This window comes from Salvelinus fontinalis, chromosome 27 (genome assembly GCF_029448725.1).
Source record: "Salvelinus fontinalis isolate EN_2023a chromosome 27, ASM2944872v1, whole genome shotgun sequence".
In the NCBI taxonomy this organism is placed as follows: Eukaryota; Metazoa; Chordata; class Actinopteri; order Salmoniformes; family Salmonidae; genus Salvelinus; species Salvelinus fontinalis.
Window position 1 is genome coordinate 15,444,113 of NC_074691.1, and position 216,606 is coordinate 15,660,718.

The 216,606-nt window shown below is 43.6% G+C and overlaps 2 protein-coding genes across 4 annotated transcripts; one reads left to right on the forward strand and one right to left on the reverse strand.

Annotated features, from left to right (window-relative positions):
* Window positions 1–4,124: 4,124 nt before the first annotated feature.
* LOC129825133 (polypeptide N-acetylgalactosaminyltransferase 14-like) lies at window positions 4,125–139,541 on the reverse strand. Of its 2 annotated transcripts, XM_055884958.1 has the most exons (16): window positions 139,182–139,541; window positions 122,441–122,610; window positions 65,036–65,134; window positions 58,470–58,537; window positions 54,783–54,848; window positions 48,639–48,698; window positions 38,567–38,688; window positions 30,999–31,086; window positions 29,445–29,529; window positions 23,878–23,981; window positions 21,638–21,764; window positions 18,984–19,076; window positions 18,245–18,328; window positions 16,990–17,134; window positions 7,144–7,263; window positions 4,125–4,937 (listed from the first exon to the last, which is right to left on the reverse strand). In XM_055884958.1, the coding sequence occupies exons 1-16, from the start codon at window positions 139,311–139,313 to the stop codon at window positions 4,779–4,781; spliced, it is 1,722 nt and encodes a 573-aa protein (XP_055740933.1). In that variant the 5' UTR covers window positions 139,314–139,541; the 3' UTR covers window positions 4,125–4,778. The 2 variants fall into 2 exon arrangements, with proteins under 2 accessions (XP_055740933.1, XP_055740934.1); XM_055884959.1 differs by lacking the exon at window positions 48,639–48,698 and having other exon boundaries at window positions 139,182–139,540.
* Window positions 139,542–141,270: 1,729 nt separating this feature from the next.
* LOC129825134 (EH domain-containing protein 3) lies at window positions 141,271–171,942 on the forward strand. Of its 2 annotated transcripts, XM_055884961.1 has the most exons (7): window positions 141,271–141,484; window positions 141,888–142,085; window positions 146,802–146,978; window positions 150,458–150,555; window positions 159,442–159,854; window positions 165,186–165,350; window positions 168,413–171,942. In XM_055884961.1, coding segments are annotated over exons 1-7 (1,584 nt in total). In that variant the 5' UTR covers window positions 141,271–141,482; the 3' UTR covers window positions 168,944–171,942. The 2 variants fall into 2 exon arrangements, with proteins under 2 accessions (XP_055740936.1, XP_055740935.1); XM_055884960.1 differs by having other exon boundaries at window positions 141,271–142,085.
* Window positions 171,943–216,606: the final 44,664 nt, after the last annotated feature.

Below are 216,606 nucleotides of genomic sequence, written 5' to 3' on the forward strand. Positions count from 1 at the left end.
CGCCATCACAGGCCTCTGAGCCGTGTAGGGAGGTACTTTGTAGTTGACTGTGATTGAAGAAGTGGGATGGGTTTTGTTAGTTGATGTGTTTCATTTTGTATGATGTTGTTTTCCCCCTTTACCACGTTTTTTTATTTTCTCATTCAATACCTTGTCCAGCTGGTGGCGGTAATGCACCATTAATATTGGATGCCAACTTCCGTCAAACCCCATCGAAGAAAAAGAAGATAAGAGCGGAGGGACCTCAGGGACCATCATAGCCCACCCATCTGTGGGGAAAACAACCGGTGGTTACCTAGGTTATCCCATAGCAAAAAGTTGACCTTTTTCAAACGCCCTTTTATTGTTATCTGCTTGTTTTAGTCAGTTACAAAACGAAATGTTCCATGTCCAAAGATTACTTTTCTATAAAAACGAAGAGAGTTGCACACTCCATATAACCTACCAGTAATTTATTGGGTAAAAAAACACCAACGTTTCGGCATCACTGTGCCTTCTTCAGCATAGTCAGCACCTCTACACTAAATCATTTTCTCTGGGTGTGCGCCAGTTCATGCTTTTAATAAAGATTACTTTTCAACATTACCTGCTACTGAGTGTTCTCAATACTTAGAAAAACATAATATTGACTGTAGGGCCTCCCTCATGCCCCTTTTCATGATGGTGCTAACAGCCACATGAGTGAGTGCTGGCTAGCTAGCAACCAGTCCAGAACATCAAGCTAGCCAAGACCAACCACACAAGCAAATGGACTATACAGCTACAAGTAGTGTACAAACACACTATACCAAACCAAGTTAAATGTACAGAACCAGTCAAAATTTTGGACACACCTACTCATTCAAGGGTTTATCTTTATTTTCAGTATTTTCTACATTGTAGAATAATAGTGAAGACATTAAAACTATGAAATAACACATATGGAATCATGTACTAAACCAAAGAAGTGTAAAACAAAACAAAATATATTTTAGATTTTAGATTCTTCAAAGTAGCCACCCTTTGCATTGATGACAGCTTTGCATTCTCTCAACCAGCTCCTCCTGGAATGCTTTTCCAACAGTCTTGAAGGAGTTCCCACATATGCTTTTCTTTCACTCTGCGGTCCAACTCATCCCTAACCATCGCAATTGGGTTGAGGTCAGGTGATTGTGGAGGCCAGGTAATCTGATGCAGCACTCCATCACTCTCCTTTGTGGTCAAATAGCCTTTACACAGCCTGTGTTAGGTCATTGTCCTGTTGAAAAACAAATAATAGTCCCACTATGTGCAAACCAGATGGTATGGCGTATTGCTGTAGACTGCTGTGGTAGCCATGCAGGTTAAGTGTGCCTTGAATTATAAATAAATCACAGACTGTTCACCAGCCAAGCACCCCCACACCATCACACCTCCTCCTCCATACTTCACAGCGGGAACCACACATGCTGAGATCATCTGTTCACCTACTCTGCGTCTCACAAAGACACGGCGGTTGGAACCAAAAATCTCAAATTTGGAGTGTCCATTGCCCGTGTTTTGTGGCCCAAGCAAGTCTCCTCTTCATATTGGTGTCCTTTAGTAATGGTTTCTTTGCAGCAATTCGACCACGAAGGCCTGATTCACGCAGTCTCCTCTGAACAACTGATGTTGAGATGTGTCTGTACTTGAACTCTGTGAAGCTTTCATTTGGGACTGCAATCTGAGGTGCAGTTAACTCTAATGAACTTATCCTCTGCAGCAGAGGTAACTCTGGGTCTTCCTTTCCTGTGGCGGTCCTCATGAGAGCCAGTTTCATCATCACTTGATGGTTTTTGCGACTGCACTTGAAGAAACTTTAAAAGTTCTTGAAATGTTCTAGATTGACTGACCTTCATGTCTTACAGTTTTCCCCCTACCTACAGACTTGATATCATTGGCCCCTTTAATGAATGGAACACTAGTCACTTTAATAATTCCACTTTAAGAATGTTTACATATCTCATGTACAGTATATACTGTATACTGTATCCTTCACTATCTATGTTTTACTATCTATTGCATCTTAGCCGCTCTGTCACTGCTCATCCATATATTTTATACTTATATATTCTCATCCCATTCCTTTACTAGATTGTGTGTATTAGCTTTTGTTGTGGAATTTGTTAGATATTAGGTTTTGTTGTGGAATTTGTTAGATATTACCTGTTAGATAGTACTGCACTGTCGGATCTAGAAGCATAAGTATTTTGCTACACTCCCAATAACATCTACTAACCATGTGTATGTGACCAATAGCATTTGATTTGATTTGACAGTTGTGTATCTTTGCTTATTTGAGCTGTTCTTGCCATAATACGGACTTGGTCTTTTACCAAATAGGGCTATCTTCTGTACACAACCCCTACCTTGTCACAACACAACTGATTGGCTAAAATGCACTAAGGAAAGAAATTCCACAAATTAACTTTTAACAAGGCACACCTGTTAATTGAAATGCATTCCAGATGACTACCTCAAGAAGCTGGTTGAGAGAGTGTGGTTGATTGGTTTAACACTTTTTTGGTTACTACATTATTCCATATCTGTTATTTCATAGTTTTGATGTCTTCACTACTATTTTACAATGTAGAAAATAGTACAAATAAAGAAAAATCGTTGAATGAGTAGGTGTGTCTAAAAGTTTAACTGGTACTGTATGTCTTACCTGTGATTAAATGTTTTCCACATCCATACTGTAGCTACGTGTAGCCTACTTTGGCACCTGGTCCCCACATTTCCCACTCTCCCATGCTGAATAGCCTGAAGCCACAGGGCTCTTCTCGCAGGCTCTGCTTCCCTATGTGGGATGATTGCAAATCGTAGTTCAGTATGTACATTACAATATGGGTCAATGGGAAATAATGTTTGTTTTTCTCAATTTGTGGGCATGGTCGAAGGGATTTCCTTCTTATGATGTCTACTTGGAGTATAGAATACCACAATAGTCACAATGGCCATAAAACCTTGTGGTCAAACAAGGAAATGGTTCCAATTGTTTCTCCACCATTCATTTTTCCAATTGGGTATTTTATATACACTTAAAATAAGGGCTGTGTTTCGTGTAGGCTTACTCTGGTGTGACGTTTTGAGAACTCTCTAGGACAAAGTTACTTTTTATCAATATATTCGCCTGTATTTACCCCACAAAAATGAAATACAAATGATCTGCTAATGTGGCAATCATAAAGAACTACAAATGCCATGATGATCTGGACGAGACTGCCAAATCGAGGCAAAGCATTTTCAAATCTGAGAGTAAATGGAGACTAATATATTGATGTAATCCCCTTTTTCAAGAGATATTTATATGGTTATCAAAATGTTACGCCAGGGTAAGCCCTGTTTGACCGCTAGGTTTTGTGGGTATTATGACACCTCCAATGTGGGGCTCTATTAGCGTTCAAAACAACTGGGAACTCAGAAATCTCGGACTTCTAACTTCAGTGTTCAAGATAACTCGCAATTTCAAGTCGGAAACTCTAGCGTCTTTCCAGAGCTCCGACCTAAAGATCGCTGACGTCATGATTTGACCTCGTTTTTTTTCCAGTTCAAATTGTAAAGAATTCCATCGAAAATACCATTACATTCTTTGACAGATTTCAGAGCAAATAATCATAATTAGCTAAATCTGCATGCGCTCGACGAAGACTAGCCTAGTCCATTGACATCCTTTTGTAGCCAAATAATAAATCATAAGGGCACTAGCTAGCTAACATTAAGACTCTGGTAAATCATCTCTGATAGCGTGACACAACAATATCTGTGAATGATGCTTTTCCCATGGAAGTTACCCAGGTATGCATATTCATTTGAGCGAGCGGTTATTATGCTATTTATTCTCAAATCCTAACAATTTTGTGGTCATATCTTCTTGCCGTTCGTCTGTCTTTGTTAACCCATGATGTGTCACTGCACAGAACTGTAAGATGCTGGTAATGCTGACCGAGGTGCCAGTGCTGTGCTGGTACCAGTCACATCTAATGCAATTTAAGTAATTATACTGAGACTAATTCACAATTTGTTAAATCAGGGAAGGGGCATCCAACCTTCACCATTTTAAAATGTTATCAATATATTCTACATAGGCTACTTATCACTGCTGAACACAAAACTAATAAACAACCCTTTTCTGTATTTCTTTTATTTCTTTTTTGACATTGCAGCACTGGCTATTACAGTGTGTTTGTGTTTCAGGATCATAGACGTGTGTGTGTTTGTTTTTCTTCTTCAGGATCATAGACATTTTGTGTAAAGGTCATCTCCATTTCAATTAAAAATAAATGGGAATCATAGGATATTAAAATATCGCCATTTGACATGTGCATTAAATTTGCTGACACAAATTCCATCATAGCTGCATCCCATCCCATTGAAATGTCATTACGAAGACAGGTTGAAGTCTAAATCAGAACTTATACACTTGAAGCAGCAGTTAGAAGAATAGTTTTAACAGACCACGAGTTTCAATGAAAACAGCAATGAAAAATGGTGTCCCCTGTATTTTCATCTATATTAGCCCACAATAAATGACTTCAGCCCTGCTGAATGTCTTGTTGAACACTTGAATGTGCTGACATCAGTCCAAGTCCCTGCCATCTTATAAAGACTTATCTCAGTGACCTAAAACACCCTTTACTCTGGTATCCACCTCCTCTCTCATTTCCCTCTCCATCACTCTCTCTCTTTCTAAAAGCCCTTGGCTATAGTAAGCAATGCAGAAGTTTGTGATTGCTCATAGGGTAGTCCTCCTCTACAGGAAGGATTGGGTTGTGGGTGGATCAGGAGAAGGGCATCTCCCATCTCTGGGTGTAGGCTGTCAGTTCACAGGGGCTGATCACCAGCATCTTGCTGCTCTCGATGCCGTCCAGGGCCATCTCACTGTCCATGCAGAAGTGGGAGGCCAGGTGCTCCAGATGGGTGCCTGACTTCTGCCATCGCTGGAACACAACAGACAATACAAAGATCAATAACTATACTGTATACAGAGACATGCATTTCAATGTTATTAAACTGCTATTGCCCATTAATTGTTACAGAATGCCATTGGTTCAAATAAATCTAAAAGTTTAGGCAACTATTGTCCAATACTGACCCTGTAATTTTGTCAACTTCATATTTAGCTAATGATCTTTATTGCATGTCATGTTCATGGCACTGTCATGGCACATGGCACTCTTCCCACTATTCACCACTAGATGTCCCTCTTTACTCAATTTCTGGTGAGTCACAATAATAATTCAGAGCAGGGAATTCTTGTTGTTGATATTGTTAAACTTATACATTAACAAAACTAGAGGATATTAGCAAACATGCAAGGATTTTGTCATTGCCTCACACATCCATCACTGGTTAGAACGTGACGGCTGACAGGCAAAGCCTGTTGCCAAGACTAGTGGAGCGTATCGTGATCACATCTCTCTTCAGTGGTAGAAACAATACAGTGGATATAAAGGAGATTTTCTGGATCAAAAAGGGCAAAGGTTGTGGGCGTGGCAGGAGGCGTGGCAATTAGCGGCTGGCCCATGTGAGTGGCTACATTTTTGTGAACAGGCCCCTATCTCCGTGATGTAGAGAAATGTTTGAATTTTTGTTGCCGTTTTAAAGCTAATTTCCTGCAATTATACATATTCTGCCATGGAGCTGGGAGAAAATCATGCACTTTTAAAGCTAGTTTCCTGCAATTCTATGCTTTTCACCATGGCTAATGCTGTGCTCTTTTCTCAAACATAATAACATACTGAATACTACTAAATTAATTGTTTTTGGAATTTTCAATTCTCCCTGACTGTCTACCTTTTATTTTGGTTATTGTTAGTTCTCAAATATGATATTATGATATTATAAAAAAACAAGATATAGGTTCATTATATTTTCTACATACTTTATATCTGGTTTTAGTTGTTTAAATTTACACTGAAATAATTTTTCCATCCTGAAAAGCGACTTGAATTTTTTTTGGGGACACCCTGCCCAAGGATTAAAATGGCAGAAAAATCCACGGTGGATGTGATACAGAGCGTCTTTGTTTCACAGTATTTAAAGTCAGTGAACAGGAACAAGCTCTGTTCCATTGTGACCCTGATCAAAGCAGGAAAGACTCAAATTGCCATGACATGTCCTTTTTCCTTTTTTTATGAAGCAAAGTGAGACTGCACTTTTTAATTGATAAAAGAAAATAATTAAAACAAAATCAATTTGTATTCAGTGCCTGTGGTGCCTCTAAGTAATTCTTCTTGTTACTGGCTGTTGATGCACAATTGATAGTTAAGCACATTTGTAGGCTCCTGAGAGCCTCTCTCTGCTGTAGCCTACAGTGGCCTGAGGGGAACACATGAGCACAGCTCTAATTAGCTATCATTGAACAGTTTCCATGTATGTGTCAGGGGTGGAACATGCTGCTTTGGGAGCCTTTTTAGCAGGAGGAGGTAGTATATACCTGCGCAACTTCTAAAAGTAGAAGACCTAAAATCTACCTGCCGATACAGAGGTCTATTATGTGGCCCTGACTTATCTATTCAACACTAGACTGTAACTGAGCTGTGTATAATGTTTTAAGTGTGCTATTTATCATCTCTTTCTCTCTCCATCACTCTCACAATCCTTATTTTTTTCACTTCCTATGTTTTCACCAGCTACTACATCATTATCAACACATATTCATGAATCATCTGTTCCTGCAGTCACCACCCAAACAAAACAATGTGAATACATTATACAGTCATGCATGCTGCTCAAAACACCCTCCCACTCATAAACAGTATCTGCACACATTCTCCATAAACCAATTCCTCTGTTTTGTTTTCCTCGTTGTTTACCAAGAATGTCACTAAAACATGTACAACCTTTTCGCACAGACTCAAACCATGTAAATAGCCTCGCTAGCATACTGTTAGATAAGCCGAAACAGACTGAGGAGGACCTTGCCTCTGTCTCAGGGTGCAGCAGCAGCAGCAGCAGCAGCTGGCTGGTGATACAGGCAGAACCCAGAGCTCTCAGGCACACTCTCCACTGCACTATCAGACTGCCTAAGTGAAAGTTGATTTATGGCTTGTCAGAAGTGACTTTGCTCGTTTGAGGCAGGGGGCCGGCACAGTGCAGCGTGATGGGTGTTCAGGTGAGGACGGGCGCCCTCTGGGCTATTACTTGTTTCCCGTCGCCGATGTTGCAGGGCATGAGCATGACCTGGGAGGCAGGGAAGGTGGTAGAGAGGGAGAGGCAGTGCTGTTGCTGGCGGATCTGCTGTCCGTGGGTGTAGATCCACTCCTGAGGAGAGAGAGATACACTGATAACACATCATCAACACGATCATTACGTACTGACAAAAAAGTCTACATGTATGTGAGAGTAGATGTATGAACACAACATTTAGCAGAACACAGTCATGTCATAGTACTGAAAACACACAGATTACTACAGACTGGGTGTGTATCAGTGTATGCTACATCCAATCGTGAGGCGACCCAATTCCTCCAGCCAGGGAGAGTGTGTGTCTTCAGTACAGCACACACCACTACCCACACCTCCAAAACATCTGTCTCTGGGAGTGGGCTCACTCTTCAGGAACATTCCATACATCATGACATAATAAGACTCTGTCTCTGTGGAACCAGAACAGGGAATATTACTGAGCCAGCATAGTGGAGATTGACACACACATGCGTACATACACCCACCCACCCACACCCACACACACACACACACACACACACACACACACACACACACACACACACACACACACACACACACACACACACACACACACACAATCCACACACAGTCAAGTCTTGAGAATGGCCAAAACCCAGATGAAAAACAGTAAATATTTTGATTGCTGAAACTAAAGTAAGTCAATAAGATGCTGCTAAGCCTGTCCGTGTTTTCTTTTATACCTTTATTTAACTAGGCAAGTCAGTTAAGAACAAATTCCTATTTACAATGACAGCCTAGGAACAGTGGGTTAACTGCAAAGTTCAGGGGCAGAATGACAGATTTTTACCTTGTCAGCTCGGGGATTTGATCTAGCAACCCTTCGGTTACTGGCCCAACACCTTAACCACTAGGCTACATGACGCACCAATAACCACTAGGATACCTGTGTATGGTGGTGCAGGCACATCCAGCCACTTTTCATGGTCTAGCTAGCTTGCAGAGGATTTGATATTGAGTGGGCCCACAAGGATCCAAATATTCACACATAATATGTCATGGATTCTAGTGTTTTATTGCAGAATATCAGACAGAAAGACAATTTGAAACTCCAGGTACATCCCTGTACCCACATGTCCTAGTCAGGTGAGATGCACTCCAACAGAGATGCACTAAACTGTGGTCTCATGATATAGTTGTATTACATCTCCTTCCCCTGCGCTCAAACAATAAAGCATCTGTGTTCTTGTCTGGGTCCCTGCCTTTTTGGAAAGCTAGTTTTTTTCTAACATGATATTGTGATGTTCTTGAATTCAACTTTTGTGCACTTCCTTGGTTTCATAATGTCTAACCATGGGTTTAGAAAAAAAAATTAAGATAACTAAATAGGACAGGTCTTTGACCAATTCAAGCTATAACTACAAATGTATGCTTGCTTGTACTGATTTTCCTATAGCAGAGCAAATTGAGAACTACTGATTTCACACACAAGTGCCTCAGATACATGTAATTATCTGTAGAAATGGTAGATCCTGTCTAGTTTCTTTTGGCACAAAATAAGTGAGTTGATAGCAAGCGACACCTGAGGGCTGACGCCAAGACAGGAAGAGGGTTCTGGCAACGTAATTGGAGGCAATTAGGAAGATATGTAGTGAGCAGCAACAGTAAGGACAACCTTCCCAACTGAACTGGTGACTCCTATTCTGGATGTTCAGCATGGTCACACAGTAGGAATGTATGTGTGTGTTTGACAACACAAAGGAGGTCCCGTGGTAATCACTAGACGGCCATGCTACGAAGGACCAAGTATATAGTCATAATTGATGAGCCTGTACATGAGATATTTGCTTCTGACCTTTAGCATGGACAGCGGTGGCCATGTACAGTAGATATGTTGCCTATTTCTAACCAATGTCTTTGAAAAGACATGCAGACCTAAGGATTCAGTGCAATGCCCAGAGTGAGGGCTTTTAATTATATGTACATTACAATTATTAAACTCTGGTACAAGTTTCTCTTTCCACCGGGATTTAGCAACCATAGCGCATGCATTACCCAAACCATTACCCAATTATCAATGTACCAGAGGACATCCCAGGCAAACATCAAGCTGTAACACTGACTTGAAGATGACTGCCTAGAGAGGAGCAGCCATAGACTTCGATAGACATCGCATCATTGTATCCGTCCCGTTATGGCGTCTGTGAGAGCACGAGCAGCGCCATTGAGGCAATCTCCATTTTGAAGTGGTACATTTTCTTCTTCTACTACGTCTATGAGTTGGCAAACAAACTGCACACTGCCGCATAGAGTGTTGTTTGAACACGTATAAAGCCAAGGTTGGCCACCTGGAGTTATGCCACCTGCAGTTATGGAGTGTTTCCTCACAAGTATAAATTCATTGGCTGAATCCTCCTGGTCACCTGGATGGAATTATGTGATCCTTCCTCAAAATGGTGAAAGTCCTCAATGGCGCTGCCCATGATAAAACAGGCTTTTGGGCACTAGAGTCCTCTATCTACACTCTTCGAAAAAAGGCTTCCAAAAGGGTTCTCGGCTGTCCCTATAGGATAACCCTTTCTGGTTCCAGGGAGAACCCTTTTTTGTTCCACTTAGAACCCTCTGTTTGAAAGAGTCTATCTCTATGGAGCAGCCAAGGTTGGCCTAGCGTTGGAAAAGTGGTCCAGAGGAGTTAGCACTACGTTCATCCAGTCTAATGTGTGAAACACATTTCCAAGGGTTTTCAATCCCCAAGGATAGTAGGCAGGCACAAAACAGGTCACACAAAAGCCAAGTCCCATCCATTCTCCCAGCCACACACCATAACAACCTCTCCAGTAGCCTATACTAACAAGAGTACTTGAATAATAAGAACATGTGTTACGTAGGGAACAGGCCTGCATCAGCATGACATGTTGACATGCTATTTTACACCCCATTTGATATGGGGTGTAAAGAGAGCTAGTCCATCCAGCTCCGTTAAGAGCTAGTCCATCTGGATCATTAGTCATCCTGTTACCCTGCAGCAGTCACACCATTACATTACAACCTTGCTGCTATAAGAATCCCATCCCTGAAAACACATCACAGAGGATAGGGCCCAGTGTGTGTGTCTGTCTGTGTGTATATGTGTCTGTGTGTGGGTGAGCCAGTGTGTGTTACATTATTTGTGGCATTGTGCGCACAAGTGACAGCAGCCATGTCAGAGGGCAGTGTGGGAGGTACGTGTATCTCACCTCTCTGTGGAGGTGACACCAAGAGGCCAGGCCACTACAGTAGGCATGTCTCTGGGTTGAGAACAGAGGGCTGTAATAACCAGGCCCAGCTGGGCTTTGTGTATTAAACGGCAGGTGGGTGGAGACGAGGCCTGCTAGCAGATTAACAGGTCGGAAGGCAGAGGGCATGCACACAACACTGCTTAATAGAATAAACTGCACAGTGAAAATGTGATCTGTATTAAATCTAATTACCCTGCAGTAATGGCACAGCTTTTTACGATGTCCGTTGTGGCACGCAAATGTTAATTTACTGTAATGTTAATCTAAGTGGCTCCAAGTCTAGGGGGATCTGTGCGCTGCTTGAGGAGACAGTGTTTTTTTAGAGCAGGGGAAAGCAACTAGATTCATCCGTGTGCTCTTAAGTATGCTGCCTCTAATTCTCCCACCTTTCTCTATCTCCCCTCCCGGAGGACCTGAGCCCTAGCAGCATGCCTCAGGACCAGCTGGCCTGACAACTCCTGGCTGTCCCCGTCCCCAGTCCACCTGGTCATGCTGCTGATGCAGTTTCTGCTGTTCTGCCTGCGGCTATGGAACCCTGACCTGTTCACCTGCTATCTTATACCGGGCCTGCTGTTTCCTCTCTCTCTCTTTCTACCGTACCTGCTGTCTTGGCCTCTGAATGCTCGGCTATGAAAAGCCAGCTGACCTGCTGCACCCTCTGTAACCACTGTGATTATTATTTGAACCTGCTGGTCATCTATGAACGTTTGAACATCTTGAAGAATGATCTAGCCTTAACCTGTTGGGGATGGGGGCGCTGTTTAGACTATTTATGCTAATTTGGCTAATTTTTTAAACGGCTTCCCACAAAATCCTTGATCGTACAATATGCATATTATTATTATTATTGGATAGAAAACAGTCTATAGTTTCTATAGGAGTTGAAATTTTGTCTCTAAGTGGAACAGAGCCCATTCTACAGCAATTTCCCTGACATGGAGTCAGATTTGAGAAATGTTGGCCACTCTTCTGAAGTCATTTAAAAGGGCACTGTCGTTGCTATGACTATACGGACACTTCTTACGTCTTCCCCTGGATGCCTTTACGTGATGACGATTCCAACGGGGTCGATTGCGCGTTCACAGGCCCTACAAATGAAAAAACCCTGAAGCTAGTCATTCTTTGGGAGCTGCGTCATGAGCCTAGAGGACACCGGCGCGCACCTGTTCCAAGCGTTAGTTTAGCCTGTTATATTTCTCCGGTCATCTTTTCACTCGTTATAGGAGTTAAAAACATCATAAGGTAGTTAATTTAAAGCGTTTTATAGCAATTTATATCCGTTTAGTGCGATTTTGGGACATTTATTTTTGCAACGATGTGAAAAGTTGGGCACGCTTTTCAGTTCATCCCGAACGCAGTTGACATTTCCACATGGCAAGAGGACAGCTTTCCACCAAAAGACGATTTCTCCCAAGAAAGGATCCTTTGCCCAAGATACTGATGGAAGAACAGCTCAAGGTAGGACATTTTTATTATGATAAATCGTGTTTCTGTCGAAACATTTTAGTGGCTTAGGACGCCATGTTTTTTGACGTAGCTTCGCTTGGCGCAAACTGTATTGAAAAGTAAGGATAAATTAAAAAATGTAATAACGCAATTGTATTAAGAATTAAATTGTCTATCAATCCCTGTCCACCCTATATTTTTTAGTCACGTTTATGAGTATTTATGTATAAGAGTAGATCACTGTCTAAGTGGCGCAAGGACTTTTTCTTTACCAGCTTGTCTACATTTCACATTGTCTAACCATGATTTTGGTGGCTAAATATAAACATTTTCGATCAAACTGTATATGCATGTTGTAATGTGATGTTACAGGAGTGTCATCGGAAGAATTCTGAGAAGGTTAGTGAAAAAATTAATATCTTTTGGCGATGTTGACTTTTATCGCTCACTTTGGCTAGAATCAATGCTGGGCTGCTAATTGCTATGTGCTAAGCTAATATAACGATTTATTGTGTTTTCGCTGTAAGACACTTAGAAAATCTGAAATATTGTCTGTATTCACAGGATCTGTGTCTTTCGATTCGTGTATGCTGTGTATTTTTACGAAATGTTTGATGATTAGTAGTTAGGTAAACACGTTGCTCATTGTAATTATTCTAGTCCATTTGTGATGGTGGGTGCAATTGTAAACTATGCCATCTACCTGAAATATGCACTTTTTTCTAACAAAACCTATCCCATACCATAAATATGTTATCAGACTGTCATCTAATGAGTTTTTTTGTTGGTTAGGGGCTATAAATATCTTAGTTTAGCCGAATTGGTGATGGCTACTGGTGTTGGTGGACAAATAAAAGATGGTGGATTATGCTAATGTGTTTTTAGGTAATAGATGTACATCTTTACATATTGTGTCTTCCCTGTAAAACATTTTAAAAATCGGAAATGTTGACTGGATTCACAAGATCTGTGTCTTTCATTAGCTGTATTGGACTTTAATGTGTGAAAGTTAAATATTTTAAAAAAATATTTTTTTTGAATTTCGCGGCACTGGTTTTTCAGTGGGGGGGGGGGGGGGTGTGCCGCTAGCGCCACGCTGATCCTAGACAGGTTAATGACCATGTACTCTTATAATCTCCACCGGCTCAGCCAGAAGAGGATTGCCCCCCCCCCCCCCCTGTGAGCCTGGCCTTTCTAGAGTTTCTCCTAGCCATCGTGCTTCTCCATCTGCATTGCTACTCTTTGGGGTTTTAGGATGAGTTTCTTTATAAACACTTTGTGACATCTGCTGATGTAAAAAGCTCTATAAAGCTCTATAAATACATTTGATTGATAGATAGAGGCTATATAATAGAGCACAGACAGGCTGGTTGGATAAAGTCTGAGTAAGAACATCCAGTCTTCCATATTGGCAGCTGCTGTGTTTTTGGCTGAATCGCCATCTACTTCCCTGTTTTAATCAGAACACCTGAGAACCACCATCTTGGAACATAACGAACAGCTGTGGCCAGTCTCATACTGAATCTGCTTTGAGAGCAGTGTCCTACCTAGACCCAGACACTTCTGCTATTCTTATACACTGTACTAATAACAACACATAACAGTTGGGCTACTGTACTGCAGAAGCATAATAGGCGTAGTCTAAATGAATGCTGACACAGTAATTATACAGTAGCCTGTTTTACCATGTTTCAGCGCTGAATTAAAGCCAAATAAAGCAGAATGTGCTTCCTAGGGAAATTAATTGGGAGAGAAAAAAAGACTCCTCCCGACCAAAACAAGTCGAACCATCTGAGAGCCTTTCTTAACTTCTGCATAACACACATCTCTATGATATCATCTGATTTACATAACTAATCACAGCTAACACTTGGCCTTAGACAAAGTGTGTGTGCGTGTGCGTGTGCGTGTGCGTGTGTGTGTGTGTGTGTGTGTGTGTGTACGTGAGAGACAGAAATAAGTGTACAGGGAGGTGCTGTGACAGCCGGTCACAGCGGTGAGAATGATCCTATCTGCAGAACAAGTGCTTGGGAATAGTCTGGAGGCTGAGAGGCGTTGAGCACTCGGGCAGGTCTGCTTGCTGGTAGCACTGACATAACATCAGGTAGAACGAGAGAGAGAGAGAGAGAGAGAGAGAGAGAGAGAGAGAGAGAGGGGGGGGGGGTAAATAAAGAGAGAAGGGAGAGGCATATTGACAGAGTGGGAGAAAAACAAATACAAGAATGATTGATAGGGAGAAAGAGGGAAAAGAGAAGGGGAGAAAGAGGTAGAGGTGGAAAAAGAGAGCGAGAGGTGTGGGGGAGATCGAGAAAGAGGTGGAGAGAGATCCAGGTGTGTGAGCGAGCCGGTGTGTGAGACTGTCAGAGTGGGAGCAGCTCAGGCTGAATTCCACAAGTGCAAGATGATGCTTGTCTGCTCGAATTGTATAGAGACGAAAACATGACAGGAGCAGTACTGACGGACAGGGAGAGAGGCTTAGCCCATGTTTGTTTTAAAACAGTGTGTGCTGGAGAGGCTAATGAGGACAGATACTTTCTAACAGCCTGGGATACATAGTACCTCTCTGTCAGTGAGTGTTGAAGCTGCTGGACTTGTGTGTAGAACAGCCCCTTAACCAGGCAGTAGTGATACAGTAGTATTGACTCTGGACTAGACTTTAATTCTCTCTATTCTTTGTGGGTATTGAGTATGTTCTGGGCCATACAGTAGCTCTCTGTCAGTGTGCGCTGAAGCTACACTACCGTTCAAAAGTTTGGGGTCACTTAGAAATGTCCTTGTTTTTGAAAGAAAAGCACTTTTTTTGTCCATTCAAATAACATAAAATTGATCAGAAATACAGTGCAGACTCCTCCCTATGTTTTAGATGTGGCTCAGATGAAGGAACATTCCTCCATTCCACTTGGCAGTGTTCAAAACTACACGGTTTCTGGCAGGGGGTATGCGATACCATATCCTCAATTCACGGGGTTGCATTCCCTTTAGACCCGGACGTCTGTCTACTGGCTAACTTTACGAACTCCAATCTTAGGCAAAGCCATACTATCAAGCTAACAGAAATATTGCTAGCGATTGCCAAGAAATGTTTTGCCTTGAAATTGAAATCGGATTCCCCCCTGCAAGTTGCAATGTGGCTATCGGAAGTTAATAGTTGTATCCCACTGGAGAAACTCACTTACTGCTTCCGGAATAAGTTAGAGACACTTTACAGAATTTGGCAACCTTTTATTGACTATATGGAGAATCTTCCCCCACATCACATTGATTGAATCTCTATATAAACCTTATATAATGTTTCACACGTAATGTATAATATGTAGCTTACGGCAGGTGACCATATGATCCAATGTCTCTATTATTATTTTAGATTTTACTTTTTATTATGACTTTTTAATGTTTGTTTATATAATTATTATTTATTTTTTTACACTCGTCTGTTACTGTCACTTTGTCATATGGTTGTCTAATATCTTTTCACTTTTGTTTTGAATGTTCTTAATTGGAAAATAAAAATAAAAAATATATAAAATAGAAATACAGTGTAGACATTGTTAATGTTGTAAATGACTATTGTAGCTGGAAACGTCAGATTTTTTATGGAATATCTACATAGGCGTATAGAGGCCCATTATCAGCAACCATCACTCCTGTGTTCCAATGGCACGTTGTGTTAGTTAATCCAAGTGTATCATTTTAAAAGGATAATTGATCATTAGAAAACCTATTTGCAATTATGCTAGCACAGCTGAAAACTGTTCTTCTGATTTAAGAAGCAATAACTCTGGCCTTCTTTAGACTAGTTGAGTATCTCCGGGATGATGGCTTTATCTTGGCCAGGTCGCAGTTGTAAATGAGAACTTTTTCTCAACTAGCTTAAATAAAGGTGAAATAAAAATGAATTAAAAAATCTGGAGCATCAGCATTTGTGGGTTCGATTACAGGCTTAAAAACAGAAACAAATAACTTTCTTCTGAAACTCGTCAGTCTATTCTTGTTCTGAGAAATTAAGGCTATTCCATGCGAGAAATTACCAAGATACTGAAGAACTTGTACAACGCTGTGTACTACTCCCTTCACAGAACAGTGCAAACTGTCTCTAACCAGAACAGAAAGAGGAGTGGGAGGCCCCGGTGCACAACTGAGCAAGAGGACAAATACATTAGAGTGTCTAGTTTGAGAAACAGATGCCTCACAAGTTCTCAACTGACAGCTTCATTAAAAAGTACCTGCAAAACACCAGTCTCAACGCCAACAGTGAAGAGGCGACTCCGGGATGCTGGCCTTCTAGGCAGAGTTGCAAAGAAAAAGCCATATCTCAGACTGGCCAATAAAAAGAAAAGATTAAGATGGGCAAAAGAACATAGACACTGGACAGAGATACTCTGGCTAGAAGGCCAGCATCCCGGAGTCGCCTCTTCACTGTTGACGTTGAGACTGTTTTTTTGAGGGATCTATTTAATGAAACGGCCAGTCTTTCTATTCTGGTTAGGGACAGTTTGTGCTGTTCTGTGAAGGTAGTAGTACACAGCGTTGTACGACATCTTCAGATTCTTGGCAATTTCTCGCATGGAACAGCCTTCATTTCTCAGAACAAGAATAGACTGAGGAGTTTCAGAAGAAAGCGCTTTGTTTCCGGCCATTTTGAGCCTGTAATCGAACCCACAAATGCTGATGCTCCAGATACTCAACTAGTCTAAAGAAGGCCAGTTGTATTGCTTCTTTAATCAGTTCAACAGTTTTCAGCTGTGCTAACATAATTGCAAAAGAGTTTTCTAATGATCAATTAGACTTTTAAAATTATAAACTTGGATTAGCTAACACAACGTGCCATTGGAACACAGGAGTGATGGTTGCTGATAATGGGCATCCGTACACCTATGTAGATATTCCATTAATAATCAGCCGTTTCCAGCTACGAAAGTAATTTACAACATTAACAATGTCTACACTGTATTTCTGATCAATTTGATGTTATTTTAATGGGAAATAAAAATGTATTTCAAAAACAATTGACCCGTAGCTCTCAGTTTATGAGTGTAGAGTCTTGAGCAAGCCATAGATATACTGTTGAGTCTGTCTACTAAGTATTGACTGTTTGAATGTTGAGTGTAGGCTGTACCTGGTTGAGTGCTGGCACAGATTTGGTCCCGATGCAGGGTGCCAGTGTGAGAGAGGGGAGTTCCTGTCCCTCCAGCTTCCGCGACTCTAGACAATTCTGTCTTTGGCGAATCACCCCCGACTTAGAGTCCGAATCATCCGGCACTCTGAAAATACACAACACGCATTTTCTAAATGTATTTGATTTAGAGTATATTCCCCAATTCATAATACAAGGCAGATGCATAATCTCTGAATGTAATATGTTGATACTCACGCCTGGGATAGATTCATGGTGGCATTTTTAAATGCACATAAATAACTATTTAGTATAGATATTAACATTGAGGCTAGCGTGTCATGTTCCATGGCCTGGCATTATTGCTTCCTCAGACAATGTCTGAACTGAATTACAATCAATATTTAAATGTACAGGAAGAAATAGCTGTTCACATGACAGAGCCATTTGTCAGAGGTAGGCAGAACCTATGGCTTGGGGGGGGGGGGGGGGGGGGGGGGTGTATGTGCGTGTAAGTAATGTTGTCTGCTGCCAGTGTGGTTCTGTGGGGGCTTTACAGCCCAGCTCAATCACTTAGTCAGCAAATAGGAACCAGCAGCAGTGGATCCGTCTCACACACACACACACACACACACACACACACACACACACACACACACACACACACACACACACACACACACACACACACACACACACACACACACACACACACACACACACACACAACCCCCCCATAGGTAACGGTGCTCATATCCCTTATATCCTTTGTGTGCTCTGCAAGTGTTTTGTAATAGCCTATGACTGTACTTCTCTCTGTATATCACTCTCTCTCTAGCTCTTGCATGTCTTTAACATTCTCTGTGTATACTCCTCTTCACTACTGTCCTTTCACTGGGACTTGTCCTCCCTATTTCAACTTTCTCTCAATTCACCTGTCTCTTCAACTAACTTTTTATAGTCTTTTTTCTTACTACGCAATTAACGGTGGTTCCAAGTCATCTAAAAGGTCAGACCTCTCTCCCCTGAGTCCACATTGTTCATTTCGGTCCATGGGCTTAACCTAAACTCCATCACGCCTGGCTGTTGTTGTATCAGTCAGATTGAGCTGCAAGGCTGGCTTTTGAAGCCAATGCCAGGCGGACACAGAGCAATCAGGGGACAAAAATAGAGAGGCCTGAATATGAAAAATAATCATTCATCTATTCTGAATGAATCATAATGGGATGTGTGTGAGTGGCCAGCTGCACACACTCACTTGAGCTCTGGGTAGACGTTGTCCAGATACCACTTGAAGGATTTACACTTGAGAATCTTGCGGAGCTCTTCCCTGCCATGAATGCTGATAATAGAGAGAGAGAGAGGGAAATTAATGAAGTGTATGTTAGAGAGAGGAACCTTTTTTATAATGCTGTCCTGCTCTTATCAGAGTGCTACACGCTTACACAGAGGCAGGCACATTGCTCCTATATGTAATGCAGGGAGACCAAAATTGCTCTCTTTAAATAACCTGAATGATATGGTTTGAACTGAACTGTCTACCTGGTTAATCGTGCTAAACCAGATGCAATGTATGTGTTCTATAATATGTCTCTTTATCAGCCCTCTGTAGAATATAAAATATAGCAGTAGAAGTGTATGGTGTGTAGAAGTGTATGGTGTGTAGAAGTGTATGGTGTATAGAAGTGTATGGTGTGTAGAAGTGTATGGTGTGTAGAAGTGTATGCTGTATAGAAGTGTATGGTGTGTAGAAGTGTATGGTGTGTAGAAGTGTATGCTGTGTAGAAGTGTATGCTGTGTAGAAGTGTATGGTGTGTAGAAGTGTATGCTGTGTAGAAGTGTATGCTGTGTAGAAGTGTATGCTGTGTAGAAGTGTATGGTGTGTAGAAGTGTATGCTGTATAGAAGTGTATGCTGTGTATAAGTGTATGCTGTGTAGAAGTGTATGCTGTGTAGAAGTGTATGCTGTGTAGAAGTGTATGGTGATGTGTCACTCACTCTCCGTAGGACTTTCCCCGTGCTGCAGGGCGAGCCGAGTAGTAGAAGAGCCTGAACTCGTCCATCCACACCTCCGCCGTGCGCCTGGTGTTCCTGCAACACAGCCAGTAGAGTAGGATTCAGCAGGCGTTTTACATTAAACCACTTCACTCCAGGGTGGGCCAGCCCAGACCGTCAGTGTGAAAAGGCCTAGCACGTATGTGACCAAAATAACCAGAAGCCAAGCCAGCCCTCGCACATTGGTCTCAAACATATTCCAAGAAAATTCACCATCTTGCTTGCTAAAGATTAGCAGCAAAATAATAATGTTCTCCTGAGAGTTAAGTATACTGTATCATATTCCGTATATGTCAAGCCCACCCTTTTCACTGAATGTTGTGGGCCTTATGCTCATCCTAGTTCCATTTCATTACAGTTTGCATATTAAATGGGGAAAATACGTAATTGAGAATTCCCTAATCCTCAGACCCAAATGCACCATCCTGGTTCCTCTAGTGGACCTGCTACACCCACCCCGCCTTTAAAGTCTGAGCGCCCTGGCCTGAACACAAATGCATAGGTGAAGCGTTTCATGTAATGATGGGATTGGTCAATGGAACAGTGACTGAAGTGGATAAATACTTCTAGTCATGTGATTCCTCTGTTGCATACTGTGGACCTTCTCCCAATATATATGTGTGTTGTTATAGACGTTAAAGGGATAGTTTACTCCAAAATCAAATTCTATCATGTTGTCATACATCCTGAACTCAACTTTAGTGCTCTTGTGACATTTGAAAGCATCTGGCAAACTTAGAATTTTGGGTGAAGACACCTTTAAAGCTAGATGCCTCCCCACCTCTGTTCTAGTGAAACGATGAAGGACGGGCTTGGAGTAATGGAACCACTCTCAAATTCCTACGCCGAGCTGTGGATGCAGGGACTGATCATCCATTATAACACAATTATGGTTTTAACCATGTTTTTAGGCTAAACAGTGTGTGTTACATTTAAGTTGTTTACAAACATTGGAGCAAAACAAGCTTATATTTTGGGGTTCTGATGGGGTACGACAGTTGAACTAAACTCATGAGGCATTTATAAGTTAAATTCTTCAAGAATCAATGGGTATATATAATTAATTTACAAGTCCAAAAATGGATTTAGCAACCGCAGATTCTAGCTTTAAAAGGTTCATTCCAGTGCATCTCTAGCAGAACTCACTGTCCTGTACAGCAAATTAAACTAGTCTACAGCCTTATCCTATCCCCTTGGTCCTCACAGGCAGCAATACAACGTTTTGGCCTACTGTACCCCCTGCTGTTTTATATTCCTTTGAAGTTCACACATCACATCTCTCGTTTCCACCTTACACTCAACCCTACTGTTGCACAGCCTGGCTTCTGAGCAGAAGACTTTGGGACAGAGAAGGACATAACTGCTTGTAACACACATGACAGTGATATTGTGCTAAGAGCGGCGCACACAGAGAAAGCAGGTGAATAAATTAAATATAATTATCAATGGGCATGCTGAGCCACCAGCTGCCATTGGAAGCTTTTTTCCCAGGACATGAAATCAAACATCATTCTTGGAGCAATTATTCATTAACTCGACTGAACTATGCTAGACATACACATTCTGTTGACAGGATGAAGTTATTATTAATTGAAGCCTAATGTGTTTTATGTTGTAAGTAAAAAGAGATAGCTAATCAGTGAACGAACAGTGAGCGCACACTGTCAGTCAAAGAAGATGCAGCCAAGTCAAGGGGTGACTTGAACACAACAACACATTTTCTGAAACTGCTCTGCCATCAAATCAAATAGTGTGCTGTTCACTTTACATATTCAGACCATGCCGTGACCTTCCCGAAGGCTAATTGCAAATGAGAAATCCAAATAAAGAAAACTGATTCTGTCGATAACGGCATTGTTAACCGATTCTGTCAATAACGGCATTGTTAACCGATTCTGTCAATAACGGCATTGTTAACCGATTCTGTCAATAACGGCATTGTTAACCAAGGCGGCATTTCGGCTTCATGTCAAAGTTAAACATTTGATAAAAGACGATACGCTTTCACAAAGTTTTCAGATTAAATAATAGAATTTGTGCACACACAATTAGCTGACTAAATCCCTGTCAAACAGTGGGAACATGAGCCTAATCCCTAATATGGAGAGAGAGGGACAAACCACTCTGATGTGCTGGAGACAATAGAGCTTAGCATAATTCATTCAAAAGACAATGTTTGGCAAAGCTTTAGAGCAAACTACAACAATTTCTTTCATTTATATTTGCCACGTTCGCTGCAAATCTGTTCCCAGTATTGGGTTGCATTGCACGAATATTGGCCTATCAATCACACGAACAATGTAAAAACAGCATCATATTTTTCTTAAGTAGTACATATGAAGTGTTACACTTATTTTGGCTGCCGTGGGTTGGAGTCCAGCTGTAACACCTGAACAACGTGACTACAGCTCAATAACGCCTACAGTACCACATACAGCGGTACAGTCACAGCGCAGTACTTTGGTTGTTGTGGGTTGCCTTGCTATTTTGGAGAAGGCAGTCCGATAGAGACATTAAGATGTGGGTCTGGATGTAGTTGTTAGTTGTTTTTGTATTTTGTAGCAGGCGGATACAGTACAGATGGAGTCAGGTCTTACTTGATGTATGTGTTGGCGTTGCCCTCGGGGAAGATGTAGGGGTGTTTCTTGCGAAAGACGTGGCCGACCCTGCTGCAGGGGATAATCTCTAGGCTCCCTCCACACATCCACACCCGGAACGAGATCTCTACACACACACACACACACAACACACAGCTACCATTAGTTATCATTGTCACATGGAATAGCTCAGGGACAGCCATGAACCACGAAGAGTAGCAATGTATTGTATGCTCAGTGCTTTTAGACGGTATGAGTCCTAAGGCAGGGACAGGCAGGGACAGGAGAACTGAAATTCAAACACACACAGTATTACAGAGTGTTATTGGAAATCTACAAGTGAAACCAGGTAAGAAGTTATTTGGTTTCTCGTTCCATTACAATCCATAAACATTACGCATCATCGTCATCTGTATATGGGGCAACTCTGATGCTTTGAATATTTGATAATATGCTTGTTGCCTCATATCTCAGGTTTAAACTCATGTTTAAACTGCCATGTCCTCTGCTCATTTAGAAGTAAATGAACAAGTCCCTCCATGGCCTGGTCTAATTTAGCCCAGGCTAATACAGTATAAACATCGGGGCTGATGCTACACACTTGTCTTTTAAACCCAACAGAGTTGAAGTTTTGTAGCCTCAAGCATATAAAATGATGCTCCCTTTTTCGGTGTAACATGCTCAAAACTTTTCCTGTAATGAGTATGATGGGAGACAGAGAGCTGGTTTCAAGTGCAGAGCACAACAGGTGTTTATTGTGAAGGACCACAGGAGGAGGCAGGTAGCTGGGTCCAGGGACAGGCAGGTCATACACAGGGGGGCCAAAAAGGAAACAGTACAGGCAGGGAAAAGGCTAGTAACGTCATCCAGGAGATCAGGCAATAGGTTAATAACAGGAAATCTGATAGGCCAAAGTACAGGCAAGGAATAGGCAAAAGGAGTCATTAGTGAGGCAGGCCAAAACTATCAATCATACGCAGGAGGATTAAAGTACAGGAAACCCAGCACTCCAAATAGAAGTGTGTCACAAAACATGGGGTGCAAAGAACTGAACTAAATAGTGTGTGATAATGACATACAGGTGTGTGAACAGGTGATCAGAATTCAGGTGATTGGTATCTGGAGAGTGAGCTGTGTTCAGGGGATCTATGTGTTTGAGAGTGTGAGCTGGGAGCAGACATTACATTCCCAACAAGCATCTGAGCTTTTTCGACTTTTCAAAGTGTCAAAGGGAGCAGCGCAGAGAGTAAGCACGAGATATAGAGAGAGAAATAAAAGAGAGTCGTGAGGGAGATGAGAAAGTGTGTGAGAGAGAGAGAGAGAGAGAGAGAGAGAGAGAGAGAGAGAGAGAGAGAGAGAGAGAGAGAGAGAGAGAGAGAGAGAGAGAGAGAGAGAGAGAGAGAGAGAGAGAGAGAGAGAGAGAGAGAGAGAGAGAGAGAGAGAGAAATCAAAGAGATTGGGGAGAGAGTTGTTGAGAAAGTGAGAGAAAGAGGAAGAGGAAGAGCATTCTTTTCCCGTCTCTACTCCTTTCTTTATTGATCTAAACAGCAGCAGTACAGTCAGGAGAAACTCTCTGTCTATTATGTGAACCCCAGCATCCTTCTGCCAGAGATACATGGGAGAGTGCTAGTCAGCCTCCTGGCCTTTTAGAAACTGTAATAAACTATGAATCATCCCCACCACTACCTCGGTTAGCCCTGGCTGTGGTGCACAACTTGCCTGCAGATGTACCTGACAGAAGCAAGCATGAAGCATTGAAGAGAAGTGCTCACGCTACCTATTGCTCCAGGGGTCTGGCTAGGACTGGAATAACTGCAATGTTACACTCTCTCTAGCTTGTTTCACGGTGGTGTGGTATTATGCAGGTCAATGATTGGTCATATAACATTCTGTTTAATATTTGTGTCTTCTTGACCCTTGGTGTTTTAACTACACAATAAATGCTGGAAGCCCATCATATGGAGAGGGTTTGATTGATTTGAAAAAGTATGACTTGACACTTTTTGGGGGTTTGGGACTGTGGTAATGACCATTACAAACACAATAAATCAACTGTCCCGCTTTAGTAAGAAAAGGTGTCAAGGCGAAGGCATCCTTGAGCAGACTGAAATAATTGTGTCAGCTATAGAGGCAGGCTACTAGTGCTGACAGGCTGACACGCTGCTCCAACTCAGGTGCTCTCAGGCACACACAACAGCATAATCCCCTCAACCCAGCTCCTGCCCAGTCAGCTGACTCACCAAAGTTCTCCCCGCCCCAGATGTCCATGGCTGTGTCATACTTCCCCAGGTGGTTGAACCACGACTTGTCAATCACAAACAGCCCTCCGGCGATGATAGGCGTCCTGCAGGAGAGAGAGAATTCCAGGAGTATTATATCATGGAACGTTGACTGGATGGGTAGACTTAAAGTAGTTTGTTGTATGTTTTTGTAGACAATAAGAACACATTATGATAGATCCATGTGATGGTAGAAGAGTCCAAACATCTATCTAAACCCTCCCCGTCTCCAACCGGCTGAGTGTTGCTGATGTGAATAATGATGCTGTCCCGGCCATGCCCAGTGAGTGCTTGTGAGCCGCTGAGTAAAATGTAAATTGATTGAGTGATACAGGAGCCAGCCGGGGCAGACGGGTGGGGCGGGCAGGGCTGGGGCGGGCGGGGCGGGCAGGGCGGGCAGGGCGGGCAGGGCTGGGCCGGCTGACAAGCAGAGGCCAGTGAGACGTGTAAGAGGATACCTTCTCATTATCAGGCAGAAGCTGAAGCTGCACCCAGGCCCTCCATGGAGTGCCAACCGGGACCTATCTAACACAATTCACTCAGCACAGGATCGAACAAAGGCAGAAAGAAATAGAGGCAGAGAGGAGAGAGAAAAAAAGATAGAAAACAGTTCTGTCCCCATAGGATAAGGGTTCCAGGTAGAACCCTTTTGGGTTCCATGTACAGTGCCTTCGGTGCCTTCGAAAGTGCCTTCGAAAGTATTCAGACCCCTTGACTTTTTCCACATTTTGTTAGGTTACAGCCTTATTCAAAAATCGATTCCATTTTCTTGGTCCATCATCGATCTACAAACAATAGCTCATAATGACAAAGCATAATTTATTACAAATAAAAAATGGAAATGTCACATTTACATAAGTATTCAGACCCTTTACTCAGTACTTTTTTGAAGCACCTTTGGCAGCGAATACAGCCTCAAGTCTTCTTGGGTATGACGCGACAAGCTCGGCACACCTGTATTTGGGGAGTTTCTCCCATTCTTCTCTGCAGATCCTCTCAAGCTCTGTCAGGTTGGATGGGGAGCGTTGCTGCACAGCTATTTTCAGGTCTCTCCAGAGATGTTTGATCTGGTTCAAATTCGCCGGGCCACTCAAGGACATTCAGAGACTTGTCCCGAAGCCACTCCTGCGCTGTCTTGGCTGTGTGCTTAGGGTCATTGTCCTGTTGGTGGTGAAACTTCACCCCGGTCCGAGATCCTGCTCTGGAGCAGGTTTTCATTAAGGATCTCTCTATACTTTGAACCGTTCTTTTTTCGTCTCATAGCAAAGGGTTTGAATACTTATGTAAATAAGGTACTTCTGTTTTTGTTTTTTTATAAAAGTGCAAAAATGTCTAAAAACCTGTTTTCGCTTTGTCATTATGGGTTACTGTGTGTAGATTGAGGAGGATAATTATTATTATTTTTTCATCCATTTTAGAATCAGGCTGTAACGTAACAACATTTGGAACAAGTCAAGGGGTCTGAATACTTTCCGAAGGCACTGTAAATCCCTTTCCACAGAAGGTTCTACATGGAACCCAAAAGAGTTCTACCTGGAACCAAAAAGGAAAAAGGGTTGTCCTATGGTGACAGCCAAAGAACCCTTTTGGAACCCTTTTTTCTAAGTGTAGCTAGAGAGAGAGGCCTCCTCATGTTGCTGACTTTAAGTCAAGCCATTTTCAATTCACCTGCTTTGCTTTTTGAAAGATGAGGAGCATTGTCTCCTGTCTAGAATAGACATACCATGATGCTCTCTGGGGTCAGCAATATTCTCCACATTCATTTTCAGCTGTTTCTCATTTCCTGTCTCTGTCTGCAGCACTTGAGTCATTTGGTTGGACCAATGATGACAGGGGAGGGGAATTGATTCTGGAGGCAATACTACTTTCTCTGGTCATCTGTAACGTCTCCGGAGTGCACTTGAGGCTACGACTTAAAAAAGGTAGCAACTAAAAGAAACACTATACATAGAAAAGTACATGGACACCCCTTGAAATGTTTGTCAAATGTCTGCCCTGCAAGAGCTGCCCCGGTCAACTGTAAGTGCTGTTATTGTGACAAGGAAACGTCTAGGAGCAACGGCTCCGACGCGAAGTGGCAGGCCACACAAGCTCGCAGGACAGGACCGCCGAGTGCCGAAACGCTTAGCTACCAAGTTCCAAACTGCCTCTGGAAGCAACGTCAGCACAAGAACTGTTCATCGGGAGCTTCATGAAATGGGTTTCCATGGCCAAGCAGCCACACACAAGTCTAAGATCACCATGCGAAATGCCAAGCGTCGGCTGGAGTGGTATAAAGCTCGCCCTAATTGGACTCTGGAGCAGTAGAATCGTGTTCTCTGGAGTGATGAATCATGCTTCACCATCTGGCAGTCCAATGGACGAATCTGGGTTTGGCGGATGCCAGGAGAACACTGCCTGCCCAAATGCATAGTGCCAACTGTAAAGTGTGGTGGAGGAGGAATAATGGTCTGGGGCTGTTTTTCTGGTTCGGGCTAGGCACCGTAGTTCCAGTGAAGAGAAATCTTAACGCTATAGCATACAATGACATTCTAGACGATTCTGTGTTTTCAACTTTGTGGCAACAGTTTGGGGAAGGCCCTTTCCTGTTTCAGCATTACAATTCCTCTGTGCACAAAGCAAGGTCCATTCAGAAATGGCTTGTCGAGATCGGTCTGGAAGAACTTGACTGGCCTGCACAGAGCCCTGACCTCAACCCTATCGAACACCTTTGGGATGAATTGGAATGCCGACTGCGAGCCAGGCCTAATCGCCCAGCATCAGTGCGTGACCTCACTAATGCTCTTGTGGCTGAATGGAAGCAAGGCTCCACTGATATAGCAGCAAAGGGGGGACCAACCATAGTAATGCACATGATTTTGGAATGAGATGTTCGACGAGCAGGTGTCCACATACTTTTGGTGGACAAAATACAACCCTCGCCGACGATGAGCTTGACTGCATCCTGAACAGCTTTAGGCTGCATGTTTTCCTCCTGCATTTCAAGCCTTGCATCAGGACATACTATTTCTGATAGTAAACATAATGATTAATGATTTATTGATTCAGTCTACTAAACATGTATATCAGCATAAAGTCAGAAACAGCTTTATGAGAAAGCCAAATGAGAAAGCTCACACAATAAAACAGACAACGTGATGCTTCTTTATTTTGCAGCGAGAGACATCCTTTGTTGCATATTTCCCCTGCTGCAACATAAATATCTGCCAGACTGAATGAGTGTTGTCGTAACAACCGAACAGAGCATTACAGGAGGAAATCATCATCGTTGGACAATGCTGTAAAACCCTGAGGCACATCACCAAATCCTCCTTAGTTATTGCTGTCTGCCATTAACTACTGTTGCTGCCTCCATTTTCAGATCCCACTTTGTTCAGACTGTCCATAAATAGACTCCCCCCACCATGACAAAACAGATGATGATGGGACTGAATGACTGACTGAATGACTGGATGATGATGTGTAGGCAGCTATAGGACAGCGGCAGGTTAGTAAGAGCTGGAAGATGGTGGATAATGACACATTGGTGACTCAAAATGCTCTGTGAAGTGTAGTTTGCAGTGTTTTTTGAGTGAAGTGTATTATTGAGTGGATACAATGAAGAGTGAATGGCAATGCATCGTAGTGAATCTGTTTCCTCTGCCCTTAACTCGCGAACACTGCACGCACACACACACCACACACATGCACGCAAATGCACCAGTGGAAGCTGCTGAGGGGAGAACGGCTCATAATAATGGCTGGAACGGCGCAAATGGAATGGCATCAAGCACCTGGAAACCATGCGTTTGATGTATTTGAACCATTCCACCGATTCCGCTCCAGTCATTACTACGAGCCCGTTCTCCTGTGAAATGCACACACACACACACACACACACACACACACACACACACACACACACACACACACACACACACACACACACACACACACACACACACACACACACACACACACACACACACACACACACACACACACACACACCCCATGCTCCCACCATCTGTGCCTCTTTAGCCTCTTTCAACACCAGCTCTGATGCCGTTTCAGTCCCACCACTCCATGGTAAGTAGGCTGCTATAGTGTCTGTGTGTGTGTTTGTGTGCGTGTGTGTGCGCGCGTCCTTAACCACGTCTCTATCTGGTTGTCTATCTGTGCCAGAGTGAGGAGCAGACTCCATGTGACGCTGCACCAGTCTGTGGCACATGGGCCACACTGCGAGCCTGATGTGGGATCAGTTCCTACCAGGCCTGGGTCTGTGCCTGGGCTATTAGGGGATCTCATTACTCTAACACCGCCACTGGCAACTCAGGGGTTTGGGGTCGGCGCGGAGGGATGTAGGGTAGTGGACCATAGACACTCATCAGGAGAAGAGGGGAGAGGAGAAGAACAGAAGATGATAAGAGAGGAAGGGATGAAGGATGGAAGTACACACAGAGAGATGAGTAAAGAAGTATGAATAGGAAACTAGACGAGGGGGGGAGAAAGAATAGAAGACAGAACGGGAGAAAGGAGAAGAAGAGAGGTGTGAAAGAAAGAAAGGAGGAAGAGACGGAGAGATCAGGAGTTTCCTCTTCACGAAGTGTGAAGAGGAAACGATGGGAGGGGAGGAAAAGGAACAAAACAGAAAGAAGCAAGGAGGAGATGAGAGAGGCCCTCCAGATTGCCCTGAGCAGGGCTGAGGGAGCCAAGTGGAGAGGCTCACTGTCTACCTCATTTCTCAAGTGGAGGGAAGATGTTAGCCCACAGCCCAGCATCTCTGTGACACTGTCCCCAGCCCTGACGTACTGCATGGTGTGTCAGACTGGCAGGAGCCAAGGCTCTCAAGCCCCGCACAGCATGGTGAATATTCATCATGGAAACACACATTAGCATTTATGCAGAGTGACAACAGTATCAAGTCTTTCCTTAGAAAAGATGCTCCTTCCTATACCTGGGTTATAATTATGACGGGAAATAAACAGAGATAGAGACAGAGAGTGAAAGAAAGAGAGATGTGTGAGAGAGATCAATCAATCATTCTAGCCAAGCATTAAAATAATCTGCCCCAGACTCAGAGCCATCTGGGGCCAGGAGAACTAAAGAGGATCACATCTCTTTGGAAGAAATAATGCAAAGGTGCTTTAGTCGGCTGTGGTCTGGTCTCCTCTGAACTCCTTTGGGCTGCTTTCTCATTAATCGTGCTGCCGCTATCTCTGCAGCGATCAATGGTTTAACTGCCTCTTTCAGGTGCTGCTTTCTAGTCCGCCTTTCCCTCTCTCTCCCCTGATGGACTGTTTAGATCACAGTGCAGTGAAAGACCTCAGGGAGAGAATTCATTCCCCTGCTGCTCCATCAGATGAAAAAGAAAAAGCATGGCTGCATGCTGCCGGTCACTGGACTTGAGGATGGAGAGATGGATGGCCAGGCAGGCAAGCAGGGCACCCACTCGTCTCCTACTTCCCTGCTCCATCGCTCCATCCCTCTCCTCTCATCTGCAGCCAGACCATCCCCTAATATCCGTCTTTATGCCTCCTTTCACTTACTTAATGGGTTCGGTGGGGTCAGCTCTCCTGGCTTTCTGTTCAGCAGACAACTGCTCCCACTTGAAATGTAGACTCCAGTCGAAGCCTGCGGCAGAGAGCGAGAGAGAGATAATCACAACACGAACTGGGAATGAGGGAGGGTGAAGGAGAGAGGGAGGGAGAGAGAGAGAGGGTAAGTCAGGGGAGGGTCAGGAGGAGAGCATTGCAGGTCAGAATGAAGATGTAGAAGAAGGAGAGATATGGAAAGAGAGTGAGGAAGAACAATAGTTGAGAAAAGAAAGGGAAATGGGTCAGGAGAAATCAGTGCAGGTCAGAGAGAAGGGGACCAAACGATTAATAACAAAAGGATAATGGGAAGAGAGGGGTGAGGAGGAGGGTGGACTGTTAAGGCGGGGTCGATTATAAACGCTGCAGCAGCCTCACATCCACAGAAGCCCCACATCCACAGAAGCCCCACATCCACAGAAGCCCCACATCCACAGAAGCCCCATTCCACATGCTTTATTCATCTCTGACAGAACACTGTCAATAATTACAGCCACCATTCTTGCTAACGTCTCCTATTTAATTACTCAAATGATTAATTATGGCTGATTATGGATCATTGGCTAATGGCTGATCTGGCCTGACCCTTTGGAATGACCTTTACACAAGAACTTTTTAATAACCCAGCCCATCCCGTCTTGTCCTGAGACAGATGCAGTGCCCTTGATGTCTCCAAATATATGCATGAGAAGACCAATGCATATTTGCTCAATTGATAAAGTACATACCTACTGTATGTGTAGATGTGTCTGCATGTGTGTGTGAGTATAGACGTGTGTATGTGTGTGCGTCTGCGAATGCATGCGTGCCCATGTGTTTCTGTGCGCGTGTCAGTATGTGTGTGTGTGTGTGTGTGTGTGTGTGTGTGTGTGTGTGTGTGTGTGTGTGTGTGTGTGTGTGTGTGTGTGTGTGTGTGTGCAGGGGAGAGAGAGAGAGGGTCTGATTTGGCAGGCAGACCCAGGAGTGTTAGCGCAGCAGTCTGCAGGCAGGCAGGGCCGGGTTTCAGTGGATCGATGTGGCTCTATTGACACCACAACTTTTTCATGTTATGACAGATGGCTCCTTCAATAATTTAAATATCCAATCTGAGGCCTAAGAGTATCAGCCCCATTAATTGTCGTATCCAGTTCTCTGGGAACTGTGTGTGTGTGTGTGTGTGTGTGTGTGTGTGTGTGTGTGTGTGTGTGTGTGTGTGTGTGTGTGTGTGTGTGTGTGTGTGTGTGTGTGTGTGTGTGTGTGTGTGTGTGTGTGTGTGTGTGTGTGTGTGCGTAAATGTGCATAGCCTCAACTAGCCAGTTGATGGAGACCTGGTAGCCTGGGGGAGGGAAAGTGAAAGGAGAGAGGGATGGGGTCAGGAGGGAGGGATGAACAGATGGATGAGTCATTGGAGAGAGGGAGGCACTAGACAGGGGTGGAAAGAGGGCTGGAGATGAAGAGGTGAGAGAGGGAGGGACATAGATGTGGAGAGAGCGATGAAGACGGGGAGGTCAAGCCCTAATAGCTCTATACCTCCACGGAGGTCAGAGGAGGCTGCTACGTAAGCGAATGTATCCATGTTAATGATGTCGATCACTGGGCTCACCACACAGGTGGGGTCCTGGGGAGACAAGAGAGAGACTGGAGTCAGAGACCATGTTCAAAACATACAGCAACAATGTGATGTGATGTGATACGGTAATAACGGGATGCGATTCAGTATTCAGTATTTACAGTTCAGCAGCTGAAGTTAATGAGGAAGGTGTGGGTGTAATGAGGGACATTGATGTGCTGCAGGGCACTGATTAAACATGCATTATGTTCATACAGTAGGTCACACAGAAGGTTGGATGATGTTTCAGTCAATGCTCTGGAGCTAATTTACAAGTCGCTTGAGGACAAGGAAATAACATGGTAGAATGCCTACCTTTAGGAAATGTGATACATTGTGCTGCATTTCTTGATGAACTGCCCTTAGCATTACTTGAAAGATGTGACAGTGTCTCAGGCTCATTGTCTTTCACCCTTGGCTGCCCAGCTAATCTAAGGTACTGTACATCGATCAGTGTCTTTGATCAGGTCAGACAGAGTGAAGAGGAGGTTAACGGGCGGTGTGTGAAAGTCTCGAAATAGTCTTCACACACACACCCATGCAAACAAACACTCTCACACACCAGTCAGCATTCACACACACACAAACTAGTTAGCGCTGACAGGCAGACACAAGCCCAGTCGCAGTCAAAGCCCACAACAGAATCATCTTCAGCTGCTCACACACAGGCAGCATCCAGGACGGTCTGACCGCATCATCTGACATTTGATTTGCCTCCTCAGCTTCAGCATCCCGTTCAGCTCATGTCTCACACATGCTCTTCTTCAAGAATATTTGTTTTTTTTCCTCTCTCTCTCTCTAGCTCTCTGTCTGTCTGTCTGTCTGTCTGTCTGTCTGTCTGTCTGTCTGTCTGTCTGTGTCACGTTCCTGACCTGTTTTCCTTTGTTTTGTATTCATTTTAGTTGGTCAGGGCGTGAGTTGGGTGGGTTTGTCTATGTTTTGTATTTCTATGTGGGGTTTTGTGTTCGGCCTGGTATGATTCTCAATTAGAGACAGGTGTGTATTGTTTGTCTCTAATTGAGAGTCATACAAAGGCAGCCAGGGTTTCACTGTTGTTTTGTGGGTGTTTGTTCCTGTGTCCTCACAGGACAGTTGAAGGTTAGTCACGTTTGTTGTTTTGTAGTTTGTAGTGTCTTGTTTGCTGTGTGTTCATTAAAAGATGGCTTATTTCCCTCAATCCGCATCTTGGTCCTATCCATGCTCCTCCTCGTTAAAGGGGGAGAACAACATTGACAGCCTTTACAGAAACACCCACCACAACAGGACCAAGCGGATTGAGGAGAGAGAACAAGAACTAAAGCAATGGAGAGAAGAGGAATGGAGTTGGGAGCAAATTTTCAATGGAGAAGGACCCTGGGCTAAGGTTGGTGTGAATCGCCGCTCTCGGGAGGAGAGGAAGGCAGCCACAGCCCAGGAGCGCAGGTATGAGGGTACGCGGCTAGCACGGAAGCCCGAGAGGCTCACCCAAAAATTTCTTGGGGGGGGGCTAAAGGGGAGTGTGGCGAAGCCGGGTTGGATACCTGAGCCAACTCCCCGGGCTTGCCGTGGAGTAAGAGGGCGTCGTACTGGTCAGACACCGTGTTATGCGGTGAAGCGCACGGTGTCCCCAGTACGCGTGCTTAGCCCAGTGCGGGCTATTCCACCTTGCCGCACTGGGAGGGCTAGGTTGGGCATCGAGCCGGATGCCATGAAGCCGGCCCAACGTATCTGGCCTCCAGTACGTCTCCTCGGGCCGGCGTACATGGCACCAGCCTTACAGGTGGTGTCCCCGGTTCGCCTGCATAGCTCAGTGCGGGCTATTCCACCTCGCCGCACTGGCAGGGCTACGGGGTCCATTCAACCTGGTAAGGTTGGGGAGGCTCGGTGCTCAAGAGCACGTGTCCTCCTTCACGGTCCGGTATATCCGGCGCCACCTTCCCACCCCAGCTCAGTACCACCAGTGCCTACACCACGCACCAGGCTTCCAGTGCATCTCCAGAGCCCTGTTCCTCTTCCACGTACTCTCCCTATGGTGCGTGTCTCCAGCCCGGTGCCTCCAGTTCCGGCACCACGCACCAAGCCTCCTGTGCATCTCCAGAGCCCTGGACGCACTGTTCCTTCTCCCCGCACTCGCCCTGAGGTGCGTGCCCTCAGCCCGGTACCTCCAGTTCCGGTACCACGCACCAGGCCTAGAGTGCGCCACGAGAGTCCAGTGTGCCCTGTTCCTGTTCCCCGCACTCGCCCTGAGGTGCGTGCCCTCAGCCCGGTACCTCCAGTTCCGGTACCACGCACCAGGCCTATAGTGCGTCTCAGCCGGCCAGAGTCTGCCGTCTGCCCAGCGGTGCCTGAACGGCCCGTCTGCCCAGCTCCGTCTGAGCCATCTGTCTGCCCAGCGCCGTCTGAGCCATCTGTCTGCCCAGCGCCGTCTGAGCCATCTGTCTGCCCAGCGCCGTCTGAGCCATCTGTCTGCCCAGCGCCGTCTGAGCCATCTGTCTGCCCAGCGCCGTCTGAGCCATCTGTCTGCCCAGCGCCGTCTGAGCCATCTGTCTGCCCAGCGCCATCTGAGTCAGCCGTCTGCCACGAGCCATTAGAGCCGCCCGTCTGTCCCGAGCCAGTAGAGCCGTCCGTCAGTCAGGAGCCGCTAGAGCCGTCCGTCAGTCAGGAGCTGCCAGAGACGCCCGCCAGTCAGGAGCTGCCAGAGACGCCCGCCAGTCAGGAGCTGCCAGAGACGCCCGCCAGTCAGGAGCTGCCAGAGACGCCCGCCAGTCAGGAGCTGCCAGAGACGCCCGCCAGTCAGGAGCTGCCAGAGACGCCCGCCAGTCAGGAGCTGCCAGAGACGCCCGCCAGTCAGGAGCTGCCCGACAGTCCGGAGCTGCCGTACAGTCCGGAGCTGCCCTACAGTCCGGAGCTGCCACTCAGCCCGGACCTGCCGGAGTCCCTCAGCCAGGACCTGCTGGAGTCCCTCAGCCAGGACCTGCTGCCCCTTATCCCGGTGTTGCCCCTTATCCCGGTGTTGCCCCTTGTCCCGGTGCTGCCCCTTGTCCCGGTGCTGCCCCTTGTCCCGGTGCTGCCCCTTGTCCCGGTGCTGCCCCTTGTCCCGGTGCTGCCCCTTGTCCCGGTGCTGCCCCTTGTCCCGGTGCTGCCCCTTGTCCCGGTGCTGCCCCTTGTCCCGGTGCTGCCCCTTGTCCCGGTGCTGCCCCTTGTCCCGGTGCTGCCCCTTGTCCCGGTGCTGCCCCTTGTCCCGGTGCTGCCCCTTATCCCGGTGCTGCCCCTTATCCCGGTGCTGCCCCTTCATTTAGGTGGGGTTAGTGGGAGGGTGGTCATTGGGAGGGGGATAAAGAAGCGGGGATTGATTATGGTGGGGTGGGGACCTCGTCCACCGCCAGAGCCGCCACCGTGGACAGACGCCCACCCAGACCCTCCCCTAGACTTTGTGCTGGTGCGCCCGGAGTTCGCACCTTAAGGGGGGGGTTCTGTCACGTTCCTGACCTGTTTTCCTTTGTTTTGTATTCATTTTAGTTGGTCAGGGCGTGAGTTGGGTGGGTTTGTCTATGTTTTGTATTTCTATGTGGGGTTTTGTGTTCGGCCTGGTATGATTCTCAATTAGAGACAGGTGTGTATTGTTTGTCTCTAATTGAGAGTCATACAAAGGCAGCCAGGGTTTCACTGTTGTTTTGTGGGTGTTTGTTCCTGTGTCCTCACAGGACAGTTGAAGGTTAGTCACGTTTGTTGTTTTGTAGTTTGTAGTGTCTTGTTTGCTGTGTGTTCATTAAAAGATGGCTTATTTCCCTCAATCCGCATCTTGGTCCTATCCATGCTCCTCCTCGTTAAAGGGGGAGAACAACATTGACAGCCTTTACAGTCTGTCTGTCTGTCTGTGTTCAGTCAAGGTGAGTTGCCTTGACCGACACCCATCCTTCCCAAGACTGCAGGGGTATGTTTCCCAGGACACAAGAATACATAGTCATCAAATCCCTTTCAACCAATTGCAAATATACTTCTCTTCTCAGACATTATGCGGCTCTGAGAGGAATGGTCTATTACAGCAGTGTGGTGTGTCGTGAATACGATACATCTGTCTTTGTGCCTGCATTTACACAAATCAATAAGTAATACATTTTGAAATAAATATGTATACATGAGGACAGTGATGGATGACTCCCTCAGAACAAAATCAATCCTGCTTCTTTTCATATTTTGATTGTTTGTAGACAAGAGCTTCCTGTATTAACACATACTGTATATTTTATAACTTCCTGGGATATGCCTCGCAGTGCCAAACCCGAAATAATGTTGGCAAGTTTTCGAGAACTTAAGGGCAGACATCGGCAACTGCACCAGGGCATTAAGATTCAGACAGCACTTTGAAGTCAGACATGCATTAAGGTTAGCATATAATTGAATATAACATGTAAGCCCCCCAGCATTAGTCATAGGCCTCTTTCAATGTTTAGAAAGCAGCATGTCCGTATAAGAGCTTTTAAGGCGAGAGAGAGTCAACCGTCAAACCTCTGTCTTAGCCTGGGGGAGATGGGTAGATGGAGGGATGAGACAGAGACAGAGAGGGAAGAGTGCTGTTGGTGTAAATGGAGGGAGTCCTGCACTTATTCCAGATTAGGGGCAATCAGCGGAACAGCAGAAGGTAAGCTGCCATTTTCACCCCAGTCACACCACTCTACCGTCAGCAGCACTAAGAGCTCTGGAGTGGCGTTGGTGCTGGTCACTGAGATTGACAGTTCACAACACACAATGCTCCACTTCAACACAAACTAGGAGGGAGTTTATCATTCATTTCTGGAGATATAGAAATATGCCAACAAGAGAACGCATGTGTAGGAGAGTAGGGTGAGGGTTTTCTTCCTTCAGGTTAGTGTGTAGTGTATACTGTCAAAAAGGAGAAATACACATTGGAGTTCATTGGAGGGTGGCAGTTAGTGTCTCAAGATCCCAAGAAACTTTATTTTGTTCAGGGAGAATGATGTCAAAAGGGTAGAGGTGAATGTGGTGGATTATCTTTCTATTCTGGGTTATCCATCAGAAGGTGTAGAGTACGCCTAGGATGTGTCACTGCCTGTACTGTTACTGTAGATGTAGTGTCATTGCCTGTACTGTTACTGTAGATATAGGATGTGTCACTGCCTTACTGTTACTGTAGATGTAGGATGTGTCACTGCCTGTACTGTTACTGTAGATGTAGTGTCATTGCCTGTACTGTTACTGTACATGTAGGATGTGTCACTGCCTGTACTGTTACTGTATATGTAGGATGTGTCACTGTCTGTACTGTTACTGTAGATGTAGTGTGTGTCACTGCCTTACTGTTACTGTAGATATAGGATGTGTCACTGCCTGTACTCTTACTGTAGATGTAGGATGTGTCACTGCCTGTACTGTTACTGTAGATGTAGGATGTGTCACTGCCTGTACTGTTACTGTACATGTAGGATGTGTCACTGCCTGTACTGTTACTGTACATGTAGTGTCATTGCCTGTACTGTTACTGTAGATGTAGGATGTGTCACTGCCTTTACTGTTACTGTAGATGTAGGATGTGTCACTGCCTGTACTGTTACTGTACATGTAGGATGTGTCACTGCCTGTACTGTTACTGTAGATGTAGGATGTGTCACTGCCTGTACTGTTACTGTACATGTAGTGTCATTGCCTGTACTGTTACTGTAGATGTAGTGTCATTGCCTGTACTGTTACTGTAGATGTAGGATGTGTCACTGCCTGTACTGTTACTGTAGATGTAGGATGTGTCACTGCCTGTACTGTTACTGTACATGTAGTGTCACTGCCTGTACTGTTACTGTAGATGTAGGATGTGTCACTGCCTGTACTGTTACTGTAGATGTAGGATGTGTCACTGCCTGTACTGTTACTGTAGATGTAGGATGTGTCACTGCCTGTACTGTTACTGTAGATGTAGGATGTGTCACTGCCTGTACTGTTACTGTAGATGTAGGATGTGTCACTGCCTGTACTGTTACTGTAGATGTAGGATGTGTCACTGCCTGTACTGTTATTGTAGATCTAGTGTGTGTCACTGCCTGTACTGTTACTGTAGATGTAGGATGTGTCACTGCCTGTACTGTTACTGTAGATGTAGGATGTGTCACTGCCTGTACTGTTACTGTACATGTAGTGTGTGTCACTGCCTGTACTGTTACTGTAGATGTAGGATGTGTCACTGCCTGTACTGTTACTGTAGATGTAGGATGTGTCACTGCCTGTACTGTTACTGTACATGTAGTGTGTGTCACTGCCTGTACTGTTACTGTAGATGTAGGATGTGTCACTGCCTGTACTGTTACTGTAGATGTAGTGTGTGTCACTGCCTGTACTGTTACTGTAGATGTAGGATGTGTCACTGCCTGTACTGTTACTGTACATGTAGTGTGTGTCACTGCCTGTACTGTTACTGTAGATGTAGTGTGTGTCACTGCCTGTACTGTTACTGTAGATGTAGGATGTGTCACTGCCTGTACTGTTACTGTACATGTAGTGTGTGTCACTGCCTGTACTGTTACTGTAGATGTAGGATGTGTCACTGCCTGTACTGTTACTGTAGATCTAGGATGTGTCACTGCCTGTACTGTTACTGTACATGTAGTGTGTGTCACTGCCTGTACTGTTACTGTAGATGTAGGATATGTCACTGCCTGTACTGTTACTGTAGATCTAGTGTGTGTCACTGCCTGTACTGTTACTGTAGATGTAGTGTGTGTCACTGCCTGTACTGTTACTGTAGATGTAGTGTGTGTCACTGCCTGTACTGTTACTGTAGATGTAGGATGTGTCACTGCCTGTACTGTTACTGTACATGTAGTGTCATTGCCTGTACTGTTACTGTAGATGTAGGATGTGTCACTGCCTGTACTGTTACTGTAGATGTAGGATGTGTCACTGCCTGTACTGTTACTGTAGATGTAGGATGTGTCACTGCCTGTACTGTTACTGTACATGTAGTGTCATTGCCTGTACTGTTACTGTATATGTAGGATGTGTCACTGCCTGTACTGTTACTGTAGATGTAGGATGTGTCACTGCCTGTACTGTTACTGTAGATGTAGGATGTGTCACTGCCTGTACTGTTACTGTAGATGTAGTGTCATTGCCTTACTGTTACTGTAGATGTAGGATGTGTCACTGCCTGTACTGTTACTGTACATGTAGTGTCATTGCCTGTACTGTTACTGTATATGTAGGATGTGTCACTGCCTGTACTGTTACTGTAGATGTAGTGTCATTGCCTGTACTGTTACTGTAGATGTAGGATGTGTCACTGCCTGTACTGTTACTGTACATGTAGTGTCATTGCCTGTACTGTTACTGTATATGTAGGATGTGTCACTGCCTGTACTGTTACTGTAGATGTAGGATGTGTCACTGCCTGTACTGTTACTGTAGATGTAGGATGTGTCACTGCCTGTACTGTTACTGTAGATGTAGTGTCATTGCCTTACTGTTACTGTAGATGTAGGATGTGTCACTGCCTGTACTGTACCTCTTTAATCCTCTGGAGCAGCGGAGGCAGCCAGTCTTTGTTGACCTCACAGTGACTGTCCAGGAAGGTCAGGACCCCGGCCTTAGCTGCGTCCGCCCCACGAACCCTGGAGCGGATCAGACCTGTCAAAGAGGGGAAAAGACAGGGAGATTCTCATCTCTAACCACTGCTGTGTGTGTGTGCACTATACACGTGTGTCTACCTACCTGTGTCTGTCTGTGTCTAAACTCAACCACCGTGTCTAAACTCAACAACCGTGTCTAAACTCAACCACCGTGTCTAAACTCAACCACCGTGTCTAAACTCAACCGCCGTGTCTAAACTCAACCGCCGTGTCTAAACCCAACCACCGTGTCTAAACCCAACCGCCGTGTCTAAACCCAACCGCCGCGTCTAAACTCAACCACCGTGTCTAAACCCAACCGCCGCGTCTAAACTCAACCGCCGCGTCTAAACCCAACCGCCGCGTCTAAACTCAACCACCGTGTCTAAACCCTACCATCGTGTCTAAACTCAACCACCGTGTCTAAACCCAACCACCGTGTCAAAACCCAACCACCGTGTCTAAACCCAACCACCGTGTCTAAACCCAACCACCGTGTCAAAACCCAACCACCGTGTCTAAACCCAACCGCCGTGTCTAAACTCAACCGCCGCGTCTAAACCCAACCGCCGCGTCTAAACTCAACCACCGTGTCTAAACCCTACCATCGTGTCTAAACTCAACCACCGTGTCAAAACCCAACCACCGTGTCTAAACTCAACCACCGTGTCTAAACCCAACCACCGTGTCTAAACCCAACCGCCGTGTCTAAACTCAACCATCGTGTCTAAACCCAACCACCGTGTCTAAACCCAACCACCGTGTCTAAACCCAACCACCGTGTCTAAACCCAACCACCGTGTCTAAACTCAACCACCGTGTCTAAACCCAACCACCGTGTCTAAACCCAACCACCGTGTCTAAACCCAACCGCCGTGTCTAAACCCAACCACCGTGTCTAAACTCAACCATCGTGTCTAAACCCAACCACCGTGTCTAAACCCAACCACCGTGTCTAAACCCAACCGCCGTGTCTAAACCCAACCACCGTGTCTAAACTCAACCACCGTGTCTAAACCCAACCACCGTGTCTAAACCCAACCACCGTGTCAAAACCCAACCACCGTGTCTAAACCCAACCACCGTGTCTAAACTCAACCACCGTGTCTAAACTCAACCACCGTGTCTAAACCCAACCGCCGTGTCTAAACCCAACCACCGTGTCTAAACTCAACCACCGTGTCTAAACCCAACCACCGTGTCTAAACTCAACCACTGTCAAATATGATGTTGAAAGTGTTTCTTCTCAGATACTCTGAACACAGTGAAGTCCCTGTATTGTCCATTTCATGCGTGGTGTAACAGTCCTGACCTATTTATGTTAGTTTTTATGTGTTTTTGGTCAGGGCATGTGTTTTGGGTGGGCAGTCTATGTTATCTGTTTCTATGTTGGTTTCGGTTTGCCTGGTATGGCTCTTGATTAGAGGCAGGTGGTTTGCATTTTCCTCTAATCAAGAGTCATATTTAGGTAGGGCATTCTCACTGTTTGTTTGTGGGTGATTGTCTCCTGTGATGTCTTCGTGTTGTTTCGATGTATTCACTTTTGGAGCTGTTTGGCTGTTCGTATGTTTCGATGTCCGTTCCTGTTCGTGAGTTTACGTTTGTCTATGTAAGTTTATGTTCAGGTTGCGTCAACGTCGTTTTGTTATTTTGTAAGTTTTGAAAGTGTTTTGTTTTGTTTAGTCTACGTCGTATTTGTAATAAAAATGGCTTATTTCCCTGACTCCGCATTTTGGTCCGAAGATCCTTCTCTCCTCACCTCATCTGAGGATGAGGAGAGCGACAGCTATTACAGAATCACCCACCCAAAACACAAAGACCAAGCGGTATGGGAATGCTAAACGGAGTAAGGGACAGAAGAAGGAGCAATGGACATGGGACGATGTATTGAATGGAAAAGGTGTCTACACATGGGAGGAGATCCTAGCAGGTAGAGATCGCCTTCCATGGGAACAGCTGGAGGCACTTAGGAGAGCGGAGGCTACCGGAGAGAGGAACCGGAATTATGAGGGAACGCGTCTGGCACGGAAGCCGAAAAAGCCCGTGAGTAACTCCCAAAAATTTCTTGGGGGGGGGCTAAAGGGTAGTGGGCCAAGGGCAGGTAGGAGACCTGCGCCCACTTCCCAGGCTAACCGTGGAGAGCGGGGGTACGGGCAGACACCGTGTTACGCAGTAGAGCGCACGGTGTCTCCTGTACGTGTGCATAGCCCAGTGCGGGTTATTCCACCTCCCCGCACTGGTAGGGCTAGATTGGGCATTGAGCCAGGTGTCATGAGGCCGGCTCAACGCGTCTGGTCTCCAGTGCGTCTCCTCGGGCCGGCATACATGGCACCTGCCTTACGCAGGGTTTCCCCGGTTCGCCTACACAGCCCGGTGCGGGTTATTCCACCTCCCCGTACTGGGCGGGCGACCGGGAGCATTCAACCAGGTAAGGTTGGGCAGGCTCAATGCTCAAGAGAGCCAGTACGCCTGCACGGTCCGGTATTTCCGGCGCCACCTCCCCGCCCCAGCCTAGTACCTACAGTGCCTATATTACGCACTAGGCTACCAGTGCATTTCCAGAGCCCTGTTCCTCCTCCACGCACTCTCCCTATAGTGCGTGTATCCAGTTCAGTGCCTCCAGTTCCGGCCCCACGCACTAAGCCACCTGTGCGTCTCCTAAGTCCTGTACACACTGTCACTTCTCCCCGTACTAGTCCTGAGGTGCGTGCCCTCAGCCAGGTGCCACCAGTGCCGGTACCACGCACCAGGTATAGAGTACGCTTTGAGAGTTCAGTGTGCCCTGTCCCTGCTCCACGCACTAGTAGGAGGGTGCTTATCATTAGCCCGGTGCCTCCAGTTCCGGCACCACGCACCAGGTCTACAGTGCGCCGTATCCGGCCAGAGCCATCCGTCTCCCCAGCGCCATCTGAGCCATCCGTCTCCCCAGCGCCATCTGAGCCATCCGTCTCCCCAGCGCCATCTGAGCCATCCGTCTCCCCAGCGCCATCTGAGCCATCCGTCTGCCAGGAGCCTGCAAAGCCGCCCGTCTGCCATGAGCCTGCAAAGCCGCCCGTCTGCCATGAGCCTACAGAGCCATCCGCCAGACAGGAGCCGCTAGAGCCGTCAGCCAGACAGGAGCCGCTAGAGCCGCCCGCCAGACAGGATCTGCCAGAGCCACCAACCAGACAGGATCTGCCAGAGCCGCCAACCAGACAGGATCTGCCAGAGCCGCCAACCAGACAGGATCTGCCAGAGCCGCCAGCGAGCCATGAGCAGCCAGAGCCGTCAGAGAGCCATGAGCAGCCAGAGCCGTCAGAGAGCCATGAGCAGCCAGAGCCGTCAGAGAGCCATGAGCAGCCAGAGCCGTCAGAGAGCCATGAGCAGCCAGAGCCGTCAGAGAGCCATGAGCAGCCAGAGCCGTCAGAGAGCCATGAGCAGCCAGAGCCGTCAGAGAGCCATGAGCGTCGAGAGCCGTCAGCCTGCCATGAGCGTCGAGAGCCGTCAGCCTGCCATGAGTGTCGAGAGCCGTCAGCCTGCCATGAGCGTAGAGAGCCGTCAGTCTGCCATGAGTGTCGAGAGCCGTCAGCCTGCATGGACCTGCCAGAGCCGTCCAGCCAGGACCTGCCAGAGCCGTCCAAACAGGACCTGCCAGAGTCTTTCAGCCGGGATCTGCCCCTTGTCCCGGTGTTGCCCCTTGTCCCGGTGCTGCCCCTTGTCCCGGTGCTGCCCCTTGTCCCGGTGCTGCCCCTTGTCCCGGTGCTGCCCCTTGTCCCGGTGCTGCCCCTTGTCCCGGTGCTGCCCCTTGTCCCGGTGCTGCCCCTTATTCCGGTGATGGTCCTTATCCTGGTGCTGCCCCTTGTTTTTGTGCTGCCCCTTGTCCCGGTGCTACCCCTTGTCCCGGTGCTGCCCCTTGTTCCGGTGCTAGCTGATTATTTAGGGGAAGGTAATGTTTGGGTGGTCAGTGGTAGGGGTAGACAGAAGAGGGGAGTGACTATGGTGGTATGGGGACAGCGTCCGGAACCGGAACCACCACCGTGGTCAACTGCCCACCCGGACCCTCCCCTGGACTTTGTGCTGGTGCGCCCGGCGTTCGCACCTTGGGGGGGGGGTACTGTAACAGTCCTGACCTATTTATGTTAGTTTTTATGTGTTTTTGGTCAGGGCATGTGTTTTGGGTGGGCAGTCTATGTTATCTGTTTCTATGTTGGTTTCGGTTTGCCTGGTATGGCTCTTGATTAGAGGCAGGTGGTTTGCATTTTCCTCTAATCAAGAGTCATATTTAGGTAGGGCATTCTCACTGTTTGTTTGTGGGTGATTGTCTCCTGTGATGTCTTCGTGTTGTTTCGATGTATTCACTTTTGGAGCTGTTTGGCTGTTCGTATGTTTCGATGTCCGTTCCTGTTCGTGAGTTTACGTTTGTCTATGTAAGTTTATGTTCAGGTTGCGTCAACGTCGTTTTGTTATTTTGTAAGTTTTGAAAGTGTTTTGTTTTGTTTAGTCTACGTCGTATTTGTAATAAAAATGGCTTATTTCCCTGACTCCGCATTTTGGTCCGAAGATCCTTCTCTCCTCACCTCATCTGAGGATGAGGAGAGCGACAGCTATTACACGTGGAGACAAGGGAGGTTTTAAAAAAGCCATTTGTGTCTGTTTATGGTGCAGCGAAGCAATTACAGCCCTTAGAGATGAGGGTCTAAATGGGGACATCACACTGTTAAGAAGTCTCAATGATCAGACATTCTGTCTGGTCTAAAGAGCGAAATCAATAGCCCCTGACATAGGACGGAGTGTCATTGTATGAAATTGCAGGACTCCCCTGTAAGTTCCGCACTACGCCGGGACTCCAGCCAATTAAAAAACCCATTTCATCCTCAATAACACTTTATTTTATGGATGGCTGAGCTCACCTCCCCGCAACAGTTGCTAGGGGAAGCCTGACTTTGTACAGAACAGAGCTCGTGTTAAAGGAGGGTTGCTGCGGTAGATGCCTTTCCAGACCAGAGTGAGAGAGAGAAAGCAAGAGGGAGAGAGAAAGAGAGAGAGAGGAAAAGAAAGAGAGCGAGAGAGAGAGAGAGAGAGAGAGGGAGTGAGAAGAAAGAATGTGTGTGCATGATGATTACTTTCACTCCTAAAGCCTGATAGAGGGGACATTGCATAACAGTTTCTGCTGTTTGTAGCATTAAAGACTGTTAACTACACCCAGGCCCTACACACAAACACGCTCATCAACGCTGTAGTGGAACACTGAGGGTGGCTAATGAAACCTCCAGCTCCAGGGAAAAAAAAAGAGGACTGCATAACAACAGCCTAGTGACACCATTTGTTTTTGAGAAAACCCCTGAATTGGTTTAAAGATACAATCTAATTGGTGTTGTAATGACTTTTTCACTTGATTAGGTATTATCGGAGAGACAGTTCTTATTGTTATGGGTGGAATCTTGGTAGTTGTCGTCTTGAGATTAAAGGTCTCTGCTTTTCATTAGTACAGCTGGAATCTAATTACCCATAATGCCTCACACTCCTGTCTCGCCACAACGACATACACGAGAAGAGCTATTTCTAACAGCACTTGTAGGCTACAGATTTCAAATCCTCATCCCATTCCATTAAAATGTGCTCCCTCATCAACATTACATTTAAGTAACTTAGCAGACACTCTTATCCAGAGTGACTTAAAGGAGCAATTAGGGTTAAGTGCCTTGCTCAAGGGCACATCAACTGAGTTCTCAACTAGTCGGCCCAGGGATTTGAACCAGCAACCTTTCAGTTACTGGGCCAACACTCTTAACCACTAGGCTACCTGCCACCCATGTTAATAACTGACCCGTAAAAGCCAATATCAATCGCAGGGTCCGAATGAAAAATGATAGCAAACAATGGCAGGTCGGAACAGGCAGACCTGTGATTGCAGCGCTCTAAAAAACCTCCCAGCTGCATACGTAAATGGCCCTGAGGACTATCCGTCATTACAACGACCAACCTACTGAGCAATCATAGTGTGGCAGAGGCCCCGTCCAAATGGGTTCCATTAAACTGTAACGCTGTCATATATAAACACCATCACCCACTCCATACCTAGCCCCTTCAGCCCCCCTCCTCATCGCCACACTCTTTCATCCTCCCGCCACACCCCCTTCACCCTTAATATAATATATGCCATTCAGCAGACGCTTTCATCCAAAATGCACTTACAGTCATGCGTGCATACATGTTTTATGTATGGGTGGTGCACCCATACACCCACACCCACTCACTGTTTGAGGATGTTCCTGCCACCCTGCCAGATCAATGGCGTTTTCAGATGAGCTAGGTCCATATTTCCAAACAGACAATCACTGAAAAGCTTCACCTAAACTCTGCAAAAAAGAACCGTCCTCTCACTGTCAACTACGTTGATTTTCAGCAAACTTAACGTGTAAATATTTGTATTAACATAACATGATTCAAAAACTGAGACATAAACTGAACAAGTTCCAGAGACATGTGACAAACAGAAATGGAATAATGTGTCCCTGAACAAAGGGGGGGTCAAAATCAAAAGTAACAGTCAGTATCTGGTGTGGCCACCAGCTGCATTAAGTACTGCAGTGCATCTCCTCCTCATGGACTGCATCAGATTTACCAGTTCTTGCTGTGAGATGTTACCCCACTCTTCCACCAAGGCACCTGCAAGTTCCCGGACATTTCTGGGTGGAATGGCCCTTGCCCTCCCCCTCCGATCCATCAGGTCTCAGACGTGCTCAATGGGATTGAGATCCGGGCTCTTCGCTGGCCATGGCAGAACACTGACATTCCTGTCTTGCAGGAAATCACACACAGAACGAGCAGTATGGCTGGTGGCATTGTCATGCTGGAGGGTCATGTCAGGATGAGCCTGCAGGAAGGGTACCACATGAGGGAGGAGGATGTCTTCCCTGTAACACACAGCGTTGAGATTGCCTGCAATGACAAATAGCTCAGTCCGATGATGTTGTGACACACCGCCCCAGACCATGACGGACCCTCCACCTCCAAATCGATCCCGCTCCAGAGTACAGGCCTCGGTGTAACGCTCATTCCTTCGACGATAAACGCGAATCGACCATCACCCCTGGTGAGACAAAACCACGACTCGTCAGTGAAGAGCACTTTTTGCCACTCCTGTCTGGTCCAGCGACGGTGGGTTTGTGCCCATAGGCGACGTTGTTGCCGGTGATCTCTGGTGAGGACCTGCCTTACAACATGCCTACAAGCCCTCAGTCCAGCCTCTCTCAGCCTATTGCGGACAGTCTGAGCACTGATGGAGGGATTGTGCGTTCCTGGTGTAACTCGGGCAGTTGTTGTTGCCATCCTGTACCTGTCCCGCAGGTGTGATGTTCGGATGTACCGATCCTGTGCAGGTGTTACACGTGGTCTGCCACTGGATGATCAGCTGTCCGTCCTGTCCCCCTGTAGCGCTGTCTTAGGCGTCTCACAGTACGGACATTGCAATTTATTGCCCAGGCCACATCTGCAGTCCTCATGCCTACTTGCAGCATGCCTAAGGCACGTTCACGCAGATGAGCAGGGACCCTGGGCATCTCTCTTTTAGTGTGATTCGGGGTCATTAGAAAAGCCTCTTTAGTGTCCTAAGTTTTCATAACTGTGACCTTAATTGCCTACCGTCTGTAAGCTGTTAGTGTCTTAACGACCGTTCCACAGGTGCATGTTCCTTAATTGTTTATGGTTCATTGAACAAGCATGGGAAACAGTGTTTAAACCCTTTACTATGACGATCTGTGAAGTTATTTGGATTTTTACAAATTATCTTTGAAAGACAGGGTCTTGAAAAAGGGACGTTTCTTTTTTTGCTGTTTATTTATGTATTTATCTCTCTCTTCTTCATACCAGGGCTCCTAATCACAGTTCTAGAAGAGGCTTTACGATATGAACCATGCTCTGTCCCCTCTGTCACATCACCCCCCCTTATCTGTCACAGGCTGAGAACAAGTCAAGAAGGTACACTGGGTTTTAGGTTAGTTTGCAAGAGAAGGTTTCATGTATTTCAGTCACGCTTGCACTGAGTACAATGACAACTAGGGGAATAAACATAAAATACATAAAAGTACAAGAAAATGTTTGGCAATGACAACAGTCTATTGCACCAGTCTACCATGAAATACTTTAAGACACTGAAGGCTTCAACAATGATCAAAACAGCCCCATATCTTCCTGTATTATACAGTACCTGAGGTGGATGCTGTCAGATAGTATCCATACTCTTTGGTGTTACTAGGTGAAGCTGCTTTTGGATATTTTGGGATGTCAGTTTGTCAGCCTGTGAGGTGAGATGGGGTTCATATCCATTACCCCTCTACTGAACCCACCTATCAGGGGAACTTCAAACGCCTTTGAGCGCTGGGGCACCTCTATCCACGCACAGCAATCTGCATCTCGTTACTGTCTGATTCCACCTCTCAGCTTTTCAACTTTATATTTCACTTCAGACTGTATAATGTGCTGAATCTGATGACTCTCTGCCTTAACAGACAAGCACAGACAGAAAGGGTGGAGGGCTTTTAACTAACAAGCTGCACATGCTGCTTTTCAGCGTTTTTCAGTTTGCTTTTTAAAACTAGCCTATTTAAAAGCTATTTATATGGCATCACTGAGAACACCCCTGTGGATTTATATAAAAGGTGACAAAGGGAGCTGCAAACTAATCATCATGACATATGAGTTTCCTGAAAACAATGTCTCATAATGCAATCTAATAGTTTTCTGTTTAGTGGTGCTCAGACTGTATAGCAGTCAACCTTTTGTGTTGATATAATATATTATAGAGATACACAAACTAGATTCACACGTTGTCTAGATGGGATCATGATGTATCTATGACACATACAGTGCTTTCAGAAAGTATTCACACCCCTTGACTTTTTCTACATTTTGTTGTGTTACAGCCTAAATTCAAAATGGATTAAATCAATTGTTTCTCTCACCCATCTACACACAATACCCCATAATGACAAAGTGAAAACATGTTTTTAATTTATGCAAATATATTGAAAATGAAAAACAGAAGTATCTCATTTACATAAGTATCTAATTTGCATAAATATCCACACCCCTGAGTCAATACTTTGTAGAAGCACTTTTGGCAGCTTTTACAGCTGTGAGTCTTTCTGGGTAAGTCTCTAAGAGCTTTCCACACCTGGATTGTGCAACATTTGCACATGATTATTTTCAAAATTCTTCAAGCTCTGTCAAATTGGATGTTGATCATTGCTAGTCAACCATTTTCAGGTCTTGCCATAGATTTTGAAGTAGATTTAAGTCAAAACTGTAACACTGGATGTTCCTGCCACTCAGGAACATTCACTGTCTTCTTGGAAAGCCAATCCAGTGTAGATTTCAAATCAAATCAAACGTTATTGGTCACATACACATATTTCTCAGATGTTATTGCGGATGTAGTGTTCCTTGTTTGTGTTCCTTGCTCCAACATTGCAGTAGTATCTAACAATTCACAACAACACACACAAATCTAAAAGTGAAGAATGGAATTAAGAAATATATAAACATTAGGACGTGCAATGTTGGAGTGGCATTGACTAAAATACAGTAGAATAGAATACAGTATATACATATGAAAAAAAGCAGTATGTAGACATTATTAAAGTGACCAGTGATTCCATGTCTATGTATATAGGGCAGCAGCCTCTAAGGTGCATGGTTGAGTAGCCGGCTAGTCATGGCTATTTAACAGTCTGATGGCCTTAAGATTGAAGCTATTTTTCAGCCTCTCAGTCCCAGCTTCGATGCACCTGGACTGACCTCACTTTCTGGATGATAGGTGTCCTGGAGGGCAGGCAGTGTGCCCCCGGTGATTGCATCGTCTGTGGATCTATTGGGGCGGTAAGCAAATTGAAGAGGATCTAGGGTGATATGATCCTTAACTAGCCTCTCAAAGCACTTCATGATGACAGAAGTGAGTGCTACGGGGCAATAGTCATTTAGTTCAGTTACCTTTGCTTCCTTGGGTACAGGAACAATGGTGGACATCTTGAAGCAAGTGGGGCCAGCAGACTGGGATAGGGAAAGATTGAATATGTCCGTAAACACTCCAGCCAGCTGGCCATTAAACTCTGTAACTGTTTTAAAGTCACTATTGGCCTCTTGGTGAAATCCCTGAGTGGTTTCGTTCCTCTACGGCAACTGAGTTAGGAAGGATGCCTGTATCTTCGTGGTGACTGGGTGTATTGATACACCATCAAAAGTGTGATTAATAACTTCACCATGTTCAAAGGGATATTCAATGTCTGCTTAAAAAAAAACGAATTTACCAATCAGTGCCCTTCTTTTTGCGAGGCATTGGAAAACCTCTCTGGTCTTTGTGGTTGAATCTGTGTTTGAAATTCACTGCTCGACTGAGGGACCTTACAGATAATTGTATGAGTGGGGTAAAGAGACGAGGTCGTCATTCAAAAACCATGTTAAACAATATTATTGCACACAGAGTGAGTCCATGCTACTTATTATGTGACTGGTTAAGTGCATTTTTACTCCTGAACTTATCTAGGCTTGCCATAACAAAAGGGTTGAATACTTATTGACTTAGGACAATTCAGCTTATTATTATTTATATTTTTTTGAAAAACATAATTCCACTTTCACATTATGGGTTATTGTGTGTAGGCCAGTGACAAAAACATCTTAATTTAATAAATTTTAAATTCATGCTGTAACACAGCAAAATGTGGAAAAAGTGAAGGGGAGAGAATACATGTATAGCATCACCACATAACACTCATATCCAAACCTCTCATGTCAACACCTCCCTGAATCTACTCTCTTGTCTCACAGCCAGCGGTGTAGTGTGGGGTATACGCAGGTACAGTATATGCCGTATAACATATTCTCACTTCTGAATCCCCAAAGATGTGTATCAAAGTAATGTAGTGGAAGTATCCACCGTATCAATTTGCCTATGTAGTAGAATAGAGAAATCATGCACAAAGTACCCTACCAACGGGACATTAAAAACTGTAATATCCTATGTTTCACGGAATCGTGGCTGAATGACGACAGTTTCAGCAAACCTTCACCCAAGATGTCCACCAGATGCATGTGCATTTTATTTTTCCATATATCTAGCCAAGATTTCCCGTCCTTCACACACGTGCTTCGCGTTCCAGTAGCTAAACGCTAGCTAGTTCAAGTTTGTGACTGTACTTCCGTTTGTACCACTGCACGGTAAACAAACGCACAAGCTGAAAATATTGAAAGCATGCGGTACACAGAATGCACTGCAACCTAGTGCGGCATCCCCAACGTAGAGTTGCGGACTGCTACATTGACAATTAATGACTTCCGCTGAAACGCGAAGAGTTTGATGCATCTGGTGGACATAAGGTGTACTAGAGTAGTTAGGAAAGACGTTTTTAAACTTATGATATCTGCCAGTAAATGCTAACAAAGACAGCAATGGGTATGCAAACCAGGTATTGAAAAACTTTGGTCCGAAGTCTTAGTTGAACTTTGTTGTGTGCAGTTCAGTCATAATGCACTGTTTGACTGGACATTTCTATAGGGTTTCACAAAAAAACCTTCCCAATTAAATTATGACAGCAAAGTAGGCCTCCTGGCACAATTATATTATAATGATTTATATCAATCGGGATCCATTTGTTTTGGATACTCTGCCATCACATGTACACTGTAGATGTAACATCTTCTTCCAACTCACACTCTCATACACATTTGTAACTTATTTTGTAAATAATGTTTCTGCAACCGTATCTTACAGCAAAAAAGAGCTTTTGGATATCAGGACAGCGATCACTCACCTCAGATTAGACAAAGATTTTTTCTTCAAAAAACAAGACGCACAAGATATTCTACAAAAAAACAGCAGGGCCGACATCCCCGTTATTTGCAAGAGGAAGCGACGCAGGTACAGAGGACAAAGAGCCGGATGCCTGGTCAGGACCCGGAAAAGGCGAGTGGGAAAGCTTCCCGTTACCGTCAATATTACTCGACAACGTGCAATCATTGGACAATAAACTGGATGAGGTACGATCACGAATATCTTACCAACGGGACATCAAAAACTGTAATATCCTATGTTTCACAGAATCGTGGCTGAATGACGACAGGGATATTCAGCTAGCGGTATACACGCTGCACCGGCAAGATAGAATAGCACACTCCGGTAACACGAGGGAGGGAGACGGACTGTGCAAATTTGTAAACAACAGCTGGGGCACGAAATCTAAGAAAGTCTCTAGATTTTGCTCGCCTGAAGTAGAGTATATTGTGATAGATTTCAGGCCACACTACTTGCCTAGAGAGTTTTCAGCTATACTTTTCGTGGCTGTTTATTTACCACCACAGATAGATGCTGGCACTAAGACCGCACTCAGTCAGCTGTATAAGGAAATAAGCAAACAGGAAACCACTCGCCCAGAGGCGGCGCTCCTAGTGGCCGGAGACTTTAATGCAGGGAAACTTAAATCAGTTCTACCAAATTTCCATCAACATGTTAAACGTGCAACCAGAGAGAAAAAATTATAGATCACCTGTACTCCACACACAGAGACGCGTACAAAGCTCTCCCTCGCCCTCCATTTGGTAAATCCGACCACAACTCTATTCTCCTGTGTCCTGCTTACAAGCAAAAATTAAAGCAGGAAGCACCAATCAATCAATCAATCAAGTTTATTTTATATAGCCCTTCGTACATCAGCTAATATCTCGAAGTGCTGTACAGAAACCCAGCCTAAAACCCAAAACAGCAATCAATGCAGGTGTAGAAGCACCTGCATTGCTTGCAGTGATTCAGTCTATAAAAAAGTGGTCAGATGAAGCAGATGCTAAACTACAGGACTGTTTTGCTATCACAGACTGGAACATGTTCCGGGATTCTTCCGATTGCATTGAGGAGTACACCACATCAGTCACTGGCTTTATCAATAAGTGCATCGAGGATGTCGTCCCCACAGTGACTGTACGTACATACCCCAACCAGAAGCCATGGATTACAGGCAACATTTGCACTGAGCTAAAGGGTAGAGCTGCCGCTTTCAAGGTGCGGAACTCTAACCCGGAAGCTTACAAGAAATCCTGCTATGCCCTGCGACGAACCATCAAACAGGCAAAGCGTCAATACAGGGCTAAGATTGAATCATACTACACCGGCTCCGAAGCTCGCCTTATGTGACAGAGCTTGCAAACTATTACAGACTACAAAGGGAAGCACAGCCGCGAGCTGCCCAGTGACACGAGCCTACCAGACGAGCCTTCTACGCTCGCTTCGAGGCAAGCAACACTGAGGCATGCATGAGAGCATCAGCTGTTCCGGATGACTGTGTGATCACGCTCTCCGTAGCCGACGTGAGTAAGACCTTTTAAACAGGTCAACATACACAAGGCTGTGCGGCCAGACGGATTACCAGGACGTGTGCTCCGGGCATGTGCTGACCAACTGGCAGGTGTCTTCAATTACATTTTCAACATGTCCCTAATTGAGTCTGTAATACCACCATGTTTCAAGCAGACCACCATAGTCCCTGTGCCCAAGAACACAAATTCAACCTGCCTAAATGACTACAGACCCGTAGCACTCACGTCTGTAGCCATGAAGTGCTTTGAAAAGTTGGTAATGGCTCACATCAACACCATTATCCCAGAAACCCTAGACCCACTCCAATCTGCATATCGCCCCAACAGATCCACAGATGTTGCAATCTTTATTGCACTCTACACTGCCCTTTCCCACCTGTACAAAAGGAACACTTATGTGAGAATGCTATTCATTGACTACAGCTCAGCATTCAACACGATAGTGCCCTCAAAGCTCATCACTAAGCTAAGGATCCTGGGACTAAACACCTCCCTCTACAACTGGATCCTGAACTTCCTGACGGGCCGCCCCCAGATGGTGAGGATAGGTAGCAACACATCTGCCACGCAGATCCTCAACACTGGAGCTCCCCAGGGGTGCGTACTCAGTCCCCTCCTGGACTCCCTGTTCACCCACAACTGCATGGCCAGGCATGACTCCAACACCATCATTAAGTTTGCAGATGACACAACAGTGCTAGGCCTGATCACCGACAATGACGAGACAGCCTATAGGGAGGAAGTCAGAGACCTGGCCGGGTGGTGCCAGAATAACAACCTATCCCTCAACGTAACCAAGACTAAGGAGATGATTGTGGAAGACAATCGTGAAGAGGGCACAACAAAGGGTAGTGCTTCACTGGGGCTAAGCTGCCTGCCATCCAGGACCTCTACACCAGGTGGTGTCAGAGAAAGGCCCTAAAAATTGTCAAAGACCCCAGCCACCCCAGTCATAGACTGTTCTCTCTACTACCGCATGGCAAGCGATACCGGAGTGCCAAGTGTAGGACAAAAAGGCTTCTCAACAGTTTTTACCCCCAAGCCATAAGACTCCTGAACAGGTAATCAAATGGCTACCCGGACTATTTGCATTGTGTGTGACCCCCAACCCCTCTTTTTACAACAGCTGCTACTCTTTGTTAATCATATATGCATAATCATTTTAACTATACATTCATGTACATACTACCTCAATTGGCCCGACCAACCAGTGCTCCCGCACATTGGCTAACCGGCTATCTGCATTGTGTCCCACCCACCACCCGCCAACCCCTCTTTTACACTACTGCTACTCTCTGTTCATCATATATGCATAGTCACTTTAACCATATCTACATGTACATACTACCTCAATCAACCTGACTAACTGGTGTCTGTATGTAGCCTCGCTACTTCTATAGCCTCGCTACTGTATATAGCCTGTCTTTTTAGTGTTGTTTTATTTCTTTACCTACCTATTGTTCACCTAACACAGCTCACTTTCCAGCCCACTTTCCAGCTCACACTCTCAAACACATAGATCCCCTGAACGCAGCACACTTTCCAGCCCACTTTCCAGCTCACACTCTCAAACACATAGATCCCCTGAACGCTGCACACTTTCCAGCCCACTTTCCAGCTCACACTCTCAAACACATAGATCCCCTGAACGCAGCACACTTTCCAGATCCCAATCACCTGAATTCTGATCACCTGTTCACACACCTGTATGTCATTATCACACACTATTTAGTTCAGTTCTTTGCACCCCATCATTGTGAGGTATTAGTTGTTTTGTGACACACTTCTATTTGGAGTGCTGGGTTTCCCATTGAATTCTCCTGTGTATGATAGTTTTGGCCTGTCTCACTAATGACACCTGTTGCCTATTTCTTGCCTGTACTTTAGATCAGATTTCCTGTTATCAACCTGTTGCCTGATCTCCCAGACTACGCTACTAGCCTTTTCCCTGCCTGTACTGCCTGTACTGTTTCCTTTTTGGCCCCCCTGTGTATGACCTTCTGCCTGTCCCTGGACCCAGCTACCTGCCTCCTCCTGTGGTCCTTTACTAAATAAACACCTGCTGTGCCCTGCGCTTTAAACCAGCTCTCTGTCTCCCAGTGTGTTCATTACAGTAGACCTACATTGTAGACTACAGTATAGAAATCAAATGTATCTTGCTAGGTGCCCAATTGAATTAAAGGGCAACTACACCCTCTCAAAAATACATCTCCTGATGTGGTTTCAGCATTGTTGTGGACTTAGAACACCCAATTTGTTCCAGTTTTCTATTTAAAACATTAAAGGTTTCACACAGAGGCATCTTCCCACTGGGCACAGATGTCAAATCAACGTCTAGTCCACACTGGTTCAATGTAACTTCATTGAAATGACGTTTAAACAATGTTGATTCTACCAGGGTGTGCCCAGTGGGTTTTGTTCACCAGGCGGGACGTTTGAGAATGATTTTGCCAAGTTAGGGTATATGCATTTCTCCAGGCACCACTACACCACTACACCACTGCTCACAGCTGGTGCTTTTCCCTGTGCTCTGTAATCATCTACCACAGGCAGGCTACTAGTGCTCCAATCAGAGGAACCATCCTCCTGGTCTACTGTTATCGCCTCATAACAACATTCGGCTCTAATGCTGCTCTTCCCTCTCAGAAGACAACTGGTGGTGGGCTCAATGGTATGTGTTCAAGTTGACGACACAATTGTGTACTGCACGGATAAAATACTCTCAACACACACACACATGCAAGCACGCACACAAATGAACTACGTTACCTTCTCTCCTGTCATTCTGAAGACACTTTACTTTGGGCAACTTGGTGAGTAGAAGGCAGTCGTTTGCTGAAAGAGAGCATTTGATTGAGGGTTAGATGCAATGTCATCAACAGTGTCACCGACACATTGCATGGTACTGGACTTGAATTGTAATAAACACATTGACAGAGACAGGGGAAATCTTTTCAATCACTTATCTTTTTTTTCCCGACAGATGACCCAGAATGGGAGAGCTCGTCTCATCCATCTCCAATCCATTTCCACACTGCCTCCTGCTGGAATCATGTCTATCTCTAGCTCTGCTCACAGCTTCTCCTCTCCTCTACTCACCATAACTCACTGTAGTCATCTACAGCATCAGGATGATCTACTCTACTCACCATAACTCACTGTAGTCATCTACAGTATCAGCATGATCTACTCTCCTCTACTCACCATAACTCACTGTAGTCATCTACAGCATCAGGATGATCTACTCTCCTCTACTCACCATAACTCACTGTAGTCATCTACAGTATCAGGATGATCTACTCTACTCACCATAACTCACTGTAGTCATCTACAGTATCAGCATGATCTACTCTCCTCTACTCACCATAACTCACTGTAGTCATCTACAGCATCAGGATGATCTACTCTCCTCTACTCACCATAACTCACTGTAGTCATCTACAGTATCAGGATGATCTACTCTACTCACCATAACTCACTGTAGTCATCTACAGCATCAGGATGATCTACTCTCCTCTACTCACCATAACTCACTGTAGTCATCTACAGCATCAGGATGATCTACTCTACTCACCATAACTCACTGTAGTCATCTACAGCACCAGCATGATCTACTCTATTCTACTCACCATAACTCACTGTAGTCATCTACAGCATCAGGATGATCTACTCTCCTCTACTCACCATAACTCACTGTAGTCATCTACAGCATCAGGATGATCTACTCTCCTCTACTCACCATAACTCACTGTAGTCATCTACAGTATCAGGATGATCTACTCTACTCACCATAACTCACTGTAGTCATCTACAGTATCAGGATGATCTACTCTACTCACCATAACTCACTGTAGTCATCTACAGCATCAGGATGATCTACTCTCCTCTACTCACCATAACTCACTGTAGTCATCTACAGCATCAGGATGATCTACTCTACTCACCATAACTCACTGTAGTCATCTACAGTATCAGGATGATCTACTCTACTCACCATAACTCACTGTAGTCATCTACAGCACCAGCATGATCTACTCTCCTCTACTCACCATTACTCACTGTAGTCATCTACAGTATCAGGATGATCTACTCTACTCACCATAACTCACTGTAGTCATCTACAGCACCAGCATGATCTACTCTATTCTACTCACCATAACTCACTGTAGTCATCTACAGTATCAGGATGATCTACTCTACTCACCATAACTCACTGTAGTCATCTACAGTATCAGGATGATCTACTCTACTCACCATAACTCACTGTAGTCATCTACAGCACCAGCATGATCTACTCTATTCTACTCACCATAACTCACTGTAGTCATCTACAGCATCAGGATGATCTACTCTCCTCTACTCACCATAACTCACTGTAGTCATCTACAGCACCAGCATGATCTCCTCTACTCACCATAACTCACTGTAGTCATCTACAGTATCAGGATGATCTACTCTACTCACCATAACTCACTGTAGTCATCTACAGTATCAAGATGATCTACTCTACTCACCATAACTCACTGTAGTCATCTACAGCATCAGGATGATCTACTCTACTCACCATAACTCACTGTAGTCATCTACAGTATCAGGATGATCTACTCTACTCACCATAACTCACTGTAGTCATCTACAGTATCAGGATGATCTACTCTACTCACCATAACTCACTGTAGTCATCTACAGCATCAGGATGATCTACTCTCCTCTACTCACCATAACTCACTGTAGTCATCTACAGTATCAGCATGATCTACTCTCCTCTACTCACCATAACTCACTGTAGTCATCTACAGTATCAGGATGATCTACTCTACTCACCATAACTCACTGTAGTCATCTACAGCATCAGGATGATCTACTCTCCTCTACTCACCATAACTCACTGTAGTCATCTACAGTATCAGGATGATCTACTCTACTCACCATAACTCACTGTAGTCATCTACAGCACCAGCATGATCTACTCTATTCTACTCACCATAACTCACTGTAGTCATCTACAGTATCAGGATGATCTACTCTACTCACCATAACTCACTGTAGTCATCTACAGTATCAGGATGATCTACTCTACTCACCATAACTCACTGTAGTCATCTACAGCATCAGGATGATCTACTCTCCTCTACTCACCATAACTCACTGTAGTCATCTACAGCACCAGCATGATCTACTCTCCTCTACTCACCATAACTCACTGTAGTCATCTACAGTATCAGGATGATCTACTCTACTCACCATAACTCACTGTAGTCATCTACAGCATCAGGATGATCTACTCTCCTCTACTCACCATAACTCACTGTAGTCATCTACAGTACCAGCATGATCTACTCTCCTCTACTCACCATAACTCACTGTAGTCATCTACAGCATCAGGATGATCTACTCTCCTCTACTCACCATAACTCACTGTAGTCATCTACAGCACCAGCATGATCTACTCTATTCTACTCACCATAACTCACTGTAGTCATCTACAGCACCAGCATGATCTCCTCTACTCACCATAACTCACTGTAGTCATCTACAGCATCAGGATGATCTACTCTCCTCTACTCACCATAACTCACTGTAGTCATCTACAGTATCAGCATGATCTACTCTCCTCTACTCACCATAACTCACTGTAGTCATCTACAGTATCAGGATGATCTACTCTCCTCTACTCACCATAACTCACTGTAGTCATCTACAGTATCAGGATGATCTACTCTACTCACCATAACTTACTGTAGTCATCTACAGTATCAGGATGATCTACTCTACTCACCATAACTCACTGTAGTCATCTACAGCACCAGCATGATCTACTCTATTCTACTCACCATAACTCACTGTAGTCATCTACAGCACCAGCATGATCTACTCTACTCACCATAACTCACTGTAGTCATCTACAGCACCAGCATGATCTACTCTCCTCTACTACCATAACTCACTGTAGTCATCTACAGTATCAGGATGATCTACTCTACTCACCATAACTCACTGTAGTCATCTACAGTATCAGGATGATCTACTCTACTCACCATAACTCACTGTAGTCATCTACAGCACCAGCATGATCTACTCTATTCTACTCACCATAACTCACTGTAGTCATCTACAGCATCAGGATGATATACTCTATTCTACTCACCATAACTCACTGTAGTCATCTACAGTATCAGCATGATCTACTCTATTCTACTCACCATAACTCACTGTAGTCATCTACAGTATCAGGATGATCTACTCTACTCACCATAACTCACTGTAGTCATCTACAGCACCAGTATGATCTACTCTCCTCTACTCACCATAACTCACTGTAGTCATCTACAGCACCAGCATGATCTACTCTACTCACCATCCTCACTGTAGTCATCTACCAGGATGATCTACTCTCCTCTACTCACCATCCTCACTGTAGTCATTTACCAGGATGATCTACTCTCTTCTACTCACCATCCTCACTGTAGTCATCTACCAGGATGATCTCGTGAATCAGGTGGACTGGCGTCCGGTTCAGCACACTGCAAAAGGAAAGGGGAGAAACAGTAGAGTTAGTAAAAACTATTGCATTTCTTAAAGACGACAATCGTTACATAGCTGCAAGTACTGTAATCTACTTTTCCCCCACATTATGGGAAAAATTGAGAATGACATTTCGGCTTTAATAAACCAACACTATTTCATTAGTTCTGAAGATTAAAAAATTAAAAATTCATAACGTCAGCCCCCAAAATTCAATTTGGATGGTTTTCTATTAAGTGTATGGGAAAATACAGGAACACTCTTTCTGGCTGTAGCTCTTTTCCCTCCTAACACCATCCTTTCATATTAAACTCTCACTTTATAAGAACCAGACTGGAATCCCCCTCTAACATTATCTCTCCTCTCCTGGGGCACATGGCTGAACAGCAGGTCATGGAGCAAGAAGAGATGGAGAGAGAGCTGCAACACCTCCCTCAAATGACTTCACCTTTTATCCCAGTCTGAATCAAGTCACATCCACCCTCTTCTCCTCCCTCGCAGGCACTCATTCCCTCTACCTACCACACCCACAAATTATCTCTCTCTCTCTCTATTCCCTGATCTACACCACTCCGCCCACCTAAAGCTAAACCTCTCTCCTCTCCTCTCAGCCTGGCCAACTTCCTGGAGAGATTACACACACCAGTGGAGAGCAGAGCATGTCTACCCAGACAGCCAATCAGCATAACCATCCCTGTCCCATTACTGGTCAGGCGTGCTCCGGTGATAGCGGTGAAATTATGGAAGGGGACAACACAGTGATGCTCACAGGACTCAAGGTGGATTTGCTGTGTGATTTGTAGCATGGTGTGAGGGCATCTCTCTCTTTCCCTTCCTTTCCCTTCCTTTCTCTCACTGTCTTTCCACCCCCGCCCTCTCCCTCTGCCGTGTGCTCTCTCTCTCTCTCTCTCTCTCTCTCTCTCTCTCTCTCTCTCTCTCTCTCTCTCTCTCTCTCTCTCTCTCTCTCTCTCTCTCTCTCTCTCTCTCTCTCTCTCTCTCTCTCTCCCCTCCTCTCCTGTCTGGGTGAATAATTGGAGGGCTGTCAGGCTTGTAGGTCTGTTCTTCTATCGCTGTGCATGCTGGACCCATTCATCACTCCATTCCCCTCCTCCTCTCCCCCTCCTCTTCCCTCCCTCTCTATCCCGCTCCATCCACCCTCCACTGGCGCCTGATCCTCATGCCTTTATTAATGCCCCTGACAGAAATCCGTTCCTGGTGGCAACAGGAAAAGCTTTACAGTAAGACAGAGCCCTGATTCAGATTCTAAATGCAGCCTAATCAGGGGAGGCGGATGACTATAGCCCTGTGGGCTATATCTAGAACAGCAGCATCACTAATGTCTACTGTAGACTTTATTCTAGACTGTATTTTCCCCTCTTTTTATGATAATCAGTCGGTTTCATATGAAGACTAAAATGTAATGTATCGGGCATGAATAACATTTAAGTGAAAGTTCTCTCGAACCATGTAAAATCCCTAATATAGTGTGTGAGTCAGTCGTAAATGTGGCGAGAAGTTCTGAGAAAACACAATTGAGTTGAGAGTCTCATGTGGGAGTTCCAAAGCTGGGTCCAGACCGATACTGTAGAATTTGGCATTCACTGCGACACTGACTGTTCCAAGAACATCAAACCCACTGAGAAAACATTTAGTCTGTGCTGGATGTAGACAGTACTGTACGTCAAATCTATTATGGACTGTCGGATGACTGCTAAATGACAGATTGACAGACATATTTGTGAATCTTTTTTTGGGAAAGACAGCTAGAAGAAACCTACAAATATTAGGCAATTAACCATTTTCAATACAAAAACGGATTAATTGGCATCATTCCAAAGCCAGGTTAGGTAATATTTCCTTTCAAAATGAAGCTAACACAAACCATGTGGAATTACTACCCCCAATAAAAAGGACTGGGTTAGCAGAGCGGTAGAAATGTGTTTAATGTACATTGCGGTCTTAGAATGTCGTTATATTGATTCCTGCTGTGTTTATGGGGTGGCTCAGCACTTTGAGTCCACACTCACCACCCAAACACAGGAGAGAAGCCCTTTGACTGCCAAATTCATTTCTGTTTCTCCTGATGCATTCCAAAATGCCTGAGTAGGAGGAAGACATTATGAGTAAACACAGCATCAATAAAATCCATTGTGGCACATGCAGGAATAGGTGACATTTGAAAATAATACAGTCTACATTACCCACTGGGCACAGACGTCATTTCAACATTTAGTTTTGATTTACATTTGGCTGAGTTGTGAATTCAACGTGAAATCTACCACAAATGTCACCATGTCATTGTATTTAGGTTAAAAGTTGGGTAAAAAAAAGAAAAGAAAAGAGATAATTCCTTTACGTTGATGACTTTTTGTCATCACATAGAATGTTTTAGGGGGAAATGACATGGAAACAACATTGATTCAACCAGTTTTCCCCAGTGGGTATTTTCCCATTTGTTTAGTGCTGTTCGTCATGAGTGTGTACTGAAGGCGTCAGCTCGCTCTATATTAAACACACTACTCACTACCCATTTAGACACGTTTTGACCACCTACTTCTCCTCTATGGCTGTTTGGCACAGAGAGCGTCTCGTCAAACATCAGTAGAATATAGCATCCCGGTGTAGTATGGGGTCAATGACTGTTTCCCTGTTCTTAGTTTGCTTTACCTGCTGTGGATATGAAAACACAGGCCTATACTTCCTGCTCCTCCTCACCTCACCTCTCCTCACCTCTCCTGACTTCACTATTCCTCCTCTTTCAAATTCCCCCCCATTCCTCTCATTTATTTTCCTCTACTTTCCACTCTCATCTCCACTGTGTATTCATTATCTCTACCTCTCTTCCCTTACCCCCCCCCCCCTCTTCTCACTTCCATATTATTCTCCTCCCCTTCCCCTCTCTTCTCCTGATCTATCGGTCCCAGCACTGTCTGAGAGAGCAGGGTCTTAAGAGGGTTTCCAGCCTGTTGCCCCCTCTCCACCTCTGAGGGTTCTGAGGGCTGGACTGTAATAATAGCCTCTGTCAGCACTAACACAAATCAAAGAGAGAGGCCCACGGCCTGCTTTTCAACTTCGCTCTGTATCAATGTTTGGTTCTGGCGTCAGAGAAAGAGAGAGAGAGAGAGAGATGGACTAACAGACAGACCGGCTGAGGATTCTGGTGGGCTGTGCGTCAGGGGGTCTATCTGGGTCTAACCAGCCCATGAACCCCAGACAACTTGATTAATGCAGAGAAATCTCAGGAGATGAGGGTTGTTGTTGTTTTTCTTATTAGCTACATCACCGGCGGCAGCGGCCGCAGCGTGTGGTGGAGGGCTGAGTGAGGCTGTGTAATTACATGCAGGCAGAATAGAGGCCGTCATGATTACACAAACATGCCGACAGACATGGAGCACTGTGTTAATTAAACCCCACCCACTGAGGCTGAGACCCCTGAGGGCCACAGGGAAGGTACTGGTACTGTGCCACCTCAGGAGGTATTTAACTGCTGGGCTATGTGGCTCAGTGTGCTGTATACAGTACACTACCCTGGACAAAGTAGTATGTAATGAGGTAGGCACACACACAGAGAGAGAGAGAGAGAGAGAGAGAGAGAGAGAGAGAGAGAGAGAGAGAGAGAGAGAGAGTGAAAGAGAGAGAGAGAGAGAGTGAAAGAGAGAGAGTGAAAGAGAGAGAGAGAAACCCCAAAAAGACTAAATCATTTCCAGAGAAGATCCAGATCTCAGGGAATTAGACCAAAGTTCGCAATTGGTACAAAATATATAGAGTACTGTACACACTACAATTACTTAGGTTTAAAAATAAGCTCAAGTGGACACCTTAATGAGGCAGTGAATGAACTGAGAGAGAAAGCACGCAGGGTGTTCTACAGCATTAAAAAAACGAATTCAAATTGAAATACCTATTAAAATTTGGCTAAAACTAATTGAATGTGTCATTGAACCAATTGCACTTTATGGCAGCGAGGTGTGGTGTCCACTTGCAAAACAAGATTTCATCAAATGAGACAAACACCTCATTGAAACCCTGCATGCAGAGTTCTGTAAGATTCTCCTACATGTCAAGAGGAAAACTACAAACAATGCATGCAGGGCAGAATTAGGCCAATATCCACTTATAATAAAAACTCAAAAAAGAGCAATTCAGTTTTGGAAACATCTAAAATATCATTACCAAGGCCTGCAATGCCAAGAGCTGAGCAAAGAAAAGAGTCCCCTCATCCAGCTGGTCCTGGGGCTGAGTTAACAAAGTTGTTCTACTAACACACTGAAGCCTCAGGACCAGAAAATCCAATCAATCAGAATAAACCAAATTACAACACAGTCAAAACAAAACTATATTGCTTATTGTGAAAAACAAGCACAAGCACAAAGCAAAATGCAGTGCTATCTGGCCCTAAATCGACAGTACACCGTGGCTAAATATTTGACCATGGTTACTGATCAAAACCTTAGAAAAACCTTGACAAAGTACAGGCTCAGTGAGCACAGCCTTGACATTGACAAGGGTAGACACAGGAAACGCTGGCTCCCTGTAGAGGAAAGGCCGTGCAACCACTGCACAACAGCAGAACCTGAGACAGAGCTGCATTTCCTGACAAAATGTCAAAAACCTAAAACAATTAGAGAGTGTCATTTACCCAAATTTGAAACCCATATTCAATGTTTAAAAGACCTCTCTGATGAGGATAGGCTACTCATCCTGTTGGGGGAGGACGCAGAGAGCTGTGGGTTGGCAGCGCACTACATTGCTGCCTGCCATTAGATGAGGGACAGTGTCTGACAGACCTATCAACCTGCACATGTCCTCTACTGTATGTTTATTGTTATTGTTCAATGTATGGTTATTTTGCCCCTTGGTTATTGTTGTTACTGTTGTCCCGTTGACAATTTTGATACTTATTATTTTCATATTGTAAATATCCAAAGTAAGCTTTGGCAATATGTACATTGTTACGTCATGCCAATAAAGCAAATTGAATTGAATTGAATTGAAAATTGAGAGAGACAGAGAGAGAGAGAGAGAGACAGAGAGAGAGAGAGAGAGAGATACAAAGAGAGAGAGAGAGAGAGAGAGAGAGTAACAAAGAGAGAGAGAGAAAGAGAGAGAGACATAGAGACAGAGAGAGAGAGAGAGAGAGATACAAAGAGAGAGAGAGAGAGAGAGAGTAACAAAGAGAGAGAGAGAAAGAGAGAGAGACATAGAGAGAGAGAGAGAGATACAAAGAGAGAGAGAGAAAGAGAGAGAGAGACATAGAGAGAGAGAGACATAGAGAGAGCGAGAGCGAGAGAGACAGTGTCACGACTTCCACCGTAGGTGGTTCCTCTCCCTGTTCAGGCGGTGCTCGGCGGTCGGCGTTGCCGGCCTACTAGCCGAGCACCGATCCATTTTTCCTTTTCTGTTTGTTTTGTTTTTGGTTCTTTCACACCTGGTTTCATCTGCTGTAGTTTCTGTGTGTATAATTACCCCTGTTGCCTGCTTAGGTTTGTGCGGGATTATTTGTTTCATGTTGCTCATTGAGGTTGGGCCTCAGTTATTTTCACCTATATACCGATTGTGTATAAGTTTAAGGAGCGTTGTTTTTCCTCCTTCCGTGAGTAACTGTGTTCTCTTTTGTCGTGGGCGTTTATTTGGTATTGTACCTGACCCTATTGCTGTGGACTTGCCTATTAAAAGACGCTACTTGGACATCTCTGCTCTCCTGTGCTTGACTCCTTCACCTACCTCTAAATACAATATCGCAACACACATAGAGAGACAGAGAGAGAGAGAGACGTGTGTGTTTTCTAGATGAATTCATTATCAGAAAAGTGAACTGCTATTTGCTGCTTCTCTGTTGATATTGTTTGGGATGGAGCCTGAAGCTAGGCACCATTATATCCTGAGCCTCTGAGCCTGCAGTGAAGCAACAGGCGCAATTACAAACCTTTTTTCTTTGCAGGAGAAGTGTGTAATTGTGATAAAGTTGCAAACGGAGAAGCCGTCCAAAAACCACAGGGACGGGCTATAACCTACTGGGAGGTATTGTCTTTAAATTGGTTGAAACTGCAGAGCTTTGAAAATGGTTTGGGGTGGACACATAAACTGGACAGTTTCTCCTGAGTGGAGTGGTGGTCAGGACTCTCTGCGTGATCATTAAGCGATCACACAGAGAGCTGAACAGGCTTCAGGAGAGGTTGACAGGGAATGCCTGACGCTGGGCTGTATTGTGCTGAGGCAAGCTGCTGAGGCAAGCTGCTGAGGCAAGCTGCTGAGGCAAGCTGCTGAGGCAAGCTGCTGAGGCAAGCTGCTGACACCCAGGGATAGGGAGAGGTGAGGAGGAGGTGAGGCAGCTATGGGAAAGGTCAAGGGTCAGGCTGGGAAGATAATATAGGGATTTGGCACTTGGGTGTCAGGGTTAACTGGGGAGTCCATATGAGTAAGGCAAAGGTCTGAGAGCAAACTGACAGTGACCTAGTCCAGAGTCAGTAAACAGGGCAGGCTCAGGGGTCTCTTACCTCCTGATGGTGCGTAGCAGAGTAGAGCGGGCCTCGTTGTGGAAGGTGATGACAATGGAGGTGGAGGGCAGATCTGGGTCATAATGTAGCGTGGTGCACCTGAGAGAGAGAGAGAGAGAGAGAGAGAGAGAGAGAGACAGAGAGAGAGAGACAGAGAGAGAGACAGAGAGAGAGAGAGAGACAGAGAGACATAGAGGGAGAGAGAGAGATACAGAGAGAGAGAGAGACAGAGAGAGAGACAGACAGAGAGAGAGAGAGACAGCGAGAAAGAGACAATGAGAGATAGAGAGATACAAAGAGAGAGAGAGAGAAAGAGAGAGAGAGATACAGAGACAGAGAGAGAGAGAGAGGGGGGGGTAAAACATATAACATAATTAAATCAATGTATACTGGCAAAATACGTGCAGCATTAAAATTGTCAAGAAAAGAACAGAATTCTTTAACCAGGGGCGGGGCCTTTGTCAGGGTTGTAATCTGAGCCATGCACTCTTCAATATTTACATCAACGAATTGGCCACTATTCTAGAAAAATCCTCAGCCCCTGGTGTTAGTCTCCACAATTCAGAAGTTAAATGCCTACCCTTCCCAGGTGACCTATGCCTGCTGTCACCCACAGCACATGGCCTACAGCAGAGCCTGGACCTGCTAGAGCAGTACTGCCAGACCTGGGCCCTGGCAGTAAACCCCAAAAAGACTAAAATAATGATTTTCCAGAGAAGATCCAGATCTCAGGGAATTAGACCAAAGTTCTCAATTTGTACAAAATATATAAAGTACTGCACACACTACAATTACTTAGGTTTAAAAACAAGCTCAACTGGACACCTTAATGAGGCAGTGAATGAACTGAGAGAGAAAGCACGCAGGGCATTCTACGCCATTAAAAAGCCAATTCAAATTGAAATACCTATTCAAATTTGGCTAAAACGAATTGAATGTGTCATTGAACCAATTGCACTTTATGGCAGCGAGGTGTGGTGTCCACTTGCAAAACAAGATTTCATCAAATGAGACAAACACCCCATTGAAACCCTGCATGCAGAGTTCTGTAAGATTCTCCTACATGTCCAGAGGAAAACTACAAACAATGCATGCAGGGCAGAATTAGGCCAATATCCACTAATAATAAAAACTCAAAAAAGAGCAATTCAGTTTTGGAAACATCTAAAATACAGTGACCCCCTATCATATAAGGTCGCAATTGTAAATGAGAACTTGTTCTCAACTTGCCTACCTGGTTAAATAAAGGTACAAATATATATATATATATCACCACCAAGCCCTGCAATGCCAAGAGCTGAGTAAAGAAAAGAGTCCCCTCATCCAGCTGGTCCTGGGGGCTGAGTTCACAAACCTGTTCTACTAACACACTGAAGCCTCAGGACCAGAACATCCAATCAATCAGGATAAAACCTGGCTCCCTGTAGAGGAAAGGCTGTGCAACCACTGCACAACAGCAGAACATGAGACGGAGCTGCATTCCCTGACAAAATGTGAACAATATGAAACAATTAGCGAGTGTCATTTTCCCAAATTTGATAAGGTTTCAAAGACCTCTCTGATGAGAGTAGGCTACCCGTCCTGTTGGGGGAGGACACAGAGAGCTGTGGGCTTGCAGCGCACTACATTGCTGCCTGGCATAAGATGAGGGACAGTGTCTGACAGACCAATCAACCTGAACATGTCCTCTACTGTATGCTTATTGTTATTGTTGAATGTATGGTTATTTTGACACTTGGTTGTTACTGTTGTCCCGTTGACAATTTTGATTCTCATTTTTATTTTTATATTATAAATATCCAAAATAAGCTTTGGCAATATGTACATTGTTACGTCATGCCAAAAAGCAAATTGAATTGAATTGAATTGAGAGAGACAGAGAGAGAGATACAAAGAGAGACAGAGAGAGAGAGATACAAAGAGAGAGAAAGAAAGAGAGAGGGAGACAGAGAAAGAGAGAGAGAGAAAGAGAGACAGAGAGAGATACAAAGAGAGAGAGAGAAAGAGAGAGATACAAAGAGAGAGAGATACAAAGAGAGAGAGCAAAAGAGAGAGAGAAATAGAGAGAGAAAGGAAGAGAGAGTGAGAGAGAGAGAGAGAGAGACACAGAGAGAGGCAGACAGACAGACAGACAGACAGACAGACAGACAGACAGACAGACAGACAGACAGACAGACAGAAAAACATTCAGACAGACAGACAGACAGACAGACAGACAGACAGACAGACAGACAGACAGACAGACAGACAGACAGACAGAAAAACATTCAGACAGACAGACAGACAGACAGACAGACAGACAGACAGACAACAGTTCAACTCGATATAAAACAACTCCTTACAGTTATTGTCGGCTTGAAAGCTACAGCCTTACAGTTACTGACTTTGTGCTTCTTTTGATACATTCACATACTGGATAACATCATCTTACCTGTCTCTGACTGGAATTCCAGAGTCAAAGACACATAACAAAGCCAAGGATAGGCAGACAGTGCTCTGCACTTCCTGTAAACCATTAAAAACGGCTTTATTGTTTAGAGGACAGTGTTGCTAAGGGTAACTAGACAAAGGCATGCTGTTGTGTGAGGAAGGACAGCACTGTGAAAATGTGATGAGAATGATAACGACAGCCATGCTAGGACAGAAACCTGAGGAGGCGCAGCTCTATAAATGATAGATGAGCAGCAACGTGCTCATTATTAAAACAGTATCCCACAACACAGCTACCTCTGACCAGACAAGGTGTGGGCTCCCGAGTGGCGCAGTGGACTAAGGCACTGCATCTCAGTGCAAGAGGTGTCACTACAGTCCCTGGTTTGAAATCAGGCTGTATCACATCCAGCTGTGATTGGGAGTCCCATAGTCCAGCGCACAATTGGACCAGCGTTGGCCGGGGTAGGCTGTCATTGTAAATAAGAATTTGTCCTTAACTGACTTGCCTGGTTAAATAAAGGTTAAATAAATAAAAAAATCTCAGGCTAAGCTGGATGGCTGGCCATGGCTGGGGCAGGAACAATTGTCTTAGAGGAGAGGATATAGGACTAACAGCAGATGGGACTCACACACAAACACACTACCCCATTAGACATGACGTATGAAACACTGAGGAATAATAAAGATAATTGGCACGCTGGACTTTCCCTCATAACAATGATCAATGACTAACATTTAAGAATCACTATCCATGAGTTCTTTCCTAGTTTATTGAAAAGTGGGCATTTAAAAAACAAAGGAGTTGTTCTTATTTAGCTCTTTGTGAAGAAGACTATGGCCTTGTTCGAATACCCCTCCTTGTGTTCTATATAGTAGGCATTTTGGCCAACCCGAAAATAGAATGTTTTATAGTATAAGACATTTTCGAGAATTGAGTTTGCTTTAAATGCCAGGATGATACTGAGGGAGACGATCCTCTTCCGGACACACGTTTTTGACAACAACAGCTGATAATCAGAAAAGGTCATGTACCAAAATGAACGAATGGCGAGAAATGAAATGATGCATTCTCAGTATGGACGAGCCTAGTATGTTGACTTCAGTTGCTTACTGCTAATCTTTTTACTAAACAGTGCGTTCTAAATAGTATGTGGTACGATTTGTACACCGTATGTTTTAGTAAGTAGCAGGCAAAACCATAATCAGCATCCAGCAGTGGCATGGGGCAGCATCACCAAAAACATGCCAGCCTCCACAAAGTCCTGCAACATGACTGAAGAGAGGGGCGTGTGTGTGTTTACTCTGAGACAGAAGATGCTAACCCATCTGTGACCAATGTGGAGAACACAGACTGTAATTCTGTACACTTCTGTTCAAATGACACCAACAATCAACACCCTCTCTCTCTCTCTCTCTCTCTCTCTCTCTCTCTCTCTCTCTCTCTCTCTCTCTCTCTCTCTCTCTCTCTCTCTCTCTCTCTCTCTCTCTCTCTCTCTCTCTCTCTCTCTCTCTCTCTCTCTCTCTCTCTCTCTCTCTGTCTCTCTCTTCAGCTCATGATGATTCATTCTGTTTTTCCAGTGCAAAGATAAGATAACAAGTCTGACTTGTGCTGAAAGACAGGCGCTGGGGTGACGATAAGGCCACCGCTGTTGTTGTTATTTTCTGCTGTCGTCAACACTACTGTTTTGAGTCACTTCGCCATGAGTTTGATGTGCTTTCTCCTCAGCAGTCTGCTCTGTGTGTGCTGAGATTCACAGAGGAACATCAAGGGAGCTGTGTGCCAGACAGATAAGCACAGGAAAGACCAGCAAACAAATACAAATTATAATTTCACATTTATTTTAAACTTGGCTCAAATCAAATTAGCCATTGAATTCAACAGTTTCCCTGTTGCTTCATAAAAAGCTGCACATTGAGTGCCCTAATGACAAACACTGGTCTCTCTGTGGGATTCTTTCATCCTTTTAGAGCCAGGAAAGCAGAGAATTTCTGTGGATGTTTTCTTTTCAAAGCCTGGGTGGACGAAGTGGGTCTTTGGAGACGTTATTCCGATTAGCATGCAGATGGTGCTGGAATCATTTATATTTTAGCACGGCTGTTTGGGGGACCGCTTGTCCACTCTGTATGTATACAGCCTCTGTTATTGAAGCCTTCTGAAAGTTCACATAAGGGTGAGAGAAACAGGAGTGTGGTGGGGTGGTCAGGGGTCAGGGTGATACATGGACATCTGATGCCCCTATCTGTATGTATATCTGTGCCTGAAGGGCCTGTTCCCCTATACAGTACTCCCCTTCAGTGAGTTATTCAAACTGTGGGCAGTACGGACGTGGAGCAGCTGACTGCAACACCTGTCACCACATTTGTTTGGCGCAGAAAAACGCAGATCGGTTGAGATGTACCTGGCAAATACTGTTAGGTCTGTGTTGTTCCTCTGGCAAAGAGTCCAGTGCTTCCGCTCCTCTCCTCTCCTATCTCTCCTATCCTCTCTTCTCCTCTCCGCTCCTATCTCTCCTCTCCTCTCCTCCTATTTCTCCTCTCCTATCTCTCCTCTCCTATCTCTCCTCTCCTATCTCTCCTCTCCTCTCTTCTCCTCTCCGATCTTATCTCTCCCCTCCTCTCCTCTCTCCTATCTCTCCTCTCCTATCTCTCCTCTCACTCCTCTCCTATCTCTCCTCTCCTATCTCTCCTCTACTCCCCTCTCCTATCTTTCGCTAAAGCCTACATCTATTCAAAGCTCTCTGTTTTCTTACACTTGTTTCAAGAGAGCGTTATCTCAGAGGCATAAGCCGTAGCGCAGCGTCACAGCAACAGTTTACCTCAAACACACACCTCTCAACACCAGGCCTTGAGAATCTCCGAAAATCTCCTCTGGCCCACTTAAACGGGGCACAATGCATGTTGATATCACCTTGTGGGTGGTCAACAGCTACTCTCAGGGGGAGAGAGAGAGAGAGAGTGCGCGCGCGCGCGCGCGAGAGAGAGAGAGAGAGAGAGAGAGAGAGAGAGAAGCCTCCAGCAAACTAAACACAAGATACAGTCTTGATGGAGGAAATGGCAGCGTACAACATAATCCCATTTATTTCTGGCATATTAACCAGAGAGAGAGAGAGAAAGAGGGAGAGAGAGAGAGAAAAGAGAAAGATAGATAGAGAGCTGTCCTCATTATCCTGACTTCAAGCCATTTGCAATTCACCATGCTCTTTACAACAACACTAGTGCCAAGGCAGTAAAAGTACCAGACTGAGGTGGTCACATTCAAGAAGCTGTGACCTAGATTGTGGCCGGGCAGGTGGGCGGGCACATAGCAGGGTGTGGTCAAAGAACACCCATCTCCTCACACCCACACACACACACACACCCACACACACAAGCCTGTAACCCCACAGGACAGTCTCCCGATCAGGTGTTCCGTTCCATCGCCTGTAATGTAGACAAGCCTCTTTGGAGGGACTATCTGGGTGGGAACATTGGGTATAGTGAGGCAGCCTGGGCCAAAAAGCAACACTAGCCACATAGGAGAAGAGACAGTGGAGGCTGTAGCAGAGTGGATCCCTACAAAGTACAAGAGAGGGAAAATCCTTCAGTATGGATAAGTAACTGAAGGAGAGAGAGACCCCCTTAGTAGTGAATCATTGATTCTTGTACTGTTTATGATGTGCGTATCTTGCTTTACATTAACACAGAACTACCAGAGAAATCAGTAACTATGACATTCAAATATGATCTTTAATGTAATCTACAATGCATTACACCACCTGCCCTAAGACTCTCCAAGTTCCATAGAAGTGCCATATCTTCCTCATCATAAATGTACGGTATACTTGAATACCATTGTTGGTTTTACAGAAACTAGGACTTTTCCTTAAAATAAGATTTTTTTTATAAAAGTATGAATTATTTGAAGAGATTGAAGGAAGCTGGTGTTATTAAAGGGTCGTTCCACCAACTTGATTTCACCTCATTTGAACATTCTGCCACGAAGAACTTGAACTTCATAAGAAAACGTGTTTTTCCATCTCAAGAGGCTAAATAAAAAAATGTCTGTGCCTATAGTAAGTGTCTATTATGTGCCAAATAATGTAACAGGGATGACTGTAACAGGGTTGACAACTTCATCTTAAATAATCCATAAATCAATTCCCTTGGGACAGGAGCTTGTTGTGTGCAACAGATTGTGGCAATGGTATGCAAGCTACCCCCCCCAAAAGAAGGTTCATTTTTAAATTCTTATTCTCGCCTGTCTATCTATTAGACTCATCCTCACTCTCTCTGTGGACCAGCACAGCAAACATGAAACAGAATCCATTGAGAAAGGCTAGAGACACAGCACAGGAATAATGGCTCACATTACAGGGAAAAGAGGCTTTGCTTTCTGAAAACTGCCATAGCTTTCCAATGTCCTCGCCATCAATCCCCTCCTCACACTAGCTGGTTGTTTACAGGCTACAGGTTGTGATTGGTTTTAGCGCCATAGGTTACAGCTAGCTGGGTTACATCAGGAATGGCTACCTACTGTACCAACATCCACTCACCAACCTCTCCCTCACCCTCCCTTACCCCATCCCCTCACACACAATCCCATCTGTCAGAGAGCGATGGTGTCTGCAACCCCCAAATAATTACCTGCCTTGCTCAATGCTCAACACACACACACACACACACACACACACACACACACACACACACACACACACACACACACACACACACACACACACACATAGAAGTCAACTTAGCATGCTGCGCTGTTTAATTGTGTCAGCTAGGCCAAAGCCCCCAGGTCAGATTAAGTGTGCCAGACTGCCATCTTAACGTTACTGTACCACAAGGGCACACCATCCCATCCACCTCAAATAGACTGTGGCATGTGATGCCAGCCTGGGACACAGGGTGTGGCAATTGAATGCAAGCTTCACAAATGTTTTTTTATTGTTAAAACATTTCTAGCCTGTCTATCTATAGGTTACAGGTTTGACGTGTTATGCTCAACCCGCTCAGGTTTCCATCACAAAACACCAGAAAATGGCCAAAAAGAGAAGAACCAGCTCATTGAAGTCAATGTAGCATGCTGCCTTGTTTAATTGTGTTAGCTAGACCTGCTCATATGGTTTTACACTGTGATTTGACTATTAGATGTTCAATGGTTCACCATATTACCATAATAAGAGATCAGTTCACATAACAGGTTTGACTTTAAAATGAGGGACAGATGTATGTGAAACACTAACCACATTAAATACAAACTAATCTTCAGAAATGACTTTACAATGATGGTGAAGACTTCTTGAGATTAAGTGGGTTAAAACCTTCCTAGAAGTCACAGAGTGTGCACAGAGGGACATGTCAAAATGCATAAAGTGGATTAATTGAATTATCCATGTGGTCTATATTAAAGGACACTTCATTTAATATAACAGGCTTTTAAAATGCTATATTGGTGCGCAATTTATATTTAAAATATCAAAAGGGATGCAAACGGCACTCATTTCATGGAACAACCCAAAAGCTCTTCGTCATGAATCCAGGCCACCAGATCTGAGAGTGTACCAGCCAGCTCAACCCACTGCTCTCCCTTCCTGACATCAACGCCTCATCAGGATGTATTCTTGTTCAGGCACATTTGTGCGACGTCATATCTCTGATGAGATTTGAGGATAGGAGATGAAGCTTTCCTCTCCTCTTCATCTCCTCTCCTCTTCTCAGCACCACACATTCACAGGGAAGGGTGAATGTTTGGAGACAGGAACTTTTATCCATCATGTCTGGTCTGCTCATGTATCACACACACAACTAAATCCTAGTCCATAGAGGCAACCCAAAATAGATTTTTATCACCAATCTTCTACATTAATGGTATTTTAAACATTCATTAAAATTCACAGCTGCTCTGTGGAGACTGGATATAGTGATTTATTAACGTGGCGAGGAAAGCCTGTCTCGAGGGGGAATAGTAGGCGATGTTCTCATTTGAAAATAGAGCTCCCATGAGTATTTTTATCATATTCATCAGCCAAGTCACAGTTCCTTAAGTGACCAGCAAGAGTTCTTCCTCTGTTCAGGAAAACATGAGCGTTGTTTCAGCAGTAAGGGAAATGTGCACCCTGGCACTACTAGAATATTAATGTGTTTGCATCAGAAAAGTTGTAATGTGTTCTTCCCAAGGATCACCATTTAGAACTTGCAATGCTGTATGTTGTAGACTGAAAGAAATGTATTTTTCAGGCCAATACAAATACAATAGAAGACTAACAGGGTATGTCTGCTGTTTTTCCTTTCATTATTGTCACAACTAAATTGACATATATTATAATATATTCCCACAGAGAATTATTATTGTGAAGTCAAATCTACTGTAACAAAGCTGCATTTCACCAGGCAGCAGCTCTTTGAGTCTGATTGTAACAACAGAGTGGTTGACAGGTTTTCACAGGTCTCTGCAGTGCTTTGTGCGTGAGGTTCCTTAAAGCAGAGCATCACTTGAAAGCCAGATTTAAATTAATATTGCCATGCATTCCCCCAGCCTGGAAGTATGAGTCTCTCTCTAACTCAAACTCCTACCTACCTGCCACGCAGTAGAAGTGATTCAAATCTGGCAAGCCCAAATACATTGAATAATAGCAGCCCTGGTGTGCTTCCCAGCTGTGAGCCCCAAGTTAAATCTCTCCTCGGCGAGAAGAGAGGAAAACCAGCTTATGAAAATGCAGGCCTACCCCCGGAACGACACTATCTCAGTAAACCTCTGCCAACACGACTCCAACACAGGGATCAAAGTCTGTTGCTGCTGTACAGAACGCTCAGTAAGAAGAAGGCTGCATCTGCTTGTAACCCCCTACTGTTGAAGTGATGGCACACTCGTAGGGCTTGCACAGTTAACGTAAAACCGTGTAACCCACGATTATGGATGAAGACTGTCATGGAAATAAATCATCCGTCACAACCGTAAAAAATAAATATATTCAACTTTGTGGTGAAACTTTGTTGCTCCTTGCTGAAACAAGCAAAGTGTTGTAGCAAACAGGTCTTTGGTTGCCGAGGCAATACTTCCCTCCCTGCAGCCGCAGCACATGCATCAGGAGTGGAGGAGAGAAGAAAATGTGTGTCTTAACAAACATGATTGTGCTCTTCAAACGATTATAAGCGTGACCGCGGTCATTTGACTGACCAATAACCGAATCCAAAATTCCATGACCGTCAAAGCTCTACACACTCATACAGGGCACCAGGGAAAATAGGTTGTTAACAATAAAACATCACAATAAGGGGCAGAGCATTCGATTATCCTGCTGGGGGCAAGGAGACCACCAGCTCTGCTAAAACCATTGATAACTGCGTGCCATTTTCAAGGGATTGTTAAATAAATGTGAACTATTTGGTTTTAATATCATCACCTCTTGAAGAGCATAGTCAGGACTACAAATGTCCAATTATTCCACATTTAGCTCTGTCATCAGAGTTATACAGCAAGTAACTGCATGATCTCATGATCAGTAAACATCAATTGATCATGTAATTTCAGATACCTGAGGGTAGACTTACGATATCTCTCAATATTGTCCTCCATTAATTGGAATAAAGTGAGCCATACCTGACAAGTATGAGTGTTTTGCATAAATGTACCATCATTTGTGGACTCTTCCTGTCAAGCAGCAGAAGGACACATTTGCTGATGTAATGTTAGCTGATAATGTTTACTTTGCAAGCTACAGAAACATTGTACAGTTGGCTAAACAACCAACGTAGGCCTACCTAGCGAAGTTAGCAAACATTATCCCCTTTTCAACATTGCTTTCATTATTATAAAAACATTTTGGTGAGGTAGATCAGCTTTAATACTGCAGATAGATTGTAGCTTCCATCAATGAAATTGTCTGCATCATTTCCAATCCCCCATATATTTTTTTGTAAATATACTGTATATATACACATTCACACACACATATATACATACATTAGTATATATAATGTATACACATCTTTTTAAAATGTTATTTTCTTTACTATTTTACACTAACCCTACCATTCCTCCCCTAATTGGAGTAAACTTGTAACGTTCGTCTGGTGGTGTATGAACGGACCAAGACGCAGCGGGTGATGAATACATAACTATTTATTTCAAAACAGACGAAACACTGACAAAACACTAGAACAAACTACAAAACAATAAACGAAGGCAACAGACCTGAAACAACCGAACTTACATATAGACGAAGGACGCAAGAACAGGAACAGACTACCTAAAACGAACGAACAAACGAAACAGTCCCATTTGGATTACACAGACACAGGAACAGTCACCCACAAAAAAACAGTGAGAACACCCTACCTTAATATGACTCTCAATTAGAGGAAAACGCAAAACACCTGCCTCTAATCAAGAGCCATACCAGGCAACCCAAAACCAACATAGAAACGGAAAACATAGACTGCCCACCCAAAACTCACACCCTGACCATCACACACATAAAAAAACACCAGAAAACAGGTCAGGAACGTGACAGAACCCCCCCCCCCCCCTCAAGGTGCGAACGCCGGGCGCACCAGCACAAAGTCCAGGGGAGGGTCTGGGTGGGCATCTGACCACGGTGGTGGCTCAGGCTCCGGACGCTGTCCCCACACCACCATAGTTACTCCCCGCTTCTGTATCCCCCTCCCAATGACCACCCTCCAACTAAAACCACCTAAATGAAGGGGCAGCACCGGGATAAGGGGCAGCACCGGGATAAGGGGCAGCACCGGGATAAGGGGCAGCACCGGGATAAGGGGCAGCACCGGGATAAGGGGCAGGTCCTGGCTGAGGGACTCTGGCAGGTCCGGGCTGAGGGACTCTGGCAGGTCCGGGCTGAGGGACTCTGGCAGGTCCGGGCTGAGGGACTCTGGCAGGTCCGGGCTGAGGGACTCTGGCAGGTCCGGGCTGGCTAGGGACTCTGGCAGGTCCGGGCTGGCTGGCGTCTCTGGCAGCTCCTGACTGGCTGGCGTCTCTGGCAGCTCCTGACTGGCTGGCGTCTCTGGCAGCTCCTGACTGGCTGGCGTCTCTGGCAGCTCCTGACTGGCTGGCGTCTCTAGCAGCTCCTGACTGGCCGGCGTCTCTGGCAGCTCCTGACTGGCCGGCGTCTCTGGCAGCTCCTGACTGGCCGGCGTCTCTGGCAGCTCCTGACTGGCCGGCGTCTCTGGCAGCTCCTGACTGGCCGGCGTCTCTGGCAGCTCCTGACTGGCCGGCGTCTATGGCAGCTCCTGACTGGCCGGCGTCTCTGGCGGCTCCTGACTGGCCGGCGGCTCTGGCGGCTCCTGACTGGCCGGCGACTCTGGCGGCTCCTGACTGACGGACGGCTCTAGCGGCTCCTGACTGACGGACGGCTCTAATGGCTCGGGACAGACGGGCGGCTCTAATGGCTCGTGGCAGACGGATGGCTCAGAAGGCGCTGGGCAGACAGATGGCTCAGAAGGCGCTGGGCAGACAGATGGCTCAGACGGCGCTGGGCAGACAGATGGCTCAGACGGCGCTGGGCAGACAGATGGCTCAGACGGAGCTGGGCAGACAGGCAGTGCAGAAGGCGTTGGTTGGGCAGACGGCCGACTCTGCCCTGCTGAGGCGCACAGTAGGCCTGGTGCGTGGTGCCGGAACTGGAGGTACCGGGATGACGGCACGCACTTCAAGGCTAGTGCGGGGAGCAGGGACAGGGCACACTGACCTCTCGAAGCGCACTATAGGCCTGGTGCGTGGTACCGGAACTGGAGGTACCGGGCTGAGGGCACGCACCTCAGGGCGAGTGCGGGGAGAAGGAACAGTGCGTACAGGGCTCTGGAGACGCACAGATGGCTTAGTGCGTGGTGCCGGAACTGGAGGCACTGGGCTGGAGACACGCACCATAGGGAGAGTGCGTGGAGGAGGAACAGGGCTCTTAAAACGCACTGGAAGCCTGGTGCGTGGTGTAGGCACTGGTGGTACTGGGCTGGGGCGAGGAGGTAGCGCCGGAAATACCGGACCGTGTAGGCGTACTGGCTCCCTTGAGCACTGAGCCTGCCCAACCTTACCTGGTTGCATGCTCCCCGTAGCCCGTCCAGTGCGGGGAGGTGGAATAACCCGCACTGGGCTGTGTTTTGGCGAACCGGGGACACCATGCGTAAGGCTGGTGCCATGTAAGCCGGCCCAAGGAGACGTACTGGTGGCCAGATATGTAGGGCCGGCCTCATGACATTTGGCTCAATGCCCAATCTAGCCCTACCAGTGCGGGGAGGTGGAATAACCCGCACTGGGCTATGCACCCGTACAGGAGACACCGTGCGCTCTACTGCGTAACATGGTGTCTGCCCGTACTCCCGCTCTCCACGGTTAGCCTGGGAAGTGGGCGCAGGTCTCCTACCTGCCCTCGGCCCCCTACCTCTTAGCCCCCCCCCAAGAAATTTTTGGGTGGTCCTCACGGGCTTTTCGGGCTTCCGTGCTAGACGCGTCCCCTCATAACTCCGGTTCCCTTCTCCGGTTGCCTCTGCTCTCCTCAGTGCCTCCAGCTGTTCCCATGGGAGGCGATCCCTTCCAGCCAGGATCTCCTCCCATGTGTAGCAACCTTTCCCGTCCAAAACATCCTCCCAAGTCCATTCCTCCTCCTTGCGCTGCTGCTGTCGTTGCTGTCCGTTAACCCGCTGCTTGATCTGGGTTTGGTGGGTGATTCTGTAACGTTCGTCTGGTGGTGTATGAACGGACCAAGGCGCAGCGGGTGATGAATACATAACTATTTATTTCAAAACAGACGAAACACTGACAAAACACTAGAACAAACTACAAAACAATAAACGAAGGCAACAGACCTGAAACAACCGAACTTACATATAGACGAAGGACGCAAGAACAGGAACAGACTGCCTAAAACGAACGAACAAACGAAACAGTCCCATGTGGATTACACAGACACAGGAACAATCACCCACAAACAAACAGTGAGAACACCCTACCTTAATATGACTCTCAATTAGAGGAAAACGCAAAACACCTGCCTCTAATCAAGAGCCATACCAGGCAACCCAAAACCAACATAGAAACGGAAAACATAGACTGCCCACCCAAAACTCACGCCCTGACCATCACACACATAAAAAACACCAGAAAACAGGTCAGGAACGTGACAAAACTAGTGAACAACAGCACATAGGCTTCTACTTCCAGCTCATGTATACTATATATATTTTACAGACACAATCTATTTTACAATAGTTATCTTTTGCTTGTTTTTACTCATATCCTTCCGCTACCCTAAACCCCTTCCATCTATTTCTGAAGACCATCCAGTTTGATTTCTCTGTACTGTTACACAAAATTCAGACCCTATATACAAATAACGGACACAGTACATTTGACATGAGTAATCGTGTTGTTATTAGTTCCACCCTCCACCTCCACCCAATCTGTCCCATCTATTAACACATCCATATTGGATTTCTATTTGACATATCTTTTTCAACTGTGCTGTTGAAACCTTTCTATTCTCATTGTTTCTACAGATTGTAAATTAAAGATCTTTTTTTTTTGCTAAAAGTTATATTTTATTATTGATTAATTGACTATGAATTTTCAAATCACCCAGTAGTGCTATCTGTAGAGTTGTTGCAATTCTTCATTCCTGGACCTGTGACCAAAAACAAGCTACATTTGGACAGTACCAAAACAAATGATCTAATGATTCTCTCTCTTCGCAGCAGAATCTGCAGAGTGGGATAGTTGTATCCCCCATATATACTATATAACATTCTATTGGTTGCAATACTTTTTAATAATAATTTAAATTGAAAAATTCTAAGTTTTGAATCTGGCGTCGTTTTGCGTATCAGTTCATAAACCATGTGCCATTGAATCGATACATTGAAAATCTCATCCCAACTATTTTGCAATCTATATGGCACAGCTGTCAATTTTTTTGTCCTAAAATTAAACTGGTATACTTTTTTTTATGTATCACAATTTTCTTAAACCAATTTTGGTCTTTAATGCAGGGCCTAGAAACAAGTTCCTTACTTTATCCCCCTTCCACTTCCCTCTTCCATTTTTGCGGTAATGCTGCAATTAGTTGGTTGTAATTTTGGGTAGAACAGACATTTCCATATATTTTTGTTAGCTGCATGTGTGACATAACTGAACCAGTCCTATGATATCATTTACAAAGATTATACTTTAAAAAAAATATATATTTTTTTATTTTTTTTAGATTTTTTGTCAATTAGTATATTTGAGTTTAACCACAATATTTGTTGAAATATTTGCTTGTTTTCTTCTGCTGGATTAAATTGAAATTGCAACCAACTTTCTATGGCTTGTTTTAATTTTCAAATAACCGAAAGTGAGAGGTAGTAATCTGAATAAAGAGAAAAGGGACATTATTGAACATGGGGTGAGACATTCTTACCAATCTGCTAGAGAACCAGTTCAGATTTAAGTACAATTTTTGTATGACTGAAGACTTTAGTGAGAGTTTCTAATGCTTTAATATTTCTGCCCTCTGAATTCATATTCATTATATAAATAGGCCCGTCTGGCTTGCTGTTCCAAATAAAATAGATTATTTTTTGCTCCTATAATTTAAAAAACAGGTCGCTAAGTGTAGGCAAGACGATAAGCAAATAGGTAAACTGGGATATGACTAAAGAGTTAATCAAGGTGGTTTTTCCACAAATAGACACTGTTTTTAAGAGTGTTTCATCACAATTGCTGCAGACAGACATGATTGGCTACATTGATTGATGGACCATGTTAAATTGGCTAGCTAGCTAATAACAGATCACGTCAATATGGCTAGCTATACAATATCCAATTAATGTAGGACAATATTGAGAGATATCGTGAGTCTACCCTCAGGTATCTGAAATTGCATGATCAATTGATGTTTGCTGATCTTGAAAAGCATGCAGTTACATGATGTATAACGCTGATGACAGAGCTAAATGTGGCATAATCGAAAATGTGTAGTTCTGACAAGAGGTGATGATATTAAAACCTAGTTATAACATTTATTTAACAATCCCTTGAAAATGGTTTTAGTGGAGCTGGGGTCTCCTTGCACCCCAGCAGCCAAATCGAACACTTTGCGTAGTATTGTGACGTTTTATCGATAACAACTTACGCTATAAAACCCATATTATCAGGCACAAGTGTTAGTCCAGTTTCATTGATGATATGAGCAACATTCGATGAGAAGTACATATCATGGTAGAAAAAAACGGCAGTGAAAAACTAGGACATAAGCAATATCCAGGTCCTTATATACTGTATAACATCAAATTGAGAATAATCTGATAAGGTTCCAGAGGAGAGGAATATATAATCTCATTTATTTGCTGTGAATGCCTCTGGGACTTGGGGATAGCAGCCACAACTTGGTGCACAGAAACCATCATTCACTTCAGCCATAGCTTGGGGTGTACTTTACTTACAAGGCTCTCTTAAATAGCATGCACACAGCATATAATTAGTCTCTCTGTCAGACACAACAGCTCTGGGGGTACTGGGAAGGGAAGTAGCGTATTGCTGCTGGTGCACTTGGTGAAGTTTCTGTAGGGAAGATAAATGCGTCCTTGCAAAGCAGAGAGAGAATTTTTCTGGTTGGGGGGGTTCCATACAAAGAATCTCTGGTCACTCCACCGTTCTCACTTAAAACAGTTTCTGCTGGGGTGATGAATTAAGCAATGTGGGGGGATGATATGTTGGGCAGTTCATTCCGCCCATATGTTGTTGACGAGAGGAGGTAACCCATATGCACTCAGAATATTATTACTGAACCAGATGGCCAAACAGAGGAAGAAGACAACATCTACACACTGTGGCCTCTGGGCGTACATCCATTGTCTCAGCTTCTGAAAAGAAAAAAATCCAATGCAAAATGTCTGGCAACAAATACAGGCTATTGCACATTTCCATTGCTGCACCTGTCTAATGTCATTAATATGCAATCAATAAAAAGCTAATTATGTGAGGACCAGTGTGTAGTAGTGAATATGTACCTGTCTGACAGTGTCTCTAGGTGGAGCGGAGAATAACTGTTTAGAATCCTACTATATCTCTATGGCTCTGTGGGATGGCATGTGAGTGTTACAGCTAATGGGAGAGGTGAAGTCTCTGAGGACCCAGGAAGTAGTATTGTGTTAAACAGAGGAGCTCATATCCTGTTTGGATTACCACTGACTAACGGACTGACTGACGGGGGGGATCTGTCTTCAGCCCTGCTGCTGCCATGGATAGACTCATCCTCTCACTCTCTCTGTGGACCAGCACAGCAAACATGAAACAGAATCCATTGAGAAAGGCTAGTCCACAGATACAGAGCACAGGAATAATGGCTCACATTACAGGGAAAAGAGGCTTTGCTTTCTGAAAACTGCCATAGCTTTCCAATGTCATCGCCATCAATCCCCTCCTCACACAGGAATGGCTACCTACTGTACCAACATCCACTCACCAACCTCTCCCTCACCCTCCCTCACCCCATCCCCTCACACACAATCCCATCTGTCAGAAAGCGATGGTGTCTGCAGCCCCGAAAAATTACCTGCCTTGCTCATTGCTCTACACACACACACACACACACACACACACACACACACACACACACACACACACACACACACACACACACACACACACACACACACACACACACACACACACACACACACACACACACACACACACACACACACACACACACACACACACACATAGAAGTCAACTTAGCATGCTGCGCTGTTTAATTGTGTCAGCTAGGCCAAAGCCCCCAGGTCAGATTAAGTGTGCCAGACTGCCATCACAACATTACCGTACCACACCGTTACATCCACCTCAAATAGGCCCTGGTATGTGATGCCAGCCTGGGATAAGTTTTTTTTAATAGTTGGCCCACAGGTATTGTGACACAGTTCAGCAAAGAAATAGGGCCTGGATGTAGTAGACAGTGCTACAAACCTCTTTGCCATAAAAGGAGAGACATTGGGGTTAGTTGAGACAAGCTAAGGATACAATCACACCATTGGCAATAAAACACCATTGGCGATAAAATATGGCTGTATAATATTTAAGGAAGCAATTGTGATATCCTGTATAATTTGATCTGATAAACACTTCTCTGATGCTGGTTTTGTTCAGTCTTGTCTTGAAAGGGTTAGCTATGTTGTCGTATCCCGTAGGAAGAGATGGTGTGAGGAGCTGTTTTCAGCCTGCAGGTTGCTTCCCTAGTTAGTTTTCCACACGAGAAACAGCTGCAGGGAGTGCTGAGGGATTATGGGTACCTGCACTGACATATCTGAAGGTCAGGTTCATTCTAAAGTGGGAAGTGTGCAGTCGCCTCTAGCCACTGATCTAATGTCAGTTTTGCCCTTCTACTCCGTAATGGTTTTGGCTAGGGTTTGCTGATCCTAAATCTGTGCCAATCGGCAACCGCTACCTCATTAACTTGAGCTGAACCTCAAACTACAGTAGTAATCCTATAATACAGCAAAAACATACCAGCGACCAGGTGGTTATGCTTTCTCACAAAAAATATAAAGAGGTATGCCTGTGTGTGTCTGCTCGCTTCAAATGCTTTGAACCTGAAATCAGCCTCTCCGATGCATATTTTAACATCAAACATTTAACATTGAATGCATTGTCGAGATTCCGACACATCTTTGCGTGGCAAGCAACCACTTCTCAATAATACTCATGACTATTCAGTGAAGCTTTCGGTTGATGTTAATTGAAGAATTTCCCCAGGTGTTTTTCAACTGCAGGTGTTTTGCAGTGGCCTTCAGAAGCAGCAATGTGTGTGTATGTGTGTGTGTGTGTGTGTGTGTGTGTGTGTGTGTGTGTGTCTCTGTGTGTGAGCCATTACACAGGTTTCTCTGAGAGTTACCTCTTAGTTTGGGGCGTCTGTCTCATTGCCTGTGCTGATTTAGTGGGCAGCCAGTCGTAGCGCTCCTTGCCTGTTCCCTAATTGGGTCCTGTCACCACTCTGAGGCATCTCTCCTCCAGCCCAGAACCCCCTTCACAGATCCCTCCACATTGGCAATCGTAATTGATAACCAAATGTGATGACTGCAATATCCGGCGGCGGGACGAGTAGGCGACGGACAGCAGTGATTGGATATAATTGCCCTGTTGAAAAACGGGTCCTGACAGCTTTGAGCTATCTCAGCCAAACAGCTGGCTGAATCAACGCTGTGCTTTGCATTGGAGGAGTTCCCAGATGGAGACAGATGCCTGTGGGCCGCAGTTAGAGAGGCCTGGTGGACCTGAGCCTGAGGACCACCCCTCCTACTCTCCTGGGTCTGATATTACACACACACACACACACACACACACACACACACACACACACACACACACACACACACACACACACACACACACACACACACACACACACACACACACACACACACACACACTGAAACAGTGGAGCCTGCCGCACCCTTCCAAGGGCTGAGAGAGAAGAGCAAACACTACCCGTGGGCTCAGTCAACCTCCCCCTCCCTTCATGCTGCTGCATGTATTTACACATTGAAGTTGAAGTCAAAGGGAGCCCAGGGCTTGATATGTGGCAGGCTTATTAAGAACAGTTCAACCATCTCTCTATGGACCCATTAGCACCTCTTGCAGCCATTTACCCACACATCATTCTCATCATGACAGCCCGTTGCTGTCACATGATTCCCATAGGAACAACAAGAAGCTTTAGCGAGATGCCAGAGAAAGGGAAACATAATACACGATCTGAGCTCAAAGTGCAACGTAAACTGTGACCGGACATATCTCAGTGATAAAGGGTAATGGTAGGTGCTGGATGTACATTCACATGCTAGTAGCGATGTTGAGTATGATGGCTGATGCATGGAAAGAAGATTAGCCAGATGCTATTTGAATTAGCTCTTGTCCCTATGGAGCCGCTGTCCAATGCAGTACACCCCAGAACAGACAGTCTCTTCACCAGGACCGCTCAATGTTGTTTACTAAGTGAAGGTGTTGTATTACTGGTCTGACACACGAGAAGTTTCAGGTGAGCTCAGTTCATCTATCTTCTATGAGCAACAGCTGTTTTATTGTCCAATTCAATTCTCTACACTCATTTCTAAATGGGTCAAGGTGTGTTTGCCTTATGACTTCATTTATTTATTTCCTTGACAGACAGGAGGTCGGACAATTATATCTCCTGAGATTAATCAAGCAGTTGATGTATGATAATTGAACAATAATACCTCCTGAGATTAATCAAGCAGTTGATGAATGATAATCGAACAATAATACCTCCTGAGATTAATCAAGCAGTTGATGAATGATAATCGAACAATAATACCTCCTGAGATTAACCAAGCAGTTGATGAATGATAATCGAACAATACCTCCTGAGATTAACCAAGCAGTTGATGAATGATAATCGAACAATAATATCCCCTGAGATTAACCAAGCAATTGATGAATGATAATCGAACAATAATATCTCCTGAGATTAACCAAGCAGTTGATGAATGATAATCGAACAATAATACCTCCTGAGATTAACCAAGCAGTTGATGAATGATAATCGAACAATACCTCCTGAGATTAACCAAGCAGTTGATGAATGATAATCGAACAATAATATCTCCTGAGATTAACCAAGCAGTTGATGAATGATAATCGAACAATAATATCTCCTGAGATTAACCAAGCAGTTGATGAATGATAATCGAACAGTGTGGCCTCCTGTTGGATTACTGCCTCACCAACATTAAAACATTGAACAGACCGTTCCAAACACCAGAGACTTACTTCACTTTTCCGGTGTCTATGATCCCAGTGCTAGTGCTATTGATCGGTCTGTGTGTGTTTTAGAGTTCATTTCTCCCCCTCATTGAGCTCTGAGTGCGCCAAATGCTCTTTTAAAAAGGCCCTCAATGGTCAAATTAAGCCAATTAACTAGAAGCATTAAGAGCAATGGGAAAATCCCAACACCCCTCCTGTCCTGTCCTGTTCTAGCTTCCAACTATAGTGGCTCAGCACCAGGTTCAGGAGATAAACGCAGAGACAGGAGCCGTCCTTCCTGATGTAACCCCCTCTGACAGCTCCGTGTGAAGTTGTAAATAAAATATCTCTATAGTGACGGGCGTGGCAGATTCAGGGAAACTAAAGTAGATGAAGACATCTGCATGGAGATCTGCCATCACAATAGAACTTCTCCTCAACTACTTTCCACTATTTTTTTGCAGAAGAAACACATGCTCTGATGTAGTGGCCAAATACCCAGTGGGTGTTTCTAATTGGTTCTGTAGACTTTGAAATGGTAACTTTCTGTGCTGGTTTTCCTTTTTCCAGTAAATCAACATAAAAAGGCCTCTAGAATAAAACAAGTGAAGGTGTCTTTATCCTACATTGATGTAATTCATCAGTATCTCACAAACAAAAAGTAATTATTGGGAAATATCTCATACATTAATGAATTGCAGTTATCTAGTTCCATATATCCACAAAGCCCAGACACAAATTAAACTCCATCGAGACAATTTGCAGACACAATCAGATCTGCAAAATAAAACACTGCTATTCCTCTGTGATACAAACAGTTAAGACAGCAAAGAGATAAAGCATTCCGAAAGAAAGATGCTAGAAATGGCAAAGCCAAATAAAACCTCTGACTAGCTGAGACGTCTTTGGTTTGATCATTACTTGGACACAGCTTTAAATAGAAATAGAGAGGTCTCAAAATGCCCTCCTCTTCTGTTTCCAGTAAAGGAAGAAAAAAAACTGTGATGGTGCTCTAAGGAATATGTACAAATCATGTCTAGATATATAAGATATATAAATATAAAGAAACAATGGAAAATACCCTTGGCTACAGTACAGTATCTGACTCAAGTAAAGCTGTGATTGCTCCTCTGTGAGAAAGTGCCCTAGGACTGCCTGCATGGTCCTGCATTTAACGACATATCTGGAGATGTCATGTCCTGTAATTGATATGTTGGCTCCGCCTGAATAAATTACATCAATTTGGATTTTCATTGCGGGCCGTGCTGAAATTGTTAAAACAGGCCCTAGCGCTCAGCATAATGGTTTCCTATCATTAATGAGATCTATTGATTGTAGGCGCCCCAGACACTGTATTGATTTACAAATGTTGAGTTTTACTACAGCCTTGTAGGCCATTTGGATGTCATTAAGTCAACCAGTCATAACTTACAACATAATTGGTTCAATGTACAATTTCACTCACAAATAGCCTTTAAGGAGCTCCAATCTCCTACAGCATTCATTCCTTCAGCGTGCAAGACACTGAAGATTTATAGCAAGGCTCCCATTTCAAATGACAAAACTACAATTATCTGAGTAGCTAAAACGCTGAATGATGGCTCCTCTCCAATCGAATGGACTTTGGAAATCAGGGTTGAGCGTGAGATCCGTCTTCATGCAACAATTAATTGCCTGATGATTCAGTAACTGATATTCATACAGTGTTCATTTACTAAGAGCTATTTCAATGAGGCATCAGTACCACCACTACAGGCCCTGTGGTTGTGGGGAGAAAAGAAGAGCTACAGTAAAATGGTAAGGGCTTAGATTGGTAAGGAGTGTAGGTCAAGTCTGGTGGTGTAGAGCACCGATTCCCAACCTCCTACTGGACACAGACGTCAATTCAACATCTATTCCACGTTGGTTCCACGTAATTTAATTGAAATGATGTGGAAACAACGTTGATTCAACCAGGCAGTGGTCTGTGGACAAATGGGGGTCCTCTAGGTACAGTAGCTACTAGTGGACCACCAAGGCCATGTGTACCCTGTGGTTCATGGGCGAAAAGGTTTGGGAAGCACTGAAGTAGAGAAAAATTCTGTTTAAGTTGTACTCTACCGTATTACATGCTACATGTTGGTGTGCCAACCTAGTGAAAACCGAACGCTCCTGTTGATTCTGTGAAATGGCAGCTTCAATTAGCAGTGACGAGAACAAGGTACCCAGTGAGTGCTTATCATTTAATAGCCCCAGGGAAATAGCGTTCCCTAGTCTGCATAGAAGCTCTCGGAAACTTAGCTGCTCTGCCGAACGTGTGGGCTGTGTGTACTTTACTTACTACAACGAGAGAGGAAGAGAGAGAGAGACACACACACAGAAAGAGAGGGGGGGTGAGAGGGGAGGGGTGTGGGGAGACCTAGTGAAATATGTTGGTGTAATTTTGAATGTGATTTAATGCTCTGCTAGCTCACCCCGAGGAGCTTTTCTATTCATTATGTCCTCCTCAAATGGCCACACACACCGACCTGAAGACACCTAGTGGAATGGGCCTGCTCACAGCCCACACAGCCAATGATCTCTGTGGATTTATCACCTTGACACCAGACACCAGCTCCACTCTGTCATCATTCCACATTAATTTATTTGCGGTCCTCAGAATGGCTTGGAATTAACTTTCTTAATCTTCAGGCAAAGCCATAAAAATCTCTCATGCAAACCCAACGCTTTAACTATATTCGAAAGTATCGTTTGGATTGTATGCAGCCAGAGAAAGGATTAAGCAAATGCTGTGTTCATGTAAAAATGTAACAGTTCTCTATAGCATTGAGTCACCTTTGCTGTCACAGTACAGTACATATTGGTTTCCATGGCTGCCTTGGCTGGATATTGGAGAATTTCAGTCAAGAGAGCAGAGAATTCCAGTACCAGTGGTGCTCCACATTTGGCCTATTTTATCTGAGCTTGGTGAATCATCTACAATATGTCCTCCTGAGTGAGAGTCAACATTAGAAAAGTTCATTTACATTTCTTTATCTCCCTCAAAAAAGAGAATCCCACACCATTAAAATAATCAATCAGGCCAGTTCCTTTTCAACTTCTGAGGCCAAGATATGCAAGCGTGGGGCGACCAATCTTCTCCACAGCGATTTAATCTAGCAGATCTTTTCATATCAAAGCTGTGACTGCTGCTGCCCCCAAACAGGGCTGGGCTCTAGTCTCCAGCAGAATGGAGCTGCTCTACTCTACAGCTCTCTCAGGGCGATGGGAGGCGATAGGGACAGGAGGAACACGCTGAAATCTGACATCCCCTGTCAACGCCTATACAGGCAGCAGAACTGATATGCCTCTCAGTCTGCTCCTCTTGGAAACAGTGGAAATGGACCTGAAAGAGGCTTTCATGTCATAGGCTAGGGCGTTATCCCGTATATACCGTATACCGGTTTAGTTGGAAAAAGCCACGGGATGGATTTACAATACTGTCAATACTGTCAATACCATCAAAACTATTTATCTGAAGTTTTTCAATAAATGTATAGCTATTTTGTAGCTACTTTTTAAGTTAATACCTGCAGTCAATTTGTGCAAAACGTTAGGAGATAAAGCAGATTGCGTTCTTCATTTCATCTGTCACATTAATTTACACCAGAAGCTTACCGTAGTTCCCAAGAACAGTTTTTTTTATTTTTTTTATTTCACCTTTATTTAACCAGGTAGGCTAGTTGAGAACAATTTCTCATTTGCAACTGCGACCTGGCCAAGATAAAGCATAGCAGTGTGAACAGACAACAACACAGAGTTACACATGGAGTAAACAATAAACAAGTCAATAACATGGTAGAAAAAAGAGAATCTATATACAATGTGTGCAAAAGGCATGAGGTAGGCAATAAATCGAATAATTACAATTTAGCAGATTAACACTGGAGTGATAAAACATCAGATGATCATGTGCAAGAAGAGATACTGGTGTGCAAAAGAGCAGAAAAGTAAATAAATAAAAGCAGTATGGGGGTGAGGTAGGTAAATTGGGTGGGTAGTTTACAGATGGACTATGTACAGCTGCAGCGATCGGTTAGCTGCTCGGATAGCAGATTTTTAAAGTTGTTGAGGGAGATAAAAGTCTCCAACTTCAGAGATTTTTGCAATTCGTTCCAGTCGCAGGCAGCAGAGAACTGGAAGGAAAGGCGTCCAAATGAGGTTTTGGCTTTAGGGATGATCAGTGAGATACACCTGCTGGAGCGCGTGCTACGGGTGGGTGTAGCCATCGTGACCAGTGAACTGAGATAATGCGGCACTTTGCCTAGCATAGCCTTGTAGATGACCTGGAGCCAGTGGGTCTGACGACGAACATGTAGCGAGGGCCAGCCGACTAGGGCATACAGGTCGCAGTGGTGGGTCGTATAAGGTGCTTTAGTAACAAAACGGATGGCACTGTGATAAACTGCATCCAGTTTGCTGAGTAGAGTATTGGAAGCTATTTTGTAGATGACATCGCCGAAGTCGAGGATCGGTAGGATAGTCAGTTTTACTAGGGTAAGTTTGGCGGCGTGAGTGAAGGAGGCTTTGTTCCGGAATAGAAAGCCGACTCTAGATTTGATTTTGGATTGGAGATGTTTGATATGAGTCTGGAAGGAGAGTTTGCAGTCTAGCCAGACACCTAGGTACTTATAGATGTCCACATATTCTAGGTCGGAACCGTCCAGGGTGGTGATGCTAGTCGGGCGTGCGGGTGCAGGCAGCGAACGGTTGAAAAGCATGCATTTGGTTTTACTAGCGTTTAAGAGCAGTTTGAGGCCACGGAAGGAGTGTTGTATGGCATTGAAGCTCGTTTGGAGGTTAGATAGCACAGTGTCCAGGGAAGGGCCGGAAGTATACATAATGGTGTCGTCTGCGTAGAGGTGGATCAGGGAATCGCCCGAAGCAAGAGCAACATCATTGATGTATACAGAGAAAAGAGTCGGCCCGAGAATTGAACCCTGTGGTACCCCCATAGAGACTGCCAGAGGACCGGACAACATGCCCTCCGATTTGACACACTGAACTCTGTCTGCAAAGTAGTTGGTGAACCAGGCAAGGCAGTCATCAGAAAAACCGAGGCTATTGAGTCTGCCGATAAGAGTATGGTGATTGACAGAGTCGAAAGCCTTGGCCAGGTCGATGAAGACGGCTGCACAGTAATGTCTTTTAACGATGGCGGTTATGATATCGTTTAGTACCTTGAGCGTGGCTGAGGTGCACCCGTGACCGGCTCGGAAACCGGATTGCACAGCGGAGAAGGTACGGTGGGATTCGAGATGGTCAGTGATCTGTTTGTTGACTTGGCTTTCGAAGACCTTAGCTAGGCAGGGCAGGATGGATATAGGTCTATAACAGTTTGGGTCCAGGGTGTCTCCCCCTTTGAAGAGGGGGATGACAGCGGCAGCTTTCCAATCCTTGGGGATCTCAGATGATACGAAGGAGAGGTTGAACAGGCTGGTAATAGGGGGTGCGACAATGGCAGCGGACAGTTTCAGAAATAGGGGGCCCAGATTGTCAAGCCCAGCTGATTTGTATGGGTCCAGGTTTTCCAGCTCTTTCAGAACATCTGCTATCTGGATATGGGTAAAGGAGAAGCTGGGGAGGCTTGGGCGAGTAGCAGCGGGGGGGGCGGGGCTGTTGGCCAAGGTTGGAGTCGCCAGGTGGAAGGCATGGCCAGCCATTGAGAAATGTTTGTTGAAGTTTTCGATTATCACGGACTTATCAGTGGTGACCGTGTTATCTAGCCTCAGTGCAGTGGGCAGCTGGGAGGAGGTGCTCTTGTTTTCCATGGACTTTACAGTATCCCAGAACTTTTTGGAGTTAGAGCTACAGGATGCAAATTTCTGCTTGAAAAAGCTGGCCTTTGCTTTCCTGACTGACTGCGTGTATTGGTTCCTGACTTCCCTGAACAGTTGCATATCACGGGGGCTCTTCGATGCTATTGCAGTTCGCCACAGGATGTTTTTGTGCTGGTCGAGGGCAGTCAGGTCTGGAGTGAACCAAGGGCTATATCTGTTCTTGGTTCTGCATTTTTTGAACGGAGCATGCTTGTCTAATATGGTGAGGAAGTAACTTTTAAAGAATGACCAGGCATCCTCAACTGACGGGATGAGGTCAATATCCTTCCAGGGTACCCGGGCCAGGTCGATTAGAAAGGCCTGCTCGCAGAAGTGTTTCAGGGAGCGTTTGACAGTGATGAGGGGTGGTCGTTTGACCGTGGACCCGTGGCGGATACAGGCAATGAGGCAGTGATCGCTGAGATCTTGATTGAAGACAGCAGAGGTGTATTTGGAGGGCAAGTTGGTCAGGATAATGTCTATTAGGGTGCCCATGTTTACGGATTTAGGGTTGTACCTGGTGGGTTCCTTGATGATTTGTGTGAGATTGAGGGCATCAAGCTTAGATTGTAGGACTGCCGGGGTGTTAAGCATATCCCAGTTTAGGTCACCTAACAGAACAAACTCTGAAGCTAGATGGGGAGCGATCAATTCACAGATGGTGTCCAGGGCACAGCTGGGAGCTGAGGGGGGTCGGTAGCAGGCGGCAACAGTGAGAGACTTATATCTGGAGAGATTAATTTTTAAAATTAGAAGTTCGAACTGTTTGGGCATAGACTTGGAAAGTATGACAGAACTTTGCAGGCTATCTCTGCAGTAGATTGCAACTCCTCCCCCTTTGGCAGTTCTATCTTGACGGAAAGTGTAATAGTTGGGTATGGAAATCTCAGAGTTTTTGGTGGCCTTCCTAAGCCAGGATTCAGACACGGCAAGGACATCAGGGTTGGCAGAGTGTGCTAAAGCGGTGAGTAAGGCAAACTTGGGGAGGAGGCTTCTGATGTTGACATGCATGAGGCCAAGGCTTTTTCGATCACAGAAGTCAACAAATGAGGGTGACTGGGGACATGCAGGGCCTGGGTTTACCTCCACATCACCCGAGGAACAGAGGAGTAGTAGGATGAGGGTGTGGCTAAAGGCTATCAAAACTGGTCGCCTAGAGCATTGGGGACAAGGAATAAAAGGAGCAGATTTATGGGCGTGGTAGAATAGATTCTGGGCATAATGTGCAGACCAGGGTATGGTGGGGCACGGGTACAGCGGAGGCAAGCCCAGGCACTGGGTGATGATAAGAGAGGTTGTATCTCTGGACATGCTGGTCTCAATGGGTGAGGTCACCGCATGTGTGGGGGGTGGGACAAAGGAGGTATCAGAGGTACGGAGAGTGGAACTACGGGGTCCATTGCAAACCAAAACAATGATAACTAGCCTGAACAACAGTATGCAAGGCATATTGATATTTGAGAGAGACATACAATAAGGCATAAAGTGATTGCAGGTCATGATTGGGAGAGCTAGCTAAAACAGCAGGTGAAATAACAGCAGCTAGTCAGCTAACACAGCAACAGAAGGTAAAAATGGCGACGACTGGGCAGAGAGGGTCGGATTAACTACACACAGATCCTGAGTTAAGGCACAGAGCCGACAGATAAAACACAAATAAACAGAATGGAGTACCGTGAATTAATGGACAGTCAAGCAGGCATCAGCTATGTAGCCAAGTGATCATAGTGTCCAGGGGGCAGCCGTAGATGGAGTAGTGAGGCCTCCACTAAGCTAGCACGCGTTTAAAGTTAGTAGCCCGGGGGGGTGGTCTGCTCAGACGGAGGGGGTCTGCTCAGACGGAGGCCGGTTGAGGGCACGTCTGCAAACGTGGTTTGCAGACGTGGTCGTGTCGACAGAGAATCCAAGCCGGATAGCGATGGCGAAAGAGAGGTTGTGAATTGTAGAATTGTGTTTGCTAACTGGTGCTAGCTTCCTGGCTGCGCTAGCTGCAAGATAAGCTAGCAGTTAGCAGACCGGGGCAGGCAAGTTAGCCTTTGGGGGACGTCGCGATGGGGGGGAAGTCTGTTTTTGCCTCTTCGTGCGGTGACGTCGATAGACCAGTCGTGGAATTAGTAGGGTTCCAGGTAGCTCTAGGTAGCTAACAGGCCTAGTAGGTTAGCAGAATGGGCCTTCAGCGGGCGTCACGCCTGAGGGGCCTGTTGGAGTCCCTGGGCAGATTATGTCGGTATTCCAGTCGTAGAGGATAGGCGGGGTTCCGTGCTCCGTACCGGCAGTAAATGGGTCCGGGTCTTGTAGCCCAGGAGTGGGCTTCAGTGGTAGCACAGGAACCCTAGCCAATTAGCTTCAGACTAATTGGTGCCTGCTCCGGTGCCTGCTGCGGGATGGAAACGCTAGCCAGGAGTGGTCACCCGGGATTGTGGTTAGCTAGTTGCGAAGATCCAGATGAAAATGTTCAGAGTTTGCGGTAGGAATCCGGGGATATGGAGAGAAATAGGTCCGTTATGCTCTGGTTTTAGTCACGTTGTTCGAACTAGCGAGAGCTTTCTGAGCTAAAGGTTAGCTGATGACCGCTAGCAATGGTTTGCTAACTGATAGCTGGTAGGCAGTTAGCTGGCTATCTTCAGTAGATGGATTCCAGATCAGAAGTAAATAGAAATACTTTAGAAAAAAGCAGATCCACGCCACATTGGGTGAGGCGGGTTGCAGGAGAGTATTTAGAAGTTGAGGTTTAAGAAAGTATTTTTAAAAGATATGCGAAGAAAAAGATGTAAAAAGATATATACAAGGGACACGGGACACGACAGGACAAAGACGTCTACACTGCTACGCCGTCTTGGAATAATGTGTTGAGTACCATGCTGTTGAGCCAGTCACGTGTTTGTTTGTAAATAGGGAGACAACGGGAGGCAACAGGAGCTGGTGAATCCATAGCGTTCTATACAGGGGTGGAGCCAGAGGGGTGTCCGGGGTGTCACTGGACACCTCTGACATCTGATTGGCCATCCCGGGTGCCACCCCAAAATTGTATTCGCTACTGGTAGTTTGATGCTGATTGACATCTCATTTTACCTCTTGTTGAAAGAAGCATTTATTTTGATGTTCGGTGGCACATTTTTCAAATCGAGGACGAGCAAGAGAGAATATTAACGTTGGTTGCTAGATACAGAAGAATCAGAATAAGAAGAACATACAGAAGAAGAGAGAATATTTCCACAGCTCCACGAGCTCTTATCACGATTGGCGAAAGCATCATATTTGAAGTAGGTTTTAAGGTTTAGCATCGGGTTTATGTTTCCTGAACAACTTTTACGAAAGTTGAGTCACTGTGTAAGTTAACGTTAGACCTTTGGCTCCATTAACAGACAGTTAATCAGATAAGAGAGATCCCAATTGGTTCCCAATTTAGCCTAACATTATGTTTACATCTGTGCTAGTAATACAAACGCATATACAGTGCAGTGTCGTAAGTTACAGTATACAAATGTTTAGCTAATGTGGGGTAACTAGTAGGCTACAGCTGTCAGTGTTCAGCAAGTTAACATTCAGCAATTTGAATTCCATTAACTCAGTTAGATTTTCGTACTTGAACACAAAACGAACAATTGTTATTATCAATCTGTTAACGTTACTCAAAAGATTACCACAATTTGCAGATAGCCTGTTTGCTATCGTAAAGGTGTAAGAAATTATAGCTAGCTAAGTTACTTACTGCAGAGAGGGCTAGCCAAGATCTAGTACCTTAGGTTGGTAGTTGATTTTAAGGTCATGGCGATTTGTAATTAAGATTGAGATTGGACTAAAATGTCGGTAATTGGATGCTTAGATGTAATCATAGACTCTCTTATTTTTGCATAGGGTCAATTAAACATGAAAAGAAAGGGAGAGATATCAGACTTCTGTTCCAAAAGGACACAATGGTAGGCCAGGCCTATACTTTAAACTACACATTTTAGTTAGCAGCTGTTAGTATCTAATATTGTGGATCTCTTAATTATACATTTCCATAGAGATATGACACATTATTTAACGTGTATTTCAGACATTTCAAGATCCAGAGAAAAGGGTCCTGTACAGCCGTGTTTGAAAACATTTCCCAGAACTCAGCATGGTACTAGGAAAAGGGATTTCATCAGCTCCTTGTATAAGGACAATTGATGGCTTGAATAGTCAATATTCGACTTGTTGTTTCGCCTGTAGGCATTTTTCTCTGCCAAATACACCTGAATCTGCCTTCACATCACAGTCAGGTTTTTGTAACTGGAAAAAGGCGCTGTTTAAAGATTATGGGTTGAAGCTCCATTCGAAGGCAGAGCATCATATCAATGCTATGTATGCTTGGAATCAGCATAAAATTGCTATTGACAGCAACTCATCAATGTTAGATGTCATAAATGAGGACCGGAAAAGAAAGTGGAGGAAAACTGCACTTACATTAAAATAATTGCAATGTGCTCCTGTTAACTGGCACTCGAAATATAGCACAGAGAGGTCAGAGTCTGACTCCCACAACAAGGGCCATTTTTTGACAATCTTAGAAGAAATAGCAACGCATGATCCTCTCATAGAGAAAAGGATGAATGCATGTGGCAATGCTAAGTACACAAGCCACCAAATCAGAATTAAGTTCTTGAGGGCTTAGCTGAGATGGTACAAAGTGAAATAATAAGAGAAGTAAAAGAAAGTGAAGTTTTTCGTGTAATTGCAGATGAAACCAAAGATTTAGAGAAAAATCAACAAATGTCTTTAGTTGTGTGGTACTATTACAACTGCCATTCACGAAAGCTTTTTACACTTTCAGTCAGCTGAAAGCTTAGATGCAGCAGGTCTCACAAAAATGATAAATGATTGCCTTGAAAAACATGGTTTGGACTACAGAAATAAACTTGTGGGGCAAGGCTATGACGGTATATCCGTCATGAGCAGGAAAGCATTCTGATGTGTCTGCACGGATTTAAAAACAGTGCAAGATGTGCACTGTAATGCACATTGTTTGAATTTGGTTCTTGTCGATGCTGTAAAATCAGTGCCTGAGGCAGTTCACTGTTTTGCTCTCCTGCAGAAGCTTTATAACTTTGTATCTGGCTAATACGTTCATCTCAAATGGCTTGCAGTTCAGAAAGAGCTGTATCCACAGCAGCCCAGAGAACTACAGAGACTTACGGATGTAAGGTGGGCATGCAGATACATGGCATGACGTAATCTGAGGGACAGGCTTCCAGCGGTTATGAGAGTGCTACAGGATACCACACTTGAAGGGGCCTTCTTTCTCAGATAGATTTACATTTCATAGGGCTTTTGGTTACCTTATGTAAAGTGCTTGGTGACGCCAAATGTCTTTCTGACATGCTCCAATCAAGCTCTATTGACCTAGCAAGGGCGGTGGGTCTAGTAGGTGCCCTTAGAGGACTACAGAAGTGAGGGTTACTTTGGAGAACTATGGAAAGAGGTTGAAGAGATTGCATAGCACTGCAAAATACAGTACAAACAGTATGTAAAAGACAGCCTAAAACAAGCTTAAGATTTCACGACTCATTGATGATGAGCACTGTAGGATAGAAAAATAGTGACCAAAGTGATAGAGAGCGTCCAAAGAGCTATCTTTTATCAGGTGCTTGATAGTTTCACAGCTGAGCTGCAGAGGCGTTTTTCAAGAAGAATTGGGAGATAATGCAAGGGGTCCAGTCTCTCGATCCAAAGAGTACAACATTCTTGAATGCGGAGCCTCTGTTTGCCTTTTGCTCAGACCTTTGAGTCAGATTTAGAGGACCTCAAACATGAGGTTCATCAAACCAAGCGGCTTCTTGATAGGAGAGAGAAAAGTGGAAGGGACAGGCCCTCCTTGACTTTGTTGTGTTTCTAGAACCTTATAAAGAGGTCTTCCAAGAGCTATTTCGACTTTGTAAGATTTCTGTTGTGACACCAGTCAGCAGTGCTTCTTGCGAGAGAAGCTTCTCAGCTTTAACACGGATTAAAACCCACCCTAGGACAACAATGGTTGATGACAGGTTAAGTCACCATGGATGAGTTTGTGAAACATTTTGCCAGTTCTCACCAGAACCGCAGAATTATGCTGTTTTAAATCTACCTAGGTTAATTTGGCACTTAGGCGGTCGCTCTGGTCATGATTAAAACCTGCACTGTGTACTATCTAATACACTGACGTTCTAAAATGATAAATCCAGAGAGTATCATGTCACACAGATTTAATTTGGTCGTGATTAGGCCAATTCCAGAACTTTTCTTTGCTATTAGTTAACATAATATATATGAGCATAAATATGATACTGTAAGTTTGTAATATTGATGGGCACCAAAATTATTTTTATTTTTCAAGTCAATACCTGGTATGTCAAATTGCAGTGTGTTGCAGTGTTTTTTTGTAAATGAACTATGCAATTTATGTCACACACAAATGCTATCTTATCTCCTCAGTGCTTGAGCTTTATTTTCTGAAAATATTTTGGATGTTCAACACTTATAGACCCAGATTATATATTCATGAAAACAGAGTGACCCAAGTCTCTCCAGTATGTGAGTACAGTACTGTGTGTGTGTGTGTGTGTGTGTGTGTGTGTGTGTGTGTGTGTGTGTGTGTGCGTGCGTGCGTGCGTGCGTGCGTGCGTGCGTGTGTGTGTGTGTGTGTGAGAGAGAGAGAAAGAGAAAGAAATTGAGCTGCAGTTCCGAGGTAGAGAGACTGACTATTCATAGTATGTTAAAGAATTCTAGTGAAGTAACCCATTTGGACCACACTATCTGCCACATTGAAGAACTCCGGGTTAAGTGAATATTCACTTCTACCTCTAATCAGCAATCATAGGATTCATTCATGCTCCTTAGATGCCAGGTTAGGGTTACAAACTAATTTTCTGCCATGGTCTATGGACCCCCTGAAGTAGCCTTGGCCACCCCCTGTATAAAACTCTAGTTCCTCTACTGGTTTTATATCTATTGTGCAACGCACATTTTTTTTATTTAATTGAACCTTTATTTAACTAGGCAAGTCAGTTAAGAACAAATTCTTATTTACAATGATGGCCTACCAAAAGGCAAAAGGCCTCCTGCGGGGACGGGGCCTCGGATTAAACATTGTAAATAAATATAGGACAAAACACACATCACAACAAGAGAGACAACACAACACCACATAAATAGAGACCTAAGACAACAACATAGCAAGGCAGCAACACACGACAAAACATGATGGTAGCAACACAACATAACAACAACATGGTAGCAACACAACATGGTAGCAGCACAAAACATGGTACAAACATTATTGGGCACAGACAACAGCACAAATGGCAAGAAGGTAGAGACAACAATACATCACACAAAGCAGCCACAACTGTCAGTAAGAGTGTCCATGATTGAGTCTTTGAATGAAGAGATTGAGATAAAACTGTCCAGTTTGAGTGTTTGTTGCAGCTCGTTCCAGTCGCTAGCTGCAGTGAACTGAAAGAGTAGCGACCCAGGGATGTGTGTGCTTTGGGACCTTTAACAGAATGTGACTGGCAGAACGGGTGTTGTATGTATGAGGTGATGAAGTTACGCTTGTATACAATTCACTACTAAATGTTTGCCATCAGATATCTTATAATGGCTTTATACCAGAAGTCAAAGAGCTCTGGATGAGTTGTCTGTACAGCTGCTATTTTCTTCTCTGTTCTTCTCTCGTCTGCTCCGTGAACACATACTGCTCTTCCTTCAGAAAAGCATGCATCACAACTTTGTTCATTTGCACAATTTCTCTTGTTCACTTTCGCTTGCAAATGTCCACACTCACCGAAAATGACATTTGGTAGCTACTAGCTATGCTTTTATAACTCCTATGAGAGGATGCACATCACACAGACAATGCTCTTGAGCAAGCACATACACACATGACTTCTTCATTATTTCTTGCCCCGTTTTCCCTGTTATTTTCTCGAGCAGCTGATACATGGTTTCTTAGTGTAAAACGTGACAAAAACCTTCAATTGTTAATTTCTTAAAGCAGATTATTAAATAAAAAAACATGTTTGTGGTATCTGCACATAAGTCTGGCTTGATGAATAGCTACTTTCCCATCATATCAGTATAGGCCTACAATATGGGTTTCAGAGAAAAAACTATCAATACCTTTCCAAGCACTCTCAATGCTTTCCTTGTGGCCCTTCATTCAATGCAGGCAGCTGTAGGCAGCTAACTAATACAATTAAAAGTTTTTTCTGTAGCCTTAGAGTCTAGACTCCACACCCACACCCCTCTCTCTCTCTCTCTCTCTCTCTCTCTCTCTCTCTCTCTCTCTCTCTCTCTCTCTCTCTCTCTCTCTCTCTCCTCTCTCTCTCTCTCTCTCTCTCTCTCTCTCTCTCTCTCTCTCTCTCTCTCTCTCTCTCTCTCTCTCTCTCTCTCTCTCTCTCTCTCTCTCTCTCTCTCTCTCTCTCTCTCTCTCTCTCTCTCTCTCTCTCTCTCTCTCTCTCTCTCTCTCTCTCTCTCTCCTAGGACAAAAAACGGATTATAGAAAAGTAAAGGCACATGCTATACAGCTAGAGAGGGCAATCCTATAGTGTTGAGTGTTCTTAAAGTGTATGATCAGTTTACACTAATCCATTTAAAAGTAGTCAGGAATGTAGGGGTGGTTCAGAGGCCAGTCTTGGTGAAACGAGGGAGGGGAACACTGACAGTCATGGGACACACTTTTGATGCATTCATTTAACACTGAAAGAAAAGGAGAGAGTTGTAGTATAAGAGATACTCGGCAGAAACATGCAACAGCCACTAAAAGAAAGGACCACATCGAAAGAGTGAGTAAAAGCGAGTAAACTGAGAGAGACAAAACTGAAGAGTGAGAGAAAAAGTCTGTGGTGTAGCCATGGGGAGCAGAGGTGTCATGCCCATAGGGGGCACAGCAAATGTCCGCTCAGATTTTATATGTATTCATTTTTTCTCTGTAATACTACTAGCCACAATTTTATGAAGTTGGCTGTAGCTAGCCCAGATAGGTTCCCAATCTCCCAACCTCCTAACTAGCTACCAAGAAGCAATTTCAGACTGTCAATCAAGATAGAGTAGCTAGCTTGTCTAACTACCCTAGCTGGCATGCCGGCTGGCAAGGTTGGTAGACTTTAGAAAAGCAAGCAATTACTAAATGGACTGAACAAGACTCATTCCTTTCAATCTTTTAACTAGATTTTAGCAGAGATGCAGAGAAGCATATTTATATGTATTCATTTAAAAAATACCCACCCGTCAGGAGGATACAGACAGCTCAAGAAGTATTCTTAGATATGCAGAATTTTGAATGATTATGGCTAGATTGCTGGAAAAAAGCTGTTTCAGGTGTTTGAAAAAATGAAACATTCTCCACCGTGCACACTTCTGGACTACCCCCCAGCCATCCTCACATACTTTGTGCACTCTCATATTTTCGGGGTGCTTAATGCCCCCGATGGGTACGCCCTCTAACACACCCACAGTGCCAGTCTGTCTGTCATCTGTTTCTCCCGCTGGTCACAATGACAGCTCCCTACAGGGCTACCACAGAGCTGATGACTCGCCACTTTATTGTCCCTCCGTCTCGCTCTCTTTCTGCCTCACTCTCCTTATCCTCCCTGCGCTACAGGACCCAGCCTAGTGCACCATGACCAGGCTGGGGAAGGGGTTACCTGTGAGGAAGCAGGGTAACAAAACCCTAAGACACAGACAAGCAGCAGGAGGAAATGAGGTTTAAATGAGGTTTCTACAGGAGAATAAGGATGAGTAGAGAGCATCTGAGTGGAACAAGGAGAGAGTGTATACCAGGAAGAAAACAGTGTTACCTGGGTGGATGTAATAGTGGATATGAAGAGGTGAACGAGACATCATCATTCAGTTTGTCCTACATGGTACTGTAGAGGTATTGACTGGGCACACCGGCCCTCATATGATGTTAATAGGACAGAAAACTGTAGGCCGACACCAAAAGAACATTCTGTAATGATTTTCAGGTGTTGAAACTGACTTATTTGAATGTACTTTAGATCGTCATGGCCGCTTTTCTGACAGTAATGCAATGCTGTTGAATGAAAGCCTGAAAAAGCCAAAGGTGGCGTAGTTACGGCATTCATGATTAGCAGGGCGTCTATATAGGGTGAGTGACAACATACATTAGCAGTAAGCCTATAGACATTTACATGCACATTTTAGTCATTTAGCAGATGCTCTTATCCAGAGAGACGTACAAGTAATGCATTCATCTTAAAGCTGCAATATGTAACTTTTTGGATGACCCGACCAGATTCAAATAGAAGTTATTGATCTGTAATTCTCATTGAAAGCAAATCTAAGAACCGGTAGATACAGTATATCACAAAAGTGAGTACACCCCTCACATTTTTGTAAATATTTGAGTATATCTTTTCATGTGACAACACTGAAGAAATGACACTTTGCTACAATGTAAAGTAGTGAGTGTACAGCTTGTATAACAGTGTAAATTTGCTGTCCCCTCAAAATAACTCAACACACAGCCATTAATGTCTAAACCGCTGGCAACAAAAGTGAGTACAGTGAGTACACCCCTCCCCGGTGTCATGTGACTCGTTAGTGTTACAAGGTCTCAGGTGTGAATGGGGAGCAGGTGTGTTAAATTTGGTGTCATCGCTCTCACACTCCCTCATACTGACTGGTCACTGGAAGTTCAACATGGCACCTCATGGCAAAGAACTCTCTGATGATCTGAAAAAAAGAATTGTTGCTCTACATAAAGATGGCCTGGGCTATAAGAAGATTGACAAGACCCTGAAACTAAGCTGTAGCACGGTGGTCAAGACCATACAGCGGTTTGACTGGACAGGTTCCACTCAGAACAGGCCTCGCCATGGTCGACCAAAGAAGTTGAGTGCACGTGCTCAGCGTCATATCCAGAGGTTGTCTTTGGGAAATTAATGTATGAGTGCTGCCAGCATTGCTGCAGAGGTTGAAGGGGTGGGGGGTCAGCCTGTCAGTGCTCAGACCATACGCAGTACACTGCATCAAATTGGTCTGCATGGCTGTCGTCCCAGAAGGAAGCCTCTTCTAAAGATGATGCACAAGAAAGCCCGCAAACAGTTTGCTGAAGACAAGCAGACTAAGGACATGGATTACTGGAACCATGTCATGTGGTCTGATGAGACCAAGATAAACTTATTTGGTTCAGATGGTGTCAAGCGTGTGTGGCGGCAACCAGGTGAGGAGTACAAAGACAAGTGTGTCTTGCCTACAGTCAAGCATGGTGGTGGGAGTGTCATGGTCTGGGGCTGCATGAGTGCTGCCGGCACTGGGGAGCTACAGTTCATTGAAAAATACATACAACATTATTTATCTTTCGTCTCTCGGTGTTTCATAAACATTCTTCAATTTGCAAGAGGCTGAATGTATCTCACCGATTAAAGCATCCGAGAGAACAAAACAGCGCCCCTCTGTCTCAGTAGGTGTAGCGTATCTATCCGATGCTGTCTGGTCAGAGTATGACATTGTTGCCGCATGTAGCATTGAAGGCAAGGAAAGCCAGCGAGCATTTGGCCTCCCTTGAAAAATAAATAAATAAAATAATAGCTCAGCTGTGAATGGTCCTGGTGTACCAAACAAAAGTGTCAATGGAAGACAATGTGGATTTGGACACACAGGGCACATTGCGAGTTGAACTGAGTTGAATAATTGAATTGTACACTGTTTAGATTGAGCACATCTAAGCAAAATACAGTATATACTTTGTCATGATGATATAAACGGATGGATGTGTTCTAGACAAATATTGCCATACTATCTATTGGCTGATTTGGTGATATGGAGCGTTTTGAAATGTAATATCCCCTATTTCCAGTGAACCATGTAGATATGACGCGTTCCTACACAATTTCCTGAATTCACAAACAAACCACTTATAAGTTAAATCATGGGGAAATGTTTTATTTTACCCACTGATAGAACATATAATTTCACCAAATTGACAGGAGTTTCATGATATTTATTTCTGGGGGTGGATTACCCTTTTAACATAAAACATTAGTTGACCCCAGAATTGGCATATATTCTCAATACATTAAAGGCCCAGTGCAGTCAAACACTTAATTTTACTGTGTTTTATATATATTTCAAAACTATGAGGTTGTAATAATATGCTCTTTTCGTGTAAGAGCTGTTTGAAAAGACCACTTGAAATTTCAGCCTGTTTGGTGGGAGGGAGTCTTGGCCTTCCATGGTGACATCACCATGCGGTAAATTAGTTCATTGACCAAGAAGAAAGAGCGTTCCAAACGTCTCTGCCAATAACAGCTCATTTACAGTTTTCAAAACCACTCCCAGACAGTTCTAGCAAAATTCTTGCTTGAGAAATTGATCTTTGCTAAGAAGCTATTTTGCTATTTTTGTTTCTTTTTGGCCATTTTAATGGAAAACTATCACAGAAAGGTACTCAATTGTTACTCAGAAATGATTTGATATTGAGATAAAAACGGCTGCATCATCCTTGTGGTATGTTTGTCTGTGCAATTTGTGTCGTACTGTATTTTACTTGTTTTATATTATATTATATTTTTTTATTCTATGAATTGTATATGCAAGGATCCTTGAAAAAGAGACATGGGTCTTAAAACTTCTTATGGCTGCGATCCCGCTAACGGGATGATATGACAACAACCAGTGAAAGTGCAGGGCGCCAAATTTAAAAAACAGAAATCTCATAATTAAAATTCCTCAGACATACATGTGTCTTATACCATTTTAAAGGTAATCTTGTTGTTAAACCCACCAAAGTTTAGATTTCAAATATGCTTTTCAGCGAAAGCACTACAAACGATTTTGTTAGGTCACACCAAACCACAATAAGCACAGCCCTTTTTCCAGCGAAAGATAGCAGTCACAAAAAGCAGAAATATAGCTCAAATGAATCACTAACCTTTGATGATCTTCATCAGATGACACTCATAGGACTTCATTTTACACAATACATGCATGTTTTGTTTGATAAAGTTCATATTTATATAAAAAAAATATTTTACAGTTTACATTGGCGCTTTACATTCACTAGTTCCAAAAACATCCAGTGATAGTGCATAGCCACATTGTTTCAGATTGTTTTTATAGATATACCTCTCTTTAATGCAACCGCTGTGTCAGATTTCAAAAAAACTTTACGGAAAAAGCAAACCATGGAATAATCTGAGGAGTCAACAGAAACCAGAAAATACATGATAAATGTTTCCTTACCTTTGATGAACTTCATCAGAATGCAGTCCTAGGAATCCCAGGTCCACAATAAATGCTTTATTTGTTCGATAATGTCCGTTATTTATGTCCAAGTAGCTACTTTGGTTAGCGCGTTTGGTAAACAATTCCAAAGTCACAAAGCGCGTCCACTATAACGTGACGAAATGTCCAAAAGTTCCGTAACAGTCAGTAGTCAGTGGTCCCGTGTGGCTCAGTTGGTAGAGCATGGCGCTTGCAACGCCAGGGTTGTGGGTTCATTTCCCACGGGGGGACCAGGGTTCAATTCCCACGGGGGGACCAGGATGAATATGTATGAACTTTCCAATTTGTAAGTCACTCTGGATAAGAGCGTCTGCTAAATGACTTAAATGTAAATGTAGAAACATGTCAAACGATGTATTGAATCAATCTTTAGAATGTTGTTAACATACATCTTGAATAACGTTCCAATTAGTTGAGCGATGGAACGGAGCTGCCTCTCACGTGAATGCGCGTGTTCAATGCGTGGTCACCTCATGGCAGTGGTGAATCATTCCTGTCTCCTTCGGCCCCCCTTCACATTAGAGTCATCAGACAAAGCTCTGTTGACATCTAGGGGAATCAGTAGGAAGTGAAAATAATATGCATATATTAGCAACTATGACTGAGGAGCAAGCCGTTTACTCTGGGCACCTCTGTGCACCTTTCATCCAAGCTACTCAATACTGCCCCTGCAGCCATAAGAAGTTAATGGTGACTCACTGCTAAAATAAAGGTAAAATAAATAAAGAAAGAATTGAGAGATGAACATGGTAATGTTTTCACTGATTGCACATAAAGGAAGATAGTTTCTACATGATAGAGTGCTTACTTTATCCAACCGATTTTGTGTCCTTTCTGTAATCCTGTGAACCCCGTTCATTGCTGCTCACAGATTTATTTATTTTTTAGACCCTCCTGGCACTTTAACAACTACTCTTAATGATGTCAGAGGGCAGTGAGGCAGTCTTACTGAGAGACCACCATCCCTATTTATCAACCCCGAATCACAATAAGGAAGTGAAGAACATTCCTACAGACCCCTAACAAGTGTAAAAATATGCACCGCCAACCACACACACAGGATTATACAGCTGTCACTAGCCCAGTGAAACGGGTCAGGTAACCAGCTAGCTAACCATCTGATTTGAACCTAGTCTGGTAGACCAGATCTTCTCAGGAGTTCCTGGTGCTTTTTTATGTCAATCATCCAGCCATGGAGCCTTCCCTCTCTGTAGCCAAGGCACCTGAGAGAGTTAGTACCTGTCAGTGAAGACAGGCCGAGAAGGAGTGAGCTGAAATAGAACATCAAGGTGAGATGGGGTGAAACAGACATGACTGACATAGACAGATCCTACAAACTTTCTGTGTATGTACAAGACAAGAACTGAAGAAAAGATTTCAGTGGAGTTAGTGTGAAAATGTCATTAGTTCAGCAGCTAAAATAAGGTGGTGACTTCTACGTTTGTAATAGAGGACTCTGTAGTTAGCCTGTTTTGGGGATAATTCAATCAAAGAGTTGAAGCTGAAGTTGATTGCATTTGCCTGGAACCCTGGCTGCTGTCTAGAACAAAAACAACTGTCCTGTGATGGCAATGTGAACAGACAGACAGACAGACAGACAGACAGACAGACAGACAGACAGACAGACAGACAGACAGAGACAGACAGACAGACAGACAGACAGACAGACAGACAGACAGACAGACAGACAGACAGACAGACAGACAGACAGACAGAGGAAAACATAAGCTGGTGAGAGAGACAGACGGAGAGAGAGCTACACACAATGGACAAAGAGGGGGTGGACATGCGGCAGTGATCTCCCTCCCTCCTTGTGCAGTGCTAGTGTGGTGTGTGTGCGTTGGCTCTCTCAGGGGGTGTGATTGTGAACGCGTCCGGCTGTAACTCTGCTAAGCTCCTGGCCTTCTAGGCGAGATCTACATGCCCATTACTGACTTTTCAGAGCAACAGAACACACCACCCAGTGCACCCCCAGCCCCAAAGCTTGGCTAGCTGATCAGCCTCCTCCTTCTATATCATCTCCCCGCCGCTCTGCTCTATTAGTCCACACCATTTGCATGAATTATTTCATTAGGCAGCAGGACAAAAAAGATGAATAAAAAAGAGAGAGAGAGAGAGAGAGAAAGGAGAGTGGACAAGGACAGTGAACAGGTCCTGGAGGATAGTACTAGACCCCTCAGGCTTCTTCTGACAGACCAATTTCCTCTGCTTTACACCACAGGACTGGAGAGAGCAGCCAGGGGCCCCTGCTGGCGTTAATCAAGGGCCCCTCTCAATTCAATTCAAGGGCTCTATTGGCATGGGAAGCATATGTTAACATTGCCAAAGCATTGCCAAAGTGAAGAAGATAATAAACCAAATCAGAATAAACAATAAAAAATGAACAGTAAACATTACACTCCAAAAGAATAAAGACATTTCAAATGAAATATTATGTCTACATTTTTATTTATTTTTATTTTTTATTTCACCTTTATTTAACCAGGTAGGCTAGTTGAGAACAAGTTCTCATTTGCAACTGCGACCTGGCTAAGATAAAGCAAAGCAGTGCGACACAAACAACAACACAGAGTTACACATGGAATAAACAAACATACAGTTAATAATACAATAGAAAAAGTCTATATACAGTGTTTGCAAATGAGGTAGGATAATAATTACAATATAGCAATTAAACACTGGAGTGATAGATGTGCAGAAGATGAGTGTGCAAGTAGAGATACTGGGGTTTATTGGTTTCCCTCCAGATATGGGAGTTTATGTGGATCTGTGTCATCTGAGGGAAATATGTGTCTCTAGTATGGTCATACTTTTGGCAGGAGGTTAGGAAGTGCAGCTCAGTTTCCACATTTTGTGGGTAGTGTGCACATAGCCTGTCTTCTCTTGAGAGCCAGGTCTGCCTATGGCAGCCTTTCTCAATAGCAAGGCTATGCTCACTGGGTCTGTACATAGTCAAAGCTTTCCTTAAGTTTGGGTCAGTCACAGTGGTCAGGTATTCTGCCACTGTAGACTCTCTGTTTAGGACCAAATAGCATTCTAGTTTGCTCTGCTTTTTGTTAATTCTTTCCAGTGTGTCAAGTAATCATCTTTTGTTTTCTCATGATTTGGTTGGGTCTAATTGTGTTGCTGTCCTGGGGCTCTATGGGGTCTGTTTGTGTTTGTGAACAGAGTCCTAGGACCAGCTTGCTTAGGGGACTCTTATACAGGTTCATCTCTCTGTAGGTGATGGCTTTGTTATGGCAGGTTTGGGAATCGCTTCCTTTTAGGTGGTTGTAGAATTTAACTGCTTTTTTCTGGATTTGAACCAGAAATTTTGCTTTGCATGCATTATTTGGTGTTTTACATTGTATATTGAGGATATTTTTGCGGAATTCTTCATGCACAGTCTCAATTTGGTGTTTGTCCCATTTTGTGAATTCTTGGTTGGTGAGCGGACCCCAGACCTCACAACCATAAAGGGCAATGGGTTTTATAACTGATTCAAGTATTTTTAGTTAGATCCTAATTGGTATATCGAATTTATGTTCCTTTTGATGGCATAGAAGGCCCTTCTTGCATTGTCTCTCAGCTCGTTCACAGCTTTGTGGAAGTTACATGTGGTGCTGATGTTTAGGCTGAGGTATGTATAGTTTTTTGTGTGCTCTAGTGCAACAGTGTCTAGACGGCATTTGTATTTGTGGTCCTGGCAACTGGACCTTTTTTGGAACACCATTATTATTGTCTTACTGAGATTCAGAGGGGCTGGGTTAAATGCGGAAGACACATTTTAGTTGAATGCATTCCGTTGTACAACTCTGAAACAGAGAGGTGCGGAGGGATGCCATAATCAACATCCACGTCTTCGGCGCCCAGGGAACAGTGGGTTAACTGCCTTGCTCAGGGCAGAACGACAGATTTTTACCTTGTCAGCTCTGGGATTTGATCCAGCAACATTTTGGTTACTGGCCTAACGCTATAACCTCTAGAATACCAGCCTCCCCATAAGCCCATCTTGGTTGGGGACAGAAGCACCAGATCATCAGCAGACTTCAGATTATAGTAGGGTGAGGCCGGGTGCTGCAGACTGTTCTAGTGCCCTCACCAATTCTTTGAAATATATGTTGAAGAGGTTGGGGCTTAAGCTGCAACCATGTCTCACCCCACGGTCCTTTGGAAAAAAATGTGTTTACAGTGATTTTATAATGTCATAAGTTTTCCCCCCAACACCACTTTACATCAATTTGTATAGCAGACCCTCGTGCCAAATTGAGTCAAAAGCTTTTTGAAATCAACAAAGCATGAGAAGACTTTGCCTTTGTTTTGGTTGGTTTGTTTGTCAATTAGGGTGTGCAGGGTTAATACGTGGTCTGCCGTACGGTAATTTGGTAAAAAGCCAATTTGACATGTACGAGTCTGCTGTCAATGATAATGCAGAGGATTTTCCCAAGGTTGCTGTTGACACATATATCCCACAGTAGTTATTGGGGTCAAATTTGTCTCCACTTTTGTGGATTGGGGTCATCAGTCCTTGGTTCCAAATATTGGGGAAGATGCCAGAGCCTAGGATTTTGTAAAGAGGTTAGTTTAAGTATAGCCAATTTAGAATTTGTGGTCTGTATATTTTGTCATTTCACTGAGGATACCATCAATACTACAGGCTATTTTGGGTTGAAGGGTTTGTATTTTGTCCTCTAGTTCATTCAATGTAATTGGAGAATCCAGTGGGTTCTGGTAGTCTTTAATAGTTGATTCTAAGATTTGTATTTAATCATGTACAGTACCAGTTAAAAGTTTGGACACACTTACTCATTCAAGGGTTTTTCTTTATTTTTTACTGTTTTTACATTGTAGAATAATAGTGAGGACATCAAAACCATGAAATAACACATATGGAATCATATAGTAACCAAAAAAAGTTTTAAACAAATCAAAATATATTTTATATTTGAGATTCTTCAAAGTAGCCACCCTTTGCCTTGATGACAGCTTTGCTCACTCTTGGCATTCTCTCAACCAGCTTCATGAGGTAGTGACCTGGAATACATTTAAATTAACAGGTGTGCCTCGTTAAAAGTTAATTTGTGGAATTTCTTTCCTTCTTAATGTGTTTGAGCCAATCAGTTGTGTTGTGACAAGGTAGGGGTGGTATACAGAAGATAGCCCTATTTGGTAAAAGACCAAGGCCATATTAAGGCAAGAATAGCTCAAATAAGGAAAGAGAACTTTGAACATTTCTTAAAGTGCAGTCGCAAAAACCTTCAAGTGCTATGATGAAATTGGCTCTCATGATTACCGCCACAGGAATGGAAGACCCAGAGTTACCTCAGCTGCAGAGGCAAAGTTCTGAGTTACCAGCCTCAGAAATTGCAGCCCAAATAAATGCTTCACAGAGTTCAAGTAACAGACACATCTCAACATCAACTGTTCAGAGGAGACTGCATGAATCAGGCCTTCATGGTCGAATTGCTGCAAAGAAACCTCTACTAAAGGACACCAATAAGAAGAAGAGACTTGCTTGGGCCAAGAAACACAAGCAATGGACATTAGACATTAGAATGAAAATCTGTCCTTTGGTTTGATGAGTCCAAACTTGAGATTTTTGGTTCCAACCGCCGTGTCTTTTTGAGATGCAGAGTAGGTGAACGGATAATCTCCGAATGTGTGGTTCCCACCGTGAAGCATGGAGGAGGAGGTGTGATAGTGCTTTGCTGGTGACACTGTCAGTGATTTATTTAGAATTCAAGGCACACTTAACCAGCATGGCAACCACAGACTTCTGCAGCAATACGCCATCCCATCTGGTTTGCGCTTAGTGCAGGCCTGGGCAAAGGCCGGCCCGGGGGTCGTATGCGGTCCGCAACCTGATTCAAAATGGCCCTCGGAATTATGTTCAGATCACATAAAGATTTTGAAACAATTATTTTTTATTCAAATTAAAAGCCCAATGTATACTCACCTTTGTAAAATGATTTAACTCCCACCGCTTGTGGGACATTTATTTTGAAGGCACGTATAAATAACAACTGCACGTGGACAGACAGTGACTGACAGGCTGACACACACGTCACAGTTACAAATAGTAGATAGCTAGAATTTGCTCTGAATGAGTTTTTCAAAGATTTCAAAGAAAAGGAAAGTGGACAATGAATGTTGGGTGTTCCAGCAAGAGTGGACATCAACATATTTCTTTATTGAGGTATCAAGGAAAGCTGTGTGCTTAGTGTGCAAAGAGAGCATCGCTGTCTTGAAAGACTACAACTTGTCCCAACACTTCCAGACGAAGCATGCAGAGAAATATAGGAATATGTCTTCTGAGCAGAGGGCAAGTGCATCGAAAGAGTAGCTTTCTCAGTTGCAAAAGCAGCAAGGACTTTTCACAAAACTGCATTCAGCAAACGACAGAATTGCGAGAGCTAACTATGTACTGTCCCACAAAATTGCTAAATATAGCAAGCCATTCGCTGAGGGCAAATTCATTATAGAATGTTTAATTTACTCTGCAGCAATACTCTTCCCAGACAAGAAAGAGCTGTTTGAAAATGTTTCCCTGTCAAGACGAACAGTGACACAACGTGTTGAGGACATCGCAGAGAATATGGAACAACAGTTGAAAGACAGGGTAAAGGATTTCACCTATTTTTCCTTGGCCCTGGAAAATTGTTTATATTCTTACGAGGCATAACCCCAAACTTTGAAATTACAGAGGAGCTTGCTTCAGTGCAGTCAACGAAGAGCACAACCATAGGGAAATATTTATTGGAGGAGGTTAATAAGTGTGTGGCAAAGCTGGGACAGAGTTTTGAAAAGTTATCCAGTGTAACCACTGATGGTACCCAAATTTGACAGGAAAAAGCGTTGGCCTTTTGAAAAGGATACAAGATCAAGTAACTGAGCTGAACTGAGATCAGATTATTTTTTCCTGCATTGCATTATCCATCAGGAGGTGCTCTGTAAATGTGTTCTGAAAATGAGCCACGTTGTGGATACAGTCACTAAAGTGGTAAACTTCATAAGAGCAAAATCTTTAAACCACAGGAAGTTTTTCTCACTGTCGGAAGAGACAGAGTTGGGTCATGCAGATCTCCCCTACCACACAAATGTGAGATGGCTGAGTTTGTGGAAGGTGCTTAAAAGGGTGTGGGACCTGAAGTCGGAGATTGCTGAGTTTTTGCAAATGAAAGGAAAATATGTGGATTTCACTCAACTGCAAGATAAAGAATGGTTGGCTGATTTTGCCTTCACTGTGGACATTATGGCCCTCATGAATTAACAGAATTCCAAACTACAGGGGAAAGGCCTTTTTGCACATCTGATGTACAGTCTTGTCAAAGCCTTCAAGGGAAAATTACTCCTCCTGACCCGCCAACAATCTCACCCACCTTCCGACACTACTAGTCTGTTCTCTATCAGATGACCAGCGGGAGAAGTATACATCGCTGCTACATGCTTTCGACGGTGAGTTTTCTCTTCGCTTTGAGGATTTCAAAGTGTTGGAAAATGACATGCTGTTGGTTTCCTCTCCTTTCACCTTCAATGTGGATAACGCTCCCACTGACCTGCAACTTCAGCTTATCCATCTTCAGTCTGATGCAGGGATTGGAGAACTATTCAAAACAATGTCACTGACGAGGTTCTATGCATCTCTTGATGAACAAAACTTTCCAAAGATTAGGAGTCATGCTCAGAATATGTTTGTACTGTTTGGGTCAACCTATGTATGTGAACAAACATTTTCAGTGATGAAATATAACAAGTCAAGGCACAGATCATCTCTTACAAACTCTCACCTCTCAGCAATCCTGCGCATAGCGACGTCAGAAACTATACCTGACTTCACTGCTCTAGTCAATGCCCATCAGAGACTTCACTCCTCACACTGATTTAGTAGTTTAAATGTAATGTTGAGCTCTCTCTCTTTCTTGTGTTTTTGTACCCGTTAACAAGAGTTCTGTCCGTGGTGCTGAATGCACAGTGTACTTTTCCCTCCATGCAGTTCATTGCATGTTTAATAATGAAAATACCTACCAAAAGGAGAACATGGATGTGGTATATTTCTGTGCATGTTAAAAAAGTAAAATAAGTAGTATATCTGGATGGGATTTACAGTAGATATATCTGTCAACACAGTCATACACATGATGTATAATCCTGTCATATGATTCTGGCCCACAATGGCAAAAATATATTCTAAAATAATTGCCCAGGCCTGGCTTAGTGGGACTATCATTTGTTTTTCAACAGGACAATGACCCAAAACACACCTCCAGGCTGTGTAAAGGCTATTTGACCAAGGAGAGTGATGGAGTGCTGCATCAGATGACCTGGCCTCCACAATCCCCCGACCTCAACCCAATTGAGATGGTTATGGTTGAGTTGGACCGCAGAGTGAAGGAAAATCAGCCAACAAGTGCTCAGCATATGTGGGAACTCCTTCAAGACTGTTGGAAAAGCACTCCTCATGAAGCTGGTTGAAAGAATGCCAAGAGTGTGCAAAGCTGTCATTCTTCAAGAATCTCAAATCGAAAATGTATTTTGATTTGTTTAATACTTTTTTGGTTACTACATGATTCCATTTGTGTTATTTCATAGTTTTGATGTCTTCACTATTATTCTACAACGTAGAAAACAGTAAAGATAAAGAAAAACTCTTGAATGAGTAGGTGTGTCCAAACTTTTGACTGGTACTGTATATGTTTTTACTGTTTGTTCTTTGTTATAGGGCCAAAAAGATTGGAGAAGTGGTTTACCATACATCTCCATGTTGAATAGATAACTCTTCGTGTTGTTGTTTGTTTAGTGTTTTCCAATTTTCCCAGAAGTGATTGTAGTCTATGGATTCTTCAATTATATTGAGCTGATTTGTGACGTGCTGTTCCTTCTTTTTCCGTAGTGTATTTTTGTATTGTTTTAGTGATTCACCATAGTGAATCACTCTCTGTCTCTCTCTCTCTCTCTCTCTCTCTCGCTCTCTGTCTCTCTCTCTCTCTCTCTGTCTCTCTCTCTCTCTCTCTCTCTCTCTCTCTCTCTCTCTCTCTCTCTCTCTCTCTCTCTCTCTCTCTCTCTCTCTGCCTATAACGCAGACCCAACCACATGATCACAGGCTCTGGTTAAACTTGCTCAAGTTAAGGAATCGTAGAGTTGTTGGTACTAGTGCAACAGAGGAGGTAGAGATTCTGTAAATTCTGTAAAAGAAAAAAACATTCTGGTAGCCAGCATTGTGTCATCGTTCAATATTGACAGATGATGGCTCCTGCCAGCACATTTCAAACTATTTCACTCAACCTTTCACTCAACTGTCTTTTTATGTTGCGTACTGTGTACGAAAGTTATCTGACGAACACTGAAACATGTTGTTTCAACTAAATATTATTAAGTAATTGGTTCCACAGCCTATTTTGTTTCACTTTTCAGTCAAAGTGTTCCCTGAACTTAAACATTTTTGTTGGTCTAAACATGACAACTAGACATAGATCCCACAAAGCACAATGGGGAAATGGCTGCCTAAATATGATCCCCAATCAGAGACAACGATAAACAGCTGTCTCTGATTGGGAACCATACCAGGCCAACATAGGTATATAATAACCTAGATAACCCACCCTAGTCACACCCCGACCTAACCAACATAGAGAATAAAAAGCTCTCTATGGTCAGGGCGTGACAGTACCCACCCCCCAAAGGCCGCAAAACCTGACTCAATAGGGGAGGGTCCGGGTGGTCATCTACCGTCGGGGGCGGCTCCGGTGTGGGGCAAAGTACCCACTCCGCTCGCGGATATGTCAGCTTCAGTGGCGGCTTTGGTGCGGGGATCGTCGCCGGAAGCTCCGGACCGTGGATCATCCCCGGAGGAACCGGACCGTGGCTAGTCGCCGGAGGAACCGGACCGTGGCTCGTTGCCGGAGGCTCCGGACCGCGGATCTTCGCTGGAGCCTCCGGACCGGGAACCCTCGCTGGAGGCTCCGGACCGGGAACCCTCGCTGGAGGCTCTTGACCGGGAACCCTCGCTGGAGGTTCTGGGCTGAGAACCCTCGCTGGAGGCTCCTGCCTTGGCACGGGACTGGACGCCGTGCCTTGACTGGACATCGGCGCAGAGGAAGGCTCCTGCCATGGAGCTGGAGGTTCTGGACCGTGGACCGTCGCAGGAGGTTCCGGACCGTGGACCATCTCAGGAGGTTCCAGACTGTGGACCATCGCCGGAAGCTCTGGACTGGGACTCGTCGCCGGAAGCTCTGGACTGGGGAGGCGCACTGGAAACCTGATGCGTGGGGCCAGCATAGGTGGCACCGGACTGGGGACACGCACTTCAGCGCAAGTGCGGGGAGCAGGCACAGGATGTACCTTACTGGGAAGGCGCGCTTGAGGGAGAGTGCGAGGAGCAGTCACAGGACGTACCTGACTGGTGACACGCACTTCAGGGAGAGTGCAAAGAGCAGGCACAGGACATACCTGACTGGTGACACGCACTTCAGGGAGAGTGCGAAGAGCAGGCACAGGACATACCTGACTGGGAAGGCGCACTTGAGGGAGAGTGCGAGGAGCAGGCACAGGACGTACTGGGCTGTGGAGGCGTACTGGAGACCTGGTGCGTAGAACTGGCACAGAGGGTGCCGGAACGATGACACACTCCGCACGGTGAGTGTGGGGAGCTAGCATAGGACGTACTGGGCTGTGGAGGCGCACTGGAGACCTGGTGCGCAGAACCGGTCCACATGGTACCGGACAAATGATACGCTCCTCAGTACGAGTATGGGGAGCTGGCACAGGTGGCATCGGACAGCTAACACGCTCCTCAGGACGAATGCCGTGCATACTACGCCAAACCAGTAGCTCTCTCGCTTCACTCTCCTCCAATTTGTCCAACAACTCCTCGAAGGTCTCTAACTCTCCCCTCCATTCACTCTCCTCCAATTTGTCCAATAACTCCTCGACGGTCTCTGACTCACACCTCAACTTCGCCGACCACCCTGTGTGCCCCTCCCAAGAATGTTTTTGAGGCTGCTTCTTGGGCTTGTATCGTGGCCACGAACCCCGGCGTTGTCGCTGTCCTTCCTTCACCGCTTGCGTCTGCTTCCATGGAAGGCTTTCGTCTCCTGCCATTATCTCCTCCCAAGTCCAGGATGTCTTTACCTCCTGGATATCCTCCCAGGCCCAGGATACCCTCTCCTCCTGTGCACGCTGCTTGGTCCGTGAGTGGTGGGATCTTCTGTCACGATCGTTGTAATATGAATCAGACCAAAATGCAGCGTGGTATGGTTCCATCCTCTTTATTTGGAAGTGAAACACACAGAAAACAATAAAGCGCAAAACAAAACGTGACGCAAATGTAGTGCCCGCAGGCAACTAGACATATACAAGACCCCACAAAGCACAATGGGGAAATGGCTGCCTAAATATGATCCACAATCAGAGACAACGATAAACAGCTGCCTCTGATTGGGAACCATACCAGGCCAACATAGATATATAATAACCTATATAACCCACCCTAGTCACACCCCGACCTAACCAACATAGAGAATAAAAAGCTCTCTATGGTCAGGGCGTGACAGTGATTAAGGAGTAATATTAATTTAAACAGAGTAATATGCCCCACCAGTAAGTGACAACTATACAGAAAATACGAAAGTTTCTTAAATAAGTAAATCAAATCAATGAAGACAGAATGGTGAAATTAAGTGATAATTGACACAGACATAGTTGCATAGCAGGAAGTTTGGAATGCCATGACCCAAGAGGTAGTGAGTTCAAGTCCTGGGTGAGGACATATTGAATAATAATTACTGTATAAATGAACATGCCCAATGTCAACAGTGTCAAATACACGAATGAACATATTAGACAATGAATGAACATATTAGACAATTTTAACAAACACATCCTTTTAAATTGACTGCATTTTTTGCCAAAGTTTTCTCAAGTTGAAGCTTTTTAAAATTCAGGTAACACTTAGATAAACTGAGTGCAAAAAGTAAATAAATTTGAGTGAGAAACTGATCAAATTTTAGCCATTCATCTGAAACGTTAGGTTAAAAGAGGTGGTGAAAGTTCTCTACAGTAATATGAGTGAGAATGTGTTGTGAAATGAACCTCGTGTGAGGTGTGCGCTTCAGCAATCCCAATTTCAATACAACCCCTTTTTAATCAAATATGAAAAATGACCCCTCCTATAAGAGAACTCACCCTGTTCAATAGCCTTCCTCGGCTTTATAAACACGCCTGTGGAGCTGTGAGAGCTGCAACAATGTTTTACTAGGAGACAGACAGGAGTTGAATGATTCATGTTTGATTTAGGTACAGTGGACTGCAGGCTCTACACACAAACAGAGGAGGGTGGAGGACAGGAGTTATCAATATCGTATAGATCATGGTCATTTCTTTGATCAACATAGAGCTTTTCAGGTATAAACAGGCCATAAGTGAGTCAGTAAAGCCTGGTATATTTCCAAAACACATTTAGACCCAGCTAAGACAAAAACAACCCAGGTGGTATCAGAGAGCAATTAACTCATTTTCTGTGCTGTGTTTTCTGTGTAATTACTAAAGCACTGTGCTTCAATGGAGATCGATGGCCGACTGAGAGGCGGAGGGGAGTCTGTGGGGAAATATGGAGCGCAAACTTTCTCCCTAAGCACAGCTGCCTTCCTAAACCACCACCCGCGCTGAACCACCCTGCACGGCATACGAAATGCCACAGCAACATGTTCCTCACATTCAAAGCAGCTTCCAGGTGGAGAAAAGCGCTAGGTGTGGCGACTAGTGAGCCCCACGACAGTGACTGAATGTTTCTGTTATGAAAGGCTTTGCTATAGGAAGGTCACTCTGGGCTGTAGGCTGGCAGCTCATAACATAATAGAATGGGTTTAGCGTCTGTCTGTCTGTCTGCAGGAGCAGGGAGGAGTGACGGTTGTGAATATTCACTGGCACCAATTCAACATAAATATTACAGTGAATAGAGACTTGGCAGACAGTGTGAGGATATATTTTCAGACCTGCTGAAACGACAAAATGCAGTTGAGGTTTCAGGTTTTGAGTAAATATGAATTCCTAAACAAAGGCTGGATGCCAGGCACAGTTTATTCAACTGGACTGGTGTGTGTCCCGGAGGTGGGTGAGGCTGCTTGTGTAATAGCCAAACACGGGAGGACATGTCCTGGTGACTGGCTGACCGTAGATCTGGTGTTAGCCAAATACAGAAGAGCAATCAATACCTGACTTATTTCTACCTTTCACACTCAGTATCTCTCTCTCTCTGTCTCTCTCTGTCTCTCTCTCTCTCTCTCTCTCGCTCTCTCTCTCTCTCTCTCTCTCTCTCTCTCTCTCTCTCTCTCTCTCTCTCTCTCTCTCTCTCTCTCTCTCTCTCTCTCTCTCTCTCTCTCTCTCTCTCTCTCTCTCACACACACACGAACACACACATACATAGACACTCACATAACCACACACACACATTCCCACACATGTCCTATCTCTCCGCAGGGGGACCTGAAAGATGAGAGAGGGAGTGAGACAAGTTGTTGTCTTGTAAGCGATGGAGCGATACAATGGTTGACAGACAGGTAGAAGCCAGGTCAGTGTGTGGAAAAGCCTGAGGCTCCGTGTGACGGACCCGATCAATGAGACAAGAAGGAACGGCTTTCTATCCTAGCCTCATCAGCAACAACCAACCATCCAAAAAGCTCCAGTGCCATACCTGGGGCAAAGGCAAACTTTAACTCTCAATTTGGCTTTTCCAACTGGATCTTGGCTAACCTTAAGCAGTTCGATTTGTGCTCAAAGTACATGTTTATAGGTCACAAAATGCAAATAACCGATTCTGCGGAAAACTCTCCATTTGTGTCCAAAAGATACTAACTGGTTAGTTGAGCCAAAGGGGTAAGTTGAGCCACCCTTGTTTATAGGAAGCCATACACAAAAGTATTAATTTGACCAAATATTTAGAAAGAGGTCATCATTTCATTGAGTCTGTGATGGAAGAAACCACATGGAAAAATTGGTAAGCAAGTTAGGTCCAAAAAAACGATTTTCACCAAGTCAAATTAATTTATTGTGTTAGAACTTTCATGATGCTTGACTTTATCTAAACCAAAGTAGATACTTTTAAGGTTGTTCTATACATCAGTTGGGATCTCTATAAGGTCTTAAACACATAGCATGAAAGTGCATCCTTGTAACTGTGTGGGCTAATATGGTCCAAATGTTTGCCTTGGGGTAAGTTGAACCAATGGCCATGGGATAAGTTGACTCAATAGTCAATGGCAAGTTGGGCAAATTTGAGGAAATTGAGCAAGTTGAGCAAATTTGAGCAAATTGAAGTGTTTTCTTCTCAGGCGTAATGCAAGGCATTATTGCTGGGATATGAGGTAACAGCAGGGCCAGACCTATGTTAAAAGTGTTGAAAAAGTACAAAGTGTTTGTAAGGTGTTAAGTCTGTGTTAAAAGATGCGTAAAGGTGCAATATGCAGAAATCGCCTTGCCATTTCCTGGTTGCAAAAATTCTAATAGTTTGCCTAATATCAGTTTATGTAACAAAACAAGCAATGCATACTGTAGATAATCATTGTACCATCTAAACCGCTGTGAAATATATTTTTAATTACCTCATAAAACCTACAATACCTAAAGTAAAAGACGCAAAAGCGAAACTTAAGAATGGAAGCATAGAAAGTTGTGCCAAAAGATATTTTTTTTGGACAAGATATGTTTTCAAAACTGCAATGTTTACATGAATTCTGATTATGTCCAGGGAAACACAACATCCTGAAATATATGTAGATATATTTGTTATAAAGAATACTATATTTCCCTTGACGGAGTGATGCTGAATGTAAACAATGGCTCAACTTATCCCACTTTCCCCAAATGCAGTTTCCATGTTTAACTTTCATGGATTTACAGTAATCTGGACCTCCAAACAAAGCTGGTAGGCTGACCCAGATTGGGGTGTGCAGTTGTTCATTTGAAAATAGCTCATAGCTGTAAGCAACTTAGAGAAATGTCATAAATTAGTAATTGCCCCATGTTCATCAACAGTGCAGAAAATCTTTCTCCACCAGTAAAAATTCATGATAAAGATTTGTGAAGATCATCCACATACCCAACTAGGTAACTACAGTACAGGACAACTAGCTCAAACAAAATTTAAACGACATGCAAGACAATAAGTGTATGATAAAGACACACATCTCTCTTTCTCCTTTGTTTGGTCTGAGCAGATCACATGAATTACATAAACAGGTTTTTCTGCTGAAGCTAACAAGCAGGCGGTTCCTGAGGGCTGGAGACAAACACACCACTAACAGTGAAAATCAATATAGGTCGTTCAATTCTCACCCTTCATTCCAGCATGGATGAATAGAATCTGTGAGAGATGGGAGTATGGCTGAGAGGCGCATCAGTGTCCTTAACTGTCTACTAGGCAGGGAGCATTGCTGACATTGTCCCCAAATGATTTGCTTGTCAGCAATCAAGATTTCAAGTACCAGTCAAAAGTTTGGACACATAAACTCATTTAATGTTTCTCTTTATTCGTACTATTTTCTACATTGTAGAATAATAGTAAAGACATTAAAACTATGAAATAACACATATGTAATCATGTAGTTACCAAAAAAAGTGTTAAATAAATCAAAACATATTTGATGTTTTATCAAAGTAGCCACCGTTTGACTTGATGACAACTTTAAACACTCTTGGCATTCTCTTAACCAGCTTCATGAGGAATGCTTTTCCAACAGTCTTGAAGGAGTTCCCACATATGCTGAGCACTTGTTGGCTGATTTCCTTTCACTCGGTGGTCCAACTTGTCCCAAACCATCTCAATTGGGATGATGTTGGGTGATTGTGAAGGCCAGGTCATCTGATGCAGCACTCCATCACTCTCCTTCTTGGTCAAATAGCCCTTACACTGCCTGGAGGTGTGTTTTGGGACATTGTCCTGTTGAAAACCATATGACAGTCTCCCAAGCGCAAACCAGATGGGATGGCGTATCGTTGCAGAATGCTGTGGTAGCCATGCTGGTTAAGTGTGCCTTGAATTCTAAATAAATCACAGACAGTGTCACCAACAAAGCACCCCCACACCATCACACCTCCTCCTCCATGCTTCACGGTGGGAACCACACATTCAGAGATTATCCGTTCACCTACTCTGCATCTCACAAAGACACGGCGGTTGGACACAAAAATCTCAAATTTGGACTCATCAAACTAAAGGACAGCTTTCCACCGGTCTAAAGTTGATGTTGAGATGTGTCTGTTACTTGAACTCTGTGAAGCACTTATTTGGGCTGCAATTTCTGAGGCTGATAACTCTAATGAACTTATCCTCTGCAGCAGAGGTAAATCTGAGTTTTCCTTTCCTTTGGCGGTCCTCATGAGAGTCAGTTTCATCATAGCGCTTGATGGTTTTTGCGACTGCACTTAAAGAAACTTTAAAAGTTCTTGAAATTTTGCGTATTGACTGACCTTCATGTCTTAAAATAATGATGAACTGTCATTTCTCTTTGCTTATTTGAGCTGTTCTTGCCATTATATGGACTTGGTCTTTTACCAAATAGGACTATCTTCTGTATACCACCCCTACCTAGTCACAACACAACTGATAGGCTCAAACGCATTAAGAAGGAAAGAAATTCCACAAATTAACTTTTAACAAAGCACACCTGTTAATTGAAATGCATTCCAGGTGACTACCTCATGAAGCTGGTTGAGAGAATGCCAAGAGTGTGCAAAGCTGTCATCAAGGCAAAGGGTGGCTACTTTGAAGAATCTAAAATCAAAAAAATATTTTGATTTGTTTAACACTTATTTTGGTTACTACATGCTTCCATATGCGTTATTTCAGCGTTTTGATATCTTCACTATTATTCTACAATGTAGAAAATAGTAAAAAATAAAGAAAAACCCTTGAATGAGTAGGTGTGTCCACACTTTTGACTGGTACTGTATAACTGTCAAAATACAGAAATCATCCCCATATGATGCAAGATAGTTTTGGGGTGGAATTTTCAGTTAAAAGCAAGCAGCTAAATAGTACTGAAAACAGAATGAAAAAGAAGCTTAACATCACTGTCAAATGAAGTTGAAATAGAGCATAGTGCTCTAAAATGAACATTTCATGCCAGCAGATTAGTCTGTGTAAAATAACATGATTTTCTCGCCTCCTAAGGGTTTTTGTATGTTAGTTAAACATTTAGAGAGTGTAGGCTCTGTCAGCATGACGCTCAACTGGTTTCATTCATGAAAACATCACACCAGTCAACAATTGAATGTGGAAGTTGCCAAGTCTGTGTTTCTGTGGTCAAAACTCATCCTATGATATTTGCAAACACAGTGTTTGATATTTGCTGTGGGATATTTGTGTTCCACTATTATAGTAGTATCCTCTGTGTTCTTCTTATTCCGGTGGAATCAGTCTTTGAGGGATTCATGTAGGATTTGTTGCTTAATGGCATTTGAAACATCAGTCGTGCAGTGAGAGGAATTGAATGATATCCACTTTAAGACTAATGGTCTTAGTCTAATTGGGAGTGTGCGAATAAAAGCAAAGGTAATGGGGGCGGCAGGTAGCCTAGCGGTTAAGAGCATTGGGCCAGTAACTGAAAGGTCGCTGGTTTGAATCCCCGAGCCAACTAAGTGAAAAATATGTCGATGTGCTCTTGAGCAAGGCACTTAACCCCAATTGCTCCAGGGTCGCCGTCAATAATGGCTGAACCCTGGCCGTGACCCTACTCTCCGAGGGTGTCTCAGGGGGAGTGGGATATGCAAAAAAAGAATTTCCAATTCACACATAATACACACTTGTACATGTGTGAAATAGGACAAATGTAAGCACCCACCCACCAATGAGGTGGGGTGTTTTCACACAAACTGCAGCGCATGTGGCAATTATCTATTTCTATGCATCTTGTAGCTGCTGCTACACAGATCAACTCCATCTCATCTTCTAGAAACCATATCCAATGTGAGGAAACAAGCCATCGTTAGCTCACACAGAAGCAGACACATCCAGCCCTGTTTGAAAGACAGAGTGATCTGGCATAATAAGCGCCATTAAGATGGAAATGACTCATCCTCACAAAATGCCTTCTCACACACTTAAACACACATACGAGTGTGCATGAAGGTACACACACATGAATGGGTTGTGTACGTGTGCTGTGCTGTGTAGGTTACCTGTAATGACGTGTGTCTCTGAGAACTCTGTTGCTGGGTATCCTCTCACTCTCTCTCTGGTTGAAGGCATACAGTTTGTACGGGTCCTGGCCTGGTTTCCATCGCCTGGCGTTGAGGTAGTTCTTCTCTTCAAACTCTTCCAGGAGGTCGTCCCATTCTGCCTCTGAGATCTGAAAGAAATTACATTCCACTCATCACACAAACTCCACTGTAAACAACTTGCCGGGGTAGAGTTCACTTTAGAAACTGCAAGAACAGCAGCGTCCAACTGTGGAATTTGTGTTGCAAGCTGATGTGCAGCTTTTTTGCTTGTTATGACATGAAATGAGATTTCCACTGTCATAAACATAACAATTGATGGCAGCATTTTGACAAGTCCCCATCCTGATAATAACTCTTCAACATAACGACAACAACCACAGAGACAAACAGGGTACGCATACGATGCACACACACCTCTGAATTTGCTGGTGCAGAATCTGGAGGGCGTATCAATTCTAGTTTAATAAAACCCTCTTTTGTGCAGTGGCAGCAGATTGAAATCACCCATAAACTGGAGCCTCTTCCATATTTCCTGTTATTATTTTCTGTTTTGTTTTGCTGATGTGCCAGATTCTCCAGCTCCAGCCATTTGGGCTGATGGGAACCAGAGGTCTATACTCCCACCAGCCTGGATGATGCTGGTGATTAACAAGCTAGCAGGTTGCTAGTTTCTCCCCTGATGACAGTTTGAATAGAGCCTAATGAAAAATCCTCAACACGCAATCACAAATATACACACACACACACCCATACGCACACACGCACACACGCATGCACGGTTCTGGGTGAAGCTTTCATGTCCCCACAGCCTGCTGGGTAACAAAAGGCAGCCGACATTGTGACTGAAGGCCCATGAATCACTGCCTGCTGATGCTGAGTGATTAAATCTGATTTCCATGCAATGCGGCAGCGCCAGGGTAATTGTTGGCCATCAAGACAATAACACAGCCTACAATGTTCCCTGGCTTATGGCTTTTTGCATCAATAGACCAGAAACTTAATCCACCTTCAGGAAGGACCTGCTGGAGGTTGTGGCAAGGACTTGGCTCTCTGTTTTACAAATTATATTTTATCTTATTAAGCAGAACGACAGAATGGTGTAGTCCTCAGGGGAAACACCGGGGGAGATACAGCTAGCCTGAGGGAGCCGTACTGACGGGGTTCTACTAGGCTTTTCTTTTATGGTGCTTTTGTTTGTGTCTCTTACACCTGGCGAAGAGAATCTGCTCAAGGTCCTGTGGATTCATTATATTTACCAGACTTGTCTCCCTGAGCAATTTTATGGCACCTAACCTGCCTTCTCAATCTCTCTTCCTAATACACAAACAGACATTCAACAAATGACCGCCGGAAACAGGAATCATGCAATAACGTCAAAAAACAGCATTATCTTATTAAACAGCACAAAACAACCAAGGATCCGATTAATTTCTCTGACATGACTGGTGGCCTCACAATGGGAAGGGCAGTATTCATGGCATACACAGGTGGATTAAATGGTAATGATATTTCTTTGCTCATAAGCAGGATCATTTCACAAGACAAAAGCCATTGAGGAGACGATGCAGTAGATAGTAGGGATGGGGTTCGAACCTAAATGAGGCGATACAAGCACAAGGGCACATGGCAATGACCACTGAGCCATACATAGGAAGGCAGCTCACATCAGCTCCTTTGTCTTAACTGGCCAAGCTCATTATTCCCCGAGGACACTGCTGGCCGGCGAGAGGAGACTGAGAAGAGAGGGGAGAGAACAGGGGACAGAGAAAAGAGAACGAGAACACGGGTAGCGGCGAGAGAGGAAAGAGAACAGGGGAGAAAGGGTAGATACTAGAGGAGAGAGGACCACAGTAAAGACGTGGGGAGAGATGTGGGGCGTCCTCCCCACATTAGGAGGACAGTAATGAGTCGTTAGGGTCTTTGAAGTTGGCTATCTGTCCGTCCATCCGTGCGGTGGATGAATTCCTTCTTAAGCACACTGCTGTCTTTCAAGGCCTTTTCAGTCTGGCGGGAGATGTCATGCCCTGCCACTTTATAAGAATCACAACAGCATCCTCCAAGCCGGTAATAGAGGTGGCTAATTGCAGATGTCTGTTTCTGAAGATAGACTGCTTAGCATGATAATGGCTACAGTGCAGCAGCATCCGTATAACTTAGACCAGATGTCTGGGAGGGCTCCCTGGTAAAACAGCCTGTTTCTTTATGTTATACATTTCCCACACTAAAAGTTGATGTAGTAAAAGGGGCTTATGTGTGCAATACTAGATGTTGAAATCGGTTTTCTTTTTTTAATAATCTCTACTGTTGTATGAAGTTATCTGAATGTATTAAAATGCAACTCCCCAAAAAGCTCCAGTGACACATCACCAATTAATCCTTTGCCTTCAGAGTTTTTCTCAGAGTTGCGATGGTTGACAGCTGAATCCACAGAGGAAATGCTAATCTGGTGCTCACATATTCACTTTGTCATCTCCAGCACAGTGCCACTGTCACCCCATGATGCCACCAATCTGGGGAAAGTCATTGTGTTTTATCAGGGAGGGAACATGGCCCAGGCAGCAAACAGAATTCAATTATAATTGGACAACACAGAAAATCTGCCTGCAAATCGATCTGTCACAACAAGGTTGAGCGGTTTGAGCCTCAATTTCAGAGCGCAATAAGTGCAAATCTCAACGGTCCCTAGCAGCCCACCAAAGATCCTTTACTCAAGAAAGAACCGGGCGAGCCTCAAGATTGGAATTCCCCTGGGCTGCCAAGCAAGGCAAGTCCTCCAGAAATATCCCTGTCTTTGGTCCAGTCATCATCACTCTGCCTTTGCCTTTCCTCTGTTGTTAAGACAGGAGAGCCAGGCAGGCAGCCACCAAAGAGCCAGGTTTCATGTGGAGGATATTGCAGCCTAATTGGACATGACGCCTTGGTGGAGGGAGAGAGGGAGGGAAGGAGGGAAGGAGTGAGGGTTGGTAAGCTACACCGCGACAGAGTTGCGCGACATTTGAACCCCCAGCAGTTAGGGGTGCTCCTCAGACAGGGAAGTGTGTCTTAATGAGTTGTGGATGACAGAGGGAGCTGTAATTGGATCCTACCCCCCCCCCCCCCCCCCCCCCCCCCCCGTGCCCCCTTTTCCACCCTGTGTCTCGGCATGTGTGTTTGTGTATGTTGGTCCTATTCCTAGACCCCTTACCTCAACCACCGCAACACGTCTTACCCAACAGAGATAACCAAAGGAAAACTGTAGCAGGGGGAATCTTATCATAGTCTGTCTATAGTCTTGGTGGTACCATAGGAGGTGCACATGCCTAGTTACAGTATCAAAGCTATGGGGTAGTAATTGCACAGCCTCCTTTGACTCCTAGTCATGTAATGAGATTACCCCTAGCAGCTCATTTACAGATCTCTGTCTGTCTCGTCTCAGATGTGATGTTCAAGACTGCACAGCACACACACAGACAAAGACACACACACACACAGGGATATTATTAGGAGTCCACGTGGTGGTATAATTCAGAGCTGGGGGTCATAGCTCATAAACCAGCGGATGATAAAGTACAAATCAGTGCCAAGGCCGAGCTGGAAGCCCAGACACCAATAACATTAAGAGGGCGTGGACACTCCAGCCCAATAACACACATGCTGCATGGTTAATTTATCCCTGAGACCGACAGGCTCATTCATCATCCCACTGGTCCACACATTAGGCCTAATGCCTCAGCCCTTTACACCATAATAATCATAATGTGTCATCATCTCCAATCTTCATTGTTGTTTCTCTGATGTCATCAGAGAGAGAGAGAGAGAGAGATTTGTCATGTTTTTATTCTTTTGGAACTTTTGTGAGTGTTATGTTTACTGTTAAATAAGATTTTTGATTTCACTTTTGTTTATTATCTAGTTCACTTACTTTGGCAATGTTAACACATGTTTCCCATGCCAATAAAGCCCTTAAATTGAATTGAAACAATTGAGAGGGAGATATATCAAAGTGCCTGGGCATGGTGCATGGTGGGTAAATGATAGATGTGTGTTTGGTCCAATGTAGGTGTAGTTTCCGTCCCCCCGGGTATCACAGAAACAGTCAGTCATTATGACAGGCAGAGGCAGCCCTGACCTGTAGAATGTTAACACATCCCTCTTGCTGATGACAGCCCATTCATTTTTCAACTTCCAGGTCAGGGTTAGCACAGTGTGCCGAGGTGATTTCATAGGGAGGGAAAATGTTCTTCTGTGTGATGTGTTCTCGTCCCTGTATTGGAGGGTAAACAGAGAAATACAGAGGAGTATGGGTAGAGGCATTGGAATGTCAAATCTTGCTTACGCAACACAAAATACAATTCATTGGATTTTTCATACAGTCGATGTGACTAGAAAGCCTCATCTGTATCTGTGATTTATACAGTGTAGGCCAAAGTAATCCTCCTTCTCCTAGTCATTGCCTTTATCCCTGCCCTTGTCGAGGGCCACATTCATTCAAGGCGGAAAAACAAGATACATGGAAATGGTATCATTGCATCATCATCATGAATTGTTCTAATATTTTGTACTTTGTTTGACTTCTGTTGTCCTTCTCTTCCTTTCTTATTTGGTGCTACTGTAGTCAGTGTTTATTTAGCCCAATACTGCAGAGCAGGGGTGTGTCAATACTGGTGACAAGACTATCTTATAAAGGACGGAACACAATCAAGTAAATCAGCAGTCATCAACAAAGAGTGAAAAAAGGGACTTTTACAACGACCACCTTTTACATTGTTTTCTGGTTGCACCAATCTATCTCTGTCTAATGCGTTCTCTCTTTTTCAATGGTTGATGTTGGAATGGTGCTTGCCGCTATACAGGGTGGAGAAAACACAGTCAGTCATATGAATGATTGCAGCAGTGGGAGGAGAGCAAGAGGACGTGATATTGGTCTGGCAGCTGTTACATGGAATGCGTTTGTGTGTGTGTGTCTGTCTGTCTAACTAATTTTGCAACCACTCCACAAATGTATTGTTAACAAACTATAGTTTTGGTAAGTCGGTTAGGACATCTACTTTGTGCTTGACACAAGTAATTTTTCAAACAATTGTTTACAGACAGATTATTTCCCTTATAATTCACTGTGTCACAATTCCAGTGGGTCAGAAGTTTACGTACACTAAGTTGACTGTGCCTTTAAACAGCTTGGAAAATTCCAGAAAATGATGTGATGGCTTTAGAAGCTTCTGATAGGCTAATTGACATCATTTGAGTCAATTGGAGGTGTACATGTGGATGTATTTCAAGGCCTACCTTCAAACTCAGTGCCTCTTTGCTTGACATCATGGGAAAATCAAAAGAAATCAGCCAAGACCTCAGAAAAAAAATTTGTGGACCTCTACAAGTCTGGTTCATCCTTGGGAGCAATTTCCAAACGTCTGAAGGTACCACATTCATATGTACAGATGATGAACGTACTTTGGTGCGAAAAGTGCAAATCAATCCCAGAACAACAGCAAAGGACCTTGTGAAGATGCTGGAGGAAACAGGTACAAAAGTATCTATATCCACAGTAAAACGAGTCCTGTATCGACATAACCTGAAAGGCCGCTCAGCAAGGAAGAAGCCACTGCTCCAAAACCGCCATAAAAAAGCCAGACTACGGTTTGCAATCATTCTCTCTACTATTATTCTGACATTTCATATTCTTAAAATAAAGTGGTGATCCTAACCGACCTAAGACACATAATTTTTACTAGGATTAAATGTCAGGAATTGTGAAAAACTGAGTTTAAATCTGTTTGGCTAAGGTGTATGTAAACTTCTGACTTCAACTGTATGTGTCAAAAGCATGTCTAAATGTGGCAGGAGGTCAAGTATAAATCAAAGCAAACATAAATAGGCTATTTGAGTGCTCCCTGAGCAGGCCTCCTTTCCGGGAACAGACAAGTGCTTTTTATCGCCAGCACACACACATTATAGCTATATTCACGTATCCATCATACCTTGCACCAAAGCATAATGGCATTCCAACATTCAACGGTTCCCTACATATAATATAAATAGCTCTCTGTCTCATATCTCAAGTCCCATGCAAATCAAATGGGCGTGTATAAAGTGAATCATTCGTTTGTAATTTAATTTTGTCACTGTAGCAGTGGATACCCGTATCTCCGGGACTAAGTGGGTCTAGTTCCAACATGCTGAAGAAGAGTTGGCGGAAAAGAAAATCAACAGCCGCGTTTGTGGTACACAGCACCGGAACGGATTTTGATCAATCGCATCTAAACCATACTGTATGAAAGCTGAGCCGGCTGATGCTTGTTTTAAATATTCACTTTGATTCCCTTTTTGCTTTTCTGCATTTGGCGTCTGGAGAAAGCAACCTCTCCATTTTTTAACCAGCATAAACACACCAAATGTGTTTGTCAGAGTTTGACTCTTGCCTCTTTTGATCACTGAGGCACTGGGGTTTAGCAGGCCTACTAAAGTTCTGTGTTCTGGTTGACAACTGTTGACTTTTCCATGATTGGCTGCTGCATGTGGTCCACTTGAAATGAATGGAAATGGAAATTGGATGTATGGAGTGCAGATTTCTTACAGAAATACCAAACTATGTGAGTAATTTTAACTGGTAACCCTGTGGGTGACTCCACTCCAGGATGTGCAGTATATAATGGTCCCTGTGCTGTGTTTCAAGCTGACTAAGCACCTAAGAGGCTACTTGAATCTAATTTTGTTAAGTTTAGAAAATCTATTCAGGGCTTTTTTATCAAGCTCCCAACCCCCTCAACTGCTGTTCTTCAATTTTATCACTGATTGTGTTTGACCCCGTTGCTACTTATTACTGGGGGGGGGGAACATGTTCACATGTTCTCCTTTACTAAGGTCAAGAAATAGAAAAAACAATAAAAGCGCATCAAGGTTTCTATGGTAGAAATTCTCTTCCTGTTGCTGCCTGTGCTGCCACTGCATCCCGGGCTCCAAATTGAATTATAGAGCATGTCCTTCAAGCTGGGGGAACAATAAGGCAACAGAAAATGCCAGGTGCCCCCCCCTTCCAGCAGGCTTCAGAAGAACATCAGTGGGGAGATTATCAAAGCGGCTGCGGGCAACAGACCGAAAAACTAATAACTGGGGCGCTTCCTCGCCGGACACAGGTCTCTGAGTGTTATTTTGGTAGCTGGGAGAGAAATTGTCTGAAAGGCAATAAGCTGAATAGCCCCCATATTAACTAAATTCACACAAATGTGCCAGCAACCAGGCATCAAGGTGTATAGACTTTGTGTGCCTCTAAATCCTTTTCATTATAACCTCAGATTCAGGCTGTGTTTGAGCCTGAGTTGAGAGAAATCTGCTGGGCTTTCATAAAGTTAGAAGAAATATCCATATTCTTTCACTCTGGGAAAAAAAACTGTTGATCACACAAAAGTAAATCCAATTGTTAACACTTTTTCCGCTATACAAGAGAGATGCAATAAACTATAATTTTATTACATGGCTATATACTGTATATATACATTCTTAATCATCAAACAAATAACAACAACCCCTGAAGGTGGATTTCATTTTTCATTCTCTCTTAGCTTTAGTCTCAGGTTTGATTCATGTGCGAGGCCATCTACATGAATCATCTCTGATGTAACTCTGCTCACAGACACACTATGAAAGCTCAATGTGTAACAGCGAACACTGCAGATTCTCAGCTCTAAAGCCATCCTCTTAACGGCCCCAATTTCTCAGGGAAATACCAAACGTGACAAGTTAGTTTATTCCTTTCACTTAGGGGTGTGATCCCTCTCCACTGTCAACATCTTTCTCACTGACTCCGGTTGAAATCAGACTCTTTCACATAAATGACTTCAAACAAAAAAAAGGTGGTACGTTCTCTTCTCTAAATGGTTTTATTTGCTCTTTGTCACTATTCTGTCTTTAGAACATCCCTCGCTCTGTCTAGCGCATTGAGAAATAGCTCTAGCAGCACTGACTAAATAAGATTGATCCCTTCATCCTTGGGAGATAAAGGTGAAAATTACAAATGTGCAGCAAAAGCGGACATTTTCTCGGGAGATCGAAAAACACATTGGTTACAACTGACAGCCCATTTAGAATAAATGTATATAATTTTTACATAGTCTAGACAGAATCCCATCAGCCCTGTTTGAATGTTTCAGCATTTCAGCAGCAGCAGTGTGTTGTTGTGCCATTACAATGCTATATGGGTGGGAAAGTTATTATCAAGCAGGCAATGTGTGTGTGTGTGTGTGTGTGTGTGTGTGTGTGTGTGTGTGTGTGTGTGTGTGTGTGTGTGTGTGTGTGTGTGTGTGTGTGTGTGTGTGTGTGTGTGTGTGTGTGTGTGTGTGTGAGAGGATGGTATGATTTATTGATCTGCTCCTCATAATAGGGGGAATAACTCCTCAGGGCATGGTAATCACTGCAAAACAGCCCTATCACAGCACTTAGCTAAGAGTAACAGTCTAACAGCCTCTGCTAAGGCAATTTCTTTCAATATCAAACTGGGAATAGCAAAATGATTAACACATATTAAATGAGGCGTGCTACTGTTTTTCTCTTTAACAGGAGATGGGTTTTGGGTAACACGTTGAGAGTAAATAATAAAAAGGACACTGCATATTTTGCTAAGCGTTTAAGTGTTTTCATAGTTCCTTCAGTAGATCCCATCCTGCTTGCCTAAGGCTTACAATAACACTCACTTTTTACACTTACTGTGCAAATACAACGTCAGAGAAAATGAAAGACCTTGTGCACAAGGACAGCCATCATGTAATATGTTTCGGCCCAACATGATGCTCAGACACAAGACAAGCTCTGTCTTTATACAAACACGTGTTTAAACAAATAGTGCCTCCTTTCTATGGCTACTGTATAACCACAAACACTCTCTCCCTTCAAGATGACTCAATATGACATAGTTTGACTCCATCCACAGTAATCCTAGCACATTCCTATAACACCTACTGTACCAATCCTGAAGATGTGGTGCAGCAATCCTTACATGTAAAACATATTCATTCCCAGCTTCAGTCATTTTTATCCTCAGAACTCATTTTATTTCTCCCTCGTTGCTCTATTAGCAATGGGGGAAAAAAACAAAAATTCAATTTCATACGAGGTAGAAATGTGTAATTCCAATCATGTGGACTAGAGCATTTAGGAGTCATTGGCATTGTGATACAAAAGCTGAACACAGTGATTGGAACATCTATCTTGTTTGTTCACCAGGAGAGAGTTACATTGGGAACAGACATGACATGAAAAATAACACCGTTGTTGAGAGCTGGAGGAATGTAAGGTAGGTAAGGTAAGGTTATTTTATGACATAGAGGGAAAAATAGAAGAACCCAGTATGGCTAAGAAAAACACACGCAAGTTTATGAGAATTGTTCTCCTGAAAACAATCATTGTGTGCTATATAGCCTACGAGTCATTTAAGTTTACAGTACAACTTAAAAACATAATAATGACCCAATTATCCTAAGGTTACATAGTAGTTACATTCCCCACACACAGCTCCAGGCGAGTCTCAACCACATGCCAAGCACCGTACAAACTAAAGCTTCAGAAAAGTGTGCTGCTGAAATGCCACACAAAAGAAGTGAAATGCATAATAAAAGCCTAGCGGCAGACAACTGATTCAGAGAAAAAGTATATCGTTGGGGATGAAAAGACTGAGCGAGATCCCCTATGGGATCTGTGCTTCGTGCTGCACAAGCTTCCTCTGCAGAACAGCTCCCAATCTGGAGTTGAAAAATCTGCATCAGGAATAGCTCAAAGACCCCCAAAAGACAGTGCTTGAGGGGGAAGAGAAAATGCTGTGTTCTTCAAAGGAAGGATGAATCCATGCTCTGCTATAGATATCCTTAGGCAGTCTGCAGGTTTTATTGTTCACAAAGCAGCTAGGTAAACAAACCTACATGGTCTTCTGAGATAGATGGGAAGGGTTTAGGGTAGCTGAAGGATGGGACTAAAAACAAACAAAAGATAGCTGTTGTAAAATATACTGTGTCTCTAAAATGTATGTACAAGCTGGAAGTAGAAGTCTAAGTGTTGTTGTCCATTAGTTTACTCCAATTAGGGGAGGGGTAGTAGGGTTACGGGAAAATAATAAAGGAAAATATTTTTTTTTTTAAATATAGATTTTATATATACAGTACCGGTCAAAAGTTTGGACACAGCTACTCATTCAAGTGTTTTCCTTTATTTTTACTATTTTCTACATTGTAGAATATTAGTGAAAACATCAACACTATGAAATAACACATATGGAATCATGTAGTAACCATAAAGGTGATAAACAAATCAAAATACATTTTATATTTGAGATTCTACAAAGTAGCCAACCTTTGCCTTGATGACAGCTTTGGACACTCTTAGTATTCTCTCAAACCAGCTTCATGAGGTAGTCACCTGAAATGCATTTCAATTAACAGGTGTGCAATGTTAAAAGTTCATTTATGGAATTTCTTTCCTTTTTAATGCGTTTGTGTCACGACTTTCGCCGAAGTTGGTTCCTCTCCTTGTTCGGGCGGCGTCGCCGGTCTTCTAGCAATCATCGATCCACTTTTCATTTTCCATTTGTTTTGTCTTCTCACACACCTGGTCTTAATATCCCTCATTACATGTTGTGTATTTAACCCTCAGTTCCCCCCATGTCTTTGTGTGGAATTGTTTATTGTTAGTGCATGTGCACGTTTTCTCTGGTGCGCAACGGGTTTTGTACCCATTTGTTTATTGTTCTGGTTTCTGGTGGTTTTGATGAATAAAACTGCTCCGTTGATTACCCAGTTTTGCTTTCCTGCGCCTGACTTCCCTGCCGCCAGTTACGCACTCCCTTACAGTTTGAGCCAAATAGTTGTGTTAACAACCTAGGGGTGGTATACAGAAGATAGCCCTGTTCGGTAAAAGACCAAGTCCGTATTATGGCAAGAACAGCTCAAATAAGCAAAGAAAAACGACAGTCCATCATTACTTTAAGACATGAAGGTAAGTCAATATGGAACATTTCAAGAACTTTGAAAGTTTCTTCAAGTACAGTCTCAAAAACCATCATGCACTATGATGAAACTGGCTCTCATGATGACAGCCACAGGAAAGGAAGACCCAGATTACCTCTGCTGCAGAGGATAAGTTCCTTAGAGTTACCAGCCTCAGAAATTGCAGCCCAAATAAATGTTTCACAGAGTTCAAGTAACAGACACATCTCAACATCAACTGTTCAGATGAGACTGTGAATCAGGCCTTCATGGTTGAATTGCTGCAAAGAAACCACTACTAAAGAACACCAATAAGAAGAAGAGACTTGCTTTGACCAACAAAATACAAGCAATGGACATTAGACTGGTGGAAATCTGTCCTTTGGTCTGATGAGTCCAAATTTGAGATTTTTGGTTCCAACCACCGTGTCTTTGTGAGACGCAGAGTAGGTGAATGGATGATCTCCACATGTGTGGTTCCCACCGTGAAGCATGGAGAAGGTGTGATGGTGCTTTGCTGGTGACACTGTCTGTGATTTTTTTTAGAATTCAAGGCACACGTAACCAGCATGGCTACCACAGCATTCTGCAGCGATACGCCATCCCATCTGGTTTGCGCTTAGTGGGACTATTATTTGTTTTTCAACAGAACAATGACCCATAACACACCTCCAGGATGTGTGAGAGCTATTTGATCAAGAAGGAGAGTGATGGAGTGCTGTGTCAGATGACCTGGCCTCCAAAACCCAATTGGGATGAGTTGGACTTCAGAAGGAAAAGCAGCCAACAAGTGCTCAGCATATGTGGGAACTCCTTCAAGACGGTTGGAAAAGCATTCCTCATGAAGCTGGTTCAGAGAATGCCAAGAGTGTTTAAAGCTGTCATCAAGGAAAAGGGTGGCTGCTTTGAAGAATCTCAAATATAAATATATTTTGATTTATTTAGTTATTGGTTATTACATGATTTCATGTGTTATTTTCCTAGTTTTGATGTTTTCTTTTATTCTGCAATGTAGAAAATAGTAAAAAGAATAAAAAACCCTGGAATAAGTAGGTGTGTCCAAACTTTTGACTGGTACTGTGTATTTACAAAAATATATATATGGGGGATTGGAAATGATACAGACAATTACATTGATGGAAGCCACACTCTATCTGCAGTATTAAAGCTGATCTACCCCCTGAAAAAATGTAATACAAAAATAAACTACGTGGTGAGAGTACACTGAGTGGGAATATTCCATTTGCATTTGAATGACAGATACCCACAATGTATGTTTTATTATCTGTGCAGCAGCATTTCCCACAGACTTCCCATTTTTCTGGTCTGCTTACTCTACAAATAATTTCTTACAGGTCTTCAACCCATAACTCAGCTTCTTGAAAATATTTTTTATTTATTTCAATGTTTTACCCAAAGTTGAAACTCATCAGCATGAACATTTCAACTTGAAACTTTACTCCAGAAACACAAACATCATCTCAGACTAAAACGTATTCAGTTGATAGAGGCCCTTCAATTGGCCAGTGTTGATTTTTCAGTGTAACATTTCTGGTGTTGATTCCAGAGTTAAATTCGCTTTGGAAGAGTGAAATTAACAGTCAAGTAAATCTACACTTTAGAGAGTTAAACAGTCCCATCAAAACCAAACCAATCATTGTTATAGTTTTCAGCATGCTCTACTTCAGGTATATTTTTTGGGGATTGTTTTTAATATCTGTGTTTTTGCTTGTATATTGATTGATTGATTAATCTTATGATACACATAGATACATAAGAAATGTTTCAAAACTAATCCAATCAATTAGTTAGATTAATTGCACGGTTACTGAAATGGTTGTTCCAGTTTAAATGGTTTAGACAGTCTTCTTAACACATTTCTTAAACCCTGACAGTCATTCTGAATGCAGGGTGTGGGTGAATATAAATTCCAACTGTTGGATATCCTAACAGTGTTTGGATTCCAATAGGAATTAAACATCACTTTGCAAGCCAGCTGTTCGTCGTCTGAAGATGAGGAATCATCGTACCAAAGCGCAGCGTGGTAAGTGTTCATGTTAATTTATTAAAACAGAACACTAAACAAAATAACAAAGAGAATGAACGAAACAATCCTGTCAGGTGCAGCAACACAAAACAGAAAACAACTACCCACAAAACACAGGTGGGAAAGGCTACCTAAGTATGGTACTCAATCAGAGACAACGATAGACAGTTGCCTCTGATTGAGAACCACACCAGGCCAAACACACAGAAATAGAAAACATAGAACACACAACATAGAATGCTCACCCCAACTCACGCCCTGACCAAACCAAAATATAGACATAAAAAGGATCTCTAAGGTCAGGGCGTGACACCAGCATAATGTGACTTGCAGGCTTGATGTGGCCTGTAAAGCAGGAGTTTCTTAACACCACTGTGTTAGGTTAAAATTAGGCCATTGAAGTAAGGCCTTATGATATAAGTATTGTATTGTCATAGAGTTACATTTTAATACTCCGTTGGTGAAAGCCACAGGCCTTTAAAAGGAAAGAACGTTTTATTTGAAATCTTTTGGACACATTAGCAAACTTGAGGGAATCCTATTTGAGTCAGACAAGGATATTCATATGATAGGTAAGATATAAAAAACCTTGTAGAGACCCTATCCAACTGACAATCTCTTTAAAAAAAAGTATAAACTATTGGAACCAAGACGTACAAATAACTGATATTGGTACAATATTTTTATTTAACCTTTATTAAACTAGGCAAGTCAGTTAAGAAAAAAATCTTATTTTACAATGACGGCCAACCCTGGCCAAACCCTCCCCTAACCCGAACGACGCTGGGCCACGTGTGCACCGCCTTATGGGACTCCCGATCACAGCCGGTTGGCACACAGCCCGGAATCAAACCAGGGTCTGTAGTGATGCCTCTAGCACTGAGATGCAGTGCCTTAGACTGCTGTGCCACTCGGGAGCCCCGATGAAGGGAATGTTGGAACATAACTAAATAAATGACAGTTAAACGAAAATCGACGCTTAATCCAGTATATACGAATGTATAGAATTTATTACACAAGTGACAAAATTCACTAAATCTACAGCACAATGGCAGAGTCATGTCTTATGTGTAAACCAACAATGACTCAATAATCCATGCCTTTTGGGAATGCTAGAAACTCCAAATGTTATGGGCGGAGTTAGAAAGTTGGCTGTCCGAAGTATTACAATTTAAATGTACTTTTAATCCATCTGTCTGCATATTTCAAGACATGGCATATGAGGGTGCAGTGAGATACCCGATGGGTTGGATGACACTTTTCTCGTCAATCATTTTGAAAAAAGGCTATACTTAAAAATTGGAAATCAACCAATCCTCTATCGTTAACACAATGGAAGGGTCAAATGCTTTATTATCTAAATGCTGAAAGTGTGTGGGCGATGATGAGAAACTAAGTGGTGCAGTTTGAGGCCATGTGGCGGAGAGTGATGCAGGCGCTGAAGATGGGGGTATGAGCAGGTGGATATGGGCAGGGGTGGTGTTGTGGATATTTCTGTGCGTTTGTATGTTTATGTTTTGTAAATAATAAAATAAGGAAATAATTTGATAACCACATCTCTGTCACTAACAAATACAGTCATGTGTGGTAACTCTACAATTCACTCAAATAAAAAAAGGCACCCTGGGTAATATGCAAATTGGGCTTTACCCCAGGGGTCTCAAACTCATTCCATGGAGGGCCTAGTGTCTACTGGTTTTATTTTTTTCCTTTCAATTATGACGTAGACAACCAGGTGAGGGGAGTTTCTTACTAATGAGTGACCTTAATTCATCAGTCAAGTATAAGGAAGGAGTGAAAACCCACACACACTTAGCCCTCGATGAAATTAGTTTGGTACATTTGCTTTACACCATTCAGTGTTACAACAACACCCGAAAACAATTTAGTGTAACACTACAGGTGATCATTTCTTACACTAAGCAGCGTGATCACTAAGCAAAGTGAGTCAAGTCTACTCTAAATCAAGTGTTATGTTTTACACTGAAGGTGCTGCATATTACTCTACAGTAGAACTATGCAAACACTATAATCAAGTTCATTGGAACACTTTAACAGTTGAATGGAGAACACTACAACAGAGTTAAATCTTTAACACTTTCAAAAGTGTTATTTTAAAACCAGTACAGTGGGAATCATACGTTCACTGAAAATAGTGTACATTTAACACTTTCCGAGTTAAATGTACACCCATGATTTTGGTGTGTACCATTTTGAAACTCAATCAATCAATCCAGACGAGTGCCTACATCACAAGTGTAATTCCACCATTCAGCTCCCACACTGAAAAGCACTCACTTCCTCATTTGCCGTTAGCAGTAAGCTTTTGAAAACCCCCCAGATATACCATAATAACTGGACCACAAAATATGATAAAATCTGTCTTCTGCACTGCACAAAACGCCTTTTTCACAAAAAGTTATACTTCAGGGGGGAAAGCAGCAATGGTTTCATTAAAGCTGCCTTTATAAAATAGGAGTAATAAAAGCATAGAAATGTGTCGGCTGTAAAAAGGTTACATCTTTGATGGCTATAATTGCCCCAGTCTGACTGTCTTGGTAAAGGTAGACAGTATTACTTCATCACATGATGTCCTTCAGTTCATTAAAAATGTATTTTCACACAGGGACCAGCTATTACAAGTCAATGACTGAACCTATTGACTGATAATGCTGGTTTTCAGACACAAGTACAGAACAGCTAGACCAGGTGGCTATAAAGGATCAATAGGCAGAAATTCATGGTTACAGTTTAAATGATGTTAACAACAGATTGAGGAATTTAGGAATTCATGTATTTGAGGAATTCATATAGGAATGCATATATCAGTGTTTAATAAATGATGTAGTAGCCTACACTTTGAACATAGTGGCACTTTTGTTCATGACAATTTAGTGAGCCTCTGACTGTTCTTTGTGCAAGATGCATTTCATAGGCTATCAGAGGTGTATTCAGTCATATATTATATGATTACTTACAACTGTATCTTCTTTTCACTTTGGAATGTACAGAAAGCTCATCTAAACATCAATAAACTGCTTATAAACACATGATTAAATATCCTGATGCCTAGTCACACATGCCCCTATACATATCTACCGCTATCACTCCAGTATCGCTGCACATTGTACATACTTTATGATACTGGAACTGACTGACCCTGTATATAGTATGCTTACTTACTTTCTCGTGTTCTTCTTATATCTTATTTTGATTTACTGTGTGTTTTTGTTCAACGTAATGTTATTTTTAGTTTTACAATGCTATTGATTGCTGCATTTTGGAGTTTAGAGCTTGCAAGAAAGGCATTTCACTGTACTTGTGGATGTGACATTAAAACCTGAAACTTGACACTTTTAACCACTTGAAACTGCACTTTGCAATAGATAATGTCTGCACACAAATTCATTCGATCCTGAATAAAAAAAGTTAGGAAAAACTGGTTGTATGTAGTCTGCAAACTTCTAGAAAGCAATGTAGAGAGGGAGCCGTGATACAATCTGTCTGTATATAGCTCCGTGGAAATTCTGACATCCTCTCAAACCTCAATAAATATTTTCCTAGAAACACGCATTACCTGCGCGCACCTAGCACTCTTCTGTATGTTGGTACAAGTGTAGACTACACAACTGCTAAATGCATAGGAAGTGATATTGTGTGATATAGATAAGATGAATATCGGATAAGAACTGATAGTGTTGCTTACCTTTCCGTACTGTGCATCTTTAGTCCCCAGGTCCGATACTTTCTGCCTACTTAAGAGTATCAAATACAGTAGTGCAGCAATCCAACAAAGCACCACCAATGCCAAAGTGAGCTTTCGGGAAAGGCGTTTCATTTTCCTATGAGTTACTGGAGCAGATATCGCCCCTTTATTGGCGCTGGGCAATCTACGAGAAGCACATTTCTAGGAATTCTATGAAAGTCGGTTGTGGAGAAGTGGTTTTGCGCGCTGCTCTCACATTCTCCGGTTCTCTTCTCGAGCGCTGCACGCTCGCTCCAGACTCATGCCCTGGTTGCGAGATTGTCTATGACGGGACTGGTAGTAGGCTGTTACACAGCGATGACTCGCTGGAGCTACGAAGTACTACACTGGAAGCCGTCCAGCTAGATAAAAATCAGCCGGTTGGGGGTACCTATAAAATCGAATGGGTTTAGCACCACCTACCGTGTAAATCATAATGTGCAAGATTCTGTAGTCTATTGTACTTGCAATGTATGTATGCAGTAATGGATATCGTCTATAATCAACCATGCAGCCTAATTCATCTTCAAGTTTTCTTTACAGAGTTATGGGTTATGAGTTATGAGTTATTTTAATACTGGTGACCCAGCTAGGTCACCCGTGATACAAGCCAGTATTCGACGTTCATCAATGTCTGAGGATATCGGGAGACGATGTGAAAACCGGCCACTAGGGGTAACAGTGAGCGAGGTTACCTTCAAGTAGGTTTCGGTTTTGCTAGGTTATTGTGGATGGGGTTGGTGGACCGGTGGCAGCATCTGATTCCAAAGGTTGTAAATTAAAATCCAGCAAAAGAAAGTTGTTTTTAGTTTTAAGCCTATCCCAAATCTTAACCATTACTTTAACCATTTGGAGTTATTGGCTAACCTTAAGATTTCGGAATTAATGCCTAACTTAACCCTAACCTTAAAAATTCTGAGTTAATACCAAATCTTAACCCGTACGTTTACAATTTGGAGTTATTGCCTAACCTTAAGATTTCGGAATTAATACCTAAACTTAACCCTAACCGTACAAATTCTGAGGTAGTGCATAAACTTAACCTGAAACACTTCGAAATGTGACATGTTTGAGAAACATGGATGAATGTCTCATTCTGACGTGAGCCTGTGAGAGCTAGTTGCAGTGACCACTGAACAGGTGGGACTGTGTCTGGTGACAAAAAATAACAAATAGATTAGAATAAAAAATATCTTTATTGACAATTCCCAAATTCATCCTATATATTGTGCTGTACTTTTGATATTGACTAATCTCACTTCGATTTATTCTAGGCTGAATGTATAGACCTTTAAAAAAAAATAGGAAACGGATCAAAAAAGTATTGTCTTGTTGCACCATCTAGTGGTGGTCGGGCGTCGAATAATCCATAAACCATCAACTATTGTATGCTTAAATGTTGTCCAGCAGGTGTCATACTGGTATGTAGAATAGACTGTAAGGGAACGGATAGATGTCCTGCTATGGCCTTTGCCCCTCTCTCTAAATTTGGACAGTTGTGTCTCTACAAGTTTTGACATCACTGTAGGCTACAGTCACTGTAGGCTACAGTACATTCTACACCGTAGGCCTACCATAGACTTGAGACAGTTACGTTGTATCCTCTCCTCAATTTAGTTCCATTGTACTCCATCAATTGTGTGCTGCATCATAAGAAAACTTTTTTGTGACACTTTTGTATTTTCTATATTTATTCATGAGAAGATTTTTTTACAATATTGTTTTAAGTCAACACTTTATATACTGATATATATATATATATTAAATGACACAAGCAATATATGTGTAGGTATATGGAAATGTTGACATGGATCTTTTCTATTTTCTTTGGTAATGTAAGATGGCAGCTTGTTATAAACCATAAACTTGCAATTTATGACTGATACAATGTATAAAGCAATTTTGTGATCACCCATTGTTTGTTACATTGTATTACCACTAGAGGAGCATCAACAATGAGATAGATGCTAGTGGTCCCTCATCCGCTAATATGGCGCTGCCATCACTGCCTTCAGTCGCTGTAATACTGGGTGGGGTTTTGCCAGTAGTTGGGCATTTCCTTTCGGATTAGATTTCGTTGTCAGACTGGTATTTAAATATGCTGCAGTAACGAAGCCGGGGAAGCCATTGGCCGCTCAAGATTCTACGCAGCAGTAGGAATATACGCTTTATTATACCTGTATTATTGTTTTCTTCAGTTGGTTCGAAAAAGGTATATTATATAGAACAGTATTTTGAAGATTCAACCGCGTCAGAATTCAAATGTAAGACGACATCACAATTTGCCAGCTTGATACGTGGATAATTTTTTGGATTCCTCTACAGTTTGAATGAAAATCGTGGTTTATAGCTGTGATATGTAAATGTGCATGTAAAAATGACTTAGGATCACTAGTATGTGTTTAGTCTAGTCAATTTACTGACGTATAGTGGTCTGTGCATCTTTGTCTCGTGTTTGGCCTGTAAAGACTTGGGGAACGCTTTCCATTCAAGGATATGTCTGCATAATATTTGATTGAAAGAAAAAACAAGCCATCTACTAAACCAATAACAAAGAGATCCTCCGAATTATTTGAATAGAAAAAGCACCAATAGAGGTCCCTATAGAATATAAGGTTGTCCATTATCGAATTGCATCATGTTCAGCTGGTTGGGTACCGATGACAGGAGGAAGAAGGATCCTGAGGTCTTTCAGACAGTCAGCGATGGGCTCAAGAAGCTCTACAAAACCAAGCTTTTACCCTTGGAGGAACACTACAAATTCCACGAGTTCCACTCGCCCGCCTTAGAGGATGCAGACTTTGACAACAAGCCCATGGTTCTCCTTGTGGGGCAGTATTCCACTGGAAAGACCAGCTTCATACGGTACGTCTGTGTTTGAAATGTGGGTGCTTTGGTTGCCGGTCAGTAGGCCAAAACGCTAGTGAGTTTTGTGCACTGATATGCAAAGAGGGGATATTACATGCATGGCAGGCACTGCATAATTAGTTTGATGCAACAAGTTGATTTTATTGTAGTACAAATTAGCCTAGAAAGATACATCTGTTAGTGTTTGGTTTGACTGGATTCCTGTTCAACCTTGGGCACACACAGGTCAAATGTTGACATAGTCTGATTTAGGAGGGATGAGACATTCCAACAGACGAGAGAGCAACCTGCTGGGTTAGCATTCACCTATTATGGTATAGATGACTACAAAACTATATAAGTACATTATTGAAATCTAGTGGTATTGCATAGTTATAGACATATATATACCTATTACAATCCTGTAATCCTCAATGCCATTTTGTGATTACATGTTACACTAATCATCTGCAATGTTCCCCTATAGTCACACCCATAACACAGGAATGTCAGCTGTTCCATTGATTTTTCTATTAAACTAGTCCATGACCATAGAACAGATCATGTTTCCAAGTTAAATTCCAGCTTTTCCCTATGGACTGCTATATGGCATGCCAACCATCCCACTTAGTGCTCATCAAAGGAATACAAGAGCAGATGGAAAGTCTTGGACCCAAAAGCATGTGTTGGTCTCTCTGACCCTACCACAAAGCAAACATTGTCTTGGAGATGGGATGGGAGGCAGATATAACTCTCTTTGTATCATTGTTTTTGTGGTGGCATGTTTTCCACATCAAATTTTACTGGTGAGACTAAGTGAATCCCTCTAGCTGTGCAGTAATGCCAGTGAATAGTAGTGCTTTTCCTGCTATCCCAAGGTCAGAAGTGAGATGCAGTCCTCTGCTGTCCTCTCACTGATAAGCCTTGCCCTCCAACCCTCTCATCAGCTCCCTTATTGCTACAGCAACATGTCACTAATAGTTTCCAGAGCGACTAGTCCAGGAGTTATAGAGAGGCGTGATAAGTGAGAGACATTAGTCTGGAGTCATGTAGAGAATGCCCCTGGCCACTGGAAGCACTTCCTGTGTATGATCAGCTTTAAAAGTCTGAAAAGCTTTGGGACACTCACTTCCTATCCCCTTTTAGTTTGTACTATTGAAATTAGTTATTAGCTTTAGGGCACTGTTACTTCATAGCCCTTCATAGATTGTAGTACTTATTTTCAAACGAGTTATCATGTTTGGGTTAAGTAATTGAATAGTAGGGCTTTGTTCTCATGCTTTTGAAAGTGTGAGAATGACATTTGATTGTGGGCTGGTTGATAGGGTTCTGTCTCAGTCTGGCCATATAACTGGTCTTAATTAGGCAGTCCTTTAAAATCCACGGTGACATGCAGACAACATTCTGTAACCAGGTGTGGTTGTGATCCCTTGGTACAGACAGAGGGAGAAATCCCTGAAATCCTCTCTGATTGGCATCAGACATGCTAAATTCCAGGTATATCAATCCCTGGACAAGATTGGATTAGATATGGATCGCATGCCATCTGATAAAAATATCACACATCTAGGAGCTTTCTATATGATAATACTTTAGTTTTTGCTAAATAACTTTTTATACTTTATACTTATATTTTCTGCTAAAGCCAGACCATACTCTATGTGCACCCACAATAGGAGTCGATTTCAAAAGTTTGAAACGTTTGAATGTTTAATCAACTACGGTTCAGCACTGGCCAAGTCGGTGATGGCTTTGTCCCACTGGGCACAGATGTCAGTTCAGCATCTATTCCACATTAGGTCAATGTCATTTCATTGAAATGACGTGGAAACGTCGTTAATTCAACCAATGTGTGCCCTGTGGGGTTTCCTATGCTGCCTGTCATGGTCCAGTCCACTGTCAGAGTTTCTAGAGCTAGCCTCTCTAATAGTTGTTTTATTTTTTATTTGAATCTTTATTTACCTAGGCAAGTCAGTTAAGAACAAATTCTTATTTACAATGACGGGCTACCAAAAGGCAAAAGGCCTCCTGCGGGGGCAGGGGCTGGGATTGAAATACAAATAAATTAAATAAAAATATAGGACAAAACACATCACGACAAGAGAGACAACACTACATAAAGAGAGACCTAAGACAACAACATACCTGGCTTGGGAATAGAGGAAACTGAGAGATGGGCGGGGCTAGTTGGGCTACTCCTTTTCTCTGTGATTTGTACCCTATGCGATGTCACTGTCCTGTAGGATAGGGCCATAGGCAGCGTCTTTAGTTTCCTGTGTGCATTGTTCATAGAGGACGTGCAGGCCTATGTGGCGGCTGCAGTAGGGAGTAGAGGTCGACCGATTATGATTTTTCAACCCCGATACCAATTATTGGAGGACCAAAAAAAGCTGATTAAAAAAATATATATATGTTATAATGACAATTACAACAATACTGAATGAACACTTATTTTAACTTAATATAATACATCAATAAAATCAATTTAGCCTCAAATAAATAATGAAACATGTTCAATTTGGTTTAAATAATGCAAAAACAAAGTGTTGGAGAAGAAAGTAAAAGTGCAATATGTGCCATGTAAAAATGCTAACGTTTGAGTTCCTTGCTCAGAACATGAGAACATATGAAAGCTGGTGGTTCCTTTTAACATGAGTCTTCAATATTCCCAGGTAAGAAGTTTTAGGTTGTAGTTATTATAGGAATTATAGGACTATTTCTCTCTATACCATTTGTATTTCATATACCTTTGACTATTGGATGTTCTTATAGGCACTTTAGTATTGCCAGTGTAACAGTTTAGCTTCCGTCCCTCTTCTCACCCCTACCTGGGCTCGAACCAGGAGCACATCGACAACAGCCACCCTCGAAGCATCGTTACCCATCGCTCCACAAAAGCCGCGGCCCTTGCAGAGCAAGGGGAACAACTACTCCAAGTCTCAGAGCGAGTAACGTCACCGATTGAAACGCTATTAGTGCGCACCCCGCTAACTAGCTAGCCATTTCACATCGGTTACACCAGCCTAATCTCTGGAGTTGATAGGCTTGAAGTCATAAACAGCTCAATGCTTGAAGCATTGCGAAGAGCTGCTGGCAAACGCACGAAAGTGCTGTTTGAATGAATGCTTACGAGCCTGCTGCTGTCTACCATCGCTCAGTAAGACTGCACTATCAAATATCAAATCATAGACTTAATTATAACATAACAACACACAGAAATACGAGCCTTTGGTCATTAATATGGTCGAATCCGGAAAATATAATTTCGAAAACAAAACGTTTATTCTTTCAGTGAAATACGGAACCGTTCCGTATTTTATCTAACGGGTGGCATCCCTAAGTCTAAATATTGCTGTTACATTGTACAACCTTCAATGTTATGTCATACAATTCCGGCAAATTAATTACGGTCTTTGTTAGGAATAAATGGACTTCACACAGTTCGCAACGAGCCAGGCGGCCCAAACTGCTGCATATACCCTGACTGCTTGCACGGAACGCAAGAGAAGTGACACAATTTCACAGGCACCGCATCGATTATATGCAACGCAGGACACGCTAGATAAACTAGTAATATCATCAACCATGTGTAGTTAACTAGTGATTATGTGAAGATTGATTGTTTTTTATAAGTTTAATGCTAGCTAGCAACTTACCTTGGCTTCTTGCTGCCCTTGCATAACAGGTAGTCAGCCTGCCACGCAGGCTCCTCGTGGAGTGCAATGTAAGGCAGGTGGTTAGAGCGTTGGACTAGTATCCGGAAGGTTGCAAAAACAAATTCCCGAGCTGACAAGGTAAAAATCTGTCATTCTGCCCCTGAACAAGGCAGTTAACTCACCGTTCCTAGGCTGTCATTGAAAATAAGAATGTGTTCTTAACTGACTTGCCTAGCTAAATAAAGGTGTACAATTATTTTTTTTTAAACGGGCAAATCGGTTTCTGTGTGTTATAAAAATTTGAAATCGCCCCTAATTAATCGGCCATTCCGATTAATCGGTCTACCTCTAGTAGGGAGAGTGGTAGGGAAAGAGCTAGGCCTGTGTTTGTGTGTGTGCTGACTCCTCAGTCCTCAGTGCTATGAAAGAACACAGGCCTTCCTTCCTCTATGGTCTGTCTCCTAACACACGTGCGCAGTCCCTGTGCTCTCCATCAGTCCAGTTTCACTCTGCCTCCCTTCCTCTCACTGAAGCCTCAGTGGCAGAGCTGTGGGAAGGTTAAACATCTGGCTCTGGACAGTGCTGCTCATCTACTGTTGGCCGTCTACTGCTGCAATAGCACTGTATTATGGATTTAAACAGTGTCAACATAGAGACAGTACTAACTGGCACTGTTGACCCCTATGACAAGATGTGTGTAGAGTGGATATATAGAGTATCAGCTGGTTGACCTCACATCTGTTAGTGCTTTAAAGGTTTAAAGTAGTTTAAAAGGACAATTTCAGTTATAAATTACTAGTATTTACAATTCAATGCATTTCTAGGATTCTGCACATTCTATACAATTATACTACATTTTTACACATCTGTAATGTCAATGTGGACTGATTGACGATGAAACTCTTGACCTTGACCCTATAATTCAACAATGTTAGTATGTTCTTTTAAAAAGATGGTTAAGTACGATTTTACTATGTAACTGGTAGGTGTACCGGGCCTGTAATGTAAAATGTAAACTAAGATAGTGGACAATAAAATAATGCATAAACAGACATCCATTTCTCCTATTACTCCCCAGATACCTGTTGGAGCAGGATTTCCCTGGAATGCGGATTGGGCCGGAGCCCACAACAGACTCCTTCATTGCAGTGATGCATGGAGACACGGAGGGGGTGATCCCTGGCAACGCCCTAGTTGTCGACCCCAAGAAACCCTTTAGGAAGCTCAACTCCTTCGGAAATGCCTTTCTCAACAGGTGAGACTACAGCAGTCCACATAAAGTATTCTATTTGGATGACTCAAGTTTTTATAGAAAGGTTGGTTGTTTAGCAACAAAACGACACGTGCACAACTATGATGCAAAACAGATGGGGTTGATATAGACTGTTGACAACATGTAAACTATATTTAGTCTCCAAATGTTTATTGAAAACGTAAGTACATTTGCACAATGAGCACTTGTTATCTCTCAAATACATTGTTACAGTTGTTGGTTAGCTAGCTAGCGAATTTCAACCATAGCATAGACATGATATCAGTCAAAACACCTCAAAACAAGACACTAACAAGATACAATGAACTAAAACGAACCAGCTATGACTCCCCACATGGCAGCTTGTTGTCATTGTTGCTAGCTATCTGACTGTTCAGAATCATAACAACGCAGGCCTTCCGGCCACATCGATGTGTGTGCATCATTTTTGTGATGTTGTCAGCCAGCCCATCTATACAGCATATGAAAACTCACAGTTCTGATTTATTTTATGATGACTTGTTGTTTTTAGTGGCCTTATCCAAGATGACAGGGTAAATGTTCAGTAACTTATTAGCTTTCTCTCCAAAAGTTTAATTTTGTGCATCAAAGACAGAATGTGAAAAAAAACTCTGAAGGCCCCGGGAGAAGTTCTTCAAATTTGCTTTTAGTTTGTTGTTCCCCTAATTTTTTTCTGGGCTCAAATGCTAGAATTTTTATCTAGAACTCTGCTAGTAATCCCTGTGAGTGCTTCTCTGTGCTCTTGCTGAATTCCAATCAGTTTCAGAATGCCATTTGATTTGAAATTCCAATATGTTTTGGAATACTCCTTTGTATAAAGTTGTCATGAAACTCACCATCCTTGAGAAAAGGAAAGGGAGGGAGGCAGAATGAGTGCAGGAGCGAGAGTGAAAGTTAAGTTTAGCCTTTCTCAACGGTTGCTGTGTTGAGCTGTGTTTACCATGTCACAGGATAATATCATGACCAGAGACTCCTGAACCTGCCACACATGCTCTACATTCCACCTCTGATTGAATTTCCCTCTGCTCACTGCTCAGGGTTTCCCCTTAGTTGCAGACTGTCAGTGGGTCTGTTTGCTCTTACAGTGCCTTCAGAAAGTATTCACACTCCTTGACATTTTCCACATTTTACAGCCTGAATTTAAAAAGGATTAAATCCAATACAACACATTACTGAGCACTACTCTCCATATTTTCAAGCATAATGGTGGCTGCATCATGTTTTGGGTATGCTTGTAATCGTTAAGGACTGGGGAGTTTTCAGGATAAAAATTATACAGAATGGAGCTAAGCACAAGCAAAATCATAGAGGAAAACCTGGTCCAGTCTGCTTTCCACCAGACACTGGGAGTTGAATGAACTTTTCAGTAGACAGGACAATAACCTAAAACACAAGGCCAAATATACACTGGAGTTGCTTTCCAAGAAGACAGTAAATGTTCTTGAGTGGCCGGGTGACAGTTTTGACTTAAATCTACTTGAAAATCTATGGCAAGACTTAAAAATGGTTGTCTAGCAATGATCAACAACCAATTAGAAAGAGCTTGAAGACTTTTGAAAAGAATAATGGACAGATCTTGTACAATCCAGGTGTGCAAAGCTCTTAGAGACTTACCCAGAAAGACTCACAGCTGTAATCGCTGCCAAAGGTGATTCTAACATGTATTGACTCAGGGGTGTGAATACTTATGTAAATTTGATATTTCTGTATTTCATTTTCAATACATTTGCTAAAATCAAAATATATACATTTTTTTCACTTTGTCATTATGGGGTATTGTGTGTAGATGGATGATAAACAATTACATTTAATACATATGGAATAAGTCAAGGGGTATGAATACTTTCTGAATGCACCGTATCATCTGTTGTGTGTGTCTGTCATACATACCTCGAACCTCACTCTGGGAAAGGGCTTGCTGCTCGATGCCTTATTAACTGTCAGGTGTTTCTGAAGTATGCCAATCCTACTTTGGATCACGAGAGGGAGAGGAAGCGATCCAGAGGGTTTCCACTGTAAGCACAAGGCTCAGCTTGTTTCCTGAGGGAGATGATATGGCTTGTGATGGTTTCTGCAGGTGGCTCTGACAATGTTAAGTAGGCGAACAAATGTGTGGAATAAAGGTTCTTAACAGTTCTTGGGGTTATTAAGCATTCTTGGGGTTCTTAAAGGTTCTTGACATAAGACCGCTGTTTGTTTGCAAACAGAAGAATCAAAGAGCAGAGGATAGCTCAACTATGTATCTGGCATTCTAGTCTATTTTATTTCCAACATAATTATATATTTCCTATATCAGCATGAACATGTTTTTTATAGATAAGAGACAGCCAATGTTACAGTTGCATTATTTGGTGGACAAAGCTGTCATTGAATTGGTGAGCGAACGATCATGTGACTGTCATGAGAACACTAGTAGTTCTTTTTTTGCTATTTCTTTTTTCTTTTTTTGCTAGTTCTTTTTTTGCTATTACATTTTTGCTATCGTTATTATTTTACATCCGTCATTAGACTGTGGCAACGCGGAACATGGTCTTTTGCCTGCTAATGCCTGCAATGCAGTGAAGAAAACGAAATGACAACAATAACGTCTAATGTAACTGGCCCCTCTAACAGTACAAATGGCCCCTCTAACAGTACAACTGGCCCCAGCTTGGCCCCCCCAGTTGAAATGGTCTAGAACCGCCACTGCATGAGAAGCCCTCTGCTGCATGGTGCATCTTGCAGACGAGTAGGCCTAACATCCTGTCTGCAGCAGCATTCTAGTCTGCAGCAGCCTTCCTGTGTTACAGTAACCACTATCTAGATGCAAGAATATGCTTTATACTGTAAATTGGTCAATTGAACTGATGTCTTATTTTGCCCTTTGAGTTTGAAATGACCAAAGAGGATATAAAACATATTTTAGTCCAAGAGGTCCATTGAGAACCAGCCAGGTTTCTGGGAACAGTTCACATGCTTCAAAACACCAAGCTCACTCAGTCTTGGCTTGTCTTGAAAGGCTATATCAGACCGGTCATTTCCCCTCAGTAATAATTCTCACTTTCATGTACTATGTTTAGGACAGTGGAGGCTAATGGTAGTAATGGCTGAAACGGAGTGAATGGAATGGCATCAAACTCATGGAAACCATGTGTTTGGTGTTTTTGATACTGTTCCACTTAGTCCGCTCCAGCCATTCCCACGAGCCTGTCCTCCCCAATTAAGGTGCCACCACCTCCTGTGGTTTAGGAAGTATGATTTGGTTCAAAGTGGTCAATACTTTATTTTACATGAAGGATACCTATCTGTCTGTGTGTCTATTTGTCCATCTGTGAGTCGGTCTGTCTGTTGGTCTTATGTCCGGCCAACTCATTTTCTGTGTCAGATTTGATCATGTAAGCTCCGTATTTTTCAGTGTTGTATTCTTCAGTGTTGGGCTATCTATCTGACCATGTCTATGGCCATGTCTGTGTGTTCTGTAGGTTTGTGTGTGCCCAGCTTCCCAACCCTGTTCTCGAGAGCATCAGTGTGATAGATACTCCTGGCATCCTGTCTGGAGAGAAGCAGAGGATCAGCAGAGGTACGGCTCTCAACCCCTCTACCCCTCTCTCAACCCTTCCACCCCTGTCTCAACCCCTCTACCCCTCCACCTCTCTCCCAACCCCTCCATCCCGCCACCTCTCTCCCAACCCCTCCACCTGTCTTTCACACATTCACTCAGTCCAGGATGGTCACCCTCAGGAGTTAGAGATCAAACCATTCACTGACACAAGTACAGCAGTGTTTTTATTGCACAACATAGCGAGAAGAAAGAAATCTGACTGAAAACCCTATATTTACTACTACAGAAATAGTCATAATGCAAATGTGTACAAAAGCAAGACTCGGGAGAAAGTAGTGCTCTATTCTAATGTTAGCAGTGCTGTTTGCTAATCTATTTCATATATCGTGATAGTGCTAAACAGTCTGTAGCAATGAAAGTATGTCCTTGAAAAACGCAACATCTGTTACTGCTGGCGGACATACTGTAGTAAGGCAGCTTTAGCTCTGTTTTCTTAGCTTCATTACAACCAATTTCCTAACGGAAAATATTTGCATGATAATGTGGTGACCAGGCCTGTGCTGTTGAACCCACTGAGGGATTTGCATAACCAGTTCTGTATCAAAACATCGTGGCTTCCACACTTCTTACACCACTTCTGTAATTACTTTATTAGCATTTTCCAGTACACTTTTGAACCTTCATTCCCATAGGGTTCCTATGTTTGTGGTGGAAATAGCAAGCAAGCTTCAGATATCCTGCTTCTCATGACTGAGAAGTGAGGCAGGGTTTTAGTCTGCGGCTGAGGCAGGGTTTTAGTCTGCGTTCAATCATAATGTGTTGAAAGACACCAGATATCACAGAGAGAGATAGTGTATACGACACCCATATGTTTATGGGATTTTATACAACGGGTGGGTCTAATCCTGAATGCTGATTGGTTAAAACTGCATTCCAGCCTGTGTCTATTCCACAAATTACCACTGGCTAAATCTATGATGTTAAAATGCCTATTTACTCTGTTCCATCTAACTGCGCAATCCACTGTCTCATTTCACCTCATTTCACCTCATCAGCCCAGCCAGGCAATTTATAAACTTGATCTCCACTATAAAAAGCATTTAGACATTATCTCACATTTCTTTTAGAATAACATTTAGTTTTTCAAAAGCAGAGATTTATACAGACCTTGCTGTCTGTCTCTCCGACATTTGCAACATTGTTTCAATATTCAAATTCGATCGCCAGCTGTCCCATAGCAATGAAGGTGTTGGGAGGCAGGATGAGACAGACAGGTAGGCAGCTTTTCTTAGCCAGTCGAAATCATGAATCAGCATCATTTTTATGGATATATATAGTTGAAGTTGGAAGGTTACATACACTTAGGTTGGAGTCATTAAAACTAGTTTTTCAACCACTACACAAATTTCTTGTTATCAAACTATAGTTTTGGCAAGTCGGTTAGGACATCTACTTTGTGCATGACACAAGTCATTTTTCCAACAATTGTTTACAGACTGATTATTTCACTTATAATTCACTGTATCACAATTCCAGTGTGTCAGAAGTTTACATACAGTAAGTGGACTGTGCCTTCAAACAGCTTGGGAAATTCCATAAAAATGTCATGGCTTTAGAAGCTTCTGATAGGCTAATTGACATCATTTGAGTCAATTGGAGGTGTATCTGTGGATGTATTTCTAGGCCTACCTTCAAACTCAGTTCCGCTTTGCTTGACATCATGGGAAAATCAAAAGAAATAAGAATTGTAGACCTCCACAAGTCTGGTTCAGCCTTGGGAGCAATTTCCGAACGCTTGAAGGTACCACGTTCATCTGTACAAACAACAGTACACAAGTGTAAACACCATGGGACCACGCAGCCGTCATACCGCTCAGGAAGGTGACGCGTTCTGTCTCCTAGAGATGAACATACTTTGGTGTGAAAAGTGCAAATCAATCCCAGAACAACAGCAAAGGACCTTGTGAAGATGCTGGAGGAAACAGGTTCAAAAGTATCTATATCCATAGTAAAACAAGTTCTATATCGACATAACCTGCAAGGAAGAAGCCACTGCTCCAAAACCGCATAAAAAAGCCACACTATGGTTTGGAACTGCACATGGGGGCAAAGATTGCACTTTTTGGAGAAATATCCTCTCGTCTGATGAAACAAAAATAGAACTGGTTGGCCATAATGACCATCGTTATGTTTGGAGGAAAAGGGGGGAGGCTTGCAAGCTGAAGAACACCATCCCAACTGTGAAGCACGGGGGTGGCAGACTCATGTTGTGGGGGTGCTTTGCTGCAGGAGAGACTGGTGCACTTCACAAAATAGATGGCATCATGAGGGAGGAAAATTATACACTGCTCAAAAAAATAAAGGGAACATTTAAACAACACAATGTAACTCCAAGTCAATCACACTTCTGTGAAATCAAACTGTCCACTTAGGAAGCAACACTGATTGACAATAAATTTCACATGCTGTTGTGCAAATGGAATAGACAAAAGGTGGAAATTATAGGCAATTAGCAAGACACCCCCAAAAAAGGAGTGATTCTGCAGGTGGTGACCATAGACCACTTCTCAGTTCCTATGCTTCCTGGCTGATGTTTTGGTCACTTTTGAATGCTGGCGGTGCTCTCACTCTAGTGGTAGCATGAGACGGAGTCTAAAACCCACACAAGTGGCTCAGGTAGTGCAGTTCATCCAGGATGGCACATCAATGAGAGCTGTGGCAAAAAGGTTTGCTGTATCTGTCAGCGTAGTGTCCAGAGCATGGAGGCGCTACCAGGAGACAGGCCAGTACATCAGGAGACGTGGAGGAGGCCGTAGGAGGGCAACAACCCAGCAGCAGGACCGCTACCTGAAATCTGTTGAAATCTGTCCTTTGGTCTGATGAGTCCAAATTTGAGATTTTTGGTTCCAACCGCCGTGTCTTTGTGAGACGCAGAGTAGGTGAACGAAGGATCTCCGCATGTGTGGTTCCCACCGTGAAGCATGGAGGAGGAGGTGTGATGGTGTGGGGTTGCTTTGCTTTGCTGGTGACACTGTCAGTGATTTATTTTGAATTCAAGGCACACTTAACCAGCATGGCTACCACAGCATTCTGCAGCGACATTTGTTTTTCAAAAGGACAATGACCCAAAACACACCTCCAGGCTGTGTAAGGGCTATTTGACCAAGAAGGAGAGTGATGGAGTGCTGCATCAAATGACCTGGCCTCCACAATCACCCAACCTCAACCCAATTCAGATGGTTTGGGATGAGTTGGACCGCAGAGTAAAGGAAGAGCAGCCAACAAGGGCTCAGCATATGTGGGAACTCCTTCAAGACTGTTGGAAAGCATTCCTCATGAAGCTGGTTGAGAGAATGCCAAGAGTGTGCAAAGCTGTCATCAAGGCAAAGGGTTGCTACTTTGAAGAATCTCAAATATAAAATATATTTTAATTTAACACTTTTTTGGTTACTACATGATTCCATATGTGTTATTTCATAGTGGTGATGTCTTCACTATTATTCTACAATGTAGAAAATAGTAAAAATAAAGACACCCCCTTGAATGAGTAGGCCTAATGTGTTTTGAATGTGGTTTGGAGAAAGGTTGTAGTCATGTGTTGACAAGATGCTTAACAAGCATTGTAATCCTTTTAGAGGAGACAGGTGTGTTTGTGTGTTTGCGTGCATGTGTGTCAGCATGTATTTGCTGCTGTTTTGTTCTCTCTCCTACTGTGCTGTGTGTTGGCCTGAGCGTGTCTGTGGGGTTAATAGTGCTGAGTGCGCATAGTGCAGGTTTTGCAGACAACCCTGTTTCTGTTTCAATAAAGCAGCACAGCTTAGGATCCTATGTACAGCACTGCAGCGGACAGGCCTGAGGATACTTTTCACAGCCTGTTAATTTTCTTAGGATTCCTGAATAAGTGGACACATTTCCAAATGTTCACTCATGAACATGTTTATGTTACAAATCACCAATTTAATAAGATGGCTTGTGTCAAGGATTTAGGGAAGAGTGAAATGAGTTTGAAACAGGTTAACTTTGAGGGCCAAGTACTGCTTGATACTTTCAAGTCCCTCACAGAAAGTAGAACGCTTTAGTACCACTCGTAGCTAAGTAGTAAACAGGCCAAATCTCTGGGAACTACAAAGAATGCCAGAGGCCTGGCAACAGTTGGCTAGGGACAAGGACACGTGTATGGGGACAGGGGAGGGTTGCCACAGGAAGCCTTTTTATCACTCCGAACAAGTATATTGCACACCTTCCCCCTTAATAGAACAGTAGCACATCAGTACAAGGTGGGTGACCATCTGTGTATGCTTAGAACTGAGCCATGGGAGAGAGAGCCGAGAGAGAATCAGACTTCTTAAAAACACAGACTTACCTGGCAGATGGTAAGGATAATGACCTCAGTAAGGATGCCCAGAAGGGACAATAATAGAGACGTCTCTAAGCCCACAAACTAATAGAGAGATAGAGTGTTGGTTAGTTTATGGACAGCTTTTGCTACAGTAGGATACCCTGATAAAGGCTGTTGTTTTTAACCTTTCGGGGAAAACATTTAACCCCAGTATAATAAAGGCTTTATAAGAGTAATTCAGCAAATGATTTGGAGCTTTTTAACCACGTATCTCCAGTATAGCTATGTTATATCTGCTATAGAGTTGTTCTATCCTCTAGTCTCTGGGCTGTATTAGAGGCCTGGCCTGGCAGAAGGGCTGCTGTTAGTTTTAGCAGCTGGGAGCTTTCACTGACACTCAGCCAACACCTCTCTCTCCCCAGAGAAGCCTCTCTTTCTGCTGGGCCAGGCCGCATAGACCTCCACTACACCAGGCCAGGACTCCTACACCATGCTCATATCCTGAGGAAAATACTATTACCAGCCCAGGTCTATTACAGCAATAATGATGTTATATTCTGTGCCTAGCAGATTCCCTCATTCTGGATGGCTTGCACCTGTTGTCCCAATGTAATGAAGTGGTACGGTGAGGTACGGGTCTGGCTAGATAAAGTTTGATGAGGACATTTGTCTAGGCATACATAACAAAATCTGTCACAATAAACACCATCACTGAAAGGTCCACTGAGTGTATCAATTCTTTCAAATCTATAAAGCATTTGATCATAACTTTTCAGCTTACTTAATTTGAATCTAACAAAGAGATGCACCGTTTCTATTTCATTTATTTATTTACTGAGTGGTTTTCCACCCTTTCAGGCAACACAATAGTCATCTTCAGCAGGACACATGCCTGCCCTAAGTGAATAAGTGTCTGATTGCAGCGTATTTTCATAACCAAGGGCCAAGCCTGCGTTCCCATGTCAACCAGTAACACAGTTAAACCTCTGAGGGGCCAGGAGTCAGAAGTACAGTGCTAGGAAAAGACATGAAGACTAACCCTTACTTGTGAACTGTCATTGAACTGTGGAAAATGATGGATTCCTCGATCTGATATTCCAATCACTTTCTATGGCTTCTGAAGCCCAAGTGTAGGCAAAGTCACAGCGCTAGTTGACTAGCTGGTTGTGTGTTTAGTTTGGTTGCAAGTCAATGAAGTGAGGAAAGTGGGGAATTTTTATCTGACACTTGTTACCTTTGGATAGACTTGGGAATTGACATTAGGACAGTGTCACTCTTTCCAACTAATTAGGTAGCAGAGCCGACAGACAGAAGATTGGTTCCAGGTTCGTGGACTGTATGACTTCTTTCATTTCTTGCCTTGGCATAGTGTTCTCTGTAGCAAGCCCACTTTCATCATGCTTCCAATAGCAATAGATTTTAACCTGCCTTCATTCTTCATTTATAGTTAAACTACTTGAGAAAAAATAAGAAGCCCGCACACTGCTCTTGCTAGTATCACTGCTTTTTAAGCTTTACCTAAGGCTTAATAAAGAGCAGTGATACTAGCAAGAGCAGTGTGCAGGTTTCTTATTTTTTTCTCATCTTATTCAACTGTTTTCATGCACCTGCAAAAAAGATCACTCAGATGTGCGAGTGCCTTTTGAATTATAGTTAAACTACTTGAAACATAGTAATTCTTTCAACTGTATTCGGCTATGGCTGTTCACCCACGTAAAACCAAAGTGTAGAACAAAATGATCTTACCTTATTTAAGTCAGCACAGCTGTGTGTGTGTGTGTGTGTGTGTGTGTGTCTGATTATTGGTGTGTTTAAGTCTGCGTGTGTGATGTGTAACTGTGTGTGGGGGGGGCTTGTTCTTGAATCTCTCTGACGCCTGTGTCTCAGAGTGTGAATGTTACCGTTTCTCTTGTTGCTGTAGCAACCCCACAGGAAATGTGGTCTTCGTTGTTTGTGTGTCATCTTATCTTGTCTAAATACAATGGGTTGGTAAATAGAAGTTATACCAGGAGCTGTCTACAGGCAGAATACAGATTTCTCTTATTTCCACCTGTATTTTTTTTAAAGATCTTTTCTTCAACATTTGGTTTTCTGTTCTGTCAGGACCCTGACTGTGTTTCGGTTCTGGAGAGGTCCATTACTAGACTGTATTATGATAATCACAATGTACAACATTCACCCACACATCTTCATGTTGACTTGAAGCACTGCCCCCCCCCCCCCACCCCTCGCCTTTTCTTTCTTTTCATTTTTCACCTCTGTTTGTGTCTCTTTCTTCCCGTGTACAGCTGCGAATGAACATGGACCCGGCTATAGCGAGTATCGTAAATGCCCATATGGAGGTATTGTAGTGAAAGTCCGACTTTAAACAACCGCAGTGTTAACCAACGCAGCTTGCCTATACTACAGTAGACCCTATGGGATTTCTGCAGTGCTGCGTCAAGCCAGGCCTAAAATACCTGGGTCCCTTGACATTAACAGCTTACTGTGCCCCATCGTTATAAATCAGTGCCATGGTCCTCCAACCAGTTTCACTGCTCTTATTGTCCTGCCCATTATTCACGTATGGTCTCTGACTTACTGTACTGCTGCCTATATTTCCCTCCAGAGGCAAAGGAGCCTTGAGTGTTTATTTCTGGTTGAGCCCTTACAGTAATACCGGTAGTTGGTCCATAGTCAATAGTAAGTCTAGTCAATATATTTGAGAACTAGAGAAACACTAGCATGGGTATGGAGTAGCACATAAGCACTAATGATAAAATGCCTCCTACGAAAAGGTGAGACAGGAGTTCTGTCTATCCCCACAGAAGGTAACAATAAAGGCCCATAGTGAAACTGCCAAATCATCAAGGATGAGGCCTCTGCGTTTCTATCCTGTATCGGCATGGAATAAAATCCTTCCCTAGAAACATGGCCCTGGCTGCCATATTCCATGCCTGTGATTTGAGCAACATTAACACACTAATCCCAGCTTCTGGTACAGTACCTTCTCCAATTCTGGGAATTCTGTGGAAATCTTCCCCTCAGCTGTAAGTGCACCAAGGTAAGGAGGAGCTCTGCCATGCACCCCTGGAGTTGGAGTAGGGTTGGAGAAGAGTGGTGTTTAACTTGATAGATGCTATGTGTCTTGATATTGAAATACATCTCAGCGCAAACAGCTTGAGGTTGTGTTTCTGTGTCTATGATGTGCCTATGCACAAACAATAGACCTGCAATGAAAGTCCTGGGTTGTCTTCTATTCTTTTTGATTTCACAGATCATTCCATTGTCTCATTTTACATTCAACTACTTTTACATGTGTGTTTTAAACAGATGCTTAGTTTTCTTCAAGGTGTACTCATACTGTATGTTTCTTTCTTCTCCTCATAATGCTATGTCACATATGTTGTGTGTAGTTCCCTGACCCATTGTTATATTACGTTGAGTACACAGCACACACATTCATTTCTGGAAGCCAAGCTCTTTGAGCAGAACCTTATATTAGTAGTTTTTATAATGTGATTTTCCCCACTTAAGTCCCAGCCAGTTAGAGTTAGGAATGGAGCGGAGAGAGAGAGTGCGGTGCCCAAGGTCAACTCTCAGACTGCAGGTCTGCTTCCAATTAACACAGTGAAATACTCTCCCCATCCAATGGAAACGCTTCTTTCAATGGCATTCAAATAAGATAGCCATGTCTACCACTGATATCTTGTCAATGGGAGACTTAGCTACTTTCACTACTAGGAATACATGCTTTGATAATGGACTCATCCATTAGTACTCATCACCTGCTGCTATCTAGAGACGAGTACATTTTCATTTCTCTGGAGCTGAAATCTGTTTTCCCCCGACAGCTCTCTTCGTCTCTGGGCTTCTCGGATCACTGGCTTCAGATTAGACAGCTAATTGCTCCATTAGATTAGCAGTCGTTTGGGGGATTCTCCTTCTCGCCTGAAATGCCTGTCTTCTCTCTCCCTATCTGCTGCTGGGAGATAGATGCAGGAGGAGAATAAAGTGGTTCAGTCTCCCACTCAGTGTAAAGCCTGTTATCCAGCTAGCGAGGTTGAGGGTAGGAGAGGAGGTCATGAAGCCATATGCTGAGTCATTCAGCCCCTTCTTGTCCTTCCCTGCTCCTCAGACTGGGGTTAAAGAAAGCACCCTCATTCTCCTCAATCCACTGTATTAGCATGAAGTGAGCACATAGTTAAGCAAGAAGTGAAGACAAGACAGATTAATATTGGCTTTAGAAATCATGTTCTCACTGCTTAATGGTAAGATAAGGGAGAGGCACCAAATGATCAACCATTGGATCATGTTTTTCAGGCTTTCAGCCTCTATCTCAGATAGTGGTTTTAACTTTTGTCTTTAGGAATTTATGACGTGTCATACTGTTTGTCCTCTTGAGCAATAGCAGGCCTCCCAAGTTTACAACATTCTTCTGGTTACTTAGCTGGATGCCACTGGATCGCTCTGGCCCTCCAAGAGTCTGTACTGTTGATGTTCTGCCGGTTGTTGACCCTGCCTATCTCCCTCCACTACCCCTCACCCCCCTCTCACCCCCTCACCTCCCTCACCCCCCTCTCCAGGCTACGACTTCGCAGCCGTTTTAGAGTGGTTCGCCGAACGCGTGGACCGCATCATCCTCCTGTTCGACGCCCACAAGCTAGACATCTCAGACGAGTTCTCGGAGGTCATCAAGGCCCTGAAGAACCACGAAGACAAGATCCGGGTGGTTCTTAACAAGGCTGACCAGATCGAGACGCAGCAGCTGATGAGGGTTTATGGCGCCCTCATGTGGTCGCTGGGGAAGATCGTCAACACGCCTGAGGTCATCCGTGTCTATATCGGGTCGTTCTGGTCACACCCATTGCTCATCCCTGACAACCGTAAACTGTTTGAGGCGGAGGAGCAGGACCTGTTCAAGGACATCCAGTCACTACCCCGCAACGCTGCCCTCAGGAAGCTGAACGACCTCATCAAGAGGGCACGGCTCGCCAAGGTAAGTGCTGACTACATGCACGCACACATTCTCTCAGAAAAGAGTGGAAAGTACTCCTAAGCACATTGTCATTTTGGTCTGACTAGAAAGTTCTCTTTTATTAAGTATTAAGTCATTTTTCCAAAGAGAAGAATAGTATTTTTTAAAGAGGTCTTTGAATGGAATAGAATCTCAAGAGAGACCATACAGTTGCCCTGACTGACCAGGAAATATAATACAGTAAACTCACTATGCAAGAGTAATGAGTGCAATCACACCCACTTTGTTAGGATACGATAACCTTCCCCTACTAAGCGAGCTGCCAACCCTCTCCCCAGGGGAACATTATGTGACTGTGTGGTGAGATGAAGGCTGGTACAGTGGCTGTACCCGGGTACCTTCACAGCTGAGCTACACTCTAATAGAGTCATAAAGCATTGGTGGCACTGAGAACCCAAAGTCATACCACATCAATTATCAGTCATAGGTCACTACTGTTCACTTGACATAGAGACTTGATTGCAAGTGGGTTTGAGATGCAGTTGGTCATGGAACAACCCTAACTTCAACCCCCGATGTATCTTACATTTTTTGGGAGCATGATTTCTTTTCCCAGGACACAGAAATGTTTTTTTTATAACTCACATCATGCAGTTTGGAAACAAATCCTATTTTTATTTGATTTTTTACTAGTCAATAAAAAACTGTTGGGCGATGGTGATAATTTTACAGCAATAGAAATCATTCCACAAGGACTAGGTTTTAAAAGTCATTATATTGATGACTCATTTTTTCCAAGCTAGATAGAAAAATAAATTGCAACTTGAGTTGTTCTGTGGTCAAGGCCTACTGGCTGACTGATGGACGGGCATCCAGGGATCACAGCAGTGGTCAGGATAAAGACAGGTCATTTAGGCTCCGGGTGTGTCCAATACCATCAGATGATTAACAATCAGCTTCATGATGAATCTCACTCCTCGTGGCTGAGTATATAACCCTCCCAGACAGCCATAAACCCCAACACCACCCTGCCTCTGTGGTGACGTAGCCGTGAGTTGTGACCATATTGTGTTGCCGCCAATTATTGTGGTGTCTCAGGCAAACATGATTTGCAGTACAATATTATCGCCCTATAGCTAAATGAACAGAGGGGTGTTTGTGATCACAAACAGTGGGGAGTGTTTAATTGATAATAATTATTATTATTATTATTTGACCATGCTGGTCATTTATGAACATTTGAACATCTTGGCCATGTTCTGTTATAATATCCACCCAGCATAGCCAGAAGAGGATTGGCCACCCCTCATAGCCTGGTTCCTCTCTAGGTTTCTAACTAGGTTTTGGCCTTTCTAGGTAGTTTTTCCTAGCCACCGTGTTTCTACACCTGCATTGCTTGCTGTTTGGGGTTTTAGGCTGGGTTTCTGTACAGCGCTTTGAGATATCAGCTGATCTAAGAAGGGCTATATAAATACATTTGATTTGATTTGAATTGATGAGCTTGTCATTATTTCTGGGATGTCCCTGACCTTACAGTAGGATTCAACTGGATCCAGATGTGTATAGGCATGATCTGTGGCTGGGGGAGGGATGGATAGAGGGAGTTGGATAGTAGAGCCAAGCAGGGAGGTGGTGTGATATTGAATTATGTGCAGAACGACCTTGAGAGAGCATCAGAAGTGTTTATTCTAATAACAATGAGACCTAGGGTGTATTCATTACGGAATCCTTTTACCATTTAAGAAACAAACCAAAGCAAAGCAAGAGTTTCTATTGGACAAATTCAGGTACTGTAGGGCCCTCCTCTACAGTACCTGGCTGTTCAACATGATGTCCTGAAGGGTGTGTGTGTGCCTTTGCATGTGTGTTTTGGCCACAGTCCATGGAATCGCACCCAGACAGATGGCAACCCACCCTCAACCTCCCCCTGTCCAGTGGAGGCTGCTGAGGGGAGGACGGCATAATAATGGCTGGACTGGAGTAAATGGAAGGATACCATTCCGGTCATTATTATGAGCTGTCCTCCCCTTAGCAGCCTCCACTGCCCCCCTATTCCCTGTCCCCTGGTTCCTGATCCCTGTCATGTCTCCTGTCCTGACCAGAGAGGTAGTCTTCATCTGCTATAAGCAGCAGTGTGCTCATCCATCCGCCAAAGTAGAAGTACTGTTACTTTAATGACATTTTACTCAAGTGGAGTACTGGTGTAAAAAAACAACTCAAGTAAAAGTAAAATGTAGCTCATTTAAATAGTACTCCGAGTGAAAGTAATGTAGTATACCTTTAAAATCAAAATGTTGACCTTATAGCTAAGGTTACCTGAACGTTGTTACACATCATTTTTTCCTTGCAATAAATTGAAAAAAAGAATAGAGGAAATTCAGTATTAAATAAGTTTGTTTTTTGTTTATGTTGCAGCAAGGCACATCTGTATATAAAAAACAAAGGATTTGTCAATACTATTCATATTTAAAAAATACATGAAACATTCAAAGTAATTAATTTATTGATGAATTATAAGCAATACAAAATCAAGTACATAAACAAATCACTTTTCCCCAGTCATTCCATCCCTCTTTCCCTCACTCACAAACTCCCTCTTTCTCTCACTCACAAACTCCCTCTTTCTCTCACTCACAAACTCCCTCTTTCTTTCATTCTCTCACTCTCTCAATGCTAAATGCGGAGTGCCAGGGCACTAAAGGATTTGATGTCAAATTAGCCTTGGAGGCAACAACAGAACACCATGGAAATAAAGATTGAGCAAACCCCGCTGAAATAGAGAAGGGGATGTAGGGTTGGTCACCCCTTTGCCTCCAGAAGATCCTGAATTCTTCATGGCATTCTACAAGATGTGAGAAACGTTCCACAGGGAAGTTGGTGGATGTTGCACTGGGATGTTGCTTAGGTCACTCGCTTTGCCCATTCTAACGTTCAATCGAACAGTAACTGAATGCCCTGATGCCTGTCTGCCTGCTTTATATAGCAAGCCATGGCCACGTGACTCACAGTCTGTAGGAGCGATACATTTTCGTGAATGGAGTGGTGTACCTAATAAACTGGCCAGTGTATATAGGTGTACAGAGTGTATATAGGCTACATGTACAGAGTACATTAGGTTTTGTAGTGTTCCTTGAGCAAAAACAAAGGAGTTCTGTTCTAATGCCTTCACTTATCTCTGAACTGGCTGTTCAGTTTCCGCAGGAGCTGATTTTCCAAGTGAATAGAATCTGTCCTGGCGCTCTTTGCAGTGAAGAGCAGTCCAACACAGCCAAAAAGATGCCTCTGTTCAGTTTGAGGGACACACATCTGAAAGCGGAGTTTAATTCCTTTCTGTCTGTATGGAAAGGAATGAAGCAAGTCCATCTTATCTGACACACATGCAAGGTACCCATCCAGCTCCCCTGTACCTGGTGACCTTTTGGGCGTCAGTGATGAAGAAAAGTCCTGTTAATCAGTTGAATGTTGCCTCTGTTGCTCTGTCTCACTTTCTGTTATTGTGTCAAGATGATGCTTCAGGTAGACCAATCCTGTATAGTTACAAATACAAAACATACACATATTGAATATTTCAGTAAATTCTGCTTTAGGTGGCAACTTCATATCACTGACATTACAATAGCCCATACTTCCCATGCTTGTTATTCTCAGATACTGAGACTGAAGTGAGTTGGTCAGATGTTCTCAGACCTAAATGTTGTCTAATGTTGAGATGATTCCATGTCTAGCTGTACCTATTGTGTACACTATCAACGTTATAGGCGCAGCTAACTTAGCTGCAAGGATAGCTTGCTAACATTAGCATGCTAGACAACTAGGCTAACACTAACATACGTAAGTTAGACTATTAGATAGCTAGCTATACTAGCTGCTAAAGCCATCCATAACGACATTTTTGATCATTCATAGCTAGCTAGTTATCTCAAATTAAACTAGCTAAATTATTTTAGACTTTTTGAAAATCTTTCGACCATCATCGTTCAGTTTGTATGGACAGCTTGATTGGCCTGTATGGGTGCGGCGATGCGTGAATGACTAAACAACAATGAGCATTTTCTTTTCTGCCTTCAAGGGGCTCTCCAAAACTTTCCATGCCCTCATGATCTAATATTATGGAATACTACAAAACCACAATACTACAAAACATGTTCAAGTAAAATGGCTGCCTTTGAAAAATACAAAAGAAAGTACAAGTACTCGGAAAAGATACTCAATTCCTGTAACAAGAGTATTTGTAATTTGTTATTTTCACCCCTACACCTACTATTGTTAAATTGCTTTTATTCCTCATTGAACACAGTCAATAATGTCTGGAGCAACTGTTGAATATCAACAAAAACATTGTGGACTTGGATTTGAGTTGCTGTTGCCATTTTACTGCTTGAAACTTGTTTTCCACTTTTAGTATGCCTTATCTCAGAAATCAGGTGTCTTTTAATTTTTACTCTGTAGTTCTCATTTAAAATCTACATTCTATATTCAGTATTCAATCAATCAATCAAATATAGTTATTAAGCCCTTTTTACATCAGCTGATGTCATACAGCTGATGCTATACAGAAACCCAGTCTAAAACCCCAAACAGCAAACAATGCAGATGTAGAAGCACAGTGGCTAGGAAAAACTCCCTAAAAGGAAGAAACCTAGAGAAGAACCAGGCTGTGAGGGGGGCCAGTCCTCTTCTGGCTGTGCCAGGTGGAGATTATAAGAGTACATGGCCATTTAAGGCCAGATTGTTCTTCAAGATGTTCAAACGTTCATAGATGACCAGCAGGGTCAAATAATAATCACAGTGGTTGTAAAGGGTGAAACAGGTCAGTGCCTCAGGAGTAAATGCCAGTTGGCTTTTCATAGCTGAGCAGTCTATAGGTCGAGCCAGCAGGTGCGGTAGAGAGAGCGAGAGAAAGTATTGCATTCAGATATAGCATACATAACGTGAAGTTTTTCTTTCATGGTGAATTGTCTCTCAGAAATCTCCAGGAGAGCCAGTCGTGTGACGCGGTTATTTTCCCCTTCCCCTCTCAGTTTTAGGAAACCAAAAGGAAAGGGAACCTCTTGAGTAGCCGGATGCGGTACCTGCTACATGCACCCTCATAAAACAACTTTAAGTGCTTCCTTCCTGTTTGAATGTTTAAAATATCAGGCATTTATTTTCAGTTTCAAGGACTTTGGGAGATTAAGGGAAACATTAAAGAGCCCTTAGTGGCACAACAGACACATAAACAAAACTATGACCCAAGAGGAGCTGGCTGCAACCCCTGTATGGGTCCTGAACCAGCAATTGGGAAGTACTGCATTACTTGAGTGATGTCTTTCTGCCCCACTTGGTATTACCAGTCCTGTTGTTTCCTTGTAGGTCCATGCCTACATCATCAGCTCTCTGAAGAAGGAGATGCCAAGTGTGTTTGGAAAGGAGGGCAAGAAGAAGGAGCTGATCAACAGTCTGGGAGAGATCTACAGCCGCATTGAGAGAGAACACCAGATCTCCCCTGGAGACTTCCCCAACCTCAAGAAGATGCAGGTGAGATGGACACACTGATAGACACACTTGGATTCTCCTGAGTAAGGTATAAGAGTAGTCCACTACCATTCAAATGTTTGGAGTCACATAGAAATGTCCTTGATCAGAAATACAGTGTAGACATTGTTAATGTTGTAAATGACTATTGTAGCTGGAAATGGCAGATTTTTTATGGAATATCTACATAGGCGTACAGAGGCCCATTATCAGCAACCATCACTCCTGTGTTCCAATGGCACGTTGTGTTAGTTAATCCAAGTTGATCATTTTAAAAGGCTAATTGATCACTAGAAAACCCTTTTGCAATTATGTTAGCACAGCTGAAAACTGTTGAGCTGATTAAAGAAGCAATAAAACTGGCCATCTTTGGACTAGTTGAGTATCTGGAGCATCAGCATTTGTGCGTTCGATTACAGGCTCAAAATGGCCAGAAACAAAGTACTTTCTTCTGAAACTCATTAGTCTATTCTTGTTCTGAGAAATGAAGGCTATTCCATGTGAGAAATTGCCAAGAAACTGAAGATCTCGTACAACGCTGTGAATTACTCCCTTCACAGAACAGCGCACACTGGCTAAAACTAGAATAGAAAGAGAAGTGGGAGGCCCCGGTGCACAACTGAGCAAGAGGACGCATATATTAGAGTGTCTAGTTGGAGAAACAAACACCTCACAAGTCCTCAACTGGCAGCTTCATTAAAAGTACCCGCAAAACACCAGTCTCAACGTCAACAGTGAAGAGGCGACTCCGGGATGCTGGCCCTCTGTCCAGTGTCTGTGTTCTTTTGCCCATCTTAATATTTTATTTTTATTGGCCAGTCTGAGATATGTCTTTTTCTTTGCAACTCTGCCTAGAAGGCCAGCATCCTGGAGTCGCCTCTTCACTGTTGGCGTTGAGACTGGTGTTTAAGATGGCGCCAAAGAATATGGCTGATGTTTTACATTCTCCCAACCAATTGTGCTATTTTGTTCGTTTTTTTGCATTTTGTGTAACTTATTTTTTTTACTTATTGTGTACATAATGTTGCTGCTATAGTCTCTTATGACCGAAAATAACTTCTGGACTTGAGAACAGCGATTACTCACCGCGAACTGGAGGAAACTTTTTCCTTTAACGAGTCCGACGAGAAAGATATCCTGCTTTCACTGGAACAGGCCCAGATCCACGCCTTTTGCGTGAAGTAAAGACACAGGAAAAGGGGCCTCAAATCGGGCAGCCTTCTGAGAATCCGTAGATGAGCGAGTAACCTCCCACTGCCATCCGTTCTTCTTGCTAACGTGCAATCATTGGAAAATAAAATTGATGACCTACAATTGAGATTATCCTACCAACGGGACATCAAAAACTGAAATATCTTATGTTTCACCGAGACGTGGTTGAACGACGATACGGACAATATAGAGCTAGCAGGATTTTCCATGCACCGGCTGAACAGAGACGCTACCTCTGGTAAGATGAGGGTGTGTGTATTTGTCAATAACAGCTGGTGCGCGATGTCTAATATTAATGAAGTCTCGAGGTATTGCTCGCCTAAGGTGTAGAGTACCTTATGATAAACTGTAGACCACACTATCTACCAAGACCATAATTCTATCCTCCTAATTCCTGCTTACAAGCAAAAACTAAAGCAGGACGTACCAGTGACTCGCTCAATACGTAAGTGGTCAGATGACGCAGATGCTACACTACAGCACTGTTTTGCTAGCACAGACTGGAATATGTTCCGGGATTCATCCAATGGCATGGAAGAGTACACCACCTGAGTCATCGGCTTCATCAATAAGTGCATCGACGACGTCGTCCCCACAGTGACTGTACCTACATATCCCAACCAGAAGCCATGGATTACAGGCAACATGCGTATCGAGCTAAAGGCTAGAGCTGCCGCTTTCAAGGAGTGGGAGACTAATCTGGACGCTTTTAAGAAATCCCGCTATGCCCTCAGACAAACAAGCAAAACGTCAATACAGGATTAAGATTGAATCCTACAACACCGGCTCTGACGCTCGCCAGATGTGGCAGGGCTTGAAAACTATTACAGATTACAAAGGGAAACCCAAACGCGAGCCTACCAGATGAGCTAAATGCCTTTTTATGCTCGCTTCGAGGCAAGCAACACTGAACCATGCACGAGAGCACCAGCTGTTCTGAATGACTGTGTGATAACGCTCTCAGTAGCCGAACAAAACCTTTAAACAGGTCAAATTTCACGAAAGTTTCAAGTTCCTTGGTGTCCACATCACCAACGAACTATCATGGTCCAAACACACCAAGACAGTCGTGAAGAGGGCATGACAAAACCTTTCCCCCCTCATGAGACTGAAAAGATTTGGCATGGGTCCCCAGATCCTCAAAAAGTAATACAGCTGCACCATCGAGAGCATCCTGACCGGTTGCATCACTGTATGGTATGGCAACTGCTCGGCATCTGATCAATTTGATGTTATTTTAATGGACAAAAAATTTGCTTTTCTTTCAAAAACAAGGACATTTCTAAGTGACCCCAAACTTTTGAATGGTAGTGTATAATTCAGCTTATGGGCTGGACAGACAACATCATAATATGTATACCTAAAAGTATGACTACAAACATGACTCACAGTGTCATGTTTACCTAGAGAGCCTGATTGGCTTTGGATAAAGCCCACAGTCTGTGCTGTTTTCAAGCAAACACAAATCCTCTGACTGAACTAACACACCAATGTGTCTGCCCTACTGGGATAAACTGCTTTGAGCCAGGGTGACCAAACAGCCCCTTTCTGATTGGCTATGATCAGCCATTACATCTGAACCACCCCCAGTCCAACTGAGCCTGATGAGCACTGTTTTCCTCACTGAGAGAAACACCATCATGACTTGGCTCAGAGTAGAGAATAAACAGCAGTCATGTTGATCCTTTCTGACATAAATGTATCTCTGATGCACAAACCAGGACAGTCATATACCCTGTTCCAACCCCCTCGCACACATTAGAGACTGTAAAGATGTATCAACGAAGATCAGCTTGACTCTGAAAACACAGCTCTTTTTAACTCTAACCTCTGCCCTCTCTTCCCTCTTATAGGAGCAACTGAACGCCCATGACCTGAACAAGTTCCAGCCCCTGAAGATGAAACTGCTGGACACAGTGGATGACATGCTGGCCCACGACATCGCCAGCCTCATGGTGCTGGTCAGGCAGGAGGAGACCAACCGACCCCAGCAGGTGGTGAAGGGAGGGGCCTTTGACGGTACCCTCAACGGGCCCTTTGGCCATGGCTACGGCGAGGGTGCTGGGGAGGGCATCGATGAGGCAGAGTGGGTGGTGGCCCGCGACAAGCCAATGTACGACGAGATCTTCTACACGCTGTCGCCGGTCAATGGGAAAGTGACGGGTGCCAACGCCAAGAAGGAGATGGTGAAGTCCAAGCTGCCCAACACTGTGCTAGGGAAGATTTGGAAGCTGGCTGACATCGATAAGGATGGGATGCTGGATGATGAGGAGTTTGCCCTGGCCAATCACCTGATTAAAGTCAAACTGGAGGGGCACGAATTGCCCGCCGACCTCCCCGGTCACCTCATCCCCCCCTCCAAGAGGAAAATCCCTGCTGAGTAGATCCCCCCCCTGCATCCTCACTTCCCCAGGGCACTGAAGAAGAAAGGGAGTTGGTAGGAGGAAGGGCAGTGAAGGATCTTTGGGGGGTGCGATGGTAAATTCATCAAGGTTGGACAACCACGCTTCAATATGAAACAAAGAAAAGTCTAAACTTTGTGGTCATGCTTAGAGAGAGCAAAAATATTGAAAGTGTTGGCTTGCTCTTCTGATCTACGTAGGATTTGTTTTGTTTCTTTTTTAAATTAAACTGGGTTGAAGGGGGTAAAGGTCATGGTTCAGAGTTGGGGGAACTGATATTGGACTCTTACTGACTGCACCACCTGCATGCCATATTATTAAACACCCCCACTTAGAGTGTGCTATCTGTGACAATAATCTGCATTATCATTGGATACATGAACCCTGTCTGTTTCTCAAGCATAAAGGATTTGTATTTTATTTGAGCCTGAATTTGAACCTACGTCATATCTCCCTTGGCATAAAATAGGCATGTTTCAAAAAGGATAAACTTAATCTTAATAATCCTGGTACTTATCACCTTAAAATACAATAACGGCTAAAATGCAGTGATATGAACCCTTTTTTTAATATATAGACATATTATATTTTCTTCTTGTGAACAGGCAGCATCCTAAACATGCAGGCCCTTCATAGCCTGACCAAGAGACTGTTACAACTGTATAGCTGTCATGTTGTAAATCTGAGAGATGGTAGACCTTTAAATGTATAATGTTTGAAAGTGCTTTCTAGTAACTTGTATCCCTGTCCAACGTTTGTATGTTTATACCTGCGTAATTAACCTATTATTTAGAATACTTCACTGTTGAGGGAAAGAGACTTCAATCTTTCCATGGACAAGGAGGGGAACTGACAATGGAGATAATGTTTCTGTCATGTTCTGGCTTTTCCGATGGGACGTAGAATACATACAAATAATCCTTCAGTGCTCACTGAATGCATAACTCATTAAAAAGCAAAGGTTTTAAATCAGCACTTTCATTCAATTATCGTACTCAGATCGCTTCCCTCAGTACTGTAGATAGCACAAAAAATAGCTCTATTCTTCCTATACTGTGACTTTCAATGTTCATCATACAGTGTATATCTACCATAGAGACTGTTCTAGGTTCTATATTTTATAATATACCACTTCTGGATATTATCCACCATAAAGAATATGTCATAATCCAAATACCCTGTGTTTTGTGTACCTGATTGGTCAGAAACAGAAAGATTGAATAAGTCAAATATGTATGGGTATTGTATGTAGAAAAGGCCCCCTAATTGCGTGTTCAGGGCACGTTGAATTTTGTAGCTACAGTAATACTGGCGGTTATTACTGGGATCATGTTGGGGGAACACTTATCTGAAAGGAGTTCTTAGGGGCAACAGATATGTTGAGAGAATATACAGCACACAGTATGAACTGGCTCTATTCAATCCGTAGCACTGAAGATCCGCTTCCACTCTGTACACAAGGGCTAAGTTTCTTTCCCTGGCTGATATGACTGATACTATTTACTCCTGCTGTCTGTCTGTTGCTGCTGATAGTACGCTAGGTATCCTGTTGTCATCAATCTGTTGCTGTTGACAGTACGCTAGGTATCCTGTTGTCATCAATCTGTTGCTGCTGACAGTACGCTAGGTATCCTGTTGTCATCAATCTGTTGCTGCTGACAGTACGCTAGGTATCCTGTTGTCATCAATCTGTTGCTGCTGACAGTACGCTAGGTATCCTGTTGTCATCAATCTGTTGCTGCTGACAGTACGCTAGGTATCCTGTTGTCATCAATCTGTTGCTGCTGACAGTACGCTAGGTATCCTGTTGTCATCAATCTGTTGCTGCTGACAGTACGCTAGGTATCCTGTTGTCATCAATCTGTTGCTGCTGATAGTACGCTAGGTATCCTGTTGTCATCAATCTGTTGCTGCTGACAGTACGCTAGGTATCCTGTTGTCATCAATCTGTTGCTGCTGATAGTACGCTAGGTATCCTGTTGTCATCAATCTGTTGCTGCTGATAGTACGCTAGGTATCCTGTTGTCATCAATCTGTTGCTGCTGACAGTACGCTAGGTATCCTGTTGTCATCAATCTGTTGCTGCTGACAGTACGTTAGGTATCCTGTTGTCATCAATCTGTTGCTGCTGATACTACGCTAGGTATCCTGTTGTCGGCAATTTTAGTAGATGTTGCAAATGATACGGTAACCAATAAAGGCGACCGAGCCAAGCATTTGTCATTCTGCTTCCTGCTTTTGTTTTGATTAACTTCAGTAAGACTACTTGCTCTCCTGAGACAGTCCCTTTCCAGATGTCAGGGAGCTATGAATCTACATGGACACAAGTCAGATGACTGTTTTCATGCACGCCAATTAAAGGGATGTATTTTCAGTCAGATTGCAGCTTCTGATTGTATCGCACGTCACCTGTGCTCAACAGTTATGCTTCACATGTACACAACCCATTCAATGATAACTACATACACACACTGGATGCCTGCTCTGTGTTCATCGTCACAACGACTGTAAATCCATTGTACAGCCCCTTGTAAATAAGAACACACAGTCTTCCCTGTCTGCCAGTGGAGAATACTCAGACAGCTGTTGTGGTGGCACTCTGATCTATTGGCTAATGTAGTGTATCACAAGTGGAGGTGTCGGTGTTGTTTGTGCAGTCTGAGTCATGGATATAGAGAGTTAGAAGGGGTGTGTGCCACAGGCAAATGGAAAGGGGTGTTCTGGGATATGGATCTTTTCATTCAGTTGTATTATTCATGATTAACAATGAGAGGTCTACTTGGTAAACCACAGTACCCTGCGTGTGTCTGTCTGTCTGTACCATATGTGCGTGTGTGATTAACAGACTTGCAGAAAACCAGTAGCCATGTTCATGTGTATGTTGTTCTATGTAACTGTTCTCCAGTTGGTGGGAAGTTGGATGGTAAAACATTCCTCATATTATGTTCTGCTTTGAAAACTAAATAAAGCTCATTCATTTATTACAGAGTTTATTGTGCTGTTTTCATGTGTCCCCACATGGAGTAGACCACACTGCCTTCTGTATAAGCTCTCTCATCTCGCTCCTGTCATGTCTTTCTTTTCAGACTGTGTGGAGAAGAAGGGAACATGTGTTTTTGTGGAGTTTAGTTGCTGGCGTTTTCCAGCCAGAGATGTGGGTCATGCTTGGTTGTTATGACTGAAGGCAGAGAGCAGTGGGAAGGCCAAGATCTTCGAATACAGCAACCAAAATGTTGGCATGGAGTGTTTTTCCCACTTCTGGAATGGACCATGGACGAGAAACTGTAAAGTTATTGTCTCTTTCCATTTCTCTGTCACCTTGGATACAGTATCTAATACACATGAATTAAACAGAAGACTTATTGACTGGAAAGATGATACAGTTTGTTCACTTTATTAAGGAAATTCTGACATCGATCATACATTGGTCACACCAATGGTCAATTTTAGTATCTGCAGAATACATCCTCTGCATCACCAACTCTAAGATTGATGTTTTCCTGTTTGTTGCATCACACTCCTCTTTCCTATACATTCACATGGCCGATACGTCCACATTTGTCAACTGTGTTGGACACCAGGATCGAGCCATCTAGAATGTGATGTTTATGTGTAATTGGAAGGCAGAGAGTGGCTTCATCATCCTGGACCAAAGCAGGGAGATGGGAGATTGTCTGGAGGAATCCAGTGTGTTTCCCTCTTCCCTGGCCCTGCCCTGTGCCTCATGGCCATGTGGAGGTGAGTCACCTCAGATACTGCCCTTGGTCTGCACAACATCCCAGCTGCACTCACACAAAACAGTCTTGTTCATGAGAAGCTATGTGGCGCCATGTGTCCCCTTGATGAGAACCCACCCAAATAACAAATAGACTCTGTTGTACAGTTGATCCCATGATGACAATAACACCTCCACAATGGTGACAATGATGTTCAGCTTCATCCCATCCTGCATCCCACTGCTGGCGTTAAGCAGGGTTTGGACCTGGTCAGTCCCTGGATGAGAGACCAGGTGCTGCTGGAAGTGGTGTTGAAGGGCCAGTTGGAGGCAGTCTTTCCTCTGGTCTTTAACAATGTCCCAATGCCCCAAGGCAGTGATTGGGGACATTGCCCTGTGTATAGGGTGCTGTCTTTCGGATGGGCCATTAAATGGGGTTTCCTGACTCTCAGTGGTCACTAAAGATCGCATGGCATTTATTGTAAGAGTAGGGGTGTTCACCCTGGTGTCCTGGCTAAATTCCCAATCATGGCCACCTAATCATCCCCAGCTTCTAATTTGCTCATTCATCCCCCACCTCTCCCATGTAACTATTCCCCAGGTCGTTACTGTAACTGAGAATGTGTACTCAGTCAACTTACCTGGTAAAAAAAAAATATTCACAAATTCTGCACAAATTCATAAATATGTGAAGAATAATGTAATGATCTGACTTTTCCACTTTCACTGTGTAGACTAAGTATCAGCATGGCTCCTTAGGCTGTCAAAACATTGGGAGAAGGGGAAAGCTGAATATGAACTGTTGTCACGGTAGACCCTGTAAGTGTGCGTGGGAGAGATGGGTGGAGAGGTGTGGTTTGAGGGAAAGGGGGGAGGCCCAGCCCTGGAGTCAGGACTGGCCAAAAGCAGGGCACACATGTTTATTTGACTATCCTTGTGGGGACTAAACAATTGAATACCATTCAAAATCATATTTTCCCTTAACCTAACCCTAACCTTAAGCCCTAACTCCTAAACCTAACCCTAATTCTAACCCTAACTGTAAACCTGACCCCTAAACCTAAAATAGTATTTTTCCTTGTGAGAACCGGCGAAATGTCCCCACTTGTCAGAAATGTCCTTGTTTTACTATCCTTGTGAGAACTTCTGGTCCCCACAAGGATAGTAAAACCAAACACACACACACACAGAGAGAGAGACATGTGGAGGAAGATGAGAAGTACACCATAGATCGCGAACATCCGACACTCTCTCCACTTCCTACAGGAAATGCTTCCCCGTTGCAGCTGTAATCTCTGTCCGTGCTCCTTGCTCACCCCTGTCCCCTGACTGACAATACAGCCGACCACTCCTCGTTTTATTTTTTCATTTTCTTGGACATAAAAGACTAAAAACACCAGGAAATCAGCTCAAAGTTATTTTAATAAAAAATTTAAAAATCCAAAGTATTCCCAATGCGTTGTAGAGACACACGTGATCGTATACAAATGTAAGCAAGGTTTGAAATGATTATGTTTTAGTCAAACATATCTGTTTGGGCTTCTTGTAGTCTACAAATGATTTGCGATTATGTTTCGCCCCCGACCCTCCGCTCAAGAAAGAAAATGGGCCCAGGGCTAAATCTAGTTGATGATCCCTGCCCTATAGCCATCCACTCTATCTATGGCTTGTATTTTCACTCAGTACCAAATCCATAAGTGTGTGCATAATAATTCTGAAAGAGTCACAGGTTTTCTTTTATGTACAGCTATACTATGTCTCCTGAATGGAAGATCATGAGCTCAAATGAGAGATATGCTCTTGGACTATTCATGTTATCATGTTATTTGTGATGTGCTAGCAGTAACCATGAAGTTAGTATGAGTCTTATCTCACCCGAGGCTTTGAACGATGTCTTTTCATTGATAAATTTGATTCAGAGCCAACTGTTTGTGTTTAATTTTAGAAACCAGGGTTTTAACAGCTCCTGGGGAGATGGGAGGAAGAGGTGGACTTCCAGAAACTCCACAGACAAGGAGACACAATGTACAATATTTTAAAACTACTATGTTTCCTGGAAGCTGTTCAGCAGGGGACACATAGTTCAAAAACAGGAATCTCATCACTTCCCAAGGGAAATCAGAGTATCTCAAAATCAGTGATTGAGTTGAACGTGTATATCTTCTCAAGAGGCAGGACACATAGGACGAAACAATAACGAGGGTTCATTGGTCTCCGTTCCCTGTGTGTTGCAGACATGATCAATCCAACTATAGCCCACTCCAACTACAGGCTGACGTGGGTTCTCACGTGAATGAGGCGAGAGCAAGGTTGGCCTTTAAATAATGGCACTTCCTCTTCTTTAAAATACACATCTACAAGGCTTTCTTCATGCCTATTTTCTCAATATTAGGTTGTTTAAAGAGAAGAACATACACTTGCATTTCTATGTTTTGAAATATTCTCTAGATGGAAATAAAATGATACTTGACCTTTAATTCTCACACAGCCAGCTGCACCGTTTCAGCCCTGCACCAGGCTCTTTGTCTATTCTCCTTTACCCAGGCCGCCAGACCCAACCACAGCCTTCTGAATTACTGCAGCCAGAGACAGTGTAGTGCCTGCAATTTAACCATGAACAACACCTCTGCTGTGAATCTACAACCATATAAATCTGTAGAATATGTCTAGCTGACACCATGAACATCCTCAGGGGAAGATAATTATTCGTTAAAATGATCTGTAGCTACATGAAAATGACTCCACTGTGATGACCCTATAAATCTAACATCTTATCAAGCGAGAAGGCAATAAAACACAGAAACCCCCACACCCTTCTTAAATTTACATTTGAGATTGTTCTTGGTCTTGGGGTGCAGCATAGCTTGATAGTTAGGGAGAGTGAGGTCGGAGGGTTAAAATATTAATGGGGGTACCATGAGAAAGAGTCACATTATGACGGGGTGGAGGGTGTTGTGAGTGGTGCCCGTGGTCCTGAGTCATCACCATGGTCCTGATACCTCACCATCCTGGCAGTATGTGGGAGTCACGCGGCCGGCTCCAGCTGTGGGACAAAACTCCTCACACCCTGGTGCTAATTGACATCCTCCAACAGTAAGCGTTTACAGGGCATCACTGAGGGTGAGCAGGGCCACAGTAATGTGGAGTGCCTGTGTGGCTCATTGAACCCAGGGCATGTAGCCATGTGAGAGGAGATAAATGGAGGCACACTTGTTGTAGTGTACATGCCAGATATGTTCACGAGAACAAAGCTATACTGGCACTGTTGACCTCTGCCTGCAAGCTGCAGAGCTGATGATATTTGTACATTTCATACAGTTATTTCTGCCTTTTTCAGTGTAAAACATATGGTACTGTATAATATCAGATGATGTACTCAATGTGCTCCTCATATGTCTCTCTTTTCAGAGGAAACACTGTAGTTAACGTGTGAGGAATTTATCGCTCCTGTCATTTCTGAGCACCAAATCTACCACAAATCATAGATCTATCATCAACTTTTGGCAGAAATAAGCTTCAGCTCTTGCATGGCGTTGAGTATTTGTCGCACCCTGTAGCAGAAATGAGACAAAGGGACAGTGCTAGTAGAAACTCAGCTCTTTTGACCATCAACACAGCAGTCAAACAAACATGGAGTGCGGTTCAGTGGGGGGTAGTGGAGTTGATAGCAGGCCAGGCAGGGTGAGAGTGGACACATCTGACTACACTGTGTTTAGATGTGTCATTGGAGAGGCCCTGAGAGCCCCCACTCTCTCCCCTGTGGCTGATCTAAGTATTCTGGGTAAATAAGTACACTGGACTGTTGGCTCAGCCAGCACTCTCAGGAGTCTTGACCTCAGGGAATCCACACCTGCCTCTGGGATGAAGGTTCTCCGCAGCTCTCTACAGCTACACAGGGCCGTGTTTGGATGTTGCTCTGCCTGCATGCTGGGTGTTATGTTGGTTATTGAGAGAGTGAAAAGGCCAGTGGGAGAGCTGGGGAGATCATGGGGGGTTGGACAGGATGGGGGGTAAGTGCAGCTGTGGAAGTCAGGACCCGCACTGACAGAGTGTGTGTGCGTGCGTGTGCGAGGATATCGAAAGCATTCCCATTAAGCAAGGCCTCCCTAGCAGGTCAAGAGGCACTAAACAACCTCGGAGAAAACTATGCCCTACATTACTGTACATCAATTTCAATGTTACTCAGATACAGGAAAAGACTGTAGGTTAGAACAACCTTCACTGCTACACACAGGTATGTTACAGAATATCCCTGTAGGCGACATTATGTTCCTGTCAAAACATTGAAACCAGAAGTGAATGAGTCTATTTTCAGTATTTCTATAAACTATTTCCCTAGAATGTCAGCCATGACTCACCATAATCATACCTGACATGTATTTAAGAATGATACAGTGCTTGCACAAATGATCAACGGAAAATGATAAACAACATATTAGATTCCTTAAATAATGTGGATTAAGGCCTTGTATCTTTTGACAGGGTGAATGATGGAACTTGAGTTCCTGTGAATGACCTTCAATGTGATCTTTCCTTGAACTCTTCCTCTGTCAGAGGGCACAAACAAGGGCAGTGTCCAAACTCCAAACTTCCACTACCATCACCACCACTCCAATATTAGGCACAATTTCCCATTCATATGTGTCAATGCCACTACATTACTACCTATGGCTCAGAGGCGGGTGGATAGAGACTAGAAAGGAGGATAATGGACTCTCCTTGACCACAGCAATGACAAGAACACTGGGACTAGACTCATGATCTTTTCTTTAGGATTAGGAAATCTAAGACTTCATCATGTGAGATACGCCACATAGTGTACTTTTCACAGGAAAATGGAAGAGCGTGCCTCATTTGTGGAAAACATTGGGGTGGCAGGTTGCCTGGTTGTTAGAGTGTTGTGCTGGTAACCGAAAGGTTGCTGGATCGAATCCCTGAGCTGACAAGGTAAAAAATCAGTCGTTCTGCCCCTGAACAAGGCTGTCGTTCTGTTCCCCAGTAGGCCATCATTGTATATAAGAATTTGTTCTTAACTGACTTCCCTAGTTAAATAAAGGTAAAACATTTTTTTAAATCCATAGTAGTTAGTTCATCAACATAATAATTCATCAAAGAGAGTTGAGGAATTCTCATCTTATATGAAGTTTCACCTGCTCTGAAATATGTCCATGTTGAGGAGTGAAGATGGAGAAGGAATGGGGATTAGCCAGACAGCAAGGTAAGCCCCTGACCCCTCATACCTCACTGGAATGGATGGAGGTATTTCTAGAAGTGTGGGAGCAACCACACGCATCTCTTACTTAAGTGCCAGACCAGACTACTGGCAGCAGAGAGAATTAATGAAGTGGTGATGCAGATGGTGCGTGGCTTGCACAGCCTCCGCCCTGGGTGTGTTTGAGAGTCCGGAGAGGGGAGAGAGGCTTGGGTGATACTGACTCAGGGGAGGGGTAAGAGAGGATATGGCCATTTAAACTAACTGATAGTATTGTGTTGTGCTGAGTCTCCCAGAGTCTGCTGTCTCTCAGCAAAGTCCCATTTTGTGGCTGAAGAACTCACAGCTGTGTTCTCCTGGGTCAATGACAATTAGTGTTTCTGTTAGTAAACAAACACACAGATGAAGAGACAGATTTATGTACATGGAACTGTTAAATGCACAAAAAAACACCCCTGAAACTGCAGTTTAACTGTGTCTCCTGAATAATGTATCAAAATGAAACCGGGCATTTACAGCAACCCTGGGAGTGTATCATTTGGAATAGCCTTGTAATGATTCTCTATGGTACAATTCTCTTTGACCTTCTAGCAATTATTTCTTACTCAATCTATTGTTATATATTTAGTGAAGGGTCTTGGGGGATGAAAGATGACACAAATATCATACCGATTCTATTTGAGTTTAAGTGATAGCGACAAAGGGAAATAAGTCCCACCGTTAACTGTTCCCTTGTGTTTAGTCAAGGCTTTTCCAGGTCAAAAGCATCCTTCTGCTCCACCAATAGGAGCAAAGAAAAAGAAGATGCAAGTAGATGTCATAGGACAATACCTCCTCAGAGAGCCACTAATAGGCCAAGAACAACAAGCACACTCATGGACGGTCAATGGAAGAATTCTGAGCTGCTGTAGCACAACATTCCATTCTCTGTGTGTGTGATTAGAGACAGATACTGTAAGACAAATCTGGGAATCAGGAACCATCTCTTGTGTTGCTCTCAAAAGCCCCCAGGTAAAAAAATGAGCTTTCTTTGGAGGTTAATATCTAGGTCACATAATATTAATGTACACTGCTCAAAAAAATAAAGGGAACACTTAAATAACACAATGTGGCCTGCTGGAGGTCATTTTGCAGGGCTCTGGCAGTGCACCTCCTTGCACTAAGGCGGAGGTACCGGTCCTGCTGCTGGGTTGTTGCCCTCCTACGGCCTCCTCCACGTCTCCTGATGTACTGGCCTGTCTCCTGGTAGGGCCTCCATGCTCTGGACATTACGCTGACAGACACAGAAAACCTTTTTTCCACAGTTCGCATTGATGTGCCATCCTGGATGAACTGCCCTACCTGAGCCACTTGTGTGGGTTGTAGACTCCGTCTCATGCTACCACTAGAGTGAGAGCCCCGCCAGCATTCAAAAGTGACCAAAACATCAGCCAGGAAGCATAGGAACTGAGAAGTGGTCTGTGGTCACCACCTGCAGAATCACTCCTGTTTTGGGGGGTGTCTTGCTAATTGCCTATAATTTCCACCTTTTGTCTATTCCATTTGCACAACAGCATGTGAAATATATTGTCAATCAGTGTTGCTTCCTAAGTGGACAGTTTGATTTCACAGAAGTGTGATTGACTTGGAGTTATATTGTGTTGTTTAAGTGTTCCCTTTATTTTTTTGAGCAGTGTATATTATACATGAATCTACTTGCATCTGAAACACATGCAAGTATGTAGACATGTAGACATAGACAGTGCAGACATGTACAGTGTTATTGGACCATTGCAAAGCAGATTAAAAGGGAACATTCAGCCATTTTGTCCTCCACATTTCCATGACATGGTAGCGTTATTAACATGTTGCATATTGCTTCTTCGTTCCGTTTGATAAAAATGTTGTGAAAATGTTGTAGGCCCATCCCAAACACTGACCCCTGTGCTCTGAGTATAAGTATCTGTTTGATTCATACTACTCTCAAACCGAGCCTTGGGCCCCTCAGAGGTCCCATCACATCCAACACCATAACAACTCCACATACACTGAGCGTACAAAACATTAAGAACACCTTCCCCCCTCCTTTTGCCCTCAGAACAGCCTTAATTCGTCAGGGCATGGACTCTACAAGTTGTCAAAAACATTCCACAGGGATGCTGGCCCATGTTGACTCCAATGCTTCCTAAAGTGGGTGTCAAGTTGGCTGGATGTCCATTGGGTGGTGGACCATTCTTGATATACACGGGAAACTGTTTGAGCGTGAAAAAAACAGCAGTGTTGCAGTTCTTGACACAAACCGGTGCGCCTGGTACCTACTACCATACCCCGTTCTTTTGTCTTGCTCATTCACCCTCTGAATGGCACACATACGCAATACATACAGTAGCTTGTGAAAATATTCACCCCTCTTGGCATTTTTCCTATTTTGTTGCCTTACAACCTGGAATTAAAATAGATTTTTGGGGGGTTTGTATTATTTGATTTACACAATATGCCTACCACTTTGAAGGTGCAAAATATTTGAGCATGCATAACTATTCACCCCCCAAGGTCAAAACTTTGTAGAGACACATTTTGCAGCAATTACAGCTGCAAGTTTCTTGGGGTATGTCTCTATAAGCTTGGCACAGACACTGGGATTTTTGCCCATTCTTCAAGGCAAAACTGCTCCAGCTCCTTCAAGTTGGATGGGTTCCACTGGTGTACAGCAATCTTTAAGTCATACCACCGATTCTCAATTGGATTGAGGTCTGGGCTTTGACTAGGCCCTTCCAAGACATTTAAATGTTTCCCCTTAAACCACTCGAGTGATGCTTTGGCAGTATGCTTAGGGTCATTGTCCTGCTGGAAGGTCATCCTCCGTCCCAGTCTCAAATCTCTGGAAGACTGAAACAGGTTTCCCTCAAGAACTTCCCTGTATTTAGTGCCATCCATCATTCATTCAATTCTGAACAATTTCCCAGTCCCTGCCAATGGAAAAACATCCCCACAACATGATGCTGCCACCACCATGCTTCACTGTGGGGATGGTGTTCTCGGGGTGATGAGAGGTGTTGGGTTTGCACCAGACATAACGTTTTGCTTGATGGCCATAAAGCTCAATTTTAGTCTCATCTGACCAGAGTACCTTCTTCCATATGTTTGGGGAGTCTCCCACATGCCTTTTGGCGAACACAAAACGTGTTTGCTTATTTTTTTTCTGGACACTCTTCCGTAAAGTCCAGCTCTGTGGAGTGTACGGCTTAAAGCGGACCTATGGACAGATACTCCAAGCTCCACTGTGGAGCTTTGCAGCTCCTTCAGGGTTATCTTTGGTCTCTTTGTTTCCTCTCTGATTAATGCCCTCCTTGCCTGGTCCGTGGGTTTTGGTGGGCGGCCCTCTCTTGGCAGGTTTGTTGTGGTGCCATATTCTTTCCATTTTTTTATAATGGATTTCATGGTGCTCCGTGGGATGTTCAAAGTTTCTGATAATTTTTATAACTCAACCCTGATCTGTATTTCTCCACAACTTTGTCCCTGACCTGTTTGGAGAGCTCCTTGTCTTCATGGTGCCGCTTGCTTGGTGGTGCCCCTTGCTTAGTGGTGTTGCAGACTCTGGAGCCTTTCAGAACTGGTATATATACTGAGATCATGTGACAGATCATGTGACACTTAGATTGCACACAGGTGGACTTTATTTAACTAATTATGTAACTTCTGAAGGTAATTGGTTGCACCAGATCTTATTTAGGGGCTTCATAGCAAAGGGGGTGAATACATATGCACGCACCCCTTTCATATTTTTTATTTTTGAGAATTTTTTGAAATAAGTAATTTTTTTCATTTCACTTCAGCAATTTGGACTATTTTGTGTATGTCCATTATATGAAGTCCAAATAAAAATCTATTTCAATTACAGGTTGAAATGCAACAAAATAGGGAAAACGCCAAGGGGGATGAATACTTTTGCAAGGCACTGTATCTCAATTCTCTCAAGGCAATTGTCTCCTCCCCTTCATCGACACTGATTGAAGTGGATGTAACAAATGACATCAATGTTTTTTACATTCAATTCTGCTACAGTTACCAGGGCCCTCACACATTGACCATTTTAGCATGTAAACCTTAGTGGGGCAAATCAAAGTGGGGATGCATGCCATCAAAGCCACTACACAACACAACACTAAACAATACATTAATTGCACTATAACAGTGACAAACGGTGTCCACAAACTGTTAGGGCCTTCATAAAGCAGTCCCAACAGCAGTACCAACACCTTACCACTGCTACACTGGCTGTCAGCAGAGCCCTGTCTGGCAGCAAAAACAGTTCATTCAGCCTCATTTACTGCCTTAAAAAACATAGCTGATATGGCTGACTTGCTTAAACAGATGTTGTTTCTACTGACAATTGAGATGTACAAACTATGGCATAAGGGGACGACAAGCGGATAAGAGGCAATCCGTAATTTTGATTAAGACATTAATGAGCAAGCTAGGACAGACGTAGTCAATATAACTATTTGATCAGCACTTTCGAAATGTATAGTGACAGAATTCAGAACATGGGCCGTTCTTACAGTGTTCTCCCTGTACTCCAAGTCAGAACCGTTGGATAAATAAAGGGGGCATATAAACAGACAAAAGCTCTTACAATATTTGATGATTACATTTATCTAAAACAGGTTAAAGGCTACATGTGCACCTCCAAATCAGAACAGTAGGTGAAATTAAGAGGTGAAAATAGACCAAACTATTTGGGTGAGGCACATGGGCTACTAACAGCTTACTACAAAACATACACTTAGTATTACTTTCTTAGCTACAGTATACATATCTCCCTGGCATATTGCATAATTTATGTAGCAGCATATAAGACATTTTTGTGCTATGCTCACTTGAACAGGAAGGTGGCTCAGCAGTCCTTCGTGGGCACATTTTGTCATCACACTTTGTCATCAAAGTCTGGCATTCTCTGGATTTATTGTGCTTTCAAGACAACTGGGAACTTGGAAATAAACAAGGTCGAATCATGATGACGTCAGTGATCTTCAGGTCGTAGCTCTAGAAGAGGCCTGAGTTCCCGACTTACAATTCTGAGTTGGATGAACGTATTTTCACAGCCGGGACTATTTTTTTCTCAAGTTCCCAGTTGTCTTGAACTCACTGAAGTCAGATTTCCCAGTTCCGAGTCAACAGTTGTTTTGAGAGCGGTAGAAATCATGCTGGATTGACAGCATTGCCAATGTTGAATGTTTATAATTTTAAGCATGAATAAGAGACCCTTAAACCCGGACTTGGGACCATACAACCACTCCACTGAATAGCAGGCTAGTGATTGCTTTGCAATGCTTCTGATTCCTTCCAAACCACTCATTGTTGAATTTGCTAGCTAAGATTTTGAGATTCAGTCCAATCAAAGTTACTGTAGATATAATGTGATTTGACATCATTTTATCTGTGGCTAATGACCTTGAGCCTTCTTAGATGGGCACTTCTAATGTAACTCTATGGCAGCACCCAAGGAGCTTGAATTTTCGATCTCTACCCTTAGATTTGGCGGTGACGTAGTGTCCCCATGAGTGACAGAACACTGAGCCCAATCACGGCACAACTAGAGAATATTACCTGAGCTAGGCTGAAACGCCTGCATTTTGGAGCTGCCTTACTCAAGAAAGCAAAAAAGAGACCATGTTTGTATGTGGCATTATTAAGTTATTTTTTTTATTTTTTATAAATCATAATCGTAATTTTTGCTAAAAATGTGGGGCTCAAAACAGGCCCTAATTGATGGGTCGCCACTGCCCCCACATCAAACACAGTGCAATTGCACATGAAACAGTGCATTACTCAGCTACAGCTGTGCAAATCATTGACATGTTTGTAGTCATATAGGCCATGCTGGGCCTGCCCTAGCCATGAGGAGCCTGGGTAGTGTAGGTATACTATACTCTTCAGAGTATAGAGTGACTAATGTACTGAATATCTGGGTGTTCAGTTTGAGATCATGTTTTACTCTTCTCTAATTCTGGATGTTAGCGGTAAAGCACAAAGACTTATAATAAATGTCAGAGTAAACCTAGAAAGCTGCCCTTGAGTACATGGATCTGACAACAATGCTGTGCTATTATTAATGTGGGTTTTTGCTGAAGCAGGAAACCATATTTCAGATATCTCCATGTTTCATTTAGACATGATAGAATTTCTAGAATGTCTAGAATAGTTTATGTTGTTATCTGATCTTTGGTCTTATATAAGTGCTGGTCAACAGGATATCATAAATAAGAACCTACAATACAGTAGATGTCGAAATGATCAGGTGGTATACTGGCCAAGCCTGTTGAGGGAGATTGTGACCATTGTATGCTGAACTTCCCACAGAAAAGAGTCCTCTCGCTCCCATGGGGGACTGATAGTGATGATGAATGGCATCCACTAAAATAGATACAATGATTTAGACCCACTCCACACACCGAACACCTCCACGAGCATGGCGTCAAACACTACAGAAATAGCCAAGTCGAAAGTTGAGAAAGAAAAAACACCAAAAACAAGAATGTCAGACATCAGGCCATTTACCAAGCAGCATCTTCCTGTTAACCTGCCTTCTATCCCCAGCTCCCATCCTGTGAGGAAAGAAATATTGCTATGCCTCTGAGAGCGTGGCAGGATGTTTGTCTTTTGACAAGAGACCCCTTCCGTCATGGGCAGAGGGGCCTTGAATGACAGGGATATGGTTGAGCTTGAGTATGCCAATGTGGAAGTATGACACAAGCAGAGAATGAGAGTAGTGCCTTGGGTTAAGTTTCAGTACAGCGTTATGAAAGTATGACAGAGGACCTACTGTATAGACAGAGCAGTGATACACCTGACATGGTCCTGTAGTGATTCCAGAGGATAAACACGTTATAAACAAAAGTGGGTTCCACAATGAGATATTAGCTGCAGAAGAGACCCACTGGGCACAGACGTCAATTTAACGTCTATTCCACGTTGGTTCAATGTAATTTCATTGACATGACGTGGAAACAACGTTGATTCAACCAGTGTGTGGCCAGTGGGGATTGTCTACTGAGATGTGTGTGCGAGAGTATCCAGGCAGTCTGTGGTACTGCTTTACTCTCAATAAGTTATGTTAGTTCAGAAGTAAGATGTTTGTTTGGCTGAGGGTTTCTTTTGCAGATTGACATTTATTTTCATGAATCTCGCCCTGGAAGCAGAACTGAGCGATTTACACTATGGGCCAGCTGCAAAGTCAATATTAGATACAGTGTAAAAATTCATTAAAACACAAATGTGCTTTTTGGTCTTAATTTAAGGTTAGGGTTAGGCATTAGTGCTAGGTTTTAAATCAGATGGTATGACTTTGTGGTTGTGCTAACTAGTGACCATTCTGCAGAGCTGCCTCCAGAAAAAGATTCATGACAAAAAAATGCTAACTTGTGTTTCTGTTGGTGTCAGACTACGAGTGCATAAAAGCTGAATAAAATAAATTAATAATGTAAAATATTAACTATATGCCAGTCAATTTTGCTGCCAGATACTGGCTGTTGAATTCATTGGTTATTTCTTTGTTGCTGAACGTAAGGAAATCCAAGTCATTCGCATGCCTTTACACTGGTATTGTTAACCAATGGCACCACATAATGGTCAATCAAGTGAAGTTCTTTGGATGACTATGCTTTATGTGTGGAAATGATCAGTGTGTTGAATGAACCATGATCCTGAAGTCCTGAACATACATGAAGGTAAAAACTATTTTTATTTTTAGAAACAGTATGTTTCTAAAAGCACAAGTTGTTCAAGTATGATTGTGAGAGTATCATTTCATGAATAATGGTACTAACGTCCTGTTTTGAAATGTTGGTTTATTTTCCTAATGTTTTTAAGAGGATACACCCTGGTTCTGTTCATGTTCATGTTCATTACTATGCTTCAGAGAGGATAATTAGCTGAAAGCATAGTAAGGAACATGGTGTGTACAAGGACATTAGGACAACTGCTATTTCCTTTTGCTAAGGGTCAGAGTTGGAGGATTTTTGGAAATATTAGAAGCGTACAATTTCGGTCCAAGGGTCAAGAAAAGTGTGACTTTTTATATCTGATCCCTCCAGCTAAATCATATGTAACCACCTGTCAGACAAGTGTGCAGCATGAAATACACTGCTGCTATATAATTCAATGATTGTAAAAATAGACTATGTATTTTAACTCAACTCCAGAAATAATGGTGATATTTTTGTCATTTAGCAGACGCTCTTATCCAGACTACATTGAGGATTGTGAGTAGAGTATAGGAGATCATCCTGGTAGATGACTACATTGATGATGGTGAGCAGAGTAGAGGAGATCATCCTGGTAAATGACTACGGTAAGAACGGTGAGTAGAGTATAGGAGATCATCCTGAAAGATGAATACAGTGAGGATGGTGAGTGGACTTTAGGAAATCGTCATGGTAAATGACCACAGTAAAGATAGTGAGTAGAGTAGGAAATAATCCTTGTAAATGACTACAGTGAGGATGGTAGAGTAGAGGATATTATCATGGTAAATGACTACAGTGAAGATAGTAAATAGAGCATATGTAAAATCCTGGTAGATGACTACAGTGAGGATGGTAGAGTAGAGGATATTATCATGGTAAATGACTACAGTGAAGATGGTAAATAGAGCATATGTAAAATCCTGGTAGATGACTACATTAAGGGTGCCAGTAGAGTAGAGGAGATCATCCTAGTAGATGACAACAGTGAGGATGGTGAGTAGAGTACAGATCATCCTGGTAGATAATACATCCTGGTAGATAATACAGGATGGTGAGTAGATGAGATTATCCTGGTAGATGAATACAGTGAGGATGGTGAGTAGAGATAATCCTGGTAGATAATTATAGTGAGGATGGTCAGTAGAGTATATGAGATCATCTGGTAGATATTGATTACTCTCTCATGAATTGATCTCATCATGAATGTGGCAGAGATCAAATATAAATCATGAAAAATGAAATGTCGTCACCTTTCCAAATACGTATATCTTGTATTTTTAGCATGCTTTAACTCTTTGGCAAGGGTATGAAAAGCACAGCTGCCGACTCGTGTGCATCATAGAAGGACTTCTTTCCTTTCTATCTTAACTCGTCCCCAGGCTGATTGCTAGAGAGTCGGCTGGTGGACAAGACTATCTCTTGCCACTCTTTTATACACTTAACCCTTCATTTCCACACCCCGGCTCAACCCTAACCATAGCCATAGCCCTAACCCTAACTTTAACTTAATGTCCACACCCTGGCTCAAATCTAACCCTAGCCATAGCCTTAACCCTAACTCTAGCTTCATGTCCAAACCCTGGCTCAACCCTAACCCTAGTCATAACTCTAACCCTAACCATTTTCTGAACATACAGTATAGCTAACAACAATACAGATTATGGTTAAGATATGGTTGTATGCCCAAAATGTACACCCTTTATGATGTTCAGTGGGTATCATAAGTGCCCTTAAATGTTTTCACATTTTGTTGCGTTACAAAGTGGAACTGAAAATATGTAATTGTTATTTATTGTTGTTGTCATTGATCTACACAAAATACTCTCATGTCAAAGTGAAGAGAAAATTATAAGAGGGGGTGCGAGGGGGGGGGGGGGTTCTGTATGATTATTGAACATACTCTTTGAAGAGGTAGGGTTTCAGATGTTTTCGGATAATGGGCAGGGACTCTGCTGTCCTAGCTTCAGGGGAAGCTGGTTCCACCATTGGTGTACCAGGACAGAGAATAGCTTGGACTGGGCTGAGCTGGCGCGGCCTTCCTGCAGGGGTGGGAGGGCCAAGAGACCAGAGGTGGCAGAACGGAGTGCTCGGGTTGAGGTGTAGGGTTTGAGTATAGCCTGAAGATAGGGAGGGCCAGTTCCTTATGCTGCTACGTAGGCAAGTACCATGGTCTTGTTGTGGATGCACGCTTCGACTGGAGGCCTGTGGAGTGTGCGGAGGAGCGGGGTGACATGGGAGAACTTGGGAAAGTGGAACACAATGTGGGCTGCAGCATTTTGGATAAGTTGCAAGGGTTTGATGGCACAAGCGGGGAGCCCAGCCAACAGCAGGTTGCAGTAGTCCCGACTGGAGATGACAAGCTCCTGGATTAGGACCTGTCTAATTAGATTCCAGGATAGACAAGATTAGATCACCAAAATACAACAAGCTACATTGAGAAACATTTCTGTGTGTGTAGGGCTGATTGTGTTTCTGCATTGTATACAGTACATCAGCAGCAAAGACATAATGAGCTGCTTATTTACGTCCTCTTAACCACAGCCTAACAGCAGCCCATAAAACACCACAGAGCTCTGATAATGCTGTCGATAAACATGCTTTATAGCAGCAGGCCTTAATAGCCATCTAAATAGCTACCGATAGCTGGAGCTGCAGGCACAGAGCTCACAAGCTCAAAGACATGAATACAAAGACTCCTCAAAACAGTTCATTCATTCTGAGCATAAGCATTACTGTAAGGAATAAACATTTGTTAATGTACTGTTAAAAGACCTGATATGAGTTTATGATAAAACATCAAAGATGAATACCATGGATTTAAGGAAAGTGTTGCCAAATTCTCTTGAAATCGTATTATCAGAGTTCCTATTATAATAAGCATGAACCACAGGAGGCTGCTGAGGGGAGGATGGCTCATAATAATGTACAGAATGGAGCGAATGGAATGTCAGACACCTGGAACCATGTGTTTGATGTATTTGATACCATTCCACTTATTCAACTCCAGCCATTAGCACGAACCCGTCCTCCCCAATTAAGGTGCCACCAACCTCCTGTGGTATCTACTACTGTGCTACTGATATCTGTGTCTATTTACAGAAGGAAGTGGGAGGCTGTGGGAGACTACCGTTCTCACCTGTGGTCGGCCCCATCTCACTGTGCTGTGGTTTGACATACTGCACAGCCTACTAACTGGTGTTTCCATCTACCCTGAGTATCCTCCACTAACTGGTGTTTCCATCTACCCTGAGTATCCTCCACTAACTGGTGTTTCCATCTACCCTGAGTATCCTCCACTAACTGGTGTTTCCATCTACCCTGAGTATCCTCCACTAACTGGTGTTTCCATCTACCCTGAGTATCCTCCACTAACTGGTGTTTCCATCTACCCTGAGTATCCTCCACTAACTGGTGTTTCCATCTACCCTGAGTATCCTCCACTAACTGGTGTTTCCATCTACCCTGAGTATCCTCCACTAACTGGTGTTTCCATCTACCCTGAGTATCCTCCACTAACTGGTGTTTCCATCTACCCTGAGTATCCTCCACTAACTGGTGTTTCCATCTACCCTGAGTATCCTCCACTAACTGGTGTTTCCATCTACCCTGAGTATCCTCCACTAACTGGTGTTTCCATCTACCCTGAGTATCCTCCACTAACTGGTGTTTCCATCTACCCTGAGTATCCTCCAATTCTGTGAAAAAATCTCCAATAGATTCTTATACAGCACTCAGAATGTGGAAGGAACAGGTTAATAAAAAACTATAGTGTAGGACCCCTCCAGGTAAAACGGCAACCCAAGGACCCCATCACATGTTAGTAAAAAAAAATCAGATGTGTTGTCTTATCGTCAGGTGAATTCTAATGGCATTGAGAAGAGAAAATGTGCCCTGCGTACCAGGTCGCTAAGCTAATTCAGCCATGATTACTACACGGTTTACATAGCTGCCTAGACTAACCTAGCAATCAAAAATAATTGCTGACATGAGCTAATTGAGTGACTGTCAGTAACCATGTTCCCATCCACTGTTTTTATGAGAGTAAAGTCATACCGTATAAAAAAATAATGACAGCTGTGATGGAAATCGGAAATTTCAGTACAATTTTATGAATGCAGACAAATAATATGCTTGTTCGACATGGTGGGATCTTTTCGTGTCTGTAAAATTAATTGTTCGAGAAATGGTGGTGGATATGTTGTGGCAGTGGATGTTAACATTGTCTGTTGAGAATATAGGCTAATTGTTAAGTGTTAATAGTTGTCTATCTTAACCAGGTGAAATTGTTTGAGGTTTTGTAGGCTACTTAGAGAACTTTATTTCTTCCTTGCATCTGTTACGGCATCCTTTTGACAGCGGTGATAGCTTTTGCTGTCAATTGACCACACATTTTGTGAAGCAGCATCAGCTGTAAACCACATTGACTTCTGCTACTCACCACAGCGCAGGCACAACTGTGATAATACTTCTTAACCTGGCTGTCCCCTGCCTCTTTTTCCACTGTGCATCATAGACATTTCTCACTTCGGTAATTTCACACTTTGGTTTTTCTGCTGAGCTCTGGCCTTAAAACCACATCTAAGTAGAGAGTAATGGTTAGATAGATGTGGTTTAAATGGAAAATGCCCCATCACACGCATCAGAGTTAACTGATTAAAGGGGACAGGTTATAAGAGAGGGTAACCAGACATCTGAAGATAAGCTCCTACTGCTCAACACCTCAACTTGACTCTGAAGACAAAACAGCCATGAATCCCACCAGCCTGATCGCCACTACTCTCCTCCTTTCTGCACTGTGTGCTCTGGCTCTCTGTGAACGTAAGTCTCCATCTTTTTGGTTCTCTTGCTTGTCTCTCTTTTTGTGACCTTACTGTGTATTCTTTGTGGTTTATTCTGATCCAGTGGTACTATAGTAATGTTAGTTGATCTCTTATTGCATAGAAGGTAATGCCTTGCGCAATTTCAGTTAGATAATGTTCCACAGCATCCATTGATTCCTGTGTGAGTGTAAATGAGAAGTGTAATGAAACAAATGTTCACATTCACAGCCAGCTTTGGGGCAGGTGAGTGCTGCTTTGATTATTACCCCAAAAAGATAGTGGTCAACTATGAAAGGACACATCCTCTATGCTCCAAGGATGGCGTCATGTGAGTAGGCTATATACTTTTCTACGGGAAACTCAATTACCCATTCAACCAGTACGGCCCTTATTTGATACTCATAATGTGTCTTTCAGATTTGTCATGAAGAATAGTGTTAGAAGATGTGCCAACCCGGATCAGGAGTGGGTATCACGCGGAGCGGAACAGGTGAACCCAAGAGCAGACTCAGACGACGAGACTGGCAAGCGGTAACCAAGGTTTTTATTGAAACAGGAGGGGAAGATTGAGTGCAGGCCAGGGGAAGCTCGGGCGGGTTGCCGGAAACCAGGTGCGTAGGCTGAGAATGGGGCGAGAGATGTGGGGATATGGTAAGCAGGTCCGGAGGAAAATCCAAGGGAGTGTAGAGTGGGGAATCCAGGACAGAGTAGCAGGACTGACGAGAAGTCAGACTGGCGACAGGGACCAGAGTCAGAGCGGAACTGTAGCGGAGAGGAAAACAGTGTCAGGCAAGGGAAAACAGTCACAACAGGACAACAGGAAGAAACGGCTAGAAACATGGGCTGACTGGGCAGAGATTACGATCCGGCAGTGTGGAAGTGGCAGCACTGAGTATTTGTAGAGGTCTTGATTATGGAACAGTTTGCAGCTGGTGGGGTTCTGCTCTGACTCCAGCACACCTGTCTCCGGCCCACACACAGAGAGAGAGAGGGAAAGGGAGAGAACACTGGGGGAGTGGTGGTAGGTCAAGGAGACACCGGATGAGCACTAGAGGGCGTGGCAGGAGCAGATGTGACAGTACCCCCACTTCTACGGGCGCCAACTGGAGCCCGACCAGGTTTATCTGGGTGTGAGGTATGGAAATCCAGTAAGAGGGAGGGGTCCAGAATGTGACGGTGGGGCACCTAGCAGCGCTCCTCAGGCCCGTATTCCTCCCAGTCCACCAGGTGCTGCCAGCCGCGACCCCAACGGTGCACATCCAAAAGCCGCCGGACGGTATAGGCAGGATGGTCATCGATGAGCTGAAGGGGTGGAGGAACTGCTGCAGGAGGAGACAGGGGACTGGAACAGACAGGGTTAATCAGGGACACATGGAAGGAGAATTAAGAGAATTTCAGGTGCACAGCAGAGGGGTTAATGACATGATCAATCTCAAAGGGACCAATGAATCGGGGGGCAAGTTTCCTGGAAGCCACTTTCAAGGGCAAGTCCTTCGATGAGAGCCATACACTTTGGCCTGGAGTGTAGACTTGAGCTGAGGCACGGCGATGGTTAGCTTGGGATTGGGTCCTGGCGGAGGCACGGTGAAGGGCAGCCCGGGCCCTCCTGCAGGTGCGGTGGCAACGGCGCATGTGGTCATGGACTGAGGGCACCTCAACCTCTTGTGCAGGGAACAAGGGGGGTTGATAGCCCAGAGCACACTCGAAGGGTGACATAGCTGACGAGGCATTGATGAGGGTGTTGTGGGCATGTTCCACCCAGGGTAGCTGAACACTCCAGGAGGAAGGGTTAGCCGAAGTCCCACAGCATAGGGCAGCCTCCATCTCCTGATTGGCCCATTCGAAGCTTGGAGAGGGGAATGAAGTGAGCCGCTTTGGAAAATCTGTCGATAATGGTGAAGATGACTGAGTTACCGTTAGATGGGGGAAGGACAGTGACGAAGTCCAGAGATATGTATGACCAGGGGCGACTGGGTATGGGAAGAGGGTGAAGCAGACCGGAAATGGGTTTGATGGAGGTTTTGTTCCGGGCACAGACCGAGCAGGCTGAGACGAACTCCCGGATGTCTCTACATTGTGGGCCACCAAAAGCTCTGACGCAGGAAGGCGACAGTCCTGTTCATGCCAGGGTGACAGGTGAGTAGAATGGGCCCACTGAAGAACTTCAGAGTGAACAGAATCTGGAACAAACAGAGCCTTTCTAGGGCCGTTACCTGGGTCAGGCTGGTTCTGCTGAGCCTGGCGAATACGGGACTCGATCTCCCAGGAGACAGCGGCAATGATGCAGGTGGATGGTATAATTGTCTCTGGCTCAGAACCTATGTTGTCAGAGGTGAACTGACGGAAGAGGGCGTCAGGCTTGGTATTCTTACATCAAGGGCGATAAGTGAGTGTGAAGTTGAATCCTTCTAAGAACAATTCCCAATTGGCTTGCCGGGAGTTCAGACGCTTGACGGTCTGGATATAGGACAGGTTTCTGTGGTCCGTCCACACAATGAGGGGAGAACCGAGCCCTCCAACCAGTGACGCCACTCCTCAAGAGCCAGCTTCACAGCCAGAAGTTCCCGGTTACATATGTCGAAATTTCTTTCTGCAGGTGAGAGCTTGCGGGACAAGATAGCACATGGGTGGAGCTTCTGATCAGAGGGGGAACGTTGAGACAGAACAGCACCTACCCCGTTGTTGTTGGTATCCACCTCGACGACGAACTGGAGTTCTGGGTCTGGCTGGGTGAGGATCGGAGCGGAAGAGAAGCGACGCTTGAGTTCCCGGAACGCTGCCTCTGCCTCAGGGGGCCAGTGGAACTGAGTGGAGGTGGCGAGAGTGGTGAGATGGGCTGCCAAACAACTGTAGTTACGAATGAAACGTCTGTAAAAATTGGCATACCCCAGGAAACGCTGTAGCTGCTTCAGATTCGAGGGCACAGGCCACTCTGTGACTGTCCTGACCTTGGCAGGGTTCATCTGTAACTATCCTTGTGCAATTATGTAACCCAGGAAGGACATAGAGGAGGCATGAATCTCACATTTCTCAACCTTAACAAAAAGCTTATTCTCCAACTACCTTTGGAGAACGTGTTGCTGGTGAGCCTCAGGGTCCTTAGAAAAAATGTGAACGTCATCCACATAGACAAAAATGAAGCACCCAATCACATCCCTCAGAATGTCATTAACCGGGCTCTGGAAAACAGCAGGAGTGTTAGTGAGACCAAACGGCATGACCAAGTACTCAAAGTGTCCAAGTGGTGTGTTGAATGTCGTTTTCCACTCGTCCCCCTCTCTGATGCGGACAAGGTGGTCGGCATTCCAGAGGTCGAGTTTAGTGAACACTGTGGCACCATTGAGGGGGGAAAAAGCAGAACTGGTGAGTGGCAAGCGATACTTGTTCCAAACAGTGATACTATTCAGCCCACAGAAGTCTATCCACGGCCTAGGTAACCTATCTTTTTTTCATGACAAAGAAAAAAACAGCCCGTACTGGACAGGAAGAAGGCCTGACATGTCCTGCAGCCAGGGAATCCTGGATGTACCCCTCCATAGCCTCTTGCTCGGGCGAGATAGGTTATACAACTAGCTACAGGGGAGAGGAGCTCCAGGCTGGAGGTCAATAGCGCAGTCGTACGGCTGATGAGGCGGCAGAGACAGGGTGTGGTGCTTGCTGAACACAGGAGCTAGATCGTGATACTCTGGAGGAACTGATGACAGGTCCGGGGGTTCTGGAATGGACTGGGGCACAGACAAGGCAGGGGAAGGGCAGAATGTAGACAATTAGAGTGACAAAATGTACTCCAAGTGGTGACCCTTCCAGCGGTCCAGTCGATCTGTGGGTTGTGCAGCTTTAACTAAGGATTGCCAAGAACCAGGGGAGAGCGAGGGCAGTTGATTATGTGGAGACTGATCCTTTCCTGGTGATTCCCAGAGAGACGCAGGATGACCGGCATGGTTCTCTTACTGACACGGGCGAGGAGCTGTCCATTGAGAGCGTTGGCATCGAGGGGTGAATCGAATGGAACCGTGTCCAGATCCAACTGAGTAACAACATCTCGGTCCAGGAAATTCTCGTTGGCACCAGAGTCAATGAGGGCAGGTAGAGAAAAAGCCTGGCTTTGTCATACAAGAGTGCCGTTTAGCAAGGGTCTGGGGGAAGATGGACCGGCGCTTTGACTCAACAGTATATCCCCCCACAACAGCTGAGCCACCCCCTTTAGCTGGCCTCAGTGAACAAGTGGAGACAAAGTGACCAACCTGGCCACAGTATAGGCAGCTCCTCCACAGTATAGACAGCTCCTAGTGCTGACTCGCCGCTGCCTCTCCTCAGGAGAGAGACGGGCCCGGTCGAGCCGTGTGGGTTCGGGTTCTGCCCTCTCTCTCCGACGCTCACAGAGACGGTTGTCGATGCGGATGGCGAGAGAGATGAGCTCCGAGTCCATCAGGCTCATCCCTGGACACCAACTCATCCTTGATGGTGTCGGTGAGAGCGTTCTGGAATGCTCCCTGAAGGGCCTCCTCATTCCAGCCACTTCAGCGGTGTGAGTGTGAAACTCGATCGCCATCTCAGCGACACTATGGGAGCCTTGATGAAGGGACACGAGTCGCTTGGCGGCATCCTTACCGCAGACAAGACTCTCCTCATCTCCTCCGTGAAGCTGGAGTCGGAGGAGCAGACAGGAGCTGTTTCTCCCACACAGCCGTGGCCCAAGAAAGGGCTGATCCACAGAGGCTGCCAATCAGAAAGGAAATCTTGGCCCGTTCGTTAGCATAAGCATAGGGCTGTTGCTTGTATACCTGCAAACATTGTAACAAAAAGGGTCTGCAAGCTCCGAGGTTACAGTCGTAAAGTTCGGGAGCCGGAACGAACGGCTCACGGAGCAGAGGAGCTGAACTAGGGGCTGGTTGTGTGCTCTGGGCGAAGGTTCGGCCCTGCAGGTCAGACAGGGTCCATGAAAACTCCTTGATGTGCTCCAGAAGGGTTTTCAGGGCTTGGTCATGTTGCTCGAGCAGGGCGCCTTGTTCAGCGAGGTTTGATGGAGAGGATCTGAGTCTGCTGGGTTCATGTCTTTGGTCAGATCGTACTGTCATGCGGAGTGGAAAAGGTGAACCCAAGCGCAGACTCAGACAAGGAGACTGGGATGAGGTAACCAAGGTATTTACTAAAACACGTGGTAAGATTGAGCGCAGACCAGGGGAAGCTCGGGCGGCTTGCCGGAAACCAGGTGCGGAGGCTGAGGCTGGAGCGAGGGGTGCGGGAACAGGGTAAGCAGGTCCGGAGGGGAATCCAAGGGAGCGTAGAATCCAGGACAGAGTAGCAGGACTGATGAGAAGTCAGACTGGAGACAGAGACCAGAGTCAGAGTGGGCAGAATTGTAGTGGAGAGGAAAACAGCGTCAGGCAAGGGAAAACAGTCACAACAGGAACAAATGGCTAGAAACATGGACTGACTGGGCAGAGATTACGATCTGGCAGTGTGGAAGTTGCAGCACTGAGTATTTGTAGAGGTCTTGATTATGGAACAGGTTGCAGCTGGTGGGGATCTGCTCTGACTCCAGCACACCTGTCTCTGCCCACGCAATCACACACACATACGCACACACAGAGAGAGAGAGAGAGGGAGAGGGAGAGGGAGAGAACACTGGGGGAGTGGTGGCAGGTCAAGGAAACACCGGATGAGCACTAGAGGGCGTGGCAGGAGCAGATGTGATAGTGGGTGCAGGATTTGATGCACAAAGTTGACTCCCTGAAGCCTCGCGTGCTTGTTGTACAGGAGGGGTATTTCTCAAAGTTGCCGGGATGTCACGTGTCTTACTTATATCAGTACACTCATAACAACCTAAGCATAGCGAAACTTCTATTTGATCAAATAAGCCACACTTAGCAAATAAGCCATTACATATTTTGTTAACCAAATTCAACACTCATTGATCTCCATGCAAAAACTCCTCGCTTGGTGAGTGAAAAAAAAGCCACCTGTTGGAGAAGACCGATTTTTGGGCCCAGTTATCCCTCTCACGTTGCCTCTTCCTCTCTGTTACATCCCATTGAACAAGCGGCTTCTTTACACTACCATGAGAGCGCTGAATATCAGGCCTTTTGATAACCACATGATACAAAAAAAATGTTTTACTTAGATGAACTGATTGAGGTTGAATGGGAATAATACATCCTATTTGGATATAATCAGATGTAACCTCTGTTTTTGTCAGTTTTACCACTCACTGTAATAGTAGGCTTAAAAATCTCTGAATAAATGACCATATTGTTATTATCTACATGCACATAATGTAAGGAGCACATTGATGGTAATTTGCCTTGATGAAGGAAAAGTGAGATGTCAGTCAAGGAGGAACAACCTAGTATTTACATTAGCATTGCTATTTGTTTATTTGTCTGAGCAACACACTGTTGCAGACTGGGGCTCTCAGCTTCTAGAACTTTCTCAGAACGAGATAAACATACTTTCTAAATGAATACTTTCTAAATGAATACTTTCTAAATGAATGAACATAGACACGATCGAAACTAACATGCACACTCTAAGTAAATATAGACACTCTCTGAATGAAATGACTCATGATTCTGACATGGCAGCATGTTCAACTAAAGTGTGTTAATTTGAAAGTATAATTCATGCTGTATAGCTCCTGAAATATACAGAACACATAATATGATACGTACGCAGTACTGAGCTCATGTTAACTCAAAACATACTTCATGGAGCTGCTAGGGCTTTTGTGTAGCAGCTGAAAGCAGAACACACAGATATGCGCTCCAGCAACAGTTGCCTTTCATGGTCTTCAGCCACATCCTGTCTTAGAATGTTTACACTCAGGCATTTTTTCCATTTCAAGTTGCACTCAAAAGTAACCGTTTGAACCACTTATTTATTATTTCAGCATCTATTTGGAAATTAGGACCATGGTGATGAATTAATGGCACTATAAATCTTGCCTCCTGGTTTTGAAATTTGAAGAGAGGGTCTCCACACAGTTGTTAGGCTTTGCCTAAGAGAATGCATTGAAGTTAACTCTTCTTGCACTCCTATTAAGAACAGCTTATGCTCACCTTGCGTGGTGTGATCATTGCAGTCGATTACCTGATGAAAATCACCAGCCAACACTTTGTTCACAGCCTTATTTGCTCACTTTGATTTTGACTGTCCTATAATGGGTTCAATTCTCGGGCCGACTCTTTTCTCTGTATACATCAAGGATGTCGCTCTTGCTGCTGATGATTCTCTGATCCACCTCTACGCAGACAACACCATTCTGTATACTTCTGGCCCTTCTTTGGACACTGTGTTAACTAACATCCAGATGAGCTTCAATGCCATACAACTCTCCTTCCATGTTCTCCAATTGCTCTTAATCCCTTTAGCGGGATCATTTTCATCAACAACCGCTGAATTGCAGAGCGCCAAATTCCCAAAAAATTGCTACAAATATTTATATTCATGAAATCACAAGTGCAATATAGCAAAACACAGCTTAGCTTGTTGTTAATCCACCTGTCGTGTCAGATTTTGAAAATATGCTTTACAGCGAAAGCAATCCAAGCGTTAATGTGAGTTTATCGATCACTAGACAAAACATTACAAATACCTAGCAGCAATGTAGATTGGTCACGAAAGTCAAAAAAGCAATAAAATTAATCGCTTACCTTTGATGATCTTTGGATGTTTGCACTCACGAGACTCCCAGTTACACAATAAATGCTCCTTTTGTTTGATAAAGATTATTTTTATATCAAAAAAACTCCATTTGTTTGGTGTGTTATGTTCAGTATTCCACAGCCTTAGGCAGGTCATCAAGGGTTGACAAATTCCAAATAGTATCCGTAAAGTTCGTAGAAATATGTCAAACGTTTTTAATAATCAATCCTCAGGTTGTTTTTAACATAAATAATCGATAATATTTCAACCGGACGGTAAACTATTCAGTAACAGAGATAAAGAAAATGTCGAGCTACAACTTTCGCGCGCATGAACTAATGGAAGGACATTCAGCTATCCACTGACAAGATTTGATAAATCTCGCTCATTTTTCAGAATAAAAGCTTGAAACTATGTCTAAAGACTGTTCACACCCTGAGGAAGCCATAGGAAAAGGAATCTGGTTGATATCCCTTTAAAATGGACGAAAGGCAGGCAATGGAACAGTGATTTTTCAAAATAAGAGGCAATTCCTGGTTGGATTTCCTCAGGTTTTCGTTTGCAAAATCAGTTCTGTTATACTCACAGACAATATTTTGACAGTTTTGGACACTTTAGAGTATTTTCTATCCTACTCTGTCAATTATATGCATATTCTAGCATCTGGACCTGAGAAATAGGCAGCTTACATTGGAAACATTATTTTTCCAAACATAAAAATTCTGCCCCCTAGCTTCAAGAGATAAAACTACTATGCATGCTCTTCAACCGATCACTGCCCGCACCTGCCTGCCCATCCAGCATCACTACTCTGGACGGTTCTGACTTAGAATATGTGGACAATTACAAATACCTAAACTCTCCCTCCAGACTCACATTAAGCATCTCCAATCCCAAATTAAATCTAGAATCGGCTTCCTATTTTGCAACAAAACATCCTTCACTCATGCTGCCAAACATACCCTCGTAAAACTGACTATCCTACCGATCCATGAATTCGGCAATCATTTACAAAATATCCTCCAATACTCAACTCAGCAAATTGGATGCAGTCTATCACAGTGCCATCCGTTTTGTCACCAAAGCCCCATATATGTATGTGTGGTCTTGTTGGCTGGCCCTCGCTTCATATTCGTTTCGCCAAACCCACTGGCTCCAGGTCATCTATAAGTCTTTGCTAGGTAAAGCCCCGCCTTATCTCAGCTCACTGGTCATCATAGCAGCACCCACCCGTAGCACATGCTCCAGCAGGTATATTTCACTGGTCACCCCCAAAGCCAATTCCTCCTTTGGTTGCCTTTCCTTCCAGTTTTCTGCTGCCAATGACTGGAACGAACTGCAAAAATCACTGAAGCTGGAGACTCATATCTCCCTCACTAGCTTTAAGCACCAGCTGTCAGAGCAGCTCACAGATCACTGCACCTGTGCATAGCCCATCTGTAATTAGCCCATCTATCTACCTCCTCCCCATACTGTATTTATTTATTTATCTTGCTCCTTTGCACCCCAGTATCTCTACTTGCACATTCATCTTCTGCACATCTACCATTCCAGTGTTTAATTGCTATATTGTAATTACTTCGCCACCATGGCCTATTTATTGCCTTAACTCCCTTATCTTACCTCATTTGCACTCACTGTACATAGACTTTTTGTTTTCTTTTTTCTACTGTATTATTGACTGTATGTTTTGTTTATTTCATGTGTAACTCTGTGTTGTTGTATGTGTCGAATTGGTATGCTTTATCTTGGCCAGGTCGCAGTTGCAAATGAGAACTTGTTCTCAACTAGCCTACCTGGTTAAATAAAGGTTAAATACATTTTTCAAAATTAAATATCTGTATTCCCAGCAGTGGGGACCTGTCATTCAGGGCAGGTGGGGCAGAGCTGTTTTGAGCCCCACCTGTTAAGCTATATATAAAATAAAAAAATCGGTTTGCAAACAATGTAAAAAATAAATAAATCATGGAGTTAATAAAGCCGCATACAAACATGGTCTCTTTTTTGCTTTCTTGCGTAGCTCCAAAATCAAAAAGTAACACGAGAAAATGTCATAACAATAATGAGGCTACAATTGAAGTCGGAAGTTTACATACACGTAGGTTGTAGTTATCAAAACTTGTTTTTCAACCACTCCACAAATTTCTTGTTAACAAACTATAGTTTTTTCAAGTCGGTTAGGACATCTACTTTGTGCATGACACAAGTAATTATTCCAACAATTGTTTACAGACAGATTATTTCACTTATTTCACTAAGTTGACTGTGCCTTTAAACAACTTGGAAAATTCATGGCTTTAGAAGTTTCCGGTAGGCTAATTGACATCATTTGAGTCAATTGGAGATGTACCTGTGGATGTATTTCAAGGTCTACCTTAAAACTCAGTGCCTCTTCGCTTGACATCATGAGAAAATCAAAAGAAATCAGCCAAGACATTAGAAAAAAAATTGTAGACCTTCTGTCACGTTCCTGACCTGTTTTTCCTTTTTCTTGTATTATTTTAGTTGGTCAGGGCGTGAGTTGGGGTGGGTTGTCGATGTGTTATTTCTATGTTGGGTTGTTTGTGTTCGGCCGGGTATGATTCTCAATCAGAGACAGCTGTCAATCGTTGTCCCTGATTGAGAATCATACTTAGGCAGCCTGGGATTCACGTGTGTTTTGTGGGTGTTTGTATCTCGTGTCTGTATTCGTGCCACACGGGACTGTTTGTCAGTTTGTTTCTCTTTCGTCATTTTGTTTCATTAGTGTTCCGGTTATTTTTGTTAATAAATAATCATGGACACAAACCACAAGCAGGGGGGCGTACAGGTGCCCCAACAAGAAAAACTAGAATATCAGTTTACTGGAATTTCTCGGAGTGTGGTGAGAGGTTATTTTCCTGGCCCACACTCCGAGAAATTCCAGTCTGATTCATCCTTGGGAGCAATTTCCAAATGCCTGAAGGTACCACGTTCATCTGTACAAACAAGTATTAACACCATGGGACCACGCAGTCGTCATACCGCTCAGGAAGGAGAAGCGTGCTGTCTCCTAGAGATGAACGTACTTTGGTACGAAAAGTGCAAATCAATCCCAGAACAACAGCAAAGGATCTTGTGAAGATCCTGGAGGACACAGGTACAGGTATCCACAGTAAAACAAGTCCTATATCGACATAACCTGAAAGGCCGCTCAGCAAGGAAGAAGCCACTGCTCCAAAACTGCTATAAAAAAGCCAGACTACGGTTTGCAACTGCACATGGGGACAAAGATCGTACTTTTTGGAGAAATGTCCTCTGGTCTGATGAAACAAAAATAGAACTGTTTGGCCATAATGACCATCGTTATGTTTGGAGGAAAAGCCTAAGACAGGGAATTTTTACTAGGATTAAATGTCCGAAATTGTGAAAAACTGAGTTTGAATGTATTTGGCTAAGGTGTATTTAAACTTTCGACTTCAACTGTATGTACAGGGGTACCAGTACCGAGTCAATGTGTGGGGGTACTGGTTAGTCGAGGTAATTTGTAAAGTTTCTATCCATATATAATGAACAGCGAGTAGTCACAGTGTAAAACAAAGGGGGGGTGTCAATGTAAATTGTCCGGGTGGCCATTTGATTAATTGTTCAGCAGTCTTATGGCTTGGGGGTAGAAGCTGTTAAGGAGCCTTTTGGTCCTAGACTTGGCGCTCCAGAATCGCTTGCTGTGCAGTAGAAGAAAGAACAGTCTATGACTTGGGTGACTGGAGTCTTTGACATTTTTTGTGGCATTCTTCTGACACCGTCTAGTATACAGGTCCTGGATGTCAGGAAGCTTGGCCCCAGTAATGTACTTGGCCATACGCACTACCCTCTGCAGCACCTTAGAGTCAGATGCCGAGCAGTTTCCATACCAGGCGGTGATGCAACCGGTCATGATGTTCTCGATTGTGCAGCTGTAGAACTGCAAGCATTGCAAAGCAATCACTAGCCTGTTCTTCAGTGGAGTGGATGTGTGGTCCAAGTCTGGGTTTAATGGTCTCTTTTCCAAGCTTAAAAGGATAAACATTCAACATTGGCCATGCTGTCAATCAGCATGATTTCTGCCACGCTCAAAACATCTGGAAACTCTGAAAAAAACACGCTCCGACTGGGAAAATATGTTTTGAAAGGTCATCCAACTCGGAATTCCAAGTAGGGTACTCAGGCCTCTTTCTAGAGCTCTGACATGAAGATCACTAACGTCATAATGATTCAGAGTTCCCAGATGTCTTAAAAGCACCATAAATCCAGAGAATGCCAGACTTTGATGACAAAGTTTGATGACAGAATCTGCCCATAAGGACTGCCGAGCCACCTTCCTGTTCAAGTGAGCACAGCACAACAAGGTGAGTCCAAAGATGTATTGTATGCTGCTGCATAAATGATGTAATATGCCAGGGAGATATGTATACTGTAGCTAAGAAAATAATAATAAGTGTAATGTTGTGCAGTAAGTAAGCTGTTAGTAGCCCATGTGCCTCACCCTAATAAGTTGTTCCCTTTTCCCCTCACAATTTAGTCTACTGTTCTGACTTGGTGGTGGTGCACATGTAACCGATGTAAAATGGCTAGCTAGTTAGCGGTGGTGCACGCTAATAGTGTTTCAATCGGTGACGTCACTTGCTCTGAGACCTGAAGTAGTTGTTCCCCTTGCTCTGCAAGGGCCGTGGCTTTTTTTTGGCGCGATGGGTAACAATGCTTCATGGGTGACTGTTGTTGATGTGTGCAGAGGGTCCCTGGTTCGAGCCCAGGTAGGGGCGAGGAGAGGGACGGAAGCAATACTGTTACGTTGATGCTGTTGACCCGGATCACTGGTTTCTGCGGAGAAGGAGGAGGTTAAAAGGGGGTGAGTGTAACCGATGTGAAATGGCTAGCTAGTTAGTGGTGGTACGCGCTAATAGTGTTTCAATCGGTGACGTCACTCGCTCTGAGACCTGAAGTAGGTGTTCCCCTTGCTCTGCAAGGGCCGCGGCTTTTGTGGAGCGATGGGTAACGATGCTTCGAGGGTGACTGTTGATGTGTGCAGGGGGTCCCGGGTTCGAGCCCGGGGCGAGGGACGGACGAAGTTATACTGTTACACACATGTAGCCTATAGCTTGTTTAAGAGAAATGTATTCATTGAGTATTGTAAGAGCTTTCATTGGCTACTTATATACCCCCTTTATTTATCCTAGTTCTGACTTGGTGTACAGGGAGAATACTGTACAAAAGGCCCATGTTCTGAATTCTGTTGCTGTACATTTCAAATGTGTTGAACAACTAGTTATATTGACTACGTCCGTCCTAGCTCGCTCATTATTTCTTAATAAAAATAACGGATTGCCTCTTGTCAGCTCGTAGTCCCCTTTTGTCATAGTTTGTACATCTCAATTGTCAGTAGAAACCACATTTGTTTAAGCAAGTCAGCCATATCAGCTATGTTTTTTTAAATGGCATTAAATGAGGCTGCATGAACTGTTTCGCTGCCAGGTGTTACAGTGGTAAGGTGGTGCTGTTGGGACTCCACTGTTGGGACAGCTTTATGTAGGCCCCAACAGTTTGTGGACACCGTTTGTCACCGTTATAGTCCAATTAAGGTATTGTTTAGTGTTGTTTTGTGTAGTGGCTTTGATGGAATGCATAAAAAAACATACATACAGTTTGTCCCACCAATATTTACTTGCTAAAATCGCCACTGATTCCCAGTCATGTGAAATTCATAGATTACAGCCCGGATGTGGGTACCCAGACCTGCAAGCAGCTGCGGTCCCTGATGACAAGTTCAGATTTTTTTGTGGCCCACACCCCCATCAATGTTACCCATCCCTGATCTAGGTAGAACCCTTTGCCTTTCGAAAGAACTCTTGCCTTCCAAAAAAAGTTCTTCAGATCAACACGGTTCTTGGTAGAGTCCTATCTCTCCGCAAAGAACCCATTTGTAACCCATTTTTCTTAGAGTGTATTTTTGTCTGGAGATACAAAGGAACAGCCTTCATTACAATATCTCTGGTGTTTAGACCTTCACACAAAGCCAACCAATTAAACATAATAATTTTACCATCATTATGAGAAGTGTTGGCAGGGGAGACACAACGGAACGTATAAATGTTATGAGGTTTAAACTGTATCTAAAAATATATATTCTCCTTGTACTGTATGAAAATGTCATGGTATGAATATATGAATTTGTAAACTGCAGAATGGTAGTCTGAGTGATGCATTTAAAGGTTACATTCAAACAATGCGCTTGTAGATCGCACAGTGCAGCGGGATTTTGGAAGTGGGTACTGAAAATGGAAGGAGAGACATGGGGTGAGAAATTATACTCTAAGGTGCTGTTTTGGTTACAGTTTGCCTATTGCAAACCATGGTATCTCCACCAAGATTCAACGGTTTTGGACCATACCGTCAGTGTATCTGGGCTTGCTTTAGAGAGCTGAGACTGGATGTTAACCTATGTGTCACTTTTACATTAAGGTAATATACACTGAGTGTACAAAACATTAAGAACACCTTCCTAATATCCTTCCTAATATTGAGTTACAGTCGCCCCCCCCGCCCCAACTGAACAGAGCTCTTGCAGCATTAACTGATATGTCCACCTAATCAAGGAATCAGAGAATTAGTCTAGTACTGAAAGCATAAGTTACAGCTAGTAACAGCACTGCAGCTCATAAAATGTGGTGAGTAGTTGACTCAAAGAAAGAGATAGACAATAGATGAACAGTTTTTAACAAATTAAGGAGAAGCAAAAAAGAAAGAAAGAAGAGCTACATTTGGTTGTATATTTTTTTACTTTCACATAGCTAGCAAATGCAGCTAGCTAGTTTAGCCTACTCAAACACTTGGCTCAAACATATAGGGATGCTATGTTAGCTAGCTGGCTATGGGTATCCAACACTGGAACTCGTCCAAGTCAAGGTAAGCTTTTGGTTTCAATAATTTATTGCCATCGGGGGAACCCTGGTGTAACTGCTAAACTGCTTTCTGGCTGTACACTGTACTGCATGATTGTAGCGGATTTACTAACACGTTAGTTCTAGTAGTTCTAGTTCACTATGACCTGAAAATAATGTAGGCTGTGTATTGACTTAATGTAATAATGTTATTCTACTTCTTGAACTTCATGTCTAACTTGTTCTTCTCAAGTTGTCTTGTATTACTCTTATGATCGTGTTCTTTTCTTCTGAATTCTTCCAGACGATGCTTGTTCCACAGCTACATGACACATTCCCTGGTTCGCGGGTTTGATTGAAGGTTGAAGGTTGTCATAAGTGTATATGATACTTGGTTGGAGAACTCTAGTAGAACGTCTACTAATATTTGTATCATTTTGATCATCCTCTGATTCTGTATTGTCAGCTTGACCATTGTCCTGCTCATGCTCTTTTTCTGGTTCCGTATCGGGTTCCTTTTCGGGTTCCTCTTCAGTTCCTGACTCCTTAGTATGACCTTCATCCTGAGCGTACTCTGGTGCCTCAGCTTCCTCTTCAGCTTCCGCTTCTTCAAGATGCTCTCTTACTGCAGGTCGGAAGAGGGTTGAGAATGTTTTCTTGCTTTGGTATCCACAGGTTGTACTTTTCCTCACTTGCACTTTCATATTGTCCACGGTAAGTATGAGTCTTTGACTGTTTACGTCTCACTGATTATTTTCTTGGTTCTCTATTTTTCTCTTTCAGGTTTGTTGAGTTTTGCTATGTGTTTTGTCTATCGATGAGGTAAGGACAGGGTAACAAAATATTTTTTTTACCACATGGACTGAACTGTTCACTCCTCTTCTTTCTTTAACCACGTGGACATGGTTTTCCCAGTAAGCACAGATTTTGCCTGGTACTCCTATCTGCGAACAATTTCTTATCAGGACATGGTCTCCGAGTTCCAGTACTGAACTCCATGCTCTTTGATTGTAGTAGTTTTGTCCTCTCTTTGCTGCTTTTTTCATGTTCTTCGTCACAATGTTGTAAGCTTCCAGCATCGATGTCTTGCATTTCTCTACGTATCCTGCACAAGACTGTGTTCTTCCTCCATTGTCTCTCCGGAAAATCAGGTCGATTGGCAGTATCGGTTCTCGTCCAAAGAGAAGGAAAAAGGGAGAGAAAACAGTTGACGGCATGAACAACTGTTGAGGTAATCCTTACAGTTCAGTTTCTGTGTTTCAGTGTCCTCAGTATACTTAACAAGGTTCTGTTAAAGCGTTCTCCTGGGTTTGAATCGGGATTGTATGGGGTCGTTCTTGAGTGATGTATTCCACTGTAGCTTTGCAACTTTCTGAACAGTTAATTCTCAAACTCCCTCCCATAATTGTGATTAATTTTGGATGGGTATTCGAAGCGCAGAATGAAGTCATTGAAGATCTTGCGAGCTGCAGTCTTTGCGGACTTGTTCGGTGTAGCGTAAGCCTGGGCAAATTTTGTGAAGTGGTCTGCAATCCCCAGAATGTAATCAACATCACCCTTGCTTCTCTCCAATTGAAAGGAAAAGGAAAGGGGGATACCTAGTCAGTTGTACAAATGAATGCATTCAACTGAAATGTGTCTTCCGCATTTATAAGCTAGTCAATTGAGATGATCTCAAATGGGGAAGAGGTTTTGATGTTTTGCAGCGGTGTTCTTGTCATTCTGTTTGGTTTCTTTTGCTTCAGACAGCGGTAGACTTGTCACATAGTGTTGCATCTCTTTGATGGACATCTTGATAGGAAATCTGCACCACTGTTAGCAGTTCCAGGTCGGTATTTCAGTGTGAACCGATAATCTGCCAACTCTCCCACCCAGCGATGTCCTACAGCATTGAGCTTCACTGACATCATCGCGTAAGTCAAAGATTTGATGTCACTATGTACAGTGAAATGAGGGCCATGGAACAGATAGTCCGGAATCGCTCAGTAATGGCCCACTTTAATTCCAGAAATTCCAGTTACCCAGAATGCAACGTGTAGTTCTTCTCAGTAGGGGTTAACGTCCGCAACCCGTATCCGATAACTTTCAACACACCTCCCTGTCGCTGATACAGTACAGTACGGCACCAAGACCTTCTTCAGACTCATCTGTGTGTAACAAAAACAGCTTCTTGAAATCTGAATATCCCATCACAGGTGGATTAGTCAGTGTCGTGACTAACCTCTCTAGCACCTCTTGATGTTTCTCTGTCCATTCCACTGCTTGGGATGATGGCAGCTGGAAAGAACAACATCCACAATCTTTCTTCTTTGGGTGTAATAACATGTCGTAGAGCAGCTTGGCGATCCTGGAGAAATCAGCGATGTAAGCTCTGAAGTATCCCAGGAAGCCAACCAGTGTTCTCACCTCCTTGAATGTCTTTGGTTTTTCAGTGTCAGAGCTTGGATAGCCTCCACCTCCAGCCTCCATCATGCAGTATCCATTCTCTGAGACATTCTCTGAGATCGCAAGTCCCAGACTTATCTATTCAAAAAATCTAATTTCTTGGCTCTTAGCTTGATTCCACATTCCTTTTGTCTTTGCGGCACTTTTCGAACTTTCTCGGTATGTTTGTCAAAGTCTGTGCTGAAGACCAGGATGTCATCAAGGTAAGGGACACACATCTCATCTCTCTGGTCTCCCAGACAACCTTCCATGTAGCGCTGATAAGATGCCCGAGCATTCGTAAAGCCAAACGGGATTCTCACCCATTCATATAGTCCCCAGGGTGAAATTGATGCTGTCTTTGCCCTGCTCTCTTCACTGATGAAGCCCTGATGATATGCTTTTCCTTGGCCAAGCACGGTGAACCAGGAGTTTCCACCAAGATTTTCCAGTATCTATTGTATTCTTGGAATGGGATGACGGTCAGGTGTGTGTTCTCATTCAACCCTCGGTAGTCCCAACATAGACGCAGGCTACCATCCTTCTTCCTGCCGCACACGATCAAAGAGGAATAGAAAGAGTACAATTTCTGAATCCATCCTCGACCGTGTAGATCTTGTATGTGATTCTTCCCATCTTGATACAGTGGTAGTGGAATGCATCCTTCAGTTGGATCTCCATTTGTAGATCTGGAATACATCCAGTGTCCCAATCGTATTTTGAGAACACATCACATTCCTCTCTTAACATACAACAAATCTTCTCTTGCTGGTCCTCTGATAAGTAATTGAGGTTGACTGGTGGGTCCCAACTAGCCTCTTCAAATTTCTTCTCTTGGTGTTTAACCACTTTGTATTTCATGTCCGGATCTGGGCCGTGTGGACTGCTCTTGAGGTGCTGGTTTAGCTTCAAAAGGGAGGATGACATCAATAGCATGTAACCAACCAAGCACTGTTTTATTCTGGAGAGTCATTTTCTGTAGTGCTCTCTACTGTCACTGTGATAACAGCTTTGTCTTCATGTTTCTTTACCTCCAATCCAATGGGCCATGAAGTATTCTCATTGGGTTGTAGCATCACGAGTTCCTGTCATTAAATTCTTATTCAAATTGCCATAGTTCACTTTTGCAACTTTGTATTGTCTTGCAATGTGACCATAGGTGTTGCAGTTCGGTTTCTTCAGCACTGTAAAAACAGCTCTAGGCCCTACATCCAACGCTGAGTTTAGGCTGTAAACAAACTGACTTGAGGAAACAGTTTGGTCTGCAGTTGAATCTTCTTGAGCCAACTCTTCAATCATGTTGAACCCTATGATCGGCCTCTCAGAGGAACTGGTGCTTACCAACACTGGGACTTCCTGTCTGGGTTGTCTGGCAGATCAAATTCCCATTCAAACCAGCCCTCGTAAGGTACACTTGTTCCGTTAGCAGCTGGGAGGTTCAAGCCTTCATCATCAAGTAGTTCTTCAACGGATCTGATTTCAACGTCAGATAAGTATCTCCTCTTCCAGTTCAGCCCCACAATTGACACTTGTGATCCAGCATCCCACAACACTGAGGTGTTGATTCTGTCAAGAGAGCACTGGACTAGACATATGTGTCCTACCAGCTTGGCAGCTCTCGCTTGCTTCCTCGTAAGTGGCAACTGTCTCTGTAATTGCAGCTGAACATGTTTCAGTGAGAGTAATCTCAATCTTGCTTGTAGTTGCAGTATTCTCTTTTTGTTTACAACAGCCTGCAGCGAAGTGTTCATTACTGACACATTTGTAACAGTGTGCACATCTTCAATCAGGGTTGGACTCTTCACACTGTCTTGGTTTGCATTTCTCGTTACCACCACCAGAGTCTTTTTTTTGTACGTGGCTGGTGTGTTTACTTCCCAGTCTTTGTCCTATTGGTCTGAGAGAGGCTGGCTACTTGTGTGGTGAGGTTTTGAAGAGCATCAGAGATAGCTTTGTTTCCAGCGTCAAGCTTCTCAACCAGGGTATTTGATTTAGGTGTGTGACTTTCCCCTTCCTGGAACCACTGACCTGTTCTGTGTCATCTTTCTCTTCTTCCTGAACTGCAGCTACTTTAGCTCCTCTGCTCTTCATTAAGGCCGAACATTTGTTTTTCTTTTCCATCTCCAGAATGTAGACAGTATTCATGTTCTCCAGTAATGTCTCGTCCGTCATGTTTGGATCCTGTAAGTGTAACAGTATAACTTTATTACGTCCCCTCACCCCGACCTCGGGCGCGAACCAGGGACCCTCTGCACACATCAACAACAGTCACCCACAAAGCGTCGTTACCCATCGCTCCACAAAAGCCGCGGCCCTTGCAGAGCAAGGGGCAACACTACATCTAGGTTTCAGAGCAAGTGACGTAACTGATTGAAACGCTACTAGCGCGTACCCGCTAACTAGCTAGCCCTTTCACATCCATTACACTCACCCCCCTTTCAACCTCCTCCTTTTCCGCAGCAACCAGTGATCCGGGTCAACAGCATCAATGTAACAGTATAACTTTACATCGTCCCCTCACCCCGACACGGGCACGAACCAGGGACCCTCTGCACACATCAACAACAGTCACCTACAAAGCGTCGTTACCCATCGCTCCACAAAGGCCACGGCCCTTGCAGAGCAAGGGGCAACACTACATCTAGGTTTCAGAGCAAGTGACGTAACTGATTGAAACGCTACTAGCGCGTACCCGCTAACTAGCTAGCCATTTCACATCCGTTACATAAGCAAGGCTTGTGATCTGCACATATGACGTCATCTTGGAGGCCTGTCATCACTGTCTGCAAGAACTATGTTTGGATCAGTTCTGGATTGTACTTCAATCCAGCTTTAGCTCTTTCTGATCCAGAGATTACTTTCTGTCTGATGTCCATTGCACGCACTAGGAACTGAATTGGGGTTTCTTTGGGTTCTTGAACTGCACTGGTCAATGAGTGATACAGCTCTGTTGCATCTTTTTCAATGTAGTGAGTTCTCAGTACTTGTCTCAATAAGCTCAGTGTCAACTCAGTTCTGCTTTCTAAGTATGTTTTCAGTTTAACCTCTGGAGCGATCGACTGATTGACAGCTTCAACAATTTCCCTTTCATCATAGCCTTTTTTCTGAGCTCTTTCAATCTGTTGAAGTTAAATTGATCCTTCTGGCCAACTTCACCGATCTAACCACTGATTCTGAACACTTTTCTGTAAATGGGGTGTACACTTGCATGGCTTTTCCCTCGTATTGGCTTATTATCTGATTCAATTGCACTGGCTGGTTTGTAGAAGAAATGCTTGTAGCAGTAGTACCATCATCCACCACAAGAGGGCCCTCGTCAACCACATCCACACCCTTGTTCCCCAAGTTGTCAGTCAAAGGCATACACACACAATCCATGTCTCAATAGTCTCAAGGCTTAAAAATCCTTCTTAAACCTGTCTCCTCCACTTCATCTACACTGACTGAAGTGGATTTAGCAAGTGACATCAATAATAGCTTTCACCTGGATTCACTTAGTCAGTCTACAGTATGTCATGGAAAGAGCAGGTCTCCTTAATCTTTTGTACACTCAGTGTTTAGGCCCAGGCACTTTACTGTAATCTCGTCAACAAGTGGCATCTTAGTCCCCCTCACACTGGGGCATTTTAGTAATGCTATTGCCTGCCTGCTAGACAATGGGACAAACTGTACTCGTTTAGCATTGGGAAGCATTTCTAAAGCTCTTTCTCTGAGACAGACAAGGATGGATCCTGCTCTGTTGTTCTCTTGAATTGCAATTGAAATATCCAGTTCAATATACTTACTCTGCACTTGCCTTATAGGCGTGGAGGGCCACTCTGCCTCCCCAGAGATGACATGAGAAGAGCACTGAGCTCTCTGTGTAATACAATAAAACTGTGAACTATACGACCCTCGACGCGTGCATGTCTGTGCATTTAGAAATGTGAACTGAAGCTTGAAAAGCACAGAGAGGCTATGTTTCATAAGATGTTTTGCTGTCTGGGGTTAAGACACCTGTCTGGTCTTGCTCACAAACACACACTGGCGTGATACTATTTTGAATACATCCTGAATGTGAGTGCATGACAAGCCGATGAATGTGGTTGAAATATATTGCATTTTCAGTTTTCATCCCAATACTACACTTTATATACATCACAGAAGACTGAAATATAACAAAACCGTTTGACATAGAAACACCGGATTATATATGTATATTTTATAATGTTTATTAATTATGAAATGATGAAAAATATGAACATTCCACCCTTGGTCATTAGACTGCAAGAAAGGGTTTTAATTAATCAGGTTAATGTTCACAAGGCCCCGGGGCCAGACGGATTACCAGAACGAGTACTCAGAGCATTCGCTGACCATTTGGCAAGTGTCTTCACTGATGTTTTAAACCTCTCCCTGACCCAGTCTGTAATACCTACATGTTTCAAGCAGAACACCACAGTCCCTGTGCCCAAGAATGCCAAGGTACCCTGTCTACATCACTATCGCCCCGTAGCACTCACATCTGTACCCCTGTAATGCTTTGAATGGCTGGTCATGGCTCACATCAACACCATCATCCCAGAAACCCTGGACCCACTCCAATTCCGGTACCGCCTCAACAGATCCACAGATAACGCAATCTCTATTGCAGTCCACCCTGCCCTCTCCCACTTGGACAAGATGAACACCTATGTGAGAATGCTGTTCATCGACTACAGCTCAGTGTTCAACACCATAGTGCCCTCCAAGCTCATCACTAAGCTCAGGACACTGGGACTGAACAACACCCTCAGCAACTGGACTTCCTGACGGGCCGCCCCCAGCTGGTGAGGGTAGGCAACAACGATTTGGCATGTGCCCTTAGATCCTCAAGTAGTTCTACAGCTGCACCATTGAGAGCGTCTAGATTGTCAAAGATTCTAGACACCAAGTCATGGACTGTTTTCTCTGCTACCGCACAGCAAGCAGTACCGATGCACCAAGTCTGACACCAACAGAACCCTGAACAGCTTCCACCTCCAAGCCATAAGACTGCTAAACAGTTGACCAAATAGCTGCCTGGACTATCTGCATTGACCCGTTTTGCACTAACTCTTTTGACTCATCACAAACGCTGCTGCTACTGTTTATTATCTATCCTGTTGCCTCGTCACTTTACCGCTACCTACAGTTGAAGTAGGAAGTTTACATACACTTAGGCTGGAGTCATTAAAACACATTTTTCAACCACTCCACAAATTTCTTGTTAACAAACTATAGTTTTGGCAAGTCGGTTAGGGCATCTACTTTGTGCATGACACAAGTAATTTTTCCAACAATTGTTTACAGACAGATTCTTTCACTTATAATTCACTGTATAACAATTCCAGTGGGTCAGAAGTTTACATACACTAAGTTGACTGTGCCTTTAAACAGCTTGGAAAAATCCAGAAAATGATGTCATGCCTTTAGACGCTTCTGATAGGCTAATTGACATCATTTGAGTCAATTGGAGGTGTACCTGTGGATGTGTTTCAAGGCCTACCTTCAAACTCAGTGCCTCTTTGCTTGACATCATGGGAAATCAAAATAAAATAAAATAAATTGTAGACCTCCACAAGTCTGGCTCATCCTTGGGAGCAATTTCCAAATGCCTGAACAACAGCAAAGGACCTTGTGAAGCTGCTGGAGGAAAGCTTCTGGAGGTACAAAAGTATCTATATACACAGTAAAACAAGTCCTATATCGACATAACCTGAAAGGCCCCTCAGCAAGGAAGAAGTCACTGCTCCAAATATGCCATAAAAAAAGACAGACTACAATTTGCAAATGCACATGGGGACAAAGATCGTACTTTTGGAGAAATGTCCTCTGGTCTGATGAAACAAAAATAGAACTGTTTGACCATAATGACCATCGTTATGTTTGGAGGGAAAAGGGGGAGGCTTGCAAGCCGAAGAACACTATCCCAACCGAGAAGCACGGGGGTGGCAGCCTCATGTTGTGGGGGTGCTTTGCTGCAGGAGGGATTGGTGCACTTCACAAAATAGATGGCACCATGAGGGAAGAAAATTCTGTGGATATATTGAAGCAACATCTCAAGACATCAGTCAGGAAGTTAAAGCTTGGTCGCAAATGGGTCTTCCAAATGGACAATGATCCCAAGCGTACTTCCAAAGTTGTGGCAAAATGGCTTCAGGACAACAAAGTCAAGGTATTGGAGTGGCCATCACAAAGCCCTGACCCCAATCCCATAGAAAATTTGTGGGGACAGGGGACCAACACTTTACATGTTGCATTTTATATTTTTGTTCAGTATAATTTCTCATCCTAGAAAAGTAAGTCATTGTGAGGATGAGATGACGAATTGACCATCCGCAGATTGCCTATGAGGATATTCACTTGGAATGCTCCACATTGTGAAACTACAGTCCAGTAGGCCTAGGCATATCAGTAGCTGCATAGTGGGAAGGTCGAATTCTTCATGAAGAAAATTAAGACTTGATCTCATCGCCAAACAGTTTGTCAAATTACCTAGCTAGTGAAGCAAATAAATAAGTAGGTACTTACAAATAAGTAATGATGTGCCTTCTTTGCCACCACAAGTTAACAAAGATGGCGGTGCCTTTATTTCTGTGAAAAATAAGATGCAGAGAAGCTTGATTGGTTGCTAGCTTTCCAAATGCACTCCAAAGTTTAAATTGATTGATAAAATAAAAATAAATGGAGAATAAATGTGTGAGTAAGAAGGACATCATCTGATCCTTATCAGTCAGCAAGTGTTGATCTTCTTGACTTGTTCACACTTGTTAATTTCCTCAGTTATAGCCTGAACTTCAGTTAGAACACATGACCCAGGGATACGAGAGACTGTGGAGAAACAATCAAGTTCTGAGTAGGAAAGGTCGGATCATATCAAATACGCAATGAGAACCCCTTTCATATGGTACTTCAATATGTCTGGAGAAAACGTAATTCTCTCTCTCTCCCCTCTCGCTCCCTTTTTCTCTCTCATTTGGTTGGGGTTCTCTATGGGATATGATATTATTGAAATCCAAAGCTTACTCCAATACGAGTTGTTTCCAATGAAACATGCAACAGTAAATGTGTATAAATGAAATAAATTGAACAGTTAATTGGAATGAAAAATACATTGGGCATAATAAATCAGCTTTGCATATTGCTGCTGTATGTCACCCGTAAGGTATAACAGTAGTTCATTAAAGCTGTTTATGGCATGGTAATTATTTAGACATGCCTCAAGGAGATTTCATACAATGTGAGACCCATAGAAATATAATTATTTGAAATTCTATGGTGAGACCAATCTTCATAAAATCCAAATGTGTGCCTCTTAAATGGATGCAATGCATGTTTGAAATACTTTTGGGCTGTGTCACAGGGATTTCAGCATATTACCTTATAGTTTAAATTACATAAATCCCACACACAGGTCAAGAGGCGAAATACCCCAAACCCGCTAGATCAATATGGCCCCTTCTACCTACAGTTTTCGCTGTTGCTAGGCAACAAACAACCTTGTAGGGATAAAGAGTGACAATCTGTGATGGGTTAGATTGTGAATATTTACTGAGAATTGACAATTGCATTTCCTTGTCCAGTCCTTGATAAACAATATCTGTTTCAGAGGGGATAGTCTGAGTAAAGTCTGCTCGACTTGGGGGATGGGGCCACAGTGTCTCCTGACCCCTCCTGTCTCAGCCTCCAGTATTTATGCTGCAGTAGTTTATGTGTCGGGGGGCTAGGGTCAGTTGGTTATATCTGGAGTACTTCTCCTGTCTTATCCGGTGTCCTGTGTGAATTTAAGTATGCTCTCTCTAGTTCTCTCCTTCTCTCTTTCTTTCTCTCTCTCGGAGGACCTGAGCCCTAGGACCATGCGTCAGGACTACCGGGCATGATGACTCCTTGCTGTCCCCAGTCCACCTGGCCTTGCTGCTGTTCCAGTTTCAACTGTTCTGCCTGCGGCTATGGAACCCTGACCTGTCCACCGGACGTGCTACCTGTCCCAGACCTGCTGTTTTCAACTCTCTAGAGACCGCAGGAGCGGTAGAGATACTCTTAATGATCGGCTATGAAAAGCCAACTGACATTTACTCCTGATTATTATTTGACCATGCTGGTCATTTATGAACATTTGAACATCGTGGCCATGTTCTGTTACAATCTCCACCTGGCACAGCCAGAAGAGGACTGGCCACCCCTCATAGCCTGGTTCCTCTCTAGGTTTCTTCCTAGTTTTTGGCCTTTCTAGGGAGTTTTTCCTAGCCACCGTGCTTCTACACCTGCATTGCTTGCTGTTTGGGGTTGTAGGCTGGGTTTCTGTACAGCACTCCGAGATATTAGCTGATGTACGAAGGGCTATATAAAATAAACTTGATTTGATTTGATTCAACCTCTTGGTCATTTCACCAATTCGGTGCCTTTTGAGAAGTGTAACTTGGTAAAAAAAAAAACGTTGTGATTTCACCTAATTTTAACATTCTGTCATAAGGAGCACATGTTCAACTTCATTAAAAACAGGTTTGTGCCAAATAAAGTAACAGGGTTGATGATTTCTTCTTAAATCAGCCATAAATTTGATTCACTGTTCATGAGTCTTATTGCAACAGCTTCTACCCCTAAGCCATAAGACTCCTAAACAGCTAATCAGATGGCTACCCAGACTATTTGCATGTCGTCCCCCCCCCCCCCTTTTATGCTGCTGCTATTCTCTGTTTATTATTTATGCATAGTCAATTTAACTCTACCTATATGTACATATTACCTCAATTACCTCGACTAACCGGTGCCCCCACACATTGACTCTGTACCAGTACCCCCTGTATAAAGCCTCGCTGTTGTTATTTTACTGCTGCTCTTTAATTATTTGTTACCTTTATTTCCTATTTTTTACTTAACATATATTTTTTATTAAAACTCGTTGGTTAAGGGCTTGTAAGTAAGCACTTCACTAAGGTCTACACATGTTGTATTCGGTGCATGTTACAAATAAAATTCAATTTTTGATATGATTTGAAATTCCCTTGTGACAGCGGGAATGGAAGCTTGTTCTGTGCATCAGGGAGTGGCAATTGAATACAAGCTTCATCCCAAAACATTTCTATCCTGTCTATCTCAGGCTTCCACCACAAAACACCAGAAAATGGCCAAAAAGTGTAGAACCAGCTCACCTGCTTTTACTCTATGGTTGGACTTTTAGATGTTCAATGTTCCATTTAAAAATGATATTTGAAATAGTTTCACCAT

Excerpts from the sequence above, each read along its gene's own strand:
- LOC129825133 (XM_055884958.1), bottom strand. The coding sequence starts at position 139,313 with ATGAAACGCCTTTCCCGAAAGCTCACTTTGGCATTGGTGGTGCTTTGT. Across the intron at positions 7,264-16,989 it reads CTGTGCCAGCACTCAACCAG|GAGTGGATCTACACCCACGG; the intron begins GTACAGCCTACA and ends CTCTCTCCTCAG. Across the intron at positions 4,938-7,143 it reads ACATCGGCGACGGGAAACAA|CGATGGCAGAAGTCAGGCAC; the intron begins GTAATAGCCCAG and ends GTTGTGTTCCAG.
- LOC129825134 (XM_055884960.1), top strand. The coding sequence starts at position 141,859 with ATGTTCAGCTGGTTGGGTACCGATGACAGGAGGAAGAAGGATCCTGAG. Across the intron at positions 142,086-146,801 it reads GGAAAGACCAGCTTCATACG|ATACCTGTTGGAGCAGGATT; the intron begins GTACGTCTGTGT and ends ATTACTCCCCAG. Across the intron at positions 159,855-165,185 it reads AGAGGGCACGGCTCGCCAAG|GTCCATGCCTACATCATCAG; the intron begins GTAAGTGCTGAC and ends GTTTCCTTGTAG.